Source organism: Myotis myotis, unplaced genomic scaffold, assembly GCF_014108235.1.
Source record: "Myotis myotis isolate mMyoMyo1 unplaced genomic scaffold, mMyoMyo1.p scaffold_m19_p_5, whole genome shotgun sequence".
In the NCBI taxonomy this organism is placed as follows: Eukaryota; Metazoa; Chordata; class Mammalia; order Chiroptera; family Vespertilionidae; genus Myotis; species Myotis myotis.
The window spans coordinates 88196285-88445329 of NW_023416357.1; the positions used below are offsets into that span (position 1 = coordinate 88196285).

At 43.3% G+C, this 249045-nt stretch overlaps 4 protein-coding genes, 1 long non-coding RNA gene and 1 pseudogene across 15 annotated transcripts; 3 read left to right on the forward strand and 3 right to left on the reverse strand.

Annotated features, from left to right (window-relative positions):
• Positions 1–28544: 28544 nt before the first annotated feature.
• LOC118656289 (CGRP receptor component) lies at positions 28545–62487 on the reverse strand. Of its 8 annotated transcripts, none has more exons than XM_036309416.1 (6): positions 62381–62487; positions 51467–51503; positions 46906–47004; positions 43276–43370; positions 35432–35489; positions 28545–30633 (listed from the first exon to the last, which is right to left on the reverse strand). In XM_036309416.1, the coding sequence occupies exons 1-6, from the start codon at positions 62386–62388 to the stop codon at positions 30484–30486; spliced, it is 447 nt and encodes a 148-aa protein (XP_036165309.1). In that variant the 5' UTR covers positions 62389–62487; the 3' UTR covers positions 28545–30483. The 8 variants fall into 8 exon arrangements, with proteins under 8 accessions (XP_036165309.1, XP_036165302.1, XP_036165308.1 ...); XM_036309409.1 differs by lacking the exon at positions 62381–62487 and adding an exon at positions 62024–62356; XM_036309415.1 differs by lacking the exon at positions 62381–62487 and adding an exon at positions 50346–50437 and having other exon boundaries at positions 51467–51490.
• A 12072-nt stretch (positions 62488–74559) lies between these two features.
• Positions 74560–84705, forward strand: ASL (argininosuccinate lyase). Of its 2 annotated transcripts, XM_036309703.1 has the most exons (17): positions 74560–74658; positions 74857–74911; positions 77947–78141; positions 78540–78623; positions 78916–78972; positions 79111–79208; positions 80254–80331; positions 80415–80492; positions 80900–80952; positions 81293–81355; positions 81534–81648; positions 81771–81855; positions 81967–82026; positions 82293–82376; positions 83149–83229; positions 83355–83461; positions 83551–83695. In XM_036309703.1, the coding sequence occupies exons 2-17, from the start codon at positions 74900–74902 to the stop codon at positions 83693–83695; spliced, it is 1395 nt and encodes a 464-aa protein (XP_036165596.1). In that variant the 5' UTR covers positions 74560–74658; positions 74857–74899. The 2 variants fall into 2 exon arrangements, with proteins under 2 accessions (XP_036165596.1, XP_036165597.1); XM_036309704.1 differs by lacking the exon at positions 74560–74658 and having other exon boundaries at positions 74900–74911; positions 83551–84705.
• Positions 84706–90943: 6238 nt separating this feature from the next.
• On the forward strand, positions 90944–110543 carry GUSB (glucuronidase beta). 2 transcript variants are annotated; one of them, XM_036310899.1, is made up of 12 exons: positions 90944–91205; positions 92566–92751; positions 93057–93238; positions 93363–93505; positions 93958–94145; positions 94507–94659; positions 94883–95061; positions 95141–95287; positions 104164–104248; positions 106001–106177; positions 108395–108530; positions 110178–110543. In XM_036310899.1, the coding sequence occupies exons 1-12, from the start codon at positions 90999–91001 to the stop codon at positions 110345–110347; spliced, it is 1953 nt and encodes a 650-aa protein (XP_036166792.1). In that variant the 5' UTR covers positions 90944–90998; the 3' UTR covers positions 110348–110543. The 2 variants fall into 2 exon arrangements, with proteins under 2 accessions (XP_036166792.1, XP_036166793.1); XM_036310900.1 differs by lacking the exons at positions 90944–91205; positions 93057–93238; positions 93363–93505 and having other exon boundaries at positions 92685–92751.
• Positions 110544–112609: 2066 nt separating this feature from the next.
• VKORC1L1 (vitamin K epoxide reductase complex subunit 1 like 1) lies at positions 112610–185486 on the reverse strand. 2 transcript variants are annotated; one of them, XR_004967796.1, is made up of 4 exons: positions 185210–185486; positions 121527–121636; positions 115261–116348; positions 112610–114367 (listed from the first exon to the last, which is right to left on the reverse strand). XR_004967796.1 is itself a non-coding variant. In XM_036310901.1 (3 exons), the coding sequence occupies exons 1-3, from the start codon at positions 185401–185403 to the stop codon at positions 116122–116124; spliced, it is 531 nt and encodes a 176-aa protein (XP_036166794.1). In that variant the 5' UTR covers positions 185404–185486; the 3' UTR covers positions 112610–116121. The 2 variants fall into 2 exon arrangements, 1 of the variants encoding a protein (XP_036166794.1); XM_036310901.1 differs by having other exon boundaries at positions 112610–116348.
• LOC118655909 lies at positions 164473–164718 on the forward strand (annotated as a pseudogene).
• A 7488-nt stretch (positions 185487–192974) lies between the features above and the next one.
• LOC118657015 lies at positions 192975–209206 on the reverse strand. The gene is made up of 3 exons (XR_004967797.1): positions 209153–209206; positions 205659–205801; positions 192975–193143 (listed from the first exon to the last, which is right to left on the reverse strand). It is a non-coding gene; the product is annotated as an uncharacterized LOC118657015 (long non-coding RNA).
• Between the last annotated feature and the right edge of the window lie 39839 nt (positions 209207–249045).

The following is a 249045-nucleotide window of genomic DNA, read 5'->3' on the forward strand; positions in this document are numbered from 1 at the left end:
CACTGTGGTCACATTGCCTCCTCCTTCCTCTTATAAGGAAACTTATAAGGATCTTGGAGACACCCAGATTATCCAGGATGACCTCATAGTGAGCTTCTGAACTTAATTACATCCACAAAGACCCTTTTTCCAAATAAAGTTATAGTCACAAGTTCTGGGGATTGGTACATATCATTTGGGGGACCACCATTCAACCCACTACAGAAGGTATCCATATGCTGTCTTCCATTCTGCACAAAGGTTACTTTTTCACATGTTTCTCTGAATGAATTCTATATGGATGGTTAGAAGTTATTAAAGTAGTTCATGATGGCCTTTTGTCCCTATCCAAATATTTTTGTCTGCCCCTGCCATACACACACAAAATACATCTACACACTACAGAAATGTGCATGTATTCATTCATCCAACACCATATATTGAGTGCCCACCATATAATATCATGGTATTATCTACCAAAACTGGCATTCACACTAGTGAGCTAGGTGTGTGATGTGGTAACCTGGCTAGACTACAGACCCCAGAACTTCCTTTCTAGTTTGATTCTGTTGGTGGGTAAAGGAATGGCACCAGGCATTAGAGCGGTGGGGTCAGACTGGACCTGGGTTCTGCAACCTCGGTACTTGAGTTCTGGCTAGGAAAGAATTCAAAGCCAAGACTCACACTATAAGAGAACATTTATTTAGAAAATCACAGAGGTAGAAGAAGTAATTTGTAGAAGAAATGAGCTTAGGAAATAAGTTATAGAGTCAGAACGTGTAAGGATGGCAGCAACATTTTGTAGCATAGCACAGCTTCTGCCAGTGATTCATACAATTGTTCTCTCATCCCTCTGGATCTCCTTTCCTGGGTCTCCTTTTCCTGACTGTGAACAAGCTTCCGCCTGTACTTGTGGGGCTCCAGTCTGCTTGTGACCTTTGAGCCTGACTCCCAGCCCTTCTGTGGACTGTTTAGCCACCCCCCCACCATTGCACAAGACAATCCCTAATACGTATATTATTTTTAAATATATGTATTTAAAAATAATATACTTATTTATACTTAAAAACATGTATATATTTAAAACATATATATTTAAAAATAATATAAACATAAAATTTTTTAGAGAGAGGCTGAACTATGACTACTACAACTAGTATTTTACAAGCTATTAGGAAATCAGTTTTTAAAAATCAAACTACATAAATACATTTCAAATACAGAATTTGTAATTACATTACAAAACATCAAATAAAATACCAATAGTAATTATGCATTATATTTATACTAGAGGCCCGATGCACGAAATTTGTGCAAGGGGCTCGGCCCCCGCCACAGCTGCCAGGGGGCCTCTGCCACCTCTGCCTCCTCTGCCTCGGGCTCCACCGCCGCAGCTTCATTCTGGACGTAAGGTCTAATTAGCATATTATACTTTTATTATTATAGGTGATAAATTATTAGCAAATTAATGTAATGAAAGTTAACTATTATCTTAAAATAATCAATTTGGTACAATACACAAGATAGAAGTTTAATCAGGAAACACTGATCACAAAATAACATTATTTGTTTTTTAATATTTTAAATTAATTTTTAGAGAGAGAGGAATGGAGAGGAAGAGAGAAACTTTGAAGTGAGAGTAAAGCATTGATTGGCTGCCTCCTGCATGCCCCCTACCAGGGATCAAGTCCAAAACCCAGGCATGTGCCTTGACAGAGAATCTAACCAGCAACATTTTGATGTTCAGGTTGATGCCCAACCAACTAAGCCACACTTACCAGGGTTCTTTCTAACTTTTTAAAAATTACATCTTGAGTGAGTAAGAAGTGGGTCATCTCATAGACCAGAGTTTCCAGTGTAGACCAGTATCTTGGCTATTCTTGGCCCTTTGCACTTTCATATAAATTTAGAATCAGCTTGTCAAGATCTATTATGAAACACGTTGAGATTTTAATAAGAATTATGTGTAACCTATAAATCAATTTGGGGAGAATTAATCTGTATAATAAAGAGTTTTCCAATCCATGAACATAGCATATTTCTCCAGACTCATACATAGATTAATGAATAAAAAAGAAGGCACTAAAAAGGTGGGATTGTTGGTTCCGTGGACACCCACGGGAATGACTGGCTGGCACTACTCACCTTCTAGTTGCTGCTCCCGGACCTTGCTCCCTGCCTCCAAGCTGCCAGGTTATCATGTGACCTTGGCCCCTGCTCACAGCTAATTGATTTAAGGGAAGACCCCCAAGCTGATCCAATGAGAACTTCTCATTGATTTTTGGACCAGAGACTGAAAAAGAGTTGTAACAGTCTCTCTTTGGTACCTGAATTTGTTAAACATATAAAATATAGGAGCTCTCTACAACCATGTTTCAAATCATATGGACTGGAGGATTGGAAGAAGATGCGTTGCTGAAAAAAAGGGGTTAAGCTCAGAGAGGCAGAGACAAGACAGAGAGGCTGGTGGTATTTGAGTCTCTGACTCCATATAATTTCTGAGGCCCAACTCATATTCTTGTTCATGAGTCCCAAGAGACCCACGATCCAAGAGCTACATGGGTTCCAAGAGTCCACTGTTCTTTATAATAAATCCATGTTTAGACTTAAACTAGTTTGAGTTAGATTTCTATCATTCCCAACTAAGAGTCTGCAGTTGAGTAGATTTAAAGCCAGTATCCTCAAATAGATTTCAGGTGAACCAGCCTGGACACCTGGCTTTACCTGGCTCACAGTTTGGATTATACTCCCTTTGGTGCCCCTACACAGGGCCTTCCCTAACACAGACCAGCAGCTGGCAGATAATCTTTGTTCCCTTTCTCTGCAGGAATTTTATCTGCTTGGGATACATAATGTGAAGTGGTCTCCCTTGTCCTTTTTAAAATGCAGGATTTATCCAATGTAAATACTTGTCTTATTTTTATGTCTGGGTTCAAAACTTTGGTTAGAATTTAATGGCCATATTTGTCATTAAAATTGCCCAAATGGTCATTCTAAAGCTGTTAGATAGGCCTCATTGGCAAGTGCTACCCATGTCAAGAGCTCCTCGAAATAAGATGCAAGCACAAGATGGTACTTCAAGAGAAATACTAAAAATCTCCACCACTTCTGCTTCTCTTTATAAATGCCATGAAGCAGGGGGTGGTATATAGGAGAGTAATATTCTGAATTTTGAGGAGAATATAAGGAAGATTTTTAAAGACATAAAATCTTGTGTTTGTGTGTTTTTTAGTAATTGATTTCTAGTTTCATACCATTGTGATAAGAGAAGATGCTTGATATGATTTCAGTCTTCCTACATTTATTAAGACTTGTTTTGGGCCCTAACATGTGGTCTATCCTGAAAAATGTTTAATGTGTACTTGAAAAGAATGTATATTCTGTTGCTTTTGAGTGAAATGTTCTAAAAATATCAACTAAATCCATCTAGTCTAAAGTGTCATTTAAGGCTACTCTTTCCTTGCTGATTTTCTGTCTGGATGATCTATTCATTGACGTCAAAGGGATGTTGAAGTCCACTACTATAACTGTATCACTGTTGATACCTCCCTTTATGTCAGTCAATAATTGCTTTATATATTTTAGGTGCTCCTACGTTGGGTGTGTAAATATTTACAAGGGTTATATGCTCTTGTTGGACTAATCCCTTTATCATTATGTGATGTCCTTCTTTGTCTCTTATTATAGTCTTTGTTTTAAAGTCTATTTTGTCTGGCCCTGGCCAGTGTGGCTCAGTTGGTTGGGGCATCATCCCAGACACCAAAAATTGGTGGGCCCAATTGCCAGTCAGGGCACATACCCAAGTTTTGGGTTCAATTCTGGATTGGGGTGAGTGCGGGAGACAACCAATGGATGTTTCTCTCTCACATTGATGTTTCTCTCTCTCCCTTCCTCTTTCTAAAATCAATTTAAAAATAAATCTTAAAAAAGTCTATTTTGTCTGATATAAGTATTGCTACCCCAGCTTTTGTTTTGGTTTCCATTAGCATGAAATATTCTTTTCCATCCCTCCACTTTCCCAATGCATTTTTCAAATTCACTCTCAGCAGACTCCGGATGATTTCAAGATAACTCATGGGGGTGCTGTGTAGCTGCCAACAGTCCCACTTCAGTAATCATCAATTGTCATTATCAATATAGCAATTGATGTCATTATATAAATATTTAATTGAATAGAATATATGCAAATGAAGATACTGATCGGCGATAAGAAACAAAGGTCTCATAAACCTAACAAAGTTGACATATAAATGGGAATGATTAGCTGCGCTCAAATTGGTGAATCTTTACCTTTAAGTTAAATTCTCATCACATTGAAACTAGTTAATTTTGTAGTTACATGTGAAGGGGGGAAAATCAACTTATGTAGGACAATGGAGGCCCCTGTAGATTCTAGGAAAACGCATTCCTTTGGACTGGACCTGAAATGTCTTATGGCCTGCCTCCATGACCCTGAGAGCATAATAGAGCCAGTCAGGTTTCCTAAGATTCCACAAGGCAGTCTGTTCTTGGCCTTTTCTATATTACCCTGACAACTTCAAGAATATCCTAGCCACTAAACTTTAACAGGATTGTAAAAGCTTTATTATGTTTCAAACTTTCTAGATCAAGGTTATATATCTTTGTAATATAAATATCTCTACAACTATCTATATCTATTCTAGATGATGATAGAGATGATGATGATGATAGATAAATGAGAGAGATGATAGATAGGTAGATGATAGATAGATAGATAGATAGATAGATAGATAGATAGATAGATAGATAGATAGATAGATATTCTATAGGACTTATAGAATCCTTTAATCAGTGGTGTCTGGGTCTGATTCTTCAGGGGGAAAAGGATTTAAAGCTTGAGAACTGAGTAAAAGAACTCTAGAATTTCTGAACGTTGAGTTGGAACAGCTTAGGAATTTGCTGTCCATTGGGGAATAGGCACATGAGGACACACATTTTAATCATTAATGCTGATGCAGGCCAGATTGCTTTCCAAGAAACCCTGCCCTGTCATTTTTTCCAGCCATTCTTGTTTGAGGCCCGAGGAAAATAAGCAAGCTTGGGTATTCTTGAAAGGAAAGCTTTCTTTCCTTTCTGTGTCTGAGCTTGGTGGAGTCTGTGCAATGCAGAATGTGATGAGAGAGAGAGCAGCTCCAGGCAAGAGAGGGGATTAGCAACTGGCCAATCCCAGAGGCCACAGAATAGAATCCGCCGCCAAAATCCAAATATGACCCATTTCCCCTGTGCTTCTGAAATAGGGCCAGGCCTCACTTCTTATCCAATTACTCTATCTGCAGATTTTACAATTTGAATAATTGATCTGGTGTGAGGCAGCAAAGTACCCAGTACCGTGAGATCAAGGGTTCTCAACTGGGGCTACATCACCTGGAGAGACAGTTCAAAATTCATAGGCCCGACCCTTATTCTGGACCCATAGGATCAAAAAGGCTGAGGCCTAGACTCATGTGGGGTTGAGAAAGTTTATGGAGATTCTAGTGCAAGCCCTGAGTTAAAGGACAGTGGGAAAGAACATGGTGTCAATAAGACCAGACCATGGCCTTGATATTTTTTGTGTGTGTGTTAAAAATGTCAGTTTCGCCGAAACCGGTTTGGCTCAGTGGATAGAGCGTCAGCCTGCGGACTGAGGGGTCCCAGGTTCGATTCCGGTCAAGGGCATGTACCTTGGTTGCGGGCACATCCCCAGTGGGGAGTGTGCAGGAGGCGGCTGGTCGATGTTTCTCTCTCATCGATGTTTCTAACTCTCTATCTCTCTCCTTTCCTCTCTGTAAAAACTCAATAAAATGTATTAAAAAAAAAAATGTCAGTTTCGCCTGAGTCACCAAAATTCATTAGATCAGCGGTTCTCCACCTGTGGGTCGCGACCCTTTTGGGGGTCAAACGACCCTTTCACAGGGGTCGCCTAAGACCATCGAAAAACACATATATAATTACATATTGTTTTTGTGATTAATCACTATGCTTTAATTATGTTCAATTTGTAACAATGAAATTGGCGGTCACCACATCATGAGGAACTGTATTAAAGGGTCGCGGCATTAGGAAGGTTGAGAACCACTGCATTAGAAACTATCTTCTTCAGGGCATGCTACGCCAGGCCTCTCATCTTAATGAGCATACAAATCACATCTCGTGAAAATGCAGATTTAGATTCAGTGGGTCTGGAGTAGGGACTGACAATTTACATTTCTAACAAGTTCCCAGGTGATACTTGTGCTGCCTGTCCATGATCCATACTTTGAGTAGCAAGGGGGCTAGGTCAGTGACTCTTAACCATCACCCTGAGGAAACATTTGGCAATGGGAAATGTCTGGGAACACATTTGGTTGTCCAATGGGGAAGGGAAAGGTTTAACCATATAGCCAGTAGAGGCCAGGAATGCTACTAAACATCCTACAATGCACAAGACAGCCCCCACAACAAAGAATTATCCAGCCCAAAATGAGGCCCTGAGGCTGAGAAACCCTGAACTTAGACTTATAAAATGCAGAATTTATAAGTTTTCTGAAAAGTAATTACTTGATTTTCAACTGGCCACTCCCAGAGGGAGTGAAGGAGATAAGTTTTGGGAGAGAACTTTATAGAAGGAGATGTGCATTTGCCACAGCCAGCTCCATACCAAAGAATTGTTTTATCAGCACAGTTCTCCACCCTGAGCTTGGATTGAAATAGTCCATCCAAAGCTCCCGGGGAAGCCAAAGCCCCAACACATAGAAGCTTTGAGCAGGAGTCTCTTCAAGTGGATGCTGAAGACAAGAACTGGACTGGATGCTATGTGTGGCCCTCTGCACATCCACCAACCCAGGAGGGCTGAGGAAGACGAAAGAGGCCACTTAGATTTTATTGCACTTCCCAGCTTCACTCTTCTGGAAAATGCAGCCCCTGGACAGCAACCAGCCTTCCAGCGGTAAGTCAGTTTCAGGAGTTCTTCCTTTCTTCTTCTGTCCCTTCCCCGCTTCTCTCTCTCTCTCCTCTATCTCTCTCCCTTCCTCTTTCCCTCTCCTCTTTCTTTCTAACGTTATTTTTCCAGTGATAAAAAATATATATACTTACCATACGCAGTTTAGAATACACAGCAAAGTATTAAAATGAAAAATACCTCAAAGACAAACACTATTATTAACATTTTGATTTCACTTATTATGTGGAACCTAAAGGACAAAATAAATAAACAAGCAACCTTGAAACAGACTCATAGATACAGAGAACAGACTGATGGTTGCCAGAGGGGAGGAGGGTTGAGGGAGTGGGTGAAATCGGTGAAGGGATTACGAAGTACAAATTGGTAATTAGAAAATACATAATCATGGGAATATAAAGTACAGCATAGGAAATATGGGCAATAATATTGTAATAACTATGTGGTGCCAGATGGGTACTGGAAATATTAAGGGGGAACACTTTGTAAAGTGTATGATTGTCTAACCACTATGCCGTGAACCTGAAACCAATACAAAATAATATTGAAAGTAAACTGTAATTTAAAATAAATTAATTAAAAAACATTTTGATAGTTCCTTTTGGTCTTAATAATGTAGTTTTTAAAAACCATAAATAAAAACATTTTTGAGGTAGATTCTTGCAGTAAAGACCTCTGGTTTATTCATGCTTCCCTCTATCCCAGCAATTCTTGGTGTGCCACAATAATTTTTTTTTTAAATATATTTTATTGATATTTTACAGAGAGGAAGGGAGAGAGATAGAGAGTTAGAAACATCGATGAGAGAGAAACATCAATCAGCTGCCTCCTGCACATCTCCCACTGGGGATATGCCCGCAACCCAGGTACATGCCCCTGACCGGAACCGAACCTAGGACCCTTCAGTCCTCAGGCCGACGCTCTATCCACTGAGCCAAACCGGTTTCGGCGCCACAATAATTTTTAAAGCATCAATACCTGACTGTTTAGTCAGGGGCTCTGACCTTTTTTTCCTTAGATTGTCAAATAAAAAAATGACAACAGCCAACACAATAGCCATCCAGTGTGAATGGCTAAAATTGTAGCTATATTTTGGTCAGATCAGCAAAAAACATATTTTTTGGTGTGCCACAGAATTTTAGTAATAGCTTACATGTGCCAGGAGATGAAAAAGGTTGAAAATAGCTACTCTAGTCCTAGCCGGTTTGGCTCAGTGGATAGACTGTTGGCCTGCGGACTAAAGGGTCCCAGGTTCGATTCTGGCCAAGGGCACATGCCCAGGTTGCGGGCTCAATCCTCAGTGGGGGGCATGCAGGAGGCAGCCGATCAATGATTCTCTCTCATCATTGATGTTTCTATCTCTCTCTCCCTCTCTGTTCCTCTCTGAAATCAATAAAAATATATTAAAAATTAATTAACTAATTAATTTTTTTTTTTAAGAAAGAAAATAGCTGCTCTATCCAACCTACTGCCTAATGCCCTCCCTTACCGATTCTGGGCTTGGTCTGCCAGACTTGCTTTGGCCAATGGGACATTAGTAAATTGAGACAAGCATGAACTTGACAAGTGCTTGCACCTAGATGCTTGCTCTTGCTGCTCTTTGGAACCATGAAATTGCTATGAGAAGCCTGGGCTAGCCTTTTGGAAGATGTGAGATCACAGGAAACAGAAATGGACTTTCCCCAATGAGGCCCCCTTATCCCAATTAGCCTGGCAACCACCAGACTTGTGAGGGAGGCCATCCTGGACTATCTACATCTAGACACAAAACACCCAGACACACAGAACAAGGGAAATAGTAAGTGCTTATTGCTTAACTCACTACATTTGAAGTAGTTAGTTACACAGCAAAAGCTGACTTATATACAAATTTATATAAAATCCTGTGGCTTATTTTTTTGCACTTGATATTTTAACATAAGCACTTTGTCATATGATTACAACTCCTCATAAACATCTGTGTTTAACAGCCATGTTATAACCCCATGAGGAATATAGTTTACAAAATTGTTTCCCTGCTTATATTGTTCTTAATTTTGGCACTCATAATATTGCTGGGATCTTTATGCTTAAAGATTTTTCTATATTTTAGATTATTTTCTAAGAATGCACCCTTGGGAGTAGAATTAGAGTCAAAGCTAATTTTATTTAGCTTCTTAATATAAAAACTTAAACGAACAAAACATCTAAGAGTGGAATGCATCCTATGTGCCAGGACCCAGCCTCAACAATTATCATATTTTGCCATTCTTATTTCCTGTATCTATTCCCCACCCCCCCTTTCTTCCTGAAGTATTTTAATCTGTTATTTAATCTAGGCATTTTTAGTATGTATTTCTAACTGATTAAGATTAAAAACCAACATAAGCACAATTTTGCTATTACACCTAACAGCATTAACAATAATACATTCATGACTGCCACCTTTTAGTCCATATCAATTTTCCCTGATTGTCTGAAATTATACTGATCTGTTCAAATCAGGATGAAAAGTAGGTTTTGGTTGACATATGTCTTAACGTTTTGCTCCTATAAATTTCCCATATACTGAATTTGGTTGATTGTATCCCTATGACGACATTTAACACGTTTCTCTAGTCCCCATATCTCCTGATGTTCCAAGAAGATGCTTGATTAAAGTAGTGGCAATCACTAGACATGTGAGGGAGGCCATCCTGGACTATCACACCCAGCCACAAAACACCCAGACACACAGAACAAGGGAAATAGTAAGTGCTTATTGCTTAACTCACCATATTTGGAGTGGTTAGTTACACGGCAAAAGCTGACTTATATACAAATTTATATAAAACCTAATATAAGAATATTTCACTGGGGCCCCCGCCAGTTGGTTGGGTATCGTCCTGTGCACCGGAAGGTTGCCATTTAGATACCCAGTCAGGGCACATTTGCCTTTCCTGTGCAGAAGTGTGTCCTGATGTTTGTAACCAGGCAAAACTATAGGGGAAGACGGGTATTGTATCAGAATGAATTGTAGGTGTTTTCTGGGGTCTAGACTGACCCTTGATCCAGTGTGGTCCATGTAGACTGGCAGCACCTGCAGCAGCTGGGAACTTGTTAGAAATGCTTAATCTCAGCTTCACCCCAGTTCTGCTGAATCCAAATTGCATTTTAACAAGATCCCCAGAGGATGTGTAAACAAATTGAGAAGCGCTGGTCCAGGGATTCCCAACCCTGGCTGTACTTTAAAATCATTTGGGGACCATTTAAAAAAAAATTGATGTTCATTTACATCCTCCATGACAACAATTGATTCAGAAAAGAATCATTAGTGGAGCCTAAAACCTCAGAATTTCCCCACAGATCACTTACGAGTTACAAAAGGGGTAAGTGACCTTTACAGCAGAGAAATTTGGCAGAGACCACGTAAACAAATGAGAAAACATCACAAATAATTGGGCAAAGTGACATCATGAGCCTCCTGATAATCAGAGTACAATATCACCTATGTATAACTTTTGCCAAAAATTATTAATCTGAATCTAATACTGAAGGACAAACACAGACAAATCCAAACTGAAAGGCTGCTCAGGACTCTTCAAAAATGTTTTTTCATGAGAGTCTTAAAAGATGAAGAACTGTGTTAAATGAAAGGCAACTGAAGAGACATGATAACTAAATGCATTTAAAGCTTTAATTACGTACTAATTGAGAGGGAAAGGCTATGAAGGGACTTTTCAGAACAATTTTGGGGAAACTTGATCTTTAGTTAATGAATTGTATTAATGTTAAATGCTTTGGGTGTGATCATTATAATGTGATTTATGAGGAAGAGCACACATTCTTAGGCAATACATGCTGAAATACAAGGTGTCCCCCCAAAAATGTATAAACACTTTAACAAATGATAGCTCAATTTTGAAAAGGATATGTATTTTACTAAACACTGCCTTTATAATTATTCAAAGTGTTTGTATACCTTTTTGGGACACCCTATAGAGAGAGATAAAAGTGTCATGATGTCTATATTTTATTTGAAATAGTATAGAAAACATCCGTATATATAAAAGAGAGGGAAATAAAATTTGGCAGAGACCACAAAACCAAGTGAGAAAACATCACAAATAATTGTGCAAAGTGACATCAAGAGCCTCCTGATAATCAGAACACAGTATCACCTATGCATAATTTTATATTACAAAATCTCCAAATGTTAACATTTAGAGACCTCCATTAAGGGTCAGCAAACTCTTGAGCCAGATAGTAAATACAGTAAGCAGTACAGTCTGTTGCAATACTCAACCCCTGTGTTAGTGTGACAGCATCCGTCAACAATAAGTACACAATAGGCCTGCCTGTGTTTCAATAAAGCTGTGTTTATGAAAAATTATGTACTAATTTTATTACATTAAAATTAAAAAACAGTTATTTCGACAATTTACATCTCTGAAAGATTATGCACCAAAATGTTATCAATGATGACTCCTGAGGAGCAGGCAGTTGCTCAGGGAGAACGTTATGTTTTGCTTTATATACTTCTGTACTGATTAAATGTTCGAAAGAGTGTTTGACGGTTTTGTTTGTTTGTTTCATTAAGTTGCTTCTTAAATTAGTCAGCTTTTGGTGCAGTAACAAACAAGCCCAAATCTCAGTGGCTCATAACAACAAATATTTGTTTCTCGTGTTACGTGAGGGCTGAGGGTAGGCTGCATTTTGGCTTGTGTATTTTCTCACTCTGAGACGCAGGCCAAAGGACCAGTCCTATTTGGAACACTGGCAGAGGGCAGAATTTCTAGAGATCAGGCCAAACCATATAATTGCATTTAAGCTTTCTGCTCCGATCTGATTGGGCCATGCCTGTTCACATGCTAGAGGCCAAAGAAGTCACATCGCCAAGCCTCATAAGGGAAGACTTAGTGACAGGGGTACGCATAACCAGCCTATAGGGAAGGGAATGAGTAATTGTAAAACAACGATATACTACTTTACTACACTTTTGTTGAATTAAGTAAATTTATTTGAGAAAATATTTCTTTACTTTTATATCATTTGTTCTTATTGACTCACTTTTTTTCTTTTCAGTCTTTGATTCCCTATTTAAATGTAGAGACACAAGTCTTCAGCAGTACTTTTCAGATATGGGTGGTAACTTAGTGAGTCATGAAATTAATTTAGTGGAGACACAACCAGCATGTTTGTTGAAAAGAAACTGAATACAATAAAATAGAATACAATAGAAGAGAAAAGTATAAGCCCAGCCGATACAGCTCAGTGGTTGAGTGTCAACCTATGAACCAGGAGGTCATGGTTCGATTCCCGGTCAGGGCACATGCCCTGGTTGCAGATTCAATGCCTAGTGTGGGGCGTGCAGAAGGCCGTCACTCAATGATACTCTCTCATCATTGATGTTTCTCTCTCTCTCTCCCTCTCTCTTCCTCTCTCAAATCAATAAAAATATATATTTTTAAAAGCATTGCACATGGTAAAGATAAGATTTGTTTCATGAAACTTGTGCTTCAATTACATATATATTACATACTGATGTCAACTGTAGTTTTTGCTATGAGTTTCAGTAAAAAACATTTTTTTAAACCTTGATCTAGAGGACAGGCTAGATTGAGGGGATGACTGCTCCCGTTCCCACTTGGACTCAAGGATGCTGGCACCCAGGATGAAGGGAAGCTGGTTATAGAATCTAATCACTAAGACATGACTGAATGCTGAGAGCCCATGGTGCATACAGCAGGTTGACTGCCTCACCCTCCTTCCAGTGTTCCATCCTCCTTATTGCTGCAGAGACTAAAAACCTAAAGCGACATTTCCCAGACCTCATTGCAGCGGGGTTCCAGGTGGGATTTTGCTTCCACTCATCAGATGCTGTTGTTGATTAAAGATTGTTGCTGCTCCTCCCATTGAATGGTGGAATCTAATTCCCTCCCCTAGAAATCGACCTGGCTTTGTAAATAATTGAAGTTAAGTAATTTCAAGGTCTCACAGCCTATAAATGGCAGAGCTGGACTCATCTGACCTAGAGCTTGTGCTCCTACCAGCCACTCACACTGGTGTGGCTGGTATGGCTCAGTGGTTGAGCATTGACCTATGAACCAGGAGGTCATTGTTTGATTCCCAGTCAGGTCACATGCCCGGGTTATGGGCTCAATCCTCAGTAGGGGTCATGCAGGAGGCAGGCAATCAATGATTCTCTTTCATCATTGATGTTTCTATCTCTTTCTCCCTCTCTTCCTCTCTGAAATCAATAAAAAATATATGTATTTTTTTAAAAAGGATGCAGAAATGATATTCTCCAACTTTGAGCATAGTCCATAAGAAGCCTTGCAGCTTCAACCTGGGCCTCTTGGAATGCTCACTCGGGGGGAAGCCAGCTACCATGTGAGAAGTCTGACAGCCATGCTGTGAGAAGCCCAAGCATCCTGAAGCCCAGAAGGATGAGACAGCACACAGAGGTGCTCTCCCTGGGAGTGAAGAAGCTATCTTGCAGGTGGATCCTCCAGCCCCAGCTGCCCCAGCATGGGTTGGGGATGCACCACCCAACCAAGCCCTCTCCTGCCTCACAAAAGAATGATTAAAAGAAAATGCTTATTTTAGCCACCAAGTTTTGAAGTGCTTTGTTACATGATACTAGATAAACAGCAGAGATGCCTTTTCTTGAGACTTGCATTTTGAACCGAATTAAGCAGAAAGACAGTGTCATGCAAGGCTCCTGAGGGGCAGAAGGTTGTTTCTTGTTTGGGTATCTTGAGGCAGATGTCTGATATGCAGGGCACATTCTTCTCAGGCTTCTACCCTTAGCAGGTGTAAGAGTAGGGCAAGCTCCAGGACAGGACTCTTGGGAACCAAGAGCCATTGCGCTGAGAGAATCCAGAGACTAACACTAAGGACCACCAAAAAGCCAAGAAGAACTTGGGGAACAGAGCCAGAGATGAGCAAGACAAAGTGACACCTTCAGACAGCTAACATCTGTTGGACACTGACTATGTGCTGGGAAAGCATTAGCACTCTATGAACATGCTTTCATTTGATTCCTCCAGCTATCACGGGAGGTAGCTACTATTATTCACATCTTGTAAATGAAGAAATGATTCAAGACACAAAGAAGTTAAGTAATTTCAAGGATCCACAGCCTATAAGTGGCAGAGCCTGGACTCATCTGTCCTAGAGCTTGTGCTCCTATCAACCACTTGCACTGACGTGGCTTCCAAAAGCAAGGGCCAAGTCAATCAAATGAGGCTGAAACCAGAGCAAGCAGTAAAGGGCATGTGAGGGGGGGTGCATGTTCTTGCACAAAAGCACAGACAGGATTCGGCCACACGGAACAGCCCTATTGCAGTTGTTCTTTACTCCAGTTAACTCAAGGGGGTGCTGCTACCCTTCCTTCTCTAAGACATATGTAGCCTCCATCACTGTTCCCACACTATGAGTGCCAAGAAAGTTCCTGTTGGGACCCTAAGGCTCCTCCCATTCGTGGTGACCAGAGACTTGAGTTAGCCTTGCCATTGCTCAGAGCCCCAAACAGTTCAGACTGCTTATCCTGGGCTGGCCAGGACAATTGCTAGGAGGGCTGGGACTTTTAAGTTGGCCCCTATAACCTTAGTCCCCTGGTGTTACTCCCATGATTATGCTGTGTTATATGGCAAAAGGGAAATTATCCAGGTGACTCTAGCCACACTCTCTGAGCCTCTTATCAACCGGGCATTAATCTTGGCCTATAAAGACTTGAACAAACACTAACATAACTTCTAACTGCTCAAGGCCTCATTTGTAGGATTCCCCTAGCCCCCTAAAAGTGCCTGCCCAAGAAAGCTCCAGACTGCCAAGGAATTAACTATTTGTTCCTGTCAATACCAGAGAGTACGGCCTCTTTCTCCCAGTCTTTCTGGGAGGATAGAATCTTAACTTCAATAATCGCTGGCTAGCAAACAGAGCTGGCCTAATTGCATTTATATTAACTGACCCTTTGCAATTTTTCACTTCCCTGACTCTACTTGAACCCCACTTACCCCCTCCCCTCCCATCACTCCACCTCATCCTCCCTTAAAAAACCCAGTCATCTCTGTGCAAATCGAAGTTGAGTTCAGTTCACGTTGGACTCTTTTCTCTATTGCAATAGTTGTTACTGATTAAACTCTGTCCTTAAAACTTCAACTAGTGTCCACCTCTGTTTATCTTTGACAGAAGTTGGAGAGATTCCAAGCGAGAATGCTTTCACCCACTGTGGGTGTTTTGAAGATGGAGGGGGCCATGTAGCAAGGAATAGGGGGCAGACACTAGAAGCTGAGAGCCCACAACAAAATGGGGACCTCAGTTCTAGGGACTGAATTCTGCCAGTGAATTTCCTTGAAAGTTAATTCTTTCCAGAGCCTCCAGGTAAGAGCTCAGCCAAAATCTTAATTTTGGCCTTGTGATAATTTCAGCAGAGAACTTGATCTCGATCCTTCACCACTAAAAGGAAGCAGGCTCCTTAGAGGAATGACTGAGTCCAGGGGTGGTGCAAGATATGCTTGGAATCCCTTGTTATGCCAGAAAGTAAGGAAGTGCTAAAAATAATAATAATGCCCTGGCCAGTTTGGCTCAGAGGATAGGGTGTCAGCCTGCAGACTGAAGGGTCCTGGGTTCAATTCTGGTCAAGGGCACATACCTTGGTTGCAGGCTCAATCCCTGGCACATGCGGGAGGCAACCAATTGATGTGTCTTTCTCACATCAATGTTTCTCTCTCTGTCTCTCCCCCACCCTTCCACTCTCTCTAAAAATCAATGGAAAAAATATCCTTGGGTATTTACAAAATAAGAATTAACAAAATAAGAATGAGAATAAGAATGAGAATGAGAATGAGAAGGAGAAGGAGAAGGAGAAGGAGAAGGAGAAGGAGAAGAAAGGTCAAAGGAGTTCCCACTAGCAAATATGGAACAATTTGCTAATAGTTGTTAATTAGCCTCCATCATTAGCCTGCCAGGTTACCAAGCTAATAGTTGTTAATTAGTGATTTGCAACTATTGCAAATAATTTTTTTAAAATATATTTTATTGACTTTTTTACAGAGAGGAAGGGAGAGGGATAGAAAGTTAGAAACATCGATGAGAGAGAAACATCGATCAGCTGCCTCCTGCACACCCACTACTGGGGATGTGCTCGCAACCAAGGTACATGCCCTTGACCGGAATTGAACCTGGGACCCTTCAGTCCACAGGCGACACTCTATCCACTGAGCCAAACAGATTAGGAACGCCAAAAATAATTAATAATTAAATTGTAAACCATGGAAAAAATTTGAATTCATGAGTCCATACCATGAGTCCATCAATACATAAATGGGAGAAGATCTCTCATTCATAGGAGAATGCTGAGGGCAGAATGCAAAGCATGGAAGGAGTGTTAGAGTTAGCAAATCAATATTTTGCACCCATCATGGTAAGGACTGGCATAGACAAGAATCGTCAGTGGATGCTCAATCTAGGAGGCAATTTTGGTAAAAAACATATTTGCATGGTCTCCCCACACTGCTTATTAGTTGCAAAGAAGAGAAAAAACAGCGGTTATTATACAGTGAAGTATTAAAGGGTAAAGAAAGGGCCATGATGTACTTAACTCACTTTAAGATGGTTCAGGAGGGAAATGAGTATTTTTATATTGTGCTGCTTTTATTTGTGCAACTTTTGAAAGTTTGAAATTATTTCCAGATAGTTTAAAGACCAAAGAGCCACTATATGGAAAGTCTCTGAGAGTAAAGCTCTTGAAGAATGCAGTTTTCATCCAAAGAGAGGGTGGGGGCCTGACTGAGTAATCACAGCAGATGAGGCACGGAGCTGGGTGACTCCAGCTGTTAGGATGCAGAGCTGCACCCCCAGGTAGCAGAGGTGGGTCTAGGCCTGAGGGGCCTGTTAGAGATGTTCTATTGTAACTGAAGAGATGGATGTCTACCACGAAGCCTAATCCAGAAGGGCTTTGCAACTAGTGCACCTTCCTGGCTTCATACATCCCCAGCCGGGGCCAGTCTACCACACGTAGGCCACTGTCAGCCCTGGAGAGCCGGCCCCTAGCACTGGAGATCTCCGGGCACAGGGTCAGGATCTCCTGTAGCAGCCCTGAGTGACCCTGACCTGCTGGAGCTTGTTCCTAGCTCCAGTCCTGACTCGGTCCCCTCCTGTGACCTTGCCTACATCTGGTGACTTCTCCCTCCTCCCAGCATTCAGACCATGGCTTTCCTCCAGGTTTTCTGGCTCAGCGTGTCTTGCCCTGGCCCTAACTCTTTGGTCTCCCTATGACTCAGGCTCTGGCTCCCAGCCCCAGGACCCACCCTGCCTATGTTCTGGTCCTCTCAGCTAAGGCCCCACAAGAGGGAAGAATGGGGATGTTTAACCCAGAACCTGCCAGGTTACCAAGACCTGCCATCCCCTGTCCTGTGAAAGGACAGCTTGGGGCTTCTGGTTCTGTGAACCCAGCCACGCCTGCAGGGCACGGCAGATACAGTGACACATGAGGCTGCAAACTGGGGATCAGTCTGAATGGCGAGTGCTCTATTTGGGGAAGGGCCTACCGACTGCAGAACACACCCAGCAAGTCATAGCCCACAGCCCTGAAGTCCGTCTGCCCTACTCCCTCTAAGTCAGGGAGTGTATGGGAAGCACAAGAGAGGAACATAGAAACAGGCTTGCTCCACAGACCTGATGCTTGGAGTCCCAAGTTTCCAGCTAACACTTGCTTCCCAATTTGTAGCATGTGAGCTTGGAGCAGATGGCCCTGGAGTCTACGCCCATTTCCACGCTTGCTAGCTTTAGTCCTTGTGCCCTTGTTTCACCTCTTCAGCTTCAGTCTCCTAATCTGTGACATAGAAATGATACATGTTACACAGTACCTGGAACATGGTTGGTGCTCAAAAATAGTAGCTGCTGATTTGAGAAAGAATCATCAATAAATGCTTAAACTAGTAAGTGAAAATTTGATGAGGAAGAGGATATTTATATAACCTTAAAGATTATTTTTATAATCTCCCTATAAATTGCTAATTAATTGGGGGAGGGGGGAAATAACCAAAGGGTACCCTCTAGTGAGTGAAAATACAACCCACAAATGGGAGTAAATATTTTCAAATTGTATATCTGATAAGGAATTAATATACAAAATATAAAAAGAACTGACTTTCTACAACTAAACAACAACAAAAACAATGCAATTCAAAGTAACTGAATAGACATTTCTCCAAAGAAGATACACAAATGCTCAATAGGCACATGAAAGGATGCTCATTATTAATCATTAATCATTAGGGAGATGCAAATCAAAACCACAAAGAGATACCGCCACACATCCATTATGACAGCTATTATGAAAATAAAACAAAAAACAGCCCAGCCAGTGTGGCCCAATGGTTGAGCATGGACCTATGAATCAAGAGGTCACCGGTTCGATTCTGGTCAGGGCACATGCCCAGGTTTCAGGCTCAATCCCCAGTGTGGGGCGTGCAGGAGGCAGCCAATCAATAATTCTCTCTCATCATTGACACTTCTACCTCTCTCTCCTTCTCCCTTCCTCTCTGAAATCAATAAAAATATATATATATTTTTAAATGTTGACAAGGGTGTGGAGAAATTGGAACCCACGTGCACTGCTGATGAGAATACAAAATGGAACAGCCGTTGTGGAAAAAATGTAAAAGCCACTATAGCAGTTCCTCAAAAAGTTAAAAATAAAATTACCATATAATCCAGTAATTCCACACTGAGATATATACTCAAAATAATTGAAAGCAGAGACTCAAACAGATATTTGTATACCAATGTTCATAGCAGCATTATTACAGTAGCCCAAACGTGGAAATAACCCAAGTGTTTATCAACAGATGAATGGATCAGCAAAATGTGGTATATACATGCAGTGGAATATTATTCTGCCATAAAAAGAAATGAAATTCTGTTAATACTACAGCATGGATGATCTTGAAAACAGGTTTAATGAAATAAGGCAGACACTAAAGGACAAATACTGTGATTCCACTAATGTGAGGTCCTAGAATAGGCAAATTTATAGAGACAGAAAGTAGAGTAGGGGTTATGGAGAAGGGGGGAAAACAGGGAGTAATTGTTTAATGAGTACAAGTTCCAGTTTGAGATATTATAAAAGTTCTGGATATATATACTGATGATGATTAAACAACATTCTGAAAATTCTTAATGCCACTGAATTGCTGATTTTAAAATGCTTGAAATGATAAATTTTAGGTTATGTATATTTTACTACAATTTTTAAAATGTGAGAAAGGAGTGCTAAGGTCTGAAACAATATGATTCCTTGTGAACTTTCCAAACTCACTGGTGGGGGTTCACTTCTACAATGGTAATCCCCACTGAGAAGACACTGTTAGAAGTAAAATCACAATTGAACAGAATAGAAAATAGAGACAAAGAGAAGAATACAGACAAAAGAAAAAAGGTCTAAATCAGGGGTCTTAAAGGGCTAGATAGTAAATATGTTTGGCTTGTAGACTATAGAGTACATGTTGCAATTTCTCAACTTGCTGATTTGGTCTGGAAAAGGCTTTAAGTAATATGTAAATGAACGGGTAATGCTGTGTTCCCATAAAACTTTATAAAAACAGGCAGCCTTTGGTCTAATTCTTGGTCTAAATGATAGTATGGGAGGGACCAGAGTCATTAAGCCACCATATTTTTTAACATTATATGAAAACAACAAAAGAGGGAGCTCTGTGAAGTTAAAGAAACCATCCTTAACTACAAAACTCCTTCTAAAAGTTCGAGAAAACTAATTTCACATAAAAATAAACACTAGAAAAGTATTGAGGTCAAATTCTATATAAAGTTATTAGGTGGAAAAAAAGAGCAGAATAATATTTCTATAACGATAGCATGCCAGATATACCATACATGCCCATAAAACAGCTCAAATTGCTATTTGTAAAATCAGCTAAAAATAATTCAAAACATGAAAGATGCACAGTAAATGACATTAGAAAAACTCAGAAATGAGTAAAGAATTAGAAATAAAAGGGAAAAAACAAGGACTACATTAGAAGACACACAATAAAATGTCTTCAGGAAAATAGGAGGAAGGGAAAAAATTAATGGTACAGATGTCTTAAAAGAAAACAAAATGATTTGAATAAAAATGACAAATACGGAAAACAAGCAAAGAAGAGTCAATATAGAATATACAAATCTCTGAAGCAAGTAAACAGAATAAATATAAAAATCAAGAAAGTGTATTTTAAATCAATGTATATATCTTAATATAAAATATGTAATATATCAAGAAAATATATAAAGTAAAAAATTCAAGAAAAATGTTCCTGAATTTAAGAAAAAAAATATTTGAAACTACATACACAGCAGGTGCCCAAGAATACTGGACCCAAACAATTACCACCAAGACATAGTCTAGTAAGTTTAGTGGACAATCAGAAGAGAAATCCTTGAGTATCCTAGGCCAGTGGTCGGCAAACTCATTAGTCAAAAGAGCCAAATATCAACAGTACAACGATTGAAATTACTTTTGAGAGCCAAATTTTTTAAACTTAAACTATATAGGTAGGTACATTGTTATTAACTTAATTAGGGTACGCCTAAGCTGACCTTTGCTAAAAACGTCCTCAATCTGATTGAGGTACGTTCGCTGAGGTCGACCCCTTCCAACTCTCCCATCCACACTCGTCTTGTATACTTGTTTCGTCTATCTCCTTTACGAAAATCGACTTCTGCACATGGGCCACGAAGTTTCAATCGCACTGTACATGCGCGCCCGCACGTGGTATTTTGTGAAAGAGCCACACTCAAGGGGCCAAAGAGCTGCATGTGGCTCGCGAGCCGCAGTTTGCCGACCACTGTCCTAGGCCAAAAAAAGCAAGTGGCTTATAAGAGAAAAAAAATGAGGATATCACCAGACTTTTTAACAGCGATGCTTGATGCTACAAGAAATTAGAGTAATATATGTAAGGTATTCAAGGGTAAGAAAATGTGACTCAAGGACTGTATATCCAGCAAAACTGACTTTCAAGTATAAAGAGCACATACTATTATCAACATGCAAGAGCTCAGAGAATATTCCTCCCATGAGCTCTTACTGAAAAATACTAAATAACAGCCTGGCCAGTGTGGCTCAGTGGTTGAGCGTCAATCTATTATCTGGGAGGTCATGGTTCAATTCCTGGTCAGGGCATATGCCCAGGTTGCGTGCTCAATCCCCAGCATGGAGTATGTGGGAAGCAGCCGATCAATGATTCTCTTTCATTATTTACATGTCTATCTCTCTCTCTCCCTCTGCCTTTCTCTCTGAAATCAATAAAAATATTTTTTTAAAAAATACTAAATAAGTTTCAGGTAACCAAAATGAGAAATAAGAATATAACATAAGCCAAACTAGAGAGATATGAATGAATTTATATATATATGACCTCGGTTGATTGAAAAGGCCTAGAAACAATGATACATCAGTAGCAATGCAGATGTGGTCCTGAAACCAGGGCTTTTTGAAAAAATGGATGATTTCAGGGTAGGAAAGGTACAAGATGGCCTGCACCTCTTCTCATACCAGACCACAAAGTAGCTCTCAAAACCTCTACGGTTAGTCAAAAGGACGCAGGAGCCAGCTTTGAAGGGGCTCGCACTGGCCAGAGGACAATTTGAACTGCATTAAGGATAACTGCATAGAGCGAAGCTCATCTATAATGGGTTAAGCACCTGAGTTAATAATGGTACTTAAAACAAACAAACAAAATTTATTGGTCACCTCTGGAAAACTATTAGTTTTCCCCAAACCTTCCTTCTGCCCAGGCTTTCCTTTAGAAAACTTGAAATTACAAATACTTTCTGTCTCTTTGAGATGTATGTAAATATGTTAAAAAGTTAAATTGACTTCTTGCCAGTTTTCCATGCCAGAAATGTCTTTCCTAAGGCCTAGGAGCCATCTCCTTGAAATGTGAACTATTGTGGTAAAACTTAATAAAACCATAAGAAACCCAAAGAAGTGGTTACCATAAAAGTCACAATTGAGGATATTTTAAGTGGAAGGAATGTGACTATATCTGGGAAAGGGCAAAAGGAGAGTTTCTGGAGTGGCTGGCAAAGTTCTATTTCTTTTTTCTTTTTCTTTAGCAACAGTACTTATACTGTGCTATAAATTCTAAACTGTTTCACAATACAGTGGAACCTTGTTTCTCAAACTTAATTCATTCCGGAAGGCCATTTGAAAACCGAATCATTAGGGAGTTCCATGGTGTAATGGTTAGCACTCAGGACTCTGAAAACCGAATCATTTTTTCCCATTAGAAATAATGTAAATTGAATTAATCTGTTCCAGACCCCCAAATGAGTCCCCGTTTTAACCTTTCTTATATACAGTACATGTCTATTATACTGTGTTTTTTTTTGGTTTTTTTTTATTGCTTAAAGTATTACAAAGGGTATTACATATGTGTCCATTTTATCCCCCCGCCCTAGACAGTCCCCTAGCCTCCCCTATCCCCCAATGTCTTATGTCCACTGGTTATGCTTCTATGCATGCATACAAGTCCTTTAGTTGATCTCTTACCCCCCTACCTCCTGCCCCGCAACCCTCCCCGGCCTTCCTGCTGCAGTTTGACAATCTGTTTGAGGCAGCTCTGCCTCTGTATCTATTATTGTTCAAAAGTTTATATCTATAAACACTTTAAAAACAAACAGTACATGAAATGTAAATGAAAATTTAACAAAAAGGAAATATACAGTAAAAAATGAAAATGTAATCATAATTAAAATCAGCAACAAAAGCAAAAAAAAAAAAAAAAACCACAAAAATATTCACAGCACAATAGCCTGAGATTTTAACAGTGGTAAACTGACTCAGAATCTCGCATTCTCTCCTTTGTCACCTGAGAGATGCATGACTGATCATACAGGTATCAGCATGAAAGGGCTGTCAGGTTGAGAAGCGAATTGTTTCAGATGGGAGACGTTCGAGAAACAAAGTTCCACTGTAATTAATTAGAATGACATGATAAGTGCTAACTACACGCTTTCATTTTAAAAAAACTACCATTGGACTAGGACTTAATAGGAATGAAATCAGCCTAGATCTTACCTAATTAGAGAACATTTCTGTATTAATGTACAGTTATGAAAACTCGCCCAAACCGGTTTGCCTCAGTGGATAGAGCGTAGGCCTGCGGACTGAAAGGTCCCAGGTTCGATTCCGGTCAAGGGCATGTACCTGGGTTGCGGGCACATCCCCAGTAGGAGATGTGCAGGAGGCAGCTGATCGATGTTTCTCTCTCATCGATGTTTCTAACTCTCTCTCTCCTTTCCTCTCTGTAAAAAATCAATAAAATATATTTAAAAAAAAAAAAGAAAACTCAATAATAATTTCCAGTGGACAAGTTTCCACACTATGATCTAATAAAAATCTTACAGCTATTTAAAGTGTTAGAAATATAAATTTGTGACTCAATACTTCTACCTTGGAGCATGTTTTCATCTAAAAAAAATTTTTTTCTTTCTTAATTTATTGTTTTCCCTTTCACCCACTCTCCTTCCTCCCCTTTGGCAACCTTCAGTGGGTTCTCTTTATCTATGGGTCTTTTCTATTTGCTCATTTGTTTTGTTTTGTTGTTCAAATTCCACATATAAGTGAAATCATATGGCATTTGTCTTTCTCTGACTTATTTCACTTAGCATAATACCCTCTAGGACTATTCATATTGTCCCAAATGGCAAGATTTCATTCATTTTTATTGCTGAGTAATATCCCACTATATATATATATATATATATATACACACACACACACACACACACACACACTAGAGGCCCGGTGCACAAAAATTTGTGCACTCGGGGGTGTCCCTCAGCCTGGCCTATGCCTCTTGCAGTCTGGGAACCCTCGGAGGGTATCCACCTGCTGGCTTAGGCCCACTCCCTGGGGGATCAGGCCCAAGCTGGCAATCAGACATCCCTCTGGCAGCCTGGCAGCCCTCAGGGGATGTCCACTTGCCAGCGGGGACCAGGCCTAAGCTGCAGTCAGACATCCTTAGCGCTGCTGAGGAGGCAGGAGAGGCTCCCACCACCACCGCTGTACTGGCAGCCGTCAGCCTGGCTTGTGGCTGAGCAGAACTCCCCCTGTGGGAGCACACTGACCACCAGGGGGCAGCTCCTGCATTGATCGTCTGCCCCCTGGTGGTCAGTGTGTGTCATAGTGACCAGTCATTCCCAGTCGTTCTGCTGTTAGGGTCAATTTGCATATTACCCTTTTATTATATAGAGGCCTGGCACAAGAAATTCTTGAACAGGTATGGTCCCTAGGCCTGGCCTGCGATCAGGGCCATCTTCCCCAGCTGCCTGCAGCCGACCCCGCCCCTTGCCGCCACTCACCCCCGGTTCCCCATTTGCCATTGAGTGATCAGAGCCTGACGGCTGGGGGAAGGGACCAAGAGGTCGGCCGTTCCTGCCCGCTCACTGGCCCCACCTCTGCCGCAGGTTACCCTCTGTGTGTGGCATGACTGGCGGGGCAGGGACCTTGGCCTGGAGCTTCCCGCATACCCCGCCACCCACCCCTGGCTCCCCGTTCACCATCGGGCGATTGGAGCCTGCCGGCCAGGGGAAAAAAAACAAGAGGTGGTCAGTGCGCCTCATAGTGACTGGTCCAGAGGTCATTCTGGTCATTCTGCTGTTAGGGTCAATTTGCATATTACCCTTTTATTATATAGGATATTTTTTAAATTTATCCATTAGTCTATCAATGAACACCTAGGTTGCTTCCATATCTTGGCTATGGTAAATAATGCTCCAATTTGGTTTTCTTTGAATACCCAGAAGTGGTATTGCTGGGTAGTTCTATTTCTTGACCTGAGTAGCGGTTATAAGGATATTCTCCTTTAACTCATTAAGCTATGAATCATAATATAAATTCTCTTTATAATCCAGCTCCTGTAATTTATGTTTGATGTGAGATTTTTTTATATCTCTTTTATTTTACAATTTAAAAAAGGTAAAAAAGTTAAGATTATTTAGTCCTTTAATCATTGCTTTCTCAAAAAATTCTGCATGGAACTAAAAGAGATGTGACTTGCTAATGAATTGGATGGAGGTTGGAGTCAAGGGTGACTTCTAGATTTATGTAATAGGGCAAGGTAAGGATTGCAAAAATATAAGTCCACGCATATATGGCAGCTAAAAACCAACAAATGTGTCTAGTTTATAGTGAGGAGAGACTACTTCAGAAGATTACTAGGAAGGGCTTTCTAGAGAAGGGGGGATATGAGCCAAATCTTGAGTTAAAATTTGGATACTTGAAAAAGGCATGCAGTACAAGCAGATGGCACAGTATACACAAAAGCACAGAGATGAGAAAACACAAAAATATCTTCAAGGAATGTTCTTTCATTCACTAACTTCTCATCCTTCTATTCATTCTCCCAGACTAGGTCAAGTTTTTTATTATATACTAGAGGCCCAGTGCATGAAAATTCATGCACTGGAGGGGGGGCATCCCTCAATCCGGCCTGCCCCCTCTCACAGTCTGGGAGCCCTCAGGGGCAGGAGTCGACCCGGTGATCAGGGGAAGGCGACGCCCCATCACACTTCTGCTGCTGCCACTGCCAGCAGCGCAAGCCTCGGCCGGCCCTGATTACCTGAGCCTTTGGTGGCCCTAGATGGCTGGGGGATTGAGAGGACTGGGGGACTCTGGAGGCAGGTGCCCCGGTGGGGCTGAGGGGACTGGGCGCTGCCATCTTGTGGCTATGGGAGCTGCCATCTTTGAGGGCGTGGCAATTAGCATATTCTCTCCTTATTAGATAGAACTAGTATTCTCTTAGCTCATTCTCATTTCTAACTCTAACTGTAGTTGTAATTAAATAATGAACTATGAAACTGGTCATTTAGCATCTCTCCCCCTAGAATATGAAGCTTTCTGAAAGCAGGGACACTGGATGACAGTCATAACTTATCCCCACTGCCCAGTCCTTGGCCTTGCATGGTAGATACTCAATAAAAATTTGTTGATTAATGAATGAGGGAACCCATTTGGCTGGAATGGAAGGTTTTGCAAAAGACTAATAAAGTTGGAAATTTTATAGGGGGCCAGACTGTGAATGACCGTCCTAGAATACTTACATTTTCATTGTTTTCTTTTTTTACTTGAACAACATAAATATATTATCTCACAGTTCTGGAGGCTAGAAGTCCAAAATCAATTATATTCACCAATTACAGGTGTCAACAGAGCTGGTTCCTTCCGAGAGCTTTTTTTAGGTCTCTCCCCTGGGCTGTCCATGGCCATCTCCTGCATGTGTCTCTTCACATTGTCTTCCCTCTACATCTGTGTCCAAACGCCCCTCACCCCTTTTTTTTGTTGTTAATCCTCACCAGAGGATATTTTTTCCACTGATTTCCAGAATGAGTGGAAGGGAGGGAGGGGAAGAGAGAGGGAAACAATGACGTGAGAGAAACACATCAATTGGTTGCCTCCCGCACGCACTCCAACCAAGGCCAGGTATTGAACCTGCAACCCAGGTACGTGTCCTTGACCAGGAATCGAACCTGAGATCCTTCTATCCACAAGCCTACACTCTAACCACTGAGCAAAGCTGGCCAGAGCCAAATGTCCCCTTTTTATCAGGACACCAGTCATATTGATTAGGACCCACCCAAATGACCCCATTTTTTATATCTTTATTTTTGAAAGTATTACAGGCGTCCCATTTTTTTCTCCAGTGACCCCCTCCATCCTGCACCCCTCTGGCCCCATTTTTACTTTGTTTCCTCTGTAAAAAGAATACTATGTCCAAAATCAGGCCACATTCTGAGGTACTGGGGGTTAGAACTCCAACACATCTTTTTTTCTGGAGGAAACCAATCAATTCATAAAGCATGGCTAATTCACACTCAACATTTAACATTCAAAGGTTTTACTTAACATAGATTTCTGTGAAACTCCCTTTTCTTCCTGAGCAGTCTCCTTGTTACATGCCCCTCCAAATGTGTTTGCATAATATGTTTGCTTCCCTCTCTCTTGGTATTTATTAAGCAGTATTAATAAGGAACTGCATATTGTCCCTAAGAGGACTCATAAGTGCCTTTAAAAGCAGAGATACTCTACATTATCTTTGTATTCCATACGCCTAGAACCACTTTTAAAATAAAATCTACAACAATCTATACTTTTCTAAATCTTAATTTACCTTGGTCAAAATAGCAAAATAAAATACCTTTAATATTTTTCAAATAAATGTATTTCATATTAAATAAATATACAAATCCTTTATTTTTTAATTTTTAAAATTACTTTACTTTTGAATATTGCTTAGGCAAATAGTACAGCTTATATTCTAAAATCAAATTAATCAGCCCTAGCTGGTTTGGCTCAGTGGATACAGCGTTGTCCTGCAAACTGAAGGGCCCCAAGTTTGGTTCCGGTCAAGGGCATATGCCCGGGTTGCGGGCTGGATCCCCAATTGGAGGCGTGCAAGAGGCAGCCAATCAATGATTCTCTTTCATCAATGATGTTTCTATCTCTCTCTTCCTCTCCCTTTCTCTCTGAAATCAATAAAAATATTTTAAAAAATAAAATAAAACAAAATTAATCAGAATATTGAATTTCATATTCTTATGTAATAAGATTCCAATTCTTTTTTTTTTTTCAGAGAAGAAGGGAGAGGGAGAGATAGAAACATCAATCAGAGAGAATCATTGATTGGCTGCCTCCTGCACGCCCCCTAGTGGGGATCGAGCCCACAACCCAGGCATGTGCCTCTGATCGGAATCGAATCTGGGACCTCCGGGTCCGCAGGCTGATGCTCTATCCCAGGGGTCCTCAAACTACGGCCCGCGGGCCACATGCAAATACAAATATTGTATTTGTTCCCGTTTTTTTTTTTTTTTACTTCAAAATAAGATATGTGCAGTGTGCATTGGAATTTGTTCATAGTTTTTTATTTAAACTATAGTCCGGCCCTCCAATGGTCTGAGGGACAGTGAACTGGCTCCCTGTTTAAAAATTTTGAGGACCCCTGTTCTACGCACTGAGCCAAACCGGCTAGGGCAGGATTCCAATTCTTAATTCAAAGGTATATTCTATGTATGATAAGTGGTTTTCAAAGTACATGATCCTACAATCAAAGAAAGTCAATCTAAAGCATAATTGGATTGACTATTGGAATGGTGCCTGTAGTCCTACCCCTTTTCCTGCTCTTGAGACCCAGGAGTAGGCTTCTCAAGTTCTCTCTTAGTATACTGTTTAAAGGTTGAATAGAATGCAAACTATGGCCCGCGGGACCGATCCGGCCCGTTTGAAATGAATAAAACTAAAAAAAAAAAAAAAAAAAAAAAAGACCGTACTCTTTTATGTAATGATGCTTACTTTGAATTTATATTAGTTCACACAAACACTCCATCCATGCTTTTGTTCCGGCCTTCCGGTCCAGTTTAAGAACCCATTGTGGCCCTCGAGTCAAAAAGTTTGCCCACCCCTGCCCTAGACAGTTTGGTTCAGTGGATAGAGCGTTGGTCTGTGAACAGCAGGATCTCAGGTTCAATTCTGGTCAGGGTACATGCCCAGGTTGTGGGCTCGATCCCCAGTGGGGGGCATGCAGGAGGCAGCCAACCAATAATGCTCTCTCCCTCTTGCTTCCTCTCTGAAATCAATAAAATATATATATAAAAAAAAACCAAGTTGGCAGTCACCTGGAAACAATTTATTATTAAGTGGATTAAGCCTTAAATCCATCAAGCAAAAGAATCTAACACACTCATGGTTAAGATGAAACAATACATAAGCACATGTATGCCTTGACTAACAAAAATAGCCCCTGGTAAAATTCCCAATACTCAAGAAAGATTTAAAAATAAATGTCCTGTTCATTTAATGTTGCCTGTAAGCAGATCTCCCTGATCCTTAGACGATAAGATTAAGACTGACACTATTATAACTGGGAGAGGGAAGGAGGTAAAGAAAATAAAAACCTAGAAATCACAGGGAATGGGAAGTAACCCAATTAACAGCAGCATTGAAAATATGTAATCTTACAACAAATGAGTGCCAATTTGGAAAATTAATGTCTATGGCTATTTTCTTCCCCAAATAGGGAGAAGAATAAATATGGGAAATTAGATTTGCTTTCAATATCCCTAGGACCAAAAGCAATCACATATCTGGGAGCTACTAAACTCTCTAATGCTTGAATATTATTAACAAGCTCTTCACATAATTATCAAAATATTTTAAAAATTTAAAAACTGAAACCCTGCAATAGCCAATAAATTCAAATTCTCATTAATCAACCTCTATTTCTTACATATTCTATGAAAAGAGTGCATAACTGTACCCTTTTTAAAGATGCAAATAATTTGCCTGTTGTGCAAATGAAGCTCACCTGGTCTCCAAGGTGGCACCTGCCCAGGGCAGTCAGAAAGGCAACCAACACTGCATTTGTTGCCAGTCAATCAGTTTGAAGTGCCTTTTCAGTTGGAATGAGCTGTGCCTGAACATTTAAGACTAAATAGTGGGCTGGTAAACAAAGCCCACGCCATAGAGGAAAAGGGCCTTTAGACCTGATGAAGGGTTGGCAGACCTGTTCTTTTTTTATCTCTGCCGTTCTTGAGGAAAAGATTCCTCTAAGGCAGTGGTTCTCAACCTTCCTAATGCTGCGACCCTTTAATACAGTTCCTCATGTTGTGGTGACCCCCAATTTCATTGTTACAAATTGAACACAATTAAAGCATAGTGATTAATCACAAAAACAGTATGTAATTATATATGTGTTTTCCGAAGGTCTTAGGTGACCCCTGTGAAAGGGTCGTTCAACCCCCAAAGGGGTCACGACCCACAGGTTGAGAACCGCTGCTCTAAGGTGAGCCAAGTTCAGCAGCTCACTTTAACCTAGAGTTGGTCTAGGAGTGATTAGCCATCTAACTGGACTCTGCTAACTCAGTTCTCATTACAACAGCACTCTGCGCCCCTGCTTGGGAAGTCCCTGAGGAAGTAGATGAAGCTAATTTGTGGGACAGCCCACAAAGGCAACGCAAGTATTGTACTAGCGGCATATAAAGGACTTTCCCACAAACGTGGCAAAGGCCACAAAAGAATTATTTTTCCCACAGAGGGTTCCCCAGTCATTGTCCTCTTTGACTAGGGTCCAGCTGTGGGCAAACTACAGCCCGCGGGCCGGATCCGGCCCGTTTGAAATGAATAAAACTAAAAAAAAAAAAGACCATACCCTCTTATGTAATGATGTTTACTTTGAATTTATATTAGTTCACACAAACACTCCCTCCATGCTTTTGTTCCGGCCTTCCGGTCCAGTTTAAGAACCCATTGTGGAACTCGAGTCAAAAAGTTTGCCCACCCCTGGACTAGGCCCTCCTTTCTTTAGCTCTCTGCCCTGACAACCTCAGCCTGTCTTCATGTTTCCTCTCCTGGATGCAAAGATATTTCTCTCTTCAGCTTATTTTTGAGAAAGGCTTACTTTTGTGATTTACCCAACTCACTAATAACTAACCATGAAATCAGGTAGGTTGGGATAGAGGGTAAAACTAAACAAACAGTCCTCTATGTCTGAAAAACAGCTGCTGGCCTTTCAACTTCATGAGATGCTTGGCCCAGTTGTGCTCTTCTATGCCGGGTCCTCTTCATCCATTGTCACGTCACAGCCGGTAGTTTTCTTCTGCTCAGCCTCTGGCCCTGCAGGCAGAATGCTTGTGACCGTGTGGAGGAGCGCTTCGATCTGCTCCTCTGTGAGCCGTTCTTCACTCTCTTCCACCATCTGCAGAAGGAAGAAAACCTCTAGGGTTACAAATGAGCCTCCTAGGCTGAGCCACCCCATATCATTCCCAGTCCCAGCCCAGCCTCTTAGCACAGAGCTTCAGGGCCGGTCCAGAGCCTCTGGTCTCTCGGTCCTCTCCACCTTGGCTCCACAGGAGGGAGAAGCTTGATCAAATTTCAGGGTAAGCCAGTGCTAGTGCTCAAAATGGGTCAGTGAAAAAGGAGAGTTGCAGATTAGTATTTTTCTTGAAAGAAAAAGAAAACCCTAACAGTTCTATCCCTATATACACGTGAATAAGTTGAATATGCAAAGAAAAACTCACCTCTGGGGAGTGCATGGTGCTTTATATATTTTTGTATTTTGCAAGTTCAACTGTAACTTACAAACTGTAGCAACAACTCATCTGATGATTCATCAGGAGTCTGATGAGTGTCACTGGAAAACAATCCCATACTGCCTCATCAATGGTGCCAAGTGGTTTATATATTTTTCTAATCCTCATTAACCCCACCACCTAAGAACAGCTCTTTAGGGAGCTATGTGCCTGGTGCTGCACCTTACATTTTACTAGTATGTCCATTATTTCTTTTAACCCTCACAACAATCCTGGCAAAGGGCAAACTAGAAATCCAAGCCAGGCCTATCCAACTCGAACACACAACTGGGCCTTCGTCTCCTCCTGAGAATGCAGAACAGGAGTCTGATGAGTGACGCTGGAAAACAACCCCACACTGCCTCATCAAAGGTCTACTTAAAGCCTGGCTTCCGACACAGTCCTGGAAATCTGAACACATAGCCGATACCCACAATCATGAGCCAGTTTCTAAGCCTCACTTCTGATTCTCAATATGTTATCGAATACAAACATAATGTATAGTCAGCCCCCTTTTAAAAATATGTAGGCAGTCACATTGTTTAAGCACATTCACTTGGTGGCATTAGCTGTCTATTGCAAACAACCTTTTCAGCTAAAGTGTCCAGGGTCCTATTCTATGGCATTTCCCACAGTGATCTCTGACATCTGGCAAGTAAGGCCAAAAGGAATTCTAGAAAGAAATCCGGCAGATTTAAGTAAAGAAAGATGGCAAGCTAGACTTACAATCCTGAAATCAGTCCACTGCCTCACTTTACAAATAACGGTATAGAAACAAAAGAAGTCCAGTGACACATGCAAGATCATACTGCAAACTCCTGAAAAAACATTAGTCTCTTCATTCATCTTAGTCCAAAAATGTTTCCACAACTAGAGAATAACCCCGGGAGGTCTAGGGTGGGGAAGATACCAAGTGAACCAATGAAGTTAAATCCCATCACACTGTGAAATAAAATGTCCACTGTCTAATGATTCAAAGGCTCAATAAAATGTAACTTCTTAACTGAATAAGAAACAATCCCCAAAGCTCATTTAAAATCAGACATGCAAAACGGGTCCATGAAAGGACTAACACAGACTGCCTCCAAAGAATGAAGGAAGAGGAAGGAGGGATATATCCAATCTGATTTAATCCTGAGAAATGATGATCTCCATTTGAGAAGAATGTCTCCAAGTTTATGAATAACTGGTATATGCAGTTGATGGTGAACTACTTCCTGCCTCAGGTGAGAGGGTGAAGGACTCTGAACTACTGTCAGAAGAGTGACAGCCTCCACTAGTATCTGTGTCGTGCCCCACAGACTGTGAGGGGCTGTCACCGAATCACTGCCCCCAGAGCTTCTCAAGAACACTGCACATCAAGGCAGGACAAATTTACTGGTAAGTGGATGCTCAGCGTTACAAGGAAACTTGACCTGGGTCTCAAAGCAAGTGCGGGCAAGGTTTTTGACTTTGCATCCCAGCTCTTTCTAGAACACCATGCCTTCCACTAGGAGGTTCTATCATGTCCTCTCTCAGAGATGCTATGCTGTACGGCAGACTACTATAAAGTCCACTGGTTAAGAGTTTGGTTATGCGACCTCTAAGAGGCCTTCCCTTTCAGAAAACCAAACAGAGAGAACCTCAATAGGCCACCTTCTTGCATCCCAATCTCTGGATTTGGCAGATGCAACACTAAGATCAGGTGTCAGGGAGGTGTGTTTTTGGCAAAAGGGCTGATGAGCTTTCCATTTAGCCAAATTGGCCAGGAGCAGCTTTAATTCGCACATGGTCCTCAGGGATAATTATAGTCAGGAAGTTTTCTTTTCAATCCAAGATTCTCAGGCCCAAATAAAGAAGTGCAAAGCACCATCTCAACATTCTGATACCAAAGGTTTCAAGTTACTCAGAATATAAAGGCAAATGAAGTTTTAAAATCCAAAGTATTTGCAGATGGGTCAACATAAATGACAAATGTCTTTAATCATATACAGAGATTATATCAATACCCAGGAGCTGTCAAACTGAGCTGATGAACTGTTTCTCATTTTAAGCTGTCAGGCCTAACCTCCTACTTTCCTCAAACATCTCAAATCTAATAGTGACTGACACTTTTAGCTACTTGACCCAGGAATAGTTCACCCAACCTCTGTAAATTTCCATTTCCTCTAATATAAAATGAAAGTAATGTGTATAGTCAGGACCAAACAAGAACAAATACTATAGTCTTTTGTAAGTCATAAAACTCTATATAATTCAAGACATTTTATAGTCACTACATTATAACAGGCATAGATGGCAGTGCTGTTCAGGACCATGGCCGGTGAGGTCATGGGTTCACTGTCCTATCTTCAGACCAGAGTGCTCAAAAGGGAAGAAGAGTCACAGAAGCTGGGTGGCTTCCTCTTCTTCAGACAGATCTGAGGATTTCAACAAATCATGGCTGAGGTGTAATTGAAAAAGAGAAATTTCAGCCCCTAAAACTGAATACTAACAAATGTTAGATGCTGAGATTACTTCTAAATTGTAAGCTTTAGATGAGGAAAGTCTCAAGTCCTCTGCAGTTTCCACTCTCTGTGAAAACCCAACTTCTTATTCCACTCTGGTGAGAAGAGATACTGCTACAAGCCTTGGGAAATGATTTGCTCTCTTTTACAGCCAAATCCCAGGCTGGGAAAACTCTGGATATAATATGGCCCAACTACTGGGAAACAACACACATAATTTTCACCAAGGAAAGGAGAAGAGAAAGAACAGTCTGAGGGGATGCAAAAGTACATGGCTTGGAGGAACACAGTAAGACTTGTGAATTAGACAGACCCAATCAGCCACTCACTAGCCAAGATTATGATGGAGGCATTAAAGGTAACATATACAAAGCCCCTAGCACCACGTCTGGCATACAATAGGTATTCTTAAGAGCAGCTAATTTTACAAGTAATGATAGAGCTTTGTACAGGCTCTGGGATGAGGTCACACTAATCCTCCTCATCTCTTCTCCATCTGTCCTTAAGCCATGAATAACATATGTTGCTGATTAAAGTTGGAGGAGACATGCCATGTGATCTTTAACCCAGAGGGAAAGGAATTAGTTTCTTGCTGTTTTATTTGTTTTTTCTCTTTTCCAAGTTGAATCTCCAACATACACACAGTCGAAAGCATAAGAATAATAAGGGTTTAAAATGGAGTCTCTGTGTGTCCTGAAGACCAGTTACCCAGAAAGGCACCCTTTGTGGAAGGAACTTTTCTAAGTTTTGAGTACATTCTGAAGGGCAGAAGTAACACTGCAAAGACAGTAAGTTTTAGTCAAAAATTAAATACCCCATGACCCTTTAAGAAAAGAGTTTTTTTGTTTTGTTTTTTTAAACAATTCTAGAGATCATGGGTAGTATTGGCCATTTTCTTCCACACTTTTCTGAAGGAAATTTGACAAAGTGCTCAATACTTCTAAAACTGACTTTGGAAACAGTTTTATTCTCATTTTATTAATTCTCCAGCCAAAGTTTTACACTGTCAGTTAAATGGCCTGCCTAATATTTGTAGCTTAATGATGCTCTTTGCTCTGTACAACGGAAGGAAACAGCAGGCCAATACAGCAGACACTCATCTGTATCACTGGACCTCATTTTCATTTTCCTTAAACCACCTCAGCTTTCTACTCCAGTTGCTTCCCACAATTCTAAAGCTTTATGCTGTGACTGCAATTTAGACTTTTCAAGTGATGAGGCTCCTCTGAATGGTTTTATGCAGGGAAATAAGATCAAATTTGTGGTTTTAGAAAATGAACTACATAGTGCTGTGGAAGACATAGTGAAGGGGCCAGACTGGAACAGGGAGAATGGTGAGGGGATAACTGAGATATGATGACAGAGTAATGCAGTGCAGTAATGAAAGGAAGAATAAGAGATAGAAGCAACAGAACCTGAGGACTAACTGAATGTGATAAAAAGAAGAGAATGACTTCCAGGTTTCTGGCTTAGGAGACTGGGCCAGGAGGGTAAGAAAGAGAGCATGTGGGAAAGTGCACATATCCTCCATTAACCAAGAAAAGAAATTCAGGAAGAGCAGGTCAAAGGGTAGGAGTGGGAGAGATGAATTCCAGCAGAGTCATGCCGAGTCTAATGTTTGTACGCAACATCTGGGTTGACAATAATCCTACAGGGGAGCAATGGCCAGAATCATGTAGGATATCAGGTGAGACAAAGAGCTACCAAATCATAGGCCTAAACCATGTAGAAGGAATTAAATTTCGTCTTCTACTTTACCTAAGTCCATACTAACTAGGATCAAATTTCACATAAAATGGAGTGGTCTGTCTTTTCAAGTTATGTCAGTTCCTGGCTTGTCTGTTGTCAGCCTTTATATCACCCTTTCTACATCTCATACCCATAAATCAACCCACCCACCCCCATTCCCGACACACACACACCAGCCTCCTTCACTCACCAGCTGGATCTCAACAGCAGTCATAGGCCTGTGATTCAGCAGCTGAAGTTTTTCAGCTCTGTCAAAAAATAAATAAAAATAAATTACAAAGCACTTAAAACTCTCATACCCCTAAGGATCTTGATTCTTTACCAAGTTGTTTAGAGAACAGTTTGCAAGACAAGTGGGAGAACCACTTGGAACATGGCCCTCAGCTTCCTCAACTGTAAAATGAAACTCAAGGGTACAAATGTGTATTAGAATCCTACAGATCAGAGAGGCTTAGATTGTAATAAATGTAACAAATATTAGAGATGAAAGTTCAATAAATTTTATTTGGAAAATGTAAGAAAAGTTTTCTTAATTCAGATAATAGAAAGTAAAGATTAAAAAATAATCTTGGTTGGTCACTGCTTAAGAATTCCTTTTTGAGATTAACTCTTATTGAAGTTTGACCTATTATCTTAGTAAACAAAATGACTTTAAGGGAGCAGGAGTTAATATACATAGTAGTACACAGTACCATCTTCTGCCCTCAAAGAGCTTACAAACCAGTTGGGGAAAGAAGACAAATGCAAACAAATTTTAAAAAGATTTCAGTAACAGTTGAAGATCACTGCCATCTGCCACATGGCACTACGTAGCTCACTGCTGAAGGGGTGGTTGAAATGCGTGGACTCTCAAAGATGACAGGACTTAAGAGAACAACTTCAATTACCACTCTATGCAGGTAACAATTTCTAAATTTTTCTTTCAATCTGACCCTGGAGCTCCAGATACATTTTTAAATACAATAAATACTTACTGAGTTTAAAGACACTATAGAATAAAAAGATGAGTAAGCCACAAATCCCAGAGTCATGTGTTTCGGGAAGCAGTACAAGTTACCCAGACTCCCTAAGCCTCAGTTTCATCATTTGTAAAACATGCATGATGATATATTTACTATCTCACAAGGGGTGAGGAGGTGGCAGCAACAACCATTTATTGCTTACTTTCCATTAGAGAAGCACATTTAACTGTCAGACTTAACTGACGCTGAGATTGGAAATAACTTGTCCAAGGTGACACAGCTAGTAAACAGCAGAGCTGGGACTCTACCACCAAAGCTCATGTTCTTTTTTTTTTTTTTAAATATATTTTATTGATTTTTTACAGAGAGGAAGGGAGAGAGAGAGAGAGTTAAAAACATCGATGAGAGAGAAACATCGATCAGCTGCCTCCTGCACATCTCCTACTGGGGATGTGCCCGCAACCCAGGTACATGCCCTTGACCGGAATCGAACCTGGGACCCTTCAGTCCGCAAGATGACGCTCTATCCACTGAGCCAAACCGGTTTTGGCCAAAGCTCATGTTCTTAATCATCTGCTTTCAGTGTTCGCAGTGTTCATAATGGTGACTGTCACACAGTAGTTTCTCCATAAATAGTCATTAATATTGAAGTTGTAGTCCAGTTCTATTCCTCATAATTCCCCAAACATTTACTCTCAACTTGAAGAAGAAGACTTCACAGAGCAGACCCTTGCACTGGACTCTGCAGGACTTTCTAGGCAGAAAGGATAAACAGAATGGGCACTCAAGGCAGGAACACACAAGTAAATGCCCAGAAGTACAAACATTCATGGAGCTTTAGGAAATGGCTCCTAGAGCGGTTGTGGGACACAAGATTCAGAGAGTCTTCTCGGGCAAGACTGCTAAGGGTTCCGTCTACCAGGCTCAATCCCCAGAAGGGGACATGCAGGAGGATGTTTTTCTCATCGATGCTTCTATCTCTTCATCCTTCTCCCTTCCTCTCTAAAAAAAACCACACAAAAAAACCCCACATATTTTTTAAAAATAAAAATAAAATGATCGTTACATGTGGCTAGAAGCTACTGTGTAGGATAGGGCAGAGAAATATTGCCAGTATCACAGAAAGTTCTACTGGACAGTACTGCTCTGTAGTCTCTATTGATAGTCTACAGAACCGCAGATTGAAAGAAAATACTGTCACATGAGAAGACTCAGTCCAGTTGAAACTACCTGCAACCTCTGTAGTCTGAGATCTGTATCTTTGTGACAAAGTAAATCTAGAAGAAAGATGATGCATCGTTTTCTTCCTCCCTGCTCCCTTCCCCAAGTCCTGATCCCCTCCTTGTGTTTCGATTATCCAAATCTTTTTGTGTCAATGTAGTCACACATGCTCCAACTAAGAAATGAGAGTGATGAGCATACGGATTGTTTGGAAACGTTAATAAAAAGTTTTCTTGAAAGAACCGAGTGCGCTCGGGGGTGGAAGGTGCCTTCGATTCCAGCACTTCGCCCATGCGCTGTGCCCTCTGTCGGCGAAAGTGGGGCAGCGGTTGCAGCGGTGGCGGCAGCCGCGTTGACGTTGCCCAAGACTGGAGAGACGTTTAAAGGAGGAGCCGAATCACTGTGGGAGTCTGGCCTCTTGCTGTTGGAGGACTCCCACCCTTAGTCGCGACCTGAGGAAGGGAAGCGGCGCGGCGGAAAAGCAGGCATGGAGAGTAGAAAACTGATTTCTGCTATAGACATTCAATACTCGGGCAGTCTGCTGAACTCCTTGAATGAGCAACGAGGCCATGGACTCTTCTGTGATGTTACCGTTATTGTGGAAGACCGAAAATTCCGGGCCCACAGGAATATTCTTTCTGCTTCTAGTACTTACTTCCATCAGCTCTTCTCAGTTACTGGGCAAGTTGTTGAACTAAGCTTTATAAGAGCAGAGATCTTTGCAGAAATTCTCAATTATATCTATAGTTCTAAAATTGTTCGAGTTAGATCAGATTTACTTGACGAGTTAATTAAATCAGGGCAGTTGTTAGGAGTTAAGTTTATAGCAGAGCTTGGTGTCCCGTTGTCACAGGTTAAAAGCATCTCACATACTGCTCAGGATGGTAATTCAGAAACCTTATCTTCTGGTTCTAGTGACAGGAACCTTGAAGTACAAAAATCAAAAGACAAAACCCAAGATAATGGGGCAACTATAATGCCTATTATAACAGAGTCTTTTTCCTTATCTGCTGAAGATTATGAGACAAAAAAGATTATTGTTACTGATTCAGACGATGATGATGATGATGATGATGATGTTATTTTCTGCTCTGAGATTCTGCCTGCAAAGGAGACTTTGCCAAGTACCAATGCAGTGGCACAGGCCCCGCCTAACTCAGGCTCTGTTGCTATTTCAGATGTTGCACCTTGTGCTAGCAATACCTCTCCTGCTTTAACAAATAACACACCTCCTCAGAAACTTCCTACTCCTGTGAACCAGGCAACCCTGAGCCAAACACAAGGAAGTGAAAAAGTGCTGGTATCTTCCGCCCAGACACATCTGACTCCTAACATCGTTTTGTTAAATCAGGCACCACATACTACGCCACCAAATGTCAGTCCTTCACTTCCAAATCATATGCCTCCTTCAATCAACTTACTTGTGCAGAATCAGCAGACACCGAACAGTACTGTTTTGAAAGGAAACAAGGCCAATGACAACGAGGAGGAGGAAATTATAGATGATGATGACGACACTATTAGCTCCAGTCCAGATTCGGCTGTCAGTAATACATCTTTGGTCCCACAGGCTGATACTCCCAAAAATACCACTTTTGATGGATCACTGGTACAGAAGATGCAGATCCCTACACTTCCGCAAGAGCCACTTTCCAATTCTTTAAAAGTTTCAGATATAATTACTAGAAACACTAATGATCCAGGTTTAGAATCAAAACATCTAATGGAGGGTCAGAAGATCATTACTTTAGATACAGCTACTGAAATTGAAGGCTTGTCAGCTGCTGGCAAGGTTTATGCAAATATTGGTGAAAATATTTATGACATAGTGATCCCTGTCAAAGAGGACCCTGATGAAGGGGAGGCCAGACTTGAGAATGAGATACCAAAAACAATTAGCAGTGAGCCGGCCAACAAACGTATGAAAGTAAAATATGATGATCACTATGAGTTAACAGTAGATGGAAGAGTCTATTATATCTGTATTGTATGCAAAAGGTCATATGCTGCTCAATTCTCAATTTTCTTAATATTGAGACTATAAATGTGTGTTGTGTTTGTATATGGCATAAAAAAACTAAACAAGAACTTCTGAAGTTCTGGAAATTTTTGAAACAAGGTTCTTCGTGGTTGTGTGTTCTGTTAGTCCAAATGGATAGCAACCTCCTGCCTCCTTCCATGAAAATGGCCATGCAGTGAAGTCTCATCTGAAGAATTAGTTTTAGCTCATTAGATTTAAATCTTGCTTTTATTGCCATAGTGTGGAAAAGACTTTGGTGGCTGGGACTAGTATATATAGTACCTTTGCTATGTGGTCTCTGTGGTAAAAAAAATATATTAATCTCTGTAATGCAGACAGGAGGAGATGAAGAGTTCTGTTGCATTATTTTTTGAATTTTTGCTCTTACATGTGAGAGGCAGAGTGGAAGTGATTGGATATTGTCTTTTTGTTCATTATGATTAAAAATAGTCCCATGAAAATTTTCAAATTTTGAATCTGTAAGCCACCAAAATAAATCTTTAATTCTGTATGAATCTTTATACATGATAGGTTCCAGAAATGAGACTCCTACACATTTTGGGTAGGAGGCTACTGGCATATATTTTTCAATGTTCATATTACTTAGAATCTCTAATAGGAAGTTTTCATTTGAAATAGCTGAATCAGTGATCTATTACTTATCAGCAGGACCTTTTACGTTTTTACCCTTTCGAAAATAAGTTCCATTCCATCTGCAAATTGCTGCAATGTTATAGCAATCAGAAACTATAAATGGGGGAGAAACCAAGATGGCGGCATAGGTTAACGCCGAAGATTGCTACCTCGAACAACCAATTCAAGGGTACACCTAAAAGACGGAACAGACATCATCCAGAACCACAGGAAGGCTGGCTGAGTGGAAATTCTACAACTAGGAGGAAAGAGAATATCATACCCAGACTCAGAGGAGGCACAGTGCTGAAGTGAAATACTAAGGTGCGGAGTGCGCGCAGAGCAGGCTGGCGGCAGAGGGCGTGGTTGTTGTTTTCAATCGGGAGGGAGTTTCAGACTCTGAGCTCCAGATCCGGGCGAGTCTCTAGGGACCCAGACTCAAACGGGAGAAGTGGGACTGTCTGGCTTCAGTCGGAACTCGAAGGCAGCTTTCTCTCTGAGGTTTGCAGCGGTTGCTGGGACTCTGTGAGGCAGAGCCCTAGGGACGGAACTGAGAGCAGCCATAACTGCTCGCTCCACCCGCCCTGTCTGATCCCGTGCGACCCGCCCCGCCCAAGCCCAGCACAGAGCCATTTGTCAGATAGCCTCAGGCAAAGGCTAGATTAGCACCTCCCCAGGGGACAGAAGTTTTCCCACTGCAGACACAGCTGACTCTCACAGCCCGTTGGCCTGAAGGTCAAACCCCCCAGTATTACCTACAACAATCAAGGCTTAACTACAACAAGACTGTACACAAAGACCACTAGGGGGTGCACCAAGAAAGCATAAAAAAAAATGCGGAGACAAAGAAACAGGACAAAATTGTCAAGGGAAGATATAGAGTTCAGAACCACACTTTTAAGGTCTCTCAAGAACTGTCTAGAAGCTGCCGATAAACTTAATGAGATCTACAATAAATGTAATGAGACCCTCGATGTTATGATAAAGAACCAACTAGAAATTAAGCATACAATGACTGAAATAAAGAATACTATACAGACTCCCAACAGCAGACCAGAGGAGCGCAAGAATCAAGTCAAAGATTTGAAATGTGAAGAAGCAAAAAACACCCAACTGGAAAAGCAAAATGAAAAAAGAATACGAAAATAGTGTAAGGAGCCTCTGGGACAACTTCAAGTACATAGTAAAAAGTAAACATAAAACTTCAGGAATAAATGAAGAGCAAAAGAAATGGTAAAATTCTGGGGAAACATAAAAGACTATTTTTGTACTCTTAAATTCCTTGAAATATAGAAAGTAAATGTTAAAAAACCACTAAATACTATTTCAATGTATGAGCTACCCGGCCAGGGCTAAGATGATAAACTTAATATTCTATATATTTTACAACTGAAAACAAGACAAACTATACATACACACTCATACACACACATATATGTACACACATTTGAAATATATTTGTCTTCGGAGTTCATTTGGAAAAGAGAGGCAAGAGGAAAAGTGCACTGAGTTTATTGATAGTTTATCAACTGTGCTATGAGCCAAATGGTTCCTCCAAAAGAAAATTTTTTATTATCCTAAATGAAATGACAAACACTTTTGAAATGTATCAGCTCTGGTATTAATTCTAAAAGACTAAGGGAAGTTTTCTTCTCATGTAAAATCTTGATCTAATTCCTTTTTAATGTTTTTTAAATATATTTTTATTTATTTCAGAGAGGAAAGGAGAGGGAGAGAGAGAGAGAAACATCATCGATCGGCTGCCTCCTGCACACCCCCAACTAGGAATCAAGCCCACAACCTGGCCATGTGCCTCAATCGGTAATTGAGCCATTACCTCCTGGTTCATAGGTCAATGCTCAACCACTGAGCCACACCAGTCAGGCTTGATCTAATTATTATTATTTTTTAAATACATTTTTATTGATTTCAGAGAGGAAGGAAGAGAGAGAATCATTGATCGCTGCCTCCTGCATGCCCCCTACTGGGGATTGAGTCCACAACCCAGGCATGTGCCCTTGACCGGGATGGAACCTGGGACCCTGGAACCCTTTAGTCCACACAGGCCAATGCTCTATCCACTGAGCCAAACCACCTAGGGCCTAATTATTGTTTTTAAGTCCTACAAACCTATCTTATTCAAGAAAGCCACCAAGAAAAATAACTGGGCACTAGAAGAGCAGACAGAATATTATCAAGCCATTTTGCCCCAAGCCAAAAAACAAATGTCAAATGCCTTAATTGATAAATTTTATAGAAAGCAGTTTAATTTGTGAACCCCATTTTTTCAATCAATTTGGTCTGAATACTAACAGGGGTAATGGGCCAGATCATAGAACTAGGACTCCAAAAAACTTTTTTGAGATTAAAAACCCCCACTATTTTCTATTGCTGGCTCTAGAAGGATCCCTATATTGAATTCTCAGTTGTCTCATCTCCAATACCATAATACTACTTTAAAAGAGCATATTGAGGCCCTGACTGAGTAGCTCAGTTGGTTAGGACGTCATCCCGATATGCCAAGGTTGCAGTTTTGATCTCTGGTCAGGGCACATATAAAAATCAACCAATGAAGCCCTATCCAGTTGCTTGAAACCCAGCCCCAGTCAGGGCATGTGCAAGAGGCAACCAACTAATTTATCTCTCTCACATTGATGTTTCTGTCTCCCTCCCTTCCACCCTCTCTAGAAATCAATGGAAAAATATCCTCAGGTGAAGATCAACACACACACACACACAAAAAGAATCAACCAATGAACGCATAAATAAGTGGTACAATAAATCAATGTTTCTCTCTCTCTCTCTCTCTTTCTCTCTCTCTCTCTCAAATCAATTTTTTAAAAAAAGAATACACTGACCTAACTGGTTTGGCTCAGTGAACAGAGGGTCAGCCTGTGGAATGAAGGGTCCCAGGTTCAATTCTGGTCAAGGGCGTGTAGCTTGGCTATGGGCACATCCCCAGTAGGGGGTGTGCAGGAGGCAGCTGATGGATGTTTCTAACTCTCTATCCTTCTCCCTTCCACTCTGTAAAAAAATCAATAAAATCAATAAATATATAAAAATAAAATAAAAAGAACACACTGAGTGTTAATTAGAATTCAAGGCCCAACTAAATATAAATACACAGTTTCTGAGGGGGCTTTTGTAAGTTATTTTCATTGAGAGCCATTCTTCCTCCTCAAGATAATTTTTACTTACTTGGTCAACTTGTGGCTTTTCATTGCTGTGAGAAATTCCCTGACAATCTCAGGACTCTGATGACTGCATGGTGTTTTTGATATGTATTTTAATGTCTACAAAAAAAAAGGAAAAAGCCAATCTGAATGAGAAATAATTTAGTATTCTATAATTCTGTTTCAAAAATCTTCTGTAAAACAAATGCCTTCAGGAGAGTCCATCTTCTTATAATAGGAATTCCTCAAAAAGTAAACCAGTAGCTAAAACAAAAAGAATAATGAAATTTCAGAAGAAAACTTTTCTGATCCTAAAAAGAAGAAAAAATTTAATCTGTCAATTGCATTATATTTCAGACAATTTTTTAAATACAGGAAACTCAAAGAATAAAATAAATAGCCAATAATCCATATGGATATAAATGACTGAATAAATACATTGATGAGAAATATCAACCATTTCTCATATAAGAATTCTAACCATTAAACATAAAAGAAATGAGGTAAACAAATCACTATTAGGCAGCTCCACCATAGTAATAATTACTGCAGCAAAGACCCACCAATGAATGCTAAAATTAATAGGCAAAAGATTAAGGAGAGCCCTGGCCCATGTCGCTCAGTGGTCAGTGTGTCAGTCTGTACACCAAAGGGTCTCAGGTTCGATGCCTGGTCAATGGTACATACCTGGGTTGCAGGTTCAATCCCTAGCCCCTGTTGGGCTTGCAAGAGGCAACCAATCAATGTGTGTCTCTCACATCAATGTTTCTCTCTCTCCCCCTCCCTGCTTCCCTTCCACTCTCTCTAAAAACCAATGGAAAAAATATCATCAGGTGACGATTATCAACAACAACAAAAAGTACAAACATCAGGTTAGTCACACACTCCTCCATAACAACGAATACTAATAGATCAAGTACTTTGTATAGAGACCTACAAAATAATAGTTGAACCCAAGAGCTCCATATTCAAATGAATTGTCATTCACATTAAGAACTCCCTCCTGGGAGCACACCCATCCATGCCTTTCTTCCCTCTCTGGCAAAACTCTAAGAGCCCCCATGAGATTTGCAACCAGTGTAGCAATGGGAAAGGGCAGATGTCCTCAGCTAACTCCCTGACCCTGTCTCCAAGGCCTCTTTTTCTATGAATTTTCAGTGAGCCGAAGTAGCCCCACATAGGCTTTCTCCTATTGCTTCTTCTATCCTGAGCCCTTCCTGTGTTTCACTATTCCCAGTTTTAATAAACATACTCCCAAAATAAAATATTTTTAAAAAACACACTAGAAATATATTCTCAGGTATAAAACATCTCAAAACATTTAGTCCCACAGAAAGTTTTCTTAAGGCACCACGTATTAAAAGCAAGAACTTAAGGAGTGGCAATGAGCTTAAACTGCTTAAATGTGTAGTTAAAAGTACATAGTAGTTGCCCTTGCCAGTTTGGCTCAGTGGATAGAGCGTCAGCCTGCGGACCAAAGGGTCCCAGGTTCCATTCTGGTCAAGGGCATATAGCTCGGTTGCAGGCTCCTCCCAGGCCCGGGCCCTGGTCAGGGTGTGTGTAGGAGGCAACCTATCCATGTGTTTCTCTCACACTGATGTTTCTGTCTTTCCCTTTCCCTTCCCCTCTCTCTCAAAATGAATGGAAAAATATCCACAGGTGAGGATTAAAAAAAAAGTACTTAGTAGTTTTTTTTAATTAGTTTATAAAAAAAATTGCCAACATATCTTTTTTTCTTCTTTGAAAAGTATGAACTAGCCCTAGCTGGTTTGGCTCACTGGATAGAGTGTCAGCCTGTGGACTCAAGGGTCCCAGGTTCGATTCCAGTCCAGGGCACATGCCCCAGTTTCGGGCTCAATCCCTGGTGGGGGGGAGGGGGGGGTGAGCAGGAGGCAGCCAATCAATGATTCTCTCTCATCATTTTTTTAAAAATATATTTTATTGATTTTTTACAGAGAGGAAGGGAGAGAGATAGAGAGTCAGAAACATCGATGAGAGAGAAACATCGACCAGCTGCCTCCTGCACACCCCCTACTGGGAATGTGCCCGCAACCAAGGTGCATGCCCTTGACCGGAATCGAACCTGGGACCCTTCAGTCCGCAGGCCGACGCTCTATCGACTGAGCCAAACCGGTTTCGGCTCTCTCATCATTGATGTTTCTAACTCCCTCTCCCTCTCCCTTCCTCTCTGAAATCAATAAAAAATATTTAAAGAAAAGAAAGGTATGAACTATATAATGTAAAAGAACATGAATGAATGATAGGATTTTAAATACAGGATTAAATGAACAAAAGTGAGTAAGGAGGAATAGTGACAAAAGTGCTAACCTCCTTATTTTCCTTAAAAGGGATTATGATAAGCTTAATTCAAATTTCTTATCTTTGAAAAGAAAAATTAAAGAAATTAAATCCTTTATAGACAAAATCAGAACTGGAAGGAAATAGCAAGATAAATTAAAATGACAGATTCAAACATCACAGCCCTAGCCGGTTTTGCTCAGTGGATACATCGTTGGCCTGCGGACCAAAGGGTCCCAGGGCATGTACCTCAGTTGCATGTTCCTCCCAACCCTGGGCAGCGGTCGGCGCTTGCACAGGAGGCAACCAATCAATGTGTTTCTTCTCTCACATCGATGTTTCTCTCTGTCTTTCCCTCTCTCTTCCACTCTCTAAAAATCAATAGAAAAATATCCTCAGGTGAGAATTAAAAAAAAAAAATCAAACATCACCTATAACAAATACAATGGCTTAAACTTTCTTTTTTAAAGACAAAGCATAAGGTTGGGAGAGAATGTAGCAAAATGTCCACTAGATCAAGATTATGAATTACTTTTTCTGTCTTCTTTATACTTTTTGGTACATTCTAAATTTTCTAGAATAGTAAGTATTACTTTGTGTATAATAAAGAATTTGACATTGCCCAAATCTGGCCTTTGACCTCAGCTTCTGGGAGGTAATCTCCAGACTCTTTGGAATGTTATAGCTTATAGAAGTATCTTTGTCTCATGCCTTAAATCATATTGGATAGTCTCAACAATGTGACTTAGGATAGGAGCTTTGGGTCATACAGTATCACTCAGCCTGAAGGCTGAGATGAGCTACATGGGCAATTAATTATTCAATCATGCCTATGTAATAGAGCCCCAATAAAATCTTCAGACACTGAAGCTCAGCTGAGCTTCCCTGGTTTATTGGTACAATATTCTGTGCATACTGTCACATAACCACATTAAGAGAACAACATTCTGTATTAGATATTTCTCTTGGAATCTGCCTTACTTGCTTCTTCCCTTGACCAATTTTACTCTGCACCCTTTCCCTGTAATAAACAGTAACCTAGAATATGATAGCACTCAGTGAGTTGTGAATACTTCTAGACAATTACTAAATCTGAGGGTGGTCTTGGGATCCCTGAATTGAAATTGGTATTAAAAGTGAGCGCAGTCTTATAGACTATTCCTCTAATTTTAGAGTTGGCTAACCCTGGCAACTGGCCAAACTCTTTGCACTTTTATAAACAGAATAACAACAGGATTATAGTACAACTATTCAAATCAGATAATAGGCAAACTTGATTTGGTGGCTAGTCATTAGAAGAATAAACAAACCCTCCTCAAAGACAGTTCAGGTAGACCCTCCAGAAGCCTAGGCTTACTTCATAGGTGATAGTATTCAAGTTCTGTTGTCCAGTACTGTGTTTATTCTTTCCACTCTCTTTACGCTGTTCTTTCAGATCAGTTAGTAACTGGAACACCTAGGAAAAGATATATACAAAAGATTTTTAAATTAGAGTTTGAGAAATATATCTATTCCAAGGTCATTGATTTTGACGATAAAATAGTACACCCCAACTCTTACATTAGAGCAAATATGAATCCAAGAAATATGTGACCTTTTAAAAATATTTTTATCTAAGTCAAATAATTCAAATTCATTAGTTTACTTAAAATATTTCAAATGTTTCCTACCAATATATACCATACTTCTGATCTCAAAAATATTTTGAGTATTTAAAAGTAAATTTTACGCCCAGCCAGTTTGGCTCAGTGGAGAGAGCATCGGCCTGCGGATTGAAGGGTCCCAGGTTCGGTTCCGGTCAAGGGCATGTACCTTGTTGCAGGCACATCCCCAGTGTGGGGTGTGCGGGAGGCAGCTGATATATGATTCTCTCTCATCAATGTTTCTAACTCTATTCCTCTCCCTTCCTCTCTGTAAAAAATCAATAAAATATATTTTAAATTCAACGCACTTCCCATTAAAATACCAACGGCATACTTCAGAGATCTAGAACGAACTCTCCAAAAATTCATCTGGAATAAAAAAAGACCCCGAAGAGCTGCAGCAATCCTGAAAAAGACCAAAGTAGGTGGGATCTCAATACCAGATATCAAGATGTATTACAAAGCCACTGTTCTCAAAACTGCCTGGTACTGGCACAAGAATAGGCATATAGATCAATGGAATAGAATAGAGAGCCCAGAAATCGGCCCGAACCAATATGCTCAATTAATATTTGACAAAGGAGGCAAGAACATACAATGGAGCCAAGATAGTCTCTTCAATAAATGGTGCTGGGAAAATTGGACAGATATATGCAAGAAAATGAAACTAGACCACCAACTTACACCATACACAAAAATAAACTCAAAATGGATAAAGGACTTAAATGTACGACAGGAAACTATAAAAATTCTAGAAGAATCCAAAGGCAACAAAATCTCAGACATATGCCGAAGCAATTTCTTCACTGATACAGCTCCTAGGGCACTTGAAACTAAAGAGAAAATGAACAAATGGGACTACATCAAAATAAAAAGCTTCTGCACAGCAAAAGAAACCATCAACAAAACAACGAGAAAACCCACTGTGTGGGAAAACATATTTGCCAATGTCATATCCGATAAGGGCCTAATCTCCAAAATTTATAGGGAACTCATACAACTTAACAAAAGGAAGATAACCAATCCAATCAACAAATGGGCAAAGGACCTAAATAGACACCTTTCAAAAGAGGACATTCAGAAAGCCAAGAGACATGTGAAAGCATGCTCAAAGTCACTAATCATCCGAGAGATGCAAATCAAAACAACAATGAGGTACCATCTCACACCTGTCAGACTGGCTATCATCAACAAATCAACAAACGACAAGTGCTGGAGAGGATGTGGAGAAAAAGGAACACTTGTGCACTGCTGGTGGGAATGCAGACTGGTGCAGCCACTATGGAAGACAGTATGGAGTTTCCTTAAAAAACTGAAAATGGAACTCCCATTTGACCCTGTGATCCCACTTCTAGGAATATATCCCAAGAAACCAGAAACACCAATCAGAAAGGATATATGCACCCCTATGTTCATAGCAGCACAATTCACCATAGCTAAGATCTGGAAACAGCCCAAGTGCCCATCAGTAGATGAATGGATTAGAAAACTGTGGTACATCTACACGATGGAATACTATGCTGCTCTAAAAAGGAAGGAACTCTTACCATTTGCAACGTCATGGATGGAACTGGAGAGCATTATGCTAAGTGAAATAAGCCAGTCAATGAAGGAAAAATACCACATGATCTCACTCATTCATGGATAATAGAGACCATTATAAACTTTTGAACAATAATAGATACAGAGGCAGAGCTGCCTCAAACAGATTGTCAAACTGCAGCAGGAAGGCCGGGGAGGGTTGCGGGGCAGGAGGTAGGGGGGTAAGAGATCAACTAAAGGACTTGTATGCATGCATAGAAGCATAACCAGTGGACATAAGACATTGGGGGATAGGGGAGGCTAGGGGACTGTCTAGGGCGGGGGGATAAAATGGACACATATGTAATACCCTTTGTAATACTTTAAGCAATAAAAAAAAAAAAAAAGAACTGTGAAAAAAGAAAAAAAAAAATAAAAGTAAATTTTACTAAAATAAATAATTTTTAAAAAATATATTTTATTGATTTTTCACAGAGAGGAAGGGAGAGGGATAGAGAGCTAGAAACATCGATGAGAGAGAAACATCTATCAGCTGCCTCCTGCACACCCCCCACAGGGGATGTGCCTGCAGCCAAAGTATATTCCCTTGACCAGAATAGAACCTGGGACCCTTCAGTCCGCAGGCCTACGCTCTATCCACTGAGCCAAACCAGTCAGGGCTAAAATAAATAATTTTTTAAAAAAAACAGATTCTAGCCCAGCCAGAGTGGCTCAGTGGTTGAGCGTCAACCTATTAAAAAGGAGGTCACAGTTCAATTCCCAGTCAGGGCACATGCCCTGGTTGCGGGCTTGATCCCCAGTGTGGGACATGCAGGAGGTAGCCAATCTATGATTCTCTCTCATCATTGATGTTTCTCTCTCGCGCTCCTTCTCCCTTCCTCTCTAAAATCAATTTTTTTAAAAAATTAAAAATAAATGGATCCTACCTCTCTAATATGAAAATCTATTATACTTTACTTTGGGCAAGTGCCAAAATATAGTTTACAAAAAACGGGGGGAAGAGGGGGCCCTGGCTGGTGTTGCTCGGTGGTTAGAGTGTGAACCTGCACACTGAATTGTCTTAAGTTCGATTTCTGGTCAAGGGCACGTGCTTGGGTTACACATTTGTCGCTGTTTTTCTCTCTCCTCTCTCCTCCCTCTCTCCCTCCCTCCCTCCATCTTCTTCTCTCCCTGCCTTTTTCTCTCTCCCTCTCTCCCTCCCCCTGACTCTCTCCCTCTCTCCCTCAGTTTCTCTCTCTCTCTTCCTCCCTCCTTTCCTCCCATTCCACTCTTTGTAAAAATCAATGGGGAAAATATCCTCAGGTGAGGATTAACAAAAAAAAGGGGGGGGGGAGGGCAGGGAGGGGAAAATGCTATAGGACTTAATAAGTAACTTTCCCCATAAGGGGAAAAACATGTGTATTAGTGTTAAGAAGGGTGTGGGGCGTATAACTCTCTCCTGTTTTAGAGATTATACAGAAAATTCAGGGAAGTATTACAGGTTCACAGATTCATAGACCATTACTAGATACAATGCAACTCCTTGCCTGCCTGTCATTTTCAGAAATAGTGCCATGAGACCCAACTAAGGCAATCAATATTTCTCCAATGGATAAAACACCCAAACACTTACCAGTCCAAACTGGAAAAGGAAATTCCTAAAAGCCAATGGCTTAACCAACAACCATTTCTTCCTGTTATGAGCAGCAACCATTTAAGATGAATCTTTGGGACGAGAGGAATATGGCCAACTGTCTTAATTCAACTACCTTCTATATACTAGTATATCACAAAGTGGAGACCCAAGTCTCCTACAAGTCTTTCTGAGTTTAGACCAGGGGTGGGCAAACTTTTTGACTCGAGGGCCACAATGGGTTCTTAAACTGGACCGGAGGGCCGGAACAAAAGCATGGATGGAGTGTTTGTGTGAACTAATATAAATTCAAAGTAAACATCATTACATAAAAGGGTACGGTCTTTTTTTTTTTTTTTTAGTTTTATTCATTTCAAACGGGCCAGATCCGGCCAGCGGGCCGTAGTTTGCCCACGGCTGGTTTAGACTCTGACATATGAAAAATAGACAATGAATATATGTATGAAGGGCTCTTTCTACACTGGGAATTAACCTATCAGATGATTTTACTAGTGCCAAACAAGATCCAGGCAAATGGAAGGTAGGCAAAATAATGTTATATCCTCCCCCCTCTCACCAACCTCTTTCCTTCTTTCCTCCCTTTCCCCAACAACCCAACCCTTCAGCCCCAAAATCCCCAATCTGTTAGTTCTTACTAAATCATTAATGATAATGGTGAGTCAACTAAGCTCTCACTTTCAAAATGAAGATTTTAATATTTATGAGAATACTGTGAGGATCAAAATGATGACATAGAAGTATTTTATAAGTAAAGAGTGGTAATTAAGAAAAAAGCATACATATTTTAATAGAAGCTTTTGCTGATAGAAAGAGTTCCAAAATAGATGCTTCCACTCTTCATGAAGCCTTCCATATAAAGATCTAAAATTTTCAGATGTGGGGAAGATTACCTACTGTACACTAAAGTCTTCTCAGTTTTCCTGAATTAATGTAATTTACCAAGCTTGGGATATTACAAGGTCCACCAGATAGTGCCATCTGTCATATTTTAAAGTGGAAAGTCCAAATTAATTCAGTCATTTCTAACTACAGTTAATTCAATAATCTTCAAAAGCAAAGAACAAAACTATCAAAGAGGAAAATACTTCAAAGCTATTTACCTCATAGTTACTGAGCAGCGCAGAATTGGCATCCTTCCTGCAAAAGAAAAGTTAATTATCATAGTCTGGGTTCAAATCATTTTGTGTGAATTAAATATCTATATAATAATGCCTCTGTCAAAATTCAGTAGTCCAGCTCTGGCAGGTATGACTCAGTGATTAGAGCATTGGCCCAAGGACCAAAGGGTCGCAGGTTCAATTCCCGGTCAAGGGTATATATCTCAGTTGCAGGTTGGATCCCCAGCCTCAGTTGGGTGCAGGAGGCAACCAGTAGATGTATCTCTCTCACACTGATGTTTCTCTCTCCTCCCTCCCTCTCTCTCTCTCCCTCCCTCTCTCTCTCTCTCTCTCTCTCTTCTCTCTCTCTCTCATCTCCCTCCCTCCCTTCCCATTCCCTCCTCCCTTTCACTCTAAAAAAAAAAAAAAAAAAAAAATCAATGGAAAAAATATCCTAGGGTAAGAATTTAAAAAATTAATTATTTTTTTAAAAATTCAGTAGTCCAGTTCAGGAATTTAGGGACTACAGCTTTTTGGAGAAATGCCCTTGGTTTAGCTGATAATGGACAATTTTAGAGCATACCTTCCTTTTTACAGCCACTGTATACCACACATCCATCACACAGGTAGGGGATTAAAATACTCTTATCCCTAGTCTATGTAGGCAAAAGTTAAGAGAAATCAAACATCAGGGGGGAGTTAGTTACAGGAAGAACACTGGGGGTAGGATCAATAAACAGTGTGAGGGTGCTAAAATCATCTGGAGAAACGGTGCTTCTCATCCCACAGCCACGGCCTCTCTCCAGTACCATCTGCCTTCCATCAGCTATTGACATCTTGGGCAGCCCAAGTCCTCCTGCTGAATCGCCAGAAATGGGATCCTTAACACTAGCATCACCACTGGGAATTCCAGCAATGTCAGAGATCTTGACAGATATCGACAAAACTACAACAAAGATGTTCATCTTCTACAGTTCATGTGTCAAGCAGAGGTCAAAAGCCTAGCACCCTTGTGTAACAGCCAAGGCAAAAAGTCATCTTTCATTTATGAATGAGCATAGCAATGTGACTTGCATTAAATTGATCCATTCTATGATACAATAGAAAGTATTTATTGTTTTTGATAATCTAAAGAAAGTCTAGTATAATAATTATAAACACAGTTTTAAAATCAGACAAATTTGGGTTCATATTATGGCCCAGCTACTTATAAGGTATATGAGTTTTAGTGAGTTAATCAACCCCTCTAAGCTTCCTCATCTAAAACAAATAGACCAAAAAAAAAAAAAAAAAGGGCATAAACTGGTACCTAAAAGTGCAGCTCCACTGTACATTTACTATGTACATTACAAACTTAGGCACGTTATTGAACCTCTCTGTGCTTAAATTTCCTCATCTATAAAATAGCAATTATAGTACCAACCCCATAAGATTGTTTAACAGGACTAAATAGAAATATGTAAAGTACCTAGAACAGAGGTACCTCATGCCATCTATTATCACCACTACCTGTGCTACTACCACCACCACCACCACCACTTCATCCTACCCCATAAAGCTATGATAAGAATGCAGAGACAACAAATTTTAGAAGTATAGCATACTTCTGGTACTTATTAAGATCTCCCTAAGTGGAGGTTATTATTTTAAAAATACAAATGTTATTTCACTTAATTCTCATTAAAAACCCTGTGATATAGGAGCTATTATTTCTCCTTTATAGATTCAACTGAGGCTCAAAGATTTTAAAACTTGCTTAAGGTCACACAGTAGTAAGCTTAACTGAAGTGGACAATAATTATGGAATTGTGAAAAAGTAAGACTGGACTGTACAAATGAAAACCAGTAATGCAGAATCCTAAAACTTCAGGAAGGAGTTTGGGCTTGACATAATGTGCAACAAAAACTACTGTAAGTTCTTAAGCCAGGAGTGAGGCTATATAATGAAAATGATGATACAAAATTTCAAAAACACGGGTCAAACAAATGGGTGATTTCCCCAGTCAATAAGTAAAACTAGTCGGCAGTTAACACAAGGATCTGACTTAGGCCTTGGTCATCGGCACAGTGATGTCAGCACTGTAATCAAATGAGCATGTGAAGCTTACCAAATGCTACTAGTCATTCAACAAATAGCTGAGACTTCACAAAGTGCTGCTTGGCCTAAATGACCACTACTACACTGAGGTCACAAAGAATATCAGATTTAAAAGGAATGGAACACAGGAAGGACAATGCATAATCAGGATATGCGATATGGTTCTTTTAAAATTGAAAATGACAAATCAAATCATATGTCATCATTGCCTACTTAGTCAGGAAGTCAGCCCTATCTTTGCTTGAAATTGAGTTACTAATCCCTGTGTGCCCTAAAATACACAGCAACTAAGACATCCCTGCCTGGAACAAACTGGACTGGGGAAAAATACAACTGTTATTTTCCCTCAAGGGTAATGGATCCATCCCAGGTGCCACTGTTACAACTTCATTTCCAAATCATGGCCCCTCCTGTTATGCAAAATAGTCTATGCCCTGGGAAATCTGTTCCTGGCTCTTTCAAGTTATTGCCTCATTACCCAAATCAATATTGTAATGCAAGAATCCAAAAACATCATCAGCCTATTCTAGAACCAATATCCAAAGGACAGAAACCCTCTCTCATGTTTTTTTAATGAACCTCTGGTTTTGGTACCAGTAGCACAATGGATGCTTAAACAGGTACTGTATCCTGCAGACTCTAGCTGGCAGAAGCTGATTTACTCAATTCTTTTACTAGTAAGATAATGTTTTTAAACTCAACTAATAGAGTAAATGCTAATATATGTTAAGCATTCCTTTATTCAATAAATTGTCAATGAGTGTATAATATCTACCTTTTATGAAGTCTAAATGAACTATGTACCGAGAAAAATTTTTAAGGCATTGTTTTTTTTCCTGAAGAAGTTATTGTAACCACCACTAAGTGGCAAGTTGTAGGGAAGAGGACATAGTGAGATTTAACAAATATCAACTTAACCAAGCTGTCCTATTTTTTTTTTTAATATATTTTATTGATTTTTTCACAGAGAGGAAGGTAGAGGGATAGAGAGTTAGAAACATCGATGAGAGAGAAACATCGATCAGCTGCCTCCTGCACATCTCCTACTGGGGATGTCCCCGCAACCCAGGTACATGCCCTTGACCGGAATCGAACCTGGGACCCTTCAGTCCGCAGGCCGACGCTCTATCCACTGAGCCAAACCGGTTTCGGCCCAAGCTGTCCTGTTTAACAGCACCAATAACAATGATGTGATACACTGAGAAAGACACATCTCTATAGCAATCCTGTCAAAAAATGTTTAAGCTGAATCTAGCCATGAAGATATATTTAAACAAATCCAAACTGAGGAATAGACTTCAAAACAATAGGCTGGTGTGGCTCAGTGGTTGAGCATCAACCTATAAACCAGGGGGTCACATTCAATTTCCGGTTAGGGCACATTCCTGGGGTGCAGGCTTCATCCCGTGTGGGGCGTGCAGGAGGCAGCTGATCAATGATTAATGATTCTCTCTCATCATTGATGTTTCTGTTTCTCTCTCCCTCTCTCCCTTCCTCTCTAAAATCAATAAAAATATATATATTTCTAAAAGTTTTAAACATCAGTGTCATTTGTCACAATACCAATATCACACAAAAAAGGCTAGGAAACTGTTTTTAAAGAAGATTAAAGAAAAATGACAACAAAACACAATGTGTGATTCTTGACTGGATATTAAATTGGTTTTTAAAAAACAGCTAGCCCTAGCTGGTCTGGCTTAGTGGATAGAGCATCGGCCTGCAGACTGAAGGGTCCCAGGTTCGATTTAAAAAAAAATACAGCTAAAACAAACATTATTGGGACAACTAGAGAAATGTGAATAGAGACTATATATTTTTTAAATATATTTTTATTGACTTCAGAGAGGAAGGGAAAGGGAAAAAGAGATAGAAACATCAATTATGAGAATCATTGATCAGTTGCCTCCTGCACACCCCACACTGGGGATCGAACCCACAATCCAGATATGTGCCCTGACCGGGAATCGAGTCATGACCTCCTGCTTCAGAGGTCAACACTAAACCACTGAGCCACCGCAGCCAGGCATATAGGTTGTATTTTAATAATAGTAATTATATCAGTGCTCAATTCCCTGCATATGATAATGGTATTATATTTACATAAGAGAATGAGGAGGGAGAGAGGGAGGGAAAGAGAAAACATCCTATATAATAAAAGCCTAATATGCAAAATGACTGAACGGTGGAATGAGCGGCAGAACAACCAGTCGCTATGATGCACATTGACCACCAGGAGACAGACACTCAATGTAGGAACTGCCCCCTGGTGATCAGCACGCTCCCACAGGGGAAGCACCACTCAGCCAGAGCCGGACTCACGGCTGGCGAGCACAGCGGTGGTAGCAGGAGCCTCTCCCGCCTCCACAGCAGTGCTAAAGAGAAGCGAGCTGAGCAGTAAGGAGCAACGAGCAGGCGGACGGTAAGGAGCAAGTGGTCCCGGACTGCAAGAGAGCGCAGGCCAGGCTAAGGGACGGACACACACATACACACACACACACACACACACACATACCCAACCCAGTGCACGAATTTCGTGCACTGGGCCTCTAGTGCTCACATAATAGAGATAAAGTAAATGTATCAAAACGTTAACAAATGCTGACTATGTAAAGAATATAAAAGTGAGTGTGGTGCTCTTTTTGCAACTGTTCTATGGGTTTGAAATTTTTCAAGTTAACATGTTGAAAAAAGTGGAAATGTAAAATTAAAGAATTTCATAAGGTTAAAAAAAGACATTAATATAACTTATAACTGAGGACACAAAATGCATTTTGCCCCAATATTTTTTAGGGTAACTAGAATCCATCAATTGGCACACCTGTCAATCATATTTATAAGCTGTTGATCCCTACTGAGCAGGAACTGTCTACTCCATAGTTAACATTTCAGTATTATGTAATATGTTCACAAGCATAGAGACTTCTAGAAACTGCCCATCTACAGAAAACTTCATACTCTCTTATCAGACTTAGAATATTACTGAATTTATTTACAGGTGTTTAAAGCAAATATTCCAAATGAATTTTAAAGACCGTCTAAATCTATACTTACAGGCAGGCAGTCACATAATTTCCTTAAGTAATGAATTAACTGACTGAAGTTGACTTGCTGTTTGAAATTTAACCTGTACAATTTGCTTAACTTGCTGAGTCAATTTAATGAATGTAAACAACTACTTTGTAAAACCAAATTCTGAAAACAGAACAAAATGATCTATTAGCAGACTTTCCTTAGAAACACACACAAAAAGCCCATGCAAACAATGCTACTGATTGCCACATCGTTAACTCTTACGGAAGCAATGACGAATGGAATTGCTCAAATTCTCTTATGTTCAACCTATGTCATCAATGTAAGTCCATGTTCTGGAAAACTAAAGTGTGGTCCAAGAAAACTGGGTGGCAGTCCATGAACAATTTCACCTGTAGCATTGCCTTGGGAGCTAACAAACAAATATCCTCTTTCCAGTCCTGTTACTGAAGTGTTATAGGACCTACATTATTAGCTAACTTCTTTAAACCTCAGTATTTCCAGCTATAAAATGAAGGAAATTCTGACACTATCTCAAAAAGGTGGTACAGAAATAAATACCATCCATTTTCATAACTATGTATAATAAATTCAATAATAAAAGAGTGAACACAAAGCTTTCCAGGTATATAAATAACCCCAAGGCCTTAAACAAACAAAGAGCAAATAACTTATATATAATATATAAATACTTATTTTGCTATGAAATTTCTGTATCCTTTTACCTGAGGAAAATAAGTTTCCAAATGATGCTCAAGATTTTATTCTTAAATTCTATCATTCAAACTGGGGGTGGAAGGAGACTTGACTTGGGGTGGTGAACACAGAATACACAAATGATGTATTATGGAATTGTACACCTGAAACCTATATAATTTTATTAACCAATATCACCCCAATAAATTCAATAAAAATAAAAAAGTAGTTAGCAATTTTATGGATATTTAATCGTTACTGATGTCTTATTTAATTCCTTTGTGATCAGACAACATAGTGTATATTATTTCAATTCTTTGAAATGTACTGGGAATTATTTGATGTTCCAGAAAATTGTAGATCTTTGTGACTATTCCCTGTGCACTAAAAAGAATGTGTATTGTGTAGTAACTAGATATAGTGTCCCACAGACCTCCACCAGGTCAAATGATTTACACTGTAACACAAATCTGCATTTTTGTCCATTAATTCTATCAAGTACGAGAGGGAGATTAAATTCTCTAACAATGAAAAACATCTGTCATTCAACCAAATAAAAGGATAAATATTCCTCACCTTTAAAAAAATTTCTAGTGTCTGTTATGTATTATTCACTCAGTAGGTATTTACTCAGTGACTGGAAAAAAAAATATTAGTAATAACTCAGAGTTTTCCATTCGTGTCTTCTTGCTCCAGGTCCTAGAAGTATAGTATGTTTGCCCTCTCAGAGACTCAGGGTTCTACTGAAGATCCCAAAGACCACACTGCCAGAAGTCATACCTCATGCTGGAGGCCAGACAGGAACTAGAAGCTAGGCCCTCAGACCTTTCCATTTCAGGGGCCCTTCTATTCCCAAATCACATGTCTACCTCAGAAAAACTCAGCTTTCCCATAAACTGCTAGCTTCAAAATTCTTGATTAGCCTCATAAATCAAAGACTCCTTGGGAAGAGAGGATGCTATAAGAGAAAAAACCCTTGAGTCAAACAATTTCACTTAGAAAAATCAGAAAATCGATATGCCTAGCCATTAAGAAGCTAGCTAATTAATTTATATTTATTAAATTAATGAAGTATTATCATATTACTTCAGTCAACTAGAATTTGCTGAATGCCTACTCTGTGCCGGATGCCATGCTAAGCATTAAGTGAATAGACATTGGCCCCTGCCTTCATAGACTTGCACTCTCATGAGGGAGACACAGCACTAAACAAGTCAACAAACATAAAACTACTAGAGGCCCAGTACATGATATTCGTGCACAGGTAGGGTCCCTAGCAGCTGCCGGCTTGCCAGGGTCCAGCCCCAGCAGGTCCAGGGGTCCCCAAAGGTGTGGACGGAGTCGGCGAAGAAGGAAGGAAAAGGAGACAGTGTTCAGTTGATCAGCAGCCTAGCCAGGATCTCTAGCCAGGATCTCCAGCCAAGTTCTGGTCTGTATCTCCAGCGAAGTTCTGGTCTGGATCTCCAGCCAGGTTCTGTGTCCATGTTCTCTTGCTAGGTTCTCCAGCCAGGTTCTCCAGGTTCTCCAGCCAGGTTCTGTAGCCAAGTTCCCTCGCTAGGTTCTCCAGCCAGGTTCTCCAGGTTCTCCAGCCAGGTTCAGTCACCAGGTTCTAGTCAGGTTCTCTTGCCAATTTCTGTAGTCAGGTTCAGTCCAGGATCTTTTGCCATGTTCTCTCGCTAGGTTCTGTCTCTAGGTTCTGAGGCCAGTTTCTGTCCAGGAACTTTTGCCATGTTCTCTCCAGCGAAGTTCTTCTGTCTCTAGAGAACGTTCTGTGTAGGTTCTGTGCCTAGGTTCCGTCTCTCTTCATTCTGTCTTCTTACATCTGTATTTATACCAGTTGATTCCAATCCTATCAATCTCTATTTCAAAGGTTAGGGCGTTTCTTATCTCCATTCCAGGGAGTAAAGATTATGTAGCTTAAGCATGATTGTTCGTAGTTAAAGTGATTAATTACCCGCCTGGCACTTAGTTAAGAGGTTTTATTCCCTCTTCAGGGGAAAATCCCTACCTGGGGAAACAACCTTTCTCAGAGACCTTGGTTAAAACACATAGTGCCAAGAAGGTGAGCAAAACATATTAAGAACAGTATGCCATATATGCCAGGTCCCTTGAAACAGCAAGGATGGGCCGGCTCCCGGCACCAGCTGACAGCCAGGACCTTCCTTTGTTCCTCACCACCCCCTGGTGGTCAGCACACATCATAGCAAGTGATCAAACTCCCAGTTGGTCAAACTCCAGAGGGGACACTTTGCATATTAGGCTTTTATATATATATATAGACTAGAGGCCCAGTGCACGAATTCATGCACTGGCAGAGTCCAGCCAGCCAGCCTCGATGGGGGCCATTGGGGGAGGGCTGGCTGGGGCGGTGGGGTGGAGGGCCAATCGGGGCGGGGCCAGCTGGGGGGAGGGGCCATGGGCAGTTTGCTGGCCGGCCCTGACCCCAATAGGGGTGGGGGTGCCCACTGGGGGGCAGGGCCAGCCAGGGCGAGGGGCCACAGGCATTCCGGTTGTTCTGCAGTTTGGTCTATTTGCATATTGCCCTTTTGTTATATAGGATTTATTATATAGGATTATTATAACTGGTAACTGAGGGAAAAGTAAACCAAGTGGTTTGAGAGACAAAAAAGAGGATTATTTTGGATTGAATGAAAGGAAACACAACATCAAAAAGGGGCATTCAACGTCAGCTATCAAAGGGATAAGAAGAAAACTGGACAAGGGGGAAAGTACACCAGGTCAAGGAAACAGCAATGTAAACGTCCTGAGGTAGGAAAGGGCTTGGAAGGTTACAGAAACTACGTGACTGCCAATGGAAGGTGTGTGTTTGGGGGGTGAGGACGTGGCAAGAGAATGGTTAGTGAGTATGTGAGGTTATACAGGATCACTCTGGCTGCTATGTGGAGAACAGAATAAAATTGGGACAGGCAAGAGTGAAAGCTAAAGGCTATTGCTTAGTCCAGACCAGAGATGGTGAACTAGAAAATTTAACAGTGGAGATGGTGAAAAGTAACTGCATTTCAAATATATTCTGAAGGTGGAAATGACAGGACTGGCTGATGGACTGGCTTTAGGGGTGAGGGAAGAAGGCTAGTGGATGGATAAGGAAAGAAAAAGGAATCATCAGCATATAGATGGGTAATGAGAGTGTGGAGAAAAGGAGTCCCAGTACTGTGTCCAAAAGACATTAACATTTAGAAGCAAAGAAAGGAAGGGGAGCTAGGAAAGGAGACTGAGAAGTAGTCTCAGTGACAAGATGGAGTGCTCGGGGAATCTTCCAGACCCCTTTCTGTAGATTAGTGAGGATGAAAGCCCAACAGAATGAGGGAATGAGGGGATAAACAACATTTCTAAGAAGTTTTGTTGTGACAGGAAGCAGAAAGGAAGCAGAAATGAAGCAGTAGGTGGACACGAATTCGGGGACAAATTAATGCAGGTTTGTATGCCGACAGGAAATGTTAGTCACGAGGGGGAAACTGCCGGAGCCAGTTTGGCTCTGTGAACAGAACGTGGCCTGCGGACCAAAGGGTCTCAGGTTCGATTCTGGTCAAGGGCACCTACCTTGGTTGCAGGCTCCTCCCGACCCTAGGCCCCAACCAGGGCATGTGCAGGAGGCAACCAATCGATGTGTTTCTCTCATATTGATGTTTCTCTGTCTTCCCCTCACTTTTCCACTCCCTCAAAAAAAAAAAAAAAAATCAATGGAAAAATACTCTCCGGTGAGAATTAATAACAACAACAAAAAAAGAGGGGAAACGGATCACAATGGCTCGGGCTAGAGTAATATATTTTTCAAGTGGCAGATTAAATTCCATCAGAGGATTGCAAAATCAATTCAGTGGGTCAACATTCAGCGAGTTTAAATAAATATGAGAAGAGACTGAGGAAAGAGTAAAGATAGGGAAAAAATAAAATGACGTAATTTTAACCAAACTGCTAAATTATTAACATTATGAAGGCTGAGGCATGAAGAAACGATTCTTTTTTTCTTGTCTTAACTAGACTGAGAACTTAAACTTTGGAACTTTCCAGTCTTGCATCAATACTTTGACAGACACCCGTTTTTGAACATCAGTGCTGGGACATATATCAAACCGGCAGATAACCCTCCGACTACCCCCAGGTCTCAGGACCATCCGCGGGCCACGTAGCATCTGGGTAACAGTGCAGGACCCATCCCAGCGCTAAGAATGCAGGACTGACTTCTCAAGGATCTGACTTTTACTATAAGAATTCAACGTTTCTTCCTTCTTGGGAAAACTTCTAGGTTTTCCAGTTTGCAACCTCTAAAAACCTTCAGTAAATCGTGGTCCTTTATTTCTAGCCAAAGCCTCCTCTCTTTGAGTAGGATGGACCCGACAGTATCAGAGGGTAAAGTATGGTTGCATGAAGCTTTCACTTCAGGCACATGCACATGTTGTACGTGTATTTTTTTTAAGTGTGAAAAACAGTACATATAACCATTAAATACGAGGCAAAAGAAGGTAGAGTGTGAGCATTCGATGATCAGCGCCAAAGACAAACCCACGGTCGGTGATGCCTATGACTTAATAGCAGCCACGTAAAAACTTCCATTTGCCTGCGGGACAACGAGCAAACACGGGAAAGGCCATGTGGGGTTCAACGGTTGGAACGACTGCTGCTCCCCCTGCACACACTCAGCCTCCGCGTCTCCTTCCCAGAAACCCGCCCCTTCCGGCGAAGAGCTCCCCGCTCCTCCCCACCCGGGAGAGCACCTCCAGAGCCAGGGCTCCCAGGAGCCCGCGGCCCCGGCAGAGCGTATCCTTCTCTCCCCCGGGAGCCTGCAGGGCGGAACCCAGGCCCGGACCCCGGGCCGGGATGACCACTGGACTCGGGAACGCCAGCAGAGAAGGCGGGGAAGCAGGCACGCTGAAAGGCACGCAGCCGGGCGCCGGGCGCGGGATGGGAGTGCGGGGCGGTTCAGAGGAGCAGAGCCAGTCTCCTTCTGCCCCGCCTCCCGGCCCTGGGCCCTCCCCGCCCGGCCGTACGCGAGGTCGCCCAGCCCACGCCTGTCGGCTCCCAGCACCCAGCCGTCCCCCGCCATGGGCCTCGGCGGACCCCGGGTCACTTACACTTCCATGCCGACCCGCCTCGCCGCCTCCGGCCGTCAGCAAGCCAAGCGCGCCTCCCTCCCGCCGACCGCGCCACACACCGCGCCGCCGCCTTCAAGCGCCGCGGTGCACGCCGGGACCGCGCGCTGCACGCCGGGAATCTGGCGGCCCCCACCCCTCCCCACCCCCACCCCCACCCCACCCCTCCCCGCCCCCACCCCCACCCCACCCCTGGGATCGCGGCCGTACTCGTCCCCTTCGCCGTCAGTCGCCCCGCCGGACTTCAGCGTGACCAGCGTCTGCAGACAGGACTTAGCTTATGTTCCCGTAGTCTAGGTTATTCCAAAATATTCATAAACTACGGTTCCAAAGGCGCCATCTCCTTCGTGGTCCTTTGCCCTCGGAGAGTAGTGATGCCCCGGCGGTGAGGCGGCCCAGGGCTGGGGGAATGTTCTGTTTCATGACCTGAGTGCTGGGTCCTCGGTGTGTTCGCTGCAGCAGATTCAGGGAGCTGTACGCTTACGTCCACTTTTATGCGTGTGTTACAATTTATTTTTTTTTATTTTTATTGATTTTTTACAGAGAGGATGGGAGAGAAATAGAGAGTTAGAAACATCGATGAGAGAGAAACATCGATCAGCCGCCTCCTGCACATCTCCTACTGGGGATATGCCAGCAACCCAGGTACATGCCCTTGACCGGAATCGAACCTGGGACCTTTCAGTCCGCAGGCCGACGCTCTATTCACTGAGCCAAACCGGTCTCGGCGTGTGTTACAATTTAATAAAACGTTTTCAAAGGTAAAAAATAAAAATAATCCTAACCTACCTTCTCCCTGTTCCCATTCTTCCTTTCGATCTATTTGGGGGGGAAAAGCAAAAAGTAGGTGTAAAGAGCTTCAACATCAGGCAGTCTCTGACCTTCTGGCCTTTCTAGGACTTTATCCAAAGGGAATTATCAGGTGCTTTGAAAGATGACGTGTACGGATATGTTTTTGCTGGGAAATAGCCTAAATGCCCAACAGTAGGGAATTAATGTTTCAGTCATGCAATGTAATATGCAGCCATGAAAAGCCATGTGGCATATTTGGTATATTGAGGAAATGCTCAAGATAGGATTTTTAAAGACAGAAAATGATGTGGTGTGACCCTAATAGTGTAAAGAAAAATAACACATAGGGAATAAAATACCTAAGGGTTTGGGAGGTAGAGCTACCTAATCTTCACCATTTTATGTATTTTTTAAAAGCAGGCTTGGAAGTTTGATATCTGTTATCTTCTGGATTTTTTTTTTCGTGTATTGGAAATATTTCCTAAAGACAGGAAGGAAGCCCTAGCTGGTTTGGCTCAGTGGATAAAGCATCAACCTGGGGACTGAAGGGTCCTGGGTTCGATTCCGGTCAAGGGCACATGCCCAGGTTGTTGGCTTGATCCCCAGTGGGGGGCATGCAGGAGGCAGCCAATCAACGATTCTCTTGAAGCATCCATTTTATATAAAAACTGCTGTTTGAAATTTTAACCCTGCATTTTGGCTTCTGTAATGCTTGCTGGCTTAAATAATAAGGAAAATAAGACTACTCCCATTTCAGAGAGGCCATTAAACCTTCCCCAGACGAAGTTATCAGTGCTGTCACCAGGCCAAGCCTTTGGTTGAGGTCTCAAAGCCCCAGCACATAGGGCCCTTTAAGAACTTGCAAAGGAAACCGGGGGAAAAAACCCATATTTGGGAGACAAAGAGGGTAAAATGGTATAAATACAGGAAACTTCCTGTGTGACGGGGCCCAGAATTTGAGAGACGTTTTCCTCTGGGCCCGCGGGTAATAAAAAAAATGTATCTCCATCTTCTCTGGTTTTCTGTAACACTCTCATCATTGATGTTTCTATCTCTCTCCCTCTCCCTTCCACTCTGAAATCAATAAAAATGTATCTTTTAAAAAATAAGACTAGTGCCTGTTTAAGAAAAAAAAGTCTGGAAGGAAATGTGTCAAAATATTAATATTAAGTGGTGGGTGTCTTTAGATGAGTTAATTGCTAATTTTTTCTCCTTTGTTATATTTCTATCCGTTATTATTTACTAAACTCATTCTCTTTGCAAGGTTCTTGCTAAGCACTTCATTATTCCAGAGTATTGTGGAGGCTATGCAGTTGGTCAGCCTGTGATTCTGTTTACCTCCATCATTTTCATAGGGGCTGTTTGATTTTGGCATGTGCCCTGACCAGGAATCGAATCCAGAACTCCTGGTTCATGGATCAACAACCACTGAACCACACTGGCTGGGCTAAAAATATTATTTTTAAAACAACTAATTTTAAAAAATAATAAATAAATAAAAGCAACTAATTTACTTTAAATTTTTTAAAATAAAATGCCACCCCAGACCCTGCTGGCCTGATTCATGTGAGAGTCCCCTGTACCTCCCTTGAGGAGAATGACCCCCACAAAGAAGTGCTGAAGATGCTCATATGTCATTCACTCAGCAAACGTAGTGATGGCCCATTCGGTGGTGGTGACACAAATGTGAATAATACACACTCCCTGCCCGGCCAGCGGACAGCCTAGTTAGAGAACCAGCTCTGGACATCAATAACTACAGTATGTTGTGTTTAGACGCGATGGAGCAAAAGGGAAATGACTAATGAGGTAGAGAGGCGTCACAAAGCCCAGGGTGTTTGAGCTGGTGCGGGGAGGAGCACACAAAGCCAAAGCTTCCGGAATGAGCTTCCACGGAAGAGAGGCTAGTGCCACTGAGGGCCCCACCATAAAATGGCTGAGATCCAGGTGCTCCAAGGGAAGCCACCCTAAGACTTTGGGGTTCATATGCAGTCACGCAACTTATCCCCTAGAGGCAGCTGGGTAGTCGGGAGTGGGGCCTGCTCCCAGGGGGAGGCTGCCCAGGAACCTGCAGGAAGAGAGAACCCAGCCAACAGAGCTGGGCTAGTCAAGGGCTGGAACTCCAGCCTGGCCTGGCCCCATTCAGGGCCTCCTGCAGCTTTTCTAACTTGAGGCTGCCTAATGCAGTGGTTCTCAACCTTCCTAATGCCGCGACCCTTTAATACAGTTCCTCATGTTGTGGTGACCCTCAATTTCATTGTTACAAATTGAACATAATTAAAGCATAGTAATTAATCACAAAAAGATAATGTAATTATATATGTGTTTTCCGATGGTCTTAGGAGACCCCTGTGAAAGGGTCGTTCGACCCCCAAAGGGGTCGCAACCCACAGGTTGAGAACCGCTGGCCTAATGAGTCTCTATTCTTTGCCACCCAAAGCACACAAACCAAGTAAAAGGCTTTTTTTTTTTTCCATAACAGCTGGCTTTTTATGCAGAGCTATCAAATATACACAAAGGTCCAGAAAGTGAGCAAACCTTCTAAGTCTTCCAAGTGGAAAGTCCTGTTGAACATTGAAGTCATTAGGTCTAGTGCTCAGCAGAAAATCAGCAAATAGAACTTTTGAAGTAGAAATAAAGTTCTTAAAGTTAAGTCACCCAGAAGAGTCTAGAAGAATAAGACTGATTTGGTGGTTAGCTTTTCACATGGGTGTACTCATTTAATCCTCACGAAGTTCCCATGAGGATGTGTGCCAGGCACGGCACTAGCAGTCTCATTTACTTCTCTCAAGAGTTCTTGAAATTAAAAGAACTACAATCAGCCCTAGACAGTTTGGCTCAGTGGATAGAATGTTGGCCTATGGACTGGAGGGTCCTGGGTTTAATTCCAGTCTAGGGCACATGCACGGGTTACGGGCTCAATCCCCAGTAGGGGGCATGCAGGAGGCAGCCGATCAATGATTCTCTCTCATCATTGATGTTTCTCTCTCTTTCCCCTCTCCCTTCCCCTCTGAAATCAATAAAAATATATATTTTTTCCCCACCACCACCCCACCACTCCACCCCCACCACCACCACCACTACCACCACCACACACAAAAAAAAAAAAGAAAAAGAAAAAGAAAAAAAATATATATATATTTTAAGTACTATGATCAAAAAATAAATAAAGTACTATGATCAGCCCATTTCACAGAGAGGAATTGGGAAGTGGCAGAGAGGAATTTAGAGAGGAAACAGTGCAGCTCAGAGAGGAATTAGGAAGTGGCCGAGCCAGGGTTCTCACTCTTCTCTGGCCAACTCCAAGACCCATGTGCACCAGCACCACCCCAACTTTACCTCTCTCAATTTTAGGGCCTGCTAATATTAGGGGGACCTCCCCTTTTTGCACTACACCCTTCCCCAGTCATTTTGATGCACCAAGGTGGAAATTTCAGAGGAGAGAGGCCAGGCAAGGTTTTCACACTTCTGAGGCAGATAAATCCTGGACAGCACTCAGCACTCAGCCCTAAGCTGAGAATAGGCGCCATCCATTGTTGAACAGTCCTGGACCCCCAAGCTGAAAATGAGGATGGACACAGAAAGTTTGCCTCTGACCAAGGCCTGGAAGGAAACACCAGCAGAGTTAGAATGGAGTTGTGATCCTTTTTTATCACTCCAGGAGCAGGAATTGTAGACCCTAAGTGACATCTACTTATGGGTTATATTCCTGGGACACACAGGAATGAGGCAGCCAGGTGTTGTGGTTATAGGTGTTGGTTCTGCAGCCAGACACCTGAGCTAAATGCAGGCTCTATCACTCACTCACTGTGTGGCCTTAGGCAAGTTCCTTAACAACCTTTCTGTGTCTTGGTTAATTCATCTATAAAACAATATAGAGTTGTTGTGTTCAGAATAGCACTTGGCAAGTGGGAAGCATGGGGGGTGGGGGGTGGGGGAATGTTAACTATTATTCTCCTATGTATCCAAAGCAAGGAAATAAGATTTTTTTTTAAATATATTTTATTGATTTTTTACAGAGAGGAAGGGAGAGAGATAGAGAGCTAGAAACAGCGATGAGAGAGAAACATCGATCAGCTGCCTCCTGCACATCTCCTACTGGGGATGTGCCCGCAACCCAGGTACATGCCCTTGACCGGAATCTAACCTGGGACCTTTCAGTCCGCAGGCCGATGCTCTATCCACTGAGCCAAACCGGTTTCGGCGAAATAAGATTTTTAATAAAGAAAGCTCTAAGTATAAGGTGATATGTGCCTATCATCTAGTTCTCATTGCAGGTATGCTGTCCATCTTCTTGGGGAAATCATGGAGTCCTTCATTACCCACCCTTACCTCAGAACAGTTGACATGAGTTAAGTTAGAGGCTTCCAATGAGTATGAAAATGTGTTACCTGGCAGTGCAGGGCCGGGGGTGACGGGGTGGGGAACAAGTGGTCAGCCCCATTCAGGAGCATTTTCCTGGAGTCTCTTTGTATGGTAAGCAAAATCATGGTTCCTCAAAGATGTCCACACCCTAAATTCTGTAGATGTGATTGAGGTTATGAACCTTGAGATGGGGACGGGCCCAATCTAATCACCTGGGTCCTTACAAGAGGAAAATCTTTCCCAGCTGATTTCAGAGTCAGGTGTGACTGTGGAAGAATGCTCAGAAAGATACTGTGTTATCAGCTCTAAAGATGGAGGAAGGGGGCCATGAGCCAAGGGATGTAGGTGGCCTCCAGAAACCAGAAAAGGCAAAGAAATGAATTTTCCACTGGAACCTCCAGAAAGGACTGCAATCTTGCCAACACTGTGATTTTATCCCAGTAAAAGCCATGTAGGACTATTAACATAGACAATTCTGAGATAATAAATTTGTGGGGTTTTGTGTTGTAATTTGTTACAGCAGCAATAGGAGACATAGTACATATACAGCTTCCTCTTCACTCAGTGCCCAGTACCCAGGTATCATTATCCTCTTTTTAATGAACCCCCGAAAGGTTAAGTCACTACCTGAGATCACACCCACAGAGTGATGTGGCTGAGATTCACCCCCTGGCTGCTCTGACTCTCAGAGCCTGTCGTGAAACACACTCTGGTACGGCAACTGCCGCTTGAGCCCTTCCAAAGTGCTGCCCATGGTGAGGCCACTGCCCACGCTGGGCCACCAACTGTCTCCATTAGTCACACACAGGACGGGGCTCTCGCCATCCTCTGCAGCAGTCATTCAGGTTCTGCACTCTCAACACTATGTAGGGTCGATCCTAATTCAGCTTTTGAAGAGTACGGCAGCCCACAGGCCTCGAGATTCATTGTCCAACTTTTGTTTTCACCACAACGACTGGAAGGACAGTTGTCATGTGAGAGTCAGTGAGGATCATATTAGCCAGTTGTTCTTAACTTGAACCCTCAGGTAATTCATTTCTGATAAATCAACCTCTTGGCATGCTCCCAGCATGGACATTATTGCTGCCCTGCACAGAATGACGGTTTTGTGGCCAGACTGCTGGGGTTCAATTCCCAGTTTGGCCACTTTCTAGCTGGGTGTTGTTTGGCAAATCACTTCATCTCTCCCAGACTCAGTATTCTCATCAATAGAATGGGAGAAATTATAGTATTGACCACAAGGGGTAGTTGTGAGGATTTAAGGAGATAATCACCTTGTATAAAGTATAAGATGTTTGGCATAGTGCCTGGCACAGTTAGAGCTCAAGAAATTGTTGTTGAAGTTGTTAATAGCTCCCTAGCCGGTTTGGCTCAGTGGATAGAGCATCGGCCTGTGGACTGAAGGGTACCAGGTTCCATTCTGGCCAAGGGCACATGCCCAGGTTGTGGGCTCCATCCCCAGGAGGGGGCGTGCAGGAGGCAGCTGATCAATGATTCGCTCTCATCATTGATGTTTCTATCTCTCTCTACCTCTTCCTTCCTCTCTGAAATCAATAAAAAAAAATATATATTTTTTAAAAGAAGTTAATAGCTATTATTGTAATTTTATTTATTGTCCTATTGATACAGAGAAAACACCTCAGCCCACCTCTAAATCTCTTCCTTAACTTTTTCTCCTTTTCTCAGGCAGGCGCCAGAGCTTGGGATTTCCCAGGATGATGCTCAGGAGGTATAGTCAGGTGAGAGCCTCTTCCTTTTGTCCCTGTCTCCCCCTTTTCCTGAGAGCACATTTGTTACGAAAAATAATGGCAATGGCAAGACACTTAATGAGGCTGATTATGTAGCTGCCAGACCATCTTGAAATTTTATATCTGTACTATTAACTCAAATTCTCAGAACAAATCATACAAGCTAGGTATTTTTGATCATTGATTCATTTTTTTTTTCATTTTACAAATACTTATTGTATTATTTCAGTGTTCTCGTTATTTGGAAGACATTAAAAAATAAAACAGACAGCCCTGGCCAGCATGGCTCAGTGGTTACAGCATAGGCCCTCATATAGGGTCTCGGGTTCGATTATCAGTCAAGGGCACGTACCTGGGTTGCAGGTTTGATCCCCAGCCTGTATCTGGGCACAAGTGGGAGGCAACCAATGTTTCTCTTTCTTTCTCCTCTCTCTGTCCCCTCCCCACCTCCTTACCACGCTCAGTGGAAAAATATCCTAGGGTGTTTTTCTCCCTCTCCCTGCCCCCTCCCTCCCCCTCTTCCACTCTCTCTCTAAAACTCAATGGATAAATCTATAATAATAAAAGTGCAATATGCTAATTAGACTGGACGTCCTTCCAGACAAAGCCACAGCGAGCTGGTGGGGCTGAGGCAGAAGTGGCAGAGGCCCCCTGACGCAGCAGGCAGGGCCGGGCCAAGGCCCTTGCACAAATTTAGTGCATCGGGCCTCTAGTAAATAAATAAAATGGTACAAGTGAGACCTGGCCACATAGCTTAGTTGGTTAGAGCATTGTCTGGATATGCAAGGTTGCAGGTTCCATCCCTATCAGGGCACATACAAGAAGCAACCATGCCCAGCTGCATGGCTCAGTGATTGAGCACCGACCTATGAACCAGGAGGTCACGGTTGGATTCCCAGTCAGGTCACATGCCCCAGTTTCGGGCTTGATCCCCAGTGGGGGCATGCAGGAGTGGCCAATCGATGATTCTCTCTCATCATTGATGTTTCTATCTCTCTCTCTCCCTCTCCCTTTCTCTCTGAAATCAATAAAAATATATTTTAAAAAAAGAATTCTTAAAACACAACAATAAGCAAACAACCCAATTTAAAAAGGGCAAAAAATTTGAACAGACACTTCACTAAAAAAGGCATATGGATGGCAAATAAACACATGGGAAAATGCTCAGCATTAGTCACTAGGGAAATGCAAATTAAAATGATAATGAGATGCCATTATGCACCTATAAGAGTGAATAAGTTAAAAAGACTGGCCAGTCTAAGTGTTGACAAGGATGGACAGAACTGGAACTCATATACTTCTGGTGGGAAAAGTAAAATTGTACCACTTTGTAATACTATTTGTTAATGTCCTAAAAAAAAGTAAACATATGATCCAGCCATTCTACTTCTAGGTATTTACCCAAGAGAAATGAAAGCATATGTCCATAGAAAGACTTGTGCATAATGTTTATTTATAATAACTGCCCCCACCCCGATCCCTAATCCCTGGCAACCACTATTCTGTCCTCCATGTCTAAAATTTTGTCACTTCAAAAATGTTGTATTAGTAGAATCAATACTGAGGTATTCCTTTGGGATCGGCTTTTTTTTTTTTTTTTTTTCACAAAGCATAAAATTTCCAGGAGATTCAGCCAAGTTGTGGCATATATAAATTGTTCATTTCTTTTTATTGCTGAGTTATATTCCATGGTATATATTTATACTATAATTTATTTTTATGGGTCATTTTAAAATACAAAATTATTATCATTACCTGCTGCTTGCAAAGGGCACCAATAATTTATTTTGCAGTTGTTCGGTGGCATGTTCTCTAAATATTCTGACATATAAGATGCAAAACAAGTGTTAATTGACTGTTTATGTTATCAGTAAGGCTCCCAGTCAATAGTAGTTAAGTTTTTGGGAGTCAAAAGTTATACATGGATTTTCAGCTGTGTGGGGTTGGGCGCCTCTAATCTCCACATTGTTCAAAGGTGAACTGTAGCCGAAACCGGTTTGGCTCAGTGGATAGAGCATCGGCTTGCGGACTGAAAGGTCCCAGGTTCGATTCCGGTCAAGGGCATGTACCTGGGTTGCGGGCACAGGTGTGCAGGAGGCAGCTGGTCGATGTTTCTCTCTCATCGATGTTTCTAACTCTCTATCTCTCTCCCTTCCTCTCTGTAAAAAATCAATAAAATATATTTTAAAAAAAAAAAAGGTGAACTGTAGTTGTTTGTCTATCATCTTGTTATTTTTTTCTATCTGTACTTGTGTCATTTATTTCTGACTTCTTCTGGATTGAGGATATTTTAAAAGTCCATTTTATCTCCTCTACTGGTTTTATTTTTTATTTTTTTTCTTTCTATTGGGTTTTTATATCCACATTTTTTTTGGTGGTTGCTCTAAGAATTACAATATGAATCCCTAATTTATCCCAATGTTCCCTGAATTAAAATTATACCTCTTCATGTACTAGTATAATGTAAGAATCTTACAACAGTATAATTCCATTGGTATCCCTCTCCACTTGTTATAAAACTAACAATATATTATTATTTTTAAATAGTTATTTGTATTTAAATTTTTTTAAGGCTTTTAAAAAGTCTTCTATGCATAGTTGCCTTGTCTGGTGCTCTTTATTCCTTCTGTAAACCCAAGCTTCCACTTGATGTCATTTCCCTTCAGCTTAAAAAACTTCCTTAGCATTTCTTAAAGTCTGGGTCTCCTGGCAATGAAATTGGGCACCTGTCATTTAATAAGGCTTGCTACCATCTCTGTTGCATTATAGGATTCAGACAATACTAGCAATTCCCTGGGAATAGACTCACCCCAGTCCTCAAACCCCAGCAACCTCATCCTGGCAGTCTGAAAAGGAGCTGGGTCTGATGGTGATCAAAGAGGTCCCAGAGCACCCGTGGGCAAACTACGGCCCGCGGGCCGGATCCGGCCCGTTCGGCTGTTCTATCCGGCCCGCGGAGCCGAAAGAGCGGAGGGTTCTCTTGCTCTCCCCTCCGCTCCTTCACCAGCAGCAGTGTTAACATGGCAACGTCGGGAAACACGGCTGCAGCTCCTTCTTCTGAGTCCAGTTTAAGAACCCATTGTGGCCCTCGAGTCAAAAAGTTTGCCCACCCCTGTCCCAGAGAATGAGACACCTGCAATGGCTTCCCACAGCCCAGTCTTCCTTCCAGTCATGTTCCCACAACAAACTTAGGGTCCACCTAAACCTCCCACTTAGAGCAGGAGCAGTGAGGCTATTGTAGGGGATGAGAGTTGTCTCTTCAAGGCCTAAGAATGTCATCCCTCAGAGCCCTTTCTTTGACCTCTTTGTGGACTGCAGACAGCAGAGGGTGGCCTCCTGGTGGTTAGAGATGACCTGTCCCTCCTGTCCTCTTCCCTGCTCTAGTAACAGACTGGCCCCTGACACGGACACTTCCCTGAGCCTCTCTTAGCCTCCCAGAGGCTTTGCTCAGGGGTCTCAGCTTTTTCAGAGGGAACTTGGCTACTCATGAGTCTTTTATGGATGCTAAGCACGTCTCTTCAAGATTAAGGCCATGTCCACTTTCGTGTGTACTGTCAGGGCCTTAGCTGCAGACTCCATTGATTGGGTATTTATCCACAAGCCTTTATGCTGCCTCCTTGTCTCTCTCCGTCTCCTGAGTTCCTTTTCCCAACCCTGCAGTGGCCTACACAGGCCACATTTGCTATGTGCAGCAAGCAAACCTAGAATGATGGCCCCTCTTATGTCATGTGGTACAGTGTGGGCAGCCAGACTGTCCCCCTCTAACTGGGTGCCCATGGGCACATCCTATAAGCCCTAAGCCCTTGCAGCTTTCGTTTATTCACCTGTTCACAGGACTGTTGTGAAAATGAAATGAGATTAATCATGTGAAGTCTCTAGTACAGAATCTGGAAGCTGATGAGTTACCCAAGTTAGGTATTGTGGTTACAGCCCTGCCCTCCAACATTTTCCCCAACTCCCTTTCCAGCCTCAATTCATTTGCTGAGGGGTTTGGCTCCTGTATGTTGCTGGATATTCAGGAATGTGACCTCATTTTGCAGCGTGCCACTGGCTTTCATATTTGGCCTCCCAGGAAGGGATGTCAGGCCTCAGACAATAGCAGGTAGATCCTAGGGACTTGCCACACGCTCTCTCAGTTTTCAGGACCCCTGGCTTTCTCAGGGGCTTTCCTGTCCACTTAGTGGCCTGCTGAGGTCAGAGAGGTAAGGTGGGTGAGGCCTTGCTTTCAAGGAGCTCACATCTGCGTGGGGGAGAAGACCCAGAAGCCACAACTGCAGCGCTCCCAGTTCAGGGAAAGACTGCCAGATCTCTGGATCCAGCATCCAGAGTCTCCCCGACATTGATGAAGCCTAGCTAGAACTCTGATGGACAAATGGGAGAGAGCGTGACAGACAGTGAGGGAAGAGCATCCAGGTATAGGGAAGAGCATTTAAGGCGGCTCGAAAAAGCCCAATACAGTACTGGAAGCCCACTCCTGAGTGAGGGCTAAAAACCTTCAACCCACAAGGCATCCAAGACCAAACTCTCTCCCTTGAATGCAAAGCCCTTCACAATCTTGCCCCATCTTACTTCCCCTCTCTCCTCCCACCCCCATCCTCAAACCCCGACCCTTTATTACAGCCACTTTGATGGTTTCCTGTTCTCCACACGTGCCATTCTCCTTGGCCTCCAGGCCTTTGCCCAGGCTGCTCCCTCTGCAGGGAATGTCCTAATCTTCACTGAGCTCACTCCCTCTCCTCTTCCAAAACCCAACTCAGGAGACATCTCCACTAGAAGCCCTTCCAGTAGGCGTAGGAGTCCGGGGCTACCCCTTAGAAACCAGCCCGTTATTTTTGTTGAATAATTATTTAATCATGCCAAGGAAATATTCCCTGTGACTGACGACACGCCCCCACCTTCCGCACACCTTGGCCCATGCTTTGTTAAAGCGTCTGGCGGCAGGCGTCATTTCTTATGCTCTTCGCTCTTTCTTCCACGTCTAACTCTGTACCTGCCACACAGGAGGTTCCCAGCACGTGTTTGTTGAATGAATAAATGATCGGCAGGCCGTTTCACATTATAGGTACCGTCCACCAGGCCCCGCCCGCGTCTTCTCTTCTACCCCCAGCTCCTGTCCCCAGCGCCCGGAGGACTTGCTGCCCGGAGCGCCGCGGCGCAGGCACCGACCCCTGCCCGCACCCTGGGGCCGCCCCGCCCGAGGCCGGGCTGGAGGCCGCCCCGCCCACATCGGTCCTTCGGGGATTGGTGCCACCGCCGCCAGGAGGCGGGGACAGGTCCCGGCTGCTGCTGACGCCGTCTCCGCCAGAAAAGCCCCGCGGGCTGGCAGGCGGGGACAGACTGCGCGGCCAGGCGGTGGTGAGTGCGTGGCGGCCGGACGTGGGGCGGGGCGGGCGGGACGGGCGGGAGCGGGGACGCCTAGGACCGAGGCGCTGCTCGCGTCCGCCGCCCCACGTGCCGCGCTCCGCCAAGCGCCGTGCGGGAGCCCCGGGCGGCTCCTCCCTGGGGACCCCGCCCGGGGGCCGAGGAGGTCGTCAGTCGCGTCTTGTCTTCCAGACCCGGAGGATCGAGGCTCCCGGACGACGAGGAACCACCCAACATGGCATCGGAGGTGAGTGGCGCCTCGGGGACGCGGGTCCTGCCAGACGCCGGACGAGGGGGAGGGGCGCCCTGCGGGCCAGCCGCAGCCGCGACCTGCGCGCGGCATCTCCTGGTGCCACACCTGCCGCTGGCCGCCCTCCCGGTGATGGTCCTTACTGGCTCCAGGCAGCGGGCACCTGGCAGAGCCTGGCAGAGACCTGCGCCCCTCCCGCGCCCCTTCCCAGAGTCTGTGTGGCAAACACACCAAAGCTCGGGAAGGCGGTCCGACCCCACCTGCTGCCGAAGCAGGTGTCCCAGAGTCGCAGAATCCACATGACAGGCGGTGGAAAGAGCCAGGAGACAGGGGACCTTGCCCTGCGGCCCCAGGGGCCCCAGGGGCCCCAGTGCCCCGAAGCTTCCTCCCTGCCCTAGAGCCAGAGGACTCCTGGGTTGTCTTCCTGACCAGAGTGGCAGGAGTCAGAGGCACAGCTCCTTTCCTGTGCCCCCGCTGATTTACCTGGCAAATGGGGGGAATGATAGCCGTCTGCCTCCCTCTGTAAGGTACTAGATTTATGAGGCCATTGCTTGGAACCCTTCAGGTAAAAGGGACTGTTTGCTTGATGTCATTGGACCTGGGAAGCAGGCGGTCTGCGTTGCAGTCCCTCCTGGCCCTCATTAGCTGGCAACTCACTTCCTCCTCTGGACCTGTTTGTGCATCTGAATAAATGGGATGAGAATGCCTGCCTGCCAGCTTCGAGGTCCCGGTGGAGGGCTGGGGGCAGGGCCTGGACTTTGGAGCCCAACAGACTTGGTTTCTGAACAGCCACTCGACCTCCCGGAACCTCTCTTCTCGTTTATAAAATGGGAGTGACAGTGCCCCCCTTGTAGGAGGGTGCGACAGCACATATAGAACGCCTGCCTAGACAGGGCCAGGTAACAGCAGGTGCTCAGTAAATGGTGGCAGATTGTACTCACAGTAACATCTCAGCCCAACCCCGTGCCCCTGCCCCTTGCCCTAACGGGATCATCCTGGCCCAGATGTTCGCTGCCTTAGCAGTCCCCTCTCCACCACATTGGGCTTTCCTGGTGCCCAGGCTGTGGCACCTCATTCTGACATTTTCCTGGGGTCCTTTTAAGCCTGCCAGTGGGGTCGGAGCTTGGCCCCAAAGCAGAAAAGGCTGCTTTCAGGAGACCAGGGTGCCAGGCGACCTGCTTGCCCCAGGCTGTCCTGTGGGTTTGCACTAATTGGTTTGGCGGCAGCCCCACTTGTTAAGTAGTTATTACTAACAACCCAGGCAGGGAGTCTAGGGACCTGCTGGGAGGGGTGGTGCCTCCGGCTGAGGGGCAGGCTGGCTCCCCATCCTTACTGGCTGGCCCTGGCCCTCTGGCCCCAATAGTTAGGCCTGGGACCCCATGGTTTTTTTTTACTTCTTCAATTTTTTTAATATATATATTTTTTATTGATTTTTTTACAGGGAGGAAGGGGGAGGGATAGAGAGTTGGAAACATCGATGAGAGAGAAACATCGATCAGCTGCCTCCTGCACACCTCCTACTGGGGATGTGCCCGCAACCAAGGTACATGCCCTTGACCGGAATCGAACCTGGGACCTTTCAGTCCGCAGGCCGACGCTCTCTCCACTGAGCCAAACCGGTTAGGGCGGGACCCCATGTTTTGATGGAGATCAAGGTTTGCTGGGGCAGCAGAGGGTAAGGGGCAGGCCCAGTTCAAAAGGCTGAGGGGGGCGGAGGCAGCTGCTGCAGGGTAGCCAAGGCTGCTGGGCACTGAGGGGTCAGCTCACAGCCTGGGCCTGAGTGTGGCGGAGGCCCCATGGTGCACACAGGAACCAAGCTAAGGCACACCCTGGCCCACGCAGGCCTCGGCTGCTCCCTTAGTAATACCTAGAATTGACTGAGTCCCTATTGAGTGGCAGGCACTGTGCTGTGTATGCATTTGGCAAATTTTATCAAATCGATAGAGGGACAATCCTGAGGCTTTGAGAGGTTATGTAACGTGGTCATGGTCAGGTGGCTAACAGAGGGACAGAGGAGGACATGTCCCCAGTGGCCATTTAAACCCCACTCCAGGGGAAAGATGCCAGAGAAGTACCGCCCACAGCTCCACCGTGGCACACTCTCTTCCTAATCCTTGGCACTCTGAGTGCTCAGACGGCTTCAGAGGTGTTCTGCACCCCTCCCCCATCTGTCCCATGCCCTGGCCTATGCCCTCTTTCAAAACAGATGTCTCTATCCCATCTCTCTGCCCTTGGCTCCTGGGGGCAGAGGGGCAGCTAGTGACCTCCTAGAAGGCCAGAGATAACAGGTGTGTCGGAGGTGCTCTCCAAAGAAGTTTGGGGATGGGACCTTAGGTCTTGCCCCGAGTGATGGGAGGGAGATGCAGGTAACTTGAGCCTGATGGGTCCCTCAGTGCCTCCTTGCCTGTCCTCGCAGCAGACGTTCAGAATAGCAGAGCCAGCAGAGGTCCTGGCGGAACGTGGGTTCAGAGTGTGTGCGGGCTGTCTTCACACTGCCGGACGGCAGTCCTGGCTCTGCCACCCCTGGCGAGGGCAAAAGATACATAACTGTTCTGGGCTTCAGTTTCCCCTCTCGGTACCGGAGAGATTGGTGCCTACTTCAGAGGGTCGCTGTCAGCACGTGCCCAGCATTTAGAACAGTGCCTGGTAAGCTGAGACGTTACCAGGATGATTATCATTATCACTGGTACATCAGAGCTGATCCAAACTCTGGATTCCACCTTGGCCAGTAGCAGAAGTTCTGCTGTGGTCTCAGGGGTCCTTGTACCCTGCCACCATCTCCCTGGAGCAGTGTCAGGTGGTGGGAAAGAGCCCTAACTTCACTGTCCAGCCACCTTCCCACACTCACTCCTTGGGCAAGTGCCTGCCTCTCTCTGGGCCTCAGTTTCCTTATCTGTCCAGTGAGAGTAATCCTGCCCGCTGGCTGCCACTGCCATCACATTGATAACCCTCCTGCGGGCCCTTTGTGAGAGGCACTGCCCTTGAGGTTGGCGGAGGACGGGGAGATTAATTGCTCCTGTTCTCCTGGCCAGAGCGGGAAGCTATGGGGCGGCCGGTTTGTGGGCGCAGTGGACCCCATCATGGAGAAGTTCAACGCGTCCATCGCCTACGACCGGCAGCTGTGGGAAGTGGATGTGCAAGGCAGCAAGGCCTATAGCCGGGGCCTGCAGAAGGCAGGGCTCCTCACCAAGGCCGAGATGGACAAGATACTCCAGGGCCTGGACAAGGTACTGTTCATGCCCCAAGGTCCTTCGAGGGCCCCTCCCTGTGGCCTCGGGCTCCCACCGCATCCCCGAGCACAGGTTGCAGTGTCATCCTAAGGCTCTCACATCCCTTTGTGGTGCTTATGCCCCTAGAGAAGTGCCCTTTACCCCTGTACAGAGCTCGCTGGCTCTCTTCATCTTGAATGCCCCGTGGCCCCGTGGCTCATGGGCAAAGGTGCATAGTGCCTGAGAAGCTCCCTTGGGTGGGGGCTGCACAGCCCCCCCTCCCCCCCAGGGAGCACTCCCAGGACTCAGCTCCAATCCAGGGACAGTCAGTGATCAGGGTGAGGGTGGAACAGGGCTTGGCCCTCTTGGCTGCCATGCCTGCCAGCCTGACCCCTGGTGGCTGCCATCTACTACAGGTGGCGGAGGAGTGGGCCCAGGGCACCTTCAAACTAAATCCCAACGATGAGGACATCCACACAGCCAATGAGCGGCGTCTCAAGGTATGACCCATCCTCCCTCCTCTCTCTCCCACCCCCTGCCCCCGCCTTCCCTCTCCACTTGCCCTGGGCCACTTTGAGCATAAGCACAAATGTCTGTTCACTTCGTCATTGGCAGAGTTTGGGCGGGACTTCAGAACAGGAGGCCTCGGCAGAGAGGGCAGAGACTTGGGCGGAACCCGGGGCCCCTGGGGCAGGGAGGGAGGACTCCAGGGCAGGGAGGAAGCATGTCCACCTGGGTGGACCCCACTGGGCGTGAGCAGCAGACCCTGACCCATGCCTCCTCCACCCCTAGGAGCTCATTGGTGAAACCGCAGGGAAACTGCACACAGGACGAAGTCGGAACGACCAGGTGCCGCCAGCCCCTCCACCCCCACTCTGTGCTGCCCAACCTTGGGGAGCTCAGACAGCAGTGTTGGGGCTCAGCAGCTGTCCTGGCTCCCCGGGGAGTCACACATCAGTCTCCCTGAGTGCCGCCTCCCCTCCACAGGTGGTCACAGATCTCAGGCTGTGGATGCGGCAGAACTGCTCGATGCTCTCTGCCCTCCTCCGGGAGCTCATCAGAACCATGGTGGACCGGGCAGAGGCGTGAGTCCCCTGGGGACGCCTAGGTGCAGAGAAGGGCGTGAAGGCAGCCAGGTCTCTTCTCCCCTGAGACAGGCAGCTTGAATACCAGCCCTAGGAGGCAGGGGTGAAGAGGGTAGGGGAGCCAGGCCTTGCGGTGCAAGGGGTCCCAGAGCTCCTGGACTGAGTGAGCAGAGCAGCAGGAGTGGGGCGTTTCTTGCAGTATACCTAACCCTACGGCAGGCGGGGCAAGCTCACGCTTTGAGGATTCACAAGCAGGAAGCTGAAGCACTGGGCAGGTGCCCTGAAGCCTGGGGAAGGGGGCTGGCCGTGCCTGGGGCAGACAGAGCCGCTCCCCAGCCGCCTGTGCCCCTTGTCCCCATTTCTGCCCAGCACGCTGGCAAAGGACAGAGCCAAAGGCTACCTCCCACCAGCCTCATCCCCAAGTTTTGGCTTCTGTGCCTTGGCTACTGAGAAGTCCCTATTTGGTGTCAGGGACAGGGTTGACCTCTCCTTTTCCCCAACTCCCTGTGACCTCTGTTTCACAGACCACATCACCTGGGGGCAAACCAGGGCACAAGCACCATCACCCTTGGGGGCCGGAGGAGTAAAGAGGGCCTGCTGAGGAGTGCTGGCCTTCTCTTTGGGGTAGTGAAAGGTTCTAAAATTGATGTGGTGATGGTTGTACACTTCAAATGAGAGAATTGTATGTGAGTCATCACCTCAGTAATGTTTACTAAAAAAAACAAACCAGAACCAGCGCCCACAGCACTCTGCCTCTGTCCCGCCCACTCTGAAGTGCCCCTGGCTCTCTGGGCTCCTGGGGAGCTTCTCGCTCACAGACATGGCTCCCACTGCCAGGTGGTACCCACTGTGCCGTGAGTAGCAAAGACCCGAGCTGAGGGTCTAATCCACGCTTGGTCTTGGGTCTGTTCCCTTACAATGATTTATCCCCAGGAGATCACTCGACCCCTTGTCCAGGGAGATCCCGGTAGACCTGCCCTGCTGTTTTCTGGAGGGTCCAGGGCTGCAGGCCCTCAGGCATCCTGTCCCTACTCTTCCCCCACAGAGAACGTGACATCCTCTTCCCAGGGTACACACACCTGCAGAGGGCTCAGCCCATCCGCTGGAGCCACTGGATCCTGAGGTGAGTGGGATGGTGATGGAGGGGCCATGATGGAGGGGAGGCCCCCTGGCTGCCCTGACCTTCCGTACCCTGGCTTCCCACAGCCATGCCGTGGCACTGACCAGAGACTCCGAGAGGCTGCTGGAGGTGCAGAAGCGGATCAACGTCCTGCCCCTGGGGAGGTGAGTGAGGTCCCAGTGCTCCGAGGGTGGGGACAGGGCTGCTGCCACATAATTAGCATGGCCCTTGCGGATTGACAGAAGAGGAGGAGCCAGCAAGGACCGAGGGGACTGGCTTTCCCATCCAGAGTTCTTCCTACATAGGCAGGCAGGATCTTGCAGGGATACCCAGTTCTCTCTAAGGTGTGGACAACCAAGCTAGTGAGTGTCAGAGCAGGGCCAGAGCTCTCCAGAGAAGCCCCTGAGAGCCAGCCAGTTACCCACAGCCTGCTATTCCCTGCACGGGGACAAGTGTCAGGCACCAAGCTGACTGGCCGTAGCCCTGGCAACCAGGACTCAACTCTGGGTGTGTATGTGCCCGGGCCTGCTTTCCAGGAGCCCTGGTCACTCAGAATCCCCTGCCCCTGCAGTGGGGCCATTGCAGGCAATCCTCTGGGTGTGGACCGGGAGCTGCTCCGAACAGGTAAGCCCTCCGCCCACCCTCGGGAGATCACCATCAGCTTCTGCCGGGGTGTTGCAGAGAGAGGGCAGGGGTCTGGGTGAATCCTGTTAGCTACTGACACTGAAGTTAGAGAGGCAAGGGAAGGCCTGTGACAGAGGTGCACGGCCCTGGGTACACTCAGGGCTCCTGCCTCCCTCTGGGACCTGTACAGGAGGCCCTCCTCACCTCCTGTCCCTCCCTACTCCTCCCCGCTGAAAGGGGGCCACAGGCAGGTGGCTGGGCAGCCTGGTTCAGGGTGGAGGAGGCCCATCCTTGTCCACCAGCCCAGCCCTATTGCCTTCCCCTTCTCCCCCTTGTCCAGAACTCAAATTTGGGGCCATCACTCTCAACAGCATGGATGCTACCAGTGAGCGAGACTTTGTGGGTGAGTCCTGGGGGCCAGCCCACTCATCCCCTGCACGGTGCCCCCCCTCTGTGCCCCAGTCCCCATCCTCTCCAGCTGCCTCCCCCTCCCATATGGTCCACCTGGAGCTTCTCCAGGAGGGTGGAGAGCAAGGGAGGCCTGGTGACCCGAGAGCCTACCTTCCCTCCCCTCCCACAAGCCGAGTTCCTGTTCTGGGCCTCGCTGTGCATGACCCATCTCAGCAGGATGGCCGAGGATCTCATCCTCTATGGCACCAAGGAATTCAGCTTTGTGCAGCTCTCCGATGCCTACAGGTAAGGCCAGACGCTGCCCTGCCCCGCTCTGCGCCCCCACATGGCTTCCTTCCTCTCCGCCCCAGCCAGCAGAGCAGCCCGGGGCAGAGGAGCCCCTTCAGCCCCAGCATCTCTGTCCCTAGCACTGGAAGCAGCCTGATGCCCCAGAAGAAAAACCCGGACAGCCTGGAGCTGATCCGGAGCAAGGCGGGCCGAGTGTTTGGACGGGTGAGACGGGCAGGGAGCAGGGCAAATCCTCTGGCTGACCCGGGGGGTCCTGGGGAAGCTTCCAGGGGCGGGCTCCAAGGTCCCACCTCCTGACCCTCACTCTGCCCTCAGTGTGCTGGGCTCCTGATGACCCTCAAGGGACTTCCAAGCACCTACAACAAGGACTTACAGGTGTGAGGCTGCGGGCGGTGGGGGAGGGGCCCCTCTGCATAGACGTCACCTACCGGTTGGCAGGGCCCTGGCACTTCCAGGCAGGGGCCCCACAGAATTGCCACGTTCCATCCCGTGCTCCCAGACCCTGACCACCCCGAGAGCTCTCTCCTCTCCCTGATGTGGGGTGTGGGGGTGCTGAGTGCTCCCAGTGGAAAGCAGGGGGATGCCTCCGTGAGGGACGGGGCTGCTGAGCCCTCACCTCCTGCCACGTGCCTCCCTCTCAGGAGGACAAGGAAGCTGTGTTTGAAGTGTCAGACACCATGGGTGCTGTCCTCCAGGTGGCCACTGGCGTCATCTCTACGTTGCAGGTAAGACATGCATCTTCTCTCCCAGTCCCTAAACTCTGGGATGGGCAGAGCGTGATCATGAGAGGAGGCTAGGGTGGGTGGTCCAGAAGCCCTGGGGCGGGGGGGGGGGGGCATGTGCTTGGTCCTGCCTTTGAGGGGCAAAACTATGGAAGTAGTTAGACTCAAGGGGTCCCATCACCTGGCCTGACCAGATTTCTTTTTATTATGGGAAATTCCATTATGCAACAGTTGAGATATGTGTAATGAACCCCTGTGTACCAACACCCGGCTTCAGCAATAACCACCTCATGGCCATTCTTGATTTGGCAGCTATCTTCACCCCACCCCCCTATTTGAACCAGATCCCCATCTGCGTATCATTTCAATCCTAACTAGTTCAGGGTGTGTCTAAAGCAGTGTTTCTGGGACCAGCAGTGTCTGCATCACCGGGGAACTTGAGAGAGTGCAATTCTGGGCCTCATTCCAGTAACACTGGATCCAACTCCGGGGATGGGGCCTGGCGGTCTGTATTTGTAATAAATTCTGCAGGTGATTCTGATGTGCACCAAAGATAAGGACTCTGGAAACGTAACGGCAACCCCTATAGCACACCTACAAATTATCAATAATTATGAAAAGACAGCTCGAGCCAGAGAGAGCAAACAGGGTGGGAAAGAGTGGATCTGCCCAGGGCAGGAGACATACTGGCTGAGGAGTAGGCTTGGAGGTGGCAGCTTCAGGCCTGGAGTGCCCAGGGCCCCAAGACTCACCACTTCCCCACCCACATCCCCAGATTCACCGTGAGAACATGGTGCAGGCTCTTAGTCCTGACATGCTGGCCACTGACCTCGCCTACTACCTGGTCCGCAAAGGGGTGAGTGTGGGGTGGCTGGGATGGAGGGGCCAGGGGTAGGGGTGGTTAGGGAGACATAGGTACCCACAGCAGGGCAGGGAGCCAGGAAGCCTGTTTCAGTGCTGCCCTCCGCTTGGCACCTGCAGATGCCATTCCGCCAGGCCCACGAGGCCTCTGGGAAAGCAGTGTTCATGGCGGAGACCAAGGGGGTTGCCCTCAACCAGCTGTCGCTGCAGGAGCTACAGACCATCAGGTGCGGCCCCCTCCCCTCCCTCTGCTGCCTCCCAGGTCCCTGAGGCGGCATGGCTGGGCTGCGCTAGCCCATCTCCTTTCTTTCCCCAGCCACCTGTTCTCAGGCGACGTGAGCCAGGTGTGGGACTACGGGCACAGCGTGGAGCAGTATGCTGCCCTGGGTGGCACTGCCCGCTCCAGCGTTGACTGGCAGATCAGCCAGGTGCGAGCGCTGCTTCGGGCCCAGCAGGCCTAGGTCCCCCACCCCGCTCCCCAATAAAGTGCGCCTCGAGGAGGCTGCTGCCTGTCTCCTGCCGAGCCTGACTCCCTCCCTGGGCGTGCTGAGGTCTGTTGGGAGGCAGTGGAGGTCATCAAGGAGGTGAAGAAACTGGACAAGGATGACGAGTCACGGTGGGCATCGCATCTCATCAGAGCCTCTGCCCTGCTCAGACCCCTCTTCCCTTCACTGGGGGGTGGGGGTGGGCATCATAGTGACCTCCTGCCCTGGGTGTCTTGGCAGGACTGGCCTCTCTGGAGCCCTGTTGGGACCTGAGGGCTTCATTCACCAGTCAGTCCCTGTCTATCTCCTTCCTTCCAGTGCCCCCGAGGCCCCCCTACTCCCATTCTTCCTGCTTAACCCGCCTCCCCTGGGCCATCAGCACATTGCAGGGTATCGTTGTCCTAAGGGATAGTTGGTGTACGATGCCTGGCACTAGGTAAGCTTCATACACAGGTTATAAGAAGGCACCTCCTCCAATGGGCAGAGATACTCTAGTCAATAATTGGTGTTTGGAAAATTGGACAGATACATGCAAAAAAAATGTAATTAAAGCACCTTCTTACAGCATATACAAGAAAAAAACTCAAAATGGATTAAAGATGTAAATGTAAGACCTGAAACCATGAAACTTCTAGAAGAAAACATAGGCAGTAAACTCCCACATTGCTCTTACTAATATTTTTTTCTGATCTATCTCCTTGGTTAAGGAGAACAAAAGAAAAAAACAAACAAATGGGACTACATCAAACGAAAAAGTTTTTGCATAGCAAAGGGAACCATCAACAAAACAAGAAGACAACCTACTGAGTGGGAGACTATATTCGCCAACGATACCTCTGATAAGGGGTGAACTGAATTTGGAGGGGACACCATTCAGGGCACTACACTGGGCTTTCGATTCCTTGACCAACATTTTTCCTTCCATTTCTAATCTGAAGAGCTTGCTCCCCGGACAGAGGAGATGGGATTAAAACAAGCTTCAGGCATCTCGTCACTGTGTCCTTATTTCAAACCCAACTTCAGAAACTTATCATTTTAGCTCCTTTGTGTGTTTTTCCTCTCCTGCCCTCTTCCTATAAGCCAGGTCTTTGTTTGACACTGGACCTTCGTTCCTGCCTCCTCTCTGCTCCCGCTCAGCCAGAGCACGTCCTCCCAACCCTCTGAACTCACTTAAAATTGTCCAAGGAGAATGTGGAGGTCTCCAAAGCCATCCTCTAACTTAGAGCATCTACTTGGTTAAGTCTACGATTGACACTACAACCGCTGCTCACTTCTGGGTCACGTCCGAGGGTTGCATGAGTCCCGCCCAATATTGGAGACAAAGGATTTTTGCTGGGGAAAGGGATTCCTGGGGAAGTGGTTGACCGCTAGATGTGAACTCAGAAGGAGTAGGTCAGGTTGACAAGCTTCCTCCTTCGGGTCAGACCCAAGGCAGAGCTTCCACATACCACCTTAGCAGATGCCTGTCCTGTGGCTGACCTTGCAGAATATCCCCACATGAAGTACCTGTGGCTCCCTAGGCAGCCTCAAGAGCTGGCCTGGCCTGTTGGCAAGTGCCTCATCTATAGTCATAAAAGGGTAACATGCTAATTAGACCAGGTCAACCGGCCACCTTCCAGATGTCCGACTTTCTTCTGGACAAAGCCACGGTAGTGGAGGCCAAGGCAGAGGCAGTTAGGGACGAGATCAGGCTGGCAGAGGGTTAGGGGCAATCAGGCCGGCAGGGGAGGGCAGTTGGGGCAAGATCAGGCCAGCAGTGTAGGGCAGTCGGGGGTGACCAGGCCAGCGGGGGAGGGCAGTTGGGGGCACTAGGCAGGCAGGCAGGTGAGTGGTTAGGAGCCAGTGGTCCTGGATTGCAGGATCGGTTTATGGGCCTAAACCGGCAGTCAGACATCCCCCAAGGGGTCCCAGATTGGAGAGGGTATAGGCCGGGCTGAGGACCATCCCCCCTCCCCTCACCCCCCCCCCACCGCCACATGAATTTCATCACCGGGCCTCTAATATATATATATATATATATATATATATATATATATATATATGCTTTTTAAAAATTGATTTCAGAGAGGAAGAGAGGGGGGAGATAGAAACATCAATGATGATAGAGAATCATTGATTGGCTGCCTCCTGCATGCCCCACATGGGATCAAGCCCACATGTGCCCTGACAGAGAATCAAACCATGACCTGGTTCATAGGTCAATGTTCAACCACTGAGCCACACCAGCCAAGCAAATGCCTCATCTTTAGTTCTTGCCCCAATAACTGCTGCTTCCTCTAGCGGATGGGACATTCCTCTCTTTCCTTCACTCTTGCCCCTTTGAGTGACCGCTGGGTGTCCTCAGGCATCTTTCCTACTGACAGGGCAGCCCCACAGTCTGGAAATGGGCAGGAGACAGCCCTGACCCATCCGTCGCCCAGCCTTTTTCATCTCAAAGGTGAGCTCAGACCCCAGGACAGGCAGGACCTGGGGATCAGGGGCCTAGATGGTAAAATCTTCAATAAAAGGTCAAAATGTCCTAACTCCCTTGGTGGCTATTTGTACTCCTTTTCATTTTGTTTCCTTGAGAAATAGAGCCTCTGGGCTTCTCTTTGGGGAAGGGATGATAAAATTTAACTCTGGATTTGCTGTAACGTTCTGCTAATCTTTAAAAACGTATAAAATCACAGGGCTAAAAACACTGATTTGTACCACTAATTGTGGTACAAAGCAAAATTACAATGTAAACACACTTAATTTCAAAATATGTAAGAGGTAAGAGACCACATATTATATAATTTATTTATGTGAAACATCCATAAATGGCAAATTTATGCAGACAAAAAGATTAGTCGCCCTAACTGGTTTGGCTCAATGGATAGAGCATCGGCCTGCGGACTGAAGGGTCCCGGGTTCGATTCCAGTCAAGGGCATGTACCTTGGTTGCGGGCACATCCCCAGTGGGGGGTGTGCAGAGGCAGCTGATCGATGTTTCTCTCTCATCGATGTTTCTAACTCTCTATCCCTCTCCCTTCCTCCTTCCCCTCTGTAAAAAACCAATAAAATATATTTAAAAAAAAAAAGATTAGTGGTTGCTTAGGGCTGGGTGTGAGGGATAGAAAGATAGATAGCTAATAGGTACAGAGTGTTTTTGTTTTTATCCTTATTGAGGAGTGAGAATATTTTTTTCATTGATTTTTATAGAGTGGAAGGGAAGGAGAGGGGGGGGAGAAAGAAACATTGTTGGTTACCTCCCGCTTGTGCCCTGACCAGGGCCCAGGATGGAACCTGCAACTGAGGTCTGAGGTACGTACGTGCCCTTGACTGGGAATCAAACCCTCAGCCCTCCAAGGGTTGGTGCTCTAACCACTGAGCAACTGGCTTGGATGGGTACAGAGTTTCTTGATGAGATCATTCTGCAAGGGACTTCATCAATGTAGAACTCCGCCTCCTTGGAAATAAAAGGAAGAGGCTCCGAGTTGACAAACAGTGGGGAAGAGAAAGAAACTGGCCATAGTTTACACAGTCTGGAGTCAAGGCACATGGTTGAGAGTGCTCCACTGGCCTCCTTTACAGGATGAGGTTGGTGAATGCTCACTTCCCTATCAACGTCTCTGTGCAGGAGAGTGGGGCTCTTATTGAAATCTGATCATTTTTGTATTAAAAAAAATCTATCTGGAAAAAAAAATTCTACCTGTAATGTTCATATGGGGCCAAGCATTGTTCGTTCAATATCTCAAGTCCAGAAAGTTAGCGCAGTTAGTGGCATTGAACTTATATCAAACTCAGCTGCTTAGATTCAGCAAGCCACAGCAGTTAAACACAAGGATATCAGAAAAATGTTAGGTGTTATCTATGTCTCTGAAAAAAAAACCCAATCAGCTAGCCCATGTATAAGATCTAAGAGTTGTCTAGCTACAAAGAAGATGGTAGATGACCCTCAAAACCTACTTGTCATATTTTGAAAATGCAATAACATTTATCTATTGGGGGGAAAGCGTAAAAGGAAGTCTAAACTCGTCTTCCGATCAGCTGAGCGTCCTGTGACTTGCTTGTGGTGCTCAAGGCAGTAACCCTCCCATCTTTGCAGGGACATTGTGTGTTGCTGCATCCCTCCACCAGGGGGAGCATAGCCTATTATTTCCTGTCCTAGACATCAGAAGGTCCTTTGAATGCAGAGCAATCTGGGAGAAGGAGTGATGTGCCATCAACAATGGTAAATATAGTTTTGCATGTGTTACCTTAGGCAAGTCACTCCACCTCTCTAAGTTTCCTCATCTGTAGCAGAGGAAGAATAACTCCATTGTATAGTCTTTTGGAGCTGTAAGTGCCGGGAGCCGGTCCATCCTTGCTGTTTCAAGGGACCTGGCATATATGGCATACTGTTCATAATATGTTTGCTCACCTTCTTGGCACTATGTGTTTTAACCAAGGTCTCCTCTCTGAGAAAGGTTGTTTCCCCAGGTAGGGATTTTCCCCTGAAGTTAGGGAGGGAATAAAACCCCTTAACTAAGTGCCAGGCGGGTAATTAATCACTTTAACTACGAACAATCATGCTTAAGCTACATAATCTTTACTCCCTGGAATGGAGATAAGAAACGCCCTAACATTTGGAATAGAGATTGATAGGATTGGAATCAACTGGTATAAATACAGATGTAACAAGACAACAGGACACAGAACCTAGACACAGAACCTAGACACAGAACCTACACAGAACCTAGAGACAGAACCTAGCGAGAGAACATGGCAAAAGATCCTGGACAGAAACTGGCCACAGAACCTAGAGACAGAACCTGGCTACAGAACCTGGATAGAACATGGTAAGAGAACCTGACTAGAACCTGGTGACTGAACCTGGCTAGAGAACCTGGACAGAACCTGGCTGGAGAACCTAGCGAGGGAACATGGCTACAGAACCTGGCTGGAGAACCTAGCAAGAGAACATGGACGCAGAACCTGGCCTGAGATCCTAACCAGAACTTCGCTGGAGATCCTGACCAGAACTTGGCTAGAGATCCTGGCTAGGCTGCTGATCAACTGAACGCTGTCTCTGTGTCATTCCTTCTTCGCCGACTCCGTCCACACCTTTGGGGCCCCCTAGACCTGCTGGGGTTGGACCCTAGCAAGAAGACATAAACAGATGGAAGAACATACCATGTTCATGGATTGGTAGAATCAACATCATCAAAATGTCCATACTACCCAAAGCAATCTATAGATTCAATGCAATCCCCATTAAATTACCAACGGCATATTTCACAAATCTAGAACAAACGTTCCAAAAATTCATCTGGAATAAAAAAAGACCCCGAATAGCTGCAGCAATCCTGAGAAAGAAGAACAAAGTAGGTGGGATCTCAATACCAGATATCAAACTGTATTACAAAGCCACTGTTCTTAAAACAGCTTGGTACTGGCACAAGAACAGACATATAGATCAATGGAATAGAATAGAGACCCCAGAAATCGACCCAAACCACTATGCCCAATTAATATTCGACAAAGGCGGCAAGAACATACAATGGAGTCAAGACAGTCTCTTCAATAAATGGTGTTGGGAAAATTGGACAGATACATGCAAAAAGATGAAACTAGACCACCAACTCACACCATACACAAAAATAAACTCAAAATGGATAAAAGACTTAAACATAAGACGGGAAACCATAAAAATACTAGAGGAATCCACAGGCAGCAAAATTGCAAACATATGCCGAAGGAATTTCTTCTCTGATAATGCTCCTAGGGCAATGGAAACTAAAGAGAAAATAAACAAATGGGACTACATCAAAATAAAAAGCTTTTGCACAGCAAAGGAAACCATCAACAAAACAACAAGAAGACCCACTACATGGGAGAACATATTTTCCAATGATACCACCGATAAGGGTTTAATTTCCAACATTTACAGGGATCTCATGAAACTTAACAAAAGGAAGATAAACAATCCATTAAAAAAATGGGCAACGGACCTAGATAGACACTTTTCAAAAGAGGACATACAGAAGGCCGAAAGACATACAGAAGACATATGAAAACATGCTCAAAGTCACTAATTATACGAGAGATGCAAATCAAAACGACAATGCAGTATCATCTCACACCTGTCAGAATGGCTATCATCAACAAATCAACAAACAAGTGTTGGAGAGGATGTGGAGAAAAAGGAACCCTTCTGCACTGCTGTTGGGAATGCAGACTGGTGCAGCCACTGTGGAGAACAGTATGGAGCTACCTCAAAAAACTAAAAATGGAACTCCCATTTGACCCAGTGATCCCACTACTAGGAATATATCCCAAGAAACCAGAAACGCCAATCAGAAAGGATATATGCACCCCTATGTTCATAGCAGCACAATTCACCATAGCTAAGATTTGGAAACAGCTTAAGTGCCCATCAGCAGATGAGTGGATTAGAAAACTGTGGTACATCTACACAATGGAATACTATGCTGCGGTAAAAAAAAAAGGAACTCTTGCCTTTTGCAACAGCGTGGATGGAACTGGAGAGCATTATGTTAAGTGAAATAAGCCAGTCAGAGAAAGATAAATACCACATGATCTCACTCATTTGTGGATTATAGAGAACAACATAGACTGATGAAAAGGGACAGATCCAAAGACTGAGAAACAGCGATCAGGCTATCAATCCCCAGAAGGAAAGTAGTGGAGGGCGGGGGTAAGGGGAAGAGATCAACCCAAGGACTTGTATACATGTATATAAGCCAAACCAATGGACATGGACAACAGGGGGATGGGAGCATGAGTGTGTGGGGCGGGGGGGAGGAGGGAGGTTGGGGGTTAATGGGGGGGATGAGGACACATTTGTAATACCTTAACTAATAATAAAAAAAACAACAAAAAACCCCTCCGGAGGCTGCAGGCGGGACCCGTGGCCCCGCCCCCCACAGGCCCCGCCCCCGCCCCATACAGGCCCCGCCCCCACAGGCCCGCCCCCCTCCCCGCCCCGCCTCCCACGCAGCGGCCCGCCGGCCGGTCTCCTCCAGGCCGGGCACCGCCTTAAGCCAAAACCCCGCCGGAGGCTGCGGGCGGGACCCGTGCCCCCGCCCCCCCCGGCCCCCCCCCCCCCCGGTCCATACAGGCCCCGCCCCCTTCCCGCCCCGCCTCCCACGCAGCGGCCCGCCCGCCGGTCTCCTCCAGGCCGGGCACCGCCTTAAGCCAAAACCCCGCCGGAGGCTGCGGGCGGGACCCGTGGCCCCGCCCACCCGGCCCCGGCCCCGCCTCCCACGCAGCGGCCCCTAAGGCCACCGGCGAGCGGCTGGCGGGCGCTGAGACCATGGCGGGACGGGCGGTCGCCGGGGCCGTGCTGGGCGCGCTCCTCTGGGGCTGCGGGCTGGCGCTGCAGGGCGGGATGCTGTACCCCCGGGAGAGCGCGTCGCGGGAGCGCAAGGACCTCGATGGCCTCTGGAAGTTCCGCGCCGACTTCTCCGAAAATCGGCTCCGGGGCTTCGAGCAGCAGTGGTACCGGTCGCCGCTGCGAGAGGTGCGGGAGCCGCGGGGCGGGAGGGCCTGGGCGGCAAGTCCCTAGGAGCCCCGAGGGGTTGAAGGTGACCGGCTTGGCGGCGTGGGGGGCTCTGCCGTCGCGGAAGGAGCTGCCAAGCGGAGGGCGGTTCGGGAACCGAAAGTCTGTGTGTGTGTGTGGGGGGGGCGCCCACCCTCCCGGGGGGGGCGCCCACCCTCCCGGGGCGGGGGAAGGGCCCTGGTGGAGCCCGGTCCGTGGGGTGGGCCGAGCGGGGCAGGAGCGGGAGGAGGGCGGGCGGCGGACCCCTCGGGGCCAGCTCTGCCCTGGCAGGCAGGACCGTGGGTCCCTGGTTCAGGTCGAGGCCCAGCCAGGGACCCCCAGGTCTCCCCTCTGCCTGGAGCCGGGGCTGGGACGGGCCTGTGTGCTGTGCGCCGCTCGCCTCTCCCAGATGCTATTTGGGGGGTTGCTGCCCAGCAGTCAGCAGGGGAGGAAAAAGGGAAGTGGTGGTGGCTGGGTGCTGGGTGCTGGGCATGTGCCGGACTCACAGTTTCCCCGGCCAAGCAGCCCCTGCATGGCCCTTCTTCCTCCTGGGGCGGCCCGGCCACTATCTTCCTTTTAGTCTCTGCCGATCGTCCCCTCCTCCTTTCATTCAGGCTGCGTGTGGCCCTCCTTGGGCTCACCTCTTTCCCTGGTGCCGGAGACCCTGGGCTGGTTGCCTTGAGAAAACTGGCCCCGCCAGTCCTTGGACATAAACCATCCTAGCAGTCGATCCCTCATCTGCAAGTTATCCATCCATTCAGCCAGTATTTATTGGGTTCCAGGGCTTGTGTCAGACCCTGGGGATAGAGCTGTGAAGGACAGAGGAAATCCCCTCCTTAGAGGTGCCACCTCCCCGTCCAGGTTCGCTGAGCGCTCTGCCTCACCCCTGCCCTGCCTGGACCTGAGGTGTTAAAGGGATTCCCTGCCCGGCTCAGGTTCACCCAGTTCTGCCAGGTTGTGCTGAGGCAGCATCCCACGGCCCTGGCCCCCAAAGCCCTTCCCTGACTCCTGAGATAGTCCCTTGCCCCTGTCGGCACAGAGGCCTGTTCAGCGTCTACTCCTCGTGCCCAGAACAACATTGCAGGTGTTCCCTGCACTGTCCAGTGAACGAGTGACTGATGTCTACATCATGGAGTTGTGAGAATTAAACGAGCTCCCTAGACATTGGCCAGTTGCTGGCAAAGAATTACAATGGGATGGTGGCCTAGACCTCCAGGGTCTGGCGAAGGCTTCCTGAAGGCAGGGTTGCAGGGGAACCTCGCCTCTGGGGAAGGGGGCTGCCTGGGCCCTGGTCTTAGATTCCCAGGTGGTCTAGACCTGATCCTGGCCCTTCTTTCCCCAGTCGGGTCCCACCCTGGACATGCCTGTTCCCTCCAGCTTCAATGATGTGGGCCAGGATGGGCAGCTGCGTGGCTTTGTCGGCTGGGTGTGGTATGAACGAGAGGCAATGCTGCCCCAGCGATGGACCCAGGACCTGAACACAAGAGTGGTGCTGAGGATTGGCAGCGCCCACTACTATGCCATTGTGGTCAGTACAGCGAGCAGCAGGCAGGGCGAGCGGGCAGGTGCGGCTGCTGAGCACGCATGGGTCTTCCTTGGGGTGCCTGGCTCCCAGCTGTCACCTGACAGCCTACTCTCTGGGGTGGGTGGGGGAGAAGCGCTCATGCCCCACACTGGGGAGGGCTGTCTAATCTCCGTGGAGCTCCATTCCTCCCATCAGGCTGGTGAGGCAGGTAGAAGCTGGCAGGGCACCTCTGTGTGAGGGAGTACCTGAGATGGCAGTGGCCCTTCCTCATGCTCTGGCCCCCTCCCCGTATTTTCCTGTGTCTGCAGTGGGTGAATGGGGTCCATGTGGCAGAGCATGAGGGGGGCCATCTTCCGTTCGAGGCTGACATCAGCAAGCTGGTCCAGAGTGGGCCCCTGTCCTTCTGCCGCATCACCATCGCCATCAACAACACACTCGCCCCCCACACCCTGCCGCCAGGGACCATCCTCTACCGGACGGATACCTCCATGTGAGCAGAACCTGCTCCCCCATTCCAGTCCCCACCCTGCCCAGGGTCTTCCCACCTGCCTTAGCAGCGGTGAGGTGAAGGCCGCAGGGCAAGACCCCCATTGGCCACTGTCCTCCCTCTCTAGGTACCCCAACGGTTACTTTGTCCAGGACACAAGCTTTGACTTCTTCAACTACGCGGGACTGCACCGGCCGGTGGTCCTCTATACCACGCCTACCACCTACATTGATGACATCGACGTCACCACCAGCGTGGACCAAAACACTGGTGAGGGCTCCCGGCAGGATCTCCCCTCCGCCAGGCCCCAAGTGGCTCTGTTCCCAGTTTTGAAAGATGCTCCAGGAGAAAGGCTCTCCCAGCATTTCTTAACCCTCACAGGTTCCCATTTACCTGAGGAGCTAAAATCCAGCCTGTGTAAGCTGGGAAGGGCTTCTGAAATTCCCATCTGGTCTGACCTCCTTTCATGAGGAAATAAAGCCCAATGAGAAATGGGGCTTGTCTAAAATCACATCACTCAGGATACATGGGGATCCCATGTCCCTTCCGCACTGTGCTGCCCTCAATCTCCTCACTGCAGGTCAAGCTCAAAAAATAAACAGTTGTTGGCTGGAGTCTCAGGGCCTAAGTGGACTCCTCAGTGGTGGCTTCAGGGTCCTCTCATCTGTGTGACCCAGGTCACATCCTTCCTTCTCTCTTCTCTGATCTCTTGTCTCCCACAGGGCTGGTGCATTACCAGATTTCCATCCAGGGCAGTGAACACTTCCAGCTGGAAGTGCACCTTCAGGATGAGGAAGGCAATATTGTGGCCCGGGGGACTGGAGGCCGTGGCCAGCTGCAGGTGCCCAATGCCCACCTCTGGTGGCCATACCTGATGCATGAGCACCCTGCCTACCTGTACTCATTGGAGGTAATGGTGGTTGAGACTGGGGCTGTGGGAGGCCTTTTGCCCCCTTCCAGCAACCCTCCCTGGCTTTAGCAGGTGGACAGGCAGGCATGGGCGTCTGAGCTTCCTAGTCAATTGGATTGAAGCATTCCCAGCCCGAGTTTTTCTGGGCTGGGTGGGGCAGCCCAGATTTGAAGAGTAGGTTCGAGGAGTAGGGTGGGGAAAGGTTCTTCCTTGGTAATGGCAGAAGCCTGTAATTTCTCAGTGTCTCCGCTTGTGTCCCAGAGGTGGGCTGCTGTGGTTTACACGGGCCGTCCTGCTGCTGGGCGGCTGTGTGGGACTCAGGCCATTAAGGATGCCTCACTCCAGTGCTTGGCTTTCCTAGGTGAGGCTGACTGTTCAGACGGCAGCTGGGTCCATGTCTGACTTCTACACTCTCCCGGTGGGGATTCGCACCGTGGCTGTCACAAAGAACCAGTTCCTCATTAATGGGAAACCTTTCTATTTCCATGGGGTCAACAAGCATGAGGATTCAGACGTGAGTTGGGGCTCCTGGGTCCCTGTGGAGGCTGTTTCTCGACCTTACCTTCCCCAACCCCCCTGCAGTGGCTGCGGGCAGCTCAGAGCAGTTAAGCAAACTGCTCAAAACTGCTGCCTGATGGGGTCCGCGCTTGGCTGGATAGAGGGCTGATGGGTCCAGCTCTAGAAGGAAGTGCATCGGGGACAGGGGGCAGGGGTCACTCTAGTCTGCTGTCCCCTAGATCCGAGGGAGGGGCTTCGACTGGCCACTGCTGATGAAGGACTTCAACTTGCTTCTCTGGCTTGGTGCCAACGCCTTCCGTACCAGCCACTACCCCTATGCGGAGGAGGTGATGCAGCTCTGTGACCAGTATGGGATCGTGGTCATTGATGAGAGCCCTGGCGTGGGTATCAAGCTAAGGTGAGTGCCCGCTGCCCATGCTGCCCATGCTGCCCAGCCTGTCAGGTGATGACACACTCCCTTTTCTCCCCACCCATAGCCAGAGCTACAGCAACCAGTCTCTGCAGCACCACCTAGAGGTGATGGAGGAGCTGGTGCGCAGAGACAAGAACCACCCAGCCGTCGTGATGTGGTCTGTGGCCAATGAGCCCACTTCCTTCCTGGAACCTGCAGGTTACTACTTCAAGTGAGTGCCCTCCTCTGCCCTGGCCTGGGCCGGGGAAGAAACCCTGCCTTCCAGCTCCCAGCCCAGACTTGAGTGCATCCAGACTTGGTTAGTTCAGGGGACCAGATCCATACCCGCCTGTTGTAATTTCAACCCAGTGAGACTCAGAGTCAGCTTTGCACACCTGAAATGAAATCCACAGGTAACTTAACCTACTTATACATATACCTTCAAGTTAAAAAAAAATAGTGGCATGGCCTGACTGTGATATCAAGGAGAGTCGTTTAAAAAATAATACATGAATACACGGGCCTGACTCCCCAGAAGACCCAGTGATGGGGTCGATGCTTACTCCTGCATAGAGAATCCCCTGAAAGCATAACTCCAAAAGCTAACAGCAGTGGTGCCATGTTGGCACTGGTACCACGAGGAGTTCCCGTCACTGCCACACATTTCCAAAATGGTGAACCACTCTAGGTAAAGTTACACACAAAACCAAGTATAATCGTCCCTCACTTAAAAAAAAAAAAAAAAAAAAATATATATATATATATATATATATATATATATATATATATATATATATAATTGATTTCTGAGAGGAAGGGAGAAATAAAAACATCAGCGATGAGAGAGAATCATTGCTTGGCTGCCTCCTGCAAGCCCAATACTGGGGATCAAGCCCGCAACCCCAGGCATATGCCCTTGACCGGAATCGAACCGGGGACCCTTCAGTCCACAGGCCGATGCTGTCCAAACATGCTAGGGCTAATCTACCCTCACTTTTTTATTTTTTAATTAAATCTTTATTGTTCAGATTATTACAGTTGTTCCTTTTTTCCCTCCATAGCTCCCCTCCACCCGGTTCCCACCCTACCCTCTGCCTTTACACCCCCCCCCCCCACACACACACTGCCCTCATCCATAGGTATACGATATTGTCCAGTCTCTTCCCGTATCCCCCGCACCCCTTCCTCCCCCGCCCCTGAGAATAGTTCGTCCACTCCCTTTCTATGCCCCTGATTCTATTATAATCACCAGTTTATTCTGTTCATCAGATTATTTATTCACTTGATTTTTATTTTTTTATTTATTTTTTAATTAAATCTTTATTGTTCAGATTATTACATTTGTTCCTCTTTTTCCCCCCCCATAACTCCCCTCCTCCCAGTTCCCGCCCCACCCTCCGCCCTCACTCCCCACCCACTGTCCTCATCCATAGGTGCACAATATTTTTCCAGTCTCTTCCCGCATCTCCCACACCCCTTCCCCCCCCAAGAATAGTCAGTCCATTCCCTTTCTATGTCCCTGATTCTATTATGATCACCAGATTGTTTATTCACTTGATTCTTAGATTCACTTGTTGATAGATGCATGTTTGTTGTTCATAATTTGTATCTTTACCTTTTTCTTCCTCTTCCTCTTCCTCTTCTTAAAGGATACCTTTCAGCATTTCATATAATCCTGGTTTGGTGGTGATGAACTCCTTTAGCTTTTCCTTATCTGTGAAGCTCTTTATCTGACCTTCCGTTCTGAATGATAGCTTTGCTGGATAAAGTAATCTTGGTTGTAGGTTCTTGGTATTCATCACTTTGAATATTTCTTGCCATTCCCTTCTGGCCTGCAAAGTTTCTGTTGAGAAATCAGCTGACAGTCGTATGGGTATTCCCTTGTAGGTAACTGAGTTTCTTTCTCTTGCTGCTTTTAAGATTCTTTGTCTTTTGCTCTTGGCATTTTAATTATGATGTGTCTTGGTGTGGTCCTCTTTGGATTCCTTTTTTGGGGGGTTCTCTGCGCTTCCTGGACTTGTAAGTCTATTTCTTTCACCAGGTGGGGGAAGTTTTCTGTCATTATTTCTTCAAATAGGTTTTCAATATCTTGCTCTCTCTCATCTTCTGGCACCCCTATAATTCTGATGTTGGTACACTTGAAGCTGTCCCAGAGGCTCCTTACACTATCTTCGTATTTTCGGATTCTTTTTTCATTTTGCTTTTCTGGTTGGGTGTTTTTTGCTTCTTCGCATTTCAGATCTTTGCCTTGATTCTTGCGCTCCTCTGGTCTGCTGTTGGGAGTCTGTATAGTATTCGTTATTTCAGTCCGTCTATGCATAATTTCTAGTTGGTTCTTTATCATAACATCGAGGGTCTCATTAGATTTCTTGAGGATCTCACTACATTTATCGGCGGCTTCTAGACAGTTCTTAAGAGACCTTAAAAGTGTGGTTCTGAACTCAATATCCTCCATTGACAATTTTGTCCTGTTTCTTTGTCTCCACATTTTTTATGCTTTCTTGGTGCACCCCCTAGTGGTCTTTGTGCGCAGTCTTGTAGTTAAACCTTGATTGTTGTCGGCAATACCAGGGGTGATTTGACCTCCAGGCTAACTGGCTATGAGAGTCCGCTGTGTCTGCAGTGGGAGAGCTTCTGTGCTGGATCTCTAGGGCGGTGCTAATCTAGCGTTTGCCTGAGGCTATCCGGCAAATGGCTCTGCGCAGGGCTTGGGCGGGGCGGGTCCCCGGGGATCTACAGGGTGGGCTGGAGTGAGCAGTTATGGCTGCTCTCAGTTCCATCCCTAGGGGCTCTGCCTCACAGAGTCCCAGCAACCGCTGCAAACCTCGGAGAGAAAGCTACCTTCGAGTTCCGCCCGAAGCCAGACAGTCCCACTTCTCCCGTTTGAGTCTGGGTCCCTAGAGACTTGCCCGGATCTGGAGCTCAGAGTCTGAAACTCCCTCCCTATTGAAAACAACAACGGCGCCCTCCACCTCCAGCCCGCTCTGTGCGCACTCCGCACCTTAGTATTTCACTTCAGCACTGCGCCTCCTCTGAGTCTGGGTATGATATTCTCTTTCCTCCTAGTTGTAGAATTTCCACTCAGCCAGCCTTCCTGTGGTTCTGGATGATGTCCGTTCCGTCTTTTAGTTGTTTTTTGAAGTGGTTGTTCGAGGCAGCAATCTCTGGTGTTAACCTATGCCGCCATCTTGGTTTCTCCTATTCACTTGATTTTTAGATTCACTTGTTGATAGATGTGTATTTGTTGTTCATAATTTGTATCTTTACCTTTTTCTTCTTCTTACTCTTCTTGTAGGATACCTTTCAGCATTTCATATAATGCTGGTTTGGTGGTGATGAACTCCTTTAACTTTTCCTTATCTGTGAAGCTCGTTATCTGACCTTCAATTCTGAATGATAGCTTTGCTGGGTAAAGTAATCTTGGTTGTAGGTTCTTGGTATTCATCACTTTGAATATTTCTTGACACTCCCTTCTGGCCTGCATGGTTTCTGTTGAGAAATCAGCTGACAGTCGTATGGGTACTCCTTGTAGGTAACTAACTGTTTTTCTCTTGCTGCTTTTAAGATTCTCTCTTTTCCTTTTGCTCTTGGCATTTTAATTATGATGTGTCTTGGTGTGGTCCTCTGTGGATTCTTTTGTTTGGGGTTCTCTGCGCTTCCTGGACTTGTAAGTCTATTTCTTTCAGCAGGTAGGGGAAGTTTTCTGTCAGTATTTCTTCAAATAGGTTTTCAATATCTTGCTCTCTCTCTTCTTCTGGCACCCCTATAATTTGGATGTTGGTGTGCTTGAAGTTGTCCCAGAGGCTCCTTACACTATCTTCATATTTTTGGATTCTTTTTTCTTTTTGCTTTTCTGGTTGGGTATTTTTTGCTTCTTCGTATTTCAAATCTTTGACTTGATTCTTGGGATACTCTTGTCTGCTGTTGGATCTCTGTATATTATTTTTTATTTCAGTCAGTGTATGCTTAATTTCTAGTTGGTCTTTTTTCATATCCTCCAGGGTCTCACTAAATTCATCGGCGGTTTCTAGAAAATTCTTGAAAAACCTTAAAAGTGTGGTTTTGAACTCTATATCCAGTAGTTTGCTTTCCTCCATTTCTGTCATTTGTGTCCTGTTTCTTTGTCTCTGCATTTTTTATGCTTCTCTGTGTTGATAGAGTGGCTTTGTGTGTTAGGTGTCCTATAGGGCCCAGTGGCTCAGCCTCCCCAATTACCTGAGGTGGACACTCTTGGTGCACCCCCTTGTGGGCTGTGTGCACATTCTTGTTGTAGTTAAGCCTTGATTGTTGTAGGTATCACTGGGAGGAATTGACCTCCAGGCCAATTGGCTGTGAGAATCAGCTGTGTCTGCCGTGGGAGAACTTCTGTGCTGGAGACACCCCTCTGGGGCAAGACTTGCTTCAGTGGGGCTTTGATGCTCACTGAGTCTGCCCCCTGAGTGTGTCCCTTATGGATCTGAGGAGTTGTAATCTGGATGGTCCCACACTGACCATCCAGGTACACAAGCTCCTGGATCTCTCAGGAGGTGCTAATCTAGCCTTTACCTGAGGCTACTCAGCAGGAGCTCAGCTGTGAAGGAATGCAAGTTGCCCTTGGGCCTTGGGCCAGCTGCAAGTTTGTTAGGTAATTTTCAGATTGCAAAAGCCTCCATGCACAGCTTGGGTGGGGCGAGGTCCCAGGGGATCAATAGGGCAGAGCAAACAGCTATGGCTGATCGTCAGTCTTGCCCTAAGGGTCCCCGAGTCTCAGTGTCCAGGCAATCACTGCAAGCACCTCTGAGAGAACGCTGCCCTCAAGATGCGAACGATGCCAGACAGTCTAGCCTCTCCCCGTATCAGTCTGAGTCCCCAGAGACTCGCCCGGAACTGGAGTTCAGAGGAGTCGGGAGCTTGAGACTCCCTCTCGATTGAAAAAGCCAACCGTGTCCTCAGCCGCCAGCCCTTTCCGCGTCTGCCTCCGTACCTGTGCACTTCACTTCCGCACTGCAGCTATTCTGAGTCTCAGTATGCTTTTCTCTTTCCTTCTAGTTGTAGTATTTTCACTCAGCCAGCCTTCCTATGGTTCTGGATGATGCCTGTTCTGTCTTTTAGTTATATTCTTGAAGTGGGTTGTGCGAGGCAGCAATCTCCGGTGTTTACCTATGCCGCCATCTTGGTTTCTCACCAATCTACCCTCACTTTTAATGGTGTCTCCATTCCTGGGAAATTTGGTGTGTGTTGAAACTCCAAAAAAACCCCCACCCACTTTGTGATATTTTGGGTTCATCTATAAAGCGAAGCTAGGCTTCATTAAACCAGCTTATCTGCCCACATAATTATAAACAGGCTTTTCAACAACATGCATATTCTGAGTATTCTAAAGTTACATTTGGATAGGACCAGGCCATCTGAAGTTCATGGTTCCAGTAGCTCCTCTCTCCCTGCTCCCCTCTCACTGCATTGCAATGGAAAGAACCACCACTTGGGGGCAGTGTTTCCACAGTGGGAGGGGTCCTCCTTTCCCTGTGTTCCTTGGTTCTGTCTGTCTCTTTTTTTAATCTTTATTGTTGAGGGTATTATAGATGTCCCCCTTTTTTCCCATTGTCACCTTCCACCCGGTTCCCACCCCACCCCAGACCTTCACCGCCCTATTGTCTTTGTCCATAGGTAATGAATATATGCATGTAAGATCTTTGGCTAATCTCCCCCCTGCCCCTTCTTGCTCCCCCCCCCCCCAGCTTCCCTCAGATTTGTCAGTTTGTTCCATGTTTCCGTGCCTCTGATTCTATTTTATTCACCAGTTTATTTTGTTCATTAGATTCCTTGTTCATTTATTTTGACTTTTAGATTCAATTATTGATAGATATGTATTTATTGCCATTTGGTTATTCAGATTTTTTATCTTTTTTTCTTATTCTTCCTCTTCATAAATTTCATGTAATACTGGTTTGGTGGGTGATGAACTCATTTAGCTTTTTCTTGTATGTGAAGCTCTATATCTGACCTTCAGTTCCAAATGACTAGAGGCTCCGTGCACAAATTCGTGCACCAGTGTGGTCCCTCAGCCTGACCTGCGGAATCGGGCTGAAACCGGCTCTCCGACATCCCCCGAGGAGTCCCAGATTGTGAGAGGTCGCAGGCCAGGCTGAGGGACTCCACCGGTGTACGACAGTGCTGGGGAGAGACGCTGAAAGTTGGCCAGCTGGGGAGGGACCACGAGAGGGCTCCAGGGTATGTCCAGCCCATATTGCTCAGTCCCGATTGGCCAGACCTCAGCAGCAAGCTAAGCTACCAGTTGGAGTGTCTGCCCCCTGGTGGTCAGTGCACGTCATAGTGAGTTGTTGAGCAGCCTTAGCATATCATTAGCATATTACACTTTGGTTGAACGGACGACCAGATGACTGGACACTTAGCATATTAGGCTTTTATGATATAGAATAGCTTTGCTGTATAGAGTAGCTTCTTGCTATTCATCACTCTGAATATTTCTTGCCACTTCCTCTGGCCTGCAAAGTTTCTGTTGAGAAATCAGCTGACAGTTGTATGGGTGCTCCCTTGTAGGTAGGTAACTGCTTTTCTCTTGCTGCTTTTAAGATTCTCTCTTTGTCTTTCACATTTTAATTATGATGTGTCTTGGTGTGGGCCTCTGGGTTTCTCTTGTCTGGGACTCTGTACTTCTTGAACTTGTAAGTCTATTTCTTTCACCAGGTAGGAGAAGTTTTCTGTCATTATTTCTTCAAATAGGTTTTCAATATCTTCTTCTCTCTCTTCTCCTTCTGGCACCCCCATAATGCAAATGTTGGTATACTTGACATCATCCCAGAGGCTTACACAATCTTCATATTTTTGGATTTTTTTTCTTCTGTTCTTTTTAATTTTGTTTTATTGCTTAGAGTATTACAAAGAGTATTACATATGTCTCCTTCCCACCCCCCCTTGACATTCCCCCGCCTCCCCTACGCCCCAGTGTTTTATGTCCATTGGTTATGCTTATACAAGTCCTTCGGTGGATCTCTTACCCCCCACCTTCAGCCCCCCTCTTCTGTTCTTTTGTTAGGTGTTTTTTGCTTCCTCATATTTCAAATCATTGATTTGATTCTCAGAATCCTCTACTCTACTGTTGAATCCCTGTAAATTATTCTTTATTTCAGTTAGTATAGGCTTAACTTCTGACCGGTCCTTTTTCATGTCTTCAACATTCTCATTAAGATACTTAAAAGTCTCACTAAGTCCCTTGAAGTACTCTTTGAGTCCCTTGAAGGTTTCATTAAGATCCTTGAGTAACCTTAAAACCATGGTTTTAAACTCTGTATCCTGTAGTTTGCTTGCTTCCATTTCTGACATGTTTGTTTCCACATTTTCGCTGCTTCCCTGTGTTTGTTTTTTATGTATTAGGTAGAGCTGCTATGTCTCCTGGAATTGGTAGAGTGACCTTGTGTAGCAGGTGTCCTGTAGGGCCCAGTGGCTCAGCCTCCCCAGTCACCTGAGCTGGGCACTCTAGGTGAGCCCTGATTGCTATTGGTGTCACTGGGAGGACTTGACCTCCAGCCCAATTGGCCATGAAGACCAGCTACGACTACAGTGGAAAAACAGCTGAGCAGGAGATTTCCCTAGGAAGCAAGACTTGCTTCAGTGGGGCTTGTGAATGTGCAGAATTGTAATCTGGTATAGGCTGAAGCTGTTCACCTACCTGGTGCACTGGCTCTGGAGCCTCCCAGGAGGTGTAAAGTTAGCCACTGCCTGGGGCCACCTGGCAGGAGCTACAGAGAGATCTGTAGATGGTTGCTACTTGTATTGGGCTGGTGAAGTGCCCAGGCGAGGCCCAGCTGTGAAGCAAGGCAGGCTGGTGCTAGTGCCAGGACTTGGGTTCCTCCTCTTTCTTACATTCCTGCCCGTTACAACTTTGCCTGCACAGGAAAATTATTTCACTTGCTGCAAGAGGCTATCAAACACTCCCTGAGGCACACTGCATGCCAGTTTCATGGAGTGCTCTCAGCTGAGCCACACTGTAGAAGGCTCTGAGGAGTGACCCACCTGGGCAAAATGACCCATAGCTCTGAACACACAGCCCCAGAGTGCATGGGGCCCCGTGGTGTGTTGAGGCAGGGCTGGTGGACAGAGTTTTTGTTGTGAGTGTGAAAGGATAGGCTCCCAGGAATGGGTGCCTGAAGTTCCAGACGGGCTTTTTTGGAGGTGGGAAGAGGGAGATGCATGATTTTTGGAGCAGCAGGATGGGGCAGGGTGTGGATAGAGCTGCCTGGGCTGGAGGAGCTCAGCTAGGCTTTGAACCTTCCCAGGTGACAAACAGGCCATCTCGGAGTGTGGATTTGAGGTTTGAGGATAAGGGGTACAGTTCTGGCCTGTGGAAACCACAGCCTCCGAATGAGAAAAGCAGTTCTGGGGAGAGGGTGTAAGGGAAAGAAAGGCTGTGAGGAAAGAGTAGGGGAACATTGGCTTAAACAGTGAGGGCAGGTGACCTGCCCTGGGAGACCTGACAGGGTCCTCTGTTGGGAAGCCTCTCCTTGCCATCCCTCTTCCGTTAATGCGATTCAGCATGAATGCCATTTCTTCAGATAGGCCAACACTGACCCCCCCCCCCCATCAGTGTGTGCCCTGGGATTGTCTCCTAACCCTCTTTCCTGCTACCGCTTGTAGTTGCAATTTCTCACACCTGCAAGTGCCCCTCTCCCACTGCTCCACAAAGCGGTGGCACAGCTGTGAGGTCTCCGTGAGTGCCCCGCACACAGCACACACCCTGTGTCCTAGCGCCACTCCCTAATTATTGGTTAAATTAACAGACATTCTAATCAAACTCCATCCAGTCCTGTTGTCAAGAGCTTTTTCAGAGATTCCAAACCCAGTTTGTGGCAGTGCCCAGCCCAAGGACCCAGCTCTCCCTGTGAGGTGGCCTCTTTGGAGGAGGGGAAGCTTGGATTTGGGGAGGGAGAAGGAATGATGTCAGGGAACATGATCTCAGACTAGAGGAACATGTTTGCGTACCTAAAATACACTTAGAGGAAGGAGGGGAGCGGTGGGTTTGGCGGGGCAGGGGATGGGAGGGAGGGGTTGAGAGGTGGCTGATAGCCCTTCCCAGTTGACAGCAGCCCTGTCTTCTGCCCTCCACGACAGGACGCTGATTGCTCACACCAAAGCCTTGGACCCCTCCCGGCCCGTGACCTTTGTGACCAACTCCAAGTATGACACAGACCTCGGGGTGAGTCTGGGGGTTCCCCACACCTCTCGTTTCCTCTGTCCTGTCCTCTAGTCCTTCCTCCTGATGTGGGCCCAGGTCATTAGGGGAACACCTTGTACAGTAGAATCCTTGAGGTTGGAGGGGGGCTTCTGGGCCACGTGAGCGGAACCACCATGAACCGCCAGTCCAGCATTTTCATAGACGGGCTGTAGGTCAGAGATAACTACCTGCTATTCACTGGGCAGTGTGGCTTCCTACATCCAAGGAGGCTGGGCACAGGGAGAATTAATTTGTTCTCAGCCCAGATTCTAGGTGCCTCAGTTTAATTGTATGCACCTCAGTTCACTGTGCTCATACAACGGCAAAGGTTTAAGGGAACCTAAAGTCATCATTGTCCATTGTTTCTCAAACCTGGCTGATCATCAGAACCACTAAGGTGTCTGGATGTTGAGACTGTGATTGAGTCAGTCCAGGGTGGGAATCTGAGTTGTAAAAAGCTCTGCAGTGAACTCCGGTCATCAGCCAGCTTTGGGAACCATTAGCTAGATCTAGATTGAGGATCGAAGGGCAGGCTCCCACAGCTGGCTGGCCCAGTGGCCTCCCTCACTCTGCCCGGCCACAAAGAAAATGCTCCCCCGGAGAGCTGAAGGCCAGTACTTAGGAGGGAAGTGCTATAGAAAGAGAAATCATCTAAAGAAAGAATGGATGGGAAAACACTCTACAGAAATATCGATTGTGATCACCGGTGGAAAGAAGCTCGGAGCCCTGGTGCTCCCCTGCCATCTGTCGAGACAACCCCCTTCCGAGAAGCATAAAGATGGCGAAGCACCCGCAGGCCTCGGGCCGCCAGACTCATCTGGCGGGATGTGTGATCCTTGTACATGTGTCCACCCAGAGGTCCCCCCAGCTTCCTCTTCCCCTGCATTTCCCACCACCACAGTTTGGAAAGAGGCCACGGTCATGTGGGAAAAACAGGCCATACCAGTCCCGATGCAGGGTCTGGAGGTGAGCTGGCCATTAGAGACTCGACAATGGGCTGTCTAGTCTTTTTTTTTTTTAATATATATTTTATTGATTTTTTACAGAGAGGAAGGGAGAGGGATAGAGAGTTAGAAACATCGATGAGAGAGAAACATCAATCAGCTGCCTCCTGCACACTCCCTACTGGGGATTTGCCCACAACCAAGGCACATGCCCTTGACTGGAATTGAACCCGGGACCCTTGAGTCCGCAGGCCGATGCTCTATCCACTGAGCCAAACCGGCCAGGGCAGGCTGTCTAGTCTTTGCTGCTGACTCCTGAGCTCTGTGTTGATTAGACTCCAAGCTGTTTCGCTCCATCATCTTGGCTACCCTGCTAGAAGGGAATCTCCTAACCACTTTAAGGCCCACAGTACAAGCTCGGAAACAGTACGGGAAAACGGCATCTCGTTGGGAACATTTCTCCAGGGCCAGATGGGGGAGGACTAGTGACAGGAGCACTAGCTAGAGAGGAACAGAATCCAGTTGGATGGGTCCTGGGCTTCCACTGAGGGCAGCTCCCTGGGCGCCTGATCAGCCTCAGCCCTCGCCAGAACCTTAGCCAGGTCAGGAGCGTCCGTCCAGGAGTGTAGACTTGTCCATTGGGATCACTCCTTGACTACACATGTAAGCATCCAGCTCATTTTCCGTGTCCCCTTTTTACCTGCTCTGTCAGAATGGCCCCTGAGTAGGAGAGTCCTGACTATTCCGCCATCTTCTGGTGCAGCGACTAGCTTTCATGCTCTTGTCCTAGGCACCGTACGTGGATGTCATCTGTGTGAACAGCTACTTGTCCTGGTATCATGACTACGGGCACCTGGAGGTGATTCAGCTGCAGCTGGCCACCCAGTTTGAGAACTGGTACAGGACCTATCAGAAGCCGATTATTCAGAGCGAGTATGGGGCGGATGCCATCACAGGGCTTCACCACGTAAGTAGTGCAGAACATTCTGTTTCTTCTTCTCTGTCTTGGGCAGTGATGTCACTCATTGCCCCAGGTTAGAAATGCATCTCCTTCCCGCCCTCACCTGTCCTGACGACCTCCCTGCAGTTCTCCAGCCTCACCCAGCCTGCCCCTCCGCACGGCACGCACACTGCCCACCACGCAGGCCTCCCTCACTTGGTCCTCAGAGGCAGCCTCTTTAAAGCTATTGGCCTCCTTCTGCCCGGAATGCCCTTGTTAGCATCACAATCGCCAACCAGTGCATTCTTACCCTATGTTCAGGTCTCAGCTGAGATGTTCCCTCTTCAGTGGCCTGTACCCCATCTGCCGGGCTGGTGTCCGTCTTGCTGTCTCTCACTGTGCACTATCATTATTTCTTTGGCTCTGCCTTGACCAGACTGTGAGCTCTAGGAGGGAGACTGAACCCTATTCATTGTTGCTTTGCCAGCACTAAGCAGTGGTCAGCACGCCATCGGTGCTAACCAATGTTTGTTAAGGGAATACATGAAATCTTGGAGCAAGTTTTTATCACTAGCTCTTTTCTCATTGTTTTGTCCATTTCCTCACCAGAGATATGCTGCTTTATCTTGTGGGGACTTTCTTCATAGGGATTCTTGAACCACAGCCAGCCCTTCGTCTCCACCCCGGCCACCTCACACTGCCATCACAGCTACTGGGAATCTGTTGCCACACAATCCTTAGTAGGCTGATTCATGGTGTGTCGAACAGCTACTCATATGAACTGTATTATTCTGTTCACACCCTTAAATTCATCTTGCTTACACAGAATGCCACTTCTGCAAACTGGCAAAGGAGGGAACTAGCTCATGAAGACAGTATCTATGCACATTTGTCCTCCCTCTTTGAAAAGGTGCCAACTCTGAATTTTTAGGAAACTCAGAGAGCCTAGGTTAGCACTGTCTGCTAGAGCCTTTACAGCGATGGAAGTGTTCTGTATCTGCACTGCCCACAAGGGCAGCCATAGCCACACCTGGCCTTTGAGGACCTGAAATGTGACTGATTTGCCCGAGTTGATTTGGTTTAATTTAGATTTAAATTTAAATAGCCACGTGTGAGTAGTACTAGACAATGCAAGGTCATTTCCATTAAAGCAAAGTAAGAAAATCTACATCTTGCCCTGTCCTCAAATTTAACTTTGGACCTGAAACAAAACTGTGCCTCAATTGTACCATTGTATTTTCAGTGCTGCTTCTACAGCATTTTAATCCTTTCACTGGAAAAGAAAGGCAAAGCCAACAGGGCTTTGTTCTCTCACAAATGACTGGACTCCGCATCCCGCAGCACCTACCAGTAAGACTAGAGCCCCCCACCCCCGCCCCGACTCCCCACCGGCCCGTGTTCCCATGAGATGAAAACTCAGACCCAGGAACGTCTGAAAGATCTCTGTCTTAGTGCAGGACACACAGGAGCTCTTCACCAAGGTTGGGTGGGTCTGTGGACGTGGCCTTCTCCTCACCTGGCAGGTCTTGGCTTCAGTGTTCCTCAGGGAGCTCTCTGTGGCCCCTGAGTCCATGAGCTCCTTCAGCCAAACATCCCCAGCTCCTTTGCTCTCCCCGCTCGCTCACCTCCTTACGTTTCCCTGTGTCTTTCTTGCTGGGTTGGAAAGCCTGTGAGGGCGAGGCCGCTTATCTTTCTTGCTTATCACTTTATCTCCAATGCCTGCCATATAAGCAGATACTAAATGATTATTTGTTGAACGGATGAATGTGCTAAACAGCGGCTACTTACCCAGACGAGATAAAGGTGAGTCTGAGGTGAGTAAACCTGAGTGAGTCACACTAGTTCTCAAATTATACAATGCAGCTGCTGAAGATTTGAGCTTTAAATTAGTCAAAGATGCTCTGGTTTCTCTTCAGATCCCATAAATCTTTCGCCTTTTACTAAATTAGTCAAAGACATTTTTACTTCCAGTGTAGTTCAGCTGGTGAATAGAGATGGAAAAGATAAAGCAAGTATCAAATCCTGTTGATAAATAAAGTGGTTACTGATTAAGGGTTGTTTGTGTGTGTTTTTTTTTAAATCTCTTTTTACTCTGGGCTCATCATACCCTGGCTGTCTACACCACCAGCGGCCCACCCTGAGGACAGATATTTTGGTCATCATCACATGGATCTTTATTTTTATCTGACATTTACAATTCTGCCAGTTCCGATTCTTAAGTTCTCTCTTTGCCTTGAATTCCAGGATCCACCTCTGATGTTCAGTGAAGAGTACCAGAAAAGTGTGCTCGAGCAGTATCATTTGGTTCTGGATCAAAAACGCAAAGAATATGTGATTGGAGAGCTCATCTGGAATTTTGCCGATTTTATGACTGACCAAAGTAGGTGGCAGTTGGGTTTATGGAACGTACTGGTTCCTAATTTTTTCAGGTGGGCCTTTCAGTTCCGGACATTTGGTGGTAGGAGCCCTGGAAACGAGAGGGGGAACGCGGGTCTAATCCATGGAGGCTTCACAGAGCATTTCCTAGGAAAAGTGAGTTGCCTTTAGCGAGCAGTAATCGCTTGCTTGCTTCCCCATTTTACAGTAAAAAAGCAAATGGGAGAGCCTACTCTCTTGAGGTCGAATGGCTAACTTGCCATGTCTATTTCAGAACAGTATGAGGAAAAGTGGGCATTGTGGAATACATTCATTATTCCGGAGTACGGTACAAAGCCTGAGAAATGTAAGATATTATTCACTTGTATGAGGCAGGTTCGCCAAATACAGGGAAGGGTCCAAGCATTTTTTAAAAAATATATTCTTATTGATTTCAGAGATGAAGGGAGAGGGAGAGAGGGATAGAAACATCAGTGATGAAAGTGAATCATCGATCAGCTGCCTTCTGCACGCCCCACACTGGGATTGAGCCCACAGCTGGCATGTGCCCTGACTAGGAATTGAACTGTGACTTCCTGGTTCATAGGTTGACGCTCAACCACTGAGCCACGCCGGCCGGGCATGTCCAAGCATTTTGAGTGTGGGAGTGTTCAAACATCTTCCAGAGAATACATCTGTACTCCTTTCACAAGTGGGACACATAGGGCTGCTCCAGACCATAAACTTAGGGTGGCAGTTTGGGGGTGGAAAGGGTTTGGTAGTAGTGGGAATTACAGTGCATTACTTAAGGGGAAAGACAGGTCTTTGGAAGGTTAAAGTTTAATTAAAAGTTAGAATGGAAAGAGGCAAACAGAAGAATGAGAACATGAGCCTCTACTCTGCTTGGCTGATGAGATGACCAGCTTCTGGAAATACCCTGCGTGGCAGTCGAGTTTCCTGAGCAGGTGCCCCGGCTTCATGTGGTGAGAGTTAGTGACCTTGGACAAGTTACCTAGTTTCATGAACCTGTACCGTGGGTCAGTGCCCACCGCCTTGCAGGTTGATGTAGGGAGCCATTTGATGACGTGCTTGGTACAGTGCCTGCCATTTGCTTACTGTGGAAGAGATCCCTGTTGTTTGAACTTCTTGGTGGGAAAGATCTACTTTGGTTTTACGGGAACTGGCTTCACAAGGAGTGGAGAGGAGGTGTGCTGAGAGCGCAGCCCTGACGGCTGTCGCCAGCTCCACTCCCTTCCCAGCTTCAGCTCTGTCAGACCAGCCACCAGGAGAGGGAGCCCAGCTGGAAGGCGCCTGGTGGACATCTGCTAGGAGGTCCCACCTAGGCACCTGAGGCTGGTCAGGACTCTGGGTCCCACTAGGGAAGAGTAACTTTTCATCTCAGCTCCCTCCAGTTTCCAGGCAGCTGGGTACCTTAATGTTTTAGACCTTAGTTTGCAAGTAAAAGATAAACCATTTTGGATAGTTTCCCCTAACAGATGAAAAATTGACACCGGTGAGCTAAGGTATTTTGGGGAGCAGTAGTAAATCTCTAGCCCATTAAGAGGCCACATCAGACCAAACAACCCTGAGCTATAAGACTATTTCTTAGTGCCCAGTTGGGCTCCAGCTTGGCCCATTGGAGTCATCTGAATCATCTCTTGCTTGTTTTTAGCACCGCAGAGAGTAATAGGAAATAAAAAGGGGATCTTCACTCGCCAGAGACAACCAAAAGGTGCAGCATTCCTCTTGCGAGAGAGATACTGGAAACTTGCCAACGAGACTGGGTACCACCCGGCAGCTGGGAAGCCACCGTATCTGGTAAAGAGCCCGTTTACCTGGTAAAGCAAGAACTCTCTCTTGGCTGACACCAGCTGTCAGCCCCTCCTTCCCAGGTGAGGGCAGTGGCTACCGCCGACAGACAAAGTGCCTCCTGGCCTGTGTGTGGCAGACAGGAGAGTTTCTGGTCTGGATTTTGTAGTCATTTGCTAGAAGGGAACATTAGAAGTGAAAATAAAGGATTTTGTAATACTGGAATTTAGAGTTGGCTCAGAAGTGACTATTCCATAAATTGAAGATGATCTGTACCGCTGAAAAGCATCTGAAGTTATTTTTGTGTCAAGCTGTTTACGTAGCCTTAACTGGGTATAGACTTTTGAGAAACCTTCGCTTCAACACTCACACAAGTTCAGAGTTGTTGGTTACAGACTGCTTCGCAGGAGTAGCTCCCCTGCCTTAGGGCCGCCCTGCTCACCCTGTAAAACTCCACAGGTGAGCTGCAATCCTGACAGATTTATAGCAAGTGATATGCTGGAATAATGAACATGCGTACTAGTTGCCACAGGTAAGAGTTAAGGAATGTCAGAATTGGAAGGGAGCTCAGAGGTAACCAGCACTTCCAGGACATTGCTCCATCCTGTCGAGGTTTTTTGTTGTTTTTTTAACAACACTAGCGCGGTGGCTAACTTTGATCTCCATCTTTCTTCCCCTCAAATATAACACCCTGGTAGAAAATTATGGCTCTGGAATTTCAGGGGTGACCTCCCCCAGGACTGCTCAGATCGGGGCAAGAGGCTAACACATAAAACAGCTTTGTACCGAACCCCCAGTCATTTGCAGCGGAAGAAATACCTGCCTCGTGATGGTGGGGTTACAATACCCAGCACAGTGCCTTCTTGGTAAAAAACGTTTAATCGTAAATGAATGCCTGGCTGCTTTGCCAGCCTGGTATTCCACCGTTTTGTACCAAAGGAATAAAATTGCAAACCTGATATTTGCTGCTTATCAGGGATTTTTCTGTCCTTAACAAAAACAACGGCAAAGTAATGAATTAGATCTTTAAATCTTTTTGTTTTCTAAAAGCCAAAACAGACCATTACCCTTTTACTTTTGTCCTTTAGCACTGCCAGTCACTGCAAATTCTCCCCATGTTATTCCTATTGTTTAGTGTCCACTTCCTCATACACCTGGTAGAACATTATTTTCATTCAAGGATGCCTCCAAATTACAGATAGGGCATGCCATTTTTTGTTTTCCTGCAGGCAGATCATTACATTTAGGTAAATTCTTGATGTACTTCAATTCTTGGACCAAAGTATTTTTATCTTCCCAAGCTAGGTGTCCCATTCACTTTTGATGCCTTATCACCATCACTTCTAATCAGAGTTTTAAGGCTCATTTTACTTTGAGGCTTTTAGTCATCCTTTATTTTGTATTTTCTGAAGTGAATATCCAAATTGGGTCAAAGGAAACGGGTACATTTTGAAAAGATGGTTCTGGTTTTCAGACTATAATTCCCACACTGCCTTTCATGTAGAGGGAATGTATCACAAAGAACATTTTAATGATCAACACAAATGATGTGTCTGTCAGGCCCATTTCTTAAGTCCTAAGGTTCTAGCACAGAACGCATTTGTTCTAGTGACCCACGGTCAGCAAACCGCGGCTCGCAAGCCACATGCGGCTCTTTGGCCCCTTGAGTGTGGCTCTTCCACAAAATACCACGTGCGGGCGCACATGTACAGTGCGATTGAAACTTCGTGGCCCGTGCGCAGAAGTCGGTATTTTGTGGAAGAGCCAAAGAGCCGCGGTTTGCTGACCACTGTCCTAGTCAATAAAATATGGCTAAACTGTATTTCAAATTGATTCGTCTTTCTTGCAGATGTGACTTTTAGATAATTGTAAAAATGGAGTATTCAAAGTGAACTAAAGTAGAGCAGTGGGAAAACAGTTGGCTCATACACTCTTTGTGCTTCTGGAACTTGCTAATGAAACAGGGTACGCCCACCAGCTGAGAAGCCATAGTATCTGGGAAAGAGCCGGTTTACCTGGTAAAGCAAGAACTACCACTTGGCTGTAACACCTTATTCATTCTTAACCACATAAATTATAAACCTACAGACATTCTAGGAACTAGAATCTCTAAGAATTCTGCTTGTATATTCTGTAAGTTACATATCATTTAAGAGAGAAAAAATCAACTCAGTACACCTGTACATGTGAGGTTCCAGTATGAGGTTACTTTAAGAGTAGTTTATGAGTGGATTCGTTTCTGCTTCTTTTTTGACCTGTAATACTGCAGCATAAGAATGATGGCAGCACAACTTCCACAGGTAACTTCTACATTTATTTTATACCAAAAGAGTTATGTGCAACAAATAAACATTCTTACATATTTACATTTTTTTTTTTACCAGTTAACAAAACTGTCCTAAATCTCTGATAAAGAATATTCCTATCTAATATTAAAGGGGATATCTGCCCAGTGAACTCCATTTTAAATGAATGTTTACTCTGGAGTTTAAAGCACTAGTAATAAATATTTTTGATGGGACATACTATACAGATCATATACCTCATACTTCGGCCATGCTTAATAGTTTTATAAGAAAACATTTCATCTTTTCTGGGCTAATTTGTCAAAAACATGTTTACCCAAGTGGCCTGGGCTCCCACCACACCACACCACACCCCTTTTTTATTGAAGGGTAGTTCTCACAGATGAGGAGTCATAGTGCTGCCTAACATGTCTGAGTAGCGAGAGATTTTTCCAGTGTTTGCATATTAGGTGCTCCTTCCCAAATAGGTTACCAAAAAAGGTAGTGGGTTTCTTATTGGCATCTGTTTAATACTGATTTTCAAGATCTGTCAGCATTCCCTGGTGTCAGGTAGAGATACCAATCTAAGTTATGAAGTGCTGAAGGTAACCTTGCACTTTTGCTGATAGTCTTAAAAGGAAATATAAGCAAACTAAAGGCAACAAATCATTTTCATTTCACTATAGTCTTGGTCCTCTATCCTACCTCATTGGTCCAAAGAACTTTGTGCCAAAAGATCTTTGTTGCTGAGAATGCAAATAGTCACTGCTTTCACCTCTTTAAAAGTAATGGATTTCAGGAGAGGCTACATACATCAAGTAAAAGTAATCCCTGGCACACAGCTAGTTAAACCTGAGTCATTTCACCATAAGTTTACCCTTAGTGACAGCACCTAGCTGTAATGAAACACCAAATGAGGTTCTCCAAACCACCTAGCTTCCCTAAAATGTATCATCTAACCACTTCTTCTCTTATTTCTTCAAATGATGTGACTGTCAAGTTAATAAGAGGCTGCATTTACAAATCATTTCAAAAATCAAGAAACCAAAAACAGGAATTCAGTTTTTTCCTCTAATCTGTTCTTCAATGTTGGTGGCTAATAATTTTAAAATAGTCATAACAATACTGGAATTTTAAAACATGGTATCTTCCGCCTCTTCCGGGGTGACATAGAGGATGTAGAGGGAGCCCACACTCTTCCAGGGCACAAGTACCCAATAGCACCCAGCAGGGCCCTGCTGCTTACTGAGGTGTCGGCAGGCATTATGAGCTGTAGTACAGGCAGCACGTGTGTATCGCTCAGTGAGAAAAAGGTGATTAGTTCTGGGTCATAGGAATGTGGCCATTTTTTAATACAACTGAACCAGTGGTGTTTCCCCCCAGGCTTAGGACAACGAAGGAAAAACTTGAAGGGTCTGGCTGAACATTTTTACATTTTCTCTTTGAGTTGAAGACAAATATTTTCAAGAGGGCAATATCAAGACAAGCTTTAACTATACTCTGCTGATTAATACAAAATATGACGGTAAAAAACCCCACCACATTTTAAATTGGGACACGAGGAACTTTAGCACGACCAGTGTTGTATATACCACAGAAGTCTTAACCGTTGAGCCATTGCCACTGTAGCTGGGAAAAGAGAAGCAGTAAACGGCTCGTAGAACTGGAAGCACTGTGACGCGACCTCATTGTACAGTTCATTTCAATATCAGGACTTGTTTCTCCATCCACACGAGGCATCTAATCAATGCTTTCTAGAGTTCTTTAACTACAGAAATAAGAACAATACATACATAATAAAACAGGCATTGAAATATTCACATTCATGGGAAAACATCAGCCTGGATGAAATCTGAATTAAGCTCTCTTTTTACAAAACTGGTTTAAATTCAATAGTTCATTACAATTCAGATTTTATACCTGCCTTGGACCAGAAGAATACATTGCATCAATTATGACAGTTAGTTGGAAACAGTTGCTGACTCTACACATACGTTTACAGAGCAGAGCCTGTCCCCTCCTTCAAAAAGGCAAATACAGCACTTAAATTACCGGTCTATTTTTAATATAATGATTAATCAAATTGAAAGCAAAATTATTGCTACTAATTCTCAATCTAAGGACTAAATTGATCATACAGAACCTGTATATTGAATGCAAGTTATCTACTTCATGCTAAGAAAGGAAGGAAGGACACTTCTGCCCAAGTTCAACAGAAAATATTTGGTTTGCGATTTAAGACAGAAGGCACTTTTAACATTTCGATATGTTAACCTTAGAAGCATACTGTCACAATTTTATTTGGGTTTATTCAAATCACTTTAAAAAATTCTGCCCTTGTATAGTTATTAGAAAGAGTAGTGACAACATTAGTATTTCACCTTCAGGTATTTCTACCTGAAGTCCTCCCGATTAAGCAAACTGAGCAGCATATCAGCCCTAAAGTTTACATATCCAATATTTTACTCTAAAACAATTAAGTTAGAAATCCGATTAGTTAGTGCAGAAAGGAACAGGAAACACACAGAGCTGCCCAAGAGCAATCCTACTCTGGAACGACTGGGCTTATACGGATTATTTCAAAGCCATAATACTGTTTGTTTGGCACCAATGTTAAGGAAAAAGATCTAAATAAAATTCTACTGTTGTAAGAGGCTTTACCTTAAAATTCCATATATTTCCAGCTTTTCTCCAAAGAAATGTACCCATTTCCCCATCTTTAGTGTCCTGAAGGCCTTGGACTTGATGGTTTGGTCACATGACTCACTCTGTAAGGTAGAACTGATCCAGTTTTATGACTAGACACAAGTTTGACTTGAATGTCCAAGGAATTTCTTCCTTGAAGAGGAAGGAGATAAAAGGGAACCAACTACCCTATTATTTTTGCTGTCAATCCTGGACCCACAGCTCTCAGTACTTTTCACAAGACTCTGTATGCACTTAACTATTTTCACTTTTTCTTCAGTCAGTGTTGAGCTGACAACTCTTCGTTGTTACACTTCAACTCAACTGTACAGCAAGTTCTGCAGGGATGGATCCAATATTTCTACCTTTATTTACAAATATCACAGAAATGAATTCTAGTTGAATCTACATGTTTAAATCCATTGGCTAAAAACATATTACATATTGTAAACATGGCAATACTTAATACAGTATCTATTCTAAAATATTTTCATGTCATGATCACATCTGTTATACCTGAAATTGAATTTATACACATTGTAGAGTTATTAGCAATGGTTGCTCACTTTACAACGGAGGGCTACATTTAATTATTTCAGAAACATCTTCAAAGTAAAGTTAAAGCTTGTCTTTGATTGGCTCGGCGTATGCTTTTTTTTGTATCCATATTTAAAATGAAGATTGACACAGAAAATACCCTTCTAATTTACAAGATTTTAAAAAATCAGTTTAAGATTCTTAGGGAAAGTGTCTGTTGTGAAGAATAAAAAAAATGCTGCGAAATTAACTTAATGGAAAAAGGGACTTGGGACTGTCAGGTAAGAGTTCATCAGGCTGTCAGTCCTGCTTGGGCTGCAGTTGCCGTTTCCAGGCCTCGTTCAAGTAAACTAGTCGTTTGTAATTGATGATAAGAAGAATGAAGTTCAGCACGTATGTGATGACGCAGATGATGCAAAACTCCTTCAGCACAAAGTACAGAATGTAGGCCAGGTACAAAGACCCTACTACAGACACGATGGAGGATGTCATGAGGATTAAAGCTGCAACTGCACTTGCTGTCATGCCTGCAAGAGAGAGAGACCCTTGGCTCAATCAGACCTTGACAATGGAGAGAAAGGTTCTGAGTTAAAAGGTAATCTTTTGTGATTTGCTACTGTTGAAAATATTGATCTTACAGAAAAACACTATGAAATTTGAGAACACTACCAGCCTATTTTGTTAAGATCATGCAGGTTGACTTTGCATAACATGATAGCAGTTTTATAGCTGCAATGTTTTTGACTTGTCAATATTCTAGATCAGCGGTTGCCAACCTTTTGGACCTCACAGACCACCAGTGGACTGCCGGTTGGCGACCGCTGTTCTAGATGACATGTTACTATTTCATAAATAAGCCTTAGTTATGGCACACAAAGAAAATATGTAATCTTGCAATCACATGCAATGAAGCTGACACGTGAAACCACAGTGCCACCTTTCTTAATGAATAAGGCAACCTTAGGACCACAACCTGTCTTCCTAGCAGGACACATTTTCCCTGGCCTTCTCACTACAGGCTCCTCATATGTGGGAAATAAAATTTGCTTTCCCATGTTTAGACCAAATTTATAAAAAATCCATAATGGGAGATGATTACACCAGCATGCTGAAGAAGGAAAAAAATAAAACATGCAGAAAAAGCTCAACCCGGAAGATAAGGAAACCACATTTGGCCAGTTGACCACATGTGGGTCAAACCAGATCAAGAAAAAAGGCAGTTATGTGTGCTAGGCTGGGGCCCTCCTGACAAAACCTTGCCTGAATTCTTGATGCCATCGGACATCTTTACATGTACTATTTTGTAATTTCCTGTATCCAACAGTACTGAGAACATATGCATTTATTTTTAAAGAAATAGCACAGAATATTAAACTACCCTCTTTTTTTTTTTTAAATATATTTTATTGATTATTTACAGAGAGAAAGGGAGAGGGATAGAGAGTTAGAAATATTAATGAGAGAGAAACATCAATTCAGTTGCCTCTTGCACACCCCCTACTGGGGATGTGCCCACAACCAAGGTACATGCCCTTGACCGGAATTGAACCCGGGACCCTTCAGTCCGCAGGCCGACGCTCTATCCACTGAGCCAAACCAGCTAGGGCTTAAACTACCCTCTTACCCAACAACTAATGAGTCAGAATAACAGAAACAGAAAAAACAAAAAAAGTGGTGGTAGGTTTGAAGAAGTTAGTTAAGGAGCTAAAATCCATGCTGCCTGTTAAAGAGAAGTGGCCTGTGGAACGCAGCCTAGCCACAGGGGCCTGACTTGCCCATGCCACCAGTTAGTACTAAAATGGGGCCTGACTTGCCCATGCCACCAGTTAGTACTCTTCAAGCCCTGGCCGGGTGGTTCAGTTGGTTGAGCATTGTCCTGTGCACTGAAAGGTCGCCGGGTAGATTCCTGGTCAGGGTACATGCCCAGGTTGCAGGCTCAATCCCCAGTCGGGGTGGGTGCACGAGAAGCAGCCAATCAGTGTTTCTCTAAAATCAATAATATATATATTGATTTTATATGCAAATATATATATTTGGAGCATTGTCACATATACCAAAAAGGTTGTAAGTTCAATCCCTGGTCAGAGCATATACGGGAGGCAACAGTTCAATCTTTCTCTCTAAAATCAATAAACAATCCTTGGGTAGGCATTTTTTTTTCTTTTTAAGGGGAAGCTAGCCCTAGCTGGCTTGGCTCAGTGGATAGAGAGTTAGCCTGCAGACTGAAGGGTCCCCAGTTTGATTCCAGTCAAAGGCACATGCTCGGGTGTTCAGGAGGCAGCCAATCAATGATTCTCTCATCATTGATGTTTTGATCTCTCTTTCTACTTTCCTCCCTGAAATTAATAGAAATATATCTTAAAAAAATAAAATAAGGGAAGCTTTCAGGACCAAGATGCTATTGGATTATTTATGCCAGGGACTAGCAAATCTGACTGGCCACTGGATTTTGTAAATAAAGATTTACTGGAACCCAACTATACTAATTGATTTATGTAATGCCTATTGCTGCTTTCACACTACAGTGGCTGAGTTGAGTAGTTGTGACAGTTAGCAAAGCCTCAATTATTTTCTTTTTTAATGTTTTTATTTATTTCAGAGGGAAGAAGGGAGAAGGAGAGAGAGAGAAAAACATCAATGATGAGAGAGAATCATCAATTGGCTGCCTCCTGCACATCCCCTACTGGGGATCAAACCTGCAATCCAGCCATAGCTCTCTGAGAATCATTTCAGGATCTCCTGGTTCATGGGTCAATGCTCAACCACTGAGCCACATGGGCCAGGCACCTCAATTATTTTCTTCCAGCTCTATGCTAAAAGAGTTTGGTATCTCATCTATGCTAAACATCTAAAACTTCAAAAATTATGCTGCCACTTAATTTTAACCTAAGGAAGTTAGTTTCAAATAACGTGGACAAGTTATTTTCTCCATGCTAATCGTTTCCTTACCTGTAAAATTGGGATAAAAGAGCTAATAAGTATAAATACTTAGAATTCGTTATAAACACTAGCTATTAAATAACTATTGTATCAAGCTTGTTCTAATGTAATGTAACGGTGGTTTGGGATAAACTCCCGGTGGAATTAAAATGTGCTGTAACTCTAAATAGAGGATTGTACAATCAAGCAATGGAGTATTCTGCAGCTGTGAAAAACAATGAAGATTTAATGTTCTGCTATGGAAAGATCACCATGATATGTCAGTCAAGCAAAACAAAAAGTATGTAAAACAGTGTGTATAGCATTTGCCTTTTAAAAAGAAAATTAAGATTATATATCTGTATTTTCTTGCACCATATGCCTAAAGAAATTCTCTAACAACCGCAACAAGAAGCTACCAGTCAGGGATGAGAGGAAGTGGGAAGTGGGCAGAGGGGGAAAGGGTGGGACAGACTTTTCACTGTATAGAATTTTATACATTTTTAAAAAAGCTTTTGAACCATGTGATTGCCTATGAATAAATTAAATTTAAAATGTTGTATCTCAAACAATTTAGAAGTGAAAATGATGTGCTCTGGAAACTGTAGATGAGTTCAAATGTGCCTCCAATGGTAAAGACCCTGACATTTAAAATGCATAAAATGTTGTCCTGGCCAGTGGTGCTCAATGGTTAGTGTCGGTCCCGCACCATAACGTGGCAGGTTTGATTCCTGGTCAAGGGCATTTACCTGTGTTACAGGTTCGTTCCCAGGCCCTGGTTGGGGTGTGTGCGAGAGGCAACAAATCATTGTGTCTTTTACATGGATATGTCTCTCTCCCTCCCTCCCCCTCTCTTTCCCTCCTCCCCTTCCATTCCTCCCCTTCCACTCTCACTAAAAATCAATGGGAAAAATATCCTTGGGTGAGGATTAAACAAACAAACAAACATAAAATGTGAATAGAAAAAAATACATATAATACATGATTTGAAATATCTATACATAATGACATTAAATATAATAAATAGAAATGTGTTCCACCTCTTTCTCCAAAAACATTTCTTAGGCTATTTTAATTTGGGCTTAGAAATCCAAACAAAGCCAATAAATGGAATAAAAAGTCAAAGTCTCACCCCTGACCCTTATGCATGTACGTGTGTGTGTGTGTGTGTGTGTGTGTGTGTGTGTGTGTGTGTGTGTAAACATTATACCAATTTGCTTTTTCACTAAACTATGCCTTTATCTTTTCACATACAGACCTACTTTCTCTTTTAATTGTTACACTTTTCTAGTATGGATGTAACTTAATTTATTCAACCATTATGTTTTGCTAAGCTGCTTCCAATTCTTTGCTATTTTAAACTATACTGCAATGAATATTCTTTTTTAAAAAATATATTTTATTGATTTTTTTTACAGAGAGGAAGGGAAAGGATAGAGAGTTAGAAGCATTGATGAGAGAGAAACATCGATCAGCTGCCTCCTGCACCCCCCACCCTCCCCACTGGGGATGTGCCCGCAACCAAGGTACATGCCCCTGACCGGAATCAAACCTGGGACCCTTGAATCTGCAGGCTGACACTCTATCCACTGAGCCAAACCTGTTAGGGCAGCAATGAATATTCTTGTGCATGTTTTTCTATTTCTACAGGATATATAAATATGGAATTGAAAAACTTACTAGGACATTGAGAAAACTTTAGATTCACAATTTGCCTCATAACAAATCAACTTCAGTTAGAAGAGCACAGAAGAGCTGGCAGATAATAGGATGAAATAATAACAATTGAAATGCAAAGGCAAAAATAAAGGAATTTAACTTTAAAAGTATGAACACTTTTATACAATCAAAATTCACAAAGCTAAGATAAAAAAGGATAAAGAACAGGTTAAATATTTGTAACAACTATGAAAATGGGCTATAATCAGGATCCCAATAACTAAATTGAAAATAAAAGAAAGTTAAAATATAGTAAAATAAAAATAATAGCTACTAATATGTAACTTATGTTAGGTATTTTACAGAAAACAGTTTCTTAAAATGAAGATGATGGAGCTTCTGGGAAACCTGACAATTGAGGGAAAAGCAGTTTGTTATACCTATTAAACTCCATTTAAAAATCTTGTTTTTGACTCATTCATCCCACATTTGGAAATTTATCCATGGAAACAATTCAAAGAAGGAAGGTAGTGTGTGTGTGTGTGTGTGTGTGTGTGTGTGGCGGGGGTGGGGTGGGGAGGGAAGGCAGGGGGAATGGGACTTAAAGTTGATCTGTGTTATTTAGACATAAAAACTTTGAAACCTGATGTCAACAATAACAAAACATTTAAGAGGGTAGACAATATAAGAGTTTGTATAAAAATAAGTGAAAAAATCAGAAGACAATGGAAAATAGTGGGTAAGGTGGTGGAATTATGAATATCATTAACCATCAATGTTTTCCCAAAGCATAGATTTAAAAGTAGCTAAGAAGTATATAAACTAGTAAGGAGAAAGGTTTAGAGGGAAGGCTGGAGTAATAATTTCTCTAAATAGTACTAGTTTTTACTGACATCATGGAATGTCACTATCCCTGACTAAATACCAACAGATACCAAGTTCAGCATTAGCTTCATCAAAATCATAGTGAACCAAGTCTCACAAAACAAAATTGTAAAACAAACTATAGTTCTATCATTAACATATGCTTTTATTTAAGATAAAGACACACACATCAGAGCAAAGACACAAAGTACTAAGTGGAATATAATAAAAAACTTATTTTTGTATTGCTGTATAATACTTACCAAGTAATAACTGTAGTATATAAAATATAAGTCCAAAGACACTGTTTGGCTGGTTTAATGCTCCATCCTTTCCAAAAATGGAACCCAAAAGACCAAATCCTCGGCCCCATCTGTAAAATAAGGAAAACCAGTAACCCTGTATTTGAATTTTCCTATTTTATTTTATTTTATTTTTATTTTTATTTTTTAAATATATTTTATTGAATTTTTACAGAGAGGAAGGGAGAAGGATAGAGAGTTAGAAACATCAATGAGAGAGAAACATTGATCAGCTGCCTCCTGCACACCCCCAACTGGGGATGTGCCCGCAACCAAGGTACATGCCCTTGACCGGAATCGAACCTGGGACCCTTGAGTCCGCAGGCCGACGCTCTATCCACTGAGCCAAACCGATTAGGGCAAATTTTCCTATTTTAAAAAGTGTAAAATTATTTGAGAATGTTATGCCAATATACCCATCCGAATCTCTAAATTGCCAGTTTCTATATAGCCTCTTTTCTAAAAGGTAGGACAAAGTATTCTTTTTCTGATGGCATTAGTATTTACAGAAGGACTCTCTCAAAAAATTGTTTTTATTTATTGATTTGAGAGACAGTGATACATTGATTTGATGTTCACTTATTTATGCACATTGGCTGATTCTTGTATGTGTCATGACCAAGGATGGAACCCTGCAACCTTGGCATTTCGGATGACACTCTAACCAACTGAGCTACTCGACCAGGGCCCAGCTCTCTCAATTTCAGCTAGGGTTTCTTAGCAGTGGCACCATTGACATTTTGGGCTAATTCTTTGTGGTAGGGGCAGTTCAGTGCATCACAGGGTGCTTAGCAACCATGGCCAAATGTCCTCTGGAGCAAAATATCCCCCAACTGAAAGCCATTAATGTAAGTTGTCCTATTTGTTCATTCAAAGTATGTAGACAGAGAAGCAGATCCAAAATGGTGGCATAGGAGGATGCTGAGCTTGCCCCTCCCAAGAACACATCCAATGTACACCTATATTTAGGGCAATTCCTCCTGAGAGACAACAGAACAGCTTCTGCACCACAACCAACCAAGACCACGTGGAGAAGGTTGGGGAAACACAAGAGCTTTTCAGAAGTTGCAGGAACCCTCCAGGAACAGAGAAGCTGTGAGAGCCATTGTTTACTTTCCCTTGCACGTGGACAGCAGGTGGGAACTCTACCCAGGTTCTCTGGCCAACCTGCACGGCTGTCTTGGCAGGTACCCAGCAAGCTCTCCCAGAGCTAGCTCCAGCACAACAGGAGGGCAATGGAGCATTCATACAAGGGCCCACTACCCAGATTGAGCCAGCGGGTATGGCAGAGAGAGTGCAGAGCTAGCAAAATGCTGTGGTACCTGCTGCCTGTCCAAAGAAACTGCAGAGACAGTGGGGCGCTGCTGCTCATGCATATGTGGTTGCCCCACTGGGAGAAAGTGTGCAGGTAGCAAAGACTTATGGTACAAGTGGGCACTGCGGCACACATGGGACTGCTCCATCCAGAGAAAGCTTGAAGCTAGTAGGACAATCTGATACACTCACTCAGAGCAGCCCTGCCCAGACCCAATCGGGCTACAGACAAAACAATACAGGCCCATACCAGACAGCCCGCCCTAAACCCACTCCTGGCCAGGCCGCACCATGAGGCACCACACCCCCCCACTACAACCAGCCTGCCAAAACCATCTGGTATACAGTCTACACTGAGGCTACTTTTCAAGATTGAGAGAGAAAGCTACTTTATCTAATTCATAGGCATAAACCCAGAAAGTAAAACAAAACAGGGAGACAGAGAACATACCCTGAATGAACAGGGAAAAAACCCATTTAACAAAACACTAGTGAAACAGAGATAAGTAATTTGCCTGACATAGAATTGAAAGAAATGGTCATAAGAATGCTCAACAATCGACAACTGGAACTAGAGAGCATTTCAAAAAGTTAGAAAATGTAACAAAGAATCAATTAGAGACGAAGAATAACATAACTGAAATGAATAATACATTAGAAGGAATCAACAGCAATATTGTTAATACAAATTAAAAGATTAGTGACTTGGAAGACAGAATGGTAGAAATCACCCAATCACAACAGCAAAATGAAAAAATAAAAATTTTAGAGTATAAGGGACCTCTGTGATAACATATATCAAACACTCTGAAATTCACATTATAGCAATTCCAGGAGAAGAGACAGAAAGAGGCAGAAAGTATATGTGAAGAAATAATGGCTGAAAAACTTTCCTAACCTGATGAAGGAAACAGACATCCTGGTCTAAAAAGCAGAGTTCCAAACAAGATGAAGCCAAAGAGGCCCACACCAAGACACATTATAATGAAAATGGTAAAATTTAAGGATAAAGAGTCAATCTTAAAGGCAGCACGAGTGAACAAACAAGTCACATACAAGGGAAACCCCATAGGATATCAACTGATTTCTCAGCAGCAATTCTATAAGCCAGAAGGAAGTAGCAGGAAATAAAGTGTTGAGAGAGAGGAACCTACAACCTAGACTACTATATCTGACAGTTTATCATTGAGAATTGAAGGAAAGATAAAGAGTTTCCCAGACAAATAAAAAGTAAGGGATACGGGCTCAATCCCCAGTGGGAGCGTGCAGCAGGCAGTATAGGGTGATTCTCTTTCATCATTAATGTTTCTCTCTCTCTCTCCCTTCCTCTATGAAATCAATAAAAATATATTTAAAAAACAAAAAACTCCCAACAAACAAAAGCCCAGATGGCTTCATAGGTAAATTCTATGAAATATTTTAAAAATTAATACTTTATCTTTCTCAAACTATTCCAAAAAACTGAAGAGAAAGGAATGCTTCTAAACTCACTTTACAATGTCAGCATTATCCAAAATCAAAGACACCACAAAAAAGGAGAATTACAGGCCAATATTCCTGATGAAGATAGAGGCAAAAAATTTCAACAAAATACTATTAAACTGAATTCAACAACGCATTAAAAGGATTATATAACACGACCAGGTGGGATTTATACCAGATATACAAGGATGGTTCAACATCCACAAAATAATTAATGTTATTCATCTCATCCACAAAACCAAGAACAAAAATCATACAATTCAACATCCATTTATGATAAAGACTCTCAACGAAGTGGGTAGAAGATACTTACCTCAACAAAATAAAGGCTATATATGACAGCATCATACTCACACTCTAAGAGCAGGAACAAGACAAGCTGTCCATACTAACGACAATTACTCAATTATTCAATAAAGAAATAAAAGGCATCCACTGGGAAGGGAAGAAGTAAAACTGTCACTATATGCAGATAACATGATACTCTATATAAAAACCCCTAAAGAATACATTAAAAATTTAATAGAATAAGTGAATTCAGTAAAGTTGCAGAACACAAAATATACAGAAATCCACTGTGTTTCTATACACTAACAATAATCAGAAGGAGAAATAAAATAATCCAATTTATAATTGCATCAAAAAGAATAAAGCAACTAGGACTAAATTTTTTAAAATATATTTTATTGATTTTTTACAGAGAGGGAGAGGGATAGAGAGTTAGAAACATCAATCAGCTGCCTCCTGCACACCTCCCACTGGGGATGTGCCCGCAACCAAGGTACATGCCCTTGGCCAGAATCGAACCTGGGACAGTTCAGTCCGCAGGCCGACGTTCTATCCACTGAGCCAAACCGGTTAGGGCACAACTAGGACTAAATTTAACAAAACAGGTGAAAAGACTTGTACTCTGAAAACTAAGAGACACTGACAAAAAAATAGAAGAGAATACAAATAAATGAGAGGATATACCATACTATGGACTAGAAGGATTAACATTTTTAAAATGACCATAATATCCAAAGCTATCTATAGACTTAATGCAATCTTTATCAAAATACCAGTGGCATTCTTCTCAGAACTAGAACAAAAATAATCCTAAAATGTATATGGAATCACAAAAGTATACAAATAGCTAAAACAATCTTGAGGGGGTAAAAACAAAGTTAGAGGTATTACACTCCCTGATTTCAAACTATACTACAAAGCTATGACAATCAAAACACTATGGCACTGGCACATATACATAGATCAATGGAACAGAATAGAGAACCCAGAAATAAAATCCTGTTTATATGGTCAATCGATGACAAAGGTGACAATATATAAAAGAGAAATGCCAATCTCTTCAAAAAGTGGTGCTGGGAAAACTAAGCAAATGCATGCCAAAAAATGAAATTGGAGCACTTTCTTATATCATATACAATAATAAACTCAATATGGATTAAATATTTAAATGTAAAAATTAAGACCCATGGGCACTTGAGAAGAATGTATATTCTGCAGCTCTGGGGTGAAATGTTCTATAAATGTCAATTAAATCCATTTGACCCAGTATGTCATTTAGAGTCACTGTTTCCTTGTTAATTTTTTGTCTGGAAGTTCTATCCAGTGAAGTCAGTGGGGTGGTTAAAGTCCCCTACTGTGACTGTACTGCTGCTCATCTTTCCTTAAAGCAGTGGTTCTCAACCTTCCTAATGCCGCGACCCTTTAATACAGTTCCTCATGTTGTGGTGACCCCCAATCATAAAATTATTTTTGTTGCTACTTCATAACTGTAATTTTGCTACTGTTATGAATCATAATGTAAATATCTGCTGTGCAGGACTGTATTTTCATTGTTACAAATTGAACATAATTAAAGCATAGTGATTAATGACAAAAACAATATGTAATTATATATGTGTTTTCCGATGGTCTTAGGCGACCCCTGTGAAAGGGTCGTTCAACCCCCAAAGGGGTCGTGACCCACAGGTTGAGAACCGCTGTCCTAGAAGAAAACATAGGGTAATAAGTCTGAGTAACACCAACGTGGTGCCCCTGCAAAGCTGGTTTCATTTAGGGAGAATGTGAATATGTCCCCTTGAGCAAGGGAAACAAAAGCAAAAATAAACAAATAGGGCTTCATCAAATTAAAAAAGGGAATAGAATAAAGGGAAGCTTCAAGAAAACAAAACAAAAATCTACTGAATGGGAGAATATATTTGCAATGATATATCCAATGAGGAGTTGATATCCAAAATACATAAGGAACTCATTTAAGAGAATACCAAAAATATATAAACAATCCTATAAAAAATAGGTAGAAGACATACAGTTGACCAACAAACATATGAAAAGATACTAAACATGTTATATGTTGACATTTTGATAATAGCCATTCTGACTGGTGTGGCTGGTATCTCACTGTGTTTGTGATTTGCATTTCCCTGATAATTAGTGGTGTATAGAACCTATTTTTAATTTTTGGAGGAATCTCCATATTGTTTTCCATAGTGGCTGCACCAGGTTGCAGATGCTCAACCACTGAGCCATGCTGGCCAGCTGAATGAGTGTGCTTTTTAAAATACCAAAAAGAAAACCAGTCATCATTTTAAGTCCGTTACAAAGCACTCAATAAAACCCAAACTTTGCTTCTGAAGATAAATTACCTTCAAGAACAAGGATAAATGATTATTAGTCACACTATTTTAATAGTGCTCAGTGTCCAAGAAATAGAGTGAAACCTCTTCATAAATATGATATTGAGAGATCAGAATAACCTCAATTTTACAAGCAAGCAAGAGCCATGGATATTTTTATTGTACAGTTACACATTTCAAGTAACACAGAATATCTCCACCATATTCACGTATTCTTTTGCACATCGAATACTTATTGAGAATGTTCTAGGTGCAGATAGAGTCAGGTGGTGGAGTCTAGGAGTGTAAAAGTCAGGCAAGGTGGTGTCCCTGCAAAGCTGGTTTCATTTAGGGAGAACAAACAGGTAAACAAATGACTAAGTTACCTTCAGAAACTGAGGAGCCTATTAGCAGATATGCAAAACGCTCTCAGGTGATGCTCATGCTTCTGGTCTGAGAACCACATGCAGTACCACTGCTCTGGATGGAGGAGTGGAGGGGGCTACTCTAGCTAGGTGGTCAGGTAAGGACTTTTAAAGGAATTAAGTCCTGAATGATGAAAAGCAGCCAGTCTCAGGAGGAATGGCAAGTTGAGGCAGGATTGAACTATGAGTGTGCAAAAGAAGGCCATTAAGGCTACCACAATGATGAGGAGACAGTGACAAAAGACTGGGCAGGAGCCCAATTATTTACATTATTTATGGCCTTATTTGTAGGCCATGATGAAGAGTTTGAAATTTATTCTAATTGTAATGGGAAGCGGTTAAGTGGCTTTTAAATAGGAGAGTAACATGAGCTAGTCTATGATCACTCTTGACTACTGTGTAAAGAACAAACTGCAGGAGGGCAAGGTTACAGACAGAGCGAAATTATGAAATCAAACTACTTAGCCTTAATCATCTGAAGTAGGAATTCAAATGTAAATCACCACCTTTGACAATGAAAATATAACTGGGCATACTGCCAAAATTATCATGGATAAACAGAATATTTACATATTCCAAGCACTGGTCTATGACTAATTATTCACATAGGATCATGTGGATATTTTCCTTGAAAACAATGCAGTGATCCACACAATGAATATATCATTTATCAAAGTAACACATGCATAACGTTTAAAAATCAAGTAACACTGAAAGCCTTATAAAACAAAACAGACATTCCCTACTCTAGCCCTCTCCTTACTCAGCTCTAATCGCCAGAGGCACAATGTATTTGCCTCCTATTTACTTCATTTCTAAATATGCTTGCATTGCTAGCTCTTGATTTATTATTTCTAAACTAGAGGCCTGGTGCACAAAAATTTGTGCACTCCGGGGGTCCCTCAGCCTGAACTATGCCCTCTTGCAGTCTGGGACCCCTCGGAGGATGTCCACCTGCTGGCTTAGGCCTGCTCCCTGGGGGATCGGGGCCAAGCTGGCAGTCAGACATCCCTCTGGCAGCCCGGCAGCCCTCGGGGGATGTCCACTTACCAGCAGGGAGCAGACCTAAGCTGTAGTCGGACATCCTTAGTGCTGCTGAGGAAGTGGGAGAAGCTCCCGCCACCACCGCTGTGCTGGCAGTCATCAGCCTGGCTTGTGGTTTAGCAGAGCTCCCCCTGTGGGAGCGCACTGACCACCAGGGGACAGCTCCTGCATTGAGCATCTGCCCCCTGGTGGTCAGTGTGTGTCATAGTGACCAGTCATTCCCAGTCTTTCTGCTGTTAGGGTCAATTTACATATCACCCTTTTATTATATAGGACTAGAGGCCCAGTGCACAAAAATTTGTGCACTGGCGGGGGGGGGGGAGGGGTGGTCCCCTCAGCCAAAGCCTGTGCCCTCTCGCAGTCTGGGACCCCTCGGGGGATGACCACCTGCTGGCTTAGGCCTGCTCCCCGGGGGATCGGGCCTAAGCTGGCAATCAGACATCCCTCTGGCAGCCCGGCAGCCCTCGGGGGATGTCCACTTGCCAGTGGGGAGCAGACCTAAGCTGCAGTCGGACATCCTTAGCACTGCTGAGGAGGCGGGAGAGGCTCCCGCCACCACCACTGTGCTGGCAGTCATCAGCCTGCTTGTGGCTGAGCAGAGCTCCCCCTGTGGGAGCGCACAGACAACCAGGGGCAGCTCCTGCATTGAGCATCTGCCCCCTGGTGGTCAGTGTGTGTCATAGTGACCAGTCATTCCCAGTCTTTCTGCTGTTAGGGTCAGTTTGCATATTATCCTTTTACTATATAGGATAGAGGCCTGGTGCACGGGTAGGGGCCGGCTAGTTTGCCCTGAAGGGTGTCCTGGATAAGGGTGGGGGTCCCGCTGGGGTGCCTGGCCAGCCTGGGTGAGGGGCTGACAGCTGTTTGCAGGCTGGTCACACCCCCTTCAGGGTGGGGGTCCCCCTGTGGTTCCTGGCCAGCCTGGGTGAGGGGCTGATGGTTGTTTGCAGGCTGGTCAAGCCCCCCCCCCACTGGGGACCCTCAACCCATGGAGGTTTGGCCAGCCTGGGTGAGGGGATGATGGCTGTTTTCAGGATGGCCACACCCCCTTTGGGGGTCCCCACTGGGGTGCCTGGCCAATCTGGGTGAGGGGCTGAGAGCTGTTTTCAGGCTGGCCAAGCCCCCCTGTGATGGAAGCTCCCAGCCTCTCTTTTTTTTTTTTACTTCTGGGATTTCTTTACCTTCTGTAATTGAAACTTTGTGGCCTTGAGTGGAGCTCAGAGCCAGCCAGGGCGGGGCGGGAAGCTTGGCTTCCTCCATCACCAGGGGCAACCCAAGCCTCCTGCTTGCTCCTGTTCCGTGGCCATGGCCGGCTGAAAGCAGGTATCTGGGGTTTATTTATCTTCTATAATTGAAACTTTGTTGCCTTGAGTGGAGCTCAGAGCTGGCCGTGGCAGGTGGGAAGCTTGGCTTCCTCCATCACTGGGGCAACCAAGCCTCCTGCTTGCTCCAGCTCCATGGCTGCCGGCCACCATCTTAGTTGGGTTAATTTGCATATAGTCACTCTGGTTGGCTGGTGGGTGTGCCTTAAGGCATAGGTACAGTCAATTTGCATGTTTGTCTTTTATTAGTGTAGATATCATATTTTGTCTTTCTAATATGGTAGACCAGAATGTCACTTAAAAAACAAAAAAAAAGCCCTGACCGGTTTGGCTCTGTGGATAGAGCGTCGGCCTGCGGACTCAAGGGTCCCAGGTTCGATTCCGGTCAAGGGCATGTGCCTTGGTTGCGGGCACATCCCCAGTAGGGGGTGTGCAGGAGGCAACTGATCGATGTTTCTCTCTCATCGATGTTTCTGACTCTGTATCCCTCACCCTTCCTCTCTGTAAAAAATCAATAAAATATATTTAAAAAAAAAAAAAAAAAAAACCACCACATTTTATTATGGAAGGCTTCAAATGTACATATACAAAGATGGAGGTATTACATGCCCAGATTTCAAACTATGCTACAACTGTAACAATCAAACCAGTGTGATACTGCCCAGCTGATGTGGCTCAGTGAGTGAGCATTGATCTATAAATCAGGAGGTCATGGTTCGATTCCAGTCAGAGCACATGCCTGGGTTAAAGGCTCAAGCCCCATTGTGGGGCATGCAGGAAGCAGCCAATCCATGATTCTCTCTCATCACTGATGTTTCTCTTCCTCCCTCCCTCCCTCCCTCTCTGAAATCAATAAAAATAAAAATTAAAAAAAACCCAGTATGGTACTGTTTTGAACAGTGTTAATAATCTTATGTACCTTACCACTCAGCTTAAAAACTATGCCTTTCTTGTTTCATCTCCACCTCTATCCACTCACCACTCAATTACTTTTATTTTCTAAGGTAAAATGTACATACATTTCATGCACCTATCTTAACCGTATATTTTTTGACAACTGTAATACCTGAGTAATCCTAATACAGGCATACCTTGGAGCCACTGTAGGTCTGATTCTGGTCTACCAAAATAAAACAAATATCAAAATCAAGTGAAACACACGAAGTTTTTGGTTCCCTAGTACATATAAGTGATTTCACTATGTAGTCTATTAAGTATGCACAGCATTGTCTAAAAAAAAGCAATGTACATACCTTAATTTAAAAACACTTAATTGCTAAAAAGATGCTAACCATCATCTGTTGGAAAAATGGCACTGACAGATTTGCTCGAAGCTGGATTGCCACAAACCTTCAATTTATTAAAAACAAGCATTATCTCTGATGCGCAATAAAAGGAGATATAGTAATTGTGATCCATATATACTAATTCTGGAATACTTAACAAGTGGGAAAGGAGAATTTAAGTACCTTTCACAAACAAACCCATTCCAACACCAGATTAGAGTTCTTCTATCTCCCAAGTCAAAATCTGATAATCACTTCCCACCAGTCCACACTCCCCTCCACCCAGGAGCAAGAAGTACGTGGCTGGCCAAGCCTGTAGGAATCCAGCCACAAAACCAAAGCTGGATCTCTCTGGTCTCCTGCGTTGCAGTGCTACACTCTTTCCTTCACATTGTTATGAAATGCAAATTCTAGCATTTTTAAAAAAATATATTTTATTGATTTTTTTTTTTTTTACAGAGAGGAAGGGAGAGGGAGTTAGAAACATCGATGAGAGAGAAATATCGATCAGCTGTCTCCTGCACACCCCCTACTGGGGATGTGCCCGCAACCAAGGTACATGCCCTTGACTGGAATCGAACCCGGGACCCTTGAGTCCACAGGCCGATGCTCTATCCACTGAGCCACACTGGTCAGGGCAAATTCTAGCATTTTTAACCATCAGAATAATCACTTAATTCTTGATAAATATAATAAAGTATTAAAAGTTTAATAAACTTTGATAAAGTTGATGTAATAACTGTTAGCAAGTTAATTCACAAGTAAAACTGAAATGGTATTACACATACAAGATTATTTTCCTTGGAAAGGTGAATAAACAGATTTTCAAAAATGGCACTGTACTTTAAAATTGCTAAGGATGAGGTAATCCTATCGAATAAAGACTGAATCTGCAAATTTACCATCACTTTGCGACAATGATGGCGGCACCTACAGCCAATGAGGGAATATGCAAATTGATGTGACAAAGATGGTGGTGGCCAGGTCAGGACGCCTGCATCATCGCCATGGTAATGAGGCAGGCGTTCCACCCCACCCCGGCCACTCTGGGCCTCTGGGCAGCTCACGAAGATGGAAGGTGGCTCTGGGCCAGAGCAAAGGCGGAAAGGCAGCTCCGGCCAGAGAAAAGGCGGTGTTGGCAGCCAGGGGAAAGAAGGCCTATTCTTGCATGAATCTTTGTGCATCAGGCCTCTAGTCCTATCTAATAACAGACAAACATGGTAATTAACCATACCTCCGCTACGCTTCCCTTTGGCTAATCAGGGCGATATGCAAATTAACTGCCAACCAAGATGGCGGCCGGCAGCCAGGCAGCTGACGCAAACAGGAGGCTTGCTTGCTCCAGTGATGGAGGAAGCCAAGGTTCCCCGCCTGCTGCTGCTGGCCTCTGAGCTGCACTCTAAGCAACAATGTTGCAATTATAGAAGCTAAACAAACCCCAGAAACCTGCTTTCAGCCAGCCGGCCTAGGAGCTGGAGCTGCAACAAAGTTTCAATTACAGAAGGCAAATAAATCCCAGAATAAAAAAAAAAAGAAAAAAAGGAGAGACTGGGAGCTTCAGTTGCAGGGTTGGCCCGCCTGAAAACAGCCCTCAGCCCTTCATCCAGGCTGGCCAGGCACCCCAGTGAGGACCCCCACCCTGAAGGGTGTGTGACCAGCTTCAAACAGCCCTTAGCCCCTCATCCAGGCTGGCCAGGCACCCCAGTGGGGACCCCCACCCTGAAGGGGGTGCAGGCAGCCTGAAAACAGCTCTCAGCCCCTCACCCAGACTGGCCAGGCACCCCAGTGGGGACCCCCAGCCAAAAGTGGGTGCGGGCAGCCTGAAAACAGCCCTCAGCCCCTCACCCAGGCTGGCCAGGCACCCAAGTGGGACACCCTTCAGGGCAAATTAGCTGGCCCCCACCCGTGCACCAGGCCTCTATCCTATATAGTAAAAGGGTAATATGCAAAGTGACCTTAACAGCAGAAAGACTGGGAATGACTGGTCACTATGATACACACTGACCACCAGGAGGCAGATGCTCAATGCAGGCCTGCCCTCTGGTGGTCAGTGAGCTCCCACATGGAGGGGCTCTGCTCAGCCACAAGCCAGGCTGATGGCTTCCAGTACAGTGGTGGTGGTGGGAGCCTCTCCTGCCTCCTCAGTAGCCCTAAGGATGTCTGACTGCAGCTTAGGTCTGCTCCCCGCTGGCAAGTGGACATCCCCCGAGGGCTGCCGGGCTGCCAGAGGGATGTCTGATTGCCAGCTTAGGCCCAATCCCTTGGGGAGCAGACCTCAGCCAGCAGATGGTTAGCCCCCGAGGGGTCCCAGACTGCAAGGGCACAGGCTGGGCTGAGGGGACCACCCCTCACTGCCGAGTGCACAAATTTTTGTGCAACAGGCCTCTAGTCTATATAATAAAAGACCAGCGACGATTACAGTGGATGCTCTGGCTGCAGGGGCTGCCACCAGCGCCACTGCCGAGCCCAAGGGCCCCAGGGACAGTTGCCGAACTGGAGCTGGGGCTGCCAAGGTGCTTGTAAAGAAGAACGAGAAGGTGGCCAGCGTAAGCGTGCAGCTTGAGATGAGTGCTCTGTGGGACAAATTCAATCAGCTGGGCACCAAGATGATCGTTACCAAGGCTAGCAGGTCAGGGCGACCCTCTCCCCGCTGCAACCCTCCCCACATGGCTCCAATCTCGGGCAGCGGGCTTTGGCCGGATCCACGCAAGCGAGACTGAGACTGAGAAGCGAAGTGAGGGGCGCAGACTGGCCACCTGCGGGTCCCTCTCCGCACAGGCCAGCTCCCTCGCTCTCCAAGTCCTGGCAACAGCCTCCTGGTATGCGGTGCCGGAGGGTACTGCTCGGGATGCCAGGTAGGCAGTAGAGAGGAACCGTGTGGACCTGCTGCCTGACCAGCAGCCAAGGACCTGGCACCGCCAGAAACGGACCGGCTCAGAGCACACCGAGCTTGGGGGTAATGCAGCCACCTGTGAGGGGCCTTGCCACCAGCCAGCTACCAGTGGATCCCATATCAAAGAAAACTCGGATCTCTGGTTCCTTAGTTCAGTCTATCCCATCTAAAGAGGAGCAGCTGGGCACATTTTAGGGGAGGACTAAGACTCTAAAACAGTGTGTTCTGTTCCGTGGAGATTGCTACCAGTTGTCTTAGGCCTAAATTCCAGGTGATTGTGAGGCCTGGCTCTGTCACTGGGGTCTGCATCTTCCAATAGGCCTGTATTTGTTGTAAGGGCCTAAAGAGAAGGGAAACAAGTTTTTCGATGCAATGGATTTGACCAACAGACAAAGGTGAGTGCCAGGCTGTGTCTAATGTACACACAGAGACACCAGCTCTGAGTCTGCCTGGCCAAAGGGAGCTCAGGGCCTGTTTGCAGAGCCTTCTGGTGCTTTCTGTTTCTTTGCTGAGGGCATCCTCCCTGGGAAGCCTGAGGCCCATGCTCAGCTCCAGCTCAGTGGGTCTTCTCCAGGTCCCTCCCTACTGGCAGGCCCCGCCCCCAATTGCCCCGCCTCCCTTCTCACGACCCCTACTCCCTAGCCAGCTCGGCCAACCGGCCCCAATCTGGGCAGGCCAGCCAGACCCCACCCATGCATGAATTCGTGCACCAGGCCACTAGTTTAAAAACATTTCATAAATTTTTTTTCTACATTGGAATATTTGAAAACACTGTAGTTTTCTCCCATTTCTAAAACCTATATGGAATATACTAGAGGCCCAATGCACAAAATTCATGCAAGGGGCTTGGCCCTTGCAGCCCCAGCTTTGTCTGGAAGGTCGTCTGGAAGGACGTCTGGTCTAATTAGCATATTACGCTTTTATTATTATAGACTCGTAGCCCTGTACACGAATCTGTGTGCCAGTAGCTCTCTGCGGGACCTGGCTGCTCCACGCCCGCTGCCCAGAGGCTCTCCAGAGCCCAGAGGCGCAGAACGCTTTCGTCACTGGGGCAACAATACAACCGTTCCCCTCAAACCTGCCGCTCCATGCCCACTACCCAGAGGCCCTCCACAGCTGGGGTGGAACGCTCCTGCTTTACAGCCACCAGGGTGGAAGCATTCCGCCAGCTGAAATCCGGGGTGGATTTTGCCTCCTGCTTTACAGCCACTGGGGTGGAAGCATTCCGTCAGGCCACTCATGCTGTCCACTCTCAGTGGCCACCCCCCGCCCCTTCCCAGAACTTGGGGACTCCGGCGGGGCTGAAAGGACTGGGCACTGCAATCTTGTGGCTATGGGCGCCACCATCTTTGTGACAGAATGACAGTTAATTTGCATATTAACCTTTTATTAGATAGGATTTTATGTGCTACCTTTATGCCTGGCTTTATCTTAGTTTCTAACCATTTTCTTCTTGTCCCATCTGTATTAACCAATTGAGCAAAAAGAAATGTTTTCTTAAAATTGACATTATATAGATGTTCATTTTGCTTCAGTATAGTGACATAAATGAAGTGATTATACAAAAGAATTTCTTTTTCATCTTTGATTCTTAAAAAAGGTTCATCTTTGACCCAAATAGTACTTTCCTTGAATATTTTGTATTTGGGGGCATAAACAACCAACTCCACTTCCTTAAAGTATGAATGAGAAATTGTTGAAAGTTCACTCCTAATTTTGCCAGAAACAAATAAAAAAACCAACATTTCTCCAACTCTGATCTCCTAGGTTTCAGAGAATAAATCTAAGATGTTATTTGCCTCTTTCACTCTTATTCTCTCATAAGTGCATAAGGAAGTTTCCCGAAGGCTACATGGATGACATGTGATAATGAGGATCTGATGTGAGAATCCAACAGCCTTCTATTATGGCAGAAGTTAAAGAGATTTGTGCAAAGAGAAAATTATTCACCCTTTTCATTATTTTGTATGTGTATGTGTTTGGGAAAAGTTATTTTTCAAATTTCTGTTTTTAATTTCTAGTACAGTAAATACCAAAGATATAACACACATAAATACAAACTTTTATAGTATTTGTTCCTACAGTTTGTTCCTCTAGAAATATTAAAAGTATAAAGGGGTCCTGAGATCCAAAAGTTTGAAAATCACTGCTTTCAACCAATTTGCCCCCAAAGAACACATCCAACCACTTTTAAATATTGGGGAGGGATAAAGTAGGCAGAACTTTTAAAAATAATTAACACATATGTGTTATAATAAGTTATATTTTTAAAAGTTTTCATGGCTGTAATATTTTTTTTAAAAGAACACAGAATAATAAAAGCTGGTGAGGATGTGGAGATATTGGAACCCTTGTACATTGTTGATGGGTAAAATGGTGCATTGCTGTGGAAAACAATTTAGTGGTTTCTCAAAAAGTTAAACATAGAATTACCATATGACCCAGCAATTGCACTCCTTGGTGTGTGCCCAAAAGAGCTGAAAGCAGGTATTCAAGCAAGTACAAGTACTCGTTCACAGCAACACAATTCACAATAGGCAAAAGATGAAAACAACTCAGTATCCATCAACTGAAGAATGGATTAATAAAATGTCATACACCAATACAATGCAATATTACTCAGCCATAAAAATGAAGTACTGATACATGACTGAACATTGAAAACATTATGCTGAAATAAGCCAGATACAAAAGGTCACACATCGTATGATTCTATTGATATGAAATGTCCGTAAGAGGCAAACCCAGAGACAGAAAGTAGATTAGTGGTTGCCAGGGGCTATGGAAGGGGAGTGAGGAGTGATTGCTTAGTGGGTACAGTATCACCTTTGGGGGTAATGCAAATACTTTGGAAATACACAGAGCAACAATGGTTGCAAGACACTGCAAGTGTACTACTAAATGGCACTGAGTGTATATTTTAAAATGTTTAATTTTCTAACAAATTTAAGAAAAGAATTTGTGTAGTGGGAGAACAGGTAATTTTTATTTTCATTATTGAACTTTTATGTATTTTCTTAATTTTCTACAAAACACATGTGTAACTAAGTAATCAGAAAAAAAGAATAAATTAAAGAAGAAAATAAATACTACAAAATATCAATTATTTTCTGAATGGTGGCTAAGAGTTTTCTTTGTTATATTTTGTAAATTTTCTTTTTATAATTACAGCAGCAAAAAAGAATGCCTTATCAAGTTCATCAATCAGTTTAAATTAATGAATAATGACCCTTAATGTTTTCCCAACTCAACTCTCTTCCCCCTCAACCAAATTTAAATTTTACTGCAATCTGTTTCCTCATGGGAAGCTACTACAGCCCTAATATCATGACTAAAACATTCAGGAATATAATATTAGTGAAGACAAGTTAATAATAATAGAGTTCTCTTGATATTTTCCTACTCGAAGGAAAAATTTATTGGGATGTTGGCTCATATATACCACTTACAAATATTCTTTTCACTTACAAATACATGTAAGACTGTTGGATTATTGATTCTCTCTTTTGTCCCCCCCTGTTAAGTTCAAGTTTGGTTAAGAAAATACATTTGGCCTATAATTTTCTAATTTTGGATGAGCATTTTGTAATGGCCTACTGATATAATAAATTATTCAAACATTACTCTAAATCACATTGTGTTTGATGATTATAAAATTCTGTGGAGTCCATTTTAATGAATAAGCAAACACACCTAAGTAAACTGCAATACAAATAAAGATCCAGTTGGCTTCGAAAGTTTGTTGGGGCATTTTAAAGAGGCCTACTAGATATGACAAAAAGTTTGACATCTTCAAGAAAAATACTAACCATGTAAATTACACACAGGAAATGGCTACCCACCATGGACCATAGTTTCCTGACATACAGAAACCCCACTGCTAGAAGTGGTATGGGCTTAGAGTCAGACAATCTTAGTTCTGTTATTAACAGGCTGTGTGACTTGATCTGGGATTATGAATCCTCTCATTTGTAAAATGGAGATGATTATGGCGCCTAATTCACAGTAGTGTTGTGAGAAATCATTGTTAAGAATAATGTAGTGATTTAATATAAAAATATAAGTAGCATGTATACACAAGACTGGCTATCTGGCATTCTCTCTTCAAGGCCCAATGGTTATGAAATAGCATACCTTTATATAAAGCTTTTTTTTTCTTTCACAAACATTTGTACACTTTATAAAAACATTAGAGTCCTAGTGCATGAAATTCATACACTGGGGGGGTAGGGGGGTGTGTCCCTCAGCCCAGCCTGTGCCCTCTCACAGTCCGGGACCCCTCAGGGGATAGCCAGCAGTCAGACATCCCTCTCGCAGTCCAGGACCCCTCGCTCCTTACCACCCGCCTGCTTGCTGCTCCTTAGCGCTGCCTTGGAGGAGAGAGGCTCGCACCACTGCCACTGCACTCACCAGCCATGAGCCCAGCTTCTAGCTGAGCGGCACTCCCCCTGTGGGAGCGCATTGACCACCAGGGGGCAGCTCTTGCATTGAGCGGCTACCCCTGGTGGTCAGTGCGCATCATAGTGACCGATAGTTCCGCCATGATGGTCGGTTATGCTTTTATTATATAGATTTTAAATTTGATCCTAAATGTTGTATTATGTTTTATATTTTATAGAAATACTACAACTAACTGAAGATATTGTTGGTGAATATTAGGCTGTTTCTATTTCTCATGATTATAAAGTAGGTGTGGGAAACCTTTTTTCTGTCAAGAGCCATTTGGATATTTATCAATCATGGGTCATACAAAATTATTAAATTAAAGTAGTCTGCTATATTTGGTCAAACATTTAATTAACTCACCTCTAATGCCTTGGCAGGGCCAGAATGAATGATTTCCCAGGCCTCATACAACCCATGAGCTGTACCCAACCCGTTATAAAGCATTAAATGAACATAGTGTGCAAAAGTCTGCTTGCATATTACATTATTCCCATAAGATGCACTACAAAAAGAGAAATGACCTGATCAACTGTCCCAATCGTCTTTTTTTTTTAACTTTTTAAAAATTAATTAAATCTTTATTGTTCAGATTATTACATTTGTTCCTCTTTTTTTCCCCCATAACTCCCCTCCACCCAGTTCCCACCCCACCCTCCTCCCTCACTCCCCACCCACTGACCTCATCCATAGGTACACGATTTTTGTCCAGTCTCTTCCCACATCCCCCTCACCCTTCCCCCCCAAGAATAGTCAGTCCACTCCCTTTCTATGCCCGATTCTATTATAATCACCAGCTCATTCTGTTCATCAGCTTATTCACTTGATTTTCAGATTCACTTGTTGATAAATGTGTATTTGTTGTTCATAATTTGTATCTTTACCTTTTTCTTCTTCTTCCTCTTCTTAAAGGATACCTTTCAGCATTTCATATAATACTGGTTTGGTGGTGATGAACTCTAGCTTTTTCTTATCTGTGAAGCTCTTTATCTGACCTTCAATTCTGAATGATAGCTTTGCTGGATAAAGTAATCTTGGTTGTAGGTTCTTGGTATTCATCACTTTGAATATTTCTTGCCACTTCCTTCTGGCCTGCAAAGTTTCTGTTGAGAAATCAGCTGACAGTCGTAGGGGTACTCCCTTGTAGGTAACTGACTTTCTTTCTCTTGCTGCTTTTAAGATTCTCTCTTTGGCCCTACCTGGTTTGGCTCAGTGGATAGAGAGTTGGCCTGCGGACTCAGGGGTCCTGGGTTCGATTCTGGTCAAGGGCATGTACCTTGGTTGCGGGCACATCCCCAGTGGGGAGTGTGCAGGAGGCAGCTGATCAATGTTTCTAACTCTCTATCCCTCTCCCTTCCTCTCTGTAAAAAATCAATAAAATATATTTTTTTAAAAAAAAGATTCTCTTTGTCTTTTGCTCTTGGCATTTTAATTATGATGTGTCTTGGTGTGGTCCTCTTTGGATTCCTTTTGTTTGGGGTTCTCTGCGCTTCCTGGACTTGTAAGTCTATTTCTTTCAGCAGGTAGGGGAAGTTTTCTGTCAGTATTTCTTCAAATAGGTTTTCAAAATCTTGCTCTCTCTCTTCTTCTGGCACCCCTATAATTTGGATGTTGGTGTGCTTGAAGTTGTCCCAGAGGCTCCTTACACTATCTTCATATTTTTGGATTCTTTTTTCTTTTTGCTTTTCTGGTTGGGTATTTTTTGCTTCTTCGTATTTCAAATCTTTGACTTGATTCTTGGGATACTCTTGTCTGCTGTTGGATCTCTGTATATTATTTTTTATTTCAGTCAGTGTATGCTTAATTTCTAGTTGGTCTTTTTTCATATCCTCTAGGGTCTCACTAAATTCATCGGCGGTTTCTAGAAAATTCTTGAAAAACCTTTTAAGTGTGGTTTTGAACTCTATATCCAGTAGTTTGCTTTCCTCCATTTCTGTCATTTGTGTCCTTTTTCTTTGTCTCTGCATTTTTTATGCTTCCCTGTGTTGATAAAGTGCTTTTCTGTGCTAAGTGTCCTCTAGGGCCCAGTGGTTCAGCCTCTCCAATTACCTGAGGAGGACACTCTTGGTGCACCCCCTTGTGGTCTTTGTGCACAGTCTTGTTGTAGTTAAGCCTTGATTGTTGTAGGTATCACTGGGAGGAATTGACCTCCAGGCCAACTGGCTGTGAGAATCAGCTGTGTCTGCAGTGGGAGAACTTCTGTGTTGGAGACACCCCTCTGGGGCAATACTTGCCTCAATGGGGCTTTGGTGCTCACTGAGTCTGCTCCCTGAGTGTGTCCTTTATGGTTCCATGGAGCTGCAAACTGGATGGTCCCACTCTGACCTCTGGGTACACTAGCTCCTGGATCTCAAGGGAGGTGCTAATCTAGCCTCTGCCTGAGGCTATCCAGCAAAAGCCTCCCTGCAGGGCTTGGGTGGGGCGGGTCCCATGGGATCAACAGGACGGGGCTAGCAGTTATGGTTGCTCTCAGAGGCCCAGCTTCTCAGTGTCTCGGCAATCGCTGCAAGCCCCTCCGAGAGAAAGCTGCCCTTGAGTTCCGACCGATGCCAGACAGTCCCGCTTCTCCCGTATGAGTCTGGGTCCCCAGAGATTCGCCCGGAACTGGAGCTCAGAGCCTGAGACTCCCTCCCAATTGAAAACGACAACCGCGCCCTCAGCCGCCAGCCCACTCCGTGTGCGCCTCTGTACCTTATATTTTACTTCCACACTGCGCCTCCTCTGACTCTTGGTACGCTTTTCTCTTTCCTTCTAGTTGTAGAATTTCCACTCAGCCAGCCTTCCTGTGGTTCTGGATGATGTCCGTTCCATCTTTTAGTTGTATTCTTGAAGTGGTTGTTCGAGGCAGCAAACTCCGGTGTTTACCTATGCCGCCATCTTGGTTTTCTCTGTCATAATCATCTTAAAAACTATTGTTATTGTGCAAAAAGTTATACCAATTTTTTTCTATTATCAGTCCCTGAAATGTCTTCTTTAATATAGCTACCTAACAAATGGTAAACCTGCTTTTACACTTAAATAGAAAAATATATTCACAAGTTTATTTTTAATATAGTTTTATTGATTTCAGAGAGGAAGGAAGAGGGAGAGTTAGAAGAAACATCAATGATGAGAGATAATCATTGATCAACTACTCCTACATGCCCCCTACCAGGGACTGAGCCCACAACCCGGGCATGTGCCCTTGACCAGAATCGAATCCAGGAACCTTCAGTCTGCAGGCTGACACTCTATCCACTGAACCAAACCAGCTAGGGCTATGTTCATAAGTTTAAATTCTGATTACCTTATTTTTTATTTATATTTTGGAAATCACATGCTTTTTGCCTTTGGCATTTAAGTTTTTGTTACCAATAAATGTATAGTTATCTTACTTTTACTGTTGGAAGCTACCCATTGTCTTCACTATCAGAGAAGTGTAAACAAGGAGCCCGGAACGCTGGTGAACCTTGAGCCCTAGAAAGGGCCAGAGCTATGCATCGATTGTTTAGTCAAGACAATGGTAGCTCAAGCAATTTCCTGACCAAAGAGTCGCAGAATAAATCTTTACTGACCTTTAAGATAGTCTGTCTGTTACCGAATAGCCTGCCTGACTAAGGGCTATATGTGTATCCAAAATTGAATAAAAGGTGGGCAAGGCCTGGGCACCAGTGGAAGTCCTTCCCCTTACGTTGGGCTTCCCGCCTGGCCCACAATATTTCCAAATATTATTTCTTGTCTCATCTTTGTCATTTGCGCGCAGCCCTTCTCCAGATCCCGAACTCTGAACCACGTGGGACGTGGCTCACACAGTTTTTACCAATAAATGTATAGTTATCCTCCTTTTACTATTATATTTTAACATTATCAATATTTAGTCTTTGATAACAATTTTAAAATTTTCTATATAGACAGATATTTAAATTTTGTGTGTGTATGTGTATAGTATTCCCTATTCCTCAAATTTTCATGTGGAGAGACCTCCCTTTGAACAATATCCCTAGCCTCTTTTCCTTTCCATTCACTTACTACTCCTCGCTAGGCCAATAGCAAAAACTTACTTGGCTAATCAATTTACAAGAAGGAACTGAGCATTTGTGGATAAGACCCTTCTCTAGTCCTTCTTTGGGATCTATCTGCCTAAATAAAGCTGCACCCTTAAGTAAACTTTAATTTTTAAGTGTGGTTAAAATACATAAAATTTATCATGTTAACCATTTTTAAGTGTACAGTTCAAGAATATTAAATGTATTGTATTGTATTGTTGTGAAACAGGTCTCCAGAACCTGTCATTTTGCAAAACTGAAACTCTATACCCATTTTAAAAAACTTCTGTCCTGGCCAGTGTGGCGCGCTGGTTAGCGCATCATTCTGTGCACCCAAGCGTTGCTAGTTTGATTTCTGGTCAGGACAATTACCCAGGTTCTATCCACAGTCAGAGTGGGTGCATGAGTCAACCGATTGATGTTTCTCTCTCTCTCTCTCTCTCTCTTTCGCCTGAATCAGTGAAAAACATATCCTTGGGTAAGGATTTAAAAAAAACAAAACACTTCCCTTTTCTCCTGGTGTCCATCCCCTGATAAGCACCTTTTCATAATTTTCTGTTTCTATGAATTTGACTACTTTATTTTAGATACCTCTCATAAGTGGAATCATACAACACTTATCTTTTCTTTTTTAAGTTTTTATTGATTTTTGAGGGAGAGATGAAAGGAGAGAGAGAGAGACAGACAGACAGACAGACAGACATCGCTCGGTTGACTCCTGCACACCCTTTACTGGGAATCGAGCCCACAACCTGATTGGGAATAGAATGGTAACTTTAAAGCAAAGGCAATAACAAGAGACAATGAAGACCCAGCAATTTACAATGAAATGTGTGATTCAACCATAAAAAAGAAAAGAAACCTTGCCCTGGCCAGCATAGTTCAGCGGTTAGAGCATCAGCTTACTCACTGCAGGATCATGGGTTCAATTCCCAGTCAAGGGCATGTACCTGGGTTGCAGGTATGATGCGTAGCCCAAGTAGGGGCGAATGCAGGAGGCAACCTATTGATTTGTGTATCTCTCTGTATGTGTCTTTCCTCTCTCTTCTCTTCTCTCTCCCTCCCTTCCACTCTCTCTGAAAAATCAATGGAAAAAATATCCTCAGGTGAGGATTAACAACAACAAAAAAAGATACCTTGCCATATGCAACAACATGGGTGGACCTAGAAAATATTATGCTGAGTAAAATAAGCGAGACAGAGAAAACAAATGCCTTATGATTTCACTTTATGTGGAATCTAAAAATCAAAATAAACAAACAGGTAGGGCAGAAACAGACTTATAGATATAATGACCATTTTGATGGTTGCCAGATGGGAGAGGTGTTCAGGAAATGTGTTAAAAAGGTGAAGGGGTCGAAACCGGTTTGGCTCAGTGGACAGAGCGTCGGCCTGTGGACTGAAAGGTCCCGGGTTCGATTCCGGTCAAGGGCATGTACCTGGGTTGTGGGCACTTCCCCAGTGGGGGATGTGCAGGAGGCAGCTGATCAATGTTTCTCTCTCATCGATGTTTCTAACTCTCTCTCTCTCTCTCTTCCTCTCTGTAAAAAATCAATAAAATATATTTTTTTTAAAAAGGTGAAGGGATTAAGAAGTACAAATTGGTAGTTACAGAATAATCATGGAAATGTAGAGTAGAGCATAGGAAATATAGTCAATAACATTGTAATAACTATACATAGTGTTATAATGGTACTTGAATTATTGGGGTGATCACTTCATTAGTTATATAAATGTCTAATCACTGGATTGTAAACCTGAAACTAATATAATATTGTATGTCAACAGTAATTGAAAAATTAAAAATTATTCTTAAAAAGAGTCCCAACAAACAAAAGTCCTGGATCAGATGGCTTCACAGGTGAATTTTACCAAAGGTTCAAATAATTAATACCTTTTTTTCTCAAACTATTCCAAAAAAGTCAAGAGACTTGAAGACTTCAAGCTTATTTTACAAGGCCAGTATTACTCTGATTCCAAAACAAGACAAAGAAATTACCCCCCAAAATTTCAGGTCATTATTAGTGGTGAGAAAAGATGCAAAAATTCTCAACAAAATATTAGCAAACCAAATTCAGCTATACATTAAAAAGATCATACACAATTAGATATCATCAGAATGGCTGTCATCAATAAATCTACAAGTAAGTGTTGGCAGGGTGTGGAGAAAAGGGAATTTAGGTGGGACTGCAAACTGGTGCAGTTACTAAGGAAAATAGTAGGGAGGTTCCTTAAAAAAATGAAAAATAGATTTGATAAGTAACTGAATAATGAAGGAAGGATGACTGACTCCTAGGTTTCTAGAATGACTGGGACAAAGAACATGGAAGAAACAATAGATGACTGAACTTACTTTTGACATGTTGAATTTTCACATATATCTGAGCCACACAGATAATTATGTTTAATAAGCAGCCAAAAATTAATTCAAAGTATTTTTATTTTTATTATTATTATTTTTTATTAGTTAAGGTATTACAAAGCAGCCAAAAATTAAAATCTGAAGGTTTATAAATGGGTCTATCATGTGAATTTAGAAGTATGGTTCTAAAAACTATAGTCATGAATAAAAACTCAGGGCAAGTATTCTGAAAAATGATTACAGAGAAGGATTCCATGAAGGGACTAAAAATGACCTAGAGCAGTAGGAGAATCAGGAGAGAGTATAATAATAGGAAGACATGAGGAAAACACAATTTAAGGAAAAACACAATATTCAATATCAAATCCTAAGGAATAGGTAAGTAAAATACAGAGTATAAAAAGTACTTCCTAAATTTGGCGATTATGCTAGCGATAAACCATGACTTAAAAGAATGGGTAGGCATAGCTGTCAGTAACCACCTATAAAATTCATAAATAAAACTAAGCATATGAATATTTGTCTGTTATAACATTTGCAAAAAATGCTAGACAGATTTACACAAAATGTGAAGATTATGTGGCACACAAAAAATTTACTATGAAGAACATTGTCAAAGTCTGGCAATTCCAGTGAAAAATACTCTGGAGGTTTTATTTGACCAGAGGTTGATAAACTACAATCCATGTGCCAAATTCCGCTCACTGTCTGTTTCTATAAATAAAATTTAATTGGAGTATGGCCACTCTCATTCACACTGTTTCTGGCTGCTGTCATACTATAATAGTATTGCCAAGTTAGTTGGGACAGAGATCATATGGCCTGCAAAACTAAAATATTTGGTATCTAGCCCTTTAAGAAAAAGTCAGCCAACACCTGTATCTAACCAGAATAAGGACACTATTGATAAAGGGTATGCAGTCACAGGATGTAAAGACAGAGTGTCCAGATTAACAGAGGATAAAGACTAAGCCCCAAGCCACATTACCTCCCAGCCCCCCCACCCCCGCCCCATTTTAGTTTGGTGCATCTGCCATGGTCTAGCATTGAGCTGTAAAATCTCAAAAATTTACTAAAAATACAACAAAAAGTCTATGGGACATAGCAAAAGTAGTCCTAAGAGGAAAATTCATAGCCTTACAGGCCTACCTTAAGAAACAAGAAAAATCTCAAATAAACAATTTAACCTTACACCTAATGAGAAAAAGAACAAAGACCAAAGTGAGTACAGTAAATCCTTGATTTTACAGACACTGATTTAACAAATTTCAGATATAATGGACAAAATTTCCAGTCTGTATGTCATATGTGAAAAATAACACCCTGTTAATTTTTAAATGCTTTTAACCAAGATTTGCTTACAATTAATGAACAGGGGTTTTTTTTGTATTAATTCACTGTTAATTTTAAATTTTAGCAAATAAACCATATGCTGGAAAAAACACTGTAGTCTTTTCATGGACATAAATAAGTATTACATATCTACAACTATAGTCTACATATTTAAATTCAAGAGTCACTGTTCATAAATAACATTTGGCGAATGATTAGCATGTGATCACACTGTATCATGCACGGTAATTAGTTCTGTTGTCCCATGGTGTAACTTTCTGCAGCACTTTTTTTGTTGCTGTTTTGTTTTGTTCTTTTAGAGAGAGTGGAAGGGAGGGGAAGAGACAGAGAGAGAGAAAGATAGATATGAGAGAGACACATGAATTGGTTGCCTCCGTATATACCCTGACCACCAGGGCTGGGGATGGAACCTGCAACCGCCTTTGGAACAAAACTGAGACCCTTCAGTCCACAGGCCAACACTCTAAGCCAAACCAGCTAGAGCTCTGCAGTGGTTGATGTTTCAATGAGCACTAAGTCACACATTTCCATCTATTCAATATGAATTAAAAATTACAGTAATACGTATAGAAAACATTTCTGTGAAATTAAACTTTTCATATATGCTTAATTTTAATTACACAAGTGTGTCTACAAAAACAAGTTAACTAATTTATCGAATTTTTTTTTTAATATATTTTATTGATTTTTCACAGAGAGGAAGGGAGAGAGATAGGAAGTTAGAAACATCGATGAGAGAGAAACATCCATCAGCTGCCTCCTGCACATCTCCCACTGGGGATGTGCCCGCAACCCAGGCACATGCCCTTGACCGGAATCGAACCTGGGACCTTTCAGTCTGCAGGCCGACGCTCTATCCACTGAGCCAAACCGGTTTCGGTATAATTTATCGAATTTTTAACATACGCATTTGGAAAACCTACTTTATTCTATAATAAACTTTTGGCTTTAACAGACAACCTCTCACCTGAATTAGTCTGCTATATCAAGGTTTTACTGTAGAAAGAAGGAAATAAAGATCAGAGTGGAAATAAACAAAATAGAGTCTTAAAAAAAAAAGCCCTAACCTGCAGACTGAAGGGTCCCTAGTTTGATTCCAGTTCAGGGCACATGCCTGGGTTGCAGGCTTGATCCCCAGTAGGGGGTATGCAGGACACAGCTGATCAATGATCTCTCTCCCTCTCCCTTTCTCTCTGAAATCAATTTTTTTAAAAATCTATATAATAAAAGCCTAAGCAACCGTTATGGCAGAATGATCAGAACAACCGGTCGCTATGATGCGCACTGACCACCAGGGGGCAGACGCTCAACGCAGGAGCTGCCCCCTGGTGGCCACTGTGCACCCACAGGGGGAGCACTGCTCAGCCAGAAGCTGGGCTCACGGCTGGTGAGCACGGCGGCAGTGGCGGAAGCCTCCCCTGCATCCGCAGCAGCGCTAAGGAGCAGCGAGCTGAGCGGTAAGGAGCCTGCCGCTAAGGAGCAGTGAGCTGAGCAGTAAGGAGCGAGCAGGTGGGTGGTAAGGAGCAAGGGATCCCAGATTGCGAGGGGAATGTCCGACTGTCCTAAGCCGGCAGTCAGACATCCCCTGAGGGGTCCTGGACTACGAGAGGGCGCAGGCTGGGCTGAGGGACCCCCTTACCCCCAGTGCACGAATTTCATGTACAGGGCCTCTAGTAATAAAATAACAAAGCAAAAGATCAATGAAACCAAGAGTTGGTTCTTTAAAAAGATAAACAAGGTTGATAAACATTTAACCGACTCATAAAGAGAGAGAGGACTCAAGTAAATAAGACATGAAAAAGGAGAAATAACAACTGATACCACAGAAATACAAAGGGTTACAATAAAATATTATGAACAACTATATGCCAACAAATTGGACAACCTAGAATGGATAAATTCCTAGAAACATACAATCTTCTAAAACTGAATCAAGAAGAAACAAAATCTGAACATACTAATTACAATTAACAAAATCAAAGCAGCAAATAAAAAAAAACTCCCAACAAACAAGTCCTAGACCAGATGACTTCACAGGTTAATTTTACCAAACATTCAAAGAAAAATTAACACCTATACTTCTCAAACTACTCCACAAAATTCAAAAGAAGGGAAGATACCCAAACTCATTTTATAAGACCAGCTTATTCTAATTCCAAAACCAGACAAAGACACTACAAAGAAAGAAAACGATAGACCAATATCCCTGATGAACTCAGATGCAAAAGTTCTCAACAAAGTATCAGCAAAATCTACTATTAGCCTGATGCTCTGCAGTATTCAGTTCCACCATGGAATGGAAACTCTGGACACTGGCTTTGCTTTTAGTTCTGCTGAAGCCCCAGCTGCATATTTTCCAGGATTGATTTAAGGGAAATGGGACTTTGGAAACCAAGGGATATAATTTCATGCAAATACACCTTTCTACCACACACACACATAAAAAAAAAAAATCGGCAAACCGCATTCAGCAATACATTAAAAACATCATAGCCCTAACTGGTTTGGCTCAGTGGCTAGAGTGACGGCCTACAGACTGAAGGGTCCCAGGTTTGATTCTGGTCAAGGGGATGTACCTTGGTTGCAGGCACATCCCCAGTAGGGGGTGTGCAGGAGGCAGCTGATTGATGTTTCTCTCTCATTGATGTTTCTAACTCTCTATACCTCTCCCTTCCTCTCCGTAAAAAATCAATAAAAGTATATTTTTTTAAAAAACATTAAAAAAACACATCATATACCGTGACCAAATGGAAATTGTTCTTGGTATGCAAGGTGGTGTAATATCCGCAAATCAATTAATATGATACATCACATAAACAAAATCAAGGATAAAAATCATATGATCATATCAATAGATTTTCATATCAATGTGAAAAAAAGCATTCCACAAAATCCTGCATCTATTTATGATAAAAACTCTCAGCAAAGTGGAAATAGAGGAAACATATGTCAACAAAATAAAGGCAATATCTGAGAAACCCAAGTTAACATCGTAGTCATTGGGGAAAAACTAAAAGCATTTCCCTTAAGATAAGGAATAGGACAGGGATGTCCACTTTCACTTTTATTCTACATTGTATTGGAAATTCTAGCCACAACAACAAGACAAGAAGAAATAAAAGGCATCCAAATTGGAAGTAAATAAGCAAAACTGTCCATTATTTACAGACGACGTGATATGGTATATAAAGAACCCTAAAGATTCCACCAAAAAACTGCTAGAACTGATAAATGAATTCAGTAAAGTAGTAGGATACAAAATAAATATTCAGAAGTGGGTTGCATTATTTTTACACTACTAATGAATTATCAGAAAGAAAAATTAAGGAAACAATCCCATAAAAAATTAAAAATAAAGAAATTTAACCAAAGAGGTAAAACACTGTACTTGGAAAATTATAATACTAAAAAAAGAAACTGAAGATACAAATATATAGAAGCACATATGGTGCTCATGAATAGGAAGAATTAACATCATTAAAATGTCCATACTACCCAAAACAATTTCTATCAAAATACCAAAGGTGTATTTCACATAACTAGAATAAATAATCCTAAAATGTATATAGAACCACAAAAGACCCTAAATAGTGACATCAATCTTGAAAAAGAACAAAGTTAAAGGTTTCAGGCTACCAGATATCAAACTATACTACCAGGGTATAGTAATCAAAACAGCATGATATTAGCATAAAAACAGACATATAGGTCAATGAAAAATAATAGAGAGCCTAGAAGTAAACCTTTGTCTATATGGCCAATTAATATATGATGAAGGAGGCAACAGGGTAAAAACAGTCTATTCAATAAATGGTGCTGGGAAAACTGAACAGATACATGCAAAAATAATGAAACGAGACCACCTTCTTACACCATCTATATATATATGTAACCAGTATATCAGTATATATAAAAGCCTAAACGACCATTTGACCGGTAGCCAGGATGCGCACTGACCACCAGGGGGCAGATGCGCAACGCACAGGCAGGGAAACATGGAACAGACTGATGAATCTTAAGAGGGAGGGAGAGTGAGGAGAGGGCAGGGAGTGATTACCCAAAGATCTTATATGCATACTAGAGGCCCAATGCACAGATTTGTGCCTGGTGGGGTCCCTTGGCCTGGCCTGTGGGGATTGGGCAAAACCGGCAGTCTAACATCCCTTGAGGGGTCCTGGATTGCAAGAGGGTGCAGGCCAGGCCAAGGGACCCCACCAGTGCACAAATCCGTGTACCGGGCCTCTAGTATACAAGAAAAAACTAAAAATAGATTGAAGACTTAAATTGCTGCCTCGCACAACCACTTCAAAAATACAACCAGAAGACAAAACAAACATCATCCAGAACCACAGGAAGGCTGGCTGAGTGGAAATTCTACAACTAGAAGGAAAGAGAAAAGCACACTGAGACCCACAGGAGGTGTGGAAGTACAGTGCAGAGGTACAGAGGCGCACATGGAAAGGGCTGGCAACTGAGGATGCAGTTGTCTTTTTCAATTGGGAGGGTGTCTCAAGCTCCCAACTGCTCTACTCCAGTTCCGGGTGAGTATCTGGGGACCCAGACTCATACGGGGAGAAACTGGACTGTCTGGCATCAGTCGGAACTCGAGGGCAGCTTTCTCTCAGAGGTGCTTGCAGCGATTACCACAGGACACTGAGATATGGGGCCTCTTAGGGTAGGACTGAGGAGCAGCCATAGCTGCTTGCTCCGCCCTGTTGATTCCCTGACACCCCGCCCCACCCACGCTGTGCAGAGAGGCTTTTGCATATGAAAGGCCTGGCCCTTTGCGATCTGAAAATTACCTAACAAACTTCAGCTGGGTCGGAGAGACCCAGAACTTCCAAAAGAAGGCCCAAGGCCCCACAGCAGCTTGCATTGCTTCACAGCTGGGCCTCATCTGGGTACCTCCAAACTCCAAACAAAGAAGAGGAATCTGCAGATCTCTCCATAGCTCCTGCTGGGTAGCCTCAGGAAGAGGCCAAATTAGCACCTCCTTAGAGAGCCAAGAGCCAGTGTACCCAGTGGTCAGAGTGGGACCATCCAGATTACAACTCCTCAGACCCATAAGGGACACACTCAGGGGGCAGACTCAGTGAGCACCAAAGCCCCACTGAAGCAAGTCTTGCCCCAGAAGGGTGTCTCCAGCACAGAAGTTCTCCCACTACAGACACAGCTGATTCTCACAGCCAATTGGCCTGGAGGTCAATTCCTCCCACTGACACCAACAACAATCAAGGCTTAACTACAACAAGACTGTGCACAAAGGCCACAAAGTGGTGCACCAAGAGTGTCCACCTCAGGTAATTGGGGAGGCTGAGCCACTGGGCCCTATAGGACACCTAGCACAGAAAGACACTCTATCAACACAGGGAAGCAGCCAAAATGCGGAGACAAAGAAACAGGTCACAAATGACAGAAATGGAAGAAAGCAAACTACTGGATATAGAGTTCAAAACCACGGTTATAAGGTTTTTCAAGAATTTTCTAGAAACCGCCAATAAATTTAGTGAGACCCTCAATAAATCTAGTGAGAACCTCGAAGATATGAACAAGGACCAACTAGAAATTAAGGATACACTGACTGAAATAAAGAATATTATACAGAGTTCCAACAGCAGACTAGAGGAATGTAAGAATCAAGTCAAAGATTTGAAACACGAAGAAGCAAAAATCACCCAACCGGAAAAACAAAAAGAAAAAAGAATCCAAAAATATGAAGAGAGTGTAAGGAGCCTCTGGGACAGCTTCAAGTGTACCAACATCTGAATTATGGGGGTGCCAGAAAAAGAGAGAGAGCAAGATATTGAAAACCTATTTGATGAAATAATGACAGAAAACTTCCCCTACCTGGTGAAAGAAATAGACTTACAAGTCCAGGAAGCACAGAGAACCCCAAACAAAAGAATCCACAGAGGACCACACCAAGACACACCATAATTAAAATGCCAAGAGCAAAAGACAAAGAGAGAATCTTAAAAGCAACAAGAGAAAAAAAGTCAGTTACCTACAAGGGAGTACCCATAAGATTGTCAGCTGATTTCTCAACAGAAACTATGCAGACCAGAAGGGAGTGGCAAGAAATATTCAAAGTGAAGAATAGCAAGAACCTACAACCAAGATTACTTTACCCAGCAAAGCTATCATTCAGAATTGAAGGTCAGATAACGAGCTTCACAAATAAGAAAAAGCTAAAGGAGTTCAACACCACCAAACCAGTATTATATGAAATGCTGAAAGGTATCCTTTAAGAAGAGGAAGAAGAAGAAAAGAGTAAAGATACAAATTATGAACAACAAATACACATCTATCAAGAAGTGAATCTAAAAATCAAGTGAATAAATAATCTGATGAACAGAATAAATTGGTGAATATAATAGAATCAGGGGCATAGAAAGGGAGTGGACTGACTATTCTCGGGGATGGGGGAGAAGGGGTGTGGGGGGTGCGGGAAGAGACTGGACAAAAATCGTACACCTATGGTTGGGGGGGTGTTAAGGACAGAAGGTGGGGTGGGAACTGGGTGGAGAGGAGCTATGGGGGGAAAAAAGAGGAACTGTAATAATCTGAACAATAAAGATTTAATTTAAACAGCAAAAATAAATAAACAAACAAATAAATAAATAAATAAAATATAGGCAGTGAACTCTCTGACATTGCTCTTAGTTGATATATTTTAATATACCTCTTCAGGCAAGAGAAACAAAAGAAAAAAATATAAACAAATGGGACTACATCAAACTGAAAAGTTTTTGCATAGCAAAGGAAACCATCAACAAAATGAAAAGACAATCCTCCTCAAGGGGAGATATTAGCTAATAATACATTTGATAAGAGGTTAATATCCAAATTTTATAAAAAGTCATACAATTTAACATACAAGAAACCCCATACCAAGCAATCCAATTAAAAAAATAAAGAGGCCACAACCGGTTTGGCTCAGTGGATAGAGCGTCGGCCTGAGGACTGAAGGGTCCCAGGTTCAATTCCAGTCAAGGGCATGTACCTGGGTTGCGGGCACATCCCCAGTGGGAGGTGTGCAGGAGGCAGCTGATTGATGTTTCTCTCTCATCGACGTTTCTAACTATCTCTCTCTCTTCCTCTCTGTAAAAAAAAATAAAAATCAATAAAATATATTTAAAAAATAAAAAAAATAAAGAGGACCTATATATAGTTCTCCAAAGAGGACATACAGATGGCCAATAGACATGAAAAGATGCTCAATGTCACTTATCATCAGAGAGATTAAAATTAAAACTACAATGAGGTACCACCTTACACCTGCCAAAATGACTACCATCTATAAATCAACAAACAAGTGCTGGCAAGGATATAGAGAAAAGGGAACCCTAGCACACTGCTGATGGAATGCAGATTGGTGTAGCCATTGTGGAAAACAGTACTAAGTTTCCTCAAAAAATTAAAAATATGACTGCCATTTCACCCAACAATCCCACTTCTGAGAATACATCTGAAGAATCCTGAAACACCAATCAGAAAGAATATATGCACCCCTACGTTCACAGCAGTGTTACTACAATAGCTAAGATCTGGAAACAGCCCAAGTGCCCATCAGAAGGTGAGTGAATAGAAAAAGCTGTGGTACATTTATATAATGGAATACTATATGCCTGTAAAAAAGGGGCTCTTACCCTTTGCAACAACAAGTATGGACCTGAAAATTATTATTCTAAGCAATATAATCCAGTTAGAGAAAGACGAATATCACATGATCTCACCTGTATGTGGAATCTGATGAAAATAAAGTAATGAACAAATTAGGTCCAGAGGCATGGATGCATGGAACAAATGACAGATCTCAGAGGGAGGGAGGGTGGGGGGTATAGGAAGAGATTAACCAAAGAATATATGCATATATGCATAGTCCAATAACACAGACAATAGTATGGTGAAGGTCTGAGGTGGGGCAGGGGCTGTTTGGTGGGGGCAAATGGGGAAAAAATGGGGGACACCTGTAATACTGTCAACAATACATTTTTAAAAACTATCTAGCTTTTGATTAACAAACTGAACAAAAATATTGTCTTTGGAATATCAAAATGTTGATCATAACCTCAGACTTTCTGAAGTTCAAGTAAATTTAAACTTGAAAAATTAGTAAACACATGACTCAGAAATTAGCCTAGCTAATATCAATGAAATATTAGATCTTTCTTCCATGGCTAAACAAAACCAAACCAGTATTATTCACAGTATATATTGCTAATCAAAATAGAACTCTGAGAGGTCTTCTGTGGGTAATTTTGGAATGTGACAGAAATTCTAAGCCACTCTTTTTCAAAACAGTAATGTGCTGGTAGAAGGGGCAGAGACATGAAACAGGCTGGTACCACACCCATGTGTGGTGGTTAAACATTGGGAGGAATATCTCCGATGCAGGGGTCCCCCTGAGGAACAAGGGGTCCCAGCTATTCACCAGGCTCCCCAGCCCAGGGCTCCAGGCCCAAAAGAGAAATCCCCATAACTTCTGGCTGTGAAAACTAGTGAAGATTGTGGTGGAGTGAGATGTGGGGCTTCTGATGACCCAGGCATTCCTGTTAGAGGACCAACACATGTACTTCCTCACTAATAGACTCAATTGCTCTGAGCTCCAGTCCTAGGGAAAACAGCAGGGACACATAGGAAGGAACTGAACTGTCTGGCTTTAGGGTGAGGGTTGGAGGGGCAGCTTTCTCCCAGACTGGCAGAAGCCATTGCTCCTCCTCCTACCTAGCCTGCAGGCACAGGCAGGTATCAGGTCTGAGTCTTCATCAACTTGTCTAACACCATCCCCCTAGCTCTAGTGATTCTGAGGCCCTATCCCAACCAACTTGCTGGCTCACCCAAGCCACTTTCAGTGGCTTTTCCACACAAATGGCCTGTCTCGGCTCATGCTGCAGACTTTACTAATATCTCTCAAAGGTTCACAAACCCCAAAAGACCAGCGCCTAGCCTTGGCATGCCCGTACCCCTTCATAAGCAGCCCCAAGCCTAGCACCAGTGGCAGCCAGCCTTGGCTTACAGTTCAGCCCTCTACCAGGCACGCCCAACCCCAGCACAAGAGGCAACCATCTGCAAATCACTTTGTAGCTCATTGACAGTTGGCCCTTGGCAGGGCACAAACAGCGTCTGACCTTGGCTTACACCAGAGCCCCTCCCAAGAGGCCCCAGAACCAACCCAGAGGCCAGCTTCAGATTACACCAAACACTACCCAACCATCTCCACAAATGACACATCCATAGGGCAAATTCAGCAGGCACCAGAGCCCTGCTTAAGCGAATGCTATTCCTGGGTCAGCCCCTGCACAAAAGCATTTTGGCTGTAATCAAAGCCAATCAGTCCAAGAGTCAATCCCTCCCATTGATGCCCCAATAGCAATCAAGGCTCAACTACAACAGGAGGGCTCACAGAACCTACACAAGGGACACACCTGGAGGACGTGGATCAGGTCACCAGGAAGACAAGTGCCACTGGGTCCCACAGGACACCTATTACATAAGGCCACTCTACTAAGACTAGTGGACATAGCAGCTCTACCTAATATACAGAAACAAACAACAGAGAGGCAGACAACGTGCAGAGACAAATATGTCCCAAATAAAAAAACAGAACAAAACTCCAGAAAAAAATAATTAAACAAAATGGAGACAAGCAATCTACCAGATGCAGAGTTCAAAACACTGGTTATAAAGATGCTCAATGAACTTAGGGGAAGAGTAAATCAACCCAATGAGAACTACAGAGACAGGAAACAACAGAAAAATGGAGGTAGAAAACATAAAAATAAAACAACCAATCAGAAGTGAAGAATACAATAACTGAAATGAAGAATACAACACAGGGAATCAACAGTAGATTCTATAAAGAAGAGGATCAAATTACTGATTTGAAAGACAAGAGAATCAAAAACACCCAATCAGAACAGCAAAAAGAAAAAAGAATTAAAAAAAAATGAGGATAGTTTAAGGGGCCTCTGGGGAAACATCAAGCATACCAACATTTGGATCATAGGAGTACCAGAAGGAAGAGAGAGAGAGAGTAAAGATTTGAAAACCTACTTGAAAAAATGACTGAAAACTAACCCTAACCCTAACCTTGCAAAGAAAATAAACATACAAGCCCAGCCCTGACCGGTTTGGCTCAGTGGATAGAGTGTCGGCCTGCGGACTCAAGGATTCCAGGTTCGATTCCGGTCAAGGGCATGTACCTTGGTTGCGGGCACATACCCAGTGGGGAGTGTGCAGAAGGCAGCTGCTCGATGTTTCTAACTCTCTATCCCTCTCCCTTCCTCTCTGTAAAAAATCAATAAAATATATATATTTTTAAATCTATAAACATACAAGCCCAGGAAGCACAGAGAATCCCAAACAAGATGAACCCAAAGAGGTCCACATCAAGACACATCATAATTAAACTGCAAAAAGTTAAAGACAAAGAGAGAATCTTATAAGCAGCAAAAGGAAAGCAATTAGTTACCTACAAGGGAATTCCCATAAAACTATCAGCTGATTTCTCAACAGAAACTTTACAGGATAGAAGGGATTGGCATGAAACATTCCAAGTGATAAAAGAAAGGACCTGTAACCAAGATTACTCTACCAGTAAAGTTATCGTTTAGAATCGAAGGATAAAGAGCTTTCCACACAAGAAAATGCTAAACTAGTTCATAACCACAAAACCAGTATTATAAGAAATGTTAAAGGGACTTCTTTAAAAAGAAAAAAATCAAAAGTAAAAATTAAATGGCAATAACTACTTACCTATCAATAATTACTTTAAATGAATACTCCAATCCTATTACATAGGGTGACTGAAGGAATAAAAAAAAAAAAGACCCATACATATAAAGAACTATTTTACATTTTTGTAAATCTTTTTAATATCTGGCTTAATAGTAGATAGCTGGGTTCTCATATTTGCTTCTGGAGTCAATCTGTTTCAGTATCACATATCATGCAGCCTCTGGAAAACCTATTGCTCACTCATGAAAGAATGAGAGTAAATAAGGCAAACAACATCTTATTATTAGTATGAAAATAGTTTTGACCTCAAAACACCTCTAAAAGGATCTCTGGAGAACTATTGGAATAGAGAATTTAAGACAGTGGCACATTGGCATATGGATGGTCAAACAGAAGAATGAAACAGGGAGCCAAGACAAATCCTTGTATATACACAATCAGCTGATATATACCTAAAGTGACTCTACAGAGAAAAGGAGAATGGTCTTTTCAATAAGTGGTGGTGCCAAAATAACTGGATAGTCATATAAGAAAACAATTAAATTGACCCGTCTCACACCATTAAAATTCCACATAGGATATATCTTTATCACCAGGATTCAAAATGTTCTAATTATAAAGAAAATGATTTGACATATTTTCCTTCATTAAAATTAAGAATTTCTGTTAATCAAAAGATACATTCAAGAAAATGAAAGGCAAGGCAAGCCACAGTGGAAAAGGATGTCTGTACTACAAATGAATAAGACAAAGACAGAACACCAGGTAGAAAAATGGGCAAAAGATTTTCATGAGACTTTAATAAACCTTTCAAAGGCTAATAAATATATGACATGCAGCTCAACACCACCAGTAAACAGGAAATGCAAATTAAAAACAAAGAGGAATGTTAAATAGTACAACCATTTTTGGGAAACTGTTCTGTAGTTACAAATAAAATTAAACGCCTACCCTATGACCTAATAAAACCACTCCTCAATATATACCCAAGAGAACTGAGTATACACACACACACACACACACACATATCTATACTAATAAAAAGGTAATATGCTAATTAGGCTGGGAGATCTGCCAGACATCCTCTGGACAAAGCCATAGTGGCAGGGCCAAGGCAGAGGAGGTTAGGGGCGATCAGGCCAGGAAAGAAGGGCAGTTGGGGGCGATAAGGCCGGCCAGGGGTGGGGGGAGTTGAGGGTGAGCAGGCCAGTGGGGGGGGGGGGGAGGACCAGTTTAAGGCAGGCAGGCCAGCAGGGGGGGCAGTTGGGGGTGATCAGGCCGGCAGGGGGGCAGTTAGGGGGTGATCAGGCTGGCGGGGGGGGGGGGCAGTTGGGGGCAAGCAGGCTGGTAGGTAGAGTGGTTAGGGGTGATCAGGTAGGCAGGCAGGCGAGTGGTTAGGAGCCAGCTGTCCCGGATTGCGAGAGGGTGCAGGCCGCACTGAGGGACACCCCCCCCACCGTGCACAAATTTCGTGCACCGGGCCACTAGTATATGTCTATATCTACACACACATATTTGCATGACATCATTTATAGCAGCTTAAATCATAATAGCCCAAACCTAGAAATACTCAAAAGAAAATGACAACCACACAATGGAACTAAGCAATGATAAAGTAATTGCCAGGCCGGTGTGGCTCAGCAGTTGAGCATCGGCCCAGGAACCAAGAGCGTGCTGGTTCAATTCCTGGTCAAGGCACATGCCTGGCTGCGGCTCAATCCCCAGTGGGGGTGCATGCAGGAGACAGCCAAATAATGATGTTCCTCCCTCATCGGTGTTTCCATCTCCCTTCCTCTCTCTCTAAGGAAAATAAAAAATAAAAAAAATAACATTTTAAAAACTAAATAAAAGAATAACTGATAAAACCAAAAACTTGGATACACTGCAAAAACAAACAAAACCATTATGCTGAGCAAAAAGAGCCAGACACAAAAGAGCACACGTTCTTATGAGCCCATTTTCATGAAGTCCAAGAATAGGTAAAACAAATTTATAGAAGTGGAAGTCAAAATAGTATGTCAAGCCCTGACTGATGTGGCTCAGTGGTACAGCATTGGCCCTTACACCAAAGAATTGCATGTTTGATTCCCAGTCAAGGCATACCTGAGTTGCAGGTTCATTCCTAGGGCACTCAGGGCATGTGTGGAGGCAACCAATTGATATCTCTATCTCACACTGATGTTTTTCACTCTCTCCCTTCCTCCCTCCCAACCTCCTTTCCACTCTAAAAAAAAAATAAAAATCAATAATCAATAGAAAAAATATCCTCAGGTGAGGATTAACAACAACACGAGAGTATGCCAGAATAACAATTTCTGATTAGAAAGAAGTATGAGTGAACTTTCTGGGATGATGGCAATGTTTTCTATCTTCATCTGGGTAAGAGTAATGTATATGTAAAAAAGTCACCAACATATATATTTTAAGATTTTTGCACTGTATTATATATAAAAATATACCCCAATTACACATAAAAATCCATTACATATATATGTATATATATAAAATCAGGACATTATTAAATTTGACAGATTGACAATTCTAATGCTTGGCAATGAGGCAGAAAAACAGGAATTCTTATAGTACATTGCTAGCAGGAATCTAAATTAGTGCAACCACTTTGGAAAACAGTCTGGCATTACCAACAAAAATTGAAATTACACAAAAATGTTCAGAGTAGCATTATTCATAATTGCTGCAAAGTGAAAACAAGTTAAATGTCCATCTGAAAAAAAAAAGAATAAATTGATATACTCATATAATAGAATATTCAGCAATGACAAACTACAGCTCCATAAAACATGAATAAATTTCACAAAATAATGTTGAGTTAAAGGAGCCAGAGTAAAGGATATAAACTATAGGGTTCCATTTATATAAAGTTGAAAAAGTAGGCAAAATTAAACTAACAAATTTGGATGCAACCTTAGGTAGAAAAATAAGAAAGTAAATTATGTATCATAAAATTCAGGACACAGGTTACTCTTAAAAAGGAGAAGGGAATTTAAGGAGGGCTTTCTGGAGTCCTGACAATCACCCATTTGATGACCTGAATGTTGGTTGCAAGGGTTATGCTTTGTAATTATTTCAGCAAAAATTTAAAAAATGTGTGTGAGTGTGTGTGTGTGTGTGTGTGTACACACACACACACATGCAAAGCTCAATGATTTTTCTGTATGTGTGTTACAAATCAGAACAAAAAGGTTAAAAAAAAATCTATTGGAACTGGTGACTGGTTGGATTTGGTGGGGGTAGGGGAGGGTTAAGAAACAACCAAGGACAACTCCCAAGTGTCTGACTTGCACAATTGCTTGGGTGATTATGCTTTTCACTTGAGATAGAAAACATCTTGGATATGTTAAATTTATAGTACTTTTGAGACACCCAAATAGAAATGTCCGGATGGCTATTAGATACGCAGAACTAGAGCTAAAAGACATCCGGCTTGAATATAAATTTTTAATTCATCCATAAGTGAATCCATCAATGTGAATGTGACTAGGAAAGAAGACTGTCAAGAGTGTAGGGCTGATTCCGAGTACATCAACATTTAATGGGCAGGTACAGGAGGATAAGCCAGTAAAGAAAACTGAGAAGGAACAAAGCGGGTAAGATGAAAATTAAGAACTTGTCATGAACCATTAAGCAAGGGAAGAATTGTCTCACGAGTAATAAGTTATTCACTGCAGGGTTATGCATAGTTAAGAAAAAATATGGGTTATGTACAATACTCAACAAGCCAGTTTTTACTCCACCTCTTTCTGGTTAATTTGAGACAAGCAACAACCCAAGAGAGAATACTTCTGAGAATGGCTGAAACTTTTTGTAGTCTTGAGAAGTGAGAAATCAAAACCCCAGAAGAGGACAGATTTGAGAGGACTTATTGGATCTGTGTGCTACTGGGTAGAATTATCACTAAAAGGTTAGCACACAGGCCCAGGCTCACTTTTCTGCTCCTTTCCTGTGACTGAAGTGGTATGAGAAGCCTTTAAGAGAGGGCTTTTCAAGAGCCAGGGCAGAAAAGGCCTGAGGCAGGTGGCCAACGCCAGATCAGCAGTCAGCCAGATCAAATGGGTTCTCTCTGGTTACATGGCCCTGAGCACTGATAGAAATTAATTAGAGCAGGCGTTGTTCACATCACAAGGAAAGATCTAGCTGTTTGAGAATTGGGGAGGTGCATCTCATAGCCTGTTACAGTTTGAAACAAATAAAGCTTCACAAAAATTTTAAAAAGAGCATCTCCACATGAGCAACTGGGCTCATTCTAGCCTTCATCTTAAAAGAGTTTGGTACCCAAGACCTAATTAAGAATAAAATGCAAAGCATTTGGGGTTTTCATTTGTCAGTACAATTTTAAATACAAATCTCTCTCTCAGGGACCCTACAGAATTGAAAATATGTGGCTGTTGACGGAAGAGACTTCTAATATTCCTCGGATCCCCAACAAATACCATCATAAAATTTCTCAATTTCTAGCACTACATAATCACATGCAAAATAAAACCACAATTGGCATACAGATTAAAATCGCATCAGATTAGCAACTCCAAAATAAATAGAAATATACAATATTTTTGTTCCTTAAAGGGAAGATTTAGGTGAAGAGTAACTCCTTCCAAAATTCATTTATAAATTCAGTACAATTCTAATGAAAATCTCATGGGGGTTTTTCAGAACTCATTAAAATAAACTTTAAAATTCTCCTGAAACAGTAAATACATGAAAATAGCCAGGGAATTTTTGAAAATGAGAATATTTGCCCTATCCGATATCAAACTTACTATATAAAGCCACAGGGGAGAAGGAGACGGTGGTCATGGAATTGTATGGAAACAAACAATTATCAGTGGAACAGAACTGAAAATCCAGCAAGAGGCCCTAGGTATATAAGGAAATGCTTATGGCATTTCAAATATGGCCAAGTCAACAAATGGAAATAGGCAAAAACCTATCAATTTAGAAAAAAAAAACCAAGATCCCTACCTCACACTAGATACAAAAGTAAATTCCACACAAATTAAAAGAGATATGAAAACAAATTTTAATACCTTTAAAACAATATTTGGAATGGTATGTTTTGCACAAGATTAAACACACACACACACACACACACACACACACACACACCCAAAAGCTACAAATAAATCAAAGATAGAACCACATAATGTTTAAACTATATGGGGTCAAAATGGTGGTGTAGATAAGTAAGGTACTCGAGTCTTCTCATAAGCACATCAAAATTACAACTACAGAACCATTATTCAGAGCCACCTGAAATCTAGCTGAATGGAAGTCCTACAACTTAGGATTTAAAGAAGCCACATCAAGACTGGTAGAGTCAGAGACAGAAACCAGCTGGTCCCACACCCATGTGTGGCAGTTTAAAAATGAAAGCGATATCTTGGCTGTGGAGGTCCCCCCTGAGAAAGAAGCCAGAGTTCCCAGCTCCATACCAGGCCTCCCAGCCCAGAGATCTAGAACCAGTAAGGGAAGTCCCCATAACTTCTAACTATAAAAACCAGCAGAAATTCTGACTGAGGCTGAGGGCTGCTGGCATCCCAGTCAGGACTTAAGACTCACTCCGTTGGAGCTCCAGCACTGGCTCAGCAGCTTGAAAGGAACCAGACACATATGGGGATAAACTGAATTGTCTGCCATCAGAGAGCTGGGGGCACAGCTTTAAGCCAGAAAAAGTGCTGGCAGAGGCCATTATTCCTTTCCTGAGATCCCATCCCCGCCAGCAGGCTGGCTCCATATCTGAGTCTCCATCAACCTAGCTCACACTGTTCGTACCACCCTAGTGATTCCCTGAGACTGCCCCACCCAACTTGGGGGCCCACCCAAGCTGTTTTCAGTAGCTTTTCCATACAAATGACCTCTCTCGCCTCATGCCTTGAACTTTCCTAAAATCTCTCAAATAAGCAGTATTTGGCCTCTGTATACCCCATACCTCTTGCTAAGTGACTCCAGGCCTGACACTAGCAGCAGCCACACTTGGTTCATAGCATGGCCTCTCCAAACCCAGCACAAGGAGTAGCCATCTGCAGATACCTCTGTAACTCAAGTCCAGTAGACCCAGGCAAGGCACAGGTGGTGGCTGACCTTGCAACTCCCAGGAGACCCCAGAACCAGCACAGCTTCAGACCATGCTTGATCACAACCCTAACACCTACAAGAGCAACACACTCAGTGGGTGGGCTCAGTGAGCACCAAAGCCCCACTGAAGAAAGTCCTACTCCGTAGGGTCAGTCCCTGTACAGCAACTCCTGTGCTGTAGTCGCAGCAGGTTCTTGCAACCAATTAGCCTGGGGGACAATCCCTCACAGTGACACCAACAGCAATTAAAGCTTAACTACAGCAGGACAGGGCACACAGCTCACACAGGAGTACACCAGGAGTGCCCAGCTTAGGTGACTGGGGAGACTGTACCACTGGGTCATACAAGAGACCTACTACATAAGGCCACTCTACCTAGCCTGGGAAACAGCAGCACTACCTAATACATAGAAGCACAGAAATGTGGAGGCAAAGAAACAGGTCTCAAAGAAAAGAACAGGAGAAATTTCCAGGAAAAGAACTAAATGAAATGGAAACACGCAAACTACCAGATACAGAATTCAACACAATCGCTATAAGGATGCTCAAGGAACTTAGTGAGAACTTCAACAGCACAAAAAAATCAGTCAGAATGAAGGTTACACTAATTGAAATTAAGAATAATTTATAAGGAATCAACAGTAGAGTAGATGAAGCTAAGAATCAAATTGGCAATTTGGAATATAAGGAAGCAAAAAACACCCAACCAGAACTGCAAAATGAAAAAAGTATCCAAAAATATAAAGATAATGTAAGAGGCCTCTGGGACAACTTCAAGCATACAACATTCGCATCATGTGGGTACAAGAAGGAGAAGAGAGAAAGAAAAACTAAAAATCTATTTGAAGAAATAATGACAGAAAACTTCCCTTATCTGGTGAAAGAAATTGACATACAAGCCCAAGAAGTACAGAGTCCCAAACAAGAGAAACCCAAAGAGGCCCATCATAATTAAAATGCAAAAGGTTAAAGACAAAGAGAGACTCTTATAAGTAGCAAGAGAAAAAACAGTTACTTACAAGGAAACTCCCATAAGACTGTCAGCTGATTTCTCAACAGAAACTTTGTAGGCCAGAACGGTGTGGCAAGAAATATTCAAAGTGATGAGCATGACCAGAATGGCTCAGTGATTGAGCATCAACCCATGAACCAGGTCTTGGTTTGATTTCCGGTCAGGGCACATGCCTGGGTTGCAGGCTCGATCCCCATTGGGGAGTGGGGGTGGGGAGGAATGTGCTGAAGGCAGCCGATCAATGATTCTCTCTCATCACTGATGTTTCTCTCTCTCTCTCTCTCTGCCCCTCCCTCTCTGAAATCAATAAAAATGTATTTTTAAAAAACTATTCAAAGTGATGAAAAGCAAGGACCTACAACCAATATTACTCTACCCAGCAAAGCTATCATTTAGAATAGGACAGATAAAGAGCTTCCCACATGCGCCCACGTTCCCTGAGGTGGCTGCGGAGGAATCCGCTAGGCCTTGGGGTGGTTCCTGGTGATCATGGCCTTCACCTTGTACTCGCTGCTGCAGGTGGCCCTGCTCTGCGTCAACACCATTGCCGGCTGCAGGAGGAGCGTTTCCTCAAGAACATTGGCTGGGGAACAGACCAGGGAATTGGCGGGTTTGAAGAGGAGCCAAGAATTAAATATCAGCTAATGAACCTTATTCGATCTGTAAGAACCCTAATGAGTGCCACTGATAATAGTAAACTCAGTTGCAATTGTATTGCTTTTACTATTTAGGTGAAGGTCAATGGAGGAAACGGAGACTCAGAAGAGCTGCCAGCAGAAGTTATTACTTTGATCTTTATTGGAATATACATATCTTAGCTGGCTGTCCCTGGACTTGAAAAAAATGTAAATATGATAATAAAACCAGAGTCCCTATTTATCTGATTCTTAAAAATGTTGCACTTATAGTTTCATTATAAAAAGATCAGATCATCAGAGGCAGCAATTATCCAGGATTGGAATACATTTGATTGCTGACTGTTAATAAAAGTTTGTGCTATGGTAAAGATTGTTCAAAGGGTGCAGGACTGTCACTTCTGTGTTTTTAGAGCTTTTTCTCTCACTTCTCAGGGATGATTTTTTTTTCTTTTTTCTTTTATTCTTTAATTTTTTTTTTCTGGTGTCCTTGATTGGAATCGAACCTGGGGCCCTTCAGTCTGCAGGCCAACGCTCTATCCACTGAGCCAAACCAGTCAGGGCAGGGATGATTTTTTTTTAACTTTTGAAGTTCCTTGTGACTTAGTTATGATGCTTGGAGAGTGATTATCCTCCTAGATAAAACTTAAAGAATTTAAAAAAGTAATTACTACATATAAAGTGATAAAGAGGTAATTGGGATGAATTTATTTTGAACTCTTTGGTTAAATATTTTGCCTATATTGTCTTGGCTATGAAAAATTCAAATTTACAGTAACTACCAAGGAGCAATACAGTCTGACTTTAGGAAGATTTATAATTTTGTAAGTCAGATAGTCACATGGCAATTGTGTTTTTGTTTTAAATTATTTTCATGCATTTACTATTTTAGTAATCCGTCTAAATGATAAGACCAGATCAGTATCTACATATTTTCATTGGTAAAAAAGTCTATACCCTTTTACCATGACATATTTTTTGAAATCAGCATAAACATTAGCCTCTAAGAGCAATCCTAAACAATCACAATTATAAACTATACTATGTAAATAAGACTTATCTAGGTAAGACTTTATTGTGAAGCATTTACCTGTGCCAAAAGTATCATGTTTCCATTTCTTGGAGTACTGCATTAAGGAGGGTGAGTCTTAATTTTTATTTCCATTTGTCACTAGGGCATTCATGCTGGCTAAGTTTTGTCTTGTTTTTATGTCTTAGACCAGTGGTCGGCAAACTGCGGCTCGCGAGCCGTATGCGGCTCTTTGGCCCCTTGGGTGTGGCTCTTCCACAAAATACCGACTTCTGCGCATGGGCCACGAAGTTTCAATCGCACTGTACGTGTGAGCCCGCACGTGGTATTTTGTGGAAGAGCCACACTCAAGGGGCCAAAGAGGCGCATGTGGCTTGCGAGTCGCAGTTTGCCGACCACGGTCTTAGATCATTCTGTATTTTACTCATCCCATAATACAGTTGTTGTTTTTTTTAAAATATATTTTATTGATTTTAGAGAGGAAAGGAGAGGGGGAGAGAGAAACATCAATGATGAGACAGAATCATTGATTGGCTGCCTCCTGCATGCCCCCCACTGGGGATTGAGCCCGAAACCCAAGCATGTGCCCTTGGCCGGAATCGAACCCGGGACTCCTCAGTCTACAGGCCAATGCTCTATCCATTGAGCCAAACCAGCTAGGGCCCATAATACAGTTTTATGCAGAAAGATTAAAACTATGTAAATGTGTTTTGTTTTTTACAGGAAATTATGGATTATAATATTTAAAAGGGGTAGAATTACATCTTTGTTTATAGCACAATGTTTGTAAATAAAGTAAAATTTCCAAGTCAAAAAAAAAAAAAAGTTTCCCACACAAGAAAAAGCTAAAGGAGTTCATCACCAAACCAGTATTACATGAAATGTTAAAGGGCCTTCTTTAAAAAGATAAAAAAAAGATGAACAAAATGGCAATAAATGCATATCTATAAATGCATATCTATCAACAATTCAATCTAAAAACAACAACAAAAAAAGGATGAAGCAGAACAGAAACAGACTCATGAATGCAGAGAACATTTTGACAGTTGCCAGATGGGAGGGGGTTTGAGGGAATGGGTAGAAAAGGTAAGAGGATTAAGAAGTACAAACTGTTGTTACAGAATAATCACAGGGATATAAAGTACAGCACAGGCAACATAGTCAATGCTATTCTCATAACTACATATGGTGTCAGGTGGATACAAAGTTTATCCAGATGATCACTTAGTAAGATATACAATGTCTAATCACTGTTGCACACGTGACACTAATATACTATTTTATGTCAACTATAATTGAAAAATAAAAAAAAGATTTTAACGTGTTTTTTTTAAGTTTAACCTATATGAATAAAGATAAAATTAAAAGAAAAATGAGATACTAGGAGAAAATATGTATAACACATATAACAAAGGATTAACTAATGTACCTAAAATCCTCTTACTCAGTCAAGATGGGGGCATAGTTAAATAGGCAGTAACATCCTCCCACAACCACATTATAAAATACGACTAACCACAGAACAACCATCATTCAGAACTGCCTGAAATCTGGCTGAATGGAAGCCCTACACTTAGAGATTTAAAGAAGTAACCACATTGAGACTGGTAGGAGGGGTGGAGGCATGGAACAGGCTGGTCCAAAATCCACATGTGGCGTTTTTTAAGGGAAGGATACCTTGGCTGAGTAGGTTTCCTGTGAAGAGCAAGTGTGGTCCCAGCCCCACACTAAAACCACCAGCCCAGGATGCCAATGTCAGGAAGAGAGATCTCCCTACGTTCAGGCTGTAAAAACCAGCAAGACTTGTAGCTGAATGGACACAGAGGCTGTGGAAGTCCAAGGTGCCCCACTTAAAGGGCTAGCGCATGGACTTCCTTGGACTCACTCCCTCCAAACTCCAGCGCTAGGGCAGCAGCTTAAAAGGATCCAGGGACATAGGGGGAGTAACCATCTTATCTGGCATCAGGATAAGAACTTGGGGGCAGCTTTCTCCCAGATAAAAGTGCTGGCAAACGTCACTGTCCTATGCTGAGACCTCCCCTGACAAAGAACCAACTGACAGGTGCCATATTTGAGTTTCCACCAACCTGTCTCACACTGTTCACCTGGCCTTAGTGACTCCCTGAGACCTCACCCCACCCAAGCTGTTTGCAGTGGTCTTTCTATATGAACAGCTTGTCCTGGCTCAGGCTTCAGACTTTTTAAAAATCTCTCAAACAAGTATCAGCTGGCCTCAGCATGCCATATAACTCTTAATAAGAGGCCCCAGGCCCAGCACTAGTAGCAGCCTGCCTTGGCCTCTCCTGGGTACCTCCAAACCCCACACAAGTAGCAGCCATCTGCAGATCACTCTGTAGCTCATGCCAGGTGGCCCCAGGCAGGGCTCAGGCAATAGCTGACTTTGCACCCTCCAGGAGGCCCCAAAGCCAGTGCACCCCGTGGTCAGCTTCAGAGCACACCTGATTACAACCCTACCACATCCACTACCAACAGATGCTCAAGAGGCAGGCTTGCAGAGCACCAAAGCCCCACTGAAGCAAGTCCTGCTCCATAGGGGTGTCTCCTGCACAGCAATTCTCCCACTGTAGTAGCTGCTGGTCCACACAGCCAACTGGCCTGGGGGTCAATCCCTCCCAGTGAGGCCAACAGCAAGCAAGGGTAAACTACAGTGGGAGAGTTCACACAGGAGTGCACCTAGAGTGCCCAGCTCAGGTGACTGGGGAGGCTGAGCCACTGGGAAGGCCGTACAGGACACCTACTACACAAGGCCACTCTACCAATTCCAGGAGACATAGCAGCTCTACCTAATACATAGAAATAAACACAGGGAACAACCAAAATGTGGAGACAAAGAAAAATGTGCCAAACGAAAGAACAGAAGAAATCTCCAGAAAAAGAACTAAGTGAAATGAAAACAAGCAAACTACGAAATACAGAGATTAAAACAATAGTTATAAGGATGCTCAAGCTTCAAGGAATTTAGTAACATTTTCAAGGAACTTAATGACAACACCAAGGAACTTAGAGAGAACATCAATGACATAAAAAAGGACCAGTCAGAAATGAAGTATACACTATCTGAAATGAAGAATAATTTACAGGGTATCAATAGTAGAGTAGAGGACACAAAGAATCAAATCAGCAATTTGGAATATGAGGAAGCAAAAAAACCCCACCCAAACAGCAAAAAGAAAAAAGCATCCAAAAATATGAAGATAGTGTAAGGAGCCTCTGGGACAACTTCAAGCATACCAACATTTGCATCATAGGGGTGCCAGAAGAAGACAGGGAGCAAGAAATTAAAAACCTATTTGAAGAAATAATGACAGAAAATTTCCCTTACCTGGTGGAAGAAATAGACATACAAGTCCAGGGAGCACAGAGAGTCCCAAACAAGAGAAACTCAAAAAAAGAGTCCCACACCAAGACATATAATTAAAATGCAAAAGGTTAAAGGCAAAGAGAGAATCTTGTAAGTAACAAGAGAAACGCAGTTAGTTACCTACAGAAGGGCACCCATAGGACTGTTGACTCATTTCTCAACAGAAACTTTGCAGGCCAAATAAGAAGGTGGCAAGAAATATTCAAAGTGATGAAAAAGCAGGACCTAGAGATCAACCAAAGGACTTGTATGCATGCATATAAGCCAAACCAATGGACATGGACAACAGGAGGATGAGAGCACAAGTTTGGGAGGGTGGGGGTGGGGAGTTAATGGGGGGGGGGGGATGAGGACACATCTGTAATTCCTTAACTAATAAAGAATTTAAAGATAAAAAAAAAAAAAGAAAGAAAAGGCGGGACCTACAACCAACATTACTCTACCCAGCAAAGCTATCATTTAGAAATGAAGGTCAGATAAAGAGCACACAGACAAGCAAAAGCTAAAGGAGTTCATTACCACCAAACCAGTATTACATGAAATATTAAAAGGTCTTCTTTAAGAAGAAAAAACAAACAAACAATAAAATGCAATAAATACATATCTATCAACAATTGAATCATAACCCATGGAAATAGACAATGGGATGGTGAAGGCCTGGGGTTGGGCGGGATCCGTGTGGAGGGGTGCAATTGGAGGGAAGAATCAGGACAAGAACTAGGTTATGGCGGGGGTGGGGGGCATCTTTCTTCCAGACAAAAGTGCTGGCAAATGTCACTGTCCTATTCTGAGACCTTCCTCACCAAAAAAACAACTGATAGACACCATATCTCTGAGTTTCTATCAACCTGGCTCACACTGTTCGCCTGGCCTTAGTGATTCTCTGAGACCCCACCCCACCCAAGCTGTTTTACTGTACATCTGTAATACTCTCAACAATAAAGATTTTAAAATAAAATAAAATCCTCCTGCTACCAATAAGGTAAAAAAAGACAACCCAGAAGGCAGAAAACATGAAGGCATAAACAGGTAATATCCAGAATACAAAAATTCATTAAACATAGATCTGTACAAAAATTAGGTTACAGACTCATCTAATGTAGAGATACACTACATTCTAGATCAGTGATGGTGAACCTTTTGAGCTCGGCGTGTCAGCATTTTGAAAAACCCTAACTTGACTCTGGTGCCGTGTCACATATGGAAATTTTTTGATATTTGCAACCATAGTAAAACAAAGATTTATATTTTTGATATTTATTTTATATATTTAAATGCCATTTAACAAAGAAAAATCAACCAAAAAAATGAGTTCGCGTGTCACCTCTGACACACGTGTCATAGTTTCGCCATCACTGTTCTAGATGATTAAGGAATTTTTTTCAAAACTAAAAGAAATTAGAAATACACATTCATCTGATATCAGAATGAGAAACGCTCTTGTAAACTTAAAACATATTAAAAAATTACAAAGAAAATAAATTTTTATATACTTAAAAAAATATACACTACAAAAATTAATAAAACAGAACTAAAATTGCAAAAATATTAGCATCAAATATAAGACATTCCTATCTTTTAAGATATAAAGCATTTATCTATATCAACATAAAAAATTCTAAGATATATGCAGGCAAGACTCAAGAGAAGAAATGCAAACAGTTAAAAATGTGAAAACCATTAAACCTTGCTTATGGTTGGAGAGAAAATGCAAAACAAAACAATGAGATGACATTTTCATGTATCAAACTGATAAAGGTCTAAAACAATGAGCACTCCCAATAGTAGCAAAGATACAGGACACTTGACATAAGTTACATTAATGGTAGAGTTATGACATAAGAAAATAGTTGTGACGTGTGTTTTTGAAGATATTTTTATTGATTTCAGAGAGGAAGGAAGAGGGAGAGAGATAGAAACTTCTATGATGAGAATCACTGATCAGCTGCCTCCTGCATGCCCCCTACTGAGCGTGCAACCTGGGCATGTACCCTGACCAGGAATTGAACCATGACCTCCTGTTTCATAGGTCAACGCTCAATCACTGAGCCACGCCACCTGGGCAGTTGTAACATGTTAAGTGAGGGGGAAAGATATAATCGCAACCATTGGGGTTTTTTTAATCCTCACAAACGACATGTTTAGAGAGAGGAAGGGAGAGAGAAAAACATCAATGTGAGAAACACTGATAGGCTGCCTTCCACATAAGCTCCAACTGGAGATCAAACCCGCAACCCATGAATGTCCTCTGACCAAGATCCTACCGGCATCCTTTCTGTGCACAGGACAACACTCAACCAACTAAGCCACTACAGCTGGGCTCAGCCTTGCTTTAAAATAATAAGTTTTATGAGCACTTACTTTTGTGACAGGCACTGTGCTAAACTGTTTACAGGGATTGCTACAATGGTGCACTTTATATTCATAGTAATCCTAAGTTAGACACTATTATTTTCCTCACTTTATGGAGGAAACTAAAACAAAAGAGATCAAGTTATAGAGCCAAGATTTCAACCCAAGGTATTCTTGCTCTACAGTCTGTGATCTTAACTCTTAGCACGATGCACAGGAAGAAACAAATAAAACTCTTAAAACACAGTGTGGAGTTGAGTATACTCAACTTCATTAATCTTCCACTATTTTACTTCTCAAATACAATGATTGTTTTTAAAAAGGTCAACAGTCAAACAGCAACAACAGCATCCTTGAAATTTTTTTTTTGTTAAAGAAATGTTATAGATCATAATACATAGCTTAAAATACTTTTTTAGCAAAAGAACATTTTTCTAAATAAAATTTTATGTAAATCTGCACTGAGAAACAGATTAAAGAAGTATTTTATTCTATTAATGTATTTTAAAAGTTCAAATTCATAACATTTACAATGAAGCTCTTCTGATGAACACAAACTTTAAATCATGGAAGACTGGGGCAGTCAAATTAGTTTTGTTTTGATTGCACAATATCAAGAAAAACCTGATTCACAGATATTAGCAGTGGCAAATAAAAGGGTTTTATGTTTGTTTTAAATAGTACATTAATGATAGCTAATAATTTTATTATACCTCTCAAGGTATAATAAAGTAGAACAATTCTAAGTTAAATCTCTAATAAAATTAAGAAATGAGAATACTTGGTAATACACAAATATTTTGGGGGAAAATGAAAAATCATGACCAGTCGGTATGGCTCAGTGATTGAGCATTGATTGACCTATGAACCAGGAGGTCATCGGTTCAATTCCCGGTTCGATTCCTGATCAGGGCACATGTCTGGGTTGTGGGCTTGATTCCTAGTAGGGGGCATGTAGGAGGCAGCCAATCGATTATTCTCTCTCATCACTGATGTTTCTATCTCTCTCTCCCTCTCCCTTAAATAAATAACAATATATTTTAATAATAATAAATAAAAATCTTAAAGACACTATGACATCAGGATATTATGCATAAGGCAATCACATGTTATTACATAATGTAGTGTGTGCTCTACAGCAGTGAATTTGCTTATATACTTTTACATTGGCAAACAAGTACTAGCCTGAATTTTTTTTTTTTTAAATATATTTTATTGAGAGAGGAAGGGAGAGGGATAGAGAGTTAGAAACATCGATCAGCTGCCTCCTGCACACACCCCACTGGTTATGTGCCCGCAACCAAGGTACATGCCCTTGACCGGAATCGAACCTGGGACCCTTCAGTCTTCAGGCCGACGCTCTATCCACTGAGCCAAACCGGTTAGGGCAAGCCTGAATTTTTAAAATACCAATATAAAGCTACAATCCTTCTAATCAATAGAATTGTTTAAAATTCAAGTACATGCACAAAAAAAGCAAGAAACTCTATTACAGCAGTTCTCAACCTGTGGGTCGCGACCCCTTTGTGGGTCAAACGACCCTTTCACAGGGGTTGCCTAAGACTATCAGAAAACACATATATAATTACATATTGTTTTTGTGATTAATCACTATGCTTTAATTATGTTCAATTTGTAACAATGAAATTGGGGGTCACCACAACATGAGGAACTGTTATTTTTTTAAATATATTTTTATTGATTTTAGAGAGGAAGGGAGAGGGAGAGAGAGACAGAAAGAAACATCAATGATGAGAGAGAATCATTGACTGGCTGCCTCCTGCACACCCCACACTGGGGATGGAGCCCACAATCTGGGCATGTGCTCTTGCCGGAATTGAACCTGGGAATCTTCAGTCTGCAGGCCAACGCTCTATCCACTGAGCCAAACCAGCTAGGGCGAGGAACTGTATTAAAGGGTCGCAGCATTAGGAAGGTTGAGAATCACTGCCCTATTTCAAGGATTGTCATCCTGGGTGTTGGCATTATGGATAATTTTAACTTTTAGTTTTGCTCAATTTCCCTCCAGTATTCTAACTACATTGTATTGTTTTGTCTTTTTTTTGCCTTTTTACTTTTTATTTTAAAACTAGAGGCCTGGTGCACAAAAATTTGTGCACTTGGGGGGTCCTTCAGTCGGGCCTGTGCTCTCTCGCAGTCTGGGACCCCTTGGGGGATGTCCACCTGCTGGCTTAGGCCCGCTCCCTGAGAGACCGGGCCTAAGCTGGCAGTCAGACATCCCTCTGGCAGCCCGGGAGCCCTCGGGGGATGTCCACTTGCCAGCCAGGAGCAGACCTAAGCTGCAGTCAGATATCCTTAGCGCTGCTGAGGCAGGAGAGGCTCCCACCACCACCACTGTGCTGGCAGCCACCAGCCTGGCTTGTGGCTGAGCAGAGCTCCCCCTGTGGGAGTGCACTGACCACCAGGGGGCAGCTCCTGCATTGAGCGTCTGCCCCCTGGTGGTCAGTGTGTCATAGTGACCAGTCATTCCCAGTCACTCTGCTGTTAGGGTCAATTTGAAATTACCCTTTTATTATATAGGAGAGAGGCCTGGTGCACGGGTGAGGGCTGGCTGGTTTTCCCTGAAGGGTATCCCGGATCAGGGTGGGGGTCCTGCTGGGGTGCCTGCCCAGCATGGGTGAGGGGCTGATGGCTGTTTTCAGGCTGGCCACACCCCCTTCAGGGTGGAGGTCCCCACTGGGGTGCCTGGCCAGCCTGGGTGAGGGGTTAATGGCTGTTTTCAGGCTGGCCACGCCCCCCGGCGACCCAAGCTCCCAGCCTCTCCTTTTTTTCTTTTTTCTTTTTTTCAGTGCCTCCTTGAGCAGAGGCCACAGCTGGCTGGAAGCAGGTATCTGGGATTTATTTATCTTCTATAATTGAAACTCTGTAGCCTTGAGCGGAGCCCAGGGCCAGCCAGGGCAGGCGGGAAGCTGGGGGCAATCCAACCCTCCTGCTCGCTCCAGCTCCGTGGCCACCGCCATCTTAGTTGGGTTAATTTGCATACGCGCTCCTGATTGGCTGGTGGGCATGGCTTGTGGGAGTGGCTGAGTGATGGTTAATTTGCATCTTTCTCTTTTATTAGTGTAGATAATTACAGCGCTAGTTGGTTTGGCTCAGTGGGTAGAGCATCAAACTGTAGACCAAAGGGTTCTGGGTTCAATTCCGGTCAATGGCACATACCTCAGTTGCAAGCTCCTCCCCAGCCTAAGCCCTGGTCAGGGCACATGCAGGAGGCAACCAATCAATGTGTCTCACATCAATGTTTCTCTCTGTCTCTCCCACTCCCTTCCACTCTCTCTAAAAATCAATGGAAAAATATCCTTGTGTGAGGATTAACAAAAAATATATACATATAAATAAATAAATAAAATAATTACCTAAGCACCAGTCACCTAACCTTCCCCTGTGGTAACATCTTCCATTAAGTCTAGTACAATAATATCACAACCAAAAAACTGACAGTGTACAATCCAGAGTTTACTCCAATTTCACCAATTTTACATGCACTGTGTATGTGTGTGTGTTCGTGCATCCATGTGCACATGTGAGTAGTTCTACAAAATCTTTGTAGCCTCGAGTAACCACAACTGAAGTGCAGAACTATTCCCTACACACAAGGTTCCCTCATACTATCTCCATAACCACATTCCCTCTTCCCCCATTCCTAACTCCTGGTGACCACTAATCTGTGTTTATAGTGTTTTAAGTTTAAAATATTAAAATGTGAATCACACCTGGCCAGCATGGCTCAGTGGTTGAGTGTCAACCTATGAACCGGGAGGTCACGGTTCAGTTCCAGTCAGGGCAAATGTTCGAGTTGCAGGCTCGGTTCCGTGTGAGGTGTGCGGGAGGCAACCAATCAGTGATTCTCTCTCGTCACTGATGTTTCTCTATTTCTCACCCTTCCTCTCTGAAATCAGTAAAAATATATCTTTAAAAATAAATAAAATAAAATGTTAAAATGTGAATCAAATGCTTATGAAATCCCTGTTATACCACCACAGAGCTAGGACTTTGGGGAACAAACCTTAAAAACTGGGAACTTACTACAAGTCTAGTGCAATTTAGTACAAATACTATATAGAAAAGAAACCCAAGGCTCAGTGCTTATAACTCTTATCTGTGTTTTAAAGAACATGTGATTTGTAAAAATAGCTAGTTCTTCATTTTTCTGGGCAAACTATAGATTCCAGTCCTTTCCCAACCCAGATGGATCTGTGTTACATTCCAATATGATTACCTGATATTCCCCCAAATGGCCACTCTTTTCTGCTTTTCCTCATGCTGTTCCCTAGAGTTCTTTTGAATGATCAAGGAAATGAATACCTCTTAAATTCCTAGTTCTGAATAATGTGTAGCCAGCACCACACCCTAGGTCTAACTCTCCTATCTCTGTGCAGTGGGTCCATATGACTCAACACCTCTCACAGAAAGGGCTACACCACCCTAGTACATGTTCAAACTAATTCATTTTTTCCTTCCCCCCTCTACTTCATATGCCTAGATTCACTTTATTTTTCTTCTCTTGGCTTTTCTGATAAGTCTTCCTGATAATTCACTCTACTATATATCTGTTCTCTAACTGGGTGTTATAAATGCCGTATCTCCCTAAGTTAAGGCTTAGAAGGTAAATACTCCAGGAACTTACTTCCTGAACACCATGCCTTCACAATAATGTCCTTGCTTTAAAATCACTCTAAAGCCCAGCTGCGGTGGCTCAGTGGTTGAGCATCGACCTAAGAACTAAGAGGTCACAGTTCGATTCCCAGTCAGGGCACATGCCCGGGTTGCAGGCTCGATCCTCAGTGCCGGTGGGGCATGCAGGGGGCAGCTGATCAGTGATTCTCTCTCACCATTTATGTTTCTCTCTCTCCCTCTCCCTTCCTCTCTGAAATCAATAAAAATATATTTTAAAAATATAAATCAAATAAAATTGCTCTAAACACATAAAAACTATAATACAAACTCAGTGTTTTGGCAAACAGAAGTAAAAAATAATAATAAATGGCACCAATGTTTGCATTTTTAATTTTTTTTGTTAATCCTCATCAGGGTATATTTTTTCCATTGAGTTTTAGAGAGTGGCAAGGAGGGAGGAAGGGAGCAGCATCAATGTGAGACACATCAGTTGGTTGCCTCTCGCACACTCCCAGACCAGGGCCAGGGATCAAACCTACAACCCAGGAATGTGCCCTTGACGGGGAATCAAACCCACAATCCTTCGGTGAGCAAGCCTATGCTCTAACCACTTAGCAACACCAGCTAGGGCAATATTTGTCTAATTTTTAAAAATGTGGGTATCACTGTATCAATATTAGACCTAAATAAAATCTATAGAGCTTGGATTCTTCAGCCAGATTACCTATACATATTACGTAGTGAGTATTTCATTTACATTCTGTTACTCAGTTTTGTCATCTGTAAAATGGTTATAAAAAGGACCATTGTGGGAAAAATAATATATGTAAAGAATTTAGAACACAGTAAGCATTATTTAAATATTAAGTTATCTTTAATACATGGCAGCCCAGATTCGCCTCTTTGTGATCGCTATTCCTCCTGATTTGAGTTCATACTGCTTATGAAATTTCCATACCAAGAACTAATGATAACATAAGCATACTTTATTTTTTTTTTTTTAAATATATTTTATTGATTTTTTACAGAGAGGAAGGGAGAGAGATAGAGAGCTAGAAACATCGATGAGAGAGAAACATCGATTAGCTGCCTCCTGCACATCTCCTACTGGGGATGTGCCCGCAACCCAGGTACATGCCCTTGACCGGAATCGAACCCTGGACCCTTCAGTCCGCAGGCTGACGCTCTATCCACTGAGCCAAACCGGTTTTGGCTAAGCATACTTTATTTATTCAATTCTTCTTACTCAAAACTATCAGAAAACTCTCCGACATCACTCTTAGTAATATTTTTGTGAATGTTTCCTCAGGCATTGGAAACAAAAGAAAATATAAACAAATGGGACTATATCTAACTAAAGGGTTTTTGCACAGTGAAGGAAACCATCAACAAAATGAAGACATTCTACTGCCCTAGCTGGTTTGGTTCAATGGAGAGAGTGTCGGCCTGTGGACTGCAGGCTCCCAAGTTCAATTCCAGTTAAGGGTACATACCTCGATTACAGGCTCGATCCCCCACCCTGATTGGGGCTCATGTGGGAGGCAACCAACTGACGTTTCTGTCTCTCCCCCTCCCTTCCACTCTCTTTAGAAACCAATGGAAAAATATCGAGTAAGGATTAACACAACAACAAAAAAGACAACCTACTGAATGGAAGAAGACATTTGCCAATGATATATCTGATAACGGGACTAATATTCCAAACATACAGGCAACTCATACAACTTTTTTTTAATTGGTTTTTGTTAATTTTAGAGAGAGTGGAAGAGGGAGAAACATCAATGTGAGAGAGAAACATAGATCAGTTGCCTCGTGTACACACCCCGACCCACCAGGGACCAAATCTGCAACCCAAGCATATGCTATAACTGGGAATCGAACCCAATACTTTTTGTTGTTTGGGATGATGCCCAACCAACTGAGCCACACCAGCCAGGGCCAACTCATACAACTTAACACCAAAATAACTAACTAACTAACTAACTAAATAATCAATCAATCCAACTTAAAAGTAGGCAGAGGACCTAAATAGACATTTCTCCAAAGAGTACATACAGATAGCTAGTAGATATGTGAAAAGATGCTCAACATCACTAATCATCAGGGAAATGCAGATTAAAACCACAGTGAGATATTACCTCACACTTTATCTATATAAAAGGCTAAGTGACTGGCTGACCGACAGGCAGGTATGATACCCACTGACTACCAGGGGGCAGACACTCAACGCAGGAGCTGCCAAGCGACAGCAACTTTGCAGAGTGCCCTCTCGCACTCCGGGACCCCTCGGGGGATGTCGAACTGCCGGCCCAAACCCCGCAGGCCAGGCCAAGGAACACCATCTGCTGGAGGGACCCCACTCACTCCGTAGATGCCCTTCGAACCCCAGTGCCACCCCAGGTGCAACCGCCCAGGGAGGGACCACGGAAGGACCATGGGAGGTTGGCTCCAGGGTGTGTCTGACCCTTCTGGCCCAGTCCCACCCCGCCGGCCACCTTCTAATTAATTTCCTTTCAATGTGCACGAATCCATGCAGTGGGCCTCTAGTCTATACTAATAATACAGAAATATGCAAACTGGGATGCTGTCACAGTAATGACAAACAGCAGGCTGTGTGGGGCAACCAGGCCGGCAGGGGGGTTAGTGAGGGACGACCAAACGACTGAACGGCAGGCTGCGTGGGGTGACCAAGCCAGCGGGGGGGAGGGGGCAGTTGGGGGTGACCAGGCCAGTGGGGGGGGGCAGTAAGGGGTGACCAGGCCAGCAGGGGGTGGGAGGCCAGTTAGGGGCGATCAGGCAGGCAGGCAGGTGAGCTGTTAGGAGCCAGCAGTCCCAGATTGTGAGAGGCCTAAACCAGCAGTCGGACATCCCCTAAAGGGTCCCAGATTAGAGAGGGAGCAGGCTGGGCTGAGGAGACCCCCTCCCCCCATGCACAAATTTCATGCACTGGGCCTCTAGTCTATAATAATAAAATTGTAATATGCTAATTAGACCGGGCATCCTTCCGGACGACCTTCTGGATAAAATCAGGGCTGCGAGGGAAGCCCGGGTCCCAGGTGCCAGCAGGCGGAGGGAAGCCCGGGTCCTGGGTGCCAGAGGGAAGCCGGTGCCAATAGCCAGGGGAAGAAAGGCCTACTCTTGCACGAATTTTGTGCATCAAGCCTCTAGTCAACAAATAAAAAAGTTCTGGTGAGGATGTGGAGAAAAGGAAATCTGCGTGCACTGTTAGTAGGATTGTACACTGGTGTAGCCCCCATGGAAAGCAGTATGAAAGTTCCTCAAAAAATTAGAAACAGAACTACCATATGACCCAGAAATTCCACTTCTGGGTATTTATCTGAAGAAATCCAAAACACGAATCCAAAATGATGTGTCCACTCCCTGTGTTCATTGTAACATTACTTACAATAGCCAAGATATGAAAGCAACCAAGTGTCCATTGAGAAACAAATGGGTAAAGATGTGGTACATACAGGGTGGGGCAAAAGGAGGTTTACAACTGTTCAAATAGAAAATAATACAATCCTATCTAATAAAGAGGGACTATGCTAATTGACTGTCATGCCCTCACAAGATGGCGGCGCCCAGTCCCCTCAGCCCTGCCTCAACCAGCCAGAGTCCCCAGTCCCCTCAGCCCCACCTCATCTAGCCTTAGTCTCCCAGTCCCCTCAGCCCCACAGGGGAAGGCAGTTGGGGGCGATAGGGCCAGCAGTTGGAGGCTATCGGGCCAGCAAGGAAGGGCAGTTGGGGACGATTATGCCGGCAGGGAAGCAGTTGGGCATCAATCAGGCTGGCAGGGGAGCGATTTAGGGGGATATCAGGCTGGCAGGCAGAGTGGTTAGGGGCAATCAGGCAGGCAGGCAGGCAGGCAAGTGGTTAGGAGCCAGTAGTCCCGGATTGTGAGAGGGATGTCCGACTGCCGGATGTCCACAGGGATCGGGCCTAAACCAGCAGTCGGACATCCCCCAAGGGGTCCCAGATTTGAGAGGGTGCAGGCTGGGCTGAGGGACACCCCCCCACACCAGTTTCATGCACCAGGCCTCTAGTAATAAATAATAATAAAAGAATAAACTCTGTGTTTTGCATACTCACAACTGTAAACCTCCTTTTGCCCCACTTTGTATATATAACAGATAACTCAGCCATAAAAAAGAATGAAATCTTGCCATCTGCAACAACATGAATGGACCTAGAGGGAATTATGCTTAGTGAAATGTCAGAGAAGGACAAATACCATATGATTTCACTTATATGTAGAATCTAAAAAAACAAAAGAAATGAACAAGCAGAACAGAAACAGACTCATAGATACAGAAAACAAGCTGATGGTTGCCAGAAGGGAGGGGGATTGAAGGGTTAAGTGAAAAAAGGGTAGTGATTAAGTACAAATTTCCAGTTACAAAAACAAAACAAAACATGGGGATGTAAAATACAGCATAGGAATATAGTCAGTCAACAATATTATAATAGCTATGTATGGTGTCAGATGAGTACTAGATTTATCAGGGTGACCAGGTCATAAGTTATGTAAGTGACTAATAACTATGGTGTACACCTGAAACTAATATAATATTGCAGGTCAACTGTAATTTTTTAAAAATTTAATTATTAAAAAAACGACTAGAACAGCCCTAGATGGTTTGGCTCAGTGGATAGAGCATCAGCCTGCAGACTAAAGGGTTCCAGGTTCAATCCTGGTCAAGGGCACGTACCTCATTTGCAGGCTGGATCCTCGGCCCTGGTTGGGGCGCACGTGGGAGGCAACCAATCAATGTGTCTCTCACATCAATGTTTCTCTCTGTCTCTCCCCTTTTCTTCCACTCTAAAAATCAATGCGAAAACATCCTCAGGTGAGGATTAACAACAACAAAAAGCCTACTAGAACAAATTTTCTTTTACATACTAGCAGTTATTAACATTCCACCAAATATGTAGGTAATAAGCACTTAATAATATGGTGGTGCCGTACGGTTTGGCTCAGTGGATAGAGCACTGGCCTGCGGACTGAACAGTCCTGGGTTCGATTGTGGTCAAGGGCACATGCCGGGGTTGCAGGCTCGATCACCAGTGAGGGGTGTGCAGGAGGCAGCTAATCAATGTTTCTCTCATCACTGATGTTTCTATCTCTCTCTCCCTCTCCCTTCCTCTCTGGAAAAAAAATCAATAAATAAAATCAATAAAAATATAGTAAAAATAATAATAATATGGTGGTGATGGAAATGCTAGCAAAAATAAAGTACAGATCAGAATATGTAATTTCATGTTTATAAAATGGGGAGAATATGACCATATTTACACGTGTATAGGCATAAAACAGCTCTGGAAAGTTTCATGGCTGCTTATGAAGAGGGAGAACTACATTTTTTTGGAATGGGTATGAAGGAGTCTGTTCCCTATATATACTTTAGTATCTTTTTTAATTGGGAGCAATGAATGTATTACTTATACAAGAATTTAACTGAGCAGGCTCCAACCCCAGTAGGAGGTGTGCAGGAGGCAGCCAATCGATTCTTTCTTATCATTGATGTTTCTATCTCCGTCTCCCTTCCTCTCTGAAATCAATAAAAATATATTAAAAAAAAAAATTTAACTGAAAAAATGCAGGCAGAGGGAGACTCTAAACAAGACTCTGGAAGCCAGACTTTTAGCCCCAATCTGGCACTAACTGTGTTACCTTGGGCAACTGGACAAATTCTAAAAATGTATGATCTCAATGGGAAGGGGAGATAGTAAATATATGGTATTAATTTTTTTTAAAGACAGATGAGAGGTACTAGTCCAACATTTTGCAAAATAAGGCAGCTTTTTGAGGACTTGATGGTTTTCAAATACTATTATTACCATTTAAATGTTGGGAGTTTGTGTGTTTTTTAACCCTCACCCAAGGATATTTTTCCCATTGACTTTTAGAGCAAGTAAAAGGGAGGGAGGAGGGAAAGAGAGAGAGAGAGAAGAAAAAAAAAACAGCAACGTGAGAGAGACTGGTAGCCTCCCACAAAAGGACCAGGGATCCAAGGAACCTGCAACCAGGGTACATAGGTGCCCTTGACTGGGAATAGAACCCTCGACCCTTCAGACAACAGGACAACGCTCTAGCCATTGAATCAAACCAGGCAGGACAAATACTATTATTACCACTTAGTATGTAGTATGGTACAACTGTAGTATGGCCCAGCAAGTGTAGCTCAGTGGTTGAACACTGACCTATGAACCAGGAGGTCATGGTTCAATTCCCAGTCAGGACACATGCCCGGTTGAGGACTCCCCCCCAGTAGAGGGGGTGCAGGAGGCAGCCAATCCATGATTCTCTCTCATTATTGATGTTTCTATCTCTCCCTGTCCTTTCTTCTCTGAAATCAATATATAGATATATAGATATAGATATAGATATATATAGATATAGATATATATATTTTTAAACTGTAGAATGGTCAAGTCTATTAATCTTTTGAGGTCATTTGTACTATTTTTACATAGAAACCTTTCTTAGAAGGGGTCTAATGTAATTTAAAGGAAATACCTATAAGGAATAGTCTGCACATTATTTTCTCTTGCCACACTTTTAAAATAGTTTTAAATAGATTTTAAGTCTTTATAGTCTGTCATGGAGTGAGCAATAAACACAAAGACAACTGACATTTAAAATACATAAATGACTAGACCTTAAACAAGAACTTACACTACTTAAAGGTGTTTATCAGACACTAAAAAAACACCTCCAATCTAGTTAGCAGCTATAACTCAGCTATACCTGAGTACATACTTTATTCCAGGTTTTGATACCATGTATCATCTTTAACCCTACCATTCATCTGGTAAAGCAAGTTTTAATACTCCCATTTAACACATGAACTAAGGAGGCTGTAGGAAGATAACTAGCTTGAGACCACATCAGGAGATACTTAATTTCAGCTGGCAGGCTGGTGCAGGTTTGCCAGTTTTCACTAATTTACACTAAAATGAGGACAAATAAAGAAAAGAAAGCAAAATTTTTAATAAAATTAAATGATTCTATTTAAAGGGCTTTTATTCTGAGATACTGTTCTTTCAAATTCAGTTAAAATATCCTTTATTTTTATTTTTTAAAAATATGTATTTTTATTGATTTCAGAGAGGAAAGGAGAGGGAGAGATAGAAACATCAAAGATGAAGAGAGAATCACTGATCGGCTGCCTCCTGTATGCCCCACACTGGGGATCCAGCCCACACCCTAGGCATGTGCTCTGACCGGAATTCGTGACCTAGGTCGGTGCTCAACCACTAAGTCACGCTGTCCAGGCAAAATACCCCTTTTTTTAAAATGAAATTCTGGTGGCAGTAAATACTGGTGGGTTATTATTGCTGTTTTTATTGGCTATACCTGGCAGGACAAAAAACTGTCAACTCTATTACAGTGTCCCAATTTTGGGGGGAAATATTTCTTTTGAAATCCAAAAGTCTGGGAACTATCCTCTTAGTGTTGCTTTCCAAAACACTACAAGACTTTACACACATATACACTCACACACAAGACACTCATGATTCTCATCAATCTCTACTTCATTCTATTTAAATTAGGACATTTAAGAACTGATGAAAATAACATGAGTTTCAACAAGTCACATGAATTAACGCTGGATTCTAGTAGAAGACTTTCCTCAGGATTCCTTTCATCAGTTAATTTTTCTCATCCTTTATCTTCAATTCTACTCAAACCTCAGCTCAAACTTACTTTTCCTAAAATAGTCATGTTTTTAACTACTACTGCTAAATGGCAATCAATACTTAAGTAGAATTTTTAAAACTACTTGCAGTCTCCAATAACCTGCTTTTACTTAAAGCCTTTTTCGCTTTAGCAAAATAAAAACTTTTAATGATGTTTATTCTACCCAATTCCAAAAGAAAACTGGCCTATAAATCAGACTCGTCACTTTAATTTATAAATTTCTGTATCTCCATTAAATAGATGAAGTTTGTAAATAGTTACAAGACTAACTCCAATGCTAGCTTGTTCCTGTAATCACTAATATGTATGTCAAAATAAAACAGGTAAGCTTATACAATTGTTTACCTAGCAATTTACAGGAGGGGAAGAAACTGTTCAAAGGTAACTACAGTTAACATTAGGCATAGTATGTCTCTATTAAAATTATAACCTATCAACTTTGAAACCATTTCTTTCACTTCGGCTACTTTTTAAAACGAATCTTCCTAAATTAAAAAAAAAAAAAGCAACCAACCACTTTTAAGATATAAATTCCTCTTTTATTAAGTAATCTGTTAGGTAAATCTAATGCAGAAAATAAAATGTAATAGGTAAATCAACCACATCATTTTTTAAAACAAACCAATAAGCTGGCCAATACCTCCAGTTTAGCAATGCATGTACTTTTAATCTTCTGTGGCGATCCCATTATACTAACCAACAACGTTTAAAAGTCACCCCAATGCCCAAAGCAGCACTACACATGACATACTCATGATAAGCTTAAGCTAGCTAGACCCAAACTCGGACCATTTCCCCATGCCTAGAACACTGAACTATACGAGGGGGAATCCAAAAAATCAGGTAGGTTAAGTGCTGGTGTCTTCTTCCAGAGTAGGGTCAAATTCGTGTTTGCCCGCAAATGTCACCGGCTCAGTAAGCGCCAATTCTCATGAGCGCTACCGAGTACAAAGAGGCCTGACCGCGGAAACACCTGTCCTGGCCCCGGGACCACAGTGGGCAATGCAGCCCCCGAGCCTGCCTACGGCACAGCCCCGGCTGCGGCGACCCCAGACCACGGTGGGCTCCGACCTCACGGCTCCGCGGCAGGTCCGACACCCCGACCCGCCTCCCGGCGGCTACGAGGAGATCTGTCAAGCCCGCCGGCCCCCTCTCCGCGAACCCCTCTCGCTCCTTCCCACCCGACCCCCGCCGGCCCAACAGCTCCCGGTCCGCGCCGGCCTCCCAGCTGCACTCTGCCACCTCATCCCTCCTCGCCGGTCTCGCGGCCGCGCCACCTCCGCCCCGGCGGCCTGCTCGTGGGCCGCCCCAGGACCCGAGCCCCAGGCCGCCGCCCCCTACCCACACCGGCCCGCCGAGGGTTCCCTTCGCGGCCCGGTCCCCACCAACCCCCAGGCCCGAGCTCCCGCCACGCGCTCCCCACCCCCGGCCCCCGCCCTCACCCCACTCGGCCGTTCCCGGCTCGCTCCCCTCAGCCAGGCTACCTAGAGGCAAGGGCGGCGGAGCACTTCACCCAGGGCCCTAGGTCGCAGAGGGCCCGGTGCTCGGGGTCCCGCTCCTTCTCCCGCTCCACGTGGTAGGCGTAGATGGAAAGCAGGATCCCGGCGGCACACACTGCATACCGGGCCGCCCGCTCCCACCGCGGCACAGACACTCTCAGCAGGACGGGCGCCGCCATCTTCCCCCCTCCGCCGCCGCCGCCGCCTCCTTCGCCGCCGCCGCCGCCTCCCTCCGCCTCCACCTCAGCAGCCGCCGCCCGTCGGGGCCCGACCCAGCCACCGCCACTACCGCCACCGCCTCCGCGGCCGCCGCCACCGCCGCCACCGCCGCCGCGCCCCATTGGCTCCACCGCCTCCTCCAGGCCCCGCCCCCACGGGCGCGCGGCCCAACCGCCCCGAAAGGAGGGAGCCTAGCGAAGCGGTAAGGCGCGCGCGTTCGGAGGGAGGAGCGGAGCGCGCAACCGTCCCGGAGGCCTGGCCGCCCGGCGGAGATAGAAGGCGCGGCGCGCGCGCGCGCGCAGCGAGAGGGCGAGGGCGGAGGAGGGGCCAGAGGAAGGGGGCGGGGCCCCGGGAGGGGACGGGGGCGGGGTGTCGTGGGCGGGCCTTGGGGACTCGGGGCAATGAATAAATTTCAAAGATATTACCCTGTGTGACTTGGTAAACCCTTGGCCCCTCCCCCTGGGAGTGGTGATCAATTGCCATCCTTTTTTTTTTTTTTTTTTTTTTCATAATCACTTGCTATTTTCTGACCCAATCCAAATTAACCCTGGCCAAATGCCCGTTCTTGAGCCACGCTTGCATTACCTGATCTTCCCCACCACCGCCTCCAGACACCACCTGTTCAACAGGTGTGAACTTAAACTATTTTTTAAAAAGTATTTCTGAATGCCTTGTGTCTCTGTAAACTGAATTTGAGATGGCTTAACATAATTCATATAATATAGAAAAATATAAAAATGAACTAAAAACAAAACACAGGATTAAAAATAATAATAAAACAAATTGGGATGAAGAACCAAGCAAGTCAGAATAAAAGAAAAGACCAGGAGTAAGAACACACATAAATAGGCCATGGGGTTGGTCCTGGTGGCCAAAACTAAAAGGAAAACATATGTATGTTATTTTTCACTGTCTCTAAGAAGAAATAAACCATTCTTGGAGATGGTTAGCTTTTTCCTGGTCACAGCTCTCAAAGATATTTCAGAAGCTTTATATAGTGATTTAGAGTAATCACTGTCCTTTGATTATCTATTGTTGGGTAACAGATTACCCCATACTTAGCAGCTTAACACAAAACAAAACAAAACCCCTTATTTTCTCACAGTTCCTGTGGGTCAGAAATTTGAGTGCCCTGTAACTCTGGCTCAGGATCTCTCACAAGACTACAAGTCAAGGTATTGGCAAGCCTGGAGGCATTTCAAGATTGGAGAATCCTTTTCTAAGTTCACCCCCACAGCCAGCCTTTCTTCCAGCCAAGCTCAACTATGTGTTTAAGCTTTTTTCCTTAGAATATTTTACCTTGTATTTCTATATTTGTATTTTCTGTGTTGGCTCAATCCACCATGCCAGAAACATACACAAAAGATTTCTATGAGCTCATTCATTACCCCGGACTTGCTTTGCTGGGTTAGAATGCTGTACTCTACATTTTTCTGCCAAAGTTTTAGAAAAGGTCACAGCAAGATACAGCAGTATCCTTGAGGTGTGGCAGTAGCTGGCCAGAAATTTTTCTATAGCAGAATCGGTGAAAGCCCAGGCCTCCCAAGGTCCTTCAGGAAAACACCACTCAAAGTGAATGTCCTATTGAGAGGGAATGGATGTCTCATTTTCTCATTCAATGGGTAATGGATTCTGATATTATTTCATTATTGTGAGTACAGAGGAAATGCTCACTTTTACACACTGCATGAGTAGACTGGTAAACATTCTATGTATAGAGATGACCTGCTGACTTACCCAGTGAAAAGGTGATTCAATGAGCATCTATCTACATACCAGACACTGTCAGCCTCTTGATATGTTATATATAATTTTATAAGCTCTGTACAAGATAGGTATCATTACCCGAAATTTTCATGAGAAAAAAGTAAGTCTCAGAGGATTAAGTAACTTGCCCAATTACATAAGAGGTAGATCTTCATTTACTATCCAGGCCTGTGCTATTCAAGTGTGACTCCTATTTACACCAGCCTATGTAGCTTCCCTCCGAGAAACCACCCCTCAATTTGACATGGATGTTCCATTTGTTCCCAAAACGTAATGAATGAATTACTCACTAACCTAAGCTTAGTCCCAAAGCTCCAGTAGGAACTCTGAAGCCCGTGACTTCCCCCACCAGGCCTCAAGTCCTAACTTCTTTACCTGTATTAACTCATTTAATCCTGATAACTTTTGCTGAAGGAACCATTATTTTCTGTGTTTTACAGATAAGGAAACTGAGGTTCAGAGAGGCTAAGTAACCTGCCAGAAATCACATCCTATATAATAAAAGGCTAATATGAAAATTGACTGAACAGCAGAATGACCAGTTACTGGGATGCACACTGACCACCAGGGGAAAGATGCTCAATGCAGGAGCTGCCCCCTGATGGTCAGTGCACTCCCACATGGGGAGCCCCGCTCAGCCAGAAGCTGGGCTCATGGCTGGCGAGAGCAGTGGCAGTGGCGGGAGCCTCTCCCGCCTCCACAGCAGTGCTAAGGCCCGCTCCCTGAGGGCTCCTGGACTGCAAGAGGGCACAGGCTAGGCTGAGGGAGCCCCCCCCTCCTCGAGTGCACGAATTTCATGCACCAGGCCTCTAAGTAACTAATAAGTTGCAGAACTGGGATCTAAGCTCCAGCAGTCTGGTTCAGAGATCCATGCTCTTAACTCCTGTGATATGAGCTAAAATGCACATAAAATTAGAGTTATGGTCAAGATGACAGAGTGCCGGGAAGCGGTCCATCCTTGCTGTTTCAAAGGACCTGGCATATATGGCATACTGTTCTTAATATGTTTGCTCACCTTCTTGGCACTATGTGTTTTAACCAAGGTCTCCTCTCTGAGAAAGGTTGTTTCCCCAGGTAGGGATTTTCCCCTGAAGTTAGGGAGGGAATAAAACCCCTCAACTAAGTGCCAGGCGGGTAATTAATCACTTTAACTACGAACAATCATGCTTAAGCTACATAATCTTTACTCCCTGGAATGGAGATAAGAAACGCCCTAACCTTTGTAATAGAGATTGATAGGATTGAATCAACTGGTATAAATACAGATGTAACAAGACAGCGAGAGACAGAACCTAGGCACAGAATCTACACAGAAAGTTCTCTAGAGACAGAAGAACTTCGCTGGAGAGAACATGGCAAAAGATCCTGGACAGAAACTGGCAACAGAACCTAGAGACAGAACCTAGCGAGAGAACATGGCAAAAGATCCTGGACTGAACCTGACTACAGAAATTGGCAAGAGAACCTGACTAGAACCTGGTAACTGAACCTGGCTGGAGAACCTGGACAGAACCTGGCTGGAGAACCTAGCGAGGGAACTTGGCTACAGAACCTGGCTGGAGAACCTAGCAAGACAACATGGACACAGAACCTGGCTGGAGATCCAAACCAGAACTTCGCTGGAGATCCAGACCAGAACTTGGCTGAAGATCCTGGCTAGAGATCCTGGATAGGCTGCTGATCAACTGAACACTGTCTCCATGTCCTTCCTTCTTCGCCGACTCCGTCTACACCTTTGGGAACCCCTGGACCTGCTGGGGCAGGACCCCGGCAACAGAGTAAGTAAATGCAGTGCTGGCATCCTCCCACAACCACATTAAATTTACAATCAAACTACAGAACAACCATCATTGAGAACTGCCTGAAATCTAGCTGAGCAGAAGTCCTATAACTATAGATACACAAAGCCACTTTGAGACTGGTAAGAGTAGCAGAACAGGCTGGTCTCACACTCACATCTGGTGGTTAAAAATCAGGAGGGTAATCTTCCCTGCAGAGATACCCACTGAAGAGCAAAGAGTCCCAGCCACACACGAGCCACCACCCCAGCCACCACCCCCTGCCAGACCAGGGTTCCAGTGCCAGGAAGAGAAGTCCCCATAACATCTAGCTGTGAAAACCAGCAGGGATTGTGGCTGAGTGAGATGAAGGGCTTCTGGAGTCCCAGGTGTTCCCTTAAAGGGCCCAAGCACAGACTTAATCACTGGTGGACTGACTCACTGTGAGCTCCAGTGCTGGGGCACCAGCTCAAATGGCACCATGGACATATGGAGAAGAACCAAATTGTCTGGCTTTGGGGTGAGAGCTGAAGGGGAAGCTTTGGTCTCCAGACAACTGTGCTGGCAAAAGCCATTGTTCCTATGCTGAGCCCTCCTCCCACAGAGTGAGCAGGCAGGCACTATATCTGAGTTTCCATCAACCTGCCTTCCTGTTTCCCTGAGACCCCCGGCCCCCATTCAACATTTGGGCCATGTCCCTTCCAGTAACTTTTCCAAATAAATCCCTATCTTGGCCCATGCTGTGAACTTTCCTAAATTCTCTCAAAGGTTCTCAAACTACAAACAAGCAGCATCTGGCCTCAGCATGCCCCATACTTCTTTCAAAATGGCATCCAGACTCTGTTTGCAGTGTGGCCTCACCATGGCACTTCCAAGCACAGCACAAGTAACAGCCATCCGCAGATAACTTCGTAGCCCATGCTTTGTGGCCCTGAGGAGGTCATAGGTGGCCACTGACCTCCTGGAAGGCCCCAAAGTCAGCCCACCCTTTAGCCAGCTTCAGATCATGCCTGGAGTAGCACCTAATAACCTTCATGAGTGCCACACTCAAGGGGAAGATACAGGGGGAACCAGAGCCCTGCTGAAGGGAGTCCTGCTCTGTGGGGTCAGCCCCTGCACAGCAGCTCCTTTGCTATAGTGACAGCCAGTTTGCGGGAGCCGGTCCATCCTTGCTGTTTCAAAGGACCTGGCATATATGGCATACTGTTCTTAATATGTTTGCTCACCTTCTTGGCACTATGTGTTTTAACCAAGGTCTCCTCTCTGAGAAAGGTTGTTTCCCCAGGTAGGGATTTTCCCCTGAAGTTAGGGAGGGAATAAAACCCTTCAACTAAGTGCCAGGTGGGTAATTAATCACTTTAACTAGAACAATCATGCTTAAGCTACATAATCTTTACTCCCTGGAATGGAGATAAGAAATGCCCTAACCTTTGTAATAAAGATTGATAGGATTGAATCAACTGGTATAAATACAGATGTAACAAGACAGCAAGACACAGAACTTAGAATACAGAACTTAGAACACAGAACTTAGAAGACAGAACCTACACAGAACCTACAGACAGAAGAACTTCGCTGGAGAGAACATGGCAAAAGATCCTGGACTGAACCTGACTACAGAAATTGGCAAGAGAACCTGACTAGAACCTGGTGACTGAACCTGTCTGGAGAACCTAGCCAGAACCTGGCTGAAGAACCTGGCTACAGAATCTGGTGACCGAACCTGGCTGGAGATCCTAACCAGAACTTTGCTGGAGATCCTGAACAGAACTTGGCTGGGTATACTGGCTAGAGATCCTGGCTAGGCTGCTGATCAACTGAACGCTGTCTCCGTGTCATTCCTTCTTCGCCGACTCCGTCCACACCTTTGGGGACCCCTGGACCTGCTGGGGTTGGACACCGGCACCAGTCCTTGTTGTTCATCAGTCTGGGGATTGCTCACTCCCATTGACTTGCCAACAGCAATCAAAGCTCAACTACAATATGAAGATGCACACAGCCTACCTGGCTCAGGTGACCAGTGAGGCTGCACCACTGGGCCCTATAGAACACCTAATACATAAGGCCACTCTACCAAGACCAGGAGACATAGCAGATCTACCTAATATATAGAAAGAAACTCAGATAGGCAGCCAAAATGGAGAGAGGAAACATGCCCCAAATGAAAGAGTAGGAGAAATCTCCAGAAAAAAAGAACTAAATGAAATGAACACAAGCAAATTACCAGATACTAATTTCAAAACAATGGTTATAAATATGCTCTAGGAACCTAGTAAGAATTTTAACAGGATATAAAATGATATAGAAACCATAAAAAAAAACAGTCATAAATGAAAGATACACTAGAAAGAATCAACATCAGATTAGATGAAGCAGAGGATAGAATTGGTGATATGGATGACAAGCTAGAAGCCAATCAGAGTAGCAAAAAGGGAAAACAAATTTTTAAAAATGAGGATAGTTTGACGGACCTCTAGGACATCAACTGTAACAACATCCACATTATATGGGTACCAAAAGGAGAAGAGAGAGAGAGCAAGGGATTCAAAACCTATTTAAACAAATGACTGAAAGCTTTCCTAACCTAGTGAAGGAAAAAGACATGTAAGTTCAAGAAGCACAGAGAGTACCAAAAAAGATGAATCCAAAGAGGCCCACACCAAGACATATTGTAATTAAAATGCCAAATATTAAAGACAAAGAATCTTATAAGCAGCAAAAGAAAAGCAGTCGGTTACCTACAATGGAGTTCCTATAAGACTGGCAGCTGATTTCTCAACAGAAACTTTTCAGCCCAGAGGGATTGGCAAAAAATATGTATTCAAAGTGATGAAATGCAATACTTACCTGGCAGGGGAGATACCATGATCACAAAGTGATGAAATGCAAGGACCTACAATCAAGATTACTCTACCCAGCAAGACTATCATTTAGAATCAAAGGGCAGATAAGAGCTTCCCACACAAGAAAAAACTAAAGGAGTTCATCACCACCAAACCAGTATTATAAGAAATGTTAAAGGGTTTTCTTAATTTTTTAAAATATATTTTTATTGATTTCAGAGAGGAAGGGAGAGGGAGAAAGAGAAAGAAGCATCATTGATTTGCTGCTTCCTGCATGACCCCACTGGAGATCAAGTCCACAATCCTGGCATGCACTCTGACTGCGAATTGAACCATGATCTCCTGGTTCATATGTCGATGCTCAACCACTGAGCCAAACTGGCCAGGCTAAAGAGCTTTCTTTAAGAAGAAGAAAAAGCCCTAGCCATTTTCTCCAGTGTATAGAGTATCAGCCCGGGGACTGAAAGGTCCCAAGTAAGATCCCAGTCAAGGGCAAATACCTCAATTGCAGGCTCAACCCTCAGTCCTGGTCGGGGTGCATGCAGAAGGCAACCAATGGATGTGTCATTCACATGTCAATGCCAATGTTCTGTGTCTCTCCCCCTCCCTTCCACCCTCTCTAAAAAAAAAGAGTCAGTGGAAAAATATCCTCTGGTGAGGATTAACAACAACAAAAATAAATAAAATGCACAGGAAATATGGATTTTCCCCCTAGCATTTATCCCCATAAAACATAATATGGGCACGGGCATTCTCCCAGGAACAAATAGGAATTACAACTGAAATATGGAAAGGCTTTCTGAATAATCAATGGAAAACTCATAGGAGAGAACCCTGATACTGGAGGACCGAAGATGGAGATGGTATAGAGACTGGTAGGAGAGGCGGAGTCATGAAAAGGCTGGCTGGGCAGCCACAGACAGCAACTGAAGTCCCAGAAAGATATCTCAGCTGTGGGGGGGAAGGGGTGACACTGAAAACTCTGGGATCTAATCCCCAAGCTGGGCTCCCTAGCAGAGAGCACCAAATCTGAGGAAGGTAACCACATAACATCTAGCTGTGAAAAGCATCAGGGGAGTGGCAGCTGAAAGTTCAGGCACCCTCTTGAAGGGCTAATGCACAAAAATTCCCTGTGGAGCCACTCACCTTGTGCTCTGTCAGAGGGAGGATGAAGTAGACTGGAGCTGTGAGAGAACCCAGGTCTGGGGACTCGGGGGGATAAAACTCAGAAGGCAGACATCCCAAGTTTCCTGGGCTGAGTCATTCCCTCATGCAGAGGAGGACATCTTTCCCACATAGACATTTGCCTCACCTGGGGGGAAGACAGTTGATATGTCCTATTAGAAAACACCTTTCCCTGAGGACACTTAAGTGATTAAAAGTAACAATTAGCCTCCAGGCAGAAACAACTGCCCCACCCTGTTGAAAAAAACTCTGAGGATGAATGCCTGGGGGCAATTCAAGTCAGAATCCTATTAGTCTCTAGAGACAGAGGCGGTCTCTAGAGGCTTTGAGTCTTTGCCTGATCCAATTTGTCAGAATCAGCCTTTAACACTGCCCTGCACTAGAGATTGAGAGGTGTAGAGGATCTACCTAAAACACAGTCACAAACCTAAAGAGACAACCAAAATGAGGAGACAAAGAAAAAAAACCCAAATGAAAGAACTAGAGAATTCTCCAGAAGAGATAAATGAAGAAGAAATAAGAAATTTATCTGAAACAGAGTTCAGAGTAATGATGGTAAAAATGCTGAACAGTATGAAAAAAGATATAGTAACTATAAAAAAAGAACAGTCTGAGATAAAGAATGACATAACACAAATAAAGAACACATTGGAAGGAATACACAGCAGATTAGGGGAAGCTGAGGATCAAATCAGTGAATTATAAGACAGAGTTGAAAATATCACTCAATCAGAGAACCAAAAAGAAAAAACAATTAAAAAACAGGAGGGCAGCTTAAGGGAGCTGTGGGACAACGTGAAACATAACACTATTAGAATAGCAGGTATGCCAGAAAAGGCAGAAATGGAGAAAGGAATAGAGAAGGTGTTTGAAGAAATAATGGCAAAAACTTTCCAAACCTGGTAAAGAAAAAAGTCACACAAGTTCAGAAAGCACAGAGAACCCCAAACAGACCCACGCCTAGACACATCATAATTAAAGTCAAAAATTAAAGACAAAGAGAAAATCTTAAAGGCAGCAAGATAAAAATAAAACTGTTACCTACAAAGGAGTTCCCATAAGTCTGACATCTGATTTCTCATCAGAAACTCTATAGGCCAGAAGGGAGTGGTATGAAGTACTCAAGGTAATGGGAAGCAAGGATCTGAGACCAAGATTACTATATCCAGCAAGGCTATCATTAAAAATAGACAGTCAAATAAAGAGCTTCCCAGACAAAAAAAAAAAGGCTAAAAGAGTTCATTACCCCCAAGCCGGCATTACAAGAAATGCTAAAGGGACTGCTGTAAGGGATTGCTGAAAAGAAGAAACAGAAAAAGAAACCTAGCCATACAGAATTAAAATGTCTATAAATAAGTACCTCTCAATAACAGCCCTAAATGTAAATGGATTAAATGCTCTAATCAAAAGGTGTAGGGTAGCTGAATGGATACAAAAACATGACCCAACTATATGCTGTCTATAAGAGACCCACCTCAAAACAAAAGACATATACAGGATGAGAGTGGAGGGATGGAAAAAAATTTTCCATACAAATAGAAAAGAAAAAAAAGCTGGAGTAGTAATACTCATATCTGACAAAATATACTTTAAAATGAAGGCCATCACAAGAGACAACAAAGGTTACCATATAATACTAAAGGGATAAATCCAACAAGAGGATAAAACCCTGGTAAACATATATGCACCGAATATAAGTGCACCTAAATATATATTTTTTAAAAAAACTTCTAGAGGACTTTAATGAAGAGATTGACAACAATACAGTCATAGTAGAGGACTTTAACACCCCTCTGACTTCACTGGACAAATCTTCCAGACAAAAACGTAACCAGGAAACAGTGACTCTAAAGGACACATTGGATCAGATGGATTTAATAGAGATTTATAGAACATTTCACTCCAATGCAGCAGAATATACATTCTTCTCAAGTGCACATAAATCATTCATAAAGATAGACCACATGTTAGGACACAAAACAAGTCTCTACAAGTTCAAGAAGATTGAAATAATATCAAGCATCTTCTCAGATCACAGTGGAATAAAATTAGAAATCAACTACAGTAAAAACACCCCAAAACATTCAAACACATGGAGGCTAAATAGCATGTTATTAAACAATGAATGGGTTACCAACAAGATCAAGAAAGAAATAAAATAATTCCTGGAAACAAATGAAAATGAACACACAACATCCCAAAATCTCTGGGACACAACAAATGCAGGCCTGAGAGGGAAGTTCATAGCACTACAGGCATACCTCAAAAAAACAAGAAAAATCAGCAATAAACTATTTAACCCTGAACTTAAAGAACTAGAAAGAGAACAACAAGAAAAGCCCAGAGTAAGAAGAAGAAGGAAATAATAAAGATTAGAGCAGAAATAAATAACATAGAGACTTAAAATAAATGCAAAATATCAATGAAAACAAGAGCTGGTTTTTTGAAAGGATAAACAAAAATGATAAACCATTAGCCAGACTCATCAAGAAACAAAGAGAGAGGACCCAAATAAATAAAATCAGAAATGAAAATGGAGAAGTAACCATGGACACAACAGAAATACAAAGGATTGTAAGAAAATACTATGAACAACTATATGCCAACAAGCTGGGCAATGTGGGTGAAACAGACAACTACCTAGAAAAACGCAATCTCCCAAAACTGAATCAGGAAGAATCAAAAACCTGAAGAGGCCAATAACAACTGATGAAATAGAAGCAGTATTCAAAAAACTCCTCCCAAACAAAAGCCCAGGTCTGACGGCTTTACAGGGGAGTTTTTCCAAACATTCAAAGAAGAACTAACACCTATACTCCTCAAACTATTTCAGAAAATCCAAGAGGAAGGAACACTTCCAAACTCTTTTTATGAGGTTGACATTATCCTAATTCCAAAACCAGATAAAGACACTACAAAGAAAGAGAATGACAGGCCAATAAACGTGATGAACATAGATGCTAAAATCCTCAAAAAAAATATTAGCAGATTGCATACATCAATATATTAAAAAGGTCATACACCATCATCAAGTGGGATTTATTCCAGGGATGCAAGGCTGGTATAATATCCGCAAATCAATAAATGTGATACAACACATAAACAAACTGCAAGACAAAAATCCCATTATCATATCAATAAACACAGAAAAAGCATTCGAAAAAATCCAACACCCATTTTTTTTAAATCTATTTTTTTGATTATTTACAGAGAGGAGGGGAGAGGGATAGAGAGTTAGAAACATCGATGAGAAACATTGATCAGCTACCTCTTGCATGCCCCCTAATGGGGATGTGCCCGCAACCAAGGTGCATGCCCTTGACCGGAATCAAACCTGGGATTCTTGAGTCCCCAGGCCGATGTTCTATCCACTGAGCCTAACCGGTTAGGGCCCAACACCCATTTTATAAAAACTCAGCAAAGTTGGAATAGAGACAGCATATCCCAACATGATAAAGTTCATATGTGACAAACCTACAGCCAACATCATACTCAATGGGCAAAAAGTAAAACCATTTCCCCTAAGAACAGGAACAGACAGGAATGCCCACTTTCACCACTCCTGTTTGACATAGTACTGGAAGTGCTAGCCATAGCAATCAGACAAGAAGAAGAAATAAGAGGCATTCAAATTGGAAAAGAAGATGTACAACTCATGTTCATGGATTGGCAGAATTAACATCATTAAAATGTCCATACTACCCAAAGCAATCTATAGATTAAATGCAATCCCAATTAAGATACCAACAGAATATTTCACAGACCAAGAACAAATTTTCAAAAAATTCATCTGGAATAAAAAAGACCCGGAAGAGAAACCAAGATGGCGGCATAGGTAAACACTGGAGATTGCTGCCTCACACAACCACTTCAAGAATATAACTAAAAGACAGAAGGGGCCGAGACCGGTTTGGCTCAGTGGATAGAGCGTCAGCCTGCGGACTGAAAGGTCCCGGGTTCGATTCCGGTCGGGGGCATGTACCTGGGTTGCGGGCATATCCCCAGTGGGGGATGTGCAGGAGGCAGCTGGTCGATGTTTCTCTCTCATGGATGTTTCCAACTCTCTATCTCTCTCCCTTCCTCTCTGTAAAAAATCAATAAAATATATTTTAAAAAAAATAAAAAAAAAATAAAAAAATAAAAGACAGAAGGGGCATCATCCAGAACCACAGGAAGGCTGGCTGAGTGGAAATACTACAACTAGAAGGAAAGAGAAAAGCATACCAAGACTCAGAGGAGCTGCAGTGCGGAAGTTAAGTGCACAGGTATGGAGGCGGATGCAGAAAGGGCTGGCAACTGAGGACACGGTTGGCTTTTTCAATCGAGAGGGAGTCTCAAACTCCCTACTGCTCTGAACTCCAGTTCCAGGCGAATCTCTGGGGACCCTGACAGATACGGGGAGAGACTAAACCAGGGGTGGGAAAACTTTTTGACTCCAGGGCCACAATGGGTTCTTAAACTGGACCGGAGGGCCGGAACAAAAGCATGGATGGAGTGTTTGTGTGAACTAATATAAATTCAAAGTAAACATCATTACATAAAAGGGTACGGTCTTTTTTTTTTTTTAGTTTTATTCATTTCAAACCGGCCGGATCCGGCCTGCGGGCCGTAGTTTGCCCACAGCTGGACTAAACTGTCTGGCATCGTTCGCATCTCGAGGGCGGCTTTCTCTCAGAGGTGCTTGCAGCGATTACCTGGACACTGAGACTCGCGGCCTCTTAGGGAAGGACTGACCATCAGCCATAGCTGTTTGCTCAGCCCTATTGATCCCCTGGGACCCCACCCTGCCCAAGCTGTGCACAGAGACTTTTGCAAGCTGAAAATTACCTAACAAACTTGCAGCTGGCCCAAGGCCCCAGGGCAATTTGCATTCCTTCACAGCTGAGCTCCGGCTGAATAGCCTCAGGTAAAGGCTAGATTAGCACCTCCTGAAAGATCCAGGAGCCAGTATACCCGGTGGTCAGAGTGACTCAGTGAGGACCAAAGCTCCACTGAAGCAAGTCTTGCCCCAGAGGGGTGTCTCCAGCACAGAAGTTCTCCCATTGCAGACACAGCTGATTCTCACAGCCAATTGGTCAATTCCTCCCAGTGATACCTACAACAATCAAGGCTTAACTTCAACAGGACTGTGCACACAGCCCACAAGGGGGTGCAACAAGAGAGTCCACCTCAGGTAATTGGGGAGGCTGAGCCACTGGGCCCTATAAGACACCTAGCACAGAAAGCCACTCCATCAACACAGGGAAGCACAAAAAATGTGGAGACAAAGAAATAGGACACAAATAACAGAAATGGAGGAAAGCAAATGACTGCATATAGAGTTCAAAACCACACTTTTAAGGTTTCTCAAGAACTGTCTAGAAGCTGCCGATAAATTTAGTAAGACCCTCAAAAAGATGGGTGAGACCGCTGATAAATGTAGTGAGATCCTCAAGAAATTTAGTCAGACCCTCAAAGTTATGATAAAGGACCAACTGGAAATTAAGCATACACTGACTAAAATGAAGGATATTATACAGACTCCCAACAGCAGACTAGAGGATTATAAGAATCAAGTCAACGATTTGAAATACAAAGAAGCAGGAAACACCCAACCGGAAAAGCAAAACGAAAAAAGAATCCAAAAATACGAAGATAGTGTAAGGAGACTCTGGGACAACTTCAAACGTACCAACATCCGAATTATCGGGGTGCCAGAAGAAGAGAGAGAGCAAGATATTGAAAACCTATTTGAAGAAATAATGACAGAAAACTTCCCCTACCTGATGAAAGAAATAGACTTACAAGTCCAGAAAGCGCAGAGAACCCCAAACAAAAGGAATCCAAAGAGGACCACACCTGACACATCATAATTAAAATGCCCAGAGCAAAAGACAAAGAGAGAATCTTAAAAGCAGCAAGAGAAAGAAAGTCAATTACCTACAAGGGAGTACCCATACAACTGTCAGCTGATTTCTCAACAGAAACTTTGCAGGCCAGAAGGGAGTGGCAAGAAATATTCAAAGTGATGAATAGCAAGAACCTACAACCAAGATTACTTTATCCAGCAAAGTTATCATTCAGAATTGAAGGTCAGATAAAGAGCTTCACAGATAAGAAAAACCTAAAGGAGTTCATCACCACCAAACCAGTACATATGAAATGCTGAAAGGTATCCTTTAAGAAGAGGAAGAAGAAGAAAAAGGTAAAGATACAAATTATGAACAACAAATACACATCTATCAACAAGTGAATCTAAAAATCAGGTGAATAATCTAATGAACAGAATGAACTGGTGATTATAATAGAATCAGGGGCATAGAAAGGGAGTGGACTGACCATTCTTGGGGGGAAAGGGGTGAGGGGGATGCAGGAAGAGACTGGACAAAAATCATGCACCTATGGATGAGGACAGTGGGTGGGGAGTGAGGGTGGAGGGTGGAGTGGGAACTGGGTGGAGGGGAGTTGTGGAGGGGAGTTATGGGGGGGGGGAAGAGGAACAAATGTAATAATCTGAACAATAAAGATTTAATTTAAAAAAGTACAACTAAAAGACGAAACAGACATCATCCAGAACCACAGGAAGGCTGGCTGAGTGGAAATTCTACAACTAGAAGGAAAGAGAAAAGCACACTGAGACTCAGAGGAGGTGTGGAAGTAAAGTGCAGAGGTACAGAGGCGCACATGGAAAGGGCTGGCAACTGAGGACGCGGTTGTCTTTTTCAATTGGGAGGGAGGCACAAGCTCCCGACTGCTCTGAACTCCAGTTCTGTGCGAGTCTCTAGGGACCCAGACTCATACAGGGAGAAACTGGACTGTCTGGCATCGGGCAGAACTCGAGGGCTGCTTTCTCTCAGAGGTGCTTTCAGCGATTACCGGGACACTGAGACCCGGGGCCTCTTAGGGCAGGGCTGAGGATCAGCCATAGCTGTTTACTCGGCCCTGTTGATTCTCTGAGACCCTGCCCCACCCAAACTGTGTGCAGAGGCTTTTGCATATGAATTGCCTGGCCCTTTGAAATATGAAAATTACCTAAAAAACTGCAGCTGGGTCGGAGAGACCTAGAACTTCCAAAAGAAGGCCCAAGGCCCCACAGCAGCTTGCATTGCTTCACAGCTGGGCCTCATCTGGGCACCTCCAAATCCCAAAGAAAGAAGAGGAATCTGCAGATCTCTCCGTAGCTCCTGCTAGGTAGCCTCAGGCAGAGGTAAAATTAGCACCTCCTTAGAGATCCAAGAGCCAGTGTACCCAGTGGTCAGAGTGGGACCATCCAGATTACAACTCCTCAGATCCATAAGGAACACACTCAGGGGGCAGACTCAGAGAGCACCAAAGCCCCACTGAAGCAAGTCTTGCCCCAGAAGGGTGTCTCCAGCACAGAAATTCTCCCACTGTAGACACAGCTGAATCTCACAGCCAACTGGCCTGGAGGTCAATTCCTCCCACTGACACCAACAACAATCAAGGCTTAACTACAACAAGACTGTGCACAAAGGCCACAAAGTGGTGCACCAAGAGTGTCCACCTCAGATAACTGGAGAGGCTGAGCCACTGGGCCCTATAGGACACCTAACACAGAAAGCCACTCTGTCAACACAGGGAAGCAGCCAAAATGTGGAGACAAAGAAACAGGTCACAAATGACAGAAATGGAGGAAAGCAAACTACTGGATATAGAGTTCAAAACCACACTTATAAGGTTTTTCAAGAATTTTCTAGAAACTGCCAATAAATTTAGTGAGACCCTCGATAAATCTAGTGAGACCCTTGAGGACATGAAAAAGGACTAAATAGAAATTAAGCATACACTGACAGAAATAAAGAATATTATACAGAGATCCAACAGCAGACTAGAGGATTGCAAGAATCAAGTCAAAGATTTGAAATACGAAGAAGCAAAAAACACCCAACCAGAAAAGCAAAACGAAAAAAGAATCCAAAAATATGAAGATAGTGTAAGGAGCCTACTTCAAGCATACTAACATCTGAATTATGGGGGTGCCAGAAGAAGAGAGAGAGCAAGAAATTGAAAACCTATTTGAAGTAGAGAACCAAGATGGCGGCATAAGGTATAAACCTGTGCGTGCTGCCCTCCACAACAACATCAAAACTACAACTATAAGACAAAACAGCTATCATCCAGAAGCACGGGAAAGCTGGCCGAGTGGAAGTTCTACAACTAGAAGGAAAGAAAGAAGCGCATTGAGACCGGGTAGGAGGTGCAGAGGTTCCAAGAACAGAGGTACAAAGGCGCGCATGAGACGGGCTGCACCTGGATGCGCGTTTTTTTTTCAATTGGAAGGAGATACAAGTTCTCGAATGCACTGAGCTCGTTTAAGGCGAGATTCTGGGGTCCCAGACTCCTACGGGGAGAAACTGGACTGTTTTGCAGCGGTTTGGAAAGTGAGGGTGGCTTTCTCGTAGAGCTACCTGCAGGGATCATTGTTGCTGTGGGAGTGCGGGACTGCAGAGACACGGAGTTGCAGAGACGCGAGGAGTCACGGAGACGCTGACGACAGCCATTGCTGTTTGCTCCGCCATGGTGATTCTCTGAGACCCCACCCCACTCAAATTACATATCCTCCCAAGCTGTACTCAGCGGTGCAAAGGAATCACCTTGGCTTTTACAGCCTAATCTAACTGCAGCTGGGCCAAAGAGCTCCAAAACTTCCAAATCCCAAACAAAGAAAAGAACCTGCTGATATCGCTGTAGCTCCTGCTGGGTGGACTCACACAGTGGTTGACTTGGAGATCCAGTAGCCAGGGTACCCCTGGTCAGATACCAGATTTCAACTCCTCACATCCATAAGGGACATACTCAAGAGGCAGACTCAGTGAGCACCAAAGCCCCACTGAAGCAAGTCCTGCCCCAAAAGGGTGTCTCCAGCACAGCAGTTCTTCTTATAGACACAGTGGGTCCTCGCAGTCAGCCAAAAATGTGAAGATAAAGAAACATGTCACAAATGAAAGAAATGGAGGACAGCAAACTAATGGAGGACATAGAGTTCAGAACCACAGTTATAAGATTACTCAAGAATCTTCTACAAACCTCCCGGGAACTTAGTGAGACCTTCAAGGATCTTAATGAGAATGCCAAAAAAATGGAAAAGGACCAGTCAGAAATTAAGCATACACTGACTGAAATAAAGAATAATATACAGAGATCCAACAGCAGACGAGAGGATCCCAAGAATCAAGTCAATGATTTGAAATATCAATAAGCAAAAAACGCCCATCTGGAAAAGCAAAACGAAAAAAGAATCCAAAAATATGAAGATAGTGTAAGGAGCCTCTGGGACAACTTCAAACGTACCAACATCCGAATTATCGGGGTGCCAGAAGAAGAGAGAGAGCAAGATACTGAAAGCCTATTAGAAGAAATAATGACAGAAAACTTCCCCTACCTGGTGAAAGAAATAGACTTTTAAGTCCAGGAAGCGAAGAGAACCCCAAACAAAAGGAATCCAAAGAGGACCACACCTGACACATCATAATTAAAATGCCAAGAGCAAAAGACAAAGAGAGAATCTTAAAAGCAGCAAGAGAAAAACAGTTAGTTACCTACAAGGGAGTACCCATAAGATTGTCAGCTGATTTCTCAACAGAAACTATGCAGACCAGAAGGGAGTGGCAAGAAATATTCAAAGTGATGAATACCAAGAACCTACAACCAAGATTACTTTACCCAGCAAAGCTATCATTCAGAATTGAAGGTCAGATAAAGAGCTTCACAGATAAGAAAAAGCTAAAGGAGTTCATCACCACCAAACCAGTATTATATGAAATGCTGAAAGGTATCCTTTAAGAAGAGGAAGAAGAAGAAAAAGGTAAAGATACAAATTATGAACAACAAATACACATCTATCAACACGTGAATCTAAAAATCAAGTGAATAAAAAATCTGATGAACAGAATAAACTGGCGAATATAATAGTATCAGGGGCATAGAAAGGGAGTGGACACTCAATTTTCAGGGGGGAAAAGGGGTGTGGAGGGTGCGGGAAGACACTGGACAAAAATCGTACACCTATGGATGAGGACGGGAGGTGGATAAGGGCTGCGGGTGGGGGTCGGGGGGAGGGGAACCGGGTGGAGGGGAGCTATGGGGGAAAGAAGAGGAACAACTATAATAATCTGAACAATAAAGATTTAATTTTTAAAAAAGACCCAGAATAGCTGCAGCAATCCTGATAAAGAAGAACAAAGTTGGAAGGATCTCGATACCAAATATCAGGCTATATTATAAAGCCACTGTTCTCAAAACTGCCTGGTATTGGAACAAGAATAGACATATAGACCAATGGAACCAAACAGAGAACCCAGAAATTGACCCAAGCCATTATGCTGAATTAATATTTGACAAAGGAGGCAAGAACATATGATAGAGATAAGGCAGTCACTTCAATAAATGATGTTGGGAAAACTGGACAGATACATGCAAAAAAATGAAACTAGATCACCAACTTACACCATACACAAAAATAAACTCAAAATGGATAAAGGACTTAAACATAAGATGGGAAACCATAAAAATCTTAGAAAAATGCATAGGCAGCAAAGTATCAGACACATGTCATAGCAATATCTTTACCGATACAGCTCCTAGGGCAATGGAAACTAAAGAGAAAATAAAAAAATGGGACTACATCAAAATAAAAAGCTTCTAGAAGCACAGCAAAAGAAACCATCAACAGAACAACAAGAAAGTCCACTGCATGGGAGAACATATTTGCCAATGTTATCTCCGATAAGGGTTTAATCTCCAACATTTACAGGGAACTCATACAATTTAACAAAAGGAAGATAATCCAATCAAAAAATGGGCATAGTACCTAAATAGACACTTTTCAAAAGAGGACATAAAGAAGGCCAAGAGATACATGAAAACATGCTCAAAGTCACTAATCATCTGAGAGATGTAAATCAAAATGACAATGAGGTACCATCTCACACCTGTCAGAATGGCTATCATCAACAAATCAACAAACGACAAGTGCTAGCGAGGATGTGGAGAAAAAGGAACCCTCGTGCACTGCTGGTGGGAATGCAGAATGGTGCGGCCACTGTGGAAAACAATATGGAGTTTCCTCAAAAAACTAAAAATGGAACTCCCATTTGACCCAGTGATCCCACTTTTAGGAATACATCCAAAGAAATAAGAAACGCCAATCAGAAAGGATATATGCACCCCTCTGTTCATAGCAGCACAATTTACAATAGCTAAGATCTGGAAACAGCCTAAGTGCCCAGCAGCAGATGAGTGGGTTAAAAGACTGTGGTACATCTATACAATGGAATACTATGCTGCTATAAAATAGAAGGAACTCTTACCATTTGCAACAGCATGGATGGACCTGGAGAGCATCATGCTAAGGTGGTTCTCAATCTGTGGGTTGCAACCCCTTTGGGGGTCGAATGACCCTTTCACAGGGGTCGCCTAAATACATCCTGCATATCAGATATTTACATTACGATTCATAACCCTAGCAAAATTACAGTTATGAAGTAGCAACGAAAATAATTTTATGGTTGGGGGTCACCACAACATGAAAAACTGTATTAAAGGGTTGCGGCATTAGGAAGGTTGAGAACCACTGTGCTAAGCGAAATCAGCCAGTCGGAGAAAGATAAATATCACATGATCTCACTCATTTGTGGAATATAATGAACAACATAAACTGATGAACAAAAATAGAGCCAGAGGGAAAAAATAATATTTTAGAATATAATAGAAGTAATCCTATTATTTGCAGATTTTTAATATTTCCTACAACTTTTGTGATATCATACTATGTTAGTACAGTTTTGGTAATATTATTATACTTAAAATCCTTTTTTTCTTAAAATATTAATGTCTAGTGCATGTAATATTATATTTAAGATCGTTTTTCTGGAATAATTGGTGTTTACTGCATGTAACATTGTATTTAAAATTGTTTTTCTTGAGATATTAATGTTTATTGCATGTAACATTATTATATTTAAAATCATTTTTCTTAAAATAAAAAAGTTCCCATTTGAAAAAAATAAAAATAAAATGCATTTCCTGAGGATATATTAGAAAAAACAACCCATGAGAATCCAAATTTAAAAAAATAAAACCCATAATATGTATTATAGTAGTTTTAAAAAAATCTCTTTTATGTTTGTCCTTCCCACAGAAGTTAAGCACCACAAGGGCAGAGATCTTTGTCTCCTTTGTTAACTACTGTATCATCATCTAGAATAGAACTTGGCCACAGAGTAAGTACAGTTTAAGTGAATTAATGAATGAACACTAAAAAAAAAAAGTTAACTATTAATACTTTACACAAACAATAGGCCCACAACAAAATCTTTTCCCAAATAAAAGATAAGTGGTCCTCACAGAGATTAGTTTTTTCACCATCCCAGAACAAAAGGCAAAAAACTCAGAAAGGTTTTACAACAGCGGTTGCCGTCTCTACCTTCACTACAACTCTCTCAAGTCTTCTGCTTTCCTGAGGAGTCAGTGCCATACGATGGCCATGCAATTCCCCTGATTCATCATCCCATATCTTCCTCAACTCTGATGACCTTTGCTTCCATTCCACGTAAGCTGCCCACAGGAATGGCCCTTGTGATCCTCTGTAAAGGGCCATATTTCTGAAATCTTAAACTCTAATCTTCTGCTCTTTGTACTTACCCTCTATGGAAGACTGCATTTTCCAAGATGGCTGCAACAAGATCTCCCATCCTACATGCTCTTCTGCATTGTGAAGTTGGCCTCTGCTCCTATGTAGAGGTCAGGTCGATGTTCCTTCCCCTTGAATCCACGAGGGTCTGTGACTGTGGCAAAAAATGATGCTCTGTACTTTCCAAGACTGTATCATAAAAGATAAATATCACTTCTCTGTGTCTTCTTGGGATGCTTGCTCTTTGAAACCAGCTGCCATGCTGCTAGGAAGCCCATACCACACAGAGAGGCTGCATATAGCTCTTCCAGCCAACAGCCCCAGGTCTTAGCTGACAGCCAACAACAGTTGCCAGTCGTAGGACTGAAGAAGCCTTTGAGGTAACTCCAGCCCCGGACTTGGCAACAGCACAAGAGACCTGGGTAAAAACCACCTAGCTGAATCCAGTCAACTCCCAGAATCATGGGAGGAAAAATAGATTGTTGTTTTAAGCCTCTAAAATTTTGGGGTTATACATCATGCAGCAAGAGTAACTAAAACACCCTTCTTTCCTTCTAGTTTTTGTTTTTGCTTTAATCCTTACCCGAGGATTTATTATTATTATTTATTTATTTTTATTATTATTTTTACTATATAAATGTTAGCTATCAGGATATTTTTCCATTGATTTTTAGAGGGAAATATCGATGTGAGAGAAACACATTAATTGGTTGCCTCCTGTATGTGGCCCAGGCCGGGGAGGACCTTGCAACCGAGGCATATGCCCTCAATCGGAATTAAACCCAGGACCCTTCAGTTCACAGGCCGACGCTCTATCCACTGAGCCAAACTGACTAGGGTGCTCTCTAGTTTTCTTACTCACCAAACCTAGTCTCTCTCTGGAAGCCAGTTGTGCCTTAACCAATGTTTTCTCCATATCCCAACAAGAGACAGGCCAGGGCATCTCCCTGCTCTTCATGGCTATTTCCAGACTATTTTTCATCCTGCTTGGGTAACCTAAATGTCTCTGTATCTCCTGTATTCTATCACATTAAATACTCAGTTGATGTGACTGCAGCAAGTCCTGACTTTATGGGGTTCCCTCCCTAATAATTTTTGAGATTCTCTGCAGAGGCTCATATGTCACCTATAAAGAGGTGAGTTAATTTGCTCACAGTTTACACTCCAGCAAGCAGTGAAGCCAAATACCAGCTATGCCTGGCTTTCTCTACACACCACACTTTCCTTTCTTAATTTTTTTTTTAATGTATTGATAAGAGAGAGAAAAAAACACCGACCAAAAACAAACAAACAAACAAAAAAAACACTGACCCACTGCTCCACCCATCAGTTGACTCTTGTATGTGCCCTGACTGGGGATCAAATTCACAACCTTGGTGTATCGGGATGATGCTCTAACCAACTGAGATACCAGGCCAGGACCACTCTTGCTTTTCTTTTCTTTTCTTTTTTTTTTTTTTTTTTTTTTTAATATATTTTATTGATTTTTTACAGAGAGGAAGGGAGAGAGATAGAGAGTTAGAAACATCGATGAGAGAGAAACATCGATCAGCTGCCTCCTGCACATCTCCCACTGGGGATATGCCCGCAACCCAGGTACATGCCCTCGACCGGAACCGAAACTGGGACCTTTCAGTCCGCAGGCCGACGCTCTATCCACTGAGCCAAACCGGTTTCGGCATCACTCTTGCTTTTCTTGCATGCATTTTCTTTACTATGTGAAGACAAGAACACTTTTGAGCTAATCAATTGCATGCTTTCTGTTTAAAGTAAAAACATATAATAAATAAACCCCTGCCAAAATGCTGAATTCCTAGTGGGATTATGTGTTAAAAACAGTTGTCTTCCAATATAACTCCTATGAATGTGTCATTTTCTTTATTTTAAAACTTCCTAGAGACTTCCCAAGACTCTATGAACTCCTCAACAAGTCACAGGAAACCCAAGAATAAATTATTCAAAAATAATTAACAAAAGGCTTTGCCTTCCTTCATAATTTAGCAGTAACCTTTTCTATGCCTTGCTGGCATAGATAATATCTTGTTGAAGAGGCTTCTGTGTGTTAGGAATCATCTAGCAACATTTTGGCCATGAGTTGTACACAGCACAAGCTAAGCCTAATCTTTTATATAAGAGATACATTTTACAAAAACATATTACACAAAGGTATCGAGGAACTGGTCTGGACTAAGGGCAAAGAGGAATATTGCGTTGGGTTAGAACATGGGTTGGAAAGCAGCTCTACCTCTTTACTAGCTGCATTTGCCTGCAAAGATACTTAACCTCCCTCTGCTTCCGTGTCTTTATCTATAAAATGGGGATGGCAATAGTACCTGCCTCAGAGGGTTTGGGGAGGATTAAATACATGGTGTCTGGCACAGAGTAAGTGTTCAATAAGTGCTAACAATTATTATCTCAATCTTTGTTTAAGATTGGGTAAAAGAAAAGACCAGCATTTCGTGAAAACAAATTCTTCCAGAAGCAATTAATTAAAATAAAGTGCTATTTGAAAACTAAAATGATCATATTGGGTAAATGCTATTTAAAATTTAATTTTGGATCTATATTCTAATAACTCCATGAAACACATTAGAAGAACATTTATCATCTAATTTTAAATGTAGACCTCACCAACTTATAGGTACAAGCAAGATCACATTAAAGTTATAACTGAATCTTGGTGAATTTTAAACACCAGATGATTATGCAAGAATTTAGTTCCCCTCCCCAGGTATATCTGGAGATCTCAAAAAAAAAAGTGTCTTCATGTGTGCATGTATTTGTCTTTTGGTTCACCAGACTGATGGTTCAAATCTCAGCTCTTCCATGGACAAGCTATGGGCAAGTTACCTGTTACTTACCTGTTGCTGCATTACAAATTATTCTAAAACTTGGTGGCTTAAAACAGCAAACGTCACTTTATTATTTCTCATGGTTTCTGTAGGTTGGGAGTTTTGGAAGAGCTTGGTTGGTTCAGTGTCTCTCATGTGGCTGAAATCAGACAGCGGTTGGAACAAGAACATGGGAATGGGAGCAGCTGGGCTGGCTGGGCATCTCTTTCTCCCTCTTCATGTAGTTTCAGAACCTCCCTGTGTGGTCACTCCATGTGGGTTAGTTTGAGCTTCCTCACAGCATGGCTGCCTCAGGGCAGTCAGACTTCTTCCATGGCAACTCAGGGCTCCAGGATAAGTATCCCAGTAAACAGGTGAAGAGTGCATTTCCTTTTCTGGCCTACCCTGAAAGTCGTACTGCCTTATTTCTGCTGCATTCTATAGGTTACAAAAGAGCCAGAAGCCTGCACAGATTCAAGTGGAGAGGAATAGAGCCATCTCTCAGTGGTAGAAGGATCAAGGTTACGTTGCAGAATACCATGTGAGTTAGGTGATATGGCAGCCAACTCTGGAAAAAACAATCTGCCACTGCCCTGACCGGTTTGGCTCAGTGGATAGAGCGTCGGCCTACGGACTGAAGGGTCCCGGGTTCGATTCCGGTCAAGGGCATGTACCTTGGTTGCGGGCACATCCCCAGTAGGGGGTGTGCAAGAGGCAGCTGATTGATGTTTCTCTCTCATCGATGTTTCTGACTCTTTATCCCTCTCCCTTTCTCTCTGTAAAAAAATCAATAAAATATATATTAAAAAAAAAAAACAATCTGCCACATAACAACTTATCCAAACCTAAGTTTCTCATCTGTAAAAGGTGGTTAATAATAATATCTACCTAATAGGGTTACAGTGATAACTAAGTGAATAAACACATGGAAAGCACTTAGATAGTACCTGGCATGCTCCATAAATACTAGCTATTATTATCACCATTATCATCATCAATCTTTTCATTGCTCACTTAACCAAGATTGTGCAGTCACAGCCCCCACAGGGCCTTAGAAATGTCTCTCTGAGCTGAAGTACACCGTCTCTGACCTTTATTTCCCTGAATCACAGTCACTGTCTATAAATCTTCTACCATCGCTAGTGTCCCTGCTGTCTGAGCCAAGACGCTGCAGCTGTTTGTCCCCACAGCTTCTCTGAGATGCCAGTGAGTAGATCCCACACTGACTATTTGCAATCCCCTACTGCCATTTGCCTCAGCATAATTACTGCTACCAAGTGCAAACTCTGGCAGGCAAGCCAACATTTCCACAGAGGAGCCACCTCTGAACTGACCTCTCCCCATATCCTGCTGTTACCTCACTCCTGAAGGGCAAAGGTCCTGCCAGTTCCCCCAGCCATGAATGTCTATGAAAACAATCAAACAAATAAGCTAACAACTCTCTCCCTCAGCATTATGCTCAGTTGTGGAGGCTGCTGTCTGTGCCCCAAAATGAATTGTGTAGTAAAATCATTTTCTCTACTGTCTCTCTTCTGAAGCCAAGACACTTCCAGATGGGATCTGACATCAGAATCGGTGCCTTTCCCTCTGTACTCCTACTTCTCTCTCCTCGTCCTGGCTCTGGTTGGATATCTAGCTAGCACAGCAGGTGCCATTAGGAATATGGTAGATTCCACAGTCTGCTTCCACTGGGTCCTGACAAGTCCTTCCTACATATTCATATAGTTCTAAATGGTGGGCAGGGTTGAAATTGGTTTTCCCCCATAGCCCCGCATTTAGGTCAGTAGATGCTGATGGGTACTTAAGATAAAGGGAGCCATTTTGGCGCAGACATTGAATGTTTAAGTTCCAGCTCCTGCCTGCCAGGATACCCTGTTATCCCTACCAGAACCCCTGTAATCACTTCCCTGTTCAGGAGGTGGCCATGTATTTGGGAGAGAGTTTTCATGATTTCCTTAACTTCTGATATGGTGGGAGAACTGTTACCCTGGACAGATGAGATGGCCCCACCAGGAACAGATTTCAGTCGGTGTTTTGAAGGAGGTGAGGAGGAGCATGAAAAGCTAGCTCACCCAGAATCAGATTCGACCCTGGGGAAGGAGGGACCACAGCTGGAGGCTGAAGGAGCAGTTGTCACAAGTACTGTGAGCTCTGGGGCCCACACCATGCGTGTTGATGTGGTTTAGAGGGGGGTGGGGGACTCAGAGTATGGGTGGCATGCAGTGGACATCTGGTTCTCTCTTACATTTGATCAATCTCCACCTGAGGAGCAGAGCCCACCTCCCACTGAAAGAGCTGAAAACACCGGACACAAACACTGGGAGCAGCACTGCTGGAGGGAGAATGTAGGGAGACCCGCAGGCCTTGTGTTAGGGAGGGCAGGATCTATGTCTAGTTTCTGAAGGTGACAGTGACAGGCTTCTGGTGGCTGTTGGGGAAGGCCGGGTGTCCAACCAGGGGATTAGGGAGAGGTGTCAACCAGAGCAGCTTCCAGATGGGATCTGGGCCTTGATTGATGTCTACAGAGCTTCCCATCTTTTCCCTGACCATCCAGGAATTTTACAAAGTATCCAATAACTTTTTAAAAAATATATTAAATTGATTTTGAGAGAGAGAGAGAGATTTGTTGTTCCACTTATTTATGCATTCATTAGTTGATTCTTATATGTGCCCTGACCAAGGATCAAACCCACAACCATGGCATATTTGGTGTGTCAGGACAATGCTCTAACAGTCTAACCAACTGAGCTACTAGGCCAGGGCTATCCAATATCCTTTTTTAAAAATATATATATTTCATTGATTTTAGAGAGGGAGAGAAACATCAATGATGAGAGAGAATCATTGATTGGCTGCCTCCTGCATGCCCCCTACTGGGGATCGAGCCTGCAACCCAGGCACGTGCCCTTGGCCGAAATCAACCCGTGACCCTTCAGTCCACAGGCCGATGATCTATCCATTGAGCCAAACCAGCTAGGGCTATCCTATCCAATATCCTTTTAACACTTTTTTCTTCTTTTTAAATTAGCCAGAGTTGATTGTAATGCTTGCCCATAGGACCTTTACTAATACTGACACGAAGCATTTTTTAACTCCAGAAACTTCAGAGCACAGTGCCTTCAGCAAGGACACCAGTACCTATAACAGTGGTTCCCAACCTTCCTAATGCCGCGACCCTTTAATACAGTTCCTCATGTTGTGGTGACCCCCAACCATAAAATTATTTTCGTTGCTACTTCATAACTGTAATTTTGCTACTGTTATGAATCGTAATGTAAATATCTGAGATGCAGGATGTATTTTCATTGTTACAAATTGAACATAATTAAAGCATAGTGATTAATCACAAAAACAATATGTAATTATATATGTTTTCCGATGGTCTTAGGCGACCCCTGTGAAAGGGTCGTTTGACCCCCAAAAGGGTCGCGACCCACAGGTTGAGAACCGCCGATCTATAAGGATGCTGCTGGCCCAGCAGGGGTAAGGCCTGCTAAGGGGCTATGGATGTCAACCAAAGAAGCCAGAGCAGGGGCAAGAATATGACCCATGATCTGGGGTGGCACACCTGCAAGTTCTCAGGAACACCAGTAGAAGATTCCCTTCAAGGGTGGAAGATCCTGTAATAGCAAGGAGAGGGTGAGACCCAGAAACATTTGGAATTTCATGACTATTGACATGACCTTCCATTTACTCATGCAGCCTCAGGAAGCTTGTTACTCCACAACAACTTCCACTATATACCAGAGAACCTATTGGGCAGGCCCTGGCTACAGACTGTAACCTCAAAATGGGGTCCATCAAAGTTTGTTAGAATGCCTGGAGCTGAGAAAGAAAGAATTCTGAAATTTTTTCTTTAAATTTTTAATTAAGGACTATCAATCTTTTTTAAAAAAGCTCTTTTAATGCCCTTACCTATAGCAGGTGATATAAGAAGTTGGTAAGAAGAGAGGAAGAAAGGGACAGAAAATAGGGAAAATAGAAAGAAAAACAAAGGCAGAAAATAGTTTAAAGCTGACAGTCTCACTTTCATACAACTCTAAAGAATTTCAGCAGCTATGAAATGTCCAAGTCAAGGGATTCAGGGTGTGCTAGTAGCATCATCACCATTAGAAGGGAGGCCTAAAGTTCATTTCCCAGTGAAGGAACTTCAAGGTTAGGGATGTCCTGGCATATGGAGGGAGGAGTCCAGAGTCTGGCCATGGGTGGGCCACTTACCTGGTCTTTGCCTCAATGCCCTTGAAAGAAAAATGAAATTTATTTACCATAAATTCAAATGTTCTTGAAAAAGAAACAAGAAAGTAACCCCAGCCCTAACTGGTTTTGCTCAGTGGATAGAACGTCGGCCTGTGGACCCAAGGGTCCCAGGTTTGATTCTGGTCAAGGGCACATGCCTGGGTTGCAAGCTTGGTCCAATGTGCAGGAGGCAGCCAATCAATGGTTCCCTCTCATCATTGATGTTTCTCTCTCTCTCTTCCTCTCCCTTCCTCTCTGAAATCAATAATAATAAAAAAAGTAACCCCAGAAGTATCTTTAATAATGAATGCCCCATGATAGGACCCACAATAAGAACAAACTGTATTTGAGTCAGAGCTCACCCAGAATGGGAGAGTGAGGAGGTGCTGGGGAGCTTGTAGGGGTCACAGCTGCACACTCTGCCCCTGAGTCTGCTTACACTAGCAGCCTTCTGCACAGCCAGCCAGTCAGTCTTGTGCCAGCAACTGCAGTCACCAGCCAAGGCTTTATCATGATTTTAGAGTGTACTCTTTCTACTTGTTAAAAAAAAAAAAAAAAAAAGTTTGCCCTGGCAGGTGTGGCTCACTTGGTTGGAATGTCTTCCTGTGCATCAAGGGGTCTTGGGTTCGATTCCCAATTAGGACAGGTGCCCAGGTTGCAGTGCGATCCCCAATCAGGCATGTGCAAGAAGCAATCCATGTTTTTCTTTCACATTGATGTTTCTCTCTCTCTCTCTCTCTCTCTCTCTCTCTCTCTCTCTCTCTCTCTCTCTCTCTCTCTCTCCCTCCCTCCCTCCCTCCCTCCCTCTTTCTCTTTGGAATCTATAAAAGCATGTCTTTGGGTGAGAATTAAAAAAAAAAGATTACTATAAAATAGTATGCCAGCAACAGCCTCATACATCTCATGTTTACCTCATTTCTTGATTACATCATCTCCTCTTGTGTTGTCTTTACAGTAACATGCTGTACATGCTTGTAGCTTAGGAGCAATAGTCTATACCACATAGCCTAGGTGTGTAGTAGACTATACTGTCTAGGTTTGTGTAAAGACACTCCATAATATTCACACAATGGAAAAAAATCACCTAATGATGCACTTCTGTTGCTAAGTGGCATATGGCTGTATTTTATTCCTTAGAAGCAAGTCACCAGGTCCAACCCACACTTAAGAGGAATGTGTTATACAAGGGAGTGAATACCAGAAGGCGGGGTTATTGAGAGCCATGTCAACCAGCTGCTTATCACAGATAGTGTGCAGAAGGTAGGGAAAGGGTCAGAATCATAAAATTGTAGGATTTTCTGGTTGAAAAGAAAAGGCTCTATAAATCTAGCCACCCACATTATGCCTGAGTTCTTGAAATAGCCCCCTCCCAAGAGATTTTCATTCTATCTGCACAATGACATGGTTATAAATGTTACCCTAGTTATACTGGGCTTGAAAACATCAGACTGTAACATTTACCCATGCCCATGTAGGCACCCTATGACCTATGAAAATGGTGAAAAAGTCAGGAGATTCCATTCTCTTAAATAATGGTTAACTGCTTTGATGAAAACTGAAAAGTGAATTGTAAATTAAAAATTGGTCTAATTTTTAAAGCAACCTAGAACATGTAGAATGTTTCTGCAATTAGTCATCCACATATTTTGACATATAAAACACCAATGATCTCCTCAAAGAGCTAGACAAATCAGCAAGTTCTAAAGAAAAGAGTAGGAGGAGTGTCTGGTATAACCAAAACCAGAGATCAGTTAAAAGTTCAGCAGTTAAAAATTCCAGAACTAAGAAAAACAATTTAAAAGAAAGGGAAGGCCCTAGTACTCTACTCCTTTAATATTAGGATGTTTTTCATATGCAATTGTGAATTTGGCAAGAAGTGTGAACTGTGGCCCAGTGCTGGCAGCCAGCATTTTAGAGTTCACAGCACACTCTCTGGGTAACTGTTGGCATCAAAGCTGTGGTATCATGCTTGATCACTCACTTATTCACCAGGCCTGGCTCAAATGGCTGTTTTTATAAAAGTCAACGCTACCCTCAAAGATTGTAGAAGGTAATTTAGGCTATAAAAAAGCAATGAAGGTAGGAAGGAAGGAAGAGGGAAAAAGGAAGGAAGGCAGGAAGGTCCTCCATTCCTCAAATACTCCCTCATTTGGGGTGAGTACAAGACTATAGAAATATATGTATGGTCTACCTTGAGGACTACAGCACTATTTTGGGTGTGTGCTTATTGGGAAACAAATCTTAACTCAAAGAACAGCCAAGATGAAAGGATCTTAGGGAACATGTATTCTTACCCCTAATTTTAAAAATAAGGAAACTGGCCTTGCTGGTTTGGTTCAGTGGATAGAGAGTTAGCCTGCATACTGAAAGGTCCCTGGTTTGAGTCCAGTCAAGGGCACATGCCCAGGATTCGGGCTCAGTCCCCAGTGGGGGCATGCATCATTGATGTTTCTATCTCTCTCTCCCTCTCCCTTCCTCTCTGAAATCAATAAAAATATATTTTAAAAAAAATTATCACTATTCTTTAAAAAAAAAAAAAAATGAGGCAGCTGGGTTCCAAAGGAACTAAGTAACTTACCAAGTAGAGTAGAGCAACTCTTAAGCCAGGCATTCCCACAAGGGATCCAATATGGAGCAGCTAAAGCCGACACAGTAATGTCTCTACCTCGGGAAAGAACCAGTTCGTCCTTTGCTTTTGCATCCGCTCCAGTAAGCAGTATTTCTCAACTCTGTGTTTGTGCAAACTCTTGAGCAGCACAAACTCCTGAACTAAGAGACACTCCACTCTGTTTGCAATTGAGGGCAAAGGCTGGGATGGTTTGGCCCTGCTTTCCCAGATGCCTAAGGTGACCAAAAAACAACAACTCTTTTTCTTTTTTCCTAGTTGAGAAGAGACCAGGCTCATCAAGTAGGAGTAAAAGTTACTTTACTCTTGAAGTAAAAAGAAAGAGAGAAGAAAGGAAGGAAGGAAGGAAGGAAGGAAGGAAGGAAGGAAGGAAGGAAGGGAGGGAGGGAGGGAGGGAGGGAGGGAGGGAGGGAGGGAGGGAGAGAGAGAGAGAGAGAGAGAGAGAAGAGAGAGGAAGGAAGGAAGGAAGGAAGGAAGGAAGGAAGGAAGGAAGGAAGGAAGGAAGGAAGGAAGGAAGGAAGGAAGGAAGGAAGGAAAGAAGGAAGGAAGGAAGGAAGGGAGAAAAATAAAGGCATTTAAACTTGAGGAAAGCGTTGCGTGATTACACTCTGTATAACACTTCACAACTGGTCAAATGGCAGGGGATAAACCCAAAAACATATTTGATGTTAATGCTAGTAGAGATTGAAATAATTTGCCTGCTTTTCTGTATATTTTCCTTCATCCCAAACAAAACTACTTTTAGTCCCAGATGTAAAATAAAAAACATGGAAATGCAAGATAGCATATTGAAAACACCAGGAGGAAAGTTGTATCCAGAGGCATTCAATGAAATTCAACACTAAGAGATAAGGAAAGGGAAAAGTAGAGGGTGAAGAGGACATTTTCAGAGTTGATCAGGTATTTCTTTTAGAAATGATGTTTATTGGCCTCTCCTCCATTAAAATATTACCCCTGGAAACAAGATCAATATTTATTTCCCTATGGATCCCAGAATACCAAAAAAGGAGGGGAGAAAAGACAGGGGGAGGAGAGAGAAAAAGAAGGAGGATTTGAGCAAAAACTGGAGAAATCACCAAGAAAGTTAAGGGCAGGGCAAGCCCTTGCTTCACTGTTCTCCCTTCCAATTCTACTTTGCATAAGAAAAGATTTCAAGCCCTATTTTGGCTCTCTTTCATATTTCTAAGTCCATGCCTGTTCCTCATGTAATTAGTTAGGGAGGAAGGCTGTGAGCTAATACAATCTGCTCCCCCATCACTTCTGGAATTTTCCCTGTGGGAATAAACACAATGAAGTCAGACAATGCAAACATTCACTGCGGGGCAGCCAAGGATGCCTTTGTTCTGATGAACCAGAACAAGGCTTAACTAGATGTGCCAGGGAGCAACTTAAGCAAAGTGGAAATGAAAAATGATTTTCCACTTCTAGATATAGTCAAATGCATTAGCAATAGCTTTGGGTCTAAGAAAATCCAGTAAGTAACAAGGGATCATTTTCATTATGGTCTAGTGAGATCATGGTTGAAGTAAGTGAATAATGATTAAAGTTAATGAAAAAGGTACCTACCTACATATTTTGTTTTGTTTTTTTTAAGTTGTGTCCTCCTCTCCTCTACTTTATTAAGGTATGATTGACAGATAAAACCTGTATACATTTAATATGCAATACATTTTGAATAAATTTGTGTCCTTTTTGGAACATATGGTAATTAAATGCTTACACATTTTAGACATACAAGAATGCTACCTGGAATATTTGAAGGGCAGTGTGATGATACTAGCACGTGTCTAAATTTAGCTGTTTTGAAGAGAGCTCTAACTTTGATTCCAATAGTGAGTTTAAAAGACTACAACTAAGAGCTATGGCAGTGCTCTAGACCAGAAATGATCACAGCTAGAAGGAAACAATGACTGTGGGAATGAAGGGGAGAAGGCAGAAAGGAGAAATGGTTCCAAGATACAACCAAAGAGGAATTGGAGAGCAAGCAGACGTGGTAGCAAGGGTGAATCAACGAAGGATCCCCAGTCCCCAAGTATGGCACATGGCATGCCAGTCACTGAGCTGGTAGATGAAGGGGGAGGAATGAATGCATGCTGCCATGCAGCCAGTCAATACACACTCTCCAAGTGTCAGCAGAGGGCCAGTATTTCCAGCTCCCTGCCTGATTGTGGGCCATCAGGCAATCACCCATCCTGACTGCCTGTCATAACAATCACAAAATGAAGTTGTTTTAAGAATCCAATAACATCATTGTGTTTAACAGTTGGTGTAGCTATTCAGAGGTCCTCAGACAATGCACAATTGAAATGAACTGTATAATTAAACAATTAGATAAAAGTAAGTGAACTCCCTGAAGCCAAGAATTATGCCTTTTGGATATTCCATTTGGTAATCCCTCCTTCTACACATTGTGCCCCTTACCACGCAGGCTGGGAGAGCAGTCCTGGGGGAGGAGGAGACATAGCCACGGTGACATCCTCTTTTGCCTACAGTGTGCCAACAGTCTTGTTCATTCCTTTCTATAATCCAGTCATATATAAATGGTTTCACAAGTATAAAGTATTTGCTTCATTCAATGATAGAACAAACCCTCAATGTTTAAACTTACTGGGAAAGCAAACAATTCAAATACCATCTGAAAACTGTAAAAAAAATGTACATAATTCAAAAAAACTAAAAAAAAAAAAAAAAAAAAAAAGCTCAGTCAGAGGTATTAGTAGAAATAAAACCAATTTTAAGGGACTTTGTGTTTTCATAGGCAACTCTGGTTGGTTTCTTGGCCTTCTCTCTTCCCCATTTTTTTTCTCCCTTTCAAAGTGTGGGTTTCATTTTCAAACTTGAGAAAGGTGTTTGGGGAATTTTCATTATTTAGAAGCCCACTGCTGCTGAAGGGCTGTTTTGAGTCACAACTAAAACTGGGAACCTGAGATGATGCTTGAGCAACACACACTCCATTCCACTTGCAATCAAATGGAGCACACATAGGAGGACAGACAGACCATTGTCTCCAATATCAAAGGAATGAATCAAGATGTAGATCTTGAGGAGCCAACAATTTCCAAGAAGCCTCCATAACCCAACCCCACTGAGTCTCCACAGGCCCTAAATGTGGGATGAAAAAATGGGGCTGGGCGGTATTTGCCCAAAACTTGGCCTGCAGTGATCAAAAGAAGTTGATGTCATAGCTGCTTACTAGTTGTCCTCTTCCCTCTCTTACCCCTACATGTCTAGTTTCTTTTTTGTTTGTTTTATTTTTTGTTAATCTTCACCAGAGGATTTTTAAAAATATATATTTTATTGATTTTTTACAGAGAGGAAGGGAGAGGGATAGAGAGTTAGAAACATCGATGAGAGAGAAACATTGATTAGCTGCCTCCTGCACACCTCCTACTGGGGATGTGCCTGCAATCCCGGAATTGAACCTGGGACCCTTGAGTCCGCAGGCCAGTGCTCTGTCCACTGAGCCAAACAGGTTAAGGCCAGAGGATATTTTTTGCATTGATTTTTAGAGATAGTGAAAGAGAGGGAATGGGGGAGGGAGGGAGAGAGAGAAACATCAATGTGAGTGAGACATATCAATTAGTTGCCTCCTGTACATGCCCCGACAAGGGCCAGGGATTGAGCCTACAACCAGGGTACATGCCCTTGACCAGAATCAAACCCAGGATCCTTCAGTCTCAGGGCCAATGCTCTATCCAATGAGCCAAACTGGCTAGTGCTCCTGTCACTCTATCCCCTGTCCTTGCTTTATTTTTCTTCATACATCTATGACATTCCAATGTTACATTATATCTTTAATGTTTATTGTTTGTTTACCTCATCAATCTAGGAGAAGAAATCTTGTACTTAAAGAGTGAATGAATAAATGATAAAGAGTGATAACTGCCCTAACCAGTTTGGCTCAGTGGATAGAGCGTCGGCCTGCAGACTCAAGGGTCCCGGGTTCGATTCCGGTCAAGGGCATGTACCTGGGTTGCGGGCACATCCCCAGTAGGGGGTGTGCAAGAGGCAGCTGATCAATGTTTCTCTCTCATCGATGTTTCTAACTCTCTATCCCTCTCCCTTCCTCTCTGTAAAAAATCAATAAAATATATTTTTTTAAAAAAAGAGTGATAACCAACAAAAGGTTATTCACCTTTGATTAGTTCAAATTCAATAATATGCAATGCCATTAGATAGAACACTTCAATGTTAGGTAAGATTTCCATATAAAGATGGCAAATCACAAAATCTGCCTTCCTTATGCCCATTCATTCTAAAGACATTTATTGTGTACCTACTGTGTGCCAACTAGGTTCTGAGAATGAACAAGATGAGACTCCTGCCATATGGAGCTTATGTTCCAATTTGGGGAGAAGGAAAAACAATTTTTAAAAATAAAGAAATAACAAGCTAACTTTTTAGTGTGATATCTTCTCTGGGGAAACTAAGCAGGGTAATGTCATGGGAAGGAGAATATGTTTTTCCTTTAGACTGAATGAGAATGAAATCTTCTGCAGAGGTAATGCTTGAGCTGAAGCTGAAAAGATGAGAAAGAGGAATGGGAAGCCCATTTCATGCAGGGAAGAGCATGTGCAAAGGTCCTGAGAAGAGGAAACACTTGGTGTTTTCAGGGGCAGAAAAAAATAAGTCCATGTGTCTGGAGTATAATGAGCAAGAGGCAAAGGCTAGAAGATGCCAGGCAAGTCCAACTTCTAGCTAGGATTTGGTTTTTATGTTATTTTAATCTTAATACCAAACCTTAAATGTTGTCAATGAGGGAGTGACATAGTACCAGTTTATGTTTGAAAATCACTCTGTGTATCAAGTATTGCTGTGTAACAAACCACCCCAAGCTCAGTGGTATAAAATAACAGCACTCGTATTCTTCTCACAGTTCTGGAGGCTGACTCTACTCAACTAGGTGGTTCTTGTTCAAGGTCTCTTATGCTTTAAACTATAGCCTTTAAACAGTGACTGGGGCTGGAGTCATCTCAAGGTTTTCTCACTCAAATATCTGGTTATTATGGACTGTCTACTGGAACCTGAGACGGGAATGTCAGGTGGAACACTTACATGTAACCTCTCCACATGATCTGAGCTCTCTTAAGGAATGGCAAATGGGTTCCAAGAGCAACCATCCCAGGAAAGAGAGCAGGTGGAAACCAATCACTTTTATGTCCTAGCCTTGGAAGTCATAAGCATTCTATTCTTAGAAGCATGTGACTAAGCACATATTCAAAGGAAGGAGAACTAGATTCCATCTCTTGATCACAGAAATATTGAAGAATTTGCAGACATGTTTTAAACCACCACATCCTGGTTTCTGAGTGGAGAATAAGTTATAGGGGGCAACAGTGTTAGAGGGGAGGCCAGCTAGGAGTCAGTGCAGTATCCAGGCAAGAAATGACAGTGGAGTGGAGATGAGAGACATGCACAATGCTAGAAGACATATGGAAGTTAGAAATATCAGGACTTGATAGTGGATTATATTTAGGGCATAAGGAGAAGCATGATTCTGAGGCCTTTGGGTTGGAGCCACTTACTCTGATGGAGAAGACTGAGGGAAGAACAGTTGACTGGGAGGTGACAGATAAACACCTAGAGTTTCAATAGAACATTTAGATTTTGAGATATATATCCTATCTAATAATAGACAAACATGGTAATCAACCATACCTCCGACACGCTTCCCATTGGCTAATCAGGGCGATATGCAAATTAACTGCCAACCAAGATGGCAGCCGGTAGCCAGGCAGCTGAAGCGAACAGGAGGCTTGCTTGCTCCAGTGATGGAGGAAGCCAAGGTTCCCTGCCTGCCGCTGCTGGGATCAGAGCTTGCACTCTAAGCAACTATGTTGCAATTACAGAAGCTAAACAAACCCCATGCTTTCAGCCAGCTGGCCAAGCTGGAGTTGCAACAGTGTTTCAATTATAGAAGCCAAACAAACCAGATACCTGCTTTCAGCAGCCGATGTCTCAGAGCTGGAGCCAAACCTCGGAGCTAAAGCCAGCTCTCAGTTCCAGTGACAGCCATAGAAGGTAAATAAATCCCAGAATTAAAAAAAAATAAGAAAAAAAGCAGAGGATGGGAGCTTCAGTCACCCGCCAGCCTGAAAACAGCCCTCAGCCCCTCACCCAGACTGGCCAGGCACTCCAGTGGGGACCCCCACCCTGAAGGGGGTGTGACCAGCTGCAAACAGCCATCATCCCCTCATCTAGGCTGGCCAGGCACCCAAGCGGGACCCCCACCCTGATCCAGAACACCCTTCAGGGCAAACCAGCTGGCCCCCACCTGTGCACCAGGCCTCTATCCTATATAGTAAAAGGGTAATATGCCTCCCAGCACCGGGATCAGCGGAGCAGCGAGGCCTCCTGGCCCCTGGAGCAGCATGACAGGGGGCAGCGCCCAAACCCCCTGATCGCCCTGCGGCTCTGTGTGTGACAGGGGTGGGGCCACAACCTCCATATCCGCCCTGCTATGTTCATGACAGGGGAAGGTGCCCCAACCCCCTGATTGGCCCTGCTCTGTGACTGATAGGGGGGAGCTCCCCAACTCCCCTATTGGCCCTGTGTGTGACAGGGGGGAGTGCCCCAACCCCCTGATCAGCCCTGCTCTGTGCATGATGGGGGGAGCTCCCCAACCCCCTGATCGGCCCTGCTCTGTTTGTGACAGGGTACGGAGCCCCAACCCCCCTGATGGGCCCTACTCTGTGCGTGACAGGGGGCAGCGCCCCAACCCCCTGATCGGCCCTGCTCTGTGCGTGACAGGGGGCGGCGCCGCAACCTCCCCATCGGCCCTGCCTTGAGTGTGATAGGGGGCGGCGCCCCAACTCCCCAATCGGCCCTGCTCTGAGCCCTACCAGGGGCTGCACCTAGGGATTGGGCATGCCCTCTGCCACCCTAAGCCAGCAGGTCGTTATCTCCCAAGGGGTCCCAGACTGTGAGAGGGCACAAGTGGGGCTGAGAGACACACCACCCCCCCACACCAGTGCACAAATTTTTGTGCACCGTGCCTCTAGTTAGATATATAAATGGAAATATCAAGGAATCAGTAGAAATTTAATCTGAGTCCAAAAGACAGGTGTGGTTTAAAGATATGAATATCCCCATCATTAGCATATACATGGCATTCAAAGTCAAAGGATAGAAGAGATCACCTAGCCAGAGGATGTAGACAGAGAAGAGGACTAATCCTAGATATGCCACAACAATTAGAACCATATTTGTAAGAAAATGTAGCCCAAAACTAGAAAATGTCCCTAACAAGTGCTTTTTTTTTTTTAATATATATTTTTTATTGATTTTTTACAGAGAGGAAGGGAGAGAGATAGAGAGTTAGAAACATCTATGAGAGAGAAACATCGATCAGCTGCCTCCTGCACATCTCCCACTGGGGATGTGCCCGCAACCCAGGTACATGCCCTTGACCGGAATCGAACCTGGGACCTTTCAGTCCACAAGCTGATGCTCTATCCACTGAGCCAAACCGGCTTCGGCCCTAACAAGTGCTTTGCACTATAGATGAGTCAGGAAATAAGAGCAAAAAAGCAAGAAAATGACACCAATGAGATGAAAAAGGAGATTATAGAAGGAAGCAGAGAGAGGACCAAAACACCACCATTAAAATCTAATTAATTACAAACAAGGAAGAGAACTATCGTGATCAAAATTACAATTATTAACAGAGGAAATGCTTAAGATAATCATAGTGAATTCAGAGGATTAAAAAATATATTAAATCACCTAAAAAGTAAATAATTATGGAAATTAGAAAAAGATGATCCAACTCCAGGTTGTCAACTGGTGGCCCTGAGGCAGAGAACCAGAAATGAAACAGGAAAAGTATACAGAGATATAAAAGAATGTAATCAGCAGTCAAAGGGCACACTATATACCTGAAAATATTAGTATAGAATGACTGGCCCAGAGCCAACCCTGGGTAAGCTACTGAACTTAAGAATAAAGAAAGCATTCCACAGGCCTTCAGGCAGGAAACCATGACTTATACATAAGAAGAACCTTCAGCTAGCCTCAGAACTTTCCATGGCCACAGTCAACTCCAGGTGCTGCTAATCATAGCTCAAAAGAAGAAATGAAGAAAAGGAAAGTGAATCAAGAATATTCCACCCAGAAAAATGTCATCTAAGTATAAAAGCACAGAACAATTCAGGAAATAAAGCAAGTGCAAACTAAAATGCAAACTGCAGATTAAAAAGAATCATCATCTGCCCAAACCAGTTTGGCTCAGTGGATAGAGCATCGGCCTGCGGACTCAAGGGTTCCAGGTTCGATTCCAGTCAAGGGCAGTAACAAAAATTAGTACAGAAAGAGTTATCACATAATGTTAAAAATCTTATTTCTTGGTGGTAGGAAATTTCATGGTTTGTTACTTTCTTTTTTGTATTTTTATATACGACTTGGTTTCGGGCACATCCCCAGTGGGGAGTGTGCAGGAGGCAGCTGATCGATGTTTCTCTCTCATTGATGTTCCTAACTCTCTATCCCTCTCCCTTCCTCTCTGTAAAAAAATCAATAAAATATATTTTTTTAAAAAAAGAATCATCATCTTTTTATTAATTTCAGAGAGGAAGGGAGAGAGAGATAGAAACATCAATGATGAAAATCATTGGTCGACTGCCTCCTGAACGCCCCACACTGGGGATCGAGCCCAGTGTGGATTGAACCATGACCTCCTAGTTCATAGGTCTACACTCAACCACTGAGCCATGCTGGACGGGCTCCATTATCTTTTTTATAACCTCAATGAATCTTGAAAAAACAAATGTCACTGTACATAAACATTTATCTGAAGTTCAAAAAAATCTTTCATCCTTACTTTAGTTGCATTAGTTTCTAATATATCAAGTAAAATTAAAGTTAACATATAATTTAAACTAAAACAAAGATAAAATATGTAGTTATTTTTAACCCACTCATCTATCTACATTAGTACAGAAAGAGTTATCACATAATGTTAAAAAACTTATTTCTTGGTGGTAGGAAATTTCATGGTTTGTTACTTTCTTTTTTGTACTTTTATATACGACTTGATTTTATATAATTTCAAATTATTTTTACAGAAACAATAGTCATGCCCTAGCCGGTTTGGCTCACTGAATAGAGCACTGGCCTATGGACTGAACAGTCCCAGGTTCAATTCCGGTCAAGGGCACATGCCCGGGTTGCGGGCTCGATCCCCAATGGGGGGTGTGTAGGAGGCAGCCAATCAATGATTCTCTCTCATCATTGACGTTTCCATCTCTCTCTCCCTCTTCCTTCCTCTCTGAAAAAAACAAAACAAAAACAATAGTCATTATAACATTTTTTAAGTTAAATAGTTATTAAGAATGAGTTATATTAGCATAACCAATGGACACAGACACTGGGGTGGTGGGGGCTTGCCCGAGATGGGATGGGGGGGGGGTCAACTGGGGAAAAAGGAGACATATGTAAAACTTTAGACAATAAATAAAAAATTCATTGATTAAGTTACATGTTAACAACTGAACTAAGAAATTCTGGAATGAGAGAAAAATAAATGGTTGCTTAATACATGAAAAAAAAAGAATGAGTTATAGGAAATAGTATTCACAACTTATTATGAACTGGATGTTTTTCATATTAGTTTGTCTATTCCATATGTAACTCATCAAGGTAGGAATTATAATCTTCATTTTCCAGAAGAGGAAATTGAGGCCACTGTTAACTTTCTAGTGTCACACAGCTATTAAGAGCAAGGTCAGAATTTTGCCTAATGAGAATGCCAACATCTTTCCCACCAGCCTGCCTCCTGCTGGTGTTACCAAGTCCAATACCCGTCTCCCCACCCACCTACATTGTGTGCACCTGAGTGTTCACAACCCACATTTCTGCAATACTCCATCTGTCTAGGCCAGGAACTATGACAAGCCAATGCAATACCTGCTTCCTGACTAAAGCTATTATTCAATATCACCTCTGTGATTGGGAAAATAGTTACTGATTATGACCTGGTAAGGGTCATACTCAGGTCTTAAGAGAAGTAATAATTACAGAGCCTCCTGATCTATGTGGAAGCGTTTGATGTTCAGATATATCCAGCCCTTTGAAATGCTCTGTTGGAAGGTGATTGAAGTGCAAAGTACTATTGACTCATGGTCATCTCTGTCTACTTTTATTAATAATGATACTTTGTACTTCATTAGTGTTTGTTCTAAGAATGGTTTCTAAAGCCTGAGGAAGCTTATCAATTTCTAGGCATTAACAATGAATGTTAATATACATACAGGGGTGAGCAAAAGTAGGGTTACAATTGTGAGTAGGTCAAACAGTTTATTCTTGTATTATTATTTATTAATTATTGCACTGTTTGTATTACAACTCTTGCCAACACACACACACACACACACACACACACACACACACACATTTTTTAAAATATATAGGTTGATATTTGTTTTTTCATATATTATATGACTCAAGAAGTAAATTCTCAATGATAGATGAAAAACAAATGGCAATAAAGATGTCAACAACGTTTCCAAGGCCATACTAATGCTAGCTTGGATGTGAGAAATGCCATTGATTTCATTTTTACCCCACCTGCACTCTAGGAACCCCATTTCCTATAAAATCCTAAGCTGCCCAGGGTGTGTGTCACATGTGTTCTCCCGTTGGATCTCCCTCTGACGTGGCATGTCTCCTGGCATTGCTGGGGCCCAGTGTAGCTAGCAATGACTGCCAGGGCCAACCCTATTGCTGCCACAGGACCCACACAGAGCTAACCCTACTTCCACTTGTCCCTCTACAACAGCGGTTCTCAACCTGTGGGTTGTGACCCCTTTGGCGGTCGAACGACCCTTTCACAGGGGTTGCCTAAGACCATCCTGCATATCAGATATTTACATTACAATTCATAACAGTAGCAACATTACAGTTATGAAGTAGCAACAAAAATAATTTTATGGTTGGGTCACAACATGAGGAACTATATTTAAAGGGCCAGAAGGTTGAGAACCACTGCTCTACAACCTAGTTTCCACAAGACAGCCAGGGTAGTGTATGTACAACGTGAATCAGACCATATAATTCTATCCCACCACACATCCTGAATGGTTCACCATGGCCTACAAGACTCTGTAGGTCTGGCCTGGTCTGCCTCTCCAACATCTCTAACATGACTGTGGGCTGGAGGATGAAGAAAGGAACAGATTGCCCTAACTGGTTTGGCTCAGTGGATAGAGTGTCAGCCTGCGGACTGAAAGGTGCCAGGTTCGATTCCGGTCAAGGGCATGTACCTTGGTTGCGGGCACATCCCCAGTAGGAGGTGTGCAGGAGGCAGCTGATTGATCTTTCTCTCTCATCGATGTTTCTAACTCTCTATCCCTCTCCCTTCCTTCTCTGTAAAAAATCAATAAAATATTTTTGGAAGGAAGGAAGGAAAGGAGGGAGGGAGGGAGGGAGGGAGGGAGGGAGGGAGGGAGGGAGGGAGGGAGGGAGAGGGAGGGAGGGAGGGAGGAAGGAAGGAAGGAAGGAAGGAAGGAAGGAAGGAAGGAAGGAAGGAAGGAAGGAAGGGAGGGAGGGAGAGAATGAGCAGGCCTCTCATAATCACTTTCTCCCTTGACCCTGGACCATCAAATCTCACACCAGATGTGTGCAGTAATGCTCTTTCCTCTTAAGAGTCCCCTATTAACAGGCCCTGAAGGCCCTGTACCAATCTCTCAGCTTTGCCAACAGGTGTGTGCTGGGGAGCATTAATATCCTCATCATCTTCAACATTCCCCACTAGAGTCACACCAATAAAACCCCTACAATCTAAGTAAAAATGATTCAAGACAAATCAAGTAGTTACAACCCCGTTCAAATCCAACCCCCCCAACCCAATTTCTGCCTCTAAGTTTTCTGAGGGGGACATTCTGGAGCTGGCACTAGTGAAAAGTGCAATGGAAAAAACATATATATGGAAAAAGGACTAGAGGGTCTCAGATAAAAGTCTCCAACTTCAACTAGGAAAGAGAAGGCGGTACAGGTGAGGCAGTTTTTAAGCCAAGTTTTTAATGTCAAATAGGAGTTATAGTGAGAGTTTTGTACAACAAGCTAAGTAGTTCTTTTGTCCAATTAATTAGTGATATCCAAAGCAGGCAAATGCTTCTCGGGAGATTCCAAAAATAGCTATTGAGATGTGGAAAGAAAATACTAGGACTTCTATTTATACTTATTTTTTTACCTTGTCCATTTTCATTTATCTTTTTCTTTTCTTTTTTTTTTTTTATTGCTTAAAGTATTACAAAGGGTATTACATATGTGTCCATTTTTCCCCCCGCCCTTGACAGTCCCCTAACCTCCCCTATCCCCCAGTGTCTTATGTCCATTGGTTATGCTTATATGCATGCATATAAGTCCTTTGGTTGATTTCTTACCCCCCTCCCTCCTGCCCCCCAACCCTCCCCGGCCTTCCCGCTGCAGTTTGACAATCTGTTTGAGGCAGCTCTGCCTCTGTATCTATTATTGTTCAAAAGTTGATAATGGTCTTCATTATCCATGAATGAGTGAGATCATTTGGTATTTTTCCTTCATTGACTGGCTTATTTCACTTAGCATAATGCTCTCCAGTTCCATCCATGTCGTTGCAAATGGTAAGAGTTCCTTCCTTTTTACAGCAGCATAGTATTCCATCGTGTAGATGTACCACAGTTTTCTAATCCATTCATCTACTAATGGGCACTTAGGCTGTTTCCAGATCTTAGCTATGGTGAATTGTGCTGCTATGAACATAAGGGTGCATATATCCTTTCTGATTGGTGTTTCTCGTGTCTTGGGATATATTCCTAGAAGTGGGATCACAGGGTCAAATGGGAGTTCCATTTTCAGTTTTTTGAGGAAACTCCATACTATCTTCCATAGTGGCTGCACCAGTCTGCATTCCCACCAGCAGTGCACAAGTGTTCCTTTTTCTCCACATCCTCTCCAGCACTTGTCGTTTGTTGATTTGTTGATGATAGCCAGTCTGACAGGTGTGAGATGGTACCTCATTGTTGTTTTGATTTGCATCTCTCGGATGATTAGTGACTTTGAGCATGTTTTCATATGTCTCTTGGCTTTCTGAATGTCCTCTTTTGAAAGGTGTCTATTTAGGTCCTTTGCCCATTTGTTGATTGGATTGTTTATCTTCCTTTTGTTAAGTTGTATGAGTTCCCTATAAATTTTGGAGATTAGGCCCTTATCAGATATGACATTGGCAAATATGTTCTCCCATGTAGTGGGCTTTCTCGTTGTTTTGTTGATGGTTTCTTTTGCTGTGCAGAAGCTTTTTATTTTGATGTAGTCCCATTTGTTCATTTTCTCTTTAGTTTCAAGTGCCCTAGGAGCTGTATCAGTGAAGAAATTGCTTCGGCATATGTCTGAGATTTTGTTGCCTTTGGATTCTTCTAGAATTTTTATGGTTTCCTGTCATACATTTAAGTCCTTTATCCATTTTGCATTAGATTTCTTGTAGATCTCATTAAATTTATCGGCAGCTTCTAGACAGTTCTTGAGAGACCTTAAAGGTGTGGTTCTGAACTCTATATCTTCCATTGACAATTTTGTCCTGTTTCTTTGTCTCCGCATTTTTTTTTTATGCTTTCTTGGTGCACCCCCTAGTGGTCTTTGTGCGCAGTCTTGTTGTAGTTAAGCCTTGATTGTTGTAGTTAATACTGGGGGGATTTGACCTCCAGGCCAACTGGCTATGAGAGTCAGCTGTGTCTGCCTCATTTCTCTTTTTTGTTACACATTTTATTACTTTCATAATTTTAAGTAAAGAAGTACATATATTATGGTTATACGCTCAAAAATGTTTTAGCAATGGGGTGTAGTAACAAAGTTTGAAGACCACTGTTATAAACAACTAGGGGCCCGGTGCACGAAATTTGTGCACTGGGTGTGTGTGTGGGGGGGGGGAGTGTCCCTCAGCCCAGCCTGCCCCCTCTCACATACTGGGAGCCCTCAGGCGTTGATCCCCATCACCCTCCAATCGCAGGATCGGCCCCTTGCCCAGGCCTGACGCCTCCGCCAGAGGTGTCAGGCTTGGACAGGGGACTCCCATCTCCCCCCGATCACTGGCTCTGACTCCCGCCCAGGCCTGAGGCCTCTGGCCCAGGAATCATGCCTGGGCAGGGGACCCCCATCTCCCTCTGATCACTTGCTCCACCCCCCGCCCAAGCCTGACGCCTCTGACCCAGGCTTCAGGCCTGGGCAAGGGGACCATCATATCCCCCCAATCCCCGGCTCCGCCCCCCCAGCTCCCCGCGGTTTCAGGCTCCGCCCCTGCCCAGGCCTAACGCCTCTGGCCTGGGCATCCAACCCGGGCAGCGGGGACCCGCAGCTGCAGCAGCCCCACCATCGTGGGCTTCGCTTTAGGCCCAGGCAAGGGACCCCTAGCTCCTGGGACTGCCAGCTTCGACGGTGCCCAGCTCCCATCACTGGCTCCACCCCTACTTCCTGCTATCACTGGCCAGGGCGGCAAAGGCGCCTGATTCTCCAATCATGGCTGGGGGGCAGGGCAAAGGCGGCCCTGGGGCTGCCTTTGCCCTGCCCCCCAGCTCTTAGCTCCCCCCTGGGTTTCCGATCACTGTCAGTGGCAGGGGACTTCTTCCTGCTTTCCCTTTCGCCTCCCTGCATTGTGCCTACATATGCAAATTAACCACCATCTTGTTGGCAGTTAACTGCCAATCTTAGTTGGCAGTTAATTTGCATATAGCCCTGATTAGCCAATGAAAACGGTAGCGCCGTACGCCAATTACCATTTTTCTCTTTTATTAGTGTAGACTAGAGGCCCAGTGCACAAAAATTTGTGCACTCGGGGGGTGGGGGGTCGGGTCCCTCAGCCCGGCCTGTGCCCTCTTGCAGTCTGGGACCCCTCAGGGGTTGACCACCTGCTGGCTTAGGCCCACTCCCCAAGGGATTGAGCCTAAGATGGCAATCAGACATCCCTCTGGCAGCCCGGCAGCCCTCGGGGGATGTCCACTTGCCAGCAGGAAGCAGGCCTAAACTGCAGTCGGACATCCTTAGCGCTGCTGAGGAGGCAGGAGAGGCTCCCACCACCACCGCTGTACTGGCAGCCATCAGCCTGGCTTGTGACTGAGCAGAGCTCCTCCCATGTGAGAGCATCCTGACCACCAGAGGGCAACTCCTGCATTGAGCGTCTGCCCCCTGGTGGTCAGTGTGTGTCATAGTGACCAGTCATTCCCAGTCCTTCTGCTGTTAGGGTCAGTTTGCATATTACCCTTTTACTATATAGGATAGAGGCCTGGAGCACAGGTGGGGGCCGGCTGGTTTGCCCTGAATGGTGTTCTGGATCAGGGTGGGGGTCCCGTTTGGGTGCCTGGCCAGCCTGGATGAGGGGATGATGGCTGTTTGCAGCTGGTCACACCCCCTTCAGGGTGGGGGTCCCCACTGGGGTGCCTGGCCAGTCTGGGTGAGGGGCTGAGGGTCGTTTTCAGGCTGGCAGGTGACTGAAGCTCCCAACCTCTGCTTTTTTTCTTTTTTTTTAATTCTGGGATTTATTTACCTTCTATGGCTGTCACTGGAGCTGAGAGCCGGCTTTAGTTCTGAGGCTCAGCTCCAGCTCTGAGACCTGAGCTGCTGAAAGCAGGGATCTGGGTTTGTTTGGCTTCTATCATTGAAACATTGTTGCGGCTCCAGCTCTGAGGCCTGGCTGGCTGAAAGCAGGTTTCTGGGGTTTGTTTAGCTTCTATAATTGCAACATTGTTTCTTAGAGTGCAGCTCAGAGGCCGGCAGCGGCAGGCAGGGAACCTTGGCTTCCTCCATCACTGGAGCAAGCAAGCCTCCTGTTCGCTTCAGCTGCCTGGCTGCCGGCCGCCATCTTGGTTGGCAGTTAATTTGCATATCGCCCTGATTAGCCAATGGGAAGCATGTCGGAGGTACAGTTAATTACCATGTTTGTCTATTATTAGATAGGATGGGAACCCATTTGAAGAATTTTAACTGGGAGCAACAAGAACAGATTTTAGTAAAATCACTCTGAAGTGTGGAGAATGAATTAACTTGAGGTGAAAATACAGGCCTTGGCTGCAGGATAGGAACTATCTGAACCCTTCATGAAAGGCTTGAACTGAATCATTAGGAGTGGGAATGGAGGGGGAGGACGGGGGAGAGAAGGACAGAGGGAAGGGAGGATGAGAAAAGTTCAGCAGATGGAATTGACTTGGCCTGGTGATCAGTACATGGGACATCAGGGGAAACAAAAGTTTCAAATGACTCTGAGGTTTCTAAGCCATGGTTTTTGGAGAGTAGAAAGGAGGGGGTAGGAGGAAGGAGGGAGGGAGAGGGAGAGGGAGAGGGAGAGGGAGAGAGAGAGAGAGAGAGAGAGAGAGAGAGAGAGAGAGAGAGACCAATGTGAGAGACACACATCGATCAGTTGCCTCCCACTAATGCCCCAACCAGGAACTGAACCTGAACCGGACCAGGAATCAAACCCGCAACCTTTCAGTCCTCAGGCCAATGCTCTAACCCAGAGGTAGGAACCTTTTTTCTGCCAAGGACCATTTGGATATTTATAACATCATTTGCAGGCCATACCAAATTATCAATTTAAAAATTAGCCTGCTATATTAAAAAAAAAATAGCCTGCTATATTTAATCGAACATTTAGGTAACTCACCCCTAATGCCTTGGCAGGGCAAGATCAAATGATTTTGTGGGCTTTATATAGCCTGTGGGCTGGACGTTCCCCAACCTGCTGTAACCACTGAGCAACCAGCCAGGGCCCATCTTTCTTTTTGCAGATCAGGCAATGAAGAATGGATTTGGAGCTAAGAGGCAATAAATTAATAGCTGGCATAATCCACCCCTTTGGTTTCTCCACTTCCATGAGAGATTATCAGTTTCATCTGGGTCCAAATACATGTTCCCATTAAAGTTTTAGGATCCCACTCTTTAGCAGGTAATGTCCCAACTTGCACTTGAGAAACTTGGTGAAACTCTGAATTTAACTCTTGTAATTCAGCAGCCCACATACTTAAATTTGGATTCAATTTTCAACAATAACCCTGTGGCTATAAGAAATGATTCTCTTAGGGCTATCATGGCAACTCTCTGGTTCTTGGACCATGGCTTAAAGCTGAAAATTAAAGGCTTGACCTTGTTGCTTTTCCTCTCTGTAAGTGCTCAAGTGTACTCACAAAGACCCATCCCACACCACAATCTTCATAATCATCATTCCTGTCATAACTGTAGAGTGCAGCAGCCACTTAGCATCCAAGGCATGTGCTTCAGTTGGCATTTCATCACAATAAACAAGTGATAGCTTGGTTCATTGTGATGTCACTTCATGTCATAAATTACCAGCATCCCATTTTTCACTGAACAGGAGCACTGTTCAGCACTGCACTCAAGGCCAACGGCATGACCAAACCCATCCCAAAGCCCATCTTTGTGCATCTATCTCCTGGTACCATTCCTGATACCAATTCTCTATCTAACAGGATCTAATCGGGAGATATAAACCACACCGACATTGAGCAGGTAAAGTTTAATATAAAGAATAATTATAGCCCTAACCGGTTTGGCTCAGTGGATAGAGTATCAGCCTGCAACTGAAGGGCCCCAGGTTCGATTCCAGTCAAGGGCAGGTATCTTGGTTGCAGGCACAATCCTGGTTGGGGTTGTGCAGGAGGCAGTTGATCGATGTTTCTCTCTCATCAATGTTTCTAACTCTCTATCCCTCTCCCTTCCTCTCTGTAAAAAAATCAATAAAATATATATTTTTAAAAAGAATAATTATAACAGAGGATCAGAGTAAAAATAGAGAACTTCAAAGAATATAAGAATAACAAATATAAGGAGTAGGTACTCTCCATAGGTTGAAATTGAGTGCCCAAGGAAGGGACCTCTACCTGCTCCCCAGGGCTGAGATTCAGATCCTCCTTAGAAGGGGGCACAGTCACGGGTAACTGAATGGCAGAGAAGTCATTGTGATGCAGCACTGGTTGAGTGTGCTCAAAATTCACCCTCTGGAATTTTCTGGAAATCCATCCTTCCAGGTCCTAGATTGAGCTGTCAATGAAGAAATGTCTCACTGGAGGCACTCCACTACAAACCCACCCAAGGTGGATGCTTGGGAAAACTGCTGGCCAACATGTGCTACATGAAGGGCAGGACGTTGCTGCTAGGAAATTGTGCCTGTGAGGATTAGTATAGCTGTAGCAGAACGTGAAAGAAAAGCCCTTTCCTCTTGCCGTGTCTCTCCCGCGCCCTCTACTGGCAATGTTTGATTTGCATCAACTGGCAAAGGAAACATTTACCAGTATTTGGACCCATCTCCATGTTTGGGGAGCAGGTCATGAAGGGTGGATTTGGAGCTGAGAGGCAATCAATGGATTACTTGCACATGATACATCATTTTTTCACCTGCCAAGGAAAGAAATGGAAGAAAGAAAAAAAAAAAGGGTTGGAAAGAAGGAAAAGGAAGCTGGCCCCTCTAAATGTGCATGCCCAGTCTGATAGGGACAACAGAAAGACCCTGGTTGGGGCTATTGTAACTTCTGGAATGCCACCCTCCAAGGGACCCTTGATGCATTCAAGAGGTTGCATGCATGCCTTGAGCCAGCCTTTTATTTCCCAAGTTCCCCAGATGCTTCTCTGTGCTCTTCATGGCCCTTATCCCAGGCATTTGTCCCTCACTTGTAGTCAGTGACCACATCTCATATTTCAAAAAACTCAGAAACCATTAGACAGAAACTCCCTCAAATTTTGACCTCCAAAGCTATACATTATTCTGTATTCCACCTTTCCTCCAACCAGCCCTCAAGTTATAAAGAGTGCTAATACCCCTCCTGGGAAATCTCTTCTCTTGCCTTCTCTGGAACCTCACTTATCAATTTTCCCCCCACTTTACTGTATATTTTTTTTATTGACTGATTTCAGAGAGGGGAAGTGGGAAGAGAGAGAGAGAGAGAGACCGATTTATTGTTCCACTTATTGATACATTCATTGCTTGAGTCTTATATGTACCCTGACCAGAGATCAAACTGCAACCTTGGCGTATTGGGACCATGCTCTAACAACTGACCTACCCGACCAGGGTTTTCCTGTATATTTTATTGACTTCAGAGAGGAAAGGAGAGGGAGAGAGAAAGAGAAACATCAATGATGACAGAGAATCATTGATCCTCTGCATCCCACACACACACCCTACTGGGGATCGAGCCTGCAACCCAGCATATGTCCTAACCAGGAATCAAACTGTGACCTGGTTCATAGGTCAATGCTCAACCACTGAGCCACTGTGGCTGGACCCCTTTCATGTTTTTGTCATCACAAATTATGTTCTATGCTATAAGTCATTCCCAAATTGCAGGAAATCTTGTCTTCTTTTTAAAAATGTTTTACCCCCTTTAACTTTTATATTATATTTAAGTTCATATTACTCTATCTAAAGAAGGATTGTAATTGACTGCTTCGTTTATTCATCTTACTCGTAGTTATGTATCCTTTTGTCTTTTGTTTTAGGTAGAACTTTAGTGTACAGGATGACACTCCAACCTTGAACTGAGCCACCCAGCAGAGCAAGTTTAGTTCTTTTTCATAGTTTTAATTTCTTTGGTAAATTAATATTTCCTGTAATGCAGGTCTTGTGGTGGTAAATTCCCTCAGTTTCTGTATGACAGGAAAAGTCTTCATTTCTTATTCACATCTAAAGCATAACTTTGCTGGATATATTACTCTTAGATGGTGATTTCTCTTTTCCATAATTTGAATATTTGATTCCACTCTCCCCTAGCTTGAGAGTGACTGTTGAAAAATTCTATGATAATACAGTGGGATTTCCTTCTTTTCCTGGCTGACTTGAGAATTCTTTCTTTGTTATTAATTTTTTTTAATATATTTTAGTTTATTTTTTTCACAGAGAGGAAGGGAGAGGGACAGAGAGTCAGAAACATCTATGAGAGAGAACGTCAATCAGCTGCCTCCTGCACATCCCCTACTGGGGATGAGCCCGCAACCAAGGTACATACCCTTGACCAGAATCGAACCTGGGACCCTTCAGTCCACAGGCCGATGCTCTATCCACTGAGCCAAACCAGTTAGGGCCATTATTAATCTTTAACAGTTTTATTATAATACTAGAGGCCCGATGCACGAAATTTGTGCAGAGAGAGTAGGCCTTCCTTCCCCCAGCTGCTGGCATCAGCTTTTCTCTGGCACCCAGGACCCGGGCTTCCCTCGAAGCCCCGGCTTTGTCCAGAAGGATGTCTGGTCTAATTAGCATATTATGCTTTAATTATTATAGATGTCTTAGAGAAGGCCTTTTTGAATTGAGATAATTAGGTGTTCTATTTGGTTCTTGGATTCTAGAATATAGTTCTTTCCAAAAATTTGGGAAGTTCTGCTCAATTATTTGTTTGAATAAGCTGTTTCCTTCTTCCTTCTCCTCCTTCTGGTATACACATTATTCTTTTTTTTTTTTTAATATATTTTTATTGAATTTTTACAGAGAGGAAAGGAGAGGGATAGAGAGCTAGAAACATCGATGAGAGAGAAACATCGATCAGCTGCCTCCTGCACGCTCCCCACTGAGGATGTGCCCGCAACCAAGGTACATGCCCTTGACCGGAATCGAACCCGGGACCCTTGAGTCTGCAGGCCAACGCTCTATCCACCGAGCCAAACCAGCCAGGGCTACCCATTATTCTTATATTGCTCCTTCTAATGGAATTAGATAATTCTCATAGAGTTCTTTCTTTTTCTTTTCTTTCTTTTTTTTTTTTTTTTAAATCCTCACCCAAGGAGATGTTCTTATTTTTAGAGAGGAAGGGAGAGGGGAGAGAAATATCAATGTGAGAGAGAAATGATTGGTTGCTTCCCATACATGCCGCGACTGGGAATGGAACCCGCAAACTTTGGTGTAAAGGATGACACTCCAAACAACTCAGCAACCCAGCAGGGCACGTTTGGTTCTTTTTTATAGTTTTAATTTATTTGGTAAATTAGTCCTTATGTTTGATTTTATTTCTGAGTTCATTTAACTGCCTGAGTTTTCTCATATCTTGTATTTTCAGACCTATACAATCTTGAATTCTCTGACATTTAAATCACATATTTCCATGTCTTTATTTTCTGAAGATTGTTCATTTTCTTTCTGAGATACCTTTTTATCTTGGTTATTCATGGTATTTTATTGTTTCTCTGCCTAAGTATTTATTGAAATAAAATCTGCTTTTTAAAAGAGTGACTTCTCTATTTAGCAGGTTTGTTACAGAAGGGTGTTTCTTTTGTTTTCCAGTAAGTGGTGATGAAGTGCAATTTTATTGTGGTTGTTCTGTTGTTTATTTATTTGACATGCACGTTTCTATTTTCTCTTACTTGCACTCCTGGGGTTTTGGGGATCTCTGAGGGTGGTATCACCTTGGCTGTGGAAAATACCCTGTATTGCCTGGGGATGCGGGCATCACCTCTGTGACCAAGTCACTTCAGTCTGAGGGCTCACCCTTGTCGGGGAACGTGATGGGCAATGGGGTTCTGGGCCCATAAGATAACAGTGCTGCCTCCTACAACTACATGCTGCTCACAGTGCTGTACTATCTGAAGAGTCCCAGGTGCCTCCACTGGGCTCCACTGTGATGGGTTGGAGCGAAGTTAGCTGGTAGAAGCTGGCTCCTGCATTTGAAGCTTTGTTCTCCCAATAATAGTGGCTTCCAGACCTCAGCTGCTACACCTCTGTATCTCTTCCTATCACTGGGGTTAGCCACAGTGTGTGCCTGCCATTTAGGAAGAAATATTTCCTCTTCTCCAGTCCTCAAGGCTATGGAAAATGTGCTCTGTAACCTGACACTTTCCTGCAATAGCTTCTTCTGGCGCCTCATTATGAGCTCTGGAAGGATGAAGGGAGATGAGCTCTGGGAGGGTGAAGGGAGATCAGCTCTTGAGCTTAAAGAGAGATAGCTATGTGTCAATGGTTTTGTTTTCTGCCTGATAATGGTGGCTGCTAGACCACAGTTGCCCCACCTTTGTGTTCCATCTCTGGCCCTATCACTGGGTTCAGCCACAGTATGTGGCAGAAATGTTGATTCTACACCTCCGCAAAGTGTGATTGCTGTAACCTGACTCCTCCCCTGCTAGTACAGTGAGCTCCAGGCTGTGTCTATGGCACCTGTCTCTGTCTTTCCCACTTCCCTCCTCCCTTGTTCACTCTGATACACCAACCTTCAGAAGTTCCAATGCAAGGATTTCTCAAACATGTTTGTGTGTTGAGCAGTGAGTCCTCTGTTGAATTATAGCTGTTCAACTTGTAATTTCAAAGGGAGAGGCCAGGAGTACCTCTCATGCCACCATGCTGTTGATGTTCTGATAATCTTATTAAGGATCTCTTGTATATGATGAATTACTCTTCTCTTGCTGCTTTCAAAATTGTCTTTGACAGTTTGATTATAATATGTCTTGGTGTGGTCTCTTTAGGTTTAATCCTGTTCAGAGTTTATTTAGCTTCTTAGATTTTCAGAATCATGTATTTCCTCAAATGTATACAGTTCTTGGCCACTATGTCTTTAAATAAACTTTGCCTTTTTCTCTTCTCCTTCTGAAACTCTCATAATGTATCTATTAGTACTTTTGATGATGCTCCATAAATTGCTTAGGTCCTGTTCATTTTTCTTAATTTCTGTTGCTCAGATTTGATAATTTTATATGTCCTATCTTCAAGTTCACTGACTCTCTCTTCTGCCTGCTCAAACCTGCTGTTGAGTTCCTCTAATAAGTTTCTCAATTCAGATATTTTATTTTTCAGCTCCAGAATTTGGTCTTTTTTTTTACAAATTCTACCTCTTTGTTAATATTATTTTATTTATATATCATATTCCTGATTCCCTTTAGGTCTTTGTCTATGTTTTCTTTTAACTCTTTCAGCATATTTAAGACAATTTTGAAAAAAAAATATTAGTCTAGTAAGTCCAATGCATGTGCTTCTTCAGGGATGGTTTTCGCCAATTTATCTTCCTTTGAATGGGCCATTTTTTCCTATTTCTTTGTATGCTTTGTAATTTTGTTGATGTTGCTGAAAACTGGTCATTTGAATTCAAGACTCTATCTCCAAAAACAAAGAGCTAGTTTTTACAGACCAGCTCTTTCCTGAATAATCCTTCTAGTCATCTGGTTCTTCTCTGAGACTTGGGATCTGCCCTAGGTGAAAGCTTAAGGTCTTCCAAGTTTTTTTTTTTTTTTTTTTTTTAAATATATTTTATTGAGTTTTCACAGAGAGGAAGGGAGAGGGACAGAGAGTCAGAAACATTGATGAGAGAGAAACATCAATCAGCTGCCTCCTGCACACCCCCTACTAGGGATGTGCCCACAACCAAGACACATGCCCCCAACTGGAATCAAACCTGGGGCCCTTCAGTCCGCAGGCCGACGCTCCATCCACGGAGCCAAACGGGTCAGGGCCCAAGTCTTTCTTGAGCATGTGTCTTCCCAGAGCTTCTGTGGCCTTTACCAATTTCTCCATATACACAGCAGCTTTTAAATGTCTTAATTTTCCAGAGTCTCATCCAGCTTCTCCTTAAGGCCTTGGATGGTCTATTGTATGTCTCCACCTAAAATCTCTTGCTCCAGACATCTGTGGTTCTTAGTCTCCCTGCAGTTTTCTTGAGCAGTGTTCACCACTTTTCTACCTAATCTTCAAGTGGTACAAAATAGATACCAGTCCTTCAGTCCAAGACAGGATAGAATGTTGCAAACAAGGTCTGCCCAGCTCCCTCTGGTTCAAGGGAGGGAATTGGAACTGGGCTGCTGCCTCCTCCAGGCCAAGACCATTGCTGTGTCACAGAGGGGGTTAGTCAAGAACAAGTAAAAACAGCCCAAAATTTCCTACTGTTTTGAATGTGACTTTTTCTTCATTGGGTACTTGCTTGACTGCTGTAGACATCTGTTTTCCAGAGCTCCTATAGGATTACTTTAACCAGTTTCTGAGGTTTTTATGTTTTACTAGAGGTCTGATGCAAGAAATTTGTGCAAGAGTAGGCCTTCCTTCCCCCGGATGCCGGCAACAGCTTCCCTCTGCCACCCAGGACCCAGGCTTCCCTCTGGCCGCTGGCAGGCACTTGGGACCTGGGCTTCCCTCACAGCCCCAGCTTCATCCAGAAGGACATCTGGTCCAATTAGCATATTATGCTTTTATTATTATAGATGTGGGAACAAGGGCTTAGAGCTTCCTCACCATTTTGCTCATGTCACTTTTGCTCTCTGTGTTTTGACCTTTACTCAAATGCCACCTTCTCAAAAAGACATTCCAAACCTTCTGTCTGAAGTGTTACATTTGTGACATTCCCATGCTTCATATTTCTTAATTGCATTTGTCACCAAGAGAGCTCATATATATTTTTTATAGTATGCCTCCTCCCACTAGAATATAAACTGCATGAGATCAGGGAACTTTATCTTGAAAATCTAAATAAAACAATATTTGGCACATGGTACATGTCCAATAAATTATTTTGAATAATAAATGAGGTTTGCCCTTACTGGATAGCTCAGTTGGTTATAGCATTGCCCTGATACACCAAGGTTGTGGGTTTGATCTCCAATTAGGGCACATACAAGAATCAACCAATGAATGCATAATTAAGTGGAACAACAAATCGCTATTTCTCTCTCTCTCTCTCTCTCTCTCTCTCTCTCTCTCTCTCCCCCCTTCTTCCCCTCTCTAGAAATCAATCAAGAAATAAAAGAATTTAATGAATGAGGCTTAAAGAGCTATTTAAATTTTATTTCATTAATAAGTTTTCTTTAGTATGCTTTTACTAAAATTGGGACGAGTCATTGAGAGTCTTCTGATATGATGCCAAAACACAGTTTTCTTGCCTCCAAGATTAAACCTGAGTATAAACAAGCCTCTAGATCCAACCTCAATTTACAGGAAATATGGGAGAAAAGGAACAAGTTAAATAACACCACAAGAAACAGAAAAATCCACATTTTACAGGACAACTAACCCAGTTTCTGCAATAAGGTAATGTCAGAAAAATTAAAAAGGCAGGGGGACTGCTCTGAGACTTAAAAGCCATACAAGCAAATTTCATGTGTAGATTTTGTTTGTATTCTGAGTTGTATGTATTTTAATGTCTTTTAGACAACCAAAGTTGATTGGACTCGGTATTAGATAACCAGGACCAGTTGATTTTGTCAGGTGTAAAAATGGCGTTACAGTTATACAAGAAGTGTCTAGTTTTTTAGAGCTGTATGTTGAGATAAAGGGGTGAAATGACATAAGGTCTGCAATTTTATCTAAAATGCTGTAGCAGATGCCGAAACCGGTTTGGCTCGGTGGATGGAGCGTCAGCCTGTGGACTGAGGGGTCCCAGGTTCGGTTCCGGTCAGGGGCGTGTACCTGCGTTGCGGGCATATCCCCAGTGGGAGATGTGCAGGAGGCAGCTGATCGATGTTTCTCTCTCATCGATGTTTCTGACTCTCTCTCTCTCTCCCTTCCTCTCTGTAAAAAATCAATAAAATATATTTTTAAAAAATAAAATAAAATAAAATAAAATGCTGTAGCAGAGGAAACCAGAATGTGATACATAAAGCAAATGTGAGAGGATCTTGATAACTGTTGAATCCATGTGATGGGATATGGGATTTCACTATTCTATTCTTTTTATCTTTGATGATGTCTGAATATTTCCATAAGGACAAATTCTAGAGAGATTTTTTTTTAAAATATATTTTATTGATTTTTTAGAGAGAGGAAGGGAGAGAGATAGAGAGCTAGAAACATCGATCCGCTGCCTCCTGCACATCTCCCACTGGGGATGTGCCCGCAACCCAGGTACATGCCCTTGACCGGAATCGAACCTGGGACCCTTCAGTCCACAGGCCGACACTCTATCCACTGAGCCAAACCGGTTTTGGCGAGATTTTTTTTAAAGAGATAATGTATGGGAGAGAAGTATAGGGATAAATATTAGTTCCTTTTTCCCCAATAGATGTAAGACATGCGGGTGTAAGAGAAAATCCCCTCTGGTGTTTAATTAAAAACACTCTCCTGGGACTTGTTCATTTAAAGAACCACCAAAATTACCCTCAGAGCGAGGTATGTAGGCCACTCCCCACCAGGGATAAAGCTTCATAATGCAGAAGAAAAAACTCAAATCAGCAACTTGGTCACAGACAAATTCATCAGGATCAAATACCTGGGAAGTCCTTTAAAAAAAGAGAGAGAGATAGAGAACTATTTCCCATATATTAAAAAGAAAATCCCCAAGGGAATGGCTGCAAATTTTGTGGCAGTTGTCAATGAAAGAAACTTCCAAACCTGTAGAGAATGTTTATATAACTTTATCTGAGACAAACTGATGACTTATCCCTGGGAGAAAGAACTCAAATGCTCCAGAGAATTAACGGTTTTGCAGGTTCTTTTATGCATTTGAAACTAAGAAGGGAATTTAAGGAAGATTACATGGAGGTGGGAGAGGGTGGTATGGTTTATTTAAAAGGTATGTTAACTAACCTAAATACACAGAAACAAGGGACCCGATTTGCTCAAGGCAAAAATAAGCCTTTTACTTAAAAGCTGTATGCCTAGGGTGTGACTACCCACCATGACCTGCCCACTTAGGAATTTATGATCAGATCAACTTGGTGAGGTCACTTTCCATAATAACCCCCTTTTTTTCACCACATAATTAAACCAAACCAAAACAAATGCCTTCTTCCCAATAACTCTCAGCACTTACTGTGCTCAGCTTACCTGAACCAATTCCTCTGTCTCTGCTGCTTTCTGGAGCACCTTCCCCAATGCTGCAGATCAGGACTCTGCCCTCACCCGAAGCTGCCAATGGAGCAAGTGAATAGCTTATGCCTCCTGACCTGGGTTGCTGGCATCTTCTGATAACACAAAATTGCTGGTTCTGGGCCTTGCAGCAGGCTGGGTGCTTTTTCATTTAGTCACTCTTAAAGCAATGAACTCTTACTCCTTCTCAAAAACTTGAACTGCCCTAGCTGGTTTGGCTCAGTGGATAGAGCGTTGGCCTGTGGACTGAAGGGTCCTAGGTTTGATTCCAGTCAAGGGCACATGCCTGGGTTGTGGGCTCCATCCCCAGTAGGGGGCATGGAGGGGGCAACCAATCAATGATTCTCTCTCATCATTGATATTTCTATCTCTCTCTCCCTTCCTTTCTGAAATCAATAAAAATATATTTAAAAAACAAAACAAAACAAAAAACATGGACCTGAGGAAAAGAAAAAGAACTAATGTATAACCCTACCAGCCAGAAATACTTTTAGCATTTATTTTGTTTTAATTAAATCTTATTGTTGAAAGTATTACATATGTCCCATTTTTCCCCCCATTAACCCCTTCTAGCCCACCCCAGGCCCTTACCACCCTATTATCTGTATCCATTGGTTATGCATATACACATACAAGTTCTTTGGTTGATCTCTTCCTACCCACCCACCCACCCTCTTCCCTGTTCTATGCTTCTATGTCTCTGGATCTATTTTGTTCATCAGTTTATTTTGTCCATTAGATTCCACATATGAGTGAGATAATGTGATACTTTCTTTCTCTGACTTGCTTATTTTGCTTAGCATAATACTCTCCAGTCCTTCCATGCTGTCTCAAAGGGTAAGAGAACCTTCTTTTTTACTGCTGCATAGTATTCAGTGTGTAAGTGTTACCACAAGTTTTTTATCCACTTATCTATTGATGTGCACTTGGGCTGTTTCCAGATCTTGGCTATTATAAATTGTGCTGCTATAACCATAGGGGTGCATACGTTCTTTCTGATTGGTGTTTTGGATTTCTTAGGATATATTCCTAGAAGTGGGATCACTGGGTCAAATGGCAGTTCCATATTTAATTTTTGAGGAAACTCCATACTGTTTTCTATATGGCTGCATTCCCACCAACAGTGTACTAGGGTTCCACTTTCTCCACATCCTTGCCAGCACTGTCATTTGTTGATTTGTTGATGGTAGCCATTATGACAGGTTTGAGGTGATACCTCATTGTCATTTTAATTTGCATTTCTCTGATGATCAGTGACTTTCAGCATTTTTTTCAATGTCTCTTGGCCATCTGTCCACTTTGGAGAAGTGTCTAAATAGGTGCCCATTTTTAAATTATATTGTCTCCCTTTTGTTAAGTTGTAGAAGTTCCTTATATATTTTGGATATTAACCGTTTATCAGATGTATCATTGTCAAATATGTTCTCCCATCCAGTGGGCTCCCTTTGCATTTTGTTGATGGTTTCCTTTGCTATGCAGAAGCTTTAATTTTGATGTAGTCCCATTTGTTTATTTTCTCCTTAGTTTCTTTGCCCTAGGAGATGTATCTGTAAACATATTGCTGTGAGAGATGTCTAAAATTTGAAGAGACTGTTTTGACTCCACCATATGTTCTTGCCTCCTTTGTCAAATATTAATTGAGGTCTCTGTTTTGTTCCATTGGTCTATATTCCTGCTTTTGTGCCAGTACCAGGCTGTTTTGATTACGGTGGCTTTGTAGTATAACTTGATATCTGGTATTATGATTTCTCCAACTTTGTTCTTCTTTCTCAAGATTGCTGCAGCCATCCAGGGTCTTTTTTGGTTCCATATAAATTTTTGGAATATTTGTTCTAATTCTGGGATTGCACCGAATCTGCAGATTGCCTTGGGTAGTATGGACATTTTAATGATGTTGATTCTACCAACCCATGAACACGGTATATTCTTCTACTTTATATCATCTCTATCTCTTTTTTCAATGTCCTGCAGTTTTGTACAAGTCTTTTACCTCGTTGGTTAAGTTTATTCCTAATTATCTCAATTTTTTTGTTGCAATGATAAATGAGATAGTTTGTTTAGTTTCTCTTCCTGAGAATTCATTATTTCTGAGAATTCACTATTATTCTGAGAATTCATTATTGTTGATTTTTTATCCTGCTACATTACCAGATTCATTAATTAAATCTAGTAGTTTTTCATGTGGAAAGGGCTGGCAGAAGAGGACACGGCGCACGTGGAAAGGGCTGGCAGCTGAGGATGGGGCGCACGTGGAAAGGGCTGGAAACTGAGGACGCAGTTGTCTTTTTCAATCAGAAGGGAGTCTCAAGCTCCTGACTGCTGTGAACTCCAGTTCCGGGCGAGTCTCTGGGGACCCAGACTCATACAGGAGAAACTGGACTGTCTGGCATCAGTCGGAACTCGAGGACGGCTTTCTCTCAGAGGTACTTGCAGCGATTACCGGGACACTGAGACTCGGGACCTCTTAGGGTAGGACTGAGGAACTGCCATAGCTGTTTGCTCTGCCCTGTTGATCCCCAGAGACCCCGCCCCACCCAAGCTGTGCGCAGAAGCTTTTACCTAACAAACTGCAGCTGAGTCAGAAAAACCCAGAACTTCCAAAAGAAGGCCCAAGGCCCCACAGCAGCATGCATTGCTTCACAGCTGGGCTCCTGCTGGGTAGCCTCAGGCAGAGGCTAAATTAGAGATCCAAGAGCCAGTGTACCCAGTGGTCAGAGTGGGACCATCCAGATCACAACTCCTCAGATCCATAAGGGACACACTCAGGGGGCAGACTCAGTGAGCACCAAAGCCCCACTGAAGCAAGTCTTGCCCCAGAAGGGTGTCTCCAGCACAGAAGTTCTCTCACTGCAGACACAGCTGATTCTCACAGCCAACTGGCCTGGAGGTCAATTCCTCCCAGTGATACCTACAACAATCAAGGCTTAACTACAACAAGACCGTGCACAAAGACACCTAGCACAGAAAGCCACTCTATCAACACAGGGAAGCATAAAAAATGCAGAGACAAAGAAACAGGTCACAAATGACAGAAATGGAGGAAAGCAAACTACTGGAAATAGAGTTAAAAACCATACTTTTAAGGTTTTTCAAGAATTTTCTAGAAACCGCCGATAAATTTAGTAAAACCCTCAAAAAGTCTAGTGAGACCGCCGATAAATTTAGTGAGACCCTCAAGTAATCTAGTGAGACGCTCGAGGATATGAAAAAGGACCAACTAGAAATTTAAGCATACACTGACTGAAATAAAGAATAGTATACAGAGTTCCAACAGCAGACTAGAGGACCACAAGAATCAAGTCAATGATTTGAAATACGACGAAGCAAAAATCACCCAACTGGAAAAGCAAAAAGAAAAAAGAATCCAAAAATATGAAGATAGTGTAAGGAGCCTCTGGGACAACTTCAAGCATACCAACATCCAAATTATGGGGGTGCCAGAAGAAGAGAGAGAGCAAGATATTGAAAACCTATTTGAAGAAATAATGACAGAAAACTTCCCCTACCTGGTGAAAGAAATACACTTACAAGTCCAGGAAGCCCAGAGAACCCCAAACAAAAGGAATCCAAAGAGGACCACACCAAGACACATCATAATTAAAATGCCAAGAGCAAAAGACAAAGAGAGAATCTTAAAAGCAGCAAGAGAAAAACAGTCAGTTACCTACAAGGGAGTACCCATATGACTGTCAGCTGATTTCTCAACAGAAACTATGCAGGCCAGAAGGGAGTGGCAAGAAATATTCAAAGTGATGAATACCAAGAACCTACAACCAAGATTACTTTACCCAGCAAAGCTATCATTCAGAATTGAAGGTCAGATAAAGAGCTTCACAGATAAGAAAAAGCTAAAGGAGTTCACCACCACCAAACCAGTATTATATGAAATGCTGAAAGGTATCCTTTAAGAAGAGGAAGAAGAAGAAAAAAGGTAAAGATACAAATTATGAACAACAAATACACATCTATCAACACGTGAATCTAAAAATCAAGTGAATAAAAAATCTGATGAACAGAATAAACTGGTGAATATAATAGAATCAGGGGCATAGAAAGGGAGTGGACTGACTATTCTCAGGGGGGAAAGGGGTGTGGGAAGAGACTGGACAAAAATTGTACCCCTATGGATGAGGACATTGGGGGGGGGGGAAGGACAGAGGAGGGGTATGAACCGGGTGGAGGGTAGCTATGGGGGGGGGGGGGAACAGGAACTATAATAATCTGAACAATAAAGATTTAATTTAAAAAAAGAAATCAATAAAAAATATATATATTTAAAGAAAAAATGGGTCTTGGATTTTGTCTAATGCTTTTTCTGCATCTATTGATATGATCATGTGATTTTTGTTTTGCAATTTGTTTATGTGATGTATCACGTTTATTGGTTTGTGAATATTGTACTAGCCTTGCAGGCTTGGAATAAATCCCACTTGATCATGGTGTATTATCTTTTTAATATATTGTTAGATCCGATGTGCTAATATTTTGTTGAAGATTTTAGCATCTATATTCATCAGGCATATTAATTGTCCTGTAATTCTCTTTCTTTGTAGTGTCTTTATCTGGCTTTGGAATTGGCATTGCGCTGGCCTCATAAAAAGAGCTTGGAAATGTTCCTTCCTCTTGAATTTTTTGGAATAGTTTGAGAAGGATAGGTGTTAGTTCTTCTTTGAACATTTGGTAAAACTCTCCTGTGAAGCCATCGGACCCAGGCTTTTGTTTGCTGGGAGTTCTTTTTTTATTACTGTTTCTATTTCATCAGTTGTTATGGGCCTATTCAGGTTTTCTGATTCAGTTTTGAGAGATTGTATTTTTCTAGGAATTTGTCCATTTCATCCACATTGCCCAGCTTGTTGACATATAGAGGTTCATAGTATTTTCTTACAATCCTTTGTATCTCTGTGGTGACAGTTGTTACTTTTCTGCTTTTGTTTCTGATTTTATTTATTTGGGTCCTTTCTGTTTCTTGATAAGTCTGGCTAACAGTTTGTCAATCTTATTTATCTGTTCAAAGAGCCAGCTCTGGGTTTCATTTATTTGCTTTGTACTGTTTTTTTCTTTTTTTAGTCTCTATGTAATTTATTTCTGCTCTAATCTTTATTTCCATCCTTCTACTCAATCAGGCTTTTCTTGTTGTTCTCTTTCTAATGCTTTAAGTTGTAGGGTTAGTTTATTATTAGTTTTTCTTGGGGTTTTTTTGTTTTGTTTTTTTTGAGGTAGGTCTGTAAAGCTATGAACTTTCCTCTCAAGACTGCTTTTGCTGTGTCCCAGAGATTTCGGGTTGTTGTGTGTTTTTATTTGTTTCCAGGAACTTTTTGATTTCTTTCATGATCTCATTAGTAACCCATTCACTGTTTAATAACATGCTATTTAACCTCCATGTGTTTGAATGTTTTTGAGTCTTTTTACTATAGTTGATTTCTAATTTCATTCCACTGTGATCTGAGAAGATGCTTGATATGATTTCAATCTTCTTGAACTTGTAGAGACTTGTTTTGTGTCCTAATATGTGGTCTATCTTTGAGACTGACTCATGGGCACATGAGAAGAATGTATATTCTGCTGTATTGGGGTGAAATGTTCTATAAATGTCAATTAAATCCATCTGACCCAGTATGTCATTTATTTATTTTTTAATATATTTTATTGATTTTTTACAAAGAGGAAGGGAGAGAGATAGAGAGTCAGAAACATCGATGAGAGAGAAACATCTATCAGCTGCCTCCTGCACATCTCCCACTGGGGATGTGCCCGCAACCCAGGTACATGCCCTTGACTGGAATCGAACCCGGGACCTTAAAGTCTGCAGGCCGATGCTCTATCCACTGAGCCAAACCGGTTTCGGCATCCAGTATGTCATTTAGAGTCACTGTTTCCTTGTTAATTTTTTGTCTGGAAGTTCTATCCAGTGAAGTGAGTGGGATGTTAAAGTCCCCTGCTATGACTGTATTGCTGTTCATCTTCCCTTAAAGTCATCAAGAAGTTTTTTTTTTACATATTTAGGTGCTCCTATATTGGGTACATATATGTTATATCCACTTGTTAGATCAATCCCTTTAGTATTAAGTAGTGGCCTTTGTTGTTTCTTGTGATTGCCTTCATTTTGAAGTCTATTTTGAGTATTGCTACCCCAGCTTTTTTCCTGTTTCCATTTACATGGAAAAAATTTTTCCAACCCTTCACTCAACCTTTTGTTCTGAGGTGGGTTTCTAGTAGACAGAATATAGTTGGGTCATGTTTTTGTGTCTATTCAGTTACCATACGTCTTTTTATTGGAGCATTTAATCCATTTACATTCAATATTATTGATAGGTATTTATTTATTGCCATTTTAATTCCTTATGCCTAGGTTTCTCTCTATTTCTTCTCATTACAGCAGTTCCTTTGGCATTTTTGACAGTGCTGGTTTTTTGGTGGTGAAAAACTCCTTTAGTCTTTTTTTTTGTCTGGGAAGCTTTTTATTTCACCACCTATTTTAAATGATAGCCTTGCTGGATATAGTAATCTTGGTTTCAGATCCTTGCTTTTCATTACATTGAATACTTCATGCCATATTCTTTGGCTTGTAGAATTTCTGATGAGAAATCAGCTGACAGCCTTATGGGAGCTCTGTTGTAGGTAACAAATTGCTTTTCTCTTGCTGTCTTTTTAAGATTCTTTTTTTTTAAATATATTTTATTGATTTTTTACAGAGAGGAAGGGAGAGAGACAGAGAGCCAGAAACATCAATGAGAGAGAAACGTCGATCAGCTGTACCAAGGTACATGCTCTTGACCGGAATTGAACCTGGGACCCCTCAGTCTGCAGGCCGACTCTCTATCCACTGAGCCAAACCGGTTTTGGCAAGATTCTTTGTCTTTAATTTTTGGCATTTTAATTATAATGTGTCTGAGCATGGGCCTGTTTGGGTTCTTCTTGCATGGACTCTCTTTGCCTCCTGAGCTTGTGTGACTTTTTCCTTTACCAGG

Excerpts from the sequence above, each read along its gene's own strand:
- ASL (XM_036309703.1), top strand. Across the intron at positions 80,332-80,414 it reads TGGAGCCACTGGATCCTGAG|CCATGCCGTGGCACTGACCA; the intron begins GTGAGTGGGATG and ends GGCTTCCCACAG. Across the intron at positions 81,356-81,533 it reads CAGTGAGCGAGACTTTGTGG|CCGAGTTCCTGTTCTGGGCC; the intron begins GTGAGTCCTGGG and ends CCCTCCCACAAG.
- GUSB (XM_036310899.1), top strand. The coding sequence starts at position 90,999 with ATGGCGGGACGGGCGGTCGCCGGGGCCGTGCTGGGCGCGCTCCTCTGG. Across the intron at positions 93,506-93,957 it reads CAGCGTGGACCAAAACACTG|GGCTGGTGCATTACCAGATT; the intron begins GTGAGGGCTCCC and ends TGTCTCCCACAG. Across the intron at positions 94,660-94,882 it reads ACAAGCATGAGGATTCAGAC|ATCCGAGGGAGGGGCTTCGA; the intron begins GTGAGTTGGGGC and ends GCTGTCCCCTAG.
- LOC118656289 (XM_036309409.1), bottom strand. The coding sequence starts at position 62,352 with ATGGCGGGGGACGGCTGGGTGCTGGGAGCCGACAGGCGTGGGCTGGGC. Across the intron at positions 35,490-43,275 it reads AAAAGCCACAAGTTGACCAA|AGCTGAAAAACTTCAGCTGC; the intron begins GTAAGTAAAAAT and ends ATTTTTTGACAG. Across the intron at positions 30,634-35,431 it reads CTGCTGTTGAGATCCAGCTG|ATGGTGGAAGAGAGTGAAGA; the intron begins GTGAGTGAAGGA and ends TTCCTTCTGCAG.
- VKORC1L1 (XM_036310901.1), bottom strand. The coding sequence starts at position 185,403 with ATGGCGGCGCCCGTCCTGCTGAGAGTGTCTGTGCCGCGGTGGGAGCGG. Across the intron at positions 121,637-185,209 it reads TCCGCCGCCCTTGCCTCTAG|ATGGGGCCGAGGATTTGGTC; the intron begins GTAGCCTGGCTG and ends CTTATTTTACAG. Across the intron at positions 116,349-121,526 it reads TATACTACAGTTATTACTTG|GCATGACAGCAAGTGCAGTT; the intron begins GTAAGTATTATA and ends TCTCTCTTGCAG.